This window comes from Mercurialis annua, linkage group LG3 (genome assembly GCF_937616625.2).
Source record: "Mercurialis annua linkage group LG3, ddMerAnnu1.2, whole genome shotgun sequence".
NCBI classification, from domain to species: Eukaryota; Viridiplantae; Streptophyta; class Magnoliopsida; order Malpighiales; family Euphorbiaceae; genus Mercurialis; species Mercurialis annua.
In genome coordinates, this window is record NC_065572.1 from 71522172 (window position 1) to 71805185 (window position 283014).

The 283014-nt window shown below is 32.4% G+C and overlaps 33 protein-coding genes and 1 long non-coding RNA gene across 52 annotated transcripts; 17 read left to right on the forward strand and 17 right to left on the reverse strand.

Moving 5' to 3' along the window:
- The first annotated feature begins 4340 nt into the window (after positions 1–4340).
- LOC126675039 (uncharacterized) lies at positions 4341–7250 on the forward strand. The gene is made up of 9 exons (XM_050369608.2): positions 4341–4488; positions 4586–4644; positions 4757–4820; positions 5308–5347; positions 5718–5953; positions 6064–6127; positions 6321–6412; positions 6515–6751; positions 6928–7250. Exons 1-9 carry the CDS (start codon positions 4453–4455, stop codon positions 7078–7080), a joined length of 981 nt encoding a protein of 326 aa, XP_050225565.1. The 5' UTR covers positions 4341–4452; the 3' UTR covers positions 7081–7250.
- A 30-nt stretch (positions 7251–7280) lies between these two features.
- LOC126675038 (uncharacterized) lies at positions 7281–10162 on the reverse strand. 2 transcript variants are annotated; one of them, XM_050369606.2, is made up of 4 exons: positions 9585–10162; positions 8276–8510; positions 7969–8062; positions 7281–7831 (listed from the first exon to the last, which is right to left on the reverse strand). In XM_050369606.2, the coding sequence occupies exons 1-4, from the start codon at positions 10007–10009 to the stop codon at positions 7548–7550; spliced, it is 1038 nt and encodes a 345-aa protein (XP_050225563.1). In that variant the 5' UTR covers positions 10010–10162; the 3' UTR covers positions 7281–7547. The 2 variants fall into 2 exon arrangements, with proteins under 2 accessions (XP_050225563.1, XP_050225564.1); XM_050369607.2 differs by lacking the exon at positions 9585–10162 and adding an exon at positions 8590–9564.
- A 3525-nt stretch (positions 10163–13687) lies between these two features.
- LOC126675040 (60S ribosomal protein L15-1-like) lies at positions 13688–15583 on the forward strand. The gene is made up of 4 exons (XM_050369609.2): positions 13688–13796; positions 13975–14141; positions 14257–14454; positions 15096–15583. The coding sequence occupies exons 1-4, from the start codon at positions 13793–13795 to the stop codon at positions 15339–15341; spliced, it is 615 nt and encodes a 204-aa protein (XP_050225566.1). The 5' UTR covers positions 13688–13792; the 3' UTR covers positions 15342–15583.
- A 676-nt stretch (positions 15584–16259) lies between these two features.
- Positions 16260–21672, forward strand: LOC126675037 (uncharacterized). 2 transcript variants are annotated; one of them, XM_050369602.2, is made up of 15 exons: positions 16260–16573; positions 16661–16740; positions 16821–16915; positions 16997–17157; positions 17274–17425; positions 17978–18096; positions 18176–18339; positions 18519–18593; positions 19283–19354; positions 19598–19735; positions 19942–20097; positions 20759–20811; positions 20894–21072; positions 21221–21364; positions 21447–21672. In XM_050369602.2, the coding sequence occupies exons 1-14, from the start codon at positions 16498–16500 to the stop codon at positions 21279–21281; spliced, it is 1581 nt and encodes a 526-aa protein (XP_050225559.1). In that variant the 5' UTR covers positions 16260–16497; the 3' UTR covers positions 21282–21364; positions 21447–21672. The 2 variants fall into 2 exon arrangements, with proteins under 2 accessions (XP_050225559.1, XP_050225562.1); XM_050369605.2 differs by having other exon boundaries at positions 21221–21333.
- An 8866-nt stretch (positions 21673–30538) lies between these two features.
- LOC126672956 (uncharacterized) lies at positions 30539–31818 on the reverse strand. The gene is made up of 2 exons (XM_050366901.2): positions 30673–31818; positions 30539–30591 (listed from the first exon to the last, which is right to left on the reverse strand). The coding sequence occupies exons 1-2, from the start codon at positions 31769–31771 to the stop codon at positions 30539–30541; spliced, it is 1152 nt and encodes a 383-aa protein (XP_050222858.1). The 5' UTR covers positions 31772–31818.
- A 4370-nt stretch (positions 31819–36188) lies between these two features.
- On the forward strand, positions 36189–40853 carry LOC126672117 (leucine-rich repeat receptor-like protein kinase TDR). The gene is made up of 2 exons (XM_050366047.2): positions 36189–39142; positions 40223–40853. The coding sequence occupies exons 1-2, from the start codon at positions 36478–36480 to the stop codon at positions 40648–40650; spliced, it is 3093 nt and encodes a 1030-aa protein (XP_050222004.1). The 5' UTR covers positions 36189–36477; the 3' UTR covers positions 40651–40853.
- A 720-nt stretch (positions 40854–41573) lies between these two features.
- On the reverse strand, positions 41574–44145 carry LOC126672957 (QWRF motif-containing protein 7). The gene is made up of 5 exons (XM_050366902.1): positions 43498–44145; positions 42879–43115; positions 42391–42480; positions 42193–42300; positions 41574–41977 (listed from the first exon to the last, which is right to left on the reverse strand). Exons 1-5 carry the CDS (start codon positions 44143–44145, stop codon positions 41876–41878), a joined length of 1185 nt encoding a protein of 394 aa, XP_050222859.1. The 3' UTR covers positions 41574–41875.
- A 6097-nt stretch (positions 44146–50242) lies between these two features.
- On the reverse strand, positions 50243–51401 carry LOC126674664 (zinc finger protein ZAT9). The gene has a single exon (XM_050369146.2). It carries the CDS (start codon positions 51320–51322, stop codon positions 50333–50335), a length of 990 nt encoding a protein of 329 aa, XP_050225103.1. The 5' UTR covers positions 51323–51401; the 3' UTR covers positions 50243–50332.
- A 7543-nt stretch (positions 51402–58944) lies between these two features.
- Positions 58945–73782, forward strand: LOC126673544 (structural maintenance of chromosomes protein 6B-like). Of its 4 annotated transcripts, XR_007639309.2 has the most exons (29): positions 58946–59271; positions 59359–59464; positions 60083–60216; positions 60561–60616; positions 61034–61120; positions 61194–61514; positions 62475–62594; positions 62903–63037; positions 63668–63744; positions 63833–63908; positions 64672–64746; positions 64976–65080; positions 65424–65593; positions 65674–65776; positions 65892–66004; positions 66941–67145; positions 67808–67939; positions 68035–68149; positions 68239–68324; positions 68446–68541; positions 69434–69570; positions 69656–69758; positions 70981–71060; positions 71191–71269; positions 71424–71481; positions 71713–71810; positions 71972–72066; positions 72493–72601; positions 73088–73782. XR_007639309.2 is itself a non-coding variant. In XM_050367728.2 (28 exons), exons 1-28 carry the CDS (start codon positions 59115–59117, stop codon positions 72548–72550), a joined length of 3177 nt encoding a protein of 1058 aa, XP_050223685.1. In that variant the 5' UTR covers positions 58946–59114; the 3' UTR covers positions 72551–72872. The 4 variants fall into 4 exon arrangements, 3 of the variants coding, with proteins under 3 accessions (XP_050223686.1, XP_055961104.1, XP_050223685.1); XM_050367728.2 differs by lacking the exon at positions 73088–73782 and having other exon boundaries at positions 72493–72872; XM_050367729.2 differs by lacking the exons at positions 71424–71481; positions 71713–71810; positions 71972–72066; positions 72493–72601; positions 73088–73782 and having other exon boundaries at positions 58945–59271; positions 71175–71264.
- A 2695-nt stretch (positions 73783–76477) lies between these two features.
- Positions 76478–79188, forward strand: LOC126674879 (F-box protein At5g07670). The gene is made up of 2 exons (XM_050369400.2): positions 76478–78006; positions 78588–79188. Exons 1-2 carry the CDS (start codon positions 76787–76789, stop codon positions 78931–78933), a joined length of 1566 nt encoding a protein of 521 aa, XP_050225357.1. The 5' UTR covers positions 76478–76786; the 3' UTR covers positions 78934–79188.
- Positions 79189–80346: 1158 nt separating this feature from the next.
- On the forward strand, positions 80347–85908 carry LOC126674354 (uncharacterized). Of its 3 annotated transcripts, none has more exons than XM_050368796.2 (15): positions 80347–80778; positions 80868–80941; positions 81038–81071; positions 81148–81206; positions 81319–81433; positions 81529–81566; positions 81976–82073; positions 82251–82306; positions 82778–83057; positions 83157–83257; positions 83434–83472; positions 83816–83881; positions 84319–84393; positions 84820–84923; positions 85610–85908. In XM_050368796.2, the coding sequence occupies exons 1-14, from the start codon at positions 80494–80496 to the stop codon at positions 84880–84882; spliced, it is 1383 nt and encodes a 460-aa protein (XP_050224753.1). In that variant the 5' UTR covers positions 80347–80493; the 3' UTR covers positions 84883–84923; positions 85610–85908. The 3 variants fall into 3 exon arrangements, with proteins under 3 accessions (XP_050224753.1, XP_050224754.1, XP_050224752.1); XM_050368797.2 differs by lacking the exon at positions 85610–85908 and adding an exon at positions 85077–85460; XM_050368795.2 differs by lacking the exon at positions 85610–85908 and having other exon boundaries at positions 84820–85075.
- LOC126674355 (non-functional NADPH-dependent codeinone reductase 2) lies at positions 85526–87890 on the reverse strand. Its single transcript, XM_050368798.1, has 4 exons — positions 87717–87890; positions 87152–87327; positions 86438–86684; positions 85526–86155 (listed from the first exon to the last, which is right to left on the reverse strand). The coding sequence occupies exons 1-4, from the start codon at positions 87834–87836 to the stop codon at positions 85748–85750; spliced, it is 951 nt and encodes a 316-aa protein (XP_050224755.1). The 5' UTR covers positions 87837–87890; the 3' UTR covers positions 85526–85747.
- Positions 87891–92889: 4999 nt separating this feature from the next.
- On the reverse strand, positions 92890–123343 carry LOC126671145 (structural maintenance of chromosomes protein 2-1-like). Of its 2 annotated transcripts, none has more exons than XM_050364862.2 (21): positions 122789–123343; positions 121952–122632; positions 121633–121776; positions 121235–121525; positions 120958–121143; positions 120700–120864; positions 120548–120607; positions 120017–120079; positions 119747–119838; positions 119469–119565; positions 118847–118963; positions 118472–118690; positions 117822–117962; positions 117583–117750; positions 117324–117508; positions 117012–117105; positions 116843–116931; positions 116485–116710; positions 93736–93810; positions 93465–93601; positions 92890–93081 (listed from the first exon to the last, which is right to left on the reverse strand). In XM_050364862.2, the coding sequence occupies exons 1-20, from the start codon at positions 123104–123106 to the stop codon at positions 93482–93484; spliced, it is 3531 nt and encodes a 1176-aa protein (XP_050220819.1). In that variant the 5' UTR covers positions 123107–123343; the 3' UTR covers positions 92890–93081; positions 93465–93481. The 2 variants fall into 2 exon arrangements, with proteins under 2 accessions (XP_050220819.1, XP_050220818.1); XM_050364861.2 differs by lacking the exons at positions 92890–93081; positions 93465–93601; positions 93736–93810 and adding exons at positions 114975–115271; positions 115662–115798; positions 116042–116116 and having other exon boundaries at positions 122789–123341.
- LOC126671147 (pentatricopeptide repeat-containing protein At5g64320, mitochondrial) lies at positions 96014–97886 on the reverse strand. The gene is made up of 2 exons (XM_056105202.1): positions 96348–97886; positions 96014–96184 (listed from the first exon to the last, which is right to left on the reverse strand). The coding sequence occupies exons 1-2, from the start codon at positions 97347–97349 to the stop codon at positions 96101–96103; spliced, it is 1086 nt and encodes a 361-aa protein (XP_055961177.1). The 5' UTR covers positions 97350–97886; the 3' UTR covers positions 96014–96100.
- LOC126671146 (MDIS1-interacting receptor like kinase 2-like) lies at positions 110630–114172 on the reverse strand. The gene is made up of 2 exons (XM_050364864.1): positions 111277–114172; positions 110630–111181 (listed from the first exon to the last, which is right to left on the reverse strand). Exons 1-2 carry the CDS (start codon positions 113786–113788, stop codon positions 110871–110873), a joined length of 2823 nt encoding a protein of 940 aa, XP_050220821.1. The 5' UTR covers positions 113789–114172; the 3' UTR covers positions 110630–110870.
- Positions 123344–124810: 1467 nt separating the features above from the next.
- On the reverse strand, positions 124811–129405 carry LOC126674583 (NO-associated protein 1, chloroplastic/mitochondrial). Its single transcript, XM_050369057.2, has 13 exons — positions 128978–129405; positions 128652–128837; positions 128418–128504; positions 128254–128333; positions 127983–128064; positions 127520–127540; positions 126674–126719; positions 126269–126387; positions 126015–126128; positions 125832–125939; positions 125643–125732; positions 125279–125388; positions 124811–125203 (listed from the first exon to the last, which is right to left on the reverse strand). The coding sequence occupies exons 1-13, from the start codon at positions 129380–129382 to the stop codon at positions 124954–124956; spliced, it is 1698 nt and encodes a 565-aa protein (XP_050225014.1). The 5' UTR covers positions 129383–129405; the 3' UTR covers positions 124811–124953.
- Positions 129406–129791: 386 nt separating this feature from the next.
- Positions 129792–132132, reverse strand: LOC126674238 (probable aquaporin TIP5-1). The gene is made up of 3 exons (XM_050368654.1): positions 131387–132132; positions 130834–131078; positions 129792–130366 (listed from the first exon to the last, which is right to left on the reverse strand). The coding sequence occupies exons 1-3, from the start codon at positions 131514–131516 to the stop codon at positions 129986–129988; spliced, it is 756 nt and encodes a 251-aa protein (XP_050224611.1). The 5' UTR covers positions 131517–132132; the 3' UTR covers positions 129792–129985.
- A 2084-nt stretch (positions 132133–134216) lies between these two features.
- LOC126671697 (fe(2+) transport protein 1-like) lies at positions 134217–136476 on the reverse strand. The gene is made up of 3 exons (XM_050365490.2): positions 135808–136476; positions 135569–135718; positions 134217–134752 (listed from the first exon to the last, which is right to left on the reverse strand). Exons 1-3 carry the CDS (start codon positions 136426–136428, stop codon positions 134447–134449), a joined length of 1077 nt encoding a protein of 358 aa, XP_050221447.1. The 5' UTR covers positions 136429–136476; the 3' UTR covers positions 134217–134446.
- Positions 136477–149153: 12677 nt separating this feature from the next.
- On the reverse strand, positions 149154–150364 carry LOC126674713 (uncharacterized). The gene is made up of 2 exons (XM_050369201.2): positions 149525–150364; positions 149154–149460 (listed from the first exon to the last, which is right to left on the reverse strand). The coding sequence occupies exons 1-2, from the start codon at positions 149810–149812 to the stop codon at positions 149263–149265; spliced, it is 486 nt and encodes a 161-aa protein (XP_050225158.1). The 5' UTR covers positions 149813–150364; the 3' UTR covers positions 149154–149262.
- A 604-nt stretch (positions 150365–150968) lies between these two features.
- Positions 150969–153860, reverse strand: LOC126674712 (cell number regulator 6). The gene is made up of 4 exons (XM_050369200.2): positions 153541–153860; positions 153332–153446; positions 152311–152576; positions 150969–151395 (listed from the first exon to the last, which is right to left on the reverse strand). Exons 1-4 carry the CDS (start codon positions 153649–153651, stop codon positions 151189–151191), a joined length of 699 nt encoding a protein of 232 aa, XP_050225157.1. The 5' UTR covers positions 153652–153860; the 3' UTR covers positions 150969–151188.
- An 8895-nt stretch (positions 153861–162755) lies between these two features.
- LOC126671494 (peroxisomal membrane protein 11B) lies at positions 162756–163716 on the reverse strand. The gene has a single exon (XM_050365264.2). The coding sequence runs from the start codon at positions 163561–163563 to the stop codon at positions 162889–162891; it is 675 nt and encodes a 224-aa protein (XP_050221221.1). The 5' UTR covers positions 163564–163716; the 3' UTR covers positions 162756–162888.
- Positions 163717–165083: 1367 nt separating this feature from the next.
- On the forward strand, positions 165084–168384 carry LOC126675262 (uncharacterized). Of its 8 annotated transcripts, none has more exons than XR_007639714.2 (9): positions 165084–165350; positions 165474–165602; positions 165701–165740; positions 165862–165937; positions 166025–166225; positions 166476–166682; positions 166768–167444; positions 167856–167917; positions 168027–168384. XR_007639714.2 is itself a non-coding variant. In XM_056105184.1 (8 exons), the coding sequence occupies exons 1-7, from the start codon at positions 165308–165310 to the stop codon at positions 167113–167115; spliced, it is 1044 nt and encodes a 347-aa protein (XP_055961159.1). In that variant the 5' UTR covers positions 165084–165307; the 3' UTR covers positions 167116–167155; positions 167252–168384. The 8 variants fall into 8 exon arrangements, 2 of the variants coding, with proteins under 2 accessions (XP_055961159.1, XP_050225832.1); XR_007639717.2 differs by having other exon boundaries at positions 166768–167307; XR_008790361.1 differs by having other exon boundaries at positions 166768–167155; positions 167252–167307; positions 167856–168384.
- A 1043-nt stretch (positions 168385–169427) lies between these two features.
- On the reverse strand, positions 169428–175444 carry LOC126675261 (conserved oligomeric Golgi complex subunit 7). Its single transcript, XM_050369873.2, has 10 exons — positions 175072–175444; positions 174889–174978; positions 174537–174656; positions 174313–174414; positions 173952–174220; positions 173191–173336; positions 171816–172014; positions 170667–171342; positions 170171–170503; positions 169428–169867 (listed from the first exon to the last, which is right to left on the reverse strand). The coding sequence occupies exons 1-10, from the start codon at positions 175354–175356 to the stop codon at positions 169589–169591; spliced, it is 2499 nt and encodes an 832-aa protein (XP_050225830.1). The 5' UTR covers positions 175357–175444; the 3' UTR covers positions 169428–169588.
- Positions 175445–176594: 1150 nt separating this feature from the next.
- Positions 176595–177419, forward strand: LOC126674220 (heat shock 22 kDa protein, mitochondrial-like). The gene is made up of 2 exons (XM_050368638.2): positions 176595–176807; positions 176887–177419. The coding sequence occupies exons 1-2, from the start codon at positions 176612–176614 to the stop codon at positions 177273–177275; spliced, it is 585 nt and encodes a 194-aa protein (XP_050224595.1). The 5' UTR covers positions 176595–176611; the 3' UTR covers positions 177276–177419.
- A 10214-nt stretch (positions 177420–187633) lies between these two features.
- LOC126671577 (heat shock 22 kDa protein, mitochondrial-like) lies at positions 187634–188501 on the forward strand. The gene is made up of 2 exons (XM_050365360.2): positions 187634–187923; positions 188014–188501. The coding sequence occupies exons 1-2, from the start codon at positions 187710–187712 to the stop codon at positions 188421–188423; spliced, it is 624 nt and encodes a 207-aa protein (XP_050221317.1). The 5' UTR covers positions 187634–187709; the 3' UTR covers positions 188424–188501.
- A 12528-nt stretch (positions 188502–201029) lies between these two features.
- On the forward strand, positions 201030–203971 carry LOC126674575 (putative glycerol-3-phosphate transporter 1). Its single transcript, XM_050369049.2, has 3 exons — positions 201030–201174; positions 201937–203007; positions 203206–203971. Exons 2-3 carry the CDS (start codon positions 201999–202001, stop codon positions 203763–203765), a joined length of 1569 nt encoding a protein of 522 aa, XP_050225006.1. The 5' UTR covers positions 201030–201174; positions 201937–201998; the 3' UTR covers positions 203766–203971.
- Positions 203972–207979: 4008 nt separating this feature from the next.
- Positions 207980–208587, reverse strand: LOC126674018 (uncharacterized). Its single transcript, XM_050368368.2, has one exon. It carries the CDS (start codon positions 208337–208339, stop codon positions 208169–208171), a length of 171 nt encoding a protein of 56 aa, XP_050224325.1. The 5' UTR covers positions 208340–208587; the 3' UTR covers positions 207980–208168.
- Positions 208588–212700: 4113 nt separating this feature from the next.
- Positions 212701–213540, forward strand: LOC126674076 (uncharacterized mitochondrial protein ymf1-like). The gene has a single exon (XM_050368450.2). The coding sequence runs from the start codon at positions 212991–212993 to the stop codon at positions 213441–213443; it is 453 nt and encodes a 150-aa protein (XP_050224407.1). The 5' UTR covers positions 212701–212990; the 3' UTR covers positions 213444–213540.
- Positions 213541–214015: 475 nt separating this feature from the next.
- Positions 214016–219676, forward strand: LOC126673269 (E3 ubiquitin protein ligase RIN2). Its single transcript, XM_050367350.1, has 13 exons — positions 214016–214232; positions 214652–215028; positions 215192–215269; positions 215650–215736; positions 215842–215963; positions 216086–216182; positions 216291–216396; positions 216902–217059; positions 217150–217287; positions 217371–217438; positions 217532–217756; positions 218311–218692; positions 219059–219676. Exons 2-13 carry the CDS (start codon positions 214789–214791, stop codon positions 219113–219115), a joined length of 1758 nt encoding a protein of 585 aa, XP_050223307.1. The 5' UTR covers positions 214016–214232; positions 214652–214788; the 3' UTR covers positions 219116–219676.
- A 9180-nt stretch (positions 219677–228856) lies between these two features.
- LOC126673259 (BAG family molecular chaperone regulator 7) lies at positions 228857–233705 on the forward strand. The gene is made up of 3 exons (XM_050367340.2): positions 228857–229754; positions 229923–230213; positions 233197–233705. The coding sequence occupies exons 1-3, from the start codon at positions 229137–229139 to the stop codon at positions 233407–233409; spliced, it is 1122 nt and encodes a 373-aa protein (XP_050223297.1). The 5' UTR covers positions 228857–229136; the 3' UTR covers positions 233410–233705.
- Positions 233706–239624: 5919 nt separating this feature from the next.
- Positions 239625–244479, forward strand: LOC126673856 (trehalose-phosphate phosphatase A). Of its 3 annotated transcripts, XM_050368168.2 has the most exons (14): positions 239625–239881; positions 240658–240773; positions 241600–241717; positions 241807–242299; positions 242395–242535; positions 242644–242715; positions 242814–242939; positions 243039–243095; positions 243207–243308; positions 243436–243513; positions 243623–243692; positions 243772–243842; positions 243997–244089; positions 244173–244479. In XM_050368168.2, the coding sequence occupies exons 4-14, from the start codon at positions 242006–242008 to the stop codon at positions 244224–244226; spliced, it is 1158 nt and encodes a 385-aa protein (XP_050224125.1). In that variant the 5' UTR covers positions 239625–239881; positions 240658–240773; positions 241600–241717; positions 241807–242005; the 3' UTR covers positions 244227–244479. The 3 variants fall into 3 exon arrangements, with proteins under 3 accessions (XP_050224125.1, XP_050224124.1, XP_050224126.1); XM_050368167.2 differs by lacking the exon at positions 240658–240773; XM_050368169.2 differs by lacking the exons at positions 239625–239881; positions 240658–240773 and adding an exon at positions 240835–240858.
- An 11073-nt stretch (positions 244480–255552) lies between these two features.
- Positions 255553–256764, reverse strand: LOC126673777 (uncharacterized). Its single transcript, XR_007639363.2, has 2 exons — positions 255963–256764; positions 255553–255738 (listed from the first exon to the last, which is right to left on the reverse strand). It is a non-coding gene; the product is annotated as an uncharacterized LOC126673777 (long non-coding RNA).
- Positions 256765–256910: 146 nt separating this feature from the next.
- LOC126673776 (beta-fructofuranosidase, soluble isoenzyme I-like) lies at positions 256911–262576 on the forward strand. Of its 2 annotated transcripts, XM_050368037.2 has the most exons (7): positions 256911–257410; positions 257662–257670; positions 259396–260255; positions 261418–261579; positions 261692–261909; positions 261992–262076; positions 262168–262576. In XM_050368037.2, the coding sequence occupies exons 1-7, from the start codon at positions 257029–257031 to the stop codon at positions 262366–262368; spliced, it is 1917 nt and encodes a 638-aa protein (XP_050223994.1). In that variant the 5' UTR covers positions 256911–257028; the 3' UTR covers positions 262369–262576. The 2 variants fall into 2 exon arrangements, with proteins under 2 accessions (XP_050223994.1, XP_050223995.1); XM_050368038.2 differs by lacking the exon at positions 257662–257670.
- A 14903-nt stretch (positions 262577–277479) lies between these two features.
- On the forward strand, positions 277480–281545 carry LOC126674806 (monocopper oxidase-like protein SKS1). Its single transcript, XM_050369322.2, has 9 exons — positions 277480–277903; positions 277985–278094; positions 278207–278477; positions 278566–278704; positions 278940–279306; positions 279820–280185; positions 280264–280342; positions 280775–280974; positions 281090–281545. The coding sequence occupies exons 1-9, from the start codon at positions 277763–277765 to the stop codon at positions 281190–281192; spliced, it is 1776 nt and encodes a 591-aa protein (XP_050225279.1). The 5' UTR covers positions 277480–277762; the 3' UTR covers positions 281193–281545.
- The last annotated feature ends 1469 nt before the right edge of the window (positions 281546–283014 follow it).

The following is a 283014-nucleotide window of genomic DNA, read 5'->3' on the forward strand; positions in this document are numbered from 1 at the left end:
TGGCATCAACCTCTACCCCAGCCATAACCTCCTTTGGTACTGGTTCTAAAACCTCCCCTGGTACTTGATCAAAAACCTCCCCTGGTACTGGTTCTAAAACCTCCCCTGGTACTGGTTCTAAAACCTCACCCTCCTCTTCTGACCCCCCCCACTCCTCAACCACAGGTTCAAACCCCACACCCTCTTCTTCTACTCCCACTTCTCCAGCCTCAACTTCCACTCCCACTTCTCCTTCTATTCCCTTACTTCCCTCACCCACAACTTCTCTTTCTACTGCCTTAGTTCCCTCAATTTCTCCTACTACTCCCTTACTTCCCTCAGTTTCTCCTTCTACCCCCCTACTTCCCTCACCCTCAACTTGTACTCCCTTACTTCCCTCACCCTCAACTTCCCCTTCTAAATCACTCTCATAATCAAAGTCCCCTGATAACTCAGTCCATTCAATTTCTGGTTCTATCCCCTCAGTCCCCTTAACCTCATCATCTTTCCATGTTAAATATAAAATTTTCTTAGCAGGCTCACACATCAACTTTGGATTATCTATTCTGTGATCTAAAAATAGGGCTAGAGTCACACATAAGCTCTCCTCCCCTTGTATCTGCAAAAACTTCACAAAGGTGTCATCTGTTATTTCTCTAAGATCATCATTCATCACACCCCCAGTTGGTAACCAAAAAATTTTTGGCATATGCCCATAGCCTAAACTCTTCACTATATGAATAATCATTCTTAAATCTAGCTTATCACAGTCATCAATATCCTGTCTATAATACTTGCCCCCATAATATCTGAACTCAGGGTCAAACACAAATACACCACCATGTTTAATTTTTAAACAAACTTTAATGTACGAATCTGTCATTTTTAATCTGTCATGAGCAGTAAACAAAAAAAATTAATACCCTAAAAACAGAAACAATAAAAACAGACAACCCTAAAAATCACAACCTAATCATACTACTCATACACAGGGAACACACAATTATACCCTAACCTAATCAAACCCAATACACATTTACAGAAAAAAATTAAAACTCATAAACAAGGATCATACAATTATACCATAAACTAATAAAACCAAACACACATTTATAGAAACAAGATCAAAACCAACAAAATAAAACAACCTACCCCTATTTCAACAACAACAAGCATTACCAACCATGAAAAAGATGAAAAATCAGGAAACACTAACCTCTTTGATTTTTTCGGTGGAGACATTGTTAACCAGGCCTTCAAATCATCCCACAAATGCAATGCTTCCTCTTCGTTATACTGCTACTGTCACTCTATGACCTTCGCCTGTCCCAATTCCTCCTTCAATCGAACGAATTTTCAAGGATCAGGATTTCCCCCAATTTTAACCTAGGAGAGAGAGTCTAATTTTAGATAATCTGAAGAAGTAAACAACGGTTACTTTTTTCTAATTTTTTGGGTTTCATTATTTTAAGTTTTTGTTAACTGACAAGTTAAGCTCCACGTGTAAGTTGGTTCCCGCCCACAATAAATGACTCGCCTAAATACGCGCGTTTTGCACAAACAGATGATGAGGGGGGTTTTTGATCCGGTTTGGCATACTTCTGGGGTGGTTTGATCCGGTTTCACGAGGTTGGGCTTATTTGATCCTTCGTGCCAAGTACAGGGGGGTTTTTGAACCTTCATTCATTTATTTGCATTGCAACTTGCTTTCACAACTGTCAGCCAAAAGTGACCACATAATGCAGCTGATGCTTTCCTATCAGCCCTTTACCTAATCGACTCACAAAATAGCTCGAAAGGCTGACATTTACTCGTCTAAGTCTTTCATTTAGGTTCCTTCAGGGATTTTTTTAATTTACAAAAACATGATGAGCCTGTTTACAAAACCATATTTTTATTATTATCTTTATGCAAATATAAGTTTTTAGCAGTTCTGTAGTAGCTGCTAAACATTTATTCGTAATTATAAAAAAAAATAGAAAACGTTTAGTTTGGTAGTTGTAAAACAAAAAAAAAGATTGATTTTTCTCTTCTTTTTGTTCTTAAATCCTACCAACATCTAACAAATTGTGTATCGACTTGGCTTTTGCACACCAACTTTAATGAACTTATATTTTAATATACATATCCGTTGTGATTGTTTGTTTCAAATTACAATAGAACGAATTTATCCAAAAGTAATATTACCAAAACAAATAGAACGAACTTGTAAAATAATTTAGTGATATTTGATTTTTATTTACAAATTCATCTAAAATTTAAATTTTATAATTATTTTGCTTATATTATATAAACTTATTTGTAAATGAAACTTATCGTTAGGGAGAGCACGGTCGGTATGGTTTTGCAAATGATCAAATCGAACCAAGCCATCCTTATAAAAATCAAACTTGTTTACGGTTATTTTGGTTTTGTGACTTAAATTTCAGTCCAATTGGTTAGGTTTGATTGATCCACTCTTTTAAAAACAATGATAAAACATGATATACACTTTTATTAAGTCAGAGATGTAACTGTCCAAAACATAAATTTCAAATTTTGTATAGGGTTATATTTGCTCTTTTCAAAATGTTATGATGTTTTGAATATATATATTTTTTATTTTAAACTATAGCAAAACTAAATATGTATCTCTTTATTTTTCCGAAACAAAAAAACATGATGATTTTTTTTGTGGACTACTATTTACCGCCCCAAATAACCACCCACCGCCCAACTTTTGACCAAACTACCCCTAACCTATTTTCAGTTTTTTTTTTTAAATCAATTCTTTCAATTCAATTAAAAACCCAACGAATATTCAAGCGGATTTATAATAAAAATGTTAAAATCGACTAAAAATAAATCTAACAATTAATCGGTTTTAAATTTGTTCATTTAAAAATTTTTAAATAACCTATTTTCAGTTTTTTTTTTAAAATCAATTCTTTCAATTCAATTAAAAACCCAACGAATATTCAAGCGGATTTATAATAAAAATGTTAAAATCGACTAAAAATAAATCTAACAATTAATCGGTTTTAAATTTGTTCATTTAAAAATTTTTAAATTTTTTTTTAAAATTTTTTAATGGACAATCGCCCTAAGATGGCGATGATCCATTGGACCATCGTCCAGCTTTGGCGATGGTCCAATGGATCATCGCCAAAGCTGGACGATGGTCCAATGGACCATCGCCAGGAGATGGCGATGGTCCAATGGATCATCGTCCAGCTTTGGCGATGGTCCAATGGACCATCGCCAGGAGATGGCGATGGTCCATTGGACCATCGTCCAGCTTTGGCGATGGTCCAATGGACCATCGCCAAAGCTGGACGATGGTCCATTGGACCATCGCCATCTCCCGTCGATGGCCCATTAAAAAATTTTAAAAAAAAAATTAAAAATTTTTAAATGAAAAAATTTAAAACCGATTAATTGTTAGATTTATTTTTAGTCGATTTTAACATTTTTATTATAAATTCGTTCGGATATTCGTTGGGTTTTTAATTGATTTGAGAGAATTGAATTTTTTTTTAAAAAAATGAAAATGATTTAGGGGTAGTTTGGTCAAAAGTTGGGCGGTGGGTGGTTATTTGGGGCGGCGAATAGTACTACCCTTTTTTTTTCTTTTGCTAATGAATATATAACGGTTAAACTCATTTTAGGTCCTTAAACTGTACCATTTTTAATTATCTGGTCTTTAAATAATTTAATTTTTCTTTTCTAGTTTTTCAACCTAACCAAAAAACATGTTCAAGTCGAAATTGCATTGTTTAATATAAAAGAATTTGCATTTGAAATATAATAAAATGGCATTATTTTTGTTATTCAAGAACTTGAACATATGTTTTCGTTAAATTGAAAGATCAAGTACAAAAATTTTCTTTTGGATCAAATAATAAAGTACCTCAAAATATTTTGGCTAAATGTTGTAAAAAGGCCAAACCTTTCACAAAAGTTTCAGAAAGGTCCTGACTTTTTAATTTTGTCGATTTTGGCCAAAAACAGATTATTTGGTTTTACAAAAGTCATGACCTTTCAATTTTGTCGATTTTGGGCTAAAATGAATTATTTGGTTTCACAAAAGTCCTGACCTTTCAATATTTGACATGCCACATAGGCGTCACATAGGCAAATTGAAATCAAATTGGGAGTTGGCCACAATTGAAACCAAATAATTTATTTTTGGCCAAAATCGATAAAATTGAAAGGTCAGAACTTTTGTGAAACTTTTATGAAAGGTTTGGTTTTTTTATGACATTTGGCCAAATATTTTTAAGGTTTATCTTAAAATGAAAGATGGGGGGATTGATATATATTATATTTCTCTTGTTACAGAGCTTTGTCAGAAATATCTTATAGTACAATTGGTAATATATTTCTCTTATTTATTTTGACGACCTAGGTTCGAAACCCATTGTTCTCTTTTTTCCTCTCATTTTATTTTTAAATCGTAATCGTCTTCAGCACCTCGCCGGAAAGTTGACCGGCATGGATGAAGATCAACCGTCTCCCACTCGAAGGAAGGTATAAATCCGTAGTATAATTCGAATAACTACTTCAATTTCTTGTTCTTTCAACAATTTCAATCAGATCTTGAATTTTCTTAACATTTGATTTGCAGGCAAAGTTCACCCCAAAAGCTCCTCCTCAAAGGAGACCCAGACCTACTCTTCCCAAAACGTACCGTAACTCTCCCTCCTAATTTCTTCTTAAGTTTTAATTTTCTTGAACTTTTTATTTAAGTTTTGAAAGTTTCAGGTAATTTATTGACCGTTTTTTACTGTAAATATAGTGAAGTTTCTGATAAAAATAAGGATGAAGAAGCTGAAGCACGGAAGCTCATGCGCATATTCAATGTAAAATATATTTCTTATTTTTCTTAAGTTGTTTTTCTTTTAATTTTGGAGGTTAACGATCATTTTTTTATAATGTTAACTGTCTTAATTAGGACTATAATTTAATTTTAGTACAAGATTAAAGTATGGTTTTACGGGTTTCTTTTAATCTTTTATTCTTTATCTGTCCAATAAAATACTAGGGATTAGATAATATTATCTTCTTCTGAGAACAGTAATTTTTAAATATAAGAAAGAAAAAAAATTGATCTTATAGTAATTGACTAATTGTCCTTAAAATATAATTCCTGAAATCGTTAACGAGGATCTTGGGATATTTTTATTTTATTCTATCTATAGTTTTGGCCATTTCTTTCATCTTTTATTTGGTAATGCAACCAAATAAAATTTGCAATATTTAGTATTTAGTATAATGTTTATTTACACTCGTGATAATTTGAATAAGCTTCAGCTCAGACTTTTGATTTGATTTCGTCTGAAATTGCAGGAGAATTTAGGAAGACAAGTACCTAAAGCTGAGAAACAATGTAAGCTCCTCTTTCGTATATTATTGCCTGCATTATGTAATGTGTTAAGCAATCAAGAAGTGAAAAACATAGGCTATCAACTTATGTGATTAGAATTGCGGTATCTATTTAGGATGGATCGGAATAGGTCACTGCGGTGGATTATAAACTTGTCATTGATAGTGTGACTCGTGATGTGATTGGTAAAAATCTCAAATCAATAAATGACACTTAATTTTAACTAAAACATAATTTAGTCATTAATTGATGTGACCTTCATCGATTGGAGATTTTAATAAAATTTACGTCATGTATGTTGCCTTGAGTTAATAATTATGAGTTGACATATAGGATCATGCAGAATCTCAGCTTTGAAGTTTCAAACTTGCAGCTACGGTACAGGTTGCCTTTGGGCCAGGAGCTACATCATCAACTTCTATCAGGACATTTGGTGCTCCGAAAGGTAAGAATACCGTTAAGCCAGGGTTTAATGAATCTTCAGTCGGTGATGGAAGCGTTGTCATTTCATCACTATCAACTGCCAACGAAGATGGAACTACGAATTTTGATTTAGGTGATAATGAAGCACTGCCCCTGAAAATCAAGAAAGACTATAGAGAACCTTGGGTGAGGGTTTTTTTATACATGAATTTCTTGCTGTGCTCTCTTCATATGCTCATATCTGTATGTTGTATGTGTTCTCAAATCTCGACTTGTTTTCCCTAATGTAATTGCAGGACTACAACCAGACGTACTATCCGACAACTCTTCCTTTGAGACGGCCTAACTCTGGTGACCCAGGTATATTACTGAATGAATAAGAACACGTGTATGCTTGTATTTGGTAACTCAAAATGTGCATGCATCTATGATTTGAATTGTTAAATTATATATCTGGTAAGAAATATACAGTTTGGAATCTCCTCGGACATGGTAGACATATATGTTCAGAGGCAGCATGAGACTGCTTTCTAATTGTTTGTTTTGGTATAAGAACTTCTTGATGAGGCTGAGTTTGGGAAGGCTGCAAGGGAATTGGAGTATGATGAGAACACTATCAATGCTGCTTCAGATCTCGGACTGTTGGTTGGTGTTTGGATCAGTTATTCTTGAAACAATTTTGAAACTCGATTGCTTTGAAATATATGACTGGCTTTATTATGTAATTAATTACGTGATCCTTGACAGGAGGAATGTGACAAAGAAAGATTGATTTTCTTTCAACTTCCTGACAAGCTACCCTTTGTCAAGCACCCAGCTAGTGCAAAGGGAAAAGAGAAAGCTAAAGGCTCAATTCCGTCACAGGACCAGAGTGCTACAAGGAAGGAAAGCAGTTTCGAAGAGTTATCAGGGGGATACATGGGCAAAATGCTGGTTTACAGGAGCGGAGCGGTGAAGCTGAAGCTAGGTGGTACCCTATATGATGTAAGTTCATCACAGTTCCGCTTAACACACAAGTAAACACGCATACTCATGCTAGCACACGCTACGGGATTGTATGTTTTACCCGTGGCCTGCTAGGTGACGACGAGTTCTACGAATTTGCAGGTTTAACTATCTATAAGTTCATGTATCATCTGATTAGATTGAACTATGTGCAGGTGTCGCCAGGTTCAGATTGCATTTTTGCGCAAGATGTGATGGCTATTGACACTACAGCCAAACACTGTTGCACCCTTGGTGAACTTGCGAAACGCGCTACTGTGACTCCAGATGTTGATTCTCTCTTAAATTCTGTGATCAATTTGAGCTAATTGCATACTACTTGATTCAGTAGGTTAACGATGTTCATAGATTACAATTAGGCAAAACATTAGACTTAGTATGTATATGGCGTAAATAGGCAAACATGAAACTATGCAATTGCAAATGATATTGTTGAACTATACCATGAGATTAATAGCAGGAACTATTAATGGTTAAATGATTTGTTTGAACCATGAAATCACTAAAGTAACAAGAAAGCCGCTTGCTTAACTAACAAAACAAGGAAACATCCCCATTTCCCAAATATTGTACAATACAGTGACCACATAAATGTTAAGACTCTAAGCCAACAGACAAATGGCTATTAAAAGTAACAACATATACACAAAATAAATGTAGTGCTGACACACAAATACATCTTAACATGAACAACTAAGAAAAGCAGCCCGGTGAAAAGATTAACATTAATCAGTCACTACCGGGCGAAACTGCTTGTTATGTCGGCAAATTAAGCTCAAGCCCTATGGGCTCGAGTCACAACCACAACCAGCAAGACTACAACTGAGAGCATAAAGGATGTTTTGAGCCTTTCTTCGAATGGATCCATGGTTCCAGTTGTTTTATTATCAACAACATGCGCCTTGAACAACTCGTTAATCAGTGTTGTTATTTTCTCGAATACTTCCATGAATTTCGCTTTTGTGTTCTCGAATATCCACTTTACAGCATTCATCGCTGGATTGGAGTCGTTGCTAGTCTCATCTGAACCCTCGAGAGTTGGGGGAGTATTATTTTCTTCTGCATATACAAAGGTGATGAAGATCAACCTTAGATCAACTTTTACAACTGACGAAAACATATGAAAATATTTGATCTTTCTTAATGATGCGCCAAAAAACAAGTTCCCTAATAGTTTGGTAACATAGAATACCCACCTGCATTGTAGGTCTCACGCAGCTCGCGGACTACATCATTGTTCAAAACAGCATTCCAAACAGCTTTATCAGAAGACAGTGAGATCACCATTCTCTGCACAAATTATAATCAGAGCTTTGATTATTCATATATTTTTTGACAAAAAGAGGTAAAAGTTTGTGTCTATAAGATTTATTTAACATATTTCTATTTTGTATATCAGAAGCTCTACCATCAACTTGGTTTTAATAAGTGCATACTTTGTTTCCTGTTAGATTTTACTTACAAACAACAGTTATCATGAAACTTTAGGACGAATTCAATCACCTTAACAGATGGCTCATGCTGCAACAAATGGAAAGCGTCATAAACTCTGTCAGGACTATAAGGGTGAAACATTCTTGAGTTACACAGATGCATAGAGGGTTCTATCCAATCTGCTTCTGACCCAACTGGAGAAACACTGCGCAGCCTGCCGGTTGGACTTGAAATTTGATTGGCTACATCAGTACAAGCAAATTTATCCGTAACAAACTCGGAATACGAGGCAGTATCGAACACCCTGCAGAAAAATGGAGGGAACCCATCTTTGTATGAACATACTATACATGTGTAATGATGCTAATTCAAACAACTCTTACTTATTTTGAAGGACGTAAAAACAGTGTGCAGTTGGATCAACTGATTGTTTAAAAACCGAAGCCATGTGGTTTTTGGTTGAATATTTTTTATTTGATACCACACAAACATCGACATGGATCTCCAGAGTATCAACAATGAAGCTACAGTCACAATTATAACTCCAGAAGCACCATATGAACATTAGAATAGCCAACAGCATTAATATCAAATCTTGTTGATATTCCATATTATGCGACTTTAGATTCAAACTCCATCTTAAAACTTTCAAGAGCAACGCCTCATCCATCAACCGCATGGAATTCACCTCACATCATAAACATAAATTTGTAAAACAAAAAACTGATCTTCTTTCAGACGAAAACTATTTCTCAATTCAGCACTGAAATGAAGGACTAGTAGCACCTCAATCTACTTGTTCAGTAACCCGAGTTCATATTCATTAAAATAAAACCAAGATTGAATTCGACATATTTAATAAGCAGCAACCCACTATCTTCCAAATAACAAAAACATTTTCAGTAGCAGCCACTGTATTAACGGTCTTTTCCTTGGTAATAATCTTCTTAATGTCAAAACTTAGAAAAGCAAGCAATTTTATCTTCCCCATCAGAAAAATCTGAAGTGTAAACTAGAAGACAAAAACAGATATAAACCATTAAGCACCCCTATTATCATCGCTATCACAATCTTTAAGACTAAACTTGACATAGTCAAGTTTGGTTTTTAGCAAATACAGGTGCCATATCAGTCCCCATCAACACCAACCAACTGCTAACTAACGGATAACAATGAAAATAACAGCTAGTTTAGCCTCAGAATCAGCAAATAATTCGACCTTAACATAGTAAAAAACAGTAACCAAATCAAGAACATCAATCAAATCAGTTGTTATAGTGAGTTAAAAACAGCAATTCTTTGGTCCAAATAACTGAAAAAACAGAAACAATAAGAGCAAGCATATAATTAAAAATAAAAAAGGTTTCATAAAACATACTGAGTAAGGGCAGAGACAGCGCTGTGAACTTCATCAAGAGAAGGAACAGGACCAAGAACAAAATCACCAACTGACCGCTCTTCTTCACTTCCATTTCCATCAACAGATACCCACTCAGACTCATCACATGCAGAATCACCAGAAGAAAAAGATGGCCAAGAACTAATATTATTACCAGAATAAATAGGGGCAGTACAAGACCCAGAGGCAGAACACAAACTCAGATTATTATTAGAACTGTTAAGCTTATGGGTCGACCTAGAGACAGCAGTTGATGAACTAGAATTAGTAGCAGTACTGGTATTAGAAGATAGGGTTTCTTGAAGATTAGTGACACCAGCACGTGCAACACTCCGACTCACCACCTTCAACATGCTGCCTCCTCCGCCGCCGCCGCCGCCCATTCCTCTGCCTCCGCCGAACATCAAGACGACAAAAAGGTGTATCTGTGTCTGTCAATCGTAATCCAAAGCAGGTTGTTTTGGGTGGTGTGTGTCGTGAGAAGATGAAGTGTAAATAAGAAGTCAATTGATGCTTACGAGAAGACTTTGTTTTGGATAGGACTGTGAATTAATGACTCGTTCCGTTTCTATTTTACTATTTATATTTATTTTGGCTATTTATTTTGGCACCATTTGGATTGATGAATTCTAAATGATGGATTTTAAACAATCCATAAATTTGGACAAAATCTATCATTTGCCTAGAAAAAAATTTGATAGAATCCATGAATTTATAAATTTCCTCATTTTCTACAATCCATCATTTTTTATGGTTTTAATTTTCCACCTAATAGGTGGGAAAATTCAAATCCACCATTTATACTATTTATTACTTTCCATAAATAATATTAAAAATCCATTGATTTTATATTCAATTCAAACGATTAAATTTTAAAATCTATAGATTTAAATTCCATTGATTTAAAATACATCGATTTTACTAAAATCTATAAATTTTAAAAACGCTCAATCCAAATGGTGCTTTGTCTTTTGGAATTTCCCTATCTTTTACTTTGATAGCTCCTCTTTACAGTATTCTACTTTTTAAACTGTATCTATTTTTTATTTTTCTACTTTCAAAAAATTATTTTTATATTTAATTAAAATGTTACATATATTAATAAATATTTATTTAAATTTAAATACATATGTATAATATTTAATTAACAATATACAATTTACATACAATTTACTACCAAACACTTCACAATCACTCATTTCAAAAGAAATAATTTTATATTCAGTTTAAAAAAATATTGACTTAATATCAAACAAAAAAATAATTATCAAAAAGTAGTATTCATGAAGTAAAATAATTTTTAATATTTTTTATATTAGAGATGCTTCACTTATTTATATTTGTTCATCTAATAACTTTTTAAAAAAAAATTCAAACGAACAAAAAATCATAACTTCATGGCATTTCAGCTTTCACCTTATGAATTAAGATTAGTGTTGTCCTAAATAAATTATCAATTGTTATATAGTTCTTAAAAAAAGTCTCTCTAATAATTAATATTCCAATAGAATATATTTTAAAATTTATTAATTATTAAATAATATAATTATTAATTATCTGACGTGGAACGAAGTTGATTCTCACAATTTTCTATTAACTATTAGAATTATTAATTTATTAAATATTAATTATTAAAGGGTCGACCGTAGTATTACACATATAAAATATTTTAGTAAAATGATCCAAAACACCATTCAATGTAGTTCATCTTTATAACAAGCTCTTATTAGTAGTAAATTTCTCCTTAGCTTTGGAGTATTTTTAGCGCATATTTTTAGGTTAGGTTTCAATTTTTTGAGAATAAATTTTAATTTGTACATTGTAATTGTAATTAGATGGTCTACTCATTAACTAAGCAAACTCTTATGGATCACTGTGTTTAGAGTAATCATCGTTATTTTTTAAAACAACTTGTTGTTTTTATTGAGGAGTAATTCAATTATTTATGATTCATGATTCATTCAATAATTTTTTTAAATAAAAATTAAGAAGTGAATAAACATAGGTCTATTTTATCAAATGCATTTAATTAATTAAATAAATATTGCAAATGATTTAGCTCTAATAATCTTTCAAAAGACTCTAAAAATTGTTAATAAGTAGGCGAGACTTTAATAAGCACTAGTATAATTAGTGGCGGAACCAGGACTCGAATTCAGGAGGGTTTAAATTTTTTAAGTCGGCTATATTAGAAAAATAATATGACGGTAAAATAGGTGAAAGATAGGTAAAATGACATTTGTAGGGGCGGTTAAACAAGAACAAATGCCCCTATAACTGTAGGGCAGTTTTGTAGGGGGTGGTTCTACATGAAATTAACTGTTTTTATTTTTATTTTTTCCGGCTAGAAGGGTCGACCCTCCCGTGGTTCCGCCACTGAGTATTATGTAAGATTGAAAATAATATTGTAGATAAGTATAACTAATTAAGAAATAAAAGGTATTTTAGGAGCACTTAGCAACAATTTTCTATTGATTATTATAAACCTACAAAACGTTGCATTTCCGCCAAGAAAAAATTGGACCACAGTATACCTCAACTTTGTTGTGTTCGCCCGTATTTTGTATCCTAAGCATCTAGGGGCAGAACCAACACTCCATTTTAAGAGGATCAAATTTTTTACATCCGGCTATATAAATAAATAAAATCGAGTTAAATACGGTCTAGAATGGATATCCAGCACCCTCCTATAAAGAAAAAAACCGTCCCTAACAATTATAGGGATGGTTATAACCGCCCTAAATATAAAAATGTGTTTTTTAAAAAAATAATTCCGTAGAGGATGGTCTCGATCTCCCTATTTCTGCCCCTGTATGCATCAAAATTACATTCTTTAGATAAAGCCTGATATTTTGGAAGAAAATAGCGACATTCTATGAAAATGGCATCAAAATTGCACATTAACTTCTTTTTATACGTGGCGCTATTGTCGCTGAGTTGATGGCATGTGTAAATAAACATTATTAGAAAAACTCTTAGAAACTTTATTTACAAATTCAAAAGATTCTTACATATTTTATAATATTAAAATTAAATTTAGTTATTTTAATATATATTGGGGACATTCATAAATGAAATATAAACCGGAGTTAAATAAACAAATTCACAAAAACTACAGTTTTGTTAACGTGTACTATCGATTTTGAATATGTATATTCATTACGAAATAAAAGATTTTCTATTTTTTATAAATCTAATTTACTTATAAGAAAATATTACTCAATTATATGAAAACTAATTTATATCCTTATTTGGTTTATTTATTGACTTATTAAAAGTAAATATGTTTTTAGTCCATAAATATTAGAAATAATATTTTTCATACCAACTAATAAAAATAATTAAATATAAAAATACTATTAAAACTAATTAGCTAGGAAAGTATAAAAAATCCATCAATTTTCTGAGAAATAAAATAAAATAATTTTTTATTTTTTTAGAAAATTACATTTTTTAATTAAATTTTCAGTCTATTCAGCCTACTAAAACTTTTATAATGCATCAAGGTTTCTAATTGAATGTTTTGAATTAGATTAAATTAAACACGTTACTTCTATATGTATATAAACTAAATTCAATGTATTGTAATGAAAGAAATTTAATCACGTTAATTTGATTTGTAGAAAAATAAAGGCTTAAATGCACCAAAAATCACTAACTTTCGCATGTTTTTGGTATTTAACATAATCTTTTAATTTTGGCATATTTAACATGAACTTTCCAATTTTTTTGCAATTAAGATCAAGTGTGTTTTCCTTTGAAAAATAGTAGATAATTTTACAAGCAAAACGACGTCGTTTTACATCCAAAACGGTGTCGGTGTCATTAATTTTGTAAAATTTTGAAAATTTATATATTTTTTTTACCAAAATTAAAAAATTATGTTAAATACTAAAAACACGCGAAAGTTGGTGATTTTTGATGCATTTAAGCTAAAAATAAACGAATCAAACTTGTTGTGAGAAAAAGAACCGGGCCTGGGCTAAACACCACAAGATAAACTACAAGAAGCCCAATCGAATTGGAAGCCGGAAAAACATGCAATAGAGCCCAGCTCATATATCCTGATGAGGGTAAATTGGTCTATTCAGCCTACTCACTAAAACCCTAATAATACCTATATCCTCTCGCTCAGCTTCCATGTTTTAGCCGAAACCCGAGAGCAGAGCGGAGGAATTTCACCAGTCATGGGTATGTCATTGCATATCTCTCTCGTTTGTTTTTGTTTTTGTTTTTTCATTTCTTCAATCTGTAAGATGTCACCGTGTTTGATTAGGTTATGAATTTAGAAATTTAAACATGATCTGTATGATTTGAGTTGATTTATAATTATATGTGTAAGTTGATTAGTGAGATAATTTGAATGTAGGGGCTTACAAGTACGTGTCGGAGTTATGGAGGAGGAAGCAATCCGATGTGATGAGATTCTTGCAGAGGGTGAGGTGCTGGGAGTACCGCCAGCATCCTTCCATTGTTCGTGTCACTCGCTCTACTCGTCCTGACCGGGCTCGTCGCCTGGGTTATAAGGCCAAGCAGGTATTTCTTTATGTTTTTTATTTTATTTAGGAGCTGCTTAAATGAGAGTAAACAGAAGAATAAGAGTTCTGTTTTTTGTGCATTTTTTAATTGTGAATAATTATGTTTTCTCCAGGGTTATGTTATCTATCGCGTGCGTGTGAGGCGTGGTGGAAGGAAGAGGCCGGTTCCCAAGGGTATTGTGTATGGAAAACCCACCAACCAGGGAGTTACTCAGCTGAAGTTCCAGCGTAGCAAGCGGTCAGTTGCTGAGGAGCGAGCTGGTAGGAAGCTTGGTGGCCTTAAGGTCCTCAACTCTTACTGGGTCAATGAGGTATATATTTTTGAACCTTTATAGTAAATGCAGCATCAGACTGAAAACTGAATCTTTTAGTGAGGGTTAGTGACTTCTATGCTAGCTGCTTAATCCATATAGAATATCAGACTGAAGAATGAATCTTTTATTGGTTTAGGTTTTTTTTATATGCCCTGTTAAATATGTACTGATAGGGAGTGATGTTATACTAGCTGCTTAATCCACATAGAATATCTTGATTGTGGAATCCTATGCCAACTTTAAAGTGTTCAAGTTTAGTGTACAATGTTGCCCTGTTAAATATAATAATGATGACAAGAAATGTTGCACCAGATCCATTTAGAATTTCTTGTTTAAGCCATATAGAATATCTTGCTTGTTGAATCTTATGGTAACTTACCCTGATTAATGTTTAATGATGATTAGCAATGTTGCCCTAATTTCTTGCTTGTTAACTTTGAATTGCACAAGATTAGGGTCCACAAGTTGCCCTAATTTCTTGCTTGCTAACTTTGAACATGAAGTGTACAAAATTAGGGTCCACAAGCTGCCCTAGTTTTTTGCTTGTTAATTTTGAAGTGTACAAGATTACGGTCCACAATTTTGCTGCTGTGATCTATATATCAAATCTCTAATTTATGTGATTCCCTGTCTTGCAGGATTCGACCTACAAATACTTTGAGGTCATCTTGGTTGATGCTGCACACAATGCAATCCGCAACGACCCAAGAATCAACTGGATATGCAAGCCTGTGCACAAGCATAGGGAACTTCGTGGTCTTACTTCTGCAGGCAAGAAATACAGAGGTCTTCGCGGCAAGGGAAACAAACACCACAAGGCGAGGCCTTCAAGAAGAGCAACCTGGAAGAGGAACAACTCACTTTCTCTCCGACGATACCGTTGATCAGTGCTATTACTTGTCTGTGTTATCCTATTTTTTGTTTTCTACTGTAGAATTTGCCTATTTTGATACAATTTTTGGGCTTCTTTTGTTGAACATGTTTAATTTATCTGCATTGAGGCGGTTTAGTTATGCTTTTGTTGAACAATATCAGCTCTTTTTTGGCCTATGTTACTCAAAACTTCTGTTGAATGTTATGCAAAGTTTTCGGTATTCAAGGCTGATTAGCACAGCCTGAATGTTAACCAGTCTAGTTAAAAGTAGTTATTTGCATTTGAAGCTAGTGTAGAATGTATATTGATTGTGATGTGTTAGTATTTCAAGCAAATATTGCATGCTGATGTGTAAGTGTTTCAAGCGGATATTGCATGGTAAATCGCAGGTGTGTCCTGATACGGTTTCTCAAGTTGAAATTTGATTATGTTCTTTTTGAAATTGCGCTGGGTTTACAAGAGTAAATGATTCTATCCAACAGGACCAAAACTAAATTGAGCTAAATTTAACGACTTGTCATAAATTCTAAAGTCAGAGACCAAATAATTCCGAATGTTTAATCAAAATATCAATTATGTTCAAACCTTTGTGTCATTTATAATCAATTTTAATTTAGGTCTTGTTTGGATCATTTCATTTCATTTTTAAATGAATTTTGTTTGAAAATCATTTTTTATGTTTGATTTTCTGAATTTTGAATATGAAATGAAATAAATTGAATATTATATTTCTAATGTAAATATAAATTTAAATTGTGAAATTCATTTGAACCAAACAATACCTTATTCTATATTAGTTGTAGCCAATTTTTTTTAAAGTATCTGGATTTGTTTTGTTTCAGTGAGCTACAATTGAAACGAAATAAATCAATTTTGGCTATAATTGATACAATCAAAAGATTAGGATATTATTGATACTTTTGCTAAACATTTGGATTTGTTTGTCCATTAGGCCAATTTTAGTCCGAGAAAACAAAAACTAGCTCTCTCCTCTGCAATGGCAATGGATCAGCAAAACAAAACCTCATTGTAACTCAATGTGTCTCCTCCAATCAGGAAAATTGTGATGTCTGTTAATTCAAGATATGGCTCGTCCTCTCTAAATTTTCCCTTCTTTTAAAAATCGAGGCGATCAATTGATTTCATCCTTCTTTTCTTATATTGAAATGTCAAAAGCATCAGCAGTCCAACCTCCAACGGCTAGCGATGCCACTTTTTCTCGCACTTTCAAGTACTTATTAGGTTTGTTTCTCCGTTTTTGCTTTATTTGTTCGTTTTTCATTTCTATCTATTCCGCAGCTCACTTTGGTTTTTATTGTGGAGCTACAGCTACGCAGTTTCTCTCAAGAGGAATCCCTTTTATTTTCAATTCATGGATTGTCAGGCACCTCACTCAAGAAGACTATGCGGTACCCTTTCACTTTACCTGCACATTTCATTATTTTTTTCTCTTTTACTTAATTAATTCGATTTTGTTTTAAATATTTAGGTGTACGCAGTTCAATTTCATCTATTTGTGACCTGCATTTTGTTTCTGAGTCGAGAGGGATTCCGTCGAGCTTGTATGAGAGCTGAGATTCAACGGTATTGTTATCCTATTTCCATATTTATATAAATCAATATTATATGCAAATGCATTTTCATTATATTACTATTTTGATGCAGTGCTGGCACTTCGAATGAAGAGTACGCATCAAAGCTACTGAAAGTAGCTTGGATTACTTTCCCTCTCGGGATATTTATCACGATTGCTGCTTGCATTTTTGTTTTCTGGTGGCAAGCACTGAACCTTTCTGATTCATATGCGCAAGCTATTTTGATTAATGGTAACATTATATCGTCGTGCATTTTGAAAAATGTTTTAGCTTTTATTTGATAGTGTTTTAGTCTTGGATAGCCAAAGTGATAATGCTGTTTCGTATATTATAACTTCGTATTGCAGGATTTGCATGTATACTGGAGCTACTAGCTGAACCGTTTTATATCCTTTCTCAGAATTTACTTCTTCTGAAACTGCGATTGATTGCTGAAGCAGTTGCTACACTTATCCGCTGCCTGACTATGTATATGCTAATTGTTAGACAACCCAGCATGGTAAATGTTTTGACTGGTTGTTCTTCCTATTTAGTGCTGTTAATTTGACTAATATCATATTCTAATAGTTGAGTGCCTTGACTAACTATTAAAAGGTTGATTGGATACTGTTATTTGTTAATTAGCTAATTTAAAGATCTCATCTGATGTTACATTGGATATGAGAATTCCAATTTTAAATTTTAAAGAGTGCACGTCATAATTGTTATATCTCTATTTGTTATACTTGTAGATGTGCTTGCAGTAGAGATGGTAAGTTAAATTGTAAGGAAAAAGATTTCATCCTCTTACACAAATATTTCAGTATGTCTTGTCTCAAAATCTTTCTGGTGTGTGAGTTCACATTTTGGAAGCATAACTGGTTCCCAGCATCCGCTATTATGTCGCTGGGAATAAGGTTAAGGGTAATTTCTTAGGTTTATCAGGGTCCGTTTATCCAACTTAACTTATGAGCATTGATTATATGCCACCTATGGCTATGACAATCTATGCGGACCTGCTATGGTTGTGTGTCAACTGCTGTTAAAATCAGAATTTTCCCTGGTTTTGCAGGAGAAAGGAATTATTTTTGCATTGTCACAGACTGCATATGGAGCATGCTTGTTCATAGGATACTGGAGCTATTTTCTTCTTTCCAATGTGTATGCAAGTTCTGAACTTTTCCCTTTCAGGTAGCATTTTTACTATCATACACTTCTTCCTTTTTTCTTCCTACAACAAAAATAATAAACAGCACTGTTTTTTCTACAGACTAGGAACTATAATGGATTACGATAAACAACTCTCAAACATGTGCATGCTGTTCACCTTTCAATCCTTCCGAAAGCTAATCCTTCAGGAGGGGGAAAAGATGGTCCTTGTGTGGCTGGATACTCCATATAACCAAGCAGTATACGGACTTGTAGACAAGTTAGGTACTGGCTTCTCTTATGTCCTATTCCTTTCTGCAGTTACCTATATAACTAGTCAACCGCAGCCAAATGCTCCTAAACAAGAACTTGTGCTCTTGTAGTGCTACAGTTGAGAGTACTGTAGTTTGTTTCTCATATTTAGGATGTCAGACTATCTGTAATTATTAGTTCATTTGCTGCAGGAAGCCTAGTGGTGAGGTTGGTGTTTTTGCCATTCGAAGAAAGTTCATATGCTACATTTGCTAGGTGTGCATCAGGTTCACCTCTCTCCTTAGTTGTTCATGCGATGTTCTCTTTTCATAATAATCTTCATTCCTCATTTGGATTATGCCAGTTTTCTCGTGTGTTGTTCTCCCAATTTTTTACATTGTTGTTTCCACTTTCCTCTGTCTTGTTGCTCAATGATGTAGAAAATTTTCAACTGAGACATCTATCTCCTAGCTGACTGTTTGCACCAAAATTTGATCAGGCAATGATAAATATATGTTGCCAGGAATTTGCCTGATGGATAAAATACCTAATGTGTTCTGTTTTCTGTTTTCTGAATAACTAATGCTAACTGATTATAGCCCGGCCTGGCTGTGCTTTTGTTTGTGTTCTGTTTTATTTTTTATTTTTTCACTATAGCTACTTTTTTGAATATTAAATTCTGGGGATACCAGAGTAAACCATATACTCTCCAAAAGCAGGTCCCAAAAACAGAAATAGTAAAATTTCAAATGGGAGTTGCAAGCAGCAATACCAAATAGGACCTATGTGTCTCTGTTGAGTGTGTGTATATTAATTTGCTATTCTGAAATCTTAGATTTTTTTCGAACTGCTTCCTTATAAATTCTATTTGGAAGTTGAGGATAAAAAAAATTCAAACATGAAATTACATATATTTCAAGTTAGAATCATGTTTTCTTTCTTCATAAGACCTTAATATTTATCCTTCTGTTGACAGAACAACATCCACAGAAGATCAGGAAGTTGGGTGGCTACCTTACAGAGGCCTTCAAACTTGTTTTGCTAATTGGTATCTCCATTTGCTTAAGATTGTTGTTTTGTAATTTATTCTTCTTTCCATTCAGTTGATGTACCTATAAGTTTCCCTGTGACAATTATTGTTTCATACTTCATAGTGGAAGTTGTTGTGGGGTTTAATATGTGCTGAAAGTTGGAATATTGTCTTAGTATCAACTTTCTGAATGTCTAATTACTTCCCACAGATCCTGATGATTTTAAAGTTATTAAACACTCCTCTTCTCATATATTTCAGGTCTAGTATTCATGGCATTTGGTCCTAGTTACTCTTACACCCTCATTAGAATATTGTTTGGCAATAAATGGAGTGACGGAGAAGCAGCAACAGCTCTTCGCTATTACTGCGTCTATATCATTGTTTTGGCTATGAATGGTAAGCAACTTGCTGCTATCGCTCCTTGTTATATATGTAATGCTTCGTCTCATGATTATGTTTTCAACAACAAGTACTACATTGTAATATATATTGATCCAGAATGTCTTGGACAATTATTATCACTTATTATCTAATGCATATCGTACAGTTGTTGTTTAAAAAATAGCATAGAAATTTTAATCCTTCTTTTGGTTATGCATCAGGAACATCTGAAGCATTTTTACATGCTGTTGCAACAGAGAACCAACTCAAACGCTCAAATGATTCATTGCTTGTGTTCTCAATGATATATCTTGTATTGAATGTCCTACTGATACGATCAGCTGGTGCCGTTGGCTTGATTTTGGCAAATTCATTAAGTATCCTTTTTGTTTTAAGGTTAATATATTGTTTTTTTTTTAAATTATGGATAACCGTCTTTCAGCAAGATCTAATTCCACTGAAAGCATGACACAACTACATATATCATGAACTAATAGGTGCAACTTAACTGTTGGTGCATTTAGATAAAAGTAGCCAAAACCTGTAATTTTTTAGTACTTTTATGGTGAAGGTTTTGAATCTTTTGATCACTTGATGCTTTGATTTGATAGTCTGTTATTTTTAGGAATTGATCATGCAAGCCATAGATTTATTCTTAGGGCTGCAAACATTGTCGTGTTCATGGACCGGGAATGAAAGATTCCCATCAATCTTGCCGTATGGCTTTGTAGAGTTGAGACTTTACATTGTATCGACAACTTGGTTGTGTTAGTGTTCTACAAGTTCAATCTTGATACACATACTTGTTTGTGGCAAGGCAAATGCGCCTAATAGCAAATTAAAATTAGTGTGTTTATGATAGTAGTTCACTAGGTGCTGTTTATTTAGAATATTGATTGTAGAGAGTGCTATGAAATTTAATTATATATTTATTTTTTCATTTCTTCTTTTAAATCATTTAGAGCAGGTTATTTTGATCTTGTAAATGTTCTTGTTTTTGTTATTCTCCTCATGAATTCATCCTTTACATTCATGAAGATATGATGTTGAGGATTACATATTCTGCAATATTCATAAAGCGCTACTTCCAGGTATGACTTTAATATGTTACTCGTCCGCAATTTGATTATTCATATAGACCTTAGACCATATCATTCCCCCTTCTCTTTGCAGGATTCTTCTGCATTTTCTTTTAGTAGTTGCTTGCCGTCAGGTTGGACAGTTCTGTTGTTTTCCAGTGCAACTACTATTATTTCTGAAAGAATGTTTCTGGACCGGATTAATTTCTGGCCAACATTTTTTATTCACTTCTTCATCGGGTTCACATGCTTCTGCATATCTGCCTTGGTCATGTGAGTATTTGTTTTGACTTTCCAAAAACTGATTTTTAGGTGCAAATTCTAATTTGTTGTTTTGCATTTTGTTTTGATGCTTTCATAACGAAACTTCCCTTCATACGAAAAGTCTATTAGTAATTATGTGATCGTTTTTCATTGATAGTTATCGCCGGGAACGGCCTTTTATCAACAAAATTATCCGTTTTCGGGATCATGTGGACTGAAGAACAGCTAGGATGCTCCAAGAGATTTCAAAGGCAAATCCACTTCTCTGTGGTATTGGTCTAATCATTAGCCTTATTCTCATGTCAGTATTTATTTGTTATTATTTTATTTTAGTGTTCCTTTTCATTTGGTTATATGATCAACAAAAGAGACATTTCATGCAGCCAAAAACCATGAAGATTAGGGAGTCGAGAGCCATTTATTGATTCAAGGATTTTATGAGGACCATTCTTATACATAGACTTATTTGATTAGAAGTTAGGATTAATAACAAGATAATTAACATACAACAAAATGTAATACTGTCACCATCTGCCTTAGAAACTACCCTTTCTACTAACCACACTATATTTTGTTAATGAAATGATCTTTTCTTTCCAAATTTGTCAACTTCTTGCACTTACTACTACAATTGCCTTCTTTTATAGGAAATGTTAGGAAATTTTAAGGAATAGGAGTTCCAGGTGTGATGTACTGGCCTTTATACTATTTTTGAGGCTGTTCATGCAAGCTCAGGTTGCTTGATACTTGAGAGTTTTAAAAAATAAGAAATTCTTCAAAGAGAAATTCAAAAACTATTTCAAAATCTAAAATGTGGTTTGCAACTCTAGTAGATACACTTGCATTGCATAGTACATTACATGCTATCCCGTCTCTCTTTTCGACTTAAAGGAGGGTGGAGCAGGAACTTGGAACCGCTTCTTGTCCCGAGTACTTGGTCTGCTTTATGACTCCACAGAAACCCTCAAGTTTAATCCTTATATAAGTGTTTCCCTTGCCGGCTTGCGCTTATTGGCGGGTGGAATAGAACAAGTGAATTGGAAGTGAATAGTGAGGCGGTTAGTACTTAGTATTGGCAAGTTTGGAAGCAGAATCTACCAAATGGTAGTAAATGCTAAATATCATACCTTGAATCAGCTACTTTAGCTCAATAGATTATATCTACTATAGGCCTTAATGAAGTGTTTAGTTTATGATGCAATTTTTGCTTGTATCAAAAAAAAAGTCATGTAAGTATCCAATAAGTTGGTAAGGGAAAAGGTAATAAAACAGCTATAATAGCAGATTAAAATTGATTTTAGTCAATGGCCCTACTGCTAAATCGAAAAGTAACTTTGTTCACTACAAAATGTTTCTAATTATTACGTGCTAAAGTGTAAATAAAGGATTAGTAGAATGCTTGAATTTTGGTATGGTATAGCCGAATCGGTAACGGTGGGTGAGGATCAAAATGTAGTGATGGAAAAGAGGAGCAGAGGGCCCTAACAAAGAAGAAGTTGATGATTCATAGGACTCCCACGGGTGCGTGAGCTGTCCTGCAGTGTCACTCCATGAGCAGCAGTGCGTAATTATAAGGTTTGAAAGCTCGGGGAAAGAAAGAAAAATTTGAAAAATATATGATAAAGATGTAGAGTAGGGGTTTAGAGTTTAGACAAGTATCCAAATCCAACCAACACATTGATAAAAAGTGGCTTCATCTTCTAAAACAAAATGATTGTATTGTTTGAGTTTTGCTTAAGAGTTTGGATTCCTAGTGGATTGCGTTTTATAGGAGCTTGGATCCGTAATGGACCGCACTATATTGCTTCTCCTTTACTTCAATTTGCAGTTAGCCTTTGGACGTATTTAGATGATTAGTGAAAAGAAAATATTAAAAGATCAAACACCTTATTTAGAATTAAATCAGAGTAAGAATAATTAGTCGAAATTCATTATATTAAACACTTGCTAGAACCGCGAGTTCGTTTAGGGATACCTAATTGAAATCCGTTTGTTTATTAGCTGATTTAGCCAAAAATTAATCGTTTGAGTATATGAATAAAGCATGGACTGAGGTAGGTATGATTTTTTCTAAAATTCAAGCTCTTTTTTTTTTGTTGCAAGTACTAATCTCAAAGAATTTTTAGGGTTCCTTGATGCCTGAATAGATTTAAAAAAAAAATAGGCAAAACTTATATTTGGCCCTGGCATTTGTTCAATTTTTTGCCCTTGAATTCCTGTAATTTTATCTCTCAATATTGAGTTCTTAAACTTTTGATTTTATAAACATTAGATTTCTCAATTACAAAATGAAGTGTATGCACTTCACTTGTTGTTACTACGACTGGAATAAGTTTTTTTATTTGTTTTTATACTTTAATTTTATTGAAATTTAGTCCATGTATTTTTATTTTTGTCGGTATTAAGTTTCTAATTCCTTTTCGGTCTGAATTGACATTGTTAAGACTTTTTATGACTGAGGGATTCAATGTCTACAACGAAATAATACTGACAAATAAGAAGTGCACGGATCTAATGTCAAAAACAAAATAATTGTAGCTCAATAAGCGTTATGCTTCAAAAACTATAGCATAGAAATTCTCAAATATATAACATAACACTTCTGCAATTATGTTCTTAGAACTTGAAAAGAATTAAAAGAGGAAAAGGAAAAGGAAAACAGTAGTTTTGTGATTTTGAACATTAGGGATGAGGTTGTGGAGACATTCTTCTTAAAAGAAAGAAATTTCAGAAACATGTTATGGTAAAGAAAAGGACACAAGTGCCATTGTTAAACCAGAATTTGACCATTCTGATACTGTCTTAAGTCTCTTAACCACTGATAAAGCCAGTGTTCATCTATTTGAGCTGGTTTCAAGTTTCAAAACATGCATCTTTTTTGGGTTAAATTTTACCATCATGCATGAGAAAGGCATAAATTAGCTCTTTCTCTTAAACTGCTTCAAATTTGGGAATTAGGGCAATTTCCCAAATTTTCTTTTTCCAAATTTATGTTTGCTTTAGAAGCTCTAAATCATTTGCTTGTCTCTTTTGATTTGCTCTCTCTCTCAAACACATATCTTCATTTTAAAGCATCTTTTTTTTAACAAACATCAAATGATAGAACATGATTTTTAATGATGACATGGGACCCTTTTTATTACATCAAATCTTATTTTATAAATCTTATTAACCCATTAAAGATTCACTACTAAGCAACTATTATAGGTTTAAAATGTGTGATTGATTTTGTACTTATAGTTCCGTGATCCATTGGTTAATCCTCCTTTTAACCTTTCTAATCCACCTAAAAGCTTAACTAATTTATTTGAAGTTTTCTCAAAAGCAACAAAATTATATGATGCATAAGCCAATTTTACTTTAATTTAGTCCTGTTTTTGTTGGTAGTCCACATTGCAATCAAAGATGAGTTGAAATTATGCTAAATATGTGAAAGTGTTACAAATAGTCTCATTATTGATCAAAATTGTAGTAACTCATTGAATAAAAACATTAGTTAGAATGGTTCAAATATTCCAATGATTCCGTTTGAGAACAAGTATATTAATAATAGAGCTACATTTGAAATACAAAAAATGGGTCACTTTTGTTTTGGCATGTTAAGCAAAAATTGACACTAAATTATTTAAATTTAGGTATTATTTGGAGTGAATAGTTAGAAAATAATAGTATGTTAGAGACCGAAAATAAGTGTAATGTTAAAAGTATTGACTTCACATGGGCATTACACCAACCTTCAAAAATGTAATAATGTTGTTCTCCACTTATTAAAGATTAGATGTGTGATAATTTGAGTAGAAAAAAGATAAGTGATGAGTTTTGGACTGTGAAGTCAAACACTATGGAGGCAAATCACAGTATAAATTTGAAACTATGGAAAAAGATAATTTGGAAATGGGCCATCTTTTATTTGGTTGCCCAATCTTGTGCTCAAGTGCGGTTAAAAAAAAAAAAAAAATTCTTGTGCTCAAGTAGGTTCAAATCTTTCATCATTCTCTTGTGGAACCCTCACTAGTCACTAATAATAACGGTGTACATTCGGTTTGAACCGTATTGAACCAATTTTCTTAAAATCGAATTAAACTTATTTGTTAAACCAAATCGAACTAGTCGGTTTAGTCAATTATTACGGTTCATTTTAGTTATTTTGGTAGTTTTACTTTAGAACTTAATAGAATATTTTTACCCTCGAAATTAAATCAAAATGAAATCAAACCAAACTTAAAGGTTTCAGTTTCATTCTTTGGTTCAATTTGGTTTAATTTTTGCACATTCTAATTACTACTCCCTCCGTCTTTTTTTAATTGTCCATTTAGAAAAAAAATGCACATACCAAGATAATGCTCTTTTTGTCTTAAATTATAAAGGAAAATACTAATGTAATCCTATGAGTTAGTAAATACTTTATAAAGTAAAACATAGAGTCGTTTATTAGGTATGGGTAAATTTGAAAGATAAAGATTAAATCTCCAAATGGACAATTATTTATACACAAATAAAATTGGCTAAATAAACAACTAAAAAAGAACGGATGGAGTATATTTACTTTATATTACATCATCTCGAATCTGCTTCTTTTATTTTTTTTGAATTAAAACTTGTGATATTGATTAACTTGCTATTTAATTTGAATGGTTAACTTAAAACATCAATTTTATATTTCACTAGTTTTATCTATCTGTATTATAATCTTTCAATCATCATATTAATTATCATTTTATTTAATATTAGTATTAATAAAAAAAATCAAAAAAACTTCCAAAAAAAAATAGTATTTTAAAAATGGATGGTGCTAATTTCAGAGTAAGATCTGATAAAGACAGAGCACATAGAGCTACCCTTTCAAAATATATAATTAATAATATTTTTAGAATAATTAGATAATATAATTAATAGTATCGAGAAGCTAATAAAAATAATTAATTTTAACTTGGGATGTAGCTAGGCCCTTGGAAAGAAAAAAGTTTTTCTAGAGATTTATGTAACTTAAGGAGCTGATGTTTGATGCCATGTTAGGTTACTATCTACTTATAACCCCACTCTTCACACATGTTGTTAAATTCGACCACAATTTTTTTTACAGTCCGGCCGGCCATATGAGCTTAATTTTTCCTTTCTCCATTTCAGATTCTCAATCAACTTAGCAGTTTGGGTTCGCAAAACCATGCAAAAAATGACAAATTAAAAACAAAACGATCGAGATCATGCATATAATTAGTAGTGAATGGTCAATTTTACAAACATTATTTAGCTGTGGTACAAATTGTATGTACTTGGGGTTGGGGATGCCTTTTAAAATTAAATGATTTGAATAAGAACAAAACATATATATGAAAATGAATGTTGTTTATATATGAGAGAGCAGAGCTAGAAGGAGTGTTGTCTAATTCCTTCGAATGAGAATGCTATAATATAGGCATGCACATGCAAAAGCACCTACATTTCAAATAATACATCTTCTTATTTTTGGTCCATACTTATATAGCTACTAAAGTGTAGTGCACCTAAATTAGGTAAAATTATTAGGTATATGCAACTTTTATTGCAACGCATGCCACAACCATACAACATAACATCATGGCTTGAGGCAATCAAATAGTAGAACCACAAAATGAAATAACAAACGCGAGTGAGTTGATAAAGTGTTGTTTTGATTTAAATAAGATTGCAGGTTTAAACCGTATTTATACATGCAAGTGTTTAGAATTAGAACTTTACTTTTTGCAAGGGACCTATTTGACTCGAGCAGAATTTGGTCCGAATGTAGAAAGACTAAATTTGTAACTTTATAATTAAAACTCGTCCATAACACCCGGTAGCTAAACTAACAAAAATAACAATTAGTAGATGATAAAAATAGTTAGGATAAAACATGCTAGAAAACAATATATTATCGATGTTCTTTTTTGATAGAAAAAAATCTCTCCCTAATTTATAATTTTGTAATGAATTTAGCGACCAACATGATTTAAAAAATTGCTTATGAGTTTCCAATGAATTGCTAAGATAAAGAAAAATGATGTCAGCAATTTTATAGGAAAAGTTGGCGCTACTTTAACACCAATGTTTATCCACGGCCGAAATGCTGCCGATGTTCTCAAATAAGGCAAAAGGTAAAAAAACCTCGAGTTTTTCTCAAAAGTACATATCAGCCCTTTTACTTTATTTGGATACAATTAAGCTTCCGTATTTTTAAAATTGTACGATTAAACTCTTATTATTTTAAAATCGAACAAATAAACCCTTTTAATTTACTTTTGGGACACTTACCCTCTCAAATTTTTGGTAAATATTTTAAATTTTAAAATTATTTTTGAACTTTTTTCCTATATAATTATGAGAGACATGTCAGCTATTAATGAGTGTTTCTAATGATGTTGGATGAAAGGGTTATTTGTTCTATTTGAAAACAAAGAGGGCTTAATTATACCCCAAAAAAATAAAAGGGCTGATTTATACTTTTGTGAAAACTACGAGGGTTTTTTTGCACCTTTTGCCCTCAAATAATTATAAATTTTTTGCTGATCCATTATGATATATTTGGTGTCTTTTGTTTCAAATTTTATTGAGTTTATAATTTAATAACAGAGATTACCCATATGTAATTGTCCTATTTACCACCGGCTGGAAATATTTCGATGAAATTAACTTATTCATCAACTAACTATGTTGAAAATCTAGTAAATTAAAATCTAGTAAATTCTAGTAGTAACAATTAAATATAAAAAGTAACACTGAAGCTAGTTTTTCTTTATAATTAAGAAGGGAGTGAATCTCGAACATGAGACCTCTCACCAAAATATTTGTGGCTATAATTACTATACTACAAGACCATTGGCATACTGAAGCTGGTTGATCTACACCTCAGGGACAGCCGTCATAATTTTTTTGTAAAATACAAATTGGCTCTAATGGAAACTCAAACTCTTATATAATTATGAAAGATAGTCCAGTTTAATTTAGTTAAATTACATTGTTCACTGTGTTTGTTCCTCTTTGCAGCTTGCTTCGTATAGAGTGACATTTTAGGTTTATGTGTATATGTAGATAAAGAGTTGGTATATATATGTCAAAACGGTATGCCATAAATATAAAGGAAGAAAATAATAGGCATGCAGACGATGGACCAAAATTCTCTACCATTTTGAACCTAACAGCAGACCGAGGCAGTGATCATAATTCACCATTATTTCCTTTGTGCATATATATACCTATCAATATCATCTTTGGCTTTTGGACCACACTGTATCTTCAATTAAGAAAATAATTATATTCTGGTGATGGGCAGGAATTTTATTTGTATTTAGATAAAACAATGGCTGTTGTTTTAAGGTTTAAATGTAAAAAAAAAAAAAAAAAATTACCAACTTTTATGTGTTTTATTTAACATGATTTTGGCATATAAATACATGAACTTTCAAAATTTTACAATAATGACACCGACACTGTTTTGGGTGTAAAACGTCTCCGTTTTGAATTAAAAAATACAAATGTGATACATAATTGCAAAATTGAAAAGTTCATGTTAAATATGCAAAAATTAAGAGTTCATGTTAAATACCAAAAACACGCAAAAGTTTGTGATTTTTGATGCATTTAAGCCTTAATTTAATTGCAGGGAATTAGACGTGTTGGGCAATTGTTAATTGAGCAATTGTTAATTCAACAAACAATAAACAATTAGTGTTGAAAATAATGAAAAAAAAATATTGTTTTCTGAATTAAGAGTTAGTCAATTATATTTTAAATTAGTCAAGTTATTTTTTAGGTTAAGATTATTTACTACTAATATTTTCTATTTAGATTTCTATTTATATTTTTTATATATTATCTAAAAAAAATAAAAGCCTTGTTGTTGAAAAAATAATGATGTTTCTCCGAAATTCTTTCTAAATTTTCAACATTAAAAATATTTTAAGTATCTTTACTTTATATTCAAGATGTCATGTAAGTTGCTGGTAATGGAATTATGAGAAAATAGACAAAAAACACTAAATTTAAATAACATGATCTTTTAACATAAAAAAAAAAGTAGAGACACATTTTAGAGGTCATGTTATTTTTAAAATTTTGTATAAATATTATGATTTAATATGTAATTAACATTAAATTTTATTAATTTAATTTTTTGTGACATTTTTTGTATTATTATTTAAAATTAAATTAATATTTAACTTAAATATTAATTTAATTATGCATAAATACACGAGCTTACAATTAATTCTATCATAATAATACTGAGAGCTTTATACCATTCGTATTACTATAGTTTATTATTTTATTAGTTGAATAATATTTTATTTTATTTTACAAAAAAAAACATAAATAATAGGGAAATTTTCTTGTCAATATATGAAAAGAAAAAGGAGAGAAGCGTCAAGTAAGGAAAAAACAAGGCAACCATTAAGCAGTAAATAAATTGGGAAAATAAAATGAGGCGTGGCATATTATGATAGGTGGCAAGGCATGATGATGATCAACAATGTTGTGTGTAGGGTCACGCATGTCACGCCATATCGCACCCTACGCTACGCATGACCGCATGATCAGGCACGTGCCACCTAAAGAGCACCATACAAATTTAAAGACACACATTACATTACACTACAGTACTGCACATTTACATTCTTTAGGTCTGCTCTCCAATTCTTTTTTTTAATAATAGAAAGAGTTCGGAGTTAGAGAGAGATTAAATTCGAATTGCCGGAAATTGAATTTGAAATTAAATACGAATTGAAAAAAAATTCTGAATCCGCTATTGATTTGCAGGGAAGTTCTTACCTAGACTCGGTCTATGAAAATTTCATGGACTCATCCAGTAAGGTGTTAGAAAAATGAAAAAAAAGAGCGTTAATTTACTAATTTTTTTTCCGGTATTCTAATTATTTTATTTCTGATTTTTTAGGGTTTTTGATATTTGGGTGCCTCAAAGGCACCCAAAATTCTAAATCAGTGCCTCTTTCGGAATTAATTCCGAAAGAGTGCCTGGTCCCACCCGTTCCGCATTCTAGGAATGCGGAACAGGTGGTGTTCCGCATTCCTAGAATGCGGAACGGGTGGGCAGCTGATTAACTTTTGTTAATCAGCTGCTTAAGCACGTTCCGCATTCTAGGAATGCGGAACGTGCTTCCCCAATGATTGGGGAGACAGATTTGTCTCCCCAATCATTGGGGCTGCAATGATTGGGCACTAAATGCCCAATCATTGCAGAATTTTAATTTAAAAAAAAAATATCATTTTAATATACACTATAACTAAAAACAATTTAAAATAATAATGATATATTAATAATCGATTTAAATGCTTGTTTGATTTAACTGCTGATTTTAGCAAACATTTATAAAAAAAAATACAAAAATTGACGATTTAAATATTTATTTTATTTAATTAATAATTTTAACAGACGCTTATAAAAAAAATAACAATTTTCACAAACGATTATAATATACTGAATATAGTAAACATACAACATATACTAAAATACAAAAATCGATAAATAAAGGATCCCGTCGGTGTACACCTCGGCGCCTACAAATCACAAGTTCAACAAAATTAGAATTATCACTTGAAGCAACTCGTTATATAACAAATTAGAGTTATTACGTATACCTTCTGCATCCCAGAAAGATCCAGGGTTGACATGCATCATCTCGTTCATGAACTTGTGAACCATACCAAATGATTCATACCAGCCACCGTAAACATCAGCTATTGCCTTTTCCTTTGCATTCCAGGTTCGTTTATACGGAGGCCTAACTCCAAGTTGTTGCCAAATTCCAGCTCTGAGGGTATCGATCCGTATATCACGTTGCAGCTTTACTTGACCCTTGATATAGTCTGCGATTGCAACAGACCCAAAATTCCGATGGTTTGGATCAGGTAACAGCTGATTGCACGTGTGCGGGCCAATATATTTTGTCAACGTCCACGTCTGAGTTGCTTGCAGAAGTGTAGCGCGCAGCCACCATTTACATACAGGGTTCTGCCTGCAAGCCAACACTATTGTCGAGTTGGTAGTCCGGCGACCCTTGAACTCTCTTCCCACCCCGACCGAATAAGTAGTCGCACAAGCTCGGACGGCATCGCGATTTGGGAATACCATCCCTACTCGGAATTCCATCCCAGGATCCCACATAATCTTTTCATCATCCTCCGGGGCGACGTCAAAGTCGCAAAGATCCGCCGTTCTTACATGCTCAGGAAGTTGCGACTCATATTGTGAATCTGCTCCTAAGTCTTCCTCGACATCCTCTTCGTTGCTGTCGTAGAAATCCTCTTCTTCCTCTTCTTCCTCTTCACCACTACCCCTATCAGACCCGCTTGAATCACATAAGACCAACTGATCTAGTAAAGTCTTGTTGCGAACCACGGCCTCGTATTCCACGTACAATTCCAAAATCTCGAGTTGCGGATACCGCACGACCTCGTTCAAAATTCCAAACACATGCTCGTTATTCTCCACGGAAAACAACGAGTACGAGCGTATCGCACCCCCAACTATTCTTGGAAGCCGGAAGTAGATTTTTGAAATTTCTACTTCCCCGTCGGTAGAAACTGCTCTTCTACAAATATTTTGTAATTCCTCGAAACTCATTCTCTCGCTAAGCGCCATATTAACCGGACGACCCCCGTGGTATTCTATTCCACACGGAGAACTCACAATACGGCCATCACACCATATCAACAAAGATATATTTGGACTCGTCATTTCTAATTAATAAACAGCAAATTTTGACACCGTTATATTTAATATGCGAATTTCAAATTAATAGCATTAACATATCAATTGTAATTATTGTTACTTTATGTCTAATATTTTTTTTATATATTATAAAAATAAATTAAACATATCCTAATATAATTGTATGCAATAACAATTTACAATTAATTTTTTTAACAATTAACAATATTTTAATAAACTATAATAATTTTTTTATATTATACATACATTTCTAAATAACTATTAGGCTAAGATAACATTTTTCTACATTATAAACTTTTTTATACATGTATTTCTAAATTATAATTAAAATTTAATATTTTTCTATTATAATTAAATTTATACATGCATTTCTAATATTTACAAATACTAAAATTATTTAAAGCAATAAATAAAATAATTAAACGTACTAACCTCTTGTAGTTCTCCAAAATAATTAGTATTAAATAATATAACTCCTTAGCTCCAAAATATAGATTCGAAATAAAAACACCTCGGTTCAAGATTTTTCCGCTCAAAATAATAACCGTCTCCCTCGAACTTTTATGTTTTAAGTATTTTTTTGCTTCAAATTGTGAATGAAACACTTGCTGGAGGAGGCTTTTATAGCCTTCGGATTTTTAATGTGTTCCGCATTTGTCAAATGCGGAACACATTAATTACCGTTGGGAGCTGTCAGCTCCCAACGGTAAAATCAGAGTGTTCCGCATTCTAGGAATGCGGAACACTCTTTAATCAGCTGATTAATGCTGATTAATGTGTTCCGCATTCCTAGAATGCGGAACACCACGTGGTCCGCATTCCTAGAATGCGGACCACGTGGTCCCAGGCACTCTTCTGGAATTAATTCCAGAAGAGGCACTATACTGGATTTTTGGGTGCCTTTGAGGCACCCAAATATCAAAAACCCGATTTTTTAATAAAAAGACATAGATATTCCATCATATTATGTCTGTTATGGGTGACGGGTATAAAGGAGACAGAGTGATTTTTGGGACCCATTTTATTGCACTCCATTGTGGCCCTATTTCTTACATTTATGGCTCTGCTTCTCTACTGCTTCTGTTTAACAAAAAAACAAATCAAAATAAAAGAACCAAAGACAGAATTGCAATTTGGTGTTCTTTGTGCCTTAATACATATTGTTTGCTATTTGAAAATTATTGCACGGAGTGGTTGTGCTATGTTATTCGTATAATAAATTAATATTTTATTAGTCATGTAGAGATTAATAATAAAAAAATTAAATAATAATTAAAAGATTTCATATTAAAAATGTTCAATGTCATTCGAGATCTCATTGACTTGCTATAAAAATGATGTGACACAACCGTTAAGAGATAAACACTCTAAGGTTAATCATGAGTTAAAATATTTGTATTTAATTTTGAACCGAGTTTGAATATTGATTTAAAAATCGTAAAATTCACGTGTCTAAACGAATCTCTTATATATTTAAAATAATAATTTAGTTTTTACTATTATTATTTAATGTGCATCAAATTAATTAGTTGAATTTAATATTTTGTAATAACAAAATTAAACTTACATAAAATAATAATTTGAATAATAATTTTATTTTTTTATTAAATTTGAATTGAGTTTAAATTTGAATAGTTAAAATGTCATTCGAGATCTCATTCAAACTTGAGCATGGCTAATATACTATAGTCGACCTCAAATTTGAATTTATTACAATTTATATTTAGCTCGGTCCGGTTCGTTTATACCCCCAACGGTGGAGCATGCTGAAACTAGAATCAAACACCACTCATTTACATATAACCTCATTTAAAATATTCGACACAAATATATGCTTTTTAGTTTTTCCTTTAAAGAACTTTAAACATAAAATCTCGTATTTTATAAATTAAAATAAAGAAATGCATTCAGTTAGAAAATTGAAAAAGGTAGCCAACTACGGAACTGTCCTTCTCTTATAATATTACACACAAGTACCTAATAGTTTCCCTTAATTTTATCTTTTATTGATTATAAACATTTTATTTTTATGTTGGAATTGTCGAATTGATTGATTTTAATTTTTAACATCTATATTATTTTAATTGATTAATCTATGAATTCTGACAGTCACTTGTGTTATTTAAAATTGATAATGAAATCACAATTCGACAGATTGTATTATGATGCTCGTAAATGAGTAATGTGATTGTATGACTAAAAATATAATCATTCAACTGTAATAACTCAAGCTTATTCTTTAACTAAAAATATAAATGATGAACTACTTAACCAAAGACCACATAACAATAATTATTACAGTTTAGTTGTGCCTAAGCTAAGCATAATAAACAATCCTGTTAAGATGTATACAATTTAAACAAAAATTCACAGGATATAATGCAAATTAAATTATTAACTGTAACATCGACAATATCAGACACAAACTATTAATAATATTTAAATTGAAGTATATTCAATTACAGAGGAAAGAGACTGAGGTGACCTTGACATCCAAATTACTAAAATTATCTAAAATAGCAATGAGATTTATTGCATATTATAATTTGTATCCTTCTCTCAAATTTTTAAAAATTGTCTAACATAATGAGATCCCCCCCCCCCTCCAATACAATACTTCCGACTCTATTATTGTATACCTTATTTCAACATATATCAGTGTTTATCAAAAAAAATTGCTACGTTTCAATTTTTTTAAACGAGTACTGCATCACATTAATAACAGAAGAATGAGGAAAAGATGTTGGATGGAAGTAAGCCAAAATCCAAAATTTTACCAGAAACAGAAAATATGTATAGTTTTTTTTTTTATATAGTTGAGTTTTGTCCTTATCTTATGAAATAGTTTAATTGCTTATGTACAAAGTAAAATATATGGTCATGATGGTCATTTGCTGAAGCCTTTGCACAAGTCAAACTCGGTGATTAAAAAGTTAAAAGCAAAACCGCCATTGTTAGTGCACAATATCACTTCCTAATTATTTTAACATATATTGATTAGTGACAAAATGATGTTTGGAGATTACAATCTCTATTACAAATCTACTTTAAATGAAGGGCTTTTTTGCCAATTCAAAAATATTTGAATACGCGCGCCATTTGTTTGAAAATATTATACTAGTTCTTCTGAAACAGTACACACTATTTTCAACTCAATCCACTATGGAAAAATATACTTTCTCATTTTTTATTTGAGAAATGCATAGTCAGTCTAATATCCAATAATGGCCCTTCAATTTGATAATAGAGCAAAATACGAAATGGTATTTTGATCTAATTGTTTTTAGGTAATGGGCGTAAAACACTCTTCATCTTTTGATAAAAAGAACATCTATACACATAAACTCTAATTATACTCAACCTGGTCTTTAAAATTATAAATTTGGTGCAAACTATCTTTTTTTTTAAACGGACAAACAAATAGAGTTAGTATTGTCAGATTCCATCTTAAAACCAATTGGTGTTAAGTGGAGGTGCCCAACCAATATATAAACACATGTCCACTCACACACACAACCAATGTGGGATTTCCCACTTTAACACTCCCCCTCACGCGTAGCGTGTACGGGTCAAGCAACAAAGTCCCCCCTCACGTAAATCTCACGTGGGCCGGGCCAAACTCAAATTGTGTGAATGGACAAGGCTCTGATACCATGTCAGATTCCATCTTAAAACCAATTGGTGTTAAGTGGAGGTGCCCAACCAATATATAAACACATGTCCACTCACACACACAACCAATGTGGGATTTCCCACTTTAACAAGTATATCTATACCGATTATAATTTTTTAAGGCAGATTTGCACCGAGTTATAAATTTAAGTATACAAATATACTTTTATAAAAGTTCAAGAACATATCAACATCTTTTAAAATTGGATTTAAATTAAAATAATTTTGAAAATAATGAATTATTTGTATTATTAAAATTTTATGAATAATTACTTATTTCATATATAATAAATAATTATTTATTTTAAAAACATAACTTTTAGTTGCTAACAATATATTAAAATTAAACCGGCCGGTTGAAGTGGCACACGCTTTATAAAAAGTTAATCCTAATTAGTAAAAACTATTAAAAACTGTATTATTTTATTGAATTAATATATTCTTTAAAAAATAATTATACAAAGCACATCCAATACCTCAGACAGGCAGTTCGCAATTGTCACCTGGAAATCCTAGGTAAGAATAAAGAAATAGTAGAAATCAAAAAAAGAAAAGAAAAGGAATTTTTTTTTAAATAGCAATAAGAATAAGGTGGGAAAAAGAAATGACTTTCTTGGATCCTGTGAGGGACCATTGTCACTGTTACACATATTTTAACTAATTTGTTAGCAAAAGATAAAGGAAACAAGAATGATGAAAAAGTGATAACAAAATTAAAGAAAAAGAATTCCAACAAACCCCAAAACAAAAATACTGGTATAAAGGCAAAACAAATACTTAAATTTCAAGAATTGGATTTAAAGTATGTAGAGTGAAGGCAAACCTGTAATTAGAGAGAGAAATGAGTAATCCAGTTCTTGTTCATATACCCACCAAGAAAATCCCACTGAAGAAGAAATTATGATAATGATGAAACACCCTCTGCACCCAGCACTCTCAAAAAGTACAATCTTTACCCATCAAAATCTTCATTCCCTTAAATTTACCTCTCTCAATAACATCACCAATCTCATACCAAAACTCCCCACTTCCCCATAACCATGAAACCTCCTTTTCTTTTCTGTCCTACATTTTGTTTGCTTCACACTTTTCTACTCTTCTTCTTCTCCTCTGCTGTTGATGCCACTGCTCTGCCTCTTCAGCTCCATGCCCTTCTTTCTCTTAAATCATCTCTTCGTGATCCTTTAGGCACTTTTCATGACTGGGATTATACTAAAATGTCGTCCAAACCCACCCCGGTTTGGTGTTCTTGGTCTGGAATTAAATGTGATCCTACAACAGCTCGAGTTCTCGCGCTTGATCTCTCTGGGCGGAGTCTTTCGGGTGGTTTTCCCGACGAATTTCGCTACCTGAAGAGCTTAATTCATTTGAATTTAAGCATGAATGCTTTTGGACAGCCTCTCCCGCCTGTTATTTTTGAACTCACTGAGCTCAGGAGTATTGATATCAGCCACAACGCTTTCAATTTAACTTTTCCGCCTGGAATTTCCAAGCTTAAATTCTTAAGAGTTTTTCATGCATACAGCAATAATTTCACTGGTTCATTGCCGAAAGAGTTCGTCTCGTTACCTTTCTTGGAGCAGCTCAACCTTACGGGAAGCTATTTCGAAGGGGAAATTCCGTTGGAGTATGGAAGCTTTCAGAAATTGAAGTATCTGGGTTTAGCTGGAAATCAATTAGAAGGATCACTGCCACCTCAGCTGGGATTTCTGAATCAGCTTGAGCGCATGGAAATTGGATACAATTATAAGCTTACAGGGAACTTACCCGAGGAATTCTCATTGTTAAGTAATCTCCGGTACATGGATATCTCAAACTGTTCACTCTCTGGTAATCTCACAAAAGGATTGGGGAAGTTAACAAAACTTGAAATGCTGTTACTTTTTCGTAACAAATTCAGTGGCGAAATTCCGGTGAGTTTTACGAATTTAAAGAGTTTGAAAGTTCTTGATTTGTCAGAGAATTTTCTCACTGGAACAATACCAGTGGGATTTTCATCTTTGACAGAGCTAACCAGGCTTAGCTTGATGAGAAACCAATTCATCGGAGAAATACCGAAAGGAATTGGCGAATTACCAAATCTTGAGACATTATGTCTTTGGAGCAACTGGCTAACAGGTTTTCTCCCACAAAAACTCGGTTCCAACGGCAAATTATCATGGCTAGACGTCTCCAACAACTCTTTATCCGGTCCAATTCCATTAAATCTTTGCCAAGGAAACAAGCTCATCAAGCTCATAATCTTCTCCAACAAGTTCATCGGAAGCCTGCCAGAATCACTGGGAAACTGTACTTCTTTATCAAGATTGAGAACTCAAGATAATCAGCTTAACGGTTCAATTCCGCTCGGCTTCGGGTTCTTGCCAAGCTTAAACTTCATAGACCTGAGCAAAAACAGCTTCACAGGCGAAATCCCTCAGGATCTTGGCAATGCAGAGCAGTTACAATATCTGAACATTTCTCAAAACAGCTTCAACAGCGAATTGCCAAGTAACATATGGAGCGCGCAGAATTTACAGATATTTTCAGCAAGTTCGAGCAAAATCAAGGGAGAAATCCCTAATTTTATCGGATGCAAAAGCGTGTACAAAATTGAATTACAAGATAATTTTTTAAACGGTACAATCCCGTGGACGATCGGTCATTGCGAGAAGCTTATTTGTTTAAATTTAAGCCGGAATTCTCTCACCGGTATAATTCCATGGGAAATCTCTACTCTTCCGGCTATCACTGACGTGGATCTTTCTCGTAATCTTATCTCCGGTTCAATACCGTCAAATTTCGACAACTGTACCACTCTGGAGAGCTTCAACGTCTCGTTTAATCGTTTAACCGGTCCAATTCCAGGCTCCGGTACGATTTTCCCCAATCTTCATCCGTCGTCGTTTTTAGGTAACGAAGGACTCTGCGGTCGCGTTTTAGCAAAACCATGCGCGATGGACACTTTAACCTCCGGAGAGCTAGAGGTTCACCACCGGCAACAGCCGAAGAGGACCGCCGGTGCAATTGTCTGGATCATGGCGGCGGCTTTCGGTATAGGTTTATTTATTCTGGTGGCCGGAACTAGATGCTTCCACGCGACCTACAATCGGAAATTCAACGACGAGAGCGAGATCGGACCGTGGAAATTAACCGCTTTTCAGCGGCTAAATTTCACGGCGGATGATGTGCTCGAGTGTCTTTCAATGAGTGATAAAATCTTAGGGATGGGATCGACTGGAACAGTTTATAAAGCGGAGATGCCAGGTGGCGAGATCATAGCGGTTAAGAAACTATGGAGTAAACACAAAGAGAGCATCAGACGGCGGAGCGGGGTTTTAGCTGAGGTGGACGTGTTGGGGAATGTGAGGCATAGGAATATAGTGAGATTATTAGGATACTGCAGTAACAGAGAGTGCACAATGCTGTTGTACGAGTACATGCCGAATGGAAATTTAGAAGATTTACTGCACGGTAAAAACAAGGGTGAAAATTTAGTAGCGGATTGGTTTACGAGGTATAAAATTACTTTAGGTGTTGCTCAAGGGATTTGCTATCTTCACCATGACTGTGATCCGGTGATCGTTCACCGTGATTTGAAGCCTAGCAATATTCTATTGGACGGTGAGATGGAGGCGAGAGTAGCTGATTTTGGGGTGGCTAAGTTGATCCAGAGTGATGAGTCCATGTCGGTGATTGCTGGGTCTTATGGTTACATTGCGCCAGGTTAGTTTTGATCCATTTCTTTGACTACTTGCTTTTGATTGATTAGACGCATATTTTTTTAATTTGTTTTGTGTTTAGTTCGTTTTGTTGGGTGACGATCAAGTCCACTACAGGCGACTGAAATTGCACCACCTGTAATTAAATGGGTAACATCAAAACCATGCTTTTGATGGGCTATATGAACATAAGCCAGCAATTTATTTCCCTTTATCTTTAGATAAAGCAATTAAAGTTTGAGTAAAGGTTCATATGTTTTGAATTTATAGGCTGGATTTGTATAAATTCAATCTATAGGTGAAAATATTTTTATTTATATAACATCTTAAAATAATTGATTTTTTTTAACTGAAGTTAATATTAACCGAATCTCTTTAAAATTTATATTTATATTCATTTTATATCTTTAGCTTGTAGTCATGGACGTTTTAATAAACTAAAAATAAGGTGCACTTTTGCCATTTGAAAGGGTCTAAGAGGAGCTGAAATTCAATCAATTTTAAAAAATAGCTATAAATAAAAGCTGAAAATGTAAAATAATTTAAAATAGTGTTTTCTAAAAGTTTGAGTAGAATTGACGTGAGGTTTTTTTTAAAAAATTAAGCTATTTAATTAAATATTTTATATCCATTTTAATATATTTACATCCAATATTTCTATGATTATTTTTGTATATTTAGAAGAAAAAAATTAAAAAAAAATTTTAAATAAAATAAAGTAAATTTAATTTTATGAAACACTCATATTTAGTATGGGGATTTGGATGATCCTTTACTGAATAAAGTATGATATCGAATTTCCGTTCAAAAGAGTGGGCTAATACGACGGCAGCTGCAGTGCACGTCATGTTTTTTTTTGGCGCCGCGAATACCTTAACTGATTTTGAGCATGCTGCACTATTTGCGCGTGATCTCTTCCTTATCTTTGTTCTTTTTCATTGTCCATTTTTGTCTGCTAAATACAAATTGGACCCACATTAAAATAATATCATTTATTTAATCAATTATAGTTTTGACTTTTAATTTTTAATTTCTTTTGTGATTTGGGTTATTAATTATATCTTTTTTATCTTTTTATTTGCAGAATATGCTTACACCTTACAGGTAGATGAAAAGAGTGATATTTACAGCTTTGGAGTACTATTAATGGAGATTATTAGCGGCAAAAGATCAGTTACTGCTGAATTTGGTGACGGCAATAGCATTGTAGACTGGGTGAGGTCCAAAATTAAAACTAAAGAGGGCACGATTGACATTTTGGACAAAAATGCAGGGGCATTAATTGAATCAGTAAGAGAGGAGATGATGCAAATGCTTAGAATTGCACTGCTTTGCACTAGCCGGAATCCGGCGGACCGGCCGTCGATGAGGGACGTTATGTTGATGTTACAAGAAGCTAAACCTAAGAGGAAATTGCCTGGAAGTTTTGTTAGCAGTGGTGGCGGTGGGGTTGGTGATAATATAGTTACCGCCGGTGATGCCACTGAATTGAAGGCTAATGTGGAATGTTAATATGATTAATTTTTACTTTTTTGATGTTATTTTTGAAATGATGGGGAGATTGGTATAGGAGAAGTGATTTTTCTTAGTTATTTTTTGTTCTAATGAAAATTTCAAGTGTTTCTTGTTCTAATTTTGTTTCTGGTGGTATAATTGGGTGGGACATGAACTTTTGTTAATTAACATTTTAAATTGGAGAGTTTATGATTGTGATATGGAATGGAATTATGAGTGGGCCAAAAGTAGGAAGATTTGTAATCATTAAAAGGCAATTCATTCTTAGACCAAAATTGACATTAAAGGTAGCAAAAACCAAAGAGTGTTATGCCACTGTCATAAAGATTGCTAAAGTCTCTTCATTCAACCTATGCATGTACTTATAATTTTCTTCTGATTAAAAAATTGTTGGGTGAATTAGGTTGAGGAAGTATAATAAACTATGTAACATCACTGGTTATTTTTTTATCATTTTAATTGATAAATTATAATTTGATTCAAATATTTTTATTAATTAGAGTTGTTAATCAATTACGCTACGTGTCACTCCTATGAATAAAATATTTAGGATCTTTATTCGATTTGTTTTAAGTAATATGGGTTGGTTATAAAGCAATTAAAATTAAGAAAAATAAATTAGAAAAACTGGTAGAATTCAAAAGGTGCATAATTTTGTCAAAAAGATCTGCAACTTTGGGATACACCTATGCCACTCAGGTTTTGCTATAGTGATTGTAAAACATAGTTAAAGATGTAATATCATGTGTTGAGACTTCAACTACCTAGCAGTTGCAGTTGGAGTTGCATAGTATTAAACTAATCCCATGCAAGCTTTGGATTTTAATTAGTACATGCAAAGTACACATCGTAGTAACAATCCCAACTTAATCATGGGATTGCATTAGAATTAAAGGGCATTTTTCTGTGATGGTATGGAATTGTCTAAATGGCATAAAAATCACTCTTGAAAATGCTGGTATACATTTATTTAAAAGACATAAAATTGTATTCTAAGCCTAATACTAAACTATTTCATGCTATACATGTCATAACTTATCAAATGTACATTGTTCAGGAACGGAACTGAGGGACGTGAGTCACGTGACAGCCGCTCTTTTAACCACCAATTACCGATTGCTTTCTTTTTTAAATCCATTTCGATATTTTCTAATCATACCATCTCGCCTCCTTTTTTCGTCTTTCTTTTTTCTTTTTATTCCGTCACTCTTCTTTGTATTGATTAATTTGCTTGGATATGGTACTGCATTTTGTTAAGACCCTCTTTGCTTCTTGGTTCTTCCACTACTTGTATTAGCTGTACCCTGACACTTCTCTCCCATGCCTGTAAACATAGACTAGTAAATGTTACCACAAAATTCCCAAAGAAAATTCACAACAAAAAAGGCTTGGGCCCAACAAGATATCTAATTCACAGTTGCTTTAAATATTGGGCTGAGCTGAACATTACAGAGTACATAGAGTTCGAAGTCAGGCCCATGATCATAGAAAAATGACCAAGAAAAACAGAAAATTATGGGAAAATTGAAGGTTAATTACCAACAGTTTAGAAACCAAGAGTACAATCTCTGCCATTTCTCCCAATCTCTCCTTTTGATGTTCTAGTTTAGTTGTAAGCTCTGTAAGCAGATACAAAATTTTCTCCACCTGCCAATTAATTTTTATAAGCTTTTTTTTTACTTTACTTTATAATATGATATTAGGCATAAAAACACTTGATTAAGAAGTTAAATTAACCTGAAAAAAGAATTTAGTAATTGTGGCTTCTATGCCATTCATGACTTCCAGAGCTGTGTTCATAGCTTTATGTATGGATTCCACATCTCCCTGTAATTGATAAAATTATAGGCTCTTTAGGGGAGAAAACGAGCAAATAGTCAATTCGGTTTTTAAATTTGTGATTCGGAGCCAAATAACTTACCCTCGGTCATTTTGACCAATTAAGAATAATAAATTTTTTAATTTTTGGTCAAATACTCTCATTATAGATCAATTTAGGACAAAATTGAGTTATTTTAGTTCATGAACTTGTTCAAATTATTTAATTTTATTTATTTTATTTAAAAATAGAAAATATTATTTTTAATTGATTAAAATAGTTGAGAGTATTTAGCCATAAATTTAGAGATTGCCGATTGATTGACACCTTATTAAAAAAAAAAAAATAGACATGCCCTGTTTTTAGAACTTAAAGAAAGCTGTAACATGAAAAAAAACTGTATTACCTTAGCCTCTTCTACTAAAGGGAGCTTGACAGAAAATGCTGACAGTTTTCTGGTCACTCTGCTCACTGCTTCACAATTTTTTTTCTCTATTTTTGGCCATTCAGTCAGCAAATTCATTTGTGGATTAATAATTTGGTATAATTTGACCTCATTCTTCAGTTTCACCATTTGAGTTCTCTTCTCTAATAACATATTCCTTAAATTCAAGATTCTTAGCCAAACATGGAATAACCTTTCCTGAAAAAACAAAAGGTATATTAGATAAATTTTAGGGTTATTACTAACCTTTTGCCCTTTGTACAATTTGGCACCGAAACTTCAATTTGTATCAAAATGGTACCATTAAATTAATTTACATTTTAGAGGAAGGCTCTTGAACTAATACAGACTGATGTATACTGATGTTACATATGGTTATTCGATAAATATTTCTATCTCATCGGTATATATTTGTAGCTTAAAACGTAAATTGCAATTATCGACCATCTTAATATGAATTTTAGTTTAAATGTCAAATTGATTATAAAGGTAAAAATTCGGTATTAAACGGGTTAACAACCATAAATATATTGTAAGTAAAAGACTTGTTAATCTATCTTAATTAAAAAAAATTACTTACCTCTGCAATTTTCTTCATGTAGGCCATAGTAGCATCAGCCTTGGCATTAGCAAATCTCCATTGCAATAGCCTATTATGCAAAACCCTAAATTTCAGATACTCTTTTTCTTGCACTGAACACAATTTCTTTTGCTTAAAGTACTTCAGAACTCCACTTACTGCCCCGCCACCACTCTTGACTTTCTTCTTTTTCTCTTCTCCGCCAATAGTAAACGGCAACAACTCCGGTGACGGCAACACATTAAACAGTGTCGACCTTCCTGGCGATAAAGCCCAAGCTGACGGGGACTTTGAAGCCGCCTTTACAATCATCTTATTAGTAGTTGCTGCATGAGAATTACGTGGATTTTCCCGCTGCAAGAACCTAACGAACCCATCTTTGCCACTACTGCTACGATTATCATCATCATTGTTATTAGTAGACTTTTTTTGAAGTAATTTTGATGATGGTTTCTTCGTATTTTCTTCGTTTTGTGTGTTTCTTGATGATCTAGTAGTTGATTTTGCTCGGGAAGTATATCTCTCAGAATTGAATTTTTGGCTGCTGTTGATTGTGATTGAATTATTTTCACTTCCACTTCTGCTCCGAGCAAGGCGTGGCGAGGGGATCGGCGTTGGTGGATTCCGGCGGGTAAGTGGGGATTCCATTTTGTTGATGATCGATCTCAGAGATAATGGTTTACAAAGAAAATTAGAATGGACGAAATTGCATGGCTACGCCTATAAATATAATGAATAACAGTACCGCGTTGAGAAGTTGATTGCACGTTGCATGCCATTGGGCCCGAGAGGACTAACTTTTGTAGTCTGTTTCACGAAATCAAGTCGAGGGTTGCACGACGTGGGTTCAGATTTTGCGGCTATAGATATTTTTTCTAAGTTGAATTTGTCGTTTGGTAATACTATGAAGAATAAATTGTCATTTCTTTATTGTTTGACCTTCCTAGGTTTTATTTTTTTTATTTTTTTAATCAATTTGTTGCATTCTGCATGATGCTAGTGCATGCCTTTTTATTTCTAATTGGAAAATAATCATCCTATTGGCAATTGAAAATTATAGTTAATTATAGTTTGATCATGCATTATTCTCTTCCTATAGATGCATCTAATTATAATTTTTTCACTGTAAATTCGACCAAATGATCGTTTCGATTTTTGAACTTATAGAATGGAATCATATAACTCAAATTTGGTCTATTTTGATAATTTAGTTCATACCTATTTAAAAAAATTAGTTATATTTACTCAAATATTTAGAGTAGATACTTTTATAGTATGGTTTTAAATTAAGTCCAATTCGAGTGGAAATGTTGAAAAATATTATAGACTAAGATAAATTGACAGATTGAAGATATGTTTAAATACCAGACAAAATCACTTTTTTCAAGGCGTTTTGCGGTTTTGTTTAATTGGTGAAAAAGAAACAATCAACTATGTCCAGTGGTGTATCCAAAAATTATTTATAAAGTGGACAAACTTGTATTGAAAGTTTATTAAATGGGCAAAATTGACAAATTATAAATTTTAAGGTGGGCAGTGCTTATGATTTTACTACAGAAAAACTATAGTATTAGATTATGTAATTCATATTTTTTCAAATAATCAAACTATGAAAGTGGTCAATTGCCCACCATACGCTCTTATTAGATCTGCCCCTGACTATGTCCTCCTCATAATAAAAAGGGTTTATTATATAAAATCATCATTTGTATACGTCTTTTTATTTTAATCGCATTCTTTAAAGAGTGTTAAATAAAATCACCATCTTTTATTTTTTTGCAATTCTATCACCAATGAGAAAATCAGGTGTCTTTCTCCTCCCAAATAAATATCCTACATCCGACTAATGCCATAATTAACAAAAAAATAAAGATCAGGTGTCTTTTCTTTTTGATTCCGGTTGTCGAGTTAATAAAGATACGCCAAATTTTCACATTCGTAACATATTTGTAAAAAAATAAAAAGTGGTGATTTTATTTGATATTTTTTAAAAAAACGTAATTAAAATAAAAAAAACGTATAAAGTTGGTGATTATTTTATAGAATTAATTCTAATGAAAAAGCCATTACAATTGACGTAGTAATTGTCCACTATGTAAATAAATTTAATAACACCCACTGTGGTCACTAAAAAAACTCAAATAAAGTATACATTGAAAGTAGGGTTTTTTACACAAACAACTAATTTTTTTTAATATTTTATTTTTATATGGGTCCAACTTCTACATCTCTAAAATACGGTACACGGAAAATAATATCTTTTATATTGTTCACATGTATACCCTTTCTCTCAAATAATACCCTCAAAATTATAATTATTTTCTCTCTCGTCGTATTTGTCTCTCCTCTCTTTCTCAACTCAAATTTTCATAAAACTTCTTCTTCTTCCCCCATAATCATCTCTGTTCATCTTCAACTCAATTGATCCACATTTTCAGATATGTTCTTCATGCTCCATTTTTGTCATTCTATCTTTGTCTCGCCATTAAAGTCTTTTTTTTTGCTCGTTGTTACTATCGCCGTTTTTTATTTTAATTTCATCAGATCTGAAGTTGTCGTTTCTCTTCTTTCTTTTTTGTTTCAAATGCATTTTTTTTTTATTTTTTTTATATAACAATAATTTTTCATTATTAAACATGTATAAAGATTATCTTTTCATGTTACATAAAATAATTTTGTAGTTTTATGAAATAAAAATCTATTAGTTCTGCATATTCTTATTGTATTTGGTTGTATTTCAGCGCTTTTTTAATTATGCAGTACGATTTGTTGATGATGGTTGATTGATGATTTTTGTAATATTATAGTGTTACTAATTTTATGTTGGTATTATGTTGATAATCAGTTGATATTTTCATGATTTTAACATTGACAAATAAGATAATTTTATCATTGAAATAAGCTAAAAAAATAAAAATTAAAGTGAGACTGTAATGATATTTTAGCATTGGAGAAGAAGACAAATAATCATGTTAAATTATTGTAATATTATATTGTTGATACTGTGTTGATTTTCGGTTGATATTTTGCTGATGCATTAGTCAAAAAGACAATAATGATGTTAAATTATTGTAACGTGACAATGTTGATATTAGCATTAACAAAAAAGACCATATTATATATGGAAAAAAATAGTTAAAAAAGGAATTGAAAAATTTAAATTAGTTAGTTTATTACATGTTGTTGAATTTGTGTTGATTTTAGAACTGACGAAAAATGTCAACAATAAAAAAAAGTCAAAATTCAAAAAATTCCAAAAAAATAAAAAAAAATTAAATTTAAATATGTGATAATATTAATTGCGTGAATATAATGATGAAAAAAATTTAAAAATAATACAAGAAAATGTTGAAAAATGAAAATTAATATAAAAGTAAAGTTTTTTAAAAATTAGTTAAAAAAAAGTTGGTAAATTTAGAAAGGATAGTAAAAAAGTAAATATTAAAAAAATATAGTATTTTATATAAAATGCCCTTGAAAATAAGCTTTGTAAAATTGTATATCTCAAAGGAAAGTGGACAATTTTTTTTTTTTTAACCAAGGTAGATATATTAATACAGGGAGACCAAAAGTATGATTACAATACTATAAAAAAAGAAAAAACTTAAAGAGAAAAACTAGAGATATGTAGATGTTTGACCGATGTATAGAAAATTAAAAAAATTGTGATAAAATAAAAATGGAAAAAAATGGCTTAAAATCAGCGGAGCGTTTTGATTTAAAAATGTTATATTTATTACAACGTTCAATTAAACAAAAAAATCAAATAATATAATAAGTGTTCGATCGAACCAAATTAGACCAGCCAATTTATCAATCGAACCACGCACACGTGGTAGTTCAATAAGAACATGTCTCTCCTTACTAACTCACAAAATTAAATACTCCCTCCGTCCCGTTTAAAAAGTCCCATATTCTATTTTGGGATGTCCCATTTAAAAAGTCCCATTATTATTTTTAGAATACTTTTCCATTGAATACCCCATTTTACCCTTATTTTAGTTATCTTAAAAGAGCTCTATGGAAAATTCCACTATCATAAATAGGGGCAAAACATGAAAAAACATGAAAAGACAAGAATAATTAATGTTTTCTTAATCTGTGTGTAAAGTCAAATGGGACTTCTAAAATGGGACGGAGGGAGTACTTCTTTTGAAAAGTCTACGCCCTTTATAAATTGTCTACTTAAGATTGTCATCGGCCTTTAATAAATCCCAACAAAAGGTTAAAATTATAGATTTGGGATTTACTTGAAGTTCTTTTTTCAAATTTAGGGAGTTAAGTTCACGATCTATGCCATTTATTATTAAATGAATGTTGTAGATTAATGTAGTTTTTTTTTTCTTTAGATTAATGTAGTTTAACTGGTACTTTTTTTGACTTACTCTATTCATTTAGTAGTGAACGATGTGAACTGATTGAACTTGATCCATCAAATTGACATAAACTTGAATGAATCATAATTCTATAATTATAGCTATTTTAAAATAGTGTCTTTCTAATACCTCAGACCTTTCGAAAGGTGCCTTCTTTGCCTTAATAGTGTTGAAAGTAGGGGTGTGCAAAAACTGAATCGAACCGAAAATTGAACCGAGAATAGCCAGTTCGCTTTTAAAATCATGATATTTTTTTATAGATTTCGGTTCGGTTTTAAGTGTTAAAAAATAAAAAAACCAAAAAAATTGATATATTTAAATTTATTAATTTTTTTAAAAAAAACACTACTATTTTTTTAAAAAAAATACTATAGTGTATAAAACATTACAATTTGACTCGGATTTGATTGTTAATTAAGTTTAAATTTTCTATTTTTTTATTTTTTATGAATAAAATTCTAAAAAGGATGTATTATTTTCCTATTTTAGTAAAATCAAATCAAACCGAACCGATATTATTGGTCAAAGTTTCGATTAACTTTCGAATCCTTAAAAAACGATTGGTTTTGATAATTTCAGCCGAATTGAAACCGAGTACACACCCCTAATTGAAAGGCCCAATTGCCCAAAGCCATCTTAGAATATTGTGAAGTTTTGTAGCGTTTTTATGTATGTTTTTAGAAGTGCGTAAAATATATAAATACATTAAAATTAATAGAAACATAAAATAAAAGATATAAATATATTAAGATTAGCACATGAGAATAAACATAAACATCTTCTAGTTGCTTTCTATTCTATCTAAAAACACTGAAGTATAAAAATTGATCTTAATGTGAACACTATGAACTAATTAAATTGTTAAAGTATATCAAATTTGATTTATACGTTTCCCACTCATTACAAAATCATACGACCCATCCAGAAATTGTAACCTTTCTTGCCCAATTTTCCCATCAAAACTAATGAGCACTAATTGTGGCTTGCTGGAATTTTTTTGTCTTTCAATGAATAAAGAAACAATATAGTACTAATTAGAAAATTATTCTCTTTCCCTAATTGGCAATTCAGAACTATTATTTTCAATTAGGCTTGAATATATGTCCTTATTAATCAAAATGGTTAAAACTTAAAACTCAATTAAAAAATGATTCGATGCTTAAAAGGAACAAAATCACAGCATCAGTCACCACTAAAATGGTATAAAAAGGCACCTAACAATAAACATGTGTCCATGCAAAACTGATATGCATTAAAAATACTAACAATTTTGCTGTGGACTCCAGATATCACTGCTGTATGTGCTATTGTCAAAGCTATTTCTTTCCTTTGGCAAAAAAAAAAAAAGCTATTTCTTGGAAGCAAGTTCAAGAAGAATAAGCAAAAGAATTAAGTCTATTTGGAAGTATTATCCAACATATACACACATTATAGATCTACTCCTTTTGACGTCAATTATCCCACCTATCAAGGTTAATTAATTTTGTGTATTTTTGCTAATAAAATAACTCAAATCTTCTATAAATTTTTAAATCAAATTAAATAGTTTGATTTCAATGATTAAATTCAATTTTAAAGACCGACAACTATTCTAATTTAATTTCAAAAATAGCTTAATTATCATACACCACATTGTTAACAATTTAATATTTAAAAATTATATATTTAAAAGATGCGCATGTAATTTTTTAAATTTATCGTTAAAGAAACAAAAAAATCATGTAAAATCGAACAATGATTCAAATTGAAATAAAATTATTATTCACTTTAAATTAGACTAAAATTTATACAAATTAAAAATTTAATTCCAAAAAACACAAATATTTAATTTTTCTGAATCATTAGTCCTATAATTAATTGGACTTAAACTAGGCTTTTGAGAGGACGCGAAGATTGGGTTATATGGTTGAGGCTTTTATATTTACGCGACTCTTAACTTGAGAATGTTGGGCAAGTAATTAGGTTAAGAAACTCAGTAACTAATGACTGGACTAGTGGCCGTAACTCTAAGGTTTTTTGCTTGACAATTGGCTAAGCTAACTAAACCCTAATGACTTATGGAGAAGATAAGAATGAAAAAAAATGTTTTATTTTTTATTTTTGACCTTTTCACCAACTCTTTAAAACCATTTATAAGTAAATCAGTGATGACAGACAGGTAAAAGCTAATCTTAGTATCCAAACAAAAACAGAAATGCTTTGATGAATTTCCTCTCTATATAGTTTTTTAGTGAGTAAAATTAGGAAAAACAGTTGGCTCAATCCAGCTCGACATTAGATCACCCTTCATGCATAATCAAAAGAATTAATTTTGAAGAAGAAGATACGTTTATTAATAATTCAAATCAATTCAAATTGTAAATGACCTAATTATAAAATATGCACAATCAAAATAAGAGCATTTAAATGTGTGTTCATGATGACTTACATTGAACTAGATTAAAAGCTGCAATTTCGTTTCAATTTCTAAGATAATAAGACTGAGCTTGATCAAGTTCACCATCATCTTCATCTTGAGGAGCTGGTAAATTGAGATCTAATAAAGTATCACTGGATTTAGCTAACACTTTAGGATCCCCTAAGTAAGAAAAGTGCACCTTTTTGTGACCACCAAGTGCCTGCCCAGAATCAAACACCTTCTCACAAAATGGACACTTGAACACCCTATGCTCCAATACCGGATCGCAATTTCGAGCACTGGCGCCACCCCCAGCTCCCCCGCCGCCCCAACTACATTCTTCGTATTCCTGAGTAGTTTTGATCTTCTTATGACTCGCCTTGTGTCCGCCTAATGCTTGATAAGATCGGAACACTTTTTTGCATGTTTGGCACTTGTATTTAGTTTTCGCTTTGGATCGAATAGGAATAACATCGAATGACTCATCATCTTCATCCTCATCACCACCTTCACCTTCATTCTCGGGTTCGGGTTCAGAGTCATGCTTAAACTTTTTTTTCATATACTCCCAAGCACGTCTATCTTCTGAAAGCATAAGAAGACACAAAGCAACATCTTCTTCATTAAGAAAATCATGAGTGATCCAACTTACATGTTCAGGCGACGATTCAACCACTTTTTCTATAGATTTGCGACGTCGTTTCGATCTTCTTCCGGTTGGATTATTGTTCCTCATCGAATCTGTATCACTTCCATCGTCATTAACATCATTAACAGTAGCAGTAACGGAAAGATTAGGTTTTGATGACCTAAAAGGAAGCTCATGATTAACAGATCGGTAAGATTGCATACGATTATACGGGTAGTTTAGGGAAGAAGAAGATGACGGAGACGGTGACGGTAATTTGATTGGAGATGGACTCTGAACTTGCTGAACGATTGGTTTAGGAGGTAAAGGAAGTTTAGCTAAATGGGATCTCATGTGGCCTCCCATGGCTTTTCCATTAGCAAAACGTCTGTTACAGATCTTGCAGATACGATTTTTCTCCATTGATGGTGATTGAGAAGCTCTTTGGCTTCTATATATTACTACTAAGGAAAGAAGGGTTTGCGCGTGTGTTGTGTATATATATGCAATTCGGAGGAAACTATAAAAGGAGTAGGTAACAAAAAATATCCGTCAACAAAGGCACAAATAAAGAGAGGGTATAGAGTGAGTGATTCCGATTAGGAGTTGTGCAAAAATCGAACCGAACTGTAAAACCGAAATGAAATTATAATAATTATTCGGTTATTTAATAAATATATTTTAGTTCCGTTTACATTTTTAATATAAGTTTTATTTTAAATTTCGATTTGGTTTGGATATTTTAAAAATCAAAAAAAAAATTGCATGTGGGATGAATATTTTATTTATAGTAAATTTATTTTATTTGTTTTTTAAATATATTAATATTTATAGTTAATTTATGTATTATAACGTTTAATTGTCGAAGTCAAATTATAGAACATTTATTAGTTTTTTTAATTAAGTAACATTCAAAATGTTAAATTTATTTTTTATCTTTTAATTATAGCTAACCAATAAGTTATAAACTACACGCAATATATAAATGTACTAATAATTTTTTTCGATAATCTGGGAGAGGGGGAGTGCTTATGAGAGAAATTGAATCCACGACCTAACAGTTTGCTGCTTAGCGCTTATACCATTTGAGTTATAACTCATTGGTATAAATGTACTAATAATTATATATATATATATATATATATATATATATATATATATATATATATATATAATATTAGAGCCCTAGTTGATGACTGTAATTTTTTTACAGTTCTTGTCATCTCTTTTAGAATAGCGAACTCAATGTGTTGAGGAATCGTTCATCTGTAATTTTTATTATTATTAATAAAAGTTTTAGTTTTTGAGAAAAAATAATTCAAACAAATAAATAAATAAAAGTATTTTTAATTGAAGCAAATCAAGCCAAAATGTTCAACTCGATTTGTTGTGGTTTGAATGTCGGTTTGAATTAAATTTAACAAATTTTAGTTGGTTGGATCATTCAGTTGATTTCGAATGCAAACAAGTTGAACCGGCCAATGCACATGTCTAATCATGAGTCCTTGCCTAAAATAAATGACTATTCTCAAATTTTGTTTAAATAAAATTCCATAGGTAAGTGTGTATTTTTATGTTAATAAACACTTCCAGTAACATGATATTAGTTAAAAGAAATTATTATATAAAAATATTATAAATTAATTTGATATTCCACATTGTTTAAAATATGTTGATATCAGAGCTGTTAGAAAGGATCACTATGGTGGATATGAAAAAAATTATAATTATATATTAATAATCTTTTATTACTATTTTCATGTTACAGCATTTTCACTAAACAAAAAACTAAAAGGACCTTCAATGGGCAAAATATTTATCAAATGCAGCTTATTTTAAGAATTCCCCACATAATATATTTTTTAACGAACAAAATTTTCCTGCAATAACTATTGTAGGAGTTTCCTGCAACAAGAGTGTAGAAGCTGCCACGTTACTACTTTTTCTTTGATAAAATTGTTATTTTACTATTTGATTCTAATTAAATTGCCACGTTACTACTTTTTCTTTGATCAAATGGTTAATTAACCATTTGATCCTAATTAAATAACCAGTTCAGTTCAGGTGTTGAACTAGTTAATTGACAAATCTTTTATCATCTGTAAATTAGTTAACTAATCATTCAATTTTTGCTAATTGACCTGTTTAGTCCATGCACTGAGGCACTAACAAGTTAACTAATCATTCAATTTTTGCTAATTGACTTGTTTAGTCCATGCACTGAGGCACTAACACTACAACAAAAACTATCTATTGTGACATCGAACAAATGTTACTTAATGCTAAAAAAACGTTGTTTAAAGTTTATACCAACATTTTTCACAAGTGTCACTAAAATGTTACATTTGACGGTGTCGTTATGTGTTTAAGTGACGTTTAAAGTAAATGTTTGTAGCCATTTCTAATAACATTTAAATGTATTTATTGTGACATATATTAAACATTGTTATAGCACATAATATAATAATATTTATAAAGTGTTACAATAAATATTTAATATTTTCCTAATAATTAGATTATGAGAAAATATTTTGCCATAATATTATGAATTATAATAATGTTTAATTTTTTTTTCTTTATTTATTAAAGTATTTATCATGTTTTACACAATTCAATCATGAATATTAAAAAAATACATAAGTTAGTAAGATAATAAGATGAATATATTTGGAAAGAAAACTAATTAATCTTATATTCATTGATGTTTAAATTCTTACACAAATTATTAAAAACATGAAATAAAAAAATTAAATAATGTAACAAACATCTGTTTCATTTTCCTCTAAATTGATATTACACAGTGATGTCTTTCCCAATAAGAGGCGGTTTTAGGCTCCATAATTTCCTTGATGCTCGTCAACTTTGAGTGAGTGTTAAGATCATAGCGATTTTAGGTTCCATGATTTTCTTGATACACACCAACTGCTTGATAAAATTACTTCTTCATTTCCAAACTCTGAAGTGTATTTGTGAGTCTTTGTCAAGAAACCTAAGTCTAAGTCCATATTGAAATCGACCGATCCTTGTTCAAGAATCTGCCAAAGCCATAAATTAATACAAATTGAGACATATATGGTAACAAACCTTTCAAATCAATAAATATTAGACCTTTAAAATAAATAAATAAATCTGATACCAGTACCACTAAGTATTTAACCAGCATCTTGAACAATCCCCAGAAATAAACATTGTGACAAAATGTTAACAATTGAAACAATAAGAATTTTTTATATTAATTAGAAGAGAAACGATTAAAAGAATGAGCATGAATTTGGTTACCTGATTCCTAGCTGGAGATTGAGCATAAGCTCATAATTCTTATAACCTTTACATATGGTCTGTTAACAAATTTCCATCGTCAGATTCACCTTCCAAATTCATCGACCATCATCTCCATCACAGTCCCACGTATTCATCCGATCAAATGCCCTTTCTCCACCCACACTCAACATTCTGTCCACCGATATCCTCCTCGGTTTCTCACGGCCCCCACCTTTCAACGAATTCCAGATAGTAAGCTTCTTCTGCGACGGAAAAATCGACACCTCTCTCCCGGACAAATGTGACATTCGCATAAATCAACCCAGCATGCCTGTCTTCGTCTCTAGACATTAAATAGAAAATCTCGGCTACAATTGAATAGGTTTTCTGCAGGAACAAATCAAATCAATTGAGTAGCAACAAACAGAAGAAGGGGACGATGATAAAAAATTACTAAAACCTAGAAATCAACCCAAATCAAAATCTAAAGGATCTCAGAAGGAAAGTGATAACTGACCTAAAATGAGACTTGAGACTTGAAAGAAAAGAAGAAGAAGCATTGCGGAAGCGTTAAAGGAGTAGCACGCCCGCGGCCGCAATCGAGTAAGAAAGGGACAGAACGTGGGAAGTTATTCCAAGCACGATTTAATCAGTTTAATAGCGTATTTTCACTGTGGATAAAAATGGTTAGATGCAAATTAAAATTACGAAGTGATAAGTTTTTTTACTTTAACAATTAAAATAATTATTAGAATAAATACATATTTATAGTGTCATATATCAAATGTTATTTTACTATTGTTTAATTATTTATAATGACATTTGTTAAAAATGTTACTAAAAATATGTCACTAAAAATTGTTTTTGTTGTAGTGTAACAAGTTAGTAAACCAAAATTTTATTTTTACGTATTGGTGCCATTTGTTTTCTTTATTGGTACAAATCCAACTATTATTAGGATATATGATTTCTTTTAGAATTTTTAAGATTTATGATTTTGAATACTATTAAAACACACTAATTTACAAATCACCTATATTCAATAATTCAAAAAAAAAATCAATTCTCATATACTCAACCTTTTTCAGATAATTGATCCTTTACAAAATTAAATTATTTATATTATTTAGTTTATATTTATAATTATAATTTTATGTTTTTATAGGATGCAATTGCTGATTCCAAAAAGTTAAGATTGAATGAATTTAAAATCAAATTAAATCTTATTTCATTGTTTTTTTAACATATTTAACATTTTTTTTTTATTAAATTATGTTCAAGTGTAAAATTATTCGACAATTTAAATCGAATTCTAATTGGGGAGATTGGACTCATTCCGAATTCTTTAATTCGGAATGAAAGGGTTCGCTTAATTTATTTATTTCTAATCACGTATATGTATATTGAATTTATAATATTATCGCTGTAAACACCAAAAATTGTTAAATTATAAGGAGATGTGGCTATAATTTTGAAGATGTATGAAAATTTGATCAATTAATCAGTTATGTACCTGAATTAAGTTGGTTAATAAATTAGAATCAAATGGGTAATTAACTATAAAATCAAATAGTTATTTAACCATTTAATTAAAGGAGATATAGTAACGTGGCAGCTTTTACACTCATGTTGCAGGAAACTCCTACAATAGCTATTGCAGGAAAATTTTGTTCTTTTTTAACTACTATATATTTAGCGACAACGGGAATACTTGGTTTACTGTTTGTTGTTTGTGACCGATCAGAATTGCTAGATGAAGTAAACGAGCCGCTTTTTTATGATCATTTGAATAGAGAGTGTTCTTAGGAAAAATTGGACCCACAGTCCTAGCATACTAATGCATTGTACAGAGTTTATATTATTTGAGTTATAACTCACGAGTAAGAGCCGCTAATTAGAATAATATACAAATTAAAAAGCTCATAATCAACACGGCATTAAATTCAGGCAAAATAAACTTATCGACTAGAAATTTTAACGTTTTATTAAATATACTACGAATCTTAAATTTTACCAGTTTAAATACCCACGACTTATTTAGAATTGACATAGCGCGGGGTTATATGCGCCACGTATGATAAACTTTATACATATAGACAGATAATATTTTGCCACATCGGCTCAAAATAAGTTATTAATATATTTGGCAACAATTGAAAAAATAATAGATCAAACTAATTAAAGTTAAAAATTATAATATATTTTATAAAATATTAAATTTTGTGGATGGACAATTTCATTTTGCTTGGATTAATCACATATATTTATCATCTATTATTTGGATTGAAACTGAGGCCAGCGATGATGGCTGACGGGTGAAACTTTAAAGAGTTGTAAAAAAGGTTAAATTAGAGCATCCCCAATGGTATTCTTTAAAATAAAGAGCATCTTTTGTAAAATAAAGAGCATCTTAAAGATAAAGAGTGATATTTAAAATTTTACTCCAATGGACTCTTTAATATCAGTTTTCTATTGTATATAATTTTAATAAAATAAAAGTATTAAATAATAATAATATTAAATTAATTGCCTCTCTAATTTTAAATTTTATTTTATTTTGTTTTCATAAAAAATATTAATAAAATATTAAATATTAATAAAATATTAAATATTAATAAAATGATTTTTTTATTTAATTTTTTATTGAGTTTTTTTACTAAAAGTAAAAATATAATATTTAAAAGTAAAAATAACCACCTTATTTTTTTAAATTTAAAATTTTACTATTTGAAAAATGAAGTAGAGAGTGAAAATGGCTCTCTACATGTGGAGAGCCATTTTCACTCTCTACTCTAAATGTAAAAAATAGAGAGTCCATTGGACTTCTAATTTATTGTCAAACTCTTTAATTTAAAGAGTTTGACAATTTTAAAGAGTTCATTGGGGATGCTCTTAGTCTGTTTGAAAACTCATGGACTGTGATTATAAATGGAATGTGAAAATCTATACCTTTTAAGTAAAATCTATACCTTTTTTTTCCTCAAAAAAAGAAAGAAAGTAAAATATGTTAAGTAAATACTACTATATATGTTAAGTAACATACATAAATAAGATTTTTTATAAACTTTTCAATTGTGGAGATTTACCTTTAATTTTTGAAAGGAGAAATTCTTAGGTAGACTCGATCTACCATGTCATCCGTAGACCAAACCTATCACATTATGACACATCATTAAAATGATGACAATTTTGTAATATTACTATTCAAAGGTGTAAATAAGTAAAAACGAATTTACAAGATTGTCATCATTTTAATGACGTGTCATAATGTGATAGGTTAGTCTACGGATGACGTGGTAGACCGAGTCTACATAAGAATTTCTCGATTGAAAGAAAAACAAATTTGGCTGAGATTTCAAATTTTCAAATAAATTACCAGTTCTTTCTATAAGTAAATTATTATTTTTGAAATAAAGTTGATTATATAGTTATTTAATATTTATAAAAAAAAAGTCACAAAAATATTAAAAGGGGATTATTTTCCAAATATCTGTTTTGGGTAAAGTATTTATTTATATTTGTGAAAATAAACAATCAGACTCTCGTTTAACTTCGTTTCATTGATCCTAAGACTCTGTTAGTCTAATCTTACGTGGCAAAGATAAAAGAATTATTTATACCCCTAAGGTTTGAGTCCGGGATTAAATGAACCCTCAACGTTTGAAAAGGTTCATTTATGCCCCAACATTTGAAAAGGTTCACATATGCCCCCTAACGTTTGAAAAATGAAGAGTTAGCCCCCCTTCTCGTGTTTAACACTGTCTCATTACTTTTCAAACTCCGTTAGTGTGAACCTATGTGGCTAAATTTTATTTTTTTCCGTTCAATCGAATCATAGGTGATCGACATCGAACAATTAATCGGTAATAATTGCCCGCTATCATTGAAGACAATTAAACGTAATTACTAATGAAACATAAATTATATAAAAAAATAGTTTATTCATCTTCTTTATGTGTTCCGATTTGACAATTACATTCCTACAAAAATTTAAAACCCAACAACTATATAGAAAAAACCAACTAAAATGATAAATACTGTATTCATTTTCGTTTGGCGTTCCATCTCAGTACTGTCGCCTTCCACCTCACTAAACACTTTTTTTCCCTTCGTCTTTGACATTGCAAGTTTCATCAAATAAGATACCGATTAATGAAGATAATTCCTTATTCGATTGTTGGAGAAGGACAATTTATCGGTTTAACCCGGTCTTGTAATAAAATGACTTTGCAATGACAGACCATTGTTGTTGAGAGCAAGACCGTCACCGTAGATAAAATATTTGACGGTATAAATTAGCCACGTAGGATCATACTAACGGAGTATAGGAAGCAATGAGACGGTGTTAAACTGAAGGGCCTAACTGTTCTTTTTTTTTTCAAACGTTGGGGGCATAAGTGAATTTTTTCGAACATTGGGAGTACAAGTGATCATTTTCAAACGTTGAGGACTCATTTGATCCCAGATTAAAACCTTAGAGGCATAAATGATCCTTTTATCTTTGCCACGCAGGATCATACTAACAGAGTTTTAGGAGCAATCAAAAAGAGCGTTAAATCGAGGGGTCTGATTGTTCATTTTTACAAACGTTGGGGGCATAGAAGAATTTTTCCGGACGTTGATGGCTTACTTGATCCAGACCCCAAACTTTAGGGGCATAATCGACCCTTTTCCCTTTTTACATTTATTTACAAAGTTTTAAACTGGGCTCCCGAGATCCACTCACAAATTCTAAAAAGTAGCCCAATGAGAAAGCCCTAAAACAGCAGCAGCTACGCATACTCTCCAGTCCACACTCCATCCATCACTCTTCCCGCCACAATCATACATAACAAGGGCGCAAACAGTGCCATTTTCTCTCTCCACTTCTCAAGTGGTCTCATCACTCTCTGTATCTCCTCTATTCAAATTTTAGGGTTCGCAAACGCAATCGTACGAACTGAAAACGACAGTCATGGGCGACGCTACGGGTTTCTCCGATTTTCACCATATACGACCTCGGTCCGGAGCGGGTACCATTACGAGGATCCGACTAGAGAATTTCATGTGCCATAGTAATCTTCAAATTGAGCTGTGCCCCTGGGTTAATTTTGTCACTGGTCAAAACGGGAGTATGTTTACACACTTTTTTTTTTTGAATTGAAATTTAGTAGACAAAAAAAATTAATGTGATTAATGAGGTTAATTAAATTTTGCAGGTGGTAAAAGTGCAATTCTGACTGCTTTGTGTATTGCTTTTGGAAGTCGAGCTAAGGGGACTCAGAGAGCTGCTACATTAAAGGATTTTATCAAAACTGGCTGCAGGTTATAATGGTCTTTTGTTGCCTGTTTATTTGAATGTGTGATGTTTTTTCTCTTGTAGGACTTCTCTGGAGTACATATTTGATATTCCGTTTGCCGCTTATTTTATCCGTAAAATTCTCTGAATTGTGCTTGCTAATCTGTACTTTTTAATGCATGTGCTAATAATACGCAGCGGTTAAATTGAATTGAAACTTTGTAATATCATGTCATTTTTGGCTTGGCTTTGTTTGAAAATAGTTGAATGAAGCAACCGAGGGTTTAGAAAAAACACGAACTGACTAAATAGAATGCAACCTCATTAGATTGAAATAATGCATTTGAAATTTTGTATACACACATAGCCTCGTAATGCTTTAACTTAGGATTCTACAGGCAGAAAATGCTGAAGTTACTGTTGAAAAACTTTAGGAGAATATGCTGATGATTTTGTTATCTGAATTTAGTCATTGTTAACTAGTTCTTCATTATGTTTTGAACTGCCGGTAACAATGTTCATTATCTTATTTTTTTCTTCTAAATCTCTCCATTGAATCATTTTTTTTTTCTTTTTCACTCTTCCTTTTCATGAAATCATATTTGTCTTACTAGCTACATTTTTATGGCATTGGTCCTTTGCAGTTATACTGTTGTTGAAGTGGAATTGAAGAACCAAGGAGATGAAGCTTTTAAGCATGAAATCTACGGCGATGCAATAATTATAGAACGTAGAATAAACCAATCTACAAGCTCTACAATTTTGAAGGATTTTCAAGGTTTAGACAATCTTCCAAACAATTGTTTTTTCTAAAGTATTGACATTCCTTCACGGTCTTTGTCATATTAGTAAGATGTTTAAATGCCAAAAATAGGTTATGTAGTTATTGTTAGATAGAGGCCTACTATTATGGGTTTCTATTTGTTTTTGTTAACACCTATTGACCAATGGCCTCACTAATTACAGAGCGAGGATATTTCTTTTGGATGTCCCCTCCGAGTTCAACCTAGTCCATAAATATGGATCTGTATCTAGCTTTGTGTTTCTAACAGCTATTCTACTGCTACATGATTGATGATAATTGGTGTATTTTCATGTATCTTCCTTGGATATATTTGGCAGGAAAAAAGGTTGCTAGTCGAAAAGATGAACTGCGGGAGCTCATTGAACATTTTAATGTGAGTGTTTGCTTAATAACAGAGTGTACACAAACTTCTATTTTTATTTTTTGTTTGTTTGTTTTCATCTGTGTGTTTCTTTATTTTCCTTGAATGGTCATCCAAAATCTATTTGGGACCTACACGGATCCTCTTTAAGATTCTCTAGTTGATGCTTGTTCATTTTATTTTTTTGACGATGGTCAACTACATGTTCTCTAATTGTTTGAAACATGCTGACTTTGCTAAAATCTCATTCTAGAAATTATTGGTTCATTACAAACTATAAAAATCCTGAATGCAGCTTGTTGCGAGAATGTTCTTTAAAAAACTGATTTTAAAGAAACTGATTTTTTTTTCTCTCTTTCGGATTTTCTATCTTGGTAAAACTGTACTTTATGCTATATTTTTATTTTCCACTTGTGAATATTGATGCAGATTGATGTTGAGAATCCTTGTGTAATAATGAGTCAAGACAAAAGCAGAGAGTTCTTGCATTCTGGAAATGACAAGGATAAGTTTAAGGTATTTATCTCCTGCAATTCTTGTATTATCTGAAGTGAAAGTGTTAGTTCTGTATTGACACGTCGCTGTTCAGTTTTTCTTTAAGGCAACTCTTCTTCAACAAGTTAATGATCTTCTGCAAAGTATTTACGAGCAATTGCAATCTACAAATGCTCTTGTTGATGAATTGGAGGCTACAATAAAACCCATAGAGAAGGAACTCGTGGAGTTGCAAATACAAATTAAAAACATGGAGCATATAGAAGAAATTTCACTGAAGGTACAACAATTAAAAAAGATGCTCGCATGGTCATGGGTTTACAGTGTAGACAGGCAAATAGAAGATCAAACTGCATTGATTGAAGACCTTAAGACGCGGATACCCATTTGCCAAAAAAAAATCGATGCCAAGATAGTGAGTAAATTGCTTGGTGATATTGCTTGAATCTGGCTGCAAATCTAATGCATGATTTATTTTATTTTAATTTATTACATATACTATATAAGAATATTGATATACTCTAGGAAGCTTATAAACCTCAAAATAATCAAGTCCCGTGTCTGAAACTTTTTTGAAAATTTGAATTCTTTGAAATTTAGAACACATTTCAAGTCTTTAATTCTTTTTCCTGTATTAATTAATATCTAAAATTTATTAGAAAAGCTTTACTTATTATCTTTGGAAACCTTAATATATAAAGTAGTAAGAAATGTTTATCTTTGTTTTTCTACCTAATTAAGATTTTTCTTAATTTTAAAATTAATTTTTTTCACTATCTTTTTTTATTTATATTTTCCTACTTAAACGAGTCTTTATTTTTTGTATTTGTTTTTATTAATTTTTTATTTGTACTAAAAGTATAATTATTATAATTTCGACCTTTAAATATTGTTATAAAGATATTGGCATGATTAATTGATATTATTATCCCCAGCATTTTGTTTTTTATATTTAAAAAAAAAAAACCGCATCTCTACGTTTTGTGTCGTATCATGTGTCCCGTTTCAGTTATGTGCTAATCATGTTATAGTCTATAAGTGAAAAGGGGAGGTTCACATTGCTTTTCAGAAGTGGGGATATAAAGTTTCTGTCATAGTTTTTTTAAATATAGAGAGTAGCAGTCTGCCTATGCACTGAAGCCATTATCCTACTATGTTGTCAGCACTGCTTTGTTTCTCTTGGTTTATCTGTTAACATTTGGCATGACAACTTAGTTTCCTGAATATGATAAGATCTGGCATTCTACATATTTCATTCCCTGTTACATAAACCTATCTCTTTGATATCTTCTTTAACTACTCATTTATTTGTAAGTGTTTTACTAATACTTTTTTTTTTCTAATCTCTAGATTCATTATGCTACTCTATTTGCAGAAATCTATAGAGTCACTAAGGAATGAATTCACAGAGTCGAAAGCTAAAACCGTGGTCATGATGCAGAAAACATCGGAAGTGAGGCGAAAGCAGGACGAATCACAACATTTGATTTCTTTGGTGTGTTGGAATTTGGTTACCTTTCTTATTTAAAAAGTCAACTAACGTTCTGATTGTATGAAGCTTAGTGCTTTTTTTGAGTAAAGTAGTTGATTTAGTAGCTATGTTAGATGTGCAATGAAAAATTTGTGTGTTTCTTTTCTTCCCTAATGTCCAATAAATGCAAAAAAAACTTTTAGTGCTTTTGGCATGTTAAAAAATGCCTACCATATTTATACATATCTATTGTGTATCCTCACATTTTTTTATCTTGTTTGTGCTTCAACATTTTTGATTCTCTGTTGACTGAATAGATTTTGTTTCTCTAGGCAACAAAACGGGTGCTTGAGTTGAAAGATGAGCATCGCCGGGCAATTAACAGCATTCAGAAAATGCAGAAGGATATAAGGTCACTTGAGCAAGAAGTCCAGGATATCCAGGACCAACAATTTAAAACTACACAGGTTTGCCTGTTCGCTTTTACTACAGAATATCTTTAATTAATTTAATAGTGCCTGTGCGTGGTGTTTTTTTATCTTCTGTTAAATCTTCATGGATTGTTATAATTATATATCTCTATATTCAGTTTCTTAAATTGCATCTCTCTTTCCAGCTACCTTTTTATATAAGGGTGGTCTTTACTTCAGTTGAAATTTGACATTGACAAGTGAGCTTGTGCTACTATCATTTGACATCAAACCCTATGTTTGATGTTTATGAGACTATGATTTCCAATATTTGCAAAATCTTTTTTATGAGTGTTACGTCAAGCACAACAAGATAAATTTGCTGCGAATTGCAGTGAATTTGCTTTCAATAATTGATTTCTCTACCAGTTTACATCTTCCAGCGGATTTTCTTTGGATAACTGATTTTTCTACTACTTTACATTTGATCTCTTAGGTGGAAAAATTGACAGTGTTGCTCTTTTGCTTAATGAGTTTCTAGTTATTGTGATCAGGATGACTGTTTTGAAATCTAAACAATTCAGACAACAGATGCTCAGAACCAGGGAAACTAGCTTTTGATTTTATGGACTATGTAGCAATAGTGTTTTTGATGGCAGGAACATTTACTTCTAACTTCTTTTTCAGGCAGAAGAATCTGAAATAGAGGCAAAGCTAAAGGAACTCGAATGCATGATTGATGCTGCTGAAGCCAAATTATCAAGGTTAATTTCTGCGAACTATATCTGGTACTGGGTCTTTGACTTAGGCTGAAGATATATTTCTATTGACCAGTAAACACTTACTTTTTAGGTCAAAGAAAGATGAAAGTCAACTATCAGAAAGTGTCTTCATGCAAGTAGCAAAAATGAATGAGATCACTGAAGAGGTAGAAGATACGTTGCATAATAATTAAGTGGAGCATGTTAGTTAATGTTAAATATTTTATCTTCTTTTTTATCTCTTGCTACTCTGAAGAATTATTAAGTTTTCACTTTTTTATTTGGTTCTATATCTTGATAGAATTGAGATCAATGCTTGGTCAAAGTGAAACTCTCAAATGGGGATATTGGTGCTCATTTATTTTTGTTTTCTTTGCTTGATTAGGTTTTAGAGGACTTTAAATTTTTCTTTCTTGCTACTTTTTATTTTAGTCTGAACTCAACTCAACTCACTTAAGCCTTAATTCCAAGTTAATTGGAATCAGCTACTTATTATTCTAACCTGGGCAATTTCATTATGTGTTTGGAACCTTTTATGAGGATTGACAAGAAACGGTTAGAATCAATCTGGTTTCTTAGTTGCTTGCTAATAGGTTTTAGCTTGGTTGTAGCTATATGAGGGGGCGGATTTCATGCTTCCATCATTTGGTGTCATGGAGTCCCATGTAGCCTAAACTAAAGTCATTTTAAATGGAAAAGGAGAATCTATGTAGCTGACCTTAATTAACTTGGTATCTAGGCTTACCTGATTTCTTTGTGAAATTCTATTTTTCTTATAAGAAGTTTTGCCAGAATCAGTTTATACATGACAACTACTTATTGGAAAATGAATGCAGTTTATTTATGACATTTATTTATTGAAAAATAATAATTTATCATACTGGAAAGCTGTAAATATGCTGAAACAATTCAATTTTTCTGGTTGTTTAGATTGCAAGTTTTGAGAAAAAGGAACATGAGATGCGCACAACTATTCGCCAGCTTCGGCAACACAAAACCAATAAGGTTCGTGCAGCTCCTTTGGTCATGCTCTTGTCGTAGTATTGGTAATTGGTAACTTTTTATACTGGTGTGTGCAATTATCAGTCTTGGACAGGCATATGAATTGTTTGTCTTGACAACTTCTTGAATGGAGTGTTGCTTGTTTAGTCTCAAATTGTCAATACAACTTTTGTTTATAGCATAAACTTCATCAGGAAAATATTGCTGAATGTTGAAAAATTGTTTTATACAGGTTACTGCATTTGGGGGAGAAAGGGTGATTCAACTCTTACAAATCATTGAGAGACATCACCAGAGGTTTAACAAGCCACCTATAGGTCCAATTGGCTCCCACCTTGTGAGTAACAATGACTAAATATATATGTACGTTAATATATGAACAATGTCAGGTTGTAGGTATATGATCAATGTAATTGATTCACATTAGTATCAATTCTAGGTATAAAGGAGCCAGATTCTCGGCACAACGTAAGCTTGCTGCTTTTGGCCGGAAGGTTACTGGCTTGGGTCTATGAAAATGAAATTTGTCACTATGAGTGGAGATATATTGTCGTATTAAAAACTCATAATTGATAACTACGTTCATATGCCTGAGAATCACTTTCATAGTAATGATTTGCTGTTGTGTACTGTTACACTTACTTACGGATGCACGTTGCTTTAATGATTATGTATTGCAGACATTGGACAATGGCGATAGATGGGCTCCTGCTGTTGAAAATGCAATTGGAAGGTTGCTTAATGCTTTTATTGTAACCAATCATAGCGATTCTCTTCTCTTGAGAAGCTATGCGAGAGAAGCAAGATATCATAACCTGCAAATTATCATATATGATTTCTCAAGATCTAGGTAGGTGAATGTTGATTTTCCCCTTACCAGCCTCTTGTGGTGGATGGTTATCTTTAACTGTTTGACTGCTACTCTTGTAGGTTAGTCATCCCATCTAACATGCTTCCCCAGACAAATAACCCAACTACACTTTCTGTTTTGCATTCCAAAAATGATACTGTACTAAACGTTTTGGTGGATATGGTAAATTTTCTTGGGTCATCATTGGATCTCTTTCATTTAATTGTGTTTACTTGTTTGCATTATGTCTCCGGCTTTTATTGGTTTTCATTATTTACCATTTTGCTTATTTTTCCAGGGTGGTGCTGAGAGGCAAGTGCTTGTAGAAAATTATGATGCAGGATCAGCTGTTGCATTTGACAAAAATATCCTCAATGTGAAGGAGGTTTACACCTTAGATGGATATAAAATGTAAACTGTTATTGGCTGCAATTTTTTTATGTTTTTATAGAATGTTTGCTGGGACATGATGGAACAAAAGTAGAATGGAAAACCTATAGGAAATATGATTCTTACATTCTGATAAACGTCATTAAGGTTTATCAATCATCTTACTTGTACACTAGGATGCACGGAAACCTTATGTAGAGTGAGTTTCCCCGTTTCGGAAACTCTCAGAAACTCTACGGAAACGTTTCGGGCCCGTTTCCATAAATACTAGAAGTTGGAAACTCGTTTCCTAAAAAGAAACCTGTTTCCTATATATAAAAAATTCTTAAATAGTTAAAAAAAACTCTAAAAAAGGTTACCTATAAATAAAAGAACCTAATCAATTACTCATAGACTTTATAGATATGGAATTTATTGATATGTTATATTTCTTAGATATTCAAATAATTTATCTTATTATTTGTTATAATAGTTTACTTATATGAAAATACATTTTTATAAATAAAATTTAATTATATATATATATATATATTTATATATATTACATAATTTTATAACTTTTAATATTTATAAATATACCCCTATATTTTTACTATTTACACGTTTCCCCCACGTCCCCGTTTCCTATATTTTGAAAAAATCCGTTTCGCCATTTCCGTTTCCGTTTCCGTTTCAGTGCAACTTTGCTTGTACAAAATGGTATAGTTCAAAAAATGAGTTCAAGCAACACCATACACCTTTATAATGATATTTAGTGTGAAAAGACCATTGAGAAAACTTTATTTGATATGTGGAAATGAAAATGTTAAGTGGTTAAAGTCTTATTCTCAAATATATGGCTCTACATGCATGTTGTGCTCTTGCAGAATGGTGTGGTTTCTGTGCACTCAGAATTCCTCTCTCTTTGAGCGAGGAACTTGCTTGTTTTACCTTTTCTTATTTCTGATTTCTGTTTAGGTTTTCTCGTGGATCGGTCCAAACAGTACTTCCTCCAAACAGAAGGAATAGAACTGGCCGACTTTGTAGCTCTTATGATGATCAAATTAAGGATCTTGAACAAGATGCTTCAAATGTCAGAATGAAAGCTGAAGAATGCAGGAAAAGGAAAAGAGATATTGAGGCAAATCATCAGCATCTTCAACATAATTTAAAGAAAGAAAAGGTAAGCCATAGTTTAATTTGTAAGCTTTTTAAATATTAACTTTTGACTTTCTTGTACTTAAACCTGTGGTTATCTTCGTATTACATATATTCATATATGTAATTTTTTACTGTAGTTTAAGACAAATGCTTTTAGTTAAGCTGTCATTAAAAGCCTAGTGTACTATTAGTATGTCATTCTAATGCTTCTATCCAAGCTGTTGATATGTTAGACCTGAAAAAGTATTTTTTATTCAGATGCTTGAGATAGAACTGAAACAGGAAAACAAAACTTGAAAACCTGGTTGTGTATTTTCAGTTCAGAATATTCTGTTTATATATTCTTTTTACTTGTGTGTCATTGGCTGAGTTGCTTATCATGAAGATAAAAGAGCCAACAACATCTCATGAATGCTGCTATTTGAGTTTGTTAGTTGTCCGACTTTCAGAATTGTGTTTATAGGTTTTAGCCTAGTTCATCTTTGTCTTTGGTTGCTTGTATGGGAGTTTATTTATCAAGTCTCATTTGGTTTCTACTGGCAATTTCTGGGTCTCTGATCTCAATGTTGCATCAATAAATTAATTGTTTCAGACTGTTGAGCTATCTGCATCTCATTTCTGATGTCAACACAATTAGCATGTGCATTGATATGTCTGTAATATCATCTTCTTTCCTTGGTGTAGGAGACATGCTCAAGTACTGAGCGGGAGCTGGCATCTTACAAATTAGCACGACGAGATTTAAAGAAATCTTATGCTGCTGAAAGCAGTTTGGCACCTTTATCAAATGTTGATGAACTTCTCGAAGAAATTTCAGTTAGTCCTTTGTTACCTGGATTTCTGATTTGTCCATTTAACATGAGTTTTTGTTTTGTTTTTTTTAATAAAAAATCTTTGCAATTACATTCCAGAAACTCCAAGGGCAGATACAAGAAATGGAAACTTCTCTAGGAATGCTTCAAAATAAGAAGGATGAAGCTGAAGCTAAGGCTAGCGACCTTAAATTATCATTTGAGAATTTATGTGGTATGGTTGCTGTTTATAAATGTTTGTTGAGTCAAATGTATTTCCACTCACGCGCCATCATTTGTCCCTACTCGTTATAATATTTTTAGAGTCCGGAAAAGAAGAAATCGACGCCTTTAAAGAAGCAGAGGCCAAGCTTACGAAGATTGAAAATGATTTACAATCTGCTGAAAGGGTCTCCTTATCTCATCCTGTTTTTTTGTTTTATTTATAGTTCACTGCAATTTTCCTTATAAATATTGTTTCCAAAAGCATGCTTCGACGACAAATCCCTTCTTTTCTTTTTCCAATCTCAGGATAAGGCCCATTATGAAGAAGTCATGGCAACCAAGGTCGTAGCTGTTATCAAAGCTGCAGAGGCACACTATCAAGAGCTTGAAGGAAATCGTAAGGTACACTTTTTTGCGACCTATGTTTGATCCGTATGCTTGAATAATTTGCTAAGTCCTACCCTATCCTTTTCTTTGTTTCTTTTTAACTTTCCAATAGAAATGATGAGTCTGAAGGCTTGTAATGATTTAGATAACTATGATAACTCCATCTAACGACAAATAACATAATTTTATACCATTTCAACCTATCTACTTTGCTAATGATGATATGGCATTTGGCAAAGAGGAGGATGATATATTATCTTTCTCTCGATCCTTCATAGAAACTAGCCTCAAGCCCATTGCTTTTGTTGATGAACACCAGGTCAAAATTTAGAGCTGCAGCATTGAAGGATCTGATACGAATGCAGACATGTGCCAAATATCTAGGGGAATACGCAAACTCATTTTGTTTTGGCAGAATCAGCCAAAAATGTAACTTATTTTGCATAAGTTAGGCTTCAAGTCTCATGCTCCACTCTAGTTTACTTGGATTTTCATAATCACAATGATAGTTCAGCTCTTACTATAGTAAAAAGAAAAGCCTGTTATTGTAAAATTAATTGAGATACTATAGCCCAGATGAATTGATGATGTATATCCAGCACTGTTTATCTTCTGGTTTGCTTTATTAAGTTATTTGTACTGGATACTTAGCCTTCCATGCCTGGCAGATATTCAACAGAGTTGGAATTACTAATTTTACATACTTTTAGAATGATAAACAGAGTTGGAATTACTAATTTTACATACTTTTAGAATGATAATTAAGGTGCCTACGGCTGGTTATTTTCAGTGCTTAGATTGAATTTTGTTATCTTTTGTATCCTCATGTTAATTTCTGTTGATGAGCAAGACATTTACCTACAAGCCATTGCTGGAGTGTTAAGCTTTATGTTCTGTTGAACTGCAGGAAAATTGCAGAAAGGCTTCTATTATCTGTCCTGAGTGTGATATTGAAGCTTTAGGTGGTTGCGATGGACGTACCCCAGAACAACTCAGTGCCCAATTAAATAGATTGAATCAGAGACTTCAGCAGGAGAGCCAGCAGTAGAGTCATCAATCATGATATTTTTTCAACATTTCGACAGTATTCAATAATTTAGTTAATGTTTTTATGTATTGTTGCTTGCAGGTACTCTGATTCTATTGATGACCTGAGGATGTTGTATGAGAAAAAACAGCGAAAAATTCTGAAGAAGCAACAGACATACAGAGGATTTCGAGAAAAGTTGGAGGTACCTTGAATATCTATGTAGTTCTTGTGCTATAGGGATGGACACTGAAGTTAATTAGGTCAGACTCAAACTTTTAATGTTAGGAGGAACGCAAGCTTTTGTGTGAAGTACAGCGTAGTTTTGTTTTACTTTGCTTATTTATACCTTCTTTCATGGAAAAATCTAGTTTAAATCCATACTTATGAAACTTCTGTATGATCTGTTGTCTTATTCATTGGAGTTTGTGTAAATTTTTGTGCAATAAATAAAAGACAAGGTTGTTTCCTTGTGATTAAAATCTAACAGTATATGAAAATGTAGAAGCGACTCTAAGTGGTGGTGACTTTATACATGTTTAATTTCACTGGCCATGGTCACTCCTGCTTGTTTTGTACTCGCCTTTAGGCGAGTTGCATAGTGTCTTTTCTTTGTGATCACTATTTTAGCATTTCTGTACAGTGCCCAATGCAAAAGAATTACATGAGAATAGTAAAAACTAAAAAGAAGGATGTATAATTTGTTGAAGTGGGATAATCCCACATTGGTTGTGTATGTGAATGGACATGTGTTTATATATCGTTGAGTCTCTCCACTTAACACCAATTGGTTTTAAGATGGAATCTAACATGGTATCAGAATCTTGTTCATTCACACAATTTTAAATTTGAATTTGGCCCGGCCCAAGCGATGCGTGAGGGAGGATTTGATGCTCTGCTCGGTCGCGCTATGCGTGAGGGGAGTGTTGAAGTGGGACAATCCCACATTGGCGGGACTTATGTTATATATTGGTTGGGTTTCTCCACTTAACACCAATTAGTTTTAAGATGGAATATAACATAATTATCGAAGAATTTAGGAGAAAAAGAGAAAAGGCATATGATTCTCTGGTAATGATTTTTATTACCAAAATGAGATAAGAATCGGTGGTTGCTGATAGTCTTAGAAAATGTAGTGACCCAGTTTGTACATGATATAAAATCAATTTACTTATTTTTCTCACATTGATTTTATATCATGGTCCCAATACATGTTGAACTTTGTAGAGTGTTTTTATTTTCTTCAAAGCCTTCGTTGTTAGTTGGTCAGTCATTAGTGAGTTAACAATCAATTTTGGAAGTCTTATGCTTTTTGATATCTTTCTTCTTATGCTTATTTATATCTTTCTTCTTTCTCACCATTTTATGCTTACTTGTATCTTTCTTCTATCTCGCCTATTATTTTTTTTTTCATTTCTTAATGGTAGGCCTGCAAGAAAGCCTTAGATTTGCGATGGAATAAGTTTCAGAGGAATAGTGATCTTTTGAAGCGCCAGCTAACTTGGAAGTATGAACTTTGCAAATAATTTTATTTTAGTTTTTTAAATGTTTTAAGTGATTCTTTTCTATTTTTATCATTTGAACATATTTCTTATTTTATTTAATTTTATTTACAAACAAGGTCTTTTTCCTTCTAGTTTCAATGGTCATTTAGGAAAGAAAGGGATTAGTGGGAACATCCAAGTTAGCTATAAAGACAAAACCCTTAAAGTAGAGGTAAGCATTTTGTTGGTCAAGGATCATAAAAATTGTACATTTTTTCAAAACCTGTTCACCAGATTAAGCTAACCCTATGTCCCTATGCACACTTCACAGTATTGGTGCTTGCTTATGTTAATCTTGTCTTCATTTATTTTGTTTTCTTTGTTAGGTAAAAATGCCTCAAGATGCATCAAGCACCACAGTGCGTGATACTAGAGGACTTTCAGGTTTGCTTACATCCTATTACCATTGTCTATGCTCTTTTGAACTATGCATATGGACAGAGTACAGATTCAATGCCCGCACATAACGATTTTTTGCATTAATAGAAAGCAACTGGATTAGAGTTGCCTAATGATTAATTTCATATGGTTCTCAATATAATTAGGGATTCACTTTTTCTGGAAACTTACCAATTGTACGGCTCCTTAATATCCTTGTAATTGCTTGTTATTTAGGTGGTGAACGCTCTTTTTCAACATTGTGCTTTGCATTAGCTCTTCATGAGATGACAGATGCCCCTTTTCGAGCAATGGATGAGTTTGACGTATTTATGGTAAATTTTGCATGTCATTAAATTTGCTTTTAGGGCCTGCTAAATGGTGGCTTTCGTTTGAGTCTATATGCGCCTTTAATTTTTTTTATATTAAGAAGCCATCTACTTTGAGGAGGAGTTTCTCTTATAACCTGTTATATTTTGTCCGTGTTGATTCTCAGGATGCAGTTAGCCGTAAAATCAGCCTAGACACTGTAGTGGACTTTGCTGTGGCACAAGGATCCCAATGGATATTTATTACCCCTCATGATATCAGGTTTTTATTGTATCTTGGAGTATAAGATAATCAAAGTTGCTGTCAAATTCAGACCATGATGTAAAATCTTGTCATGCTGTGCATTCGGTTCAAACCGAAAAGTACTGAACCAAATCAAAGTTTTATAGAATTAAAAAATTTCACACTGAACCATAATAGTAGATTCTGTTAATTTTTTTGGTTCAGTTCGGTTATTTCAATTTTGCACCAAAACTTAATTAAACTATTTTGTCTAAAATGAACCAAAAAACTGATTTTTTTTTAAATATCAAACTGAACCAAATTGAATATTTTGGTTGGTTTTTGCAGACTCCTATATGATACTATGACTTTTATAAGTATATTGAGTCAGTAAAGATAATAGAAAAGGAGGCATCTAGAGTTGAGATGACAAATGATACTTTTGATTTTTCGATTTTTATGCAGTATGGTAAAACAAGGGGAAAGAATAAAGAAGCAGCAAATGGCGGCTCCTCGTTCTTGATTATACTATTGGTTTTGCTTCCGACTGAATGATGTGCTATCATTTCGCCGAGTAAGATGTTTATATATGTTTGCACTGTGTATTTAATATCATATGATATCCTTTCATTCCTTTTTGCTGCTGTCATAGGTGTACATGTTCATCATCTATAGCTATAGGTTGGTGTAATCATTTTGCACTTGGTACTCACTACTGTCAGCATGTTAAGAACATTTTGGAGATACCCTTCATCTGAATCCTAGTTTGTATATGCCTCTAGGAGTAAATAATCAAACTGCATTTTATTAAATACATAATTAAAGTAAGCGAAGTATTCAAATCATGACAGCGTAAATATTCCTTTTCTTTTTTGAAGTGTAATAGCTTAAGGACACTGAAGTTTTTTTGTATTTACAATTTGCAATTGAACTTAAGCAAGCGTGGGAAAAGCCGTACGATTTTGTGAACATTGTGCGAGTGTATAAAGTCATTTACGAGCTAATTTTTGTATAGTTAACTTCTCCAAATATTGATTTTTTTTATATTACAATCGGGTAGGGACAAAGAGGTTCGACAAGGAATTCATCTGGACAGTAGATTCCTAAGACAATTAAGTCTGTGGAATGTATCCCAACAACTATTAAATGGGGGGCGTTTGGGAAATTTATTTGGCTCCACGCCTTACATAAATATCCATGACATGGTAACCACACCTTTATAAATTTATGCTTATTTATTTTAGGCTTAATCACCAAAAAAAAATCTCACATTTTAGCCCCTTTTCAAATGCACCCTGACGTTGCAATTTTGTCAGTTGCACCTTTATTCACATCTTTGGTTTTCAATTCCACTTTCAAGTACTAAATTGTTCTCTTTTTCATTTGAAAAAAGTTAAAATAACTCATCCATTTTTAATTTTTTATGTGGAAAAGAGTTCAAACGAGTACTTTATAAGGGTTTTTATGAATTTTTTCCGAGTGAAAAAAGTTCAATTTGATTTTGAAGGTGGAATTAAAATCCAAAGGTGCGAATTAGGGTGCAACTGATAAAATTGCAACGCCAGGGTGCAACTGAAAAGGGGTTAAAAGGTGAGGGTTTTTTTGATAATTAATCCTTTATTTTATTAGAGGTGGCCATGTATGAGCAAATCAAATACATCTTCAGTTAAGAGAATACGGAAATACAATTGACTTTTAATTGCAAACAATAATCCTTACAAATAAATTACGAGCGTTTATGAGTGTACTATTCAACTTCAAATTACTTATCCTCTTAAAATCTCCCCATCTTTTACTCCCAATTCGTTTGCACCCTCACGTTCTAAAACCACCAAATATATCCAAATTACGACCTTTGACTTTCAATTGCACCCTCAAGTATTAAATTGATATTTTTTCACGTAAAAAATGTTCAAATCAATACTTTAAATTTTAGCATATATTTTAAAATAGGACTTAATATTTTATTTAAAATAAAAATAAATCTATTTTTTCAAGTGAAAAGAGATCAATTTAATGTTTGGGTGCAATTGAAAGTGAAAGGTTGTAATTTGGGTATATTTGGTGGTTTTAAGGTGAGGGGTTTTTAAGGGATAAGCCAATTACAAATGCAGAGACCAGAGACCGGAATGACTCGTTATTCATAATAATTTGGTAGCTTAAGGGAAGAAATCATGGAGTAAAGTTGCATTTTTTTACCAGAGCTCCATCAAAAGATAAGGATTTTCTAAACTGATTTGCAGTTGATTATTAAAGAACAATAGCTATCATAACTGTTTGTTATTTAACCTTGAATTATAAATTTATAAACTGGACTGACTTTTTATTCAAAATGATTGAAAGTAAGTTATTTTATCCCGCATTGCAAATTTGGGGCTAATAATCACCCATGGACCCTCAACTTTAGGGTTCCGGGCGCTAAACCTTCCGATGTTTAAAAACGGGCGCTAAACCCCCTAAGCTTTGTGTCGGCGCTCAGAAAACCCCCTAAGCTTCAAATATGACGAAAATACCCCTGGCGCCGTTTTTTCAGTCAATTCTCAGTCTTAAAAAAAAAACTGATACTGCCATATCATCTGACACGTCAGAAATATACCGTAAAAATTTCAAACACCCAAAATACCCTTATTTTAATTTAGAAAAAGACAAAAAAGAAACAAACCAACCCAATCTAATTTAACCATTTGATTAACCACAACAACTAACCCAACCAGCACTCCCACCCAACCACCGCCGCCACCCTACCACTGCCAGAATTTTTTTCCGGTCATCTTCTCCGGGCGGAAGATGACCGGAAAATTTTTCCGGTTATCCCTAAGCAAGGATCTGTTCTTGGAACAGATCCTTGCTGCTGTTCTTGGAACAGATCCTTGCCTGGATCTGTTCCCGGATGACCGGAAATTTTTTCCTGTCATCTTTCACTTGGAGAAGATGACCGGAAAATTTTCCGGCAGTGATGTGGCGGAGGTGGTTGGGTTGGGGTGGTTTGGGTTAGAACAGGTGGTTGGATTTTGGGTTGAGTTTTTTTTTTATCAGATATTATATTTAGGGGTGTTTTGGGTATTTTTTTTTGTCTTTTGATGACGTGTCAACTGACACATGGTGTCAGTCAATTTTTTTTTTAAAGACAACCGCCAAATAAAAGACGGCACAAAGGGTATTTTCGTCCAAAAGGGCCATGGTGAGTGCCGACACAAAGTTTAGGGGGTTTAGCGCCCGTTTTTAAACATCGGGGGGTTTAGCGCCCGTATCCCTAAAATTGAGGGGCCATGGATGATTATTAGCCCAAATTTGGAGACCAGGTTAATACTTTACTCGAATTACTATTGGATGAAAAAAAAAAATACTAAAATCAATAGCTAAATTTGACAAAGTTAAACCTAAAATTGTAAATTAAACAATTATAGTATAAAATTTAAATGTAGAGTAAGGATTAAAAAAATACTAAATATCAATCAAATTTTTAAAATGTGCTTTTTCAATAATAATTTTTTTCAGATGCCCCATGTATTTATTTTATATTTAGGGTTAATGTTTTAAAAAAATTCCAACTTTTTACTCCCTTTTCATTCCTACCATGACGTTAAAAATTGATCAATTTTATTTTATTTTACATTTTCTCGCTTCAATTATAAAGCATGACCTCTTTAGATAGGATTGAATTACAAGGAATGCCATGAACGTCAACGTTGTAAAGCATGACCTCTTAGGTCCCAGGGGATAATGACTTGAGCATGATTCATAAATCAATAAAGGGGTTGATTTATTTATTTGTTAATGAAATTTAAAAAGATGCAAAATCGCGGATGTGGATGGATTAGTTTTGGTCCCCACTTTCCAAACTAGGTTTTGAATAATCAAACGGCTATTTGTAACGGCTCTTTTTTATTTGACATTCCTATTTTTCTAGCAAAATTTCTTTTCCTTTTCTGAGAGAATAGTCAAAATAACTAAAATTAATTTCTCTTTTTTTTTATCAATTATGGTGCAGAGATTTTTTTGACGCTTTTGAGAGGATTTAGTCTCACAATTTGAGTCAATCTAAGAATTTTTATGTAATTTGTTGGTATTAATTTCTCCCACTCATATACTTCACCACCTAATTCTTCTAATAATACCAATAGCTGGTAGTTATAAGGTTAAACTTCAACGATTAATTATTAAATTTATCATATGACCAATTCCGAATTTTCAAAAATTGCACTTTTAATGTATGAATGACATGGCCAATTTCAGCTTCCAGATAATTAATTTTAATCTGATTTTCAATCAAGATATCGATTCACTAAACAGTTGTTGATATATTATTTACCAACCTTTATAAAACGTTGTTAAATTATAAAAAAAATGTATAATTCTTAAATTTTATAAATAATCCAATGAAATAATACTTATTTTTGATTTTTTTTCACTAAAGGAAACTTAGTTGTTTTTATTAAGTCCTTCCAAATCAACAAAAATGCTCAATTCTACCTCAGAAATTCCGGAACTTCTAAAGAAGAGCAGAAACTAAAATATTACCAGTAATCACGGTAATGGCAGAGTATAACAAGAAGTAAACAACAAAACCCAGTCTCCAATTTTCAAAATTCTCTAGATAAACCAAAAACCGCCACTTCAAAAAACAAACCATCACACCTCACCGGTCAACACCGCCGTTCAAACATACAGAGCCGGATTATTTTTGGTCTTAAAACCAGAAACCTTGGGAACCCAGAAATGTAAGCAACAAAACAAACAAAACCCAGAATGTAACACGATGTCGTTTTCACCAGAGAAACCAGTTGCTGACGTTAATTTAACAGTGAAGAAGAAGAAGATGAGGCCACTAAGCTGGTCAGATTTCTGGCTCAAAAATACCAAACCGTTAAAACAAGCCGTCTTCGCTATGCAGCTTCAGTCTCTGTCTAACCCAACTCCAACCGATTACACAGACTCAAAAATCAAAAACAAAACACAAACACAAACCCTAATCAACATAGACCGAACACTTCTCTTAAGTGATGAGCTTCTCTTAAAAATCCTCTCTAAACTACCTGACACCCAGAAAAACCCTAATTTTCTTGTTTGCAAGCGGTGGCTCAATCTCCAAGGCCGCCTTGTAAGGTCTTTAAAGGTGTTAGATTGGGAGTTTATTGAGTCTGGTGGGTTAATTTCAAGATTCCCAAATTTAACCCATGTGGATTTGATTAATGGGTGTTTTAATACACCAACTAATTCTAGTATTTGGTTAAACCACAGAGTTTTTTCTATGCAGATTGATTCTGGGGTTTCCGGGTTCGGTCCGAATTGGAATGTCTGTGAGCAGAATTTGTTGGCAGTTGATGTAGTTGACAGAGGGCTCAAAGCTTTAGCTGGTAGTTGCCCGAATTTGAGGAAGCTTAGTGTGATTGGTGCTAGTGAGTTAGGTTTGTTGAGTGTTGCTGAAGAGTGTTTAACTTTGCAGGATTTAGAGCTGCATAAGTGTAATGATAATGTGCTTCGCGGGATTGCGGCGTGCGGGAATTTGCAAATCTTGAAACTTGTGGGGAATGTGGATGGTCTTTATAGATCGTTGGTGTCGGATATTGGGTTGACGATTTTGGCTCAAGGGTGTAAGAGATTGGTGAAGCTTGAGCTAAGTGGATGTGAGGGTAGCTTTGATGGGATTAAGGCTATTGGACAGTGTTGTCAAATGCTTGAGGAGTTGATATTTTGTGATCATAGAATGGAGGATGGATGGCTTTGTGGACTTGCGTATTGTGAAAATTTGAAGACTTTGAGGTTTTCGTCGTGTAAGAAGATTGATCTTCATCCTGGGTTAGATGAGTATTTGGGTTCGTGTCCGGCTCTTGAGAGATTGTATTTGCAGAAGTGTCAGCTAAGGAATAAAAAGAATATTAGAGCTGTGTTTAAGGTGTGCGAAAATGTTAGGGATATTGTTATCCAGGATTGCTGGGGATTGGACAGTGATACGTTCAGCTCGGCAAGTGTTTGCAGGTAAAAAGGCTTGTGTGCTCTCTTTGAATACTGTTTAATGTTTCTGTCTTACAACATTAAGCTATGTTTAAATTCTGATGATATGATAGACTGACGGAAATTTAGGATTGATGATGTTTTAAGTTCCCGACTTGCATTGTTCTTTTGCTTGATAATCTTGAAATTAGCTAATTGACATTGGCTTAGGTATTATGCAAATCATATGGTTTATTGGACTGTTATTGTATTATTGATTGGTTCAATTTTGATTTGAGGAGAACATCAGAGGAAATCAGTTCATACTTCTGTTAATTTACTGCATGTGGATGTTAGTACCGTTGTAAAAGACAATAGAACTATAGAATACAAGCCACTATAGTTAAGACAATAGTGAAAATGGTACAGTTTGGAAAACAGCACATTTATTACTTTCAGAAGCATTTTCCAAAAACGGAAATGAAAAGATGAAACCTAGGACTCGACAAGTTTCCATGCAACATAGGCTGAAGGCAGGCATTAATGAATAGCAATGATAATATCTAGAGTAGTTGTGTAACTAATAGAGACAATTTGGAAATTGATGACTCAACTTGTTTTTACAGGAAAGTAAAGTTGCTATCTCTAGAAGGATGCTCGTTGCTAACAACACAAGGCCTGGAGTCTGTACTTGTGACATACAATGAGCTTGAACATCTGACAGTACAGTCATGTAAGCGCATAAAGGATTCCGAAGTCTCTCCTGCACTTTCATCCTTATTCTCCGCTCTGAAAGAGTTGAAATGGAGGCCAGATGGAAAATCTCTTCTGGCCCCCAGTCTTGTGGGGACTGGCATGGGAAAAAAAGGCGGTAAGTTTTTCAGGAAGTCGCAAACTCTCAAGTTGCTGTCCGATGATTGGCATTCTCACTTTGACCATACCTGGATGATCCACACGGCCAATGGAAAGTAGTATGCTTTGATATGAGAGATTTCTGTTAACTCATTCAGCTCGCAACGACATGTATCTTACCGAGATACTATTCGGTTTTCCATTTTCACACATACGAGTAAGAGGTAGTTATATATATTCATATTTATGCTTAAAGTGGTTTATATCTGCTGGTATTTTTCCTATGTTGTAATTAGAGCTAGATTACAAATTAGATTAGAAAAATAATTGCCTATCAAATTATACGTGCTTTATTAGAACCATCTTGTTTGTGCTGATTTCTCTAGCCAGCAGAATGTTATTTACTTTAGATTAAAAACCAATCAAAATTACCAGTAGTTTATACTGTAACTGAATTTTCGAGGCTTGATCTCTCATTGGCCGGCCTTGACTCGTATCATTTGGAGGTCATATGTAGTATTCGGTTTGCCTCGATTTTGTTCCGTTCTCGCTGCCTGTTGTAGGCCTAAGATACAGCCGATTCTGCAAAAATACCGGAGAACATTTTGTAACAATTAGTAATCCATGGTGGTGATCTTAAAATTAAATTCAAATTTGGATCAGAACATATTTTTTTTACCAGATATATTATTCTTAACAAGTAATTTGGACTAACCGTTATTAATTGTCTTCTCTCCGATCATAATTCTTTCAGTTGTAACATAAAAATCTCTTAACTTCAATTTCATAACAAAAGAATTTCTGGCGCTGAGGTGGATACGTAAATGAAAAACAAAATTATATTTTAACATATAGTGTTATGTCAAGGACGCCATATTTGCCCCATATAAGCTGCCTCATGGATGCGTTCTCTTCTCTACATATGCGTTCTCTTCTCTATAAGCTGCCTCATGGATGCGTTCTCTTCGCCATATTTGCCCCATATAATCTTGTTTTCTCTCCATCGCCAATGTAGCTCCGTTTACGGTCCCTAGCCTCACATTTACTCTCTAATTCTGCTTGCTTTTCTGTAAAAATGTAATTCAAGCAGATTATAATTGCATATAATTCACGAGATATCTTATTTCTTAATATTTTATATTATTTGCGTTTTTTGTTGAAAACTTTATTTTATTTATGTAAATACATAAGATAGGTCAATTTTCATTTTCGAGTTTTTACCGTTCATGTTATCAAAGTTAAAGATAACCTTCTCAATACACCAATCAATTTATTACAATTAACTGATCTAAACACTATATTGTTATAAAAAAAACATAATACACTAATTGTCCTTTTTGAAGAAGTTTAAACACCAAAACTATAATAATCCCTTTCTGGACCTGCTCATCAAATTTGGTTAGGCCCATCACTAACACACTTGGTAGCAAAAGCCTAAATCAATCATCAGACTGGGCTACGCCGGTCGGTCCATATAAACAGAAGGCAAACAAAAAGCCGGAAGCTGACGTGGAGGCCTCGGGAAGCCAAAAAGGACAGGTGGTGAAGAAGAGAATCCAAATCCAATAGCTTAATTGGCACACTGTACACAGCACATCATACAACTTACACTTCTCTACGAGAAACGTTCGCAGAGGGGAAAGTTCAGTTCAGTTCGAACTGAAGAAGAAGACGAAGAAAATGGGGGAGAACAAGGAAGCGGAAGCATCTTCATCTTCATCTTCATCAGCATCAGCATCAGCTTCAAGTTCAAGCCCTAATAAAACAATTTATTACAACAACAGTGTCGAAGAAGCTTCCGATCATTCAAAGAATCCTCCGCTGTTCTCCTCCGTTAACAGCTCCTCTCGCAACGCTTCCTCCAAATACGACTTCGTCAAGGTTAAAGTCTGGCTAGGCGATCACGCCGATCATTACTACGTTTTATCCCGATTCTTGCTCAGTAGAATGCTGACTGTCACTAAGGTCTACTCCAATTACAGTATTACTTTTCATTTCATTCAGATTATTCTAAATTATATGAAATTGTTTTTAATTTTCATTTATGATATCAGATTCCAAATCATGTAGCCATTAAAATAGCTCTTGAACTCAAGAAACTGCTCATTGATAACAGCCTTCTAGACGTGTATGATTTTTCCCTCATTTATTTCCTTTATCGTTTAATCCTTGTGTTTAACCTGTTTTACGCTTCGAGTTTGATTTGCTTATTTTGTATTTGCAGCTCTCAGACTGATCTAGAAGCTAATTTATTCAAGGTACACCTTGTAGTGCACCATGTTATTTTCATTTTCTGTATATCTTACTTATTACGTACTGTACTACTGTGTGTAGCTTATGGAGCGACGGGGTTACGGGGAAGAGTATATTAATCGTTATAAGATGATGACAAGGTGAATGCATTGTAGCTTTTTCACTCTATTACTTCAATATATCTCTATTAAAGCTTCATTGCTGATTTAATTGCTTAACGAATAATTTTTTTCCCACGTGATTTCGTATTAGATTTCACCATCAAAGAGTGCCGTTGGTAATTCTTGTTTGTGGAACTGCCTGTGTTGGGAAATCTACAATAGCTACACAACTCGCACAGAGGCTCAATTTGCCTAATGTGTTGCAGGTCTTGCCTTCCATTTAACCCTGTTTGATTTTTTGATATTTAACGGGCTTGGATATTGATGCCTTTGACATATACTTTCTTTCCTATTGTTACAGACAGACATGGTGTATGAATTGCTACGGACTTCAACAGAGTATGCACTGGACCTATTTATTGTTTTTTATACATAAATCTATATTATTTTATTGCAAAAAGTTTTTACATGGAGCAATATCGATTACACGTTTATTTTGTGCTTAAAAGTGCCAAATTAGGAAAAAAGATTTTGTAGTTGAGGATTGTTATCATCTGTCAGTGACGGTTGTGTAGGTCGGACAGCCATTACCAAATGAATGTTTATGGCTTAATTACTTTTCTTCTTGCAATATCACTATATAATGGCATTCTCCAATCTGCCATAAAATTACTTGCTGCATTTCTTTGCTATTTCCCACTTATTATAATTGTATTCTGTGGTGAATATGATTATCTTGTGCAGCTAATGCTCACTCTTTTATTTTGATGATATGGGAAAACATAATTTCTTCTTCTATCTTATATAGTGCACCATTGACATCTACTCCTGTATGGGCTCGAGACTTTAGCTCTTCAGAGGAACTAATTACTGAGTTCTGTAGAGAGTGCAGAATTGTTCGTAAAGGTTAGTCATGGGGTTACTGTATACTTGTGCAAGTGCAAATTGCTCTCGTTCCTATTTGTGTTTTATTTTTTGTACAAAAAATCAAATGTTAGATTTTCATATCTGATTATGCAGAAGTCTACAGTAAGCACGAGTGTTAGTTTTGCTAGGACATTAATGTTTGACTTGGTACTGTAGGTTTGGCTGGTGATTTAAAGAAAGCAATGAAAGATGGAAAGCCTATAATAATTGAGGTAAAAAAAATTTCTATCTAACTTTCTTGTACTTATTTCTTATTATAATCCTTTTTAGTTTAGGTTAGAAGTTAATAGGAAGCTTATCATTTTGGAATGGGTGGATGTGCAAGAGGGGAAGTCTTCATGTTAGCATGTAATGCAATAATGTTGCTAATAAATCCAAAATTTGAAACTGTCAAAACAAACTTGATATTGTATGCTTAATTAACATATGAAGTTAGGTTTTATTAGAATTGCTAAAGGTGTTTCATGTTGCAAAGGAAAAGAATGGAGAGTGAAATTATGCGTTTTCTGTTTAGATGAATATATTGTCGTTACATCTTCTGTTTCCATGTTATAAGCTAAAGAACAATATGCGGTTCACTAGACTTTTTTTGCCATCTCATTCTAGGTTAGGATGTGATGAACATGGTAATGTTTCTGCAGTGTTTTCTCTGTGATCTCTATTATTGCTGACTATGATGGCAGGGAATGCATTTGGATCCCAGCATTTATTTGATGGATGAAGAAAGCAAGACACCCGCTAAAACTCCAGAAAAACCTGCGGAAGCAACTCCTATACCTCTTAGAGATAATGATCCTGCAACACAAATGGAAAAGAATCCAGCAAGTATTAGTGGGAATGATGAAAGTAGCAACTGTAATCCTGGGAATGTGAGTTTGGAAGAGAAGGAATCCTATGACCTGTTGAATCTCCCAGATCCTCAGGAATCTGTTAACGCAGTTGGATGTAATTCTGATGACAAAGGTAACTCATGCCTTGGATTTTGAAGCACATACATCAAGTGTATGAAATTGAATTGATGTTGCAACTGCTTTTATGACCCTGGTGATGAAATTGTTGCAGATACTGAGAGAAATGGAGATACTTCTGTTAAGAAAGATAAATCTGGTCCAGAACCAATAATTATACCCATAGTTCTGAAGATGGCAGAATTTGATCATAAGGTTTCTACTTATGCTCTCACATGCCTAAAATGTGTTGAATCCTATGATGTTTCTAATGCAAATGCTGTTACTAGTTCCTTTATTAGAAATTTAAAGTTATAGTTTCCCGATCATTAAATTTGAAGTACCTGAATTATATCAGCTGTCTATTCTCAATCGTTTTCTCCGATGTGTAGGCATTACTCGAGGAGTGGATTTTGAAATTCCCAGTCCAGGTAATGAAGACTTCCGAAACTTGTAATGATTGATCAATATTGAAGTTGGGTACGAGTTACTAAGTTGCCATTTTATTTTTCGCATTGAAACTTGAAATTACTAACTAAAAAAAAGAGCAATTGTGCACTTGTGCTTTATATTATAGTTTGGCCCAACCATGATGATCTAGTGAGACAAGTTTATACATATTTTTCCCTTTTATTTTCTTGGCTCTTTGCTTTTCTTAATTAAAACAAAAAAACTTATTGATCGTGTTATAATTTTCATTATTTTTCACAAATAATTTTTACGTGTGGAATTTTTGTTTTTGATATCACTTGTTTTTCCCCCTCTTTTTTTCAGGATAAGGATAGGCTGATTGCCAATCTGAAAACTATTCAAGGCTATCTTTGCTCTTTCAAGTCACAGGTTTGCCTTCTCCTGTCTAGTATAGCATAAATATTTTCGTCACACTTTGGTATTTGACGAGCTTGAGAGGCATTTAACAGAGATGATATTAATTAGGCTGATGAGGCCTCGATAGGGCTCATGGATTTGTTTGATGCATATTATAAAAAAAAAATCTTATTTGACAGTTAAATCTAAATCAGTGAACCGGCTATAATATGAGGTTGTTTTAATTATTCATTCTTTTGAAGGGAAGAAACTAATCTAGCAAGTATATTTACGAATAAATGAAGATTTTACTTTTTTGCTCAAATAATGCTGTTTATCTCTGCACCCGTTAGTAATTTCGGTAAATCAAACTCCAATGTATTAAAACTAGATGCATAAAAGAAAAAATGGTACTTTCAGCACATTCTTTGATTTCTAACTCGATCATTTTTTTATTCTTCTTGAAACAGGGTCTGACTGTTGTCAATATATCATCAACAACATTCCCTCAAACGCTTGATTGGCTGCATGGATATCTTCTTCAGGTAAAATTTGGATATCAATATTGTCAAAATCTGAATCTATGGCCACCCAGTGTGTTCTACACCCAGAAGAATAGATTTTCAATATAGGTTCCTATCCGTGGTTTTTTTTCCTTTTCTCTTTACTCTCTATTTCCTAGTAATCTTGTTAAAAACATTTGTGAAATGTATGGTAGTCTAACTTCTTTGCCAAAGATATGGATTCTTGGGTTTTGTCGACATGGGATGCATTATAGCTCATTGAATTACTTTATCTTTACATAATGACTGTTAATTCCTTTGGATGTAAACTATCTCTGTTTGCTGCTGTTTATTCTGATGCCTATCTCTATGCCAGTTCGCTATCTTGTCAATTATGTATTCTTTTGTTTCATTATGAGCTTCTCATCCTGCTTTTCTAAATAGTCTGCTGGTTCTTAAACTTTTCAGTGCATTGAACAAGGCATTTCACAAGTATACGTCGAAAAGGATAAGCAGCCAGCTGAAAAGTAGATCACAGTCAGATGTTTGCTCGAGCACTTACAGGCTGGCAGGCATGAACTGAACCTTCATCTATTATTATACATGTAAAAAGCTGTACCATTTTTATTAAATCTTATTGGAATTTTGCTAGGAGCTATGTTCTAGCCAAAATATAAGAGGAAAAGCAAAATAATGATTAAAACATTCATTTTATCCTTGGTCAGCCAGATTCCTTCTAGTTGCAAACCTGTTATATGCTGAAGTGGCCTTTCCAAATTGGTATGCTTTCCAAAATTGGGCCATTTTGTCTGCAAATCCTTTTCCCAGGTTTCTTTTTTGTGGGACAGAGTAATCTGCATTGAGTTGTCTTTTACTTGTTCGTATGAGCCGGCATCTTGCCCACACGCAGGATTAATCTATCCAATCAAGTTCACTGCCTTATTCAGTATCCCTTCGTCTTATGTCTTGCTCAAGCACCACTAGATGAGCAGTGTGTGAAAGCACATGAAAAACAAGTTTCTCTCCAGAACATTTAATGCACAACCTCTTGTAAGATAACATTAGGCTATTTGAAGTTTCCTAACCAACTCCTTCTATTGCAAAACTTGCATGTGTTCACAACCTCTAGTTATTCCTTATTCCTTTTACTTGAGCCATTATGAAACCGTCTTCAGGAGCAAAAATCAGAAAATAAATTGCTACTGCCACAACAATGGTTTTTAGATAAACATAACTTTGTACTACTATCACTTTTCAGGATACAAGGGCTCATACAATATTGCTGTGTACTAGTCGGGAACAGCATATAATGAACATGAGAAGAAATGGTAGAAGAAAAAGGATACACTTGGTAAATTCACACCGGAAAACACAACATAGTATACAAGCATAAAATTCAGATTTCACCATCCCAAAGATGTTGAATTGTCCTATAAGGGCTAGTTGTGTTGTTAACATAAACCTCTCCTCTCATGATCTTCCATTCTTCCAATTTGTCAATGTCATTGATATCTTGTTTGTCCAATTTAAGATTAAGTGCCTCCATATTTTCCCTCATTCTATTCTGATTGAAGCTTTTCACAATCATGCTAGACCCTTTTGATAATCCCCATTTTAAAGCAACCTGAGCTGGAGTTGCTCTGTGTTTGAAAGCTATGGATTTGATGACCGGATGGTCCACCACAGCAGTTGATCCCCATGCATTTCCAGGGCCACCTAGAGGTGAATAAGCACTAACATGAATCCTATAATCTCCACATACCCCTCGGAGCTTGCTTTGTTTCCACATTGGATGCATTTCCACCTGCAACCATACATTTTACCAATATCATTAGGATATGCTGATGACAACAATATAGGGCTAAGGGTGTAATCAAGTCCCATCGAAACACTTCAAGCTCGGCTCAACTTTATAACTCAAAGCCCAAAATTTGATCGAATTCGATCACGTTTTATTTTAGAAGTTCCAGATTAGCTGAATAGTTGAGAATTGAGTTTGATCTGTCTCTACTCGATTAGAGTATTTTGAACTTGACCTCGAGTTGGTTAGGTTAAGTTATACCCTTAAGTAGGATTAGACTAATACCTGATTAACAACTGGAGGAACAGAGGCAAAATCCATCAACTGAATTATTTTGTTGCTAGAGAAATTGCTGACACCAATAGATCTACACAATCCCAAATCCAAGCATCTCTCCATCCCAGCCCATGTTGACTCAATGTCTAAGTACTTCTCAAAATCTTCTTCTTGAGGTATAGGGGAACAAGCCCATGGCTTTAGCTTCACTGGCCAGTGCACCAAATACATGTCAAGATACTCCATGCCCAAGTTCCTATAACAACAAACAAATATCTCAATCAAGATTGCATTGCAATATAATCAAGAAGATCCTCTCATGATCAAGAAAATTACAGTGTGAAAAAAAAAACATCATATCCATAAATGTATCTCAAGAATATTCACTTAAATATTGCAACCATATGAAAATGATTTGAGTATCCTCAGTACTCCATTTGACTAATTTGGGGATATTATTTTGCTTGTCCCTCTACGTACAAAGTACTGTACTTGTCAAGGCAACTTCAAGGCCTTGAAGCAAAAGCTTGCAATTAAAGCCAGTAGAAAATATGGAAAACGCCAAAATTGAAAACAACGAAATCACATGAATTACGAGACTAGATTATAAATATAGAATTTTAAAGTTTCTAAAGCATTTTCGAAAAGCAAAACGAAATGCGGAAATTTAGAATTTGAGAAGTTTGTTATCGTAGGATGTATAATTAGAAGGCACAGGCTAACCTTAGAGTTTGGTTGAGAGCTGAGACAGGATCATGATGATCACTCCCCCATAGTTTAGATGTAACAAAAACATCTTCTCTATTAACCGTTTGGTCAAGAATTGCTTCACTTAAAGCATTCCCCACTGCTGGCTCAGAACCATACACTTTTGCTGTGTCAATGTGTCTATAACCCATCTGCATGCCACAAATTAACATTCAAATTATTTTCATGCAAAATCATGTCTCTCAAAAAGTAGAAGCGGTTAAGAAAAAACTAAGACAAAATGTTCTTTTCGCATTTGCACTACTAGAAAACGCCTTTTCCTGATGGAAATTTCCATCTCTTAGATTACGAATTACATTTGCTAATTTGATTAGCAACGTTAATCTATTTGTCACTAAATATTAGCATTTAGTTCTGCAAAAAAATGATTGTAGACAAGTTTCTCATTACAATTTTATCGACTTTTATTTAGAGATGACATGGTGGATATAGTTTATTAAGAATTTATTTTTAAAATAAGATTTTGAACTACGCTAGACTATACAAATAACAAAAAGTGTGAATATATAAATATATATACCTCAAGTGCAGTATGGATGGCAAGTTCTGTTTTCTGCATGTCATTTTGGAATGTGAAAGTGCCAAAACCCAAGATCGGCATTCTAATTCCGCAATTCAAACGAACGTGATTGTTCTTCATTATCTCTTTTTATTTTTCTTGGTACACAAGTAGTTATAATTCACTTCTATTTAAAGTGTGTATATATGCATGATTATGGTTCTAAAAGCACAAACCTATTTATACACACCTCAAGTCAACTTCCCTTAACGGTTTTCTGAAGACACATCACCGAATTTTTGATACATTTCTATGGAGAATTAATTAAGATGTGTGTTAGCTAGGTAAATTAATTGGTTTAATATTTAATTATTATTTTTAATTTATCAAAGAAATGTGATCTTCCATGTCTCTTGGGATTTTTATGAACTGGGCCACTCAAGGGGTGGTGCCTTATTACGCGTTACCAATTTATATCAGAAATTTAAACTTCAATAATTTATGTTGCTTTATCATGTAAAAATAATTGTCTTTTAAGGGGGTTTGTTGACTTTGTCCTAAAATTAAGTTATGCTTATAAACATTAAATGAATTTGACATGAAATTGAAGTCAATTAAATTGGAGATTTTAATAATGAAAATAAGTCAAAACTATATTGTTTTCTAAACAACATAAATTACTTGTGTGGCATTACTCTACTAGTTGGTATGTAGGTTGACTTCATAAATTTAGTCAATTGGGTTGGCATCAAATACGTGTCTTTTCTTGCTAGTGATGCCTCATTTCTTGCTAAACAGGATTTGGGCGGCAATTGTTTTGCTGGCTAAAAATAAAAATAGTATATGAACTAATAATAATATTTTACTAATAGTAATTATAAATTAAACCATAAATTTTAATATAATTTATAATTATAACAAAAGATTTAAAATTTAAAATTTGATAAAATTAATTATTAATTTTTATTTTTTGACAATTCAGAACACAATTATTTTTTGGTGAAAAAAATACCAATTTAAACGTCAGATCCTTTCACTATGAAAGGTTTGTTATCTCTTTTTTATGGAGTTATCAAATAGTGATTGAATCGGATGATGAGTTTGCGGGTGACGGGTGAAGTTTGATCGAACATTAATTGAAAACTGCATTTAATTAGAGATCAGTTAATAATTTATTTTTTATTTTCGTAAGTGAGATCTGCGAATCAGGCAGCATGTTGTTTCTTTCATGTCGGGTCATTGGGTTTAGTTTTCAAATTATTCCAAATTTCTTACAAATATAACTGTTTCATATTTGATTTAATGAGATTTGATGAATTCAAAAAAAAAATATAAATTGTTAGCCACGTCAATATTTTTTTATTGGAAAATAGACTGGTATTTCAATTTGTTAAAAAATAAAAGTTGGTGACTAGTTTTATTGAATTTCAAAATTCGTGTTATAATTGTAAAATATGTTATAATCTATTTTTTAAATTAATCCTCTTATTAATTACTAAATTTAAATAGGCAATTTAATTAAAAATAATAACTATATTATATATTAATCAATAAATGACATAAATATTCAAGCAATATGCTGAGATTGAAGTGGTGTGATAGATGCATTATTAAATATCTTGTACTATTATTTACGCCCTTATCCTACTAAATGTCAAACAAACTTGATTTAGGTCATCATATTATATAATGTTTTGGGTTAAATAAAATTCAGAAGGATTAATCACGATTTTAATGTACTCTTAGGTCAATAAGCAATATAAAATTATAACAGGAATAGATAATTTATATAATTTGACTCATGAAAGTATTTTATTTGAATTAACTACTAAAGGATGTATATGTTACTCTGCTATTGGGTTTATAAATAAAAATCTATTATACATAGTAGGTAGACAGTTTTCTTATAATTAATTGCCGATTTTTTTTATTTGTTGTCAAATAAACTGCCAAAATAAAAATTTAAAAAAAGGTTATGTCAAAAATGTCTAAATAATTAGTTGAATCTTTCTATGAATTATCAATTCATTTTTTTTCTTAATATTTGTAAAATATAGTATTATTTTACTTATTCTTTTGACATTTGATGTATTCTATTACTTATTTTATTTTTATTTGTGTCATGCCTGTATTTTTATGTTTTATTCTCATATCCTTTCAGTTTATATTTTTTCATTCTCCTCCTCTTCCTTCAACTTCATCTTTCTTTCTTTCTTCACCCCTCATTATCTTCTTCATTTATCAATCATAGTGTTATATTTTAAGTGCACTATAACAAAAGTTATTTTTTAAAACTAAGCAAAATTTAAATAAAATTATAAAATAGTTTAAAGATAAAATAAATTTAAGTACACTTATAAGGAAACTATTGAAAAATAAATTGATAGTACAAAAGTATCTAATATTATCAAAATAATCAAATACATTTTAAGTAAATTTTTATAAATATTTAATTGCGTATAATATAAAAATATAAAATACATAAACTTCCCCGGCATGGAATATAAGATGGTTATACAGCTGATGATGTAATATAATAAAACCATAAACAACCAGCAAGTTGTTGAATTACGCATGATTATCAACAGAAATCACCATGAACATAAACATCAAAACTGATTGATTTTAAGAAATATCAAAACTAGAGTAAATATATTAATCAATTTTAAACGAGATTTAATCAAAATCCTCAACTTTACAGAAAATTTGCAATTTATACTAAAATTATAATATTGTTGAAACCCTAATTTACTTGTCAAAATAAGCTAATCTAAAATAAGAATAATTAAGAAACATAATAAAAAAAATAAAAAAAATTCATTTCCGAAAACATAAATGACAGAAATTGGTAAAAAAATATCGAACATCATGAGCGAAGTTGGTGATTCTCATTATAAAATTCATAATAATTATAAAATAATCCTTATTTTATTTTTATTTTTGAGCTAAAATATATAAATCATTCTATCCACATAAGATGATTTGGGGTTTAAATTAGGATTAGGACACCGGCAGTAATGAAATATGAATATGAATATGTGGAGGAATGAGAAAGTTCGTGACATGTGAAATTAGATAGTCCTATCTTCTTATATAAAATCTTAGGCAAACATTTTTTTAATTCCCAACATTTGGTCCACTTCAATTTCTCTTGTCTTTACGAGACAAATCATGTTTTATTGCTTTGCCTTCGAGTAATAAATAGTTCTCTTTATTTTACGCGCAAATATCTTTATCAATTATTTTCAAGTTTTTTTTAATCTCAAATGAAGCTTTATTAAAAACGGATAAAACAGTTACACATGTAAAAGTTTGGAATAGTTTGAAAATCAATCTTGATAACCTGACAAGAAACTAGCATTACGAGCCAACAAATGTGCCGCCTGATTCGTAGATTGTCTTATAAAAGCAAAAGATATATTAAGTAACTAATTTATAAATATTGTCGATTCCTGGGTTTAATTGAGTCAAAATATTGTTAAATTTAATCTCAAACTGATTAAAATATATGACCAAAATTTTACTTTTTAAAAGTTACACTCAAATTATATTGAATGATTGAAGTTGATTTTCATTTGATTATTTGTATAAAATATTTAAAAAATAATTTTTACTAGGCTCAATATATTAAAAATACCAAATATTTTTGGATGAGGTTAATTCTAACTTAACTTTTTAAGAACATTAATTTTAACTAATTTATAAGTATATTTTAATTTTAGTCAATCACTCAATTTCTTTTAAAAGCCAAAACTTTTTGATTTGTTTCTGTTATAACCATTCCGTCAATTTTATCCAAATTTTGATAAGCATTTCTCAAATGAATAAAAAGTTCGGTATGTTTAGGATTGAAAATATTGGAAAAAATTTGGTATTTCTGGCTATTAAATTGGATAAATGGTTATAATTAAAAGCTACTCCCTCCGTTTTTTCACTTGTCCAGTTAGCCAAAATTGTACATATTAAAAAAGTGGAGTTTTTATCTTAAATTATAGGAGTAAATACTAATATAGCCCTTTTAATTAATAAATATTTTAAAAATTGAGTGATAAAGTCATCTATTAGAAAGGGATAAATTTGGAAGATAATAGCCAAAATCATCTTGAAATCCTAAATGGACAAGCCAAAAAAAAAACGGAGAAGGTATATGCAAAATAGATAAAATTTGGTGTTTTTACAATTTAGTTATAATTTTTGCACTTTTAATACGTTAAGTCGTTTTACTATGATAATCAAAATATTATTATAAATATATATAAGTATATAAAAAAAATTATTATATCTCAATTAAATTCACAAACCTATTAAAATCAAGTATCTTGATATTCAAATTCGACTAGATAATTGATTCAAGCATAACTTGAAAGCCGTAGCTAGAGGCGAAAATCTACCTCTTAAGCAAAGTCCCAAAGGTTCTATAAAAAATTTAAAATACTAACGAGCTTATTCAACATAACCGTTGCGCTATGTCATTCGTACAACAAACGAATTATGCATTGGCCATGTGCAAAATGATAAAAAAAAAGTAGTAATAAAAATAATTCCTGTTGCAAATGCTCATTATGAGCTTGTTGTAAAAATAATGTAGCGCAACGGTTGTATGGGATAAACACTCGCTTAAGAGAGTAGAGCCACTAACATTCCGCATCCTCGAGAAAGGGTAGACCAAGCATAGGGGCTTCGAGAGGCGAAGCTCTGCTTTATTCCACCAAGTCAAGGTATCGGAGTTGTTAAAACGGGTGCAGTGCAATTGTTGAAAGTGATCTCTCTTTTTTGTCCGATCGAGTTTCATTGATTACTATCAAACTGATTTTAAACATTTTTAAGTCAATATTAAACAGTTTACGAATTTGATCCACTAGATCACACCGGTAATCAACTATTTTAACTCTTGATGTTGATTAAATTAGAGACAACTTTTACTCTCTTTCTCCAGATACAAGAACTTTCATTAACCCAATATGCAAAAGTTAGAATACATTTATGCTAATCTGATATAGAACAGAACTTTTCAGTAAAAATACGCAAAACATTATTCATATAACACCTAACAAATCTTAAAAAATTAAATTACATAATTACTTTAACTTTTAACAGGTTAAAATTGATATTAATCGAGTTTATATAAGTAATTTAATAATTATTATTATTGCACTTTTTTTTTGGAAATTTAAAAATGCAAGTGAAACCTGTGTTAGTTATGAATCCAGTAATAGGACCATTACCATATCAAATTTCATGTACCACAAACAACTCTGCTTGAGCCATTGAGCCACATACCAAAAAATATAATATCATTTGTTCTGGATCAGCATCAGCATGTCCTGTATTTACAGCCAAAAATAGTCTCCAGTCTAATAAGCTGGCAACATTGGCAACAAACAATCTGTGCAAGCATAAATTTGAGTAATCAGAAATGACAGGATAAAACAGGTTGAAGGAATATACAAAAAGCTAAATCATGTTAGAGATACAAAGGAGTAATGCAAAATTTTCGAGATGAACTACAATTGAAAGTTAAATTATTTAGTGAAAAACAGAGTTTGAAATAGATAATTGTTAGAATATATACAGATTTTGAGAGTTGAACTGTTGGGTTCTACAACATTTTGCCTGTATAAGGAGGATGGAGAACAATGTGAAGGTACGGCAAACTACTTCAAAAAATCAGTTGTAAAGTAGCAAATAGATAACAACTTCGGGCTGCTAGCAGAATCTAAATGGACAATCGTTGGAACATTATTATCTCAGATAAATAACAAAACAAACCTGAGATATGGCAGCAATCATTTGTTCTGCTTAGAGGCAAAAGTCCTCTGGATAGTTGAAACACCATCCACAAATTTTGTTCGGAAAAGAACATTGGCTTCGTTGAACATGCCTTGTTTAAGTGAAACAACAATGAACTACAAGATAAAAATAAATCAATCAATAAAAAGCTTAGGACATGATTTCACAATAACACATGCTTTAACAAAAGTTGAAACTTCAGCAAAAATATATGTATTACTCCATAAAGAAAATGATAACTTCATAAGACCTGAGAATGAGGGAAGTGAGCTTTGATCATTCCCCCTATGTTCTGTGTGTGGCTTAAATCCAGGGCTGCATCAACCTGTCGATCACCAAAAACATTAAATCACTTGTAAATTCAGATTCCAGCCTACTACAGATTACTAACCCAATGTTAAAAGAACATCCAAGGATAATTTGTATGCATAAGCCTACGTGATTTAACTCCATAACACAAAAGCTTGAAACTGCGATTCAGACATTTACATAAATTTTCTAATTAATATAGATAAATGTTTCGTTTTCCTTTCATGCGTCCTATGCAATAAACATGGAATCTGCCTGAATGTTTCTAATACAATGCAAGCATATATTTAAGTTTAGAACCAACAGTATGCAAAACAGAAAAATGGATGGTTACCATATATTACAGCCAATGAGCCAAATATAATACAGGAAATCCAACCAAAGCATACCTCATCCAGGATATATAGCGGAGCTGGCTTGAAGAGAATTAATGCCAGAGAACGTCGACCTCCACTTAATTCTGACAAGGACTGTTTCCAAACACTTCAAAATGCAACACGAACCTCCAGACCATCAAGGAAACTGCAACCTTCAGGAGTTCCTAGCTTTGCCATGGTTCCAGGCAATAGGGTAGAAAAGATGGACCCAAAGTCACTGAAGGAATTATTAAAAAACAAATTCAGGAAAAATATTTGGGGAAACAGCAATTTGAGTATGCAAGAATGCATGAGAGCTGTAGAAATAAGAAGTAAAATATCTCACCTGTTAATTTTAACCCAAGTAACTTTAAGTGTTTCCTTCTTCTCATCAAGCTCTTCAATTACTTCCTTGACTTTTGACTTGTCATTCTAGTTAAACATAATGCTAGTATGCACATGCAATCAGAGTAAAGTACCTCTATAATGTATTTTTTTGGCCATTAAATCATTGTATTCAACTTCTGCTTTCTCAAACATTGCCATAATCTTCTTGTTCAAGCCTTCATAGAAATGAAACAGGTGTCAGTTCTGCAAAAGATGCACTATATACATATGTATATCCATAACAATTGTATGCCAAAACATTTCAGTCTAAGAGTTAAAATTGCTGATAACCATTATATGCCAATTGCAGCATAACCGTAACATAGTAATAAAATAAGCTCTCCAGGCTACATACCCTGATTGCTTAGCTTGCAATTTGTCAAGTTCTTCCTGAGCTTTTAAAGGATCACAGGACAGAAAATCATAATCCGTTCTTCTTCCAAATAGTTTGCAATCCAGCTTGAAAAATAAGTGAAACTTTAATGACTCTTGAAACAAAGTAAAAGTCGCTCAAATCATAAAAATGCATGCCACTAGAAGTTACAAAAGTATGCAAGCAGCTTACTTGCGGCTTCCGCCAGTCAAAAGACCACTTGGTTGAAAGATATCGCCTTTAAGAGTAACAGTAGGAGTGCGTATGTCCCGATTAAAAGTGATCTATGAAGTTATTCTCCTCGTCAGTTTCTTTAATAAAATTGCCAACCAATATATACCACGTCACATCATTAGGTACGAAGGCATTCTTGATGCCTCTATGAAGAAGCAAATAGGCATCATCAAGCATTCCCTCTTTGCAATGCCAATAAATCAAAGTGTTATAAGTAATTGCATCAGGTTGTATTCCTTCAGCCTGCAATTTGTCAAAGAGATTGAGAGCCTCCGGAACTTGTCCCATCTTGCATAAACCATTGATAAGGCTGTTGTAGGTAACAATGTCAGGTGCTATACCTCGATAGATCCAGTCCCTACTCAGAAGCTCAAGCGCATAATTTACTTTGCCAACTCTACAGAACCCATTAATCAATAAATTGCACGAGATAATGCTGGGAACAAAATCCTTTGTTAGCATCTCATCAAATAACCTCAATGCTTTATCAATGGCCCCAACTTTGCAGAATGCTTTTATTAGGCCATTGTAGGTGATTTCATCAAGACAGCATCCTCTGAATAGCATATCATCTACAAGCTTAAGAGCTTCTTGAAGTGCACCTCTTCTCAAAAAAGCATGAATCAATGTGTTGTAAGTAACTGTGTTGGCAATAACACCCTCCAGTAACATATCTCGATATAGACCTACGGCATCTTCCATTCTATCAACTTTGCAAAGACCAAATATTAGAGTATTGAACGTAAAAATGTCAGGCTTGCATCCTTTGGTTGACATTTCGCCAAGCATGTCCAGAGCTTCATGAACCTTCTCGCTCTTGCATAAAGCACGTATTAGGATATTATATCCCATTATGTTGAGTCTAAATCCCTTCTCAGAAAGCTCATTTAAAACATAACCAGCTTCCTTTAGTTGACCTTTCTTGCAGAATCCATCAAGCAAAATAGTGTACGTGATTACATTGGGCTTGCAATCATTGACAGACATGTCGTTGACCAATTCAAGAGCTGAACCCATAAGTCCCTTCTTGCAAAGCCCATCTATCAGTGTGTTAAATGTAAAAACATCAGGCCTACAACCATTTTTTAACATCTTATCATACAGTAAAGCCTTAGCTTCATCCAAACATCCACGCTTTACATAACCATTAATCAGGATATTGAAATGCACATTATTTGCAGCAGGGATTTTGTTCAGCAATACCTTGGCTTCATCAACTTGCCCTACTCTGCACAACCCATTCATTAGAACTCCATAAGTCATATCATTTGGAGTGAAACCCCGGATAAGCATCCGGTCAACCAATTTTGCCCCCTCATGAATCCTGTTGAGCCTGCATAAGCCATGAATAACATCATTGAAGGTATCAACATCAGGCATGCAACCCCAAAGAAACATTTCATCTAAAAGTTTCAAAGCTTCATTTAATCTATCCCTCTTGGAAAGTGCATGAATGAGAGTTTGATAGACAATTGCATTTGGGGTGCATCCATATTGCATCATGTCTTTAAGCAATGAGCAAGCATTATCAACTTCGTTCACCATACAAAGTGCTTTCATCACCACCCCAAAGGTGTATACAGTGGGTATAACACCCTTGCTCAGCATGTCATAAAAAACATTAGATGCAACACTAGGACAGTTACCAGATACAAGTATATCCAGCACAACATTATATGATCGAAAAGTTGGTTCACAGTCATAAACACCCTTCATATCCAATAACAATCTAGTAGCTTGGCCGGGAAAGCTAGCCCTCCCATAATGTTTCATTATACACAAGAATAAGGACTCTCTAAAAACAATCCCTTCCTCTTGCATCTGCAATAACAATTTGTCTATTGCTTTAAACTCCTTGGCTGCCCCAAGCTTATCAATTAACACATGGTACACGTCAAATGTGTGACAGTAGCCCTTTTGAGAACCTGCCCGTTGGAATATAGCCATCGATGTGGATACATCAAGTGGCAATATAAGCAGTTTACAAAGCTGAAATGGGGTGATCTGATTAAAAGATCTTCGAAGCTCTTTGAGGTCAAATGGTTTGAGTAATCTTTCCCATTCCGTCTCATTTTCAGAACCATCATCATCTCGCAAGCTGCTATAACTAAAATTCCTAGAGAACCCCGCGGGAAAATTCGGGAATTTGCGCAAAAACCGGAAGGTTTTGCCCACATGAACTGTGAGCTTTGCTGCTTTCAGCATTAGTGTGCATGAAGTACTTGGCCGTCAAAAGCTCAGTACATTCCACATTGCATTCTAAACATCATAAAAAACCTTTTATCCACCTGAAAAAAGAGTTCAAAAGAATTATCAAAAGTTCAAGAAAGTTCATGAACAAGTAAATAAAATAAATGATTGTAATCAAACATAAACCAATAATAAAAGCTCGGTCAAGTTGACATATCCTGGAATAACCATCTGAATATCATGGAGTAAATACGTGCAAAAACAAATACACATTTCTCAGCGGCATTTCAACAAACACGTAACCTGCATTCTTCCAAGAAAAAAAGAATCTAGCGACTGAATAGTTATATAAACCCTAACGTGGAGAAAAAGAAAAGTCTACCGTAAACAGATGCTAAATGGCTTTAAATTAAAATCACTGTAAGCGACACCGATCGGAGTTGCCCACGGATATGAAGCAGCAACTTTACTAGCAGATTTTGATACAGGATCAGTTGGCAAGCTTGGACAAACGTTGTCGTTTAATTTTGTAAGCAGGTCTCTTAACTGTTTATTAATTTTCTCCTACTCTTCCTATTAAAAAAACGAAAAAGTCCTCCCAACCTTTTTAATTGCAAATGTAGCCCGTATTTTATTTTAGGCCTAATTACTTAAAAAAATCCCATCTTAAAATAATTTTTCGTTTATACCCTGACCTAGGAAAAAGTTCATTTGTACCCTTTTTTTGATTTTTCGTTTTCAATTGTACCTCAAAATTTTATTTTTTGGCAATTTAATTAATTAAAGGATGAAAACATTAAAAATAATTAAATAGAAGGGTTATATCATCTTTTTTTTATTTGAAAAAATACAAATAAGTTAAAAAAATTAACGATTATTTTAAGTTTTTTCTAAATAAAAAAAAATTCAATTTAGTGCTTTAGGGTAGAGTTGAAAATGAAAAATCAAAAAAAGGGTACAAATGAATTTTTTCTAGGTTATGGTATAAACGAAAAAATATTATAAGGTGGGGTTTTTTTAAGTAATTAGGCCTTTATTTTATTGTGTACAGTAGTAATATTTTTAAGGGAAAAGGGTCAAAAAAACCCTATGGTTTGCCACTTAGATCAATTTGGCCCTCAGCCTCTTGAAAGGTTCAATTAAGCCCCTAAAGTTATGAAATTTTGACAATCAAGCCCTCCATTGTAACACCGATGCTAACTCTGTCTACCCATTCCTACGTGGCTCTATATTACCGTTGCCATTAAATGATATGGCAGAGAATTAATGACATGGCAGAGAATAAGTTGAATCCCTACCTAATTGAATCCCTAAAACCACAAAATTCCTAATTTCATCCCCAAATCCCTAAATAAAGCTTCAAAAAACCCTAAATTCATCCCTAAATCCCTAAAGCTTCATAACTCTCTGAATTCCACTACTAGCTAGAGAATGCCATCTTCGTCATCTTCTTCAAGCAATTATCGTTTGCAACGAACCGGTACTGTCGAGTACAACTATCCGGGTTTTCTTAGGTGTTATTGTCCTGGAAATTGTATTGCGCCAAGATATGTAGCTTGGACCCAAAAAAATCCTGGACGGAGGTTCTACAGCTGCCGCAATTACAAGGTAAGATTATGTTTTGTTTCATTTCGTTTTCTTGTTTGTTCATGACAGAATAGGCTGTAATTTCTGGTTTATGCAATGTGGTTGTTCATTAGAGAAGTGGCTGCAATTTCTTTGAATGGCATGATGATGAAATGAGTGATAGAGCCAAGTTTGTAATAAACCAGTTGATAGCTGAAAAACAAGAACTGCTCATGGAAAGAAGCAGTAACAGCAAGTACAATTATGATGAAGAAGTTTTCAACTTATGGCAGGAATTGAAGAGTTTGAAGAATATAGAGGAGAAAAGAAGTAATGAAGTCAATAGTACCAGAAAAAAATGCAGTTGGCCTGTGTCATAGCTGCAATGTCATGGATTATTTTGATTGTGTACTTTTTAGGCAGGATGATGTAGTCAAGAAGTGTTTGCAATTTAGGGAATTGGATGATTATGGATGGCACATAGTGCTCTGTTTTGTAATGCTTAACCTTTTATTCCATGATGTTAGTTTTAGGCAATGTTTCATGTGTTTAATGCAATGAGATTTTACTATGCAATGTTAAATTTCATTCATAAATAACAACACATTTACCTCTCTCAAAATACGACAGGACATTCACATTGAGAAATAACATTTCATTAACCAAAATACTGCTTACATAACAAGTATCTAATGAAGGCAGCAAAACAAGTTCATAACTGGCAGAGTTTAATGCCATCAAAATAAACACACTCATTGTATAATGCCATCAACAAAACATACTCCTAACAAAATCCAAAGTACTTCCCAAAAACAGTGTATTTGAAGGACTGAACAAGTTCCTAATGAACTTACAAAAAGCAAAACAAAAAACATATGCAAAGTAGCTGAACCCTCATTGATGTCCTGGTACTTTTTCTTTGCCTTTTTTCTTTGCAATGGCCTCCTTTTGTAGCTGTGATCTAGTGACTGCTGGGCCTCCTTGCCATTTCAGACCTCCTCTTGGCTTAAAAGGAAGATTGTCAGCATACCTAACTTGAGATCCAACCCCTCTGAAATTGATGGATCTTGGAGTGACACCAGTTGAGGGTGTTTGATAAGTTCTCTCCTTTCTAATGAGATTCTCATTTGGTATTGCGAATCTCACATTAGCATCTTCATTGGTTATGCCACTTCTTGATGCCATTGTTGTTTCAGCAACAATATGTTGTTCCCCTAGCATACCAGGCTGCTTAGCAAAAGATTTCTAAAAACATTAATAAACCCAGACCAAGTGGACATTTTTATAAACAGTAATTAAAAAGTCTATTAGCTTACATGCAAAGTAGTTGCCATCTTGTGACATAAACACAACAAACGGACAACCAACATTTGAGATACACTTAGCTCTAATACGACCCGGTTCATTAGGCTTTATTTTAAACTTCCTACCCACATCCACAACATACTTAGCTATTGATTTCCTTGCCTCTTTGGCATTTGCAAATATCATACCTAATATGAACTGGGGACTACCATCTGCTGCATTGAAATGCACAGTTTCAGCCTCATCCTCACTATCACTGTCTCTATGACATGGTTCACCACCCTCTGAATCACTACTCCCACCAGTGTCATCCTCTATCACAGTAACCTTTTCAGCCCTGTCCTCTTCAGCATTGCCCTCTACACTGCCCTCTTCATCCTCACTAATCTGTTCCACACTGCCCTCTTCTATGCTGTCATCCTCACTAATCTCTTCCACACTGACCTCCTCCACACTGACCTCATACAAGCCATCATCCTCTTCCATACCATCATCAACTGCAATAGGCAATGGTGTATTTGCCATAACAGACTCACTTGCATCTTTACTAGCATAAATGCAAATCTCATTCTTCCAACAAACCCTCCTAATATAGTTCAGTATAGTGTGAATTGATTGATCATTCACCACTAGCATGACACCGTTATCTAAATCCCTCCCAGGTTGCAGAAAATAAATTTCATGAACCGTTGGATACTCCAAGTCAGTAAGGTACTTATTCTTTATAGCCCAAACATTCAAGTAATCTGAGTCATAATTAAATTTGGTAACCATTTTACCATTCACATACTCCAATTTAGGGTTAGTTGACCAAGTACCACCATAATTAAAGTGCACATCAATTGGTTCCCCTTCAACCATACTGTTACAATAAGTAAAACACAAACACAGGGACCACATATCAGAAAATAGCATAAAAAATACACATTATTGAATACATCTCAACAAGCATGGACCACAAGCAATTATTTTTTACCAATTTTCTGTTTTCAAAACACATCAACCAACAACAAGAATCTTTATTACGACATATAGGGACCACCCTAAACAGAGATGACAATAAAAAAAGGGAAAAGAACAGAAAAGAGGAAAACAAACAAATACCTGAATAAAAAATGTTTTCTTCCTCGGTAATATATTTTTTCTTGGCAGGGAAACCGTTTTCTTCCTCCCACTCGTCACTTTTCTTCCTCCCACTCGTCACTTTCAATTACTGGAACCCTAATTTTACTGTAATTTTCGTAGATATTGTTTGTCTTAGGGGTGAAAATTCTTGATTGAGAGAGAATGATGAAGGAATTAAATTCCAACGGTAATAAACCCTAATTTCAGATTTCAGGGTAACGTGTAGTTTTGGTTTTAGGGATTCAACTTATTCTCTGCCATGTCATTTAATGGCAACGGTAATATAGAGCCACGTAGGAATGGGTAGACAGAGTTAGCATCGGTGTTACAATGGAGGGCTTGATTGTCAAAATTTCATAACCTTAGGGGCTTAATCGAACCTTTCAAGAGGCTGAGGGCCAAATTGATCTAAGTGGCAAACCATAGGGTTTTTTTTGACCCTTTTCCCTATTTTTAATATGACAGAAGATACAAAAAAAACTTTCGCCTTTTTTTCAAAAGTATATATTAGCCTTTTTATTTTTTTAGGCACAATTAAGCCTTCGTATTTTTAAAATTAAACAATTAAACTCTCGTTTTTTTAAGATCGTACAAGTAAACCTTTTTAGTTTGCTTTTGGGACACTTACCCCCTCAAATTTTCGGTAAATATTTTAAATATTTAAATTATTTTTGAACATTTTATATAATTGTCAGAGAAATGTCAGCCATTAACGAGTGTTTCTAATGGTGTTGGACGAAATGAGTTATTTGTTCTATTTGAAAATTAAGAGGGTTTAATTATATCCAAAAATAAAATAAAAAGATTGATCTGTATTTTTATAAAAAAACTACGAGATTTTTTTTATACCTTTTGCCTTTTAATATTGAACAAACTACAAGATTTTTTTATACCTTTTATCTTTTAATATTAAACATTGTAGTAAGTAGAGTTTGTTAATTTCTGTGCAGGCTAAGGCGCTATTTGTAAAAAAAATGAAATTAATGATTCTTAACACTTAAATTGTTTTTTTTTTTGGCTAGTACTAATATAAGAATCTGTCCAAGTAATAATTTAGAAAACGTGGATCAGAAGTGTATAAATTAAGACTTGATCAATGGCAATATAATCCAAATGATAAGATTTTAAGAAAATATTTTATAACCCACCAGTTTGTGTCATTTTTTATTTTTCTCTTCACACAAAATTTTATTTATACAAATTCTTTTTAAGAATATATATATTCTAAATAAAATTGCTATATTTTTTTATTTTCACGTTAGATATTCTAAATAAAAAATAAAATTGCTATATTTTTTATTTTCATGTTAGATGGACAATAAAGAGAAATAAAAAAAAAGACTAAATAGCATTATTTTTCTCGTATAATATAAAATCAGTTGACACTGTTTAGATTAATTTTAAATAAATTTTTTAATTTAACAAATTATCTAAATCAGGGCTTGAGACAGATTTTGTATTAGTGCAACATTCACATCCTGTTGCATAATAGTGTTAAACTAGCGTCAGTCCCGTGCGTTGCACGTTTTTTATTTAATTAATTTTTTAATTGTTATCAAAATTTATTATATCAATTTATTTTTTTAGTTATTAAATTATAAATTAAAGGCCAAATTTGCAAAAAATATCAAAGTTTTGCTATTTATGTCAAATTTTTAAAATTTAAATGCACACAAAATCACCAACTTTCGTGTATTTTTGGTATCTAACATAATTTTTTAATTTTGACAAAAAAGTACATGAATTTTTAAAATTTTGCGATTAAAGACACCGACACTGTTTTTAGATTAAAACGCCGTTTTGGATATAAAATAACACTACTTTTCAAAGAAAAACACTCGTGGTTTTAATTACAAAAAAATAAAAAGTTATGTTAAATATGCCAAAATTAAAAGATTATGTCAAGTACCAAAAACATGCGACAATTTATGATTTTTGGTGCATTAAAACCAACTTTTAAAAATCAACAAACATAATCCGTTTTTGCATATTATGTTTATGTTATAGCCATTTTTGAACCGGTTTGGTTTTTTTTATTAAACCTTTTATTATAACACATCCCGTAAAAGTTGTGTATATGGCTGCCATGTTGGCAAGAAATTTTTTTTTATTTGAATTTGGCTATAAAAGGACAACAATTTGTCAAAGCGGATTATTTGTCGATTTTGAAAGATTTGACATAACTGATAAAAATCGCAAATGCTTGGTATTTTTAGAGGGTTTTTCCTAAATTAAAACTAAAAAATACTAATATACTATATAATTAATCATTAATGTTATTTTCATATTTTTAAATTGTTACCAAATTCAAACAAATATTGTTAAAATAAAAAAATCATAAAATCTTTCTTAAAATTTTAATTTATAAATAAAATTACCAAAATAATTAATATAACAATAAAAATATTACATATTTAAGAAGTTTCAACAGTAAGAAATCTGAGTAGAAGTACCATGAAATAGACACGATTCGTTACCCTGTATAATAAAATTATCTAAAAGGCAACTAAAAGATCATTTATACAATTTCTAAAGACAGGGTAATGAGGTTCAAATCCCTTTATATATGCATTGTAAATTTTACTATATAACCCTTTTCACCAGTAAAAAAATCCTTTGAAAAAAATAAACATCAATATTAGGTATCAAAAACGTATATTATAGCACCGACGTAGTTTAAAGAATGTAAGTATATTACTTCTTTAAACTTTTTTAAGGGTGATAGGTATTTAATATAAATAAAAATGCTATAAAAATAAAGACATGTGAGAAAATTAAATACAATAAAGCACAATTCAAATAAGATATGTATATATCAGTAGGTTTAAATGTAAATTTTTTAAAATAATAATTTATCAAAATTAGTTAGACATTAATATTATATGTAAAATTGAAACAAATAAAACATTCACATTTATTGCTAAAAAAGGTATTACCAAACTAAATTTTTAAAAATATTTTTTAAAAATAATAATTTAATTAAAAAAAAACTGGTATATTTGAAATTTATTTGTAATTATAATTGAATAAAATTAATCAACCAAAAAACTAAGATTATAAAATAAATTATCAATTATTTTTGAATTTTTATCAAATCATTTGATATAATAAAAATTATAATTACGTTTCTTTTCATAATTTTAGGTTGAAACAGAAAGTTAGCAAATCAATAAATTAATGTAGTTTTAAATTACAATTGTAATTATACTTATATATTTATTAAATCAAATTAAGTATTCAACCAACTAATGAAACATACTAATAATTAATCAAGTGTTTTTCATATTAAGTTAGCAAATAAATTTAACATTAACAACTAATTACTTTCATATTAAGGTAGCAAATAAAAAAAATTAGACAACAAAAAGACAATTATCATTTCTCTGATCGTAAATGAGACAGTGCAAAGTAAAGATGAGTATAAAAGAACTACATCGTTCACATATACATAAATTCAAAGAAACAAATAGAAATATACAAATAATCATTATCGTCGGTATTTTGCTCTCAATACATTTAGATAAATATAAGTAAAAAAATTATCCTTTTCCCTTGCACTCATTTAATTTAACTTTAAGACATTGTTCTTTGATTAGAAGATTTAGATCTACTTGAAGAGTGAAGTGCAATTGATTCTTTGTACTTGTTTCTCACATATTTTCTATAAATAAAAAAAAACTGGATTGCTAAACACCGTCCCTTTTTACTTAGCACCGCACAGCCACATTACATTTTTGCCGTTTTCACTTTTTGAATAGAAAACCAACTCATAAACAAAAAACATAAATCCTCTCAACTCATTCAACTCTATTCAAATTCATATTTTACGAAAATGTCGGATTCCGAACGAGATGAAAATTGCCATAATCTTCTAAATGAATCTGCAAAACATAAATACTTACGTTTAACAAATCGTAATAATATGTAATACAAAGTCGTAATAATATGCAATAAAAAATCACTGTAATTATTAAAAAAAAATCATTTTAACTTTTTTTTAAAAAAAAAAAATTAATTTCCGGCCGCGACGTTTCGGTCGCGGCTGGAAAAGGGGGACGCCGGCGTCCTCTCCAGAAGAGTGGACGCCGGCGTTCGGCGTCCCCTCTAGAGGAGGGGACGCCAATTTTCGGCGTCCCCTCTTCTAGAGAGGACGCCGAACGTCCTCTCCAGAAGAGGGGACGCCGAAAATTGGCGTCCCCTCCTCTAGAGGGGACGTTGGTTTTCGGCGTCCCCTCTTCTGGAGAGAACGCCGAACGTCCTCTCCAGAAGAAGGGACGCCGAAAATTGGCGTCCCCTCCTCTAGAGGGGACGTTGGTTTTCACGTCCTCTCCTCCGGAGAGGACGCCGAATTCCAGCGTCCCCTCCTCTGGAGAGGACGTGAAACGCAATCGTCCCCCTTTAAAAAATTTAAATAAAAATTTAAAAAAACTATTTTTTATTTCGGAAAAGCCGGAAAAACTTGTTTCCGAACGTCGATATTCGTTTCCCGACGAATTATACTCGTTATCCGTCATTTTACTCGACTTTTGACGTAGTTGTTCGAGTGTGTTCGAATGAGTTGAGAGAACTTTTTTTTTGAAATTTTGCTAGAGGGGCAGAAATGTCTTTTGCCTGTGCGGTGCTAAGTAAAAGCGGGCGGCGAATAGCAATACCCAAAAAAAATGGTAGAGTAAAAATACTTACAACCAGCCTATTTATATTAATTTAGTGAAGGAAATGATTAGGCATAGCTGTTACGATAATTTTAGCATATGAATTAATTTTATCGATGTAATACAAATAAATGAGAAAGTTACTTTTTTAGTCTCAAATTATAAATTACTATTATTGACTCAATTAATGCAATCTTGTCAAAAAATAAAAAGGCATAAAGTCTTATTTCTTTAGATTGAAATTTATAAAAAAAAGTTAGCAAAATAAATACTATAATGTTAAAAAATTAATTTAAAGAATAATACATAATCTTATTTAATCTTAAAATAATATAAATATATTTTTGATATTTTATACTAAAAAAACACATATAAATATTCATTTATTCAACAGATTAACTTTTTTTTTTTTGTAAAACGGAATCTCATTCAATTTTTTGTTACGGTGAATAATATAATAATTTTACTTACCTATGTTTCATCTATCTCACGATCAAGTAATATCAAATTGGTCAATACTGCAATCAAACACAACATACAGCACTAAAGAATTAAAATTATAAAGATATATATAAAAGTTCACTGAAATAAAAATGATAACCATCAAAATACCTCTTTTGCTTCATCAAATATTAAATCCATCAATACCCTTTAAATTTGATCACAATACAAAATCTACACGACAAAATCAAAATCAAAATCAAACTCAAACTTAAAATCAAACTCATATATAATTGATCATTTTTTTTATAGTGATTAAGAGAAAAAACAGAAATACTTACCTCGAAAGAATTCAGTATTGAGAAAGAATAAAAATGTGAGAATGGTTGTGAGAATGTGAAGTATCATAAAGCAAATAAAATTAGATTAACAAACCAATTAAATCTTACCTTCATTCGGAATCTATTTTTTCTTGATGAGTGCATCTTTATTATGAATAAATCTTCACAATACTTGCATAAAAATATAATCAATCATGAGAAAATATTTCATCAATAGATACAAAAAAAACAACTAAAAAACCACAACAGAATGAAAAAAAAAGAAGAATTTAACTTATCTAAAAAGTTAGTAAAAAATGTAAAAATATGAATATATATATATATATAATGGTAAATTATAGGTTAATCAAAAGTTTTTTATTATTAAAGGATTTTAGACACTTTTTAGGGTTTAATACTATCTTTTTAAAGCAATCGATTTAGTGGTTACCAAAAAAACATAACTACCCCATTTTTTTAGTATTTAAATAAGGTAATTTAATTTACAGCCAATATAACTTGCAAAATAGAAAAGCCTCACTTGACAACTTATTTTATAGGTTAAAAGTGTTTAATGATAATATGAAATTATTGGTATATTTAATGTATTTTGTATTTACTTTTCATAATATAAATTGCCAAAATTAGTAACAGCTCTATAGTTAATAGCTTTCATTATCTCTGATTTCATGGCTAAAAATTACCGTTATCATTGATTTCATATGTCAAAGTTTTGAAAATTATTAAATGTAGATAAAGGCCAATTATTGCATAGATTAATTAGTTGATGTGGAAGTGCCACTTGGCATTTAAAAGAAAGAAAAAATATTTAAAAATACATGTGGAAATGACACATGTCAATCATTTGGAAAAAACGTCCTGCTTTATATATATATAGTAGATATGAACCGTTGGACTAGATAATGGGTTTGGTAAGCAGAAAGTTTACAGGCCACTAATCTAATGTCACTTGGCTAATCATTTCCTCCATACATCACCACCAGTCATCATGCTCCACTTTTTTTTTTCGAGGAAACAAAACTATCCGAAGTAAAAAGTAAAACATAAAAAAATCCGAAACATTCGACCCAAAATATTGGACATCCGAGTATGAATATGGATAATCATATTTGCTGATCTCTTGACATAAACATAACGAACTATTTATATAGCTCTCAAATAAATTCTTCAATAATTAAGCCAACAGAAGAACAATCCTCTAACGCTGAAGAGAAAATTTGAAAAAGAGGAAGTGTATCTATTTCAAACCAAACATTATGCATAGCCAATCCCTAATCTAGGATATTGAGGAATCTTTGAAATTAATGGCTTCCGCCATACTCTTGTATCGACCGAGCCCTACTCTAATGTATAGTCCACTATGATGTCGCACCACACAAGCGACACCAAGGCCATGATTTTGATAGTTGGCCGGATTCGTATTTATATCTTTGGTCGTATGTGGTTTATGGAATGTAGTAGCTATTTTATAAAAAATGAATTAGTCATTTTTTATTTTTTAAGAGAAGTATTTAACCAAATATAGTCTTTGTATTTTTTTGATTTGGTCTTTTTTTGAATCTTAGTCTTTATCTAATTCATATATTTAGTTTATTTTGAACTTTTTGATATTTTGGATGGTAAAATAGCATACATTACACTCACTGTAAAACGCACATGAAACCAAGTTTAGATTTCAACGTAACTCGACATGTTGGTAAAATGAGCCACATCATAAAACTTGGAGAAGGACAATATAAATACAAATTTATTATTGGTATTTTGTGCTTCACTGCTTCAAAAAAAAAAATGCATGCATGCATCTTGATGCTAGCCGAAGAGTGTAGCTGTACGGCAATCCTCCTCCTTATTACATGCTCCAAACTTGTATATTATTTTGCATAACATAACTACAATCTATAATCCATAAAAATTAGGTGGTGTGGTTATAATTGCCTCCATGAGGATCATCTTGAGGTCCATAATCTACCATCCCACCATTCTTTTCTGCACTCAACAACAATGACATATTTATGATTTGAAAGTTTAGGAACCCAATTAAATAAAACTGAAGCTGGAAGTTCATATTACAGACAAATTAAAGTTTAGCGACCTGTTTTGCTATTTTAGCGAAACTAAATGTATTATTTTCTAGATTAAATTAAATGAGAAAAATTAGCTACTTTTCTGTCGAATATTTATATCACGCAATGTTTATGCCATGTCATTTTTACAACAAGTCAGTGAGTATATGCAATAGAAAATTTATAATTATTACTTGCTTTCCTCTCATTAAATATTCTAACACGGTAAACGCATTTGTGACATGAATGACGTACGTAGCACAACCGTTGTTGTATGATTATTCTTTTTTACCTGCCGGAGACGGGCCATTAGGCGGAGGCTGGGGGCGTGCATCACTTCTCGAAGGCCAGACATTCCCTAGCAGATTTCTTGAGTCAGCCGGTGGAGCCAAAAGTAAAACGGCAATGAAGAAAATTGCCGAAAGAAACATGAATTTCTTGTATGACATTTTATTTAGTTTACAAATTAACCACAAACAATTTTTAATAGTCTGGTTCTGCCTGCTTGGCAATTCAAAAGCTATATATATTCGACTAATTGACCAGGAGCTAGCTACGCGTTGATCAACAGTAAATATTGTACGCGCATGAAATTAATTTATTTGGAAAAGTTTTGATGCACTTAATGTGGATTTTGTTCTGAGAAATCATGTAAGTTTCAATGTGACATGGACGGAAAGTCGTGATTAAGGTACAGATGTGGACTCGACAGAAACGTACCGGTGTTCTTCAACTCACAACTTCTTTCAAACTTTACATTCTTCAACTCATAGATATAAAATTTATGTTTAAAAATATGAGTGATATCATATCTTTGCCTTACATTTCAATTTAATACCAAACCTTTTACCATCTTTCAAAGTAATATAGCCAGTGAAAGTCTAGTCTTGATAGCCAACGCCTATCCAAGTGCAATATGAGATCGTGGGTTCAAATTTTGCCTCAACACATTTACTAAGCCTTAGTTCAAGTGGCGAATGCACTTAGCGCTGACAATTTGTGTACCCGTATCGTAAATATGTTGTGTATCCATTTAAAAATTGATTTATTACATATTAAATCACCACTTTTACATCATTTTTTAAATTTAATCAATTTTTTAAAAAAGTTATCAAAAAAAAAACTATCACCTTTCATTTTTTTTAAATCTATCACCGATTTTAAATCTGACAAATTTAAACTGATGGGCAAACCGGAAAAGAATGTGAAAGAACACGTCGGATTCCACATATGAATGTTGAATGGAAGAGATTGTGATAGATATAAAAATATTTAAAAGATTGCAATAAAATTAAAAAATGGTAATTTATCATGTAATTAACCCTTAAAAATATTTTGTCACGTCACATTTTGTTTACTTCGTCAACTCAAATTCGCGGATTTCAACCAGGGATAGATTTAAAAAAATTTGAAAGGTTATGGTTTTATATACAAATTTTAAAAAATGTGATTAAATTAAGAAGAGGTATAAAGGTGGTAATTTAATATGCAATTAATTCTTTAAAAATAAACAAATTTTTCCAAGTCGAACATGATCTCTTTAACTAATAATGTCAAAATATCAAACTCAAACACGACACGTTTATTAAATGGTTTAATATGTGTTAAATTAGACAACCCGTTTACTTTGTTTATTAATAACTTGTTTAATCTATTCAACACACTTTATAATTAAATAACAAACCTTCAACCCATAAATTTTAATAAAATAAACATTAATTAATAATAAATATATTATATGAGTACAACAGTCACATATAATAATTTAATTAATTAACATTATGAATGAACTAGACTTAATGTGACTTAAATGTGTTATGAGTTTAATTTATTTAATTTGCTATTTAACTGTGTCACTGACCGTTTGTGACCCAACTATAGAAGCTCAATTCAAAACCGCTTAATTTTGTGTAATGTGGTGTGGGAAAACTGCAAGCCCTGCATGCGCTAGATATTCAATTATTCATTGTAATTTACATGAACCGAGCACAGTCGTCCCTGAGCACATAATTAGATGATTTTGCTACTAATAGTTGCTACAAATTACAAAGAACGTGCCTCCATTTGAAGTCCCCGAGCTACATCTCTCATGGTCGGTCTAGAATGAGGATTAATTCGTATACACGACAGTGAAATCCCCAACATACAACACAATTTATCAGTAAGCTGTTGGTCTGCAGGAGGCGGCAGACGAGAATCTAGCACGTCTTCTAAGTCTATGCATCGGTTCGTGGTCGATGAATGAAGATACGAAATGAATTCCCCCGGATGCTTTCCCATTAAAACTTCTAATGTCAAAACTCCATAGCTATATACATCGCATTTCTCTGTCACAACTGCTGTGTAAGCCATCTCTGCAATACATAATTAGTATTTAGTAATATAAAACATTAAACTAGAGACTGTTAATCTGACAAAATGATGCATCTTAGGCTAATAGTGAGCTTACCCGGAGCAACATATCCGAACGTGCCAGCAATTGCTGTCCGATTAGATGAATCAGGCTTCAGGAACTTAGCTGTGCCAAAATCTGAAACACGAGCCTCCAGTTCGGAGTTTAATAAAACATTGTGGGATGATATGTCGCGATGAACTATAGGTGGAACACAATCATGATGCATATAAGACAAAGCTTGAGCTACTCCTTCAATAATTCTGACCCTCTTTTCCCAATCTAATTCTTCACAACCATTTTCGCTGCTCAGCATTTTTCCCAAGCTTCCCCTTCGAATATACTCATAAACCAAAAATGCATGGCTTCCTCGAGAACAAAATCCATGGAGTTTCACAATGTTCCGATGGCGTAATTCTGCTAAAGCTGCCACTTCACTGCTGAAACTTTTTATTCTATCAGATTCTTCATCTCTGCTTTTGTATTTCAGCTTCTTCACAGCTAATACCTGAGAATCTGACAATTCTACTTTGTAAACTTTTCCGGTACCTCCTTCTCCAATGCAATAACTTTCATTGAAGTTTCTTGTGGCTTCAATTATATCTCCGTACGAAATTCTACCATTAAAATAGCACACTCCTGATGAATCTTCTTCGTTCTGTGACGTAATTCGCGAACTCCGTTCGCGAAATAGTGCCAAAAGACCGATAATTGCAAGTGACAGAATTAGCCCACCGGCTATTGGAGCAATAATAACGCGAACTTTATTATTTTCCTGACTTCTGACATTCTTTGTGCAAGTTCTCAAATATGGCAAAAAGTTACTGCAAAAGTCTTTGTTATTGCTATAAGAACTCGGCGGGGTTGTACGAAAAATATTACTGTCAGGAATTGGACCTTCAAAGTCATTGTCCGAGAGATTGATAGCGATGAGGCTTAACATGTTGCTAAAGGAAGCAGGAATTGTACCACTAAGATTATTGTTTGACAGGTTCAGTTGTTCTAAACTTGTAAGCTTTCCAAGCTGAAAGGGAATTTCTCCGGTTTGAAAATTATAGCTCAAATCTAGTAACCCTTGTAATGCTACAAGATTACCAATTTGATACGGGATTGTCCCGTTCAGGTTATTCTTCGCCAAGCTCAAAACCTGGAGTCTAGAGCAGTCCCCTATTTGATATGGAATTGGCCCACTCAGCATATTCTGAGACAAATCCAGAGACTCCAAATCGGATAATTCTCCAATTTCCCCTGGCACCTGACCTGAAATCCTGTTTCTTTTGAGGCTTAAAGACAACAGTTTGGATAATTTTCCAAGTTCTGTTGGTATCTCGCCAGAAATTCGATTGGAAGAAAGGTCAAGAACTGCTAGCTTTTTCAGCTGACTAATCTCGGCAGGAATTTCCCCGACTAGATTGTTTCCGGCAATTCTGAGAAGTGTCAGGTTGCGACATTCTCCCCATTTCGAAGAAAGCTGACCACTCAACTTATTGAAACTTAGATCAATGTAAGTCAGACTCGGATACACCCCGAAATCTTGGTCTAAAACTCCTGTGAGTTGGTTATGTTCAAGCCTGACTCTATACAAGCTATGACAGTTCTTTAGGGTTACTGGGATTGGACCAGAGAAATTGTTGAAGGCAGCTGTGAAGTTGACTAGCTTTCCACCTCGACACACTTGTTGGGGCAAATAGCCACTGAAATTATTTTCGGAAAGGTGTAAAACAGTTAATGACGAAAGGTTGCCTAATTCTGAAGGCACCAAGCCAGACAATTGGTTCGTGAACAAGCGCAAATCTGTTAACTTTCTCATATTTCCTATACAAGGTGGGATATTTCCTGATAGCCGATTGCTGGAAAGGCGAAGAATAACTAATTCACTCAAATTTCCTATTGAAACAGGGATACAGCCATGAAACTGATTCTCATCTAGAGCTAGCAGAGACAAATTTTTCATATTTCCTATTTCGTCAGGAATTCGGCCACCAAGTCCTGTAGTTTGCAGGAGAAATTTCCTGACACTAATAAGGCCAGTTCTGCCTGTTTTATCAGGAAACAAGCTTGAATCGAGTACGCCAGTTATATTATTGCGAGAAATATCTAACTCATAAACTTGAGTGAGATTTGCAAGAGAAAGAGGCAAAGTACCGAAAAAATTGTTTGTGGAAAGATCAAGAAACTGAAGTTTCGACAGGATGCCTATGTCGATAGGAATGGTGCCTGTAAGCTGGTTTACTTTAAGATCAAGACGAAGTAGATTTGGAAAAGAAGAGAAATCTAATTTGTCAAGATTACCTCTGATGCCTTGATACGCAAGGTTTATTTCAGTAACACTGCCTGCATCATCGCATGCTATTCCGTGCCATTTGCAGTGAGTCGCAGTAGTGGAATTGGCAGTTGCTGAAGAGGATACCCATGATTGAAGAATTATTGATTGGTTTTCAAGACTAGCTTTCCACTTAAGGAGGGCTACAGTTTCAGGATTTGAAGCAAAACTTGTTTTACAAGAAGATAGTAATATTAACCAAGGAAACAGAACTGCTAATGATACACAACTTTTTTTGTTGGACATAGTTGAGAAGATTTCTCTTAATCGGATTCTTCACATGTGATTAAATGATGGAGTTAACTTATATGAGCGCGGTCCACCATAAGCACCCGGATAGACAAATTCTTATCTAGACCGGATTTATGGTGGATAGTCTTTATATGAGTGAATTCCGCCATTTAAGAATATTGGAGCTTTTATGAGACCAGTTCATAAAAATTCGGTATAGACAAGAAATTTGCATTATTGTAAAGTATGCATTATGAAAATAAGATGAAGAAATTTATGAGGTTGGTACAGAAGCATTAGTGGGCAGGAGTGCTACTGCTACTGCTAGATACATATGAATTAAGAGCAATTATCAAAATGGTATTCATGTTTTGATGTTAGTGGAATTTAAGAAAAGAATAGTGCATGAACTGTGTTTGGAGTCAAGTCTCAAGGCCATAATTTGATATTGAAAAGTCAAGTTTTTAGGCTAATATTGATATATAATGGAATGATAAAAAAGTTGTGTATGTCTCACTCCAAACTCTAGGCTGCATAATGTCCTTATCGATTATAAAAATTGTAATGGCTGATTATTTTTCTTAGTTTCCATGTTATGATCATTTTTAGACTTGAAAAAAGAAAAGGATGTGCCAGTGAGTTGAATCGCGCTATATTATCTGCAGCGGAAAGTAATTGTTGTAATAATTAAACAAAGACCAAAGCGAAATGCTTTGCAGGTAATACGGCCTTTCGCAGCCAAACTTTTCTTGTTTGTAATAGTTTTAACACAATGTTGGTGCTAATAGCTTAAGCGACATTCAAAGGTTATAGTATTATGGTCGCTATTTAATATCATCGTAACTCAATATTACCACAATAGGCTAAAATTTTATGGGTATTCTTCTTTATTCGCAAAAAACATTTTTGGGATTATGGCTATGAAAAAAAAAAATTCAGATTAGGCTTAAAGCATCGGTATATTGCTTTTGTAGAGCATGGAAAACCGAGTATATAACACTACATATATAGTGCCTTTTACATTCATTTGCACACAAAAGGCATTTGTGTTATGCGCCATTATGATCTAAAACCACGCTTCCATTGCAATTGATGCCTTGTCATTTCAAAAGGATTACGCACTTGATTACAAATTTCTGAAAGAATAAAGCAAATTAAACCTCGTGCCATTTCATGATTGCAAACACAAAATATAACACTCTTAATGAAACTAGTAATTTCATATCATCTACTAGTTACGTTTTTCATCTCAACTATAACCTCAACCTTGATCACAATAAATAAGTTGATGGAATATAGTTTAATGGTTTCACAGTCGTTAGCATTACGACACTATGCTAAGTAAAAACTTCGGTAGATACATTTGCAGAATTAGCATTTCGTCGTCAAACAAATATGAATAGAATAGCATTTGATCTGGATCAGCTTCAGCGTGTCCTGTATTTACAACGAAAATAGTCTCTCGTCTAATCAGCTGGCAAAATGGGCAACGAACAATCTGAACAAGCATAAATTTAAGTAATCAGAAGTGGCAGAATAAAACAGGTTGAATGGACACACAAAAGGCTAAATCCTGTTAAGAGATACAAAGGAGGAATGCAAAAATTTTGAGATAAACTATAATAGAAAATTAAATTATTTATTTTGAAAAACAGAGTTTGAAAACAATTATTGTTAGGATATGTAAATATTTTGAGAGTTGAACTGTTGGGGATGTTCTAAAACATTTTGCATGTACAGGTAGGAAGTGGAACAATGTGAAGGTACAATAAACTACATCAAAAAAATCAGATGTAAAGTAGTAAATAGATAAGAGCTTTGTGTTGCTACCAGTATCTAAATGGACAATTGTTGGAACATTATTATCGGAATAAATAACAAAACAAACCTGAGAAATGGCAGCAATCATCTGTTCTGCTTAGAGGCAACAGTCCTCTGGATAGTTGAAACGCCATCCACAAATTTAGTTCGGAAAAGAACATTGGCATTGTTGAACATGCCTTCTTTCAGTGAAACAACAATGAACTGCAAGATAAAGATAAAGAAATTAATAAAAAAGATTAGGACATGATACCACAATAAGTTATGCTTTAACAAAAGTTGAAACTTCAGCAGAACTATTACAGTGATCACCCAAATTATCTACTTCAACCAATTGTACATACATATATATATATATATATATATATATATATATATATATATATATATATATATATATATATATATATATATATATATAATACTCCATAAAGAAAATCATAAGACCTGAGAATGTGGGAAGTGGGCCTTGATCATTCTCCCTATGTTCTGTGTGTGGCTTAAATCCAAGGCTGCATCAACCTGCCGATCACCACAAATGTTATATCACTTGCAAATTCAGATTCCAGCCTACTACAGATTACTAATCCAATGTTAAAAGGACATCCGAGTATAATTTGTATGCATAAGCCTACTTGCTTTCCAAACTCCACAGCACAAAAGATGGAAACAGCGATTCAGACAATTACATAAATTTTCCAGTAAATATAGATGCATATTTCCTTTTTCATTCATGCGTCCAATGCAATAAACATGGAATCTGTCTGAATGTTTCTAGTACAATGCAGGCATATATTTAAGTTTAGAACCAACAATATGTGAAACAGTAAAAAGGATGGTCACAGTATATTACAACCAAATATAATACAGGAAATCCAACCAAAGCATACCTCATCCAGGATATAGAGCGGAGCTGGCTTGAAGAGAAGTAATGCCAATATTAGAGAAAGGGCAAGCAGAGAACGTTGACCTCCACTTAATTCTGACAAGGACTGTTTCCAAACACTTCCAAATGCAACACGAACCTCAAGACCATCCAGGAAACTGCAACCTTCAGGAGGTTCTAGCTTTGCCATGGTTCCAGGCAATAGGGTAGAAAAGATGGACCCAAAGTCACTGAAGGTATTATTAAAAAACAAATTCAGGGAATATTATTTGAGAGCAACTACTGTAGAGTTTTGTGGAAACAGCAATTCGAGCATGCAAGAATGCATGAGAACAGGAGAAATAAGAAGAAAAATATCTCACCTGTTAACTTTAACCCAAGTAACTTTAAGTGTTTCCTTCTTCTTCTCATCGAGCTCTTCAATGACTTTCTTGATTTTTGACTTGTCATTCTAGTTAACCATAATATTAGCATACTAGAAACATGGAGAAGCTAAGATGCTAGTATGCATATGCAGTCAGGATAAAATACCTCAATAATGTTTTTTTTTGCCATTAAGTCATTGTATTCATCTTCTGCTTTCTCAAACATTGCCATTACCTTCTTGTTCACCCTTTTCTCAAGCCTTCATAGAAGTTAAAAAGAATACAGCAGAAAGCCATAAAGGAGAGTCAGCATTCAGGTGTCAATACTGCAAACGATGCACTATATACGTATGTATATCCAAAACAAATATATGCCAACATATTTCAGTCTAAAAAAATTAAAATTGCTGAAGACCATTATATGCTAATTGCAGTGTACATCAACGTAGGAATAAAATAAGCTTTCCAGGCTACATACCCTGATTGCTCAGCTTGCAATTTGTCAAGTTCGTCCCTAGCTTCTAAAGGATCGCGGGACTGAAAATCATAATCCGTTCCACTTCTTCCAAATAGTTGTTTCTCAGATGCAATCCATGCATGCTTCTCAATCAATTTGTCCACTTTTGTAGAGCAATCTTTCTGTTCCATTTCCATTCTTTTTACCTATTCCAGTAATTAAAAGCTGATCTTTTAAGTGTCTCAAGTTGGACAGTAACCATATAAGACACTAAATTTACCTCATTCTCTAGCTTCTTCCTCTCAAGCTTTATCTCACTAACTTTATGTTGCAATTTTTGCTGCTCTTTAAGGATGCTACTAATTTGAGAATCACATTCTTTCATCTTCAAGCGTACCATATTGAGGTTAGACTGAGCTTGGTCATGAGTATTACGTATGGAAGAAACCTACAAGAGAAACACATTGTTCAATAAATTCTATATTAATGCAATTGCACGCAAAAATAAACCAAGTTTACCTTGGCTTTCTGTTTTTCTACTTCAAGATTTAGATGGTCAATTTGTGTTCTAAAGGAAGCTAATTGGCTCTCCAAAGAAGCCTGCTCTTTACTGACTGCTTCTTGTTCCATAATGAGTCTCTCTCTTTCATTTTCATGCCCCTGTTTGGAGATCAAATAATGTCCAAGTTGTTAATAAGAAATCAATTAAATTACCTAATACAGCACACATATGATTGAAGTTAAAGTTGCAGATAAATGTTTGAACAAGCAAGCACCTCACATAGTTCTTTCCTCATTGGATATTCCTAATAGGAGGGTGCTTCAATTATGTATTAATATTAGAAAAAGATGAGGTTAGTCACATGCTAATTCACTTAATAATGCATTGTTGCAAATATGTAGTGTGTTGGCACATAAAAGAATCGCCAGTGTTGTTTGGAAATCAGTTCTTTCACCATAACCTCATCTCTCATTAGTTTCAAGAAAGATATTCAACAGCGCGGGTACAGAAAAATTGCACCACTCACATCTTTTAAATAGCATAATTAACACGTTTTCCAAAACAGAACAAATTTTTTTTAAGAGACCATATTAAAATTAATATCACACGAAGGTTTAGAAATTTAATCACAGAATATGTGGCAAATCTCATCAAATTCAGAAATTACCTTGAGATTTTTTGAGCCCGACTGCAGTTGAGCTTTGATAGCCTTAATTTTCTTCTCCATGTCCTTGAGTCTGCCCTCTCGATTATTATCATGATCTTTAATAGATTTCTCAAGCATTGATACTGTACTAACACATTCATCATACAGAATTTGCTTTTCTTTGGCTGTAGAATTTGCTTCTTTAAGCTCCTGCTCAATCTTCCTCACTAATTCGCCAAGCTATTACAAAACCCAAAAGGAAATAAAATTAGAAAGATGACAAGTAAAAGGAAATGAAATGAACTGCAAGTATATTATCATATAACACAAAGGTTGCATCAAGATAAATCACAATACACCAGTTAAGCCTGTAATAAAACAGTAAAGTACAAAAACCTTATGATGCTCATTTTGCTCAGCCCTCCCCTGAAATAATGATAGGTCATACTGCTTAAGTTCTAGCTGTTTCTTAAGGTCCATGAACTTTTTATAAAGAGGAAGAAGCTCCGTAATCTGCAATTTCAAGGAGAAACGTTATTAAATGAATTAAAATTTTTGCAAACTTAATATAGCTGCAATTGGCATCTTAAGGCTTTAAATAGATGGACCAACATTTAACTAGCAAAAGTCAAATGCTAAAATGCAACAGTAAGATAGAGTATTAAAAAAAAATAAAGTGAAATCAAGCAACAATAAACAGCAAAAGGAACAACCAAAAGGAACATGTAAAAGCGTTCCACAGTTCATTATCATTTAGCAATGTTAGAAGAAATGAATCAAAATGTAAATATTATGTCAGCTGATTTTGAAATCAGTGAGTCTATCAGACTTCCAAACATAACACTCAGTAGAACTGAATAGTTACAACTTGCAAGTTACCAAGTGTAAAGAATAGCAAAGCTATTATACTAGCAAGAATATCTTTCCAACAAAAGAAAGCAAAATTCAGTATTGCATTATCAAATTCCTAATAAATTAAAGACAGGCTATTCATCAAGGACAAGAAAATAATGTCTACCTTTGCTTCAATATCAAATAATCTTTTCTGATGAAGTGAAAGATTTGATTCAGCGTCTGCCGATTCATGAAGTAGCCTTAACAGATCACCACCACCCCTAAAAAAATATTTTACTTTAGATCTTTTGCAAGATTCTACTTCACAAAAACTTGAACTGGCCTTCAATACCAGCTTTAAAAATAAGTGAAACTTTAATGACTCTTCAAAGAAAGATAAAGTCCCTCAAAATTACAAAAATACATGCCAGTAGAAGTTACAAAAGTATGCAAGCAGCTTACTTGCGGCTTCCACCAGTCAAAAGACCACTTGGTTGAAAGATATCGCCTTCAAGAGTAACACTGGGAGTGCGAATGTCTCGATTAAACGCAATCTATGAAACATCCAACCGAGAACAATTCAGAATACATTAGGAAACATTTCAATTATCACGGTGCTATATAACAAAAAATAATAGAAAACGTTATTACAGTTACCATTAGTACCAGTATACCAGAGATCTCCCATATTCAAAAAAAGCGCTAAATAATGCTTTAAAAAAATTGGCATACCTCTTTAGCAGCATCAACTGTTTTGCAAACAAATGTTGAACCAAAAACAAATTCCATAGCAGTCTGCAGGAAAAGTCCAATTTAGAGAAGAATATAAATCTAGGAAATAGAGCTTAAGCCATAATAAATTGGCAAAAATAAACAAGGAGAATGTAAATGCAACACAAAGAATTGCTTATGACAAGATTAGAACTTAATAAGGTCTGATTGCAACATATCAAGATACTAAAGGAATGTGGAGAAGTAACAGAATAAAAGAGAGAGGTTATTACGAAGTTAGGCCCTCTGTTTTGTTAAGAACTAATCTATAAGTTTTCAATAAACTCGATGCTTTGGTCCAACAATCTCAAAAAAGTTGAAACAGTTTTGGCCCAGAATTTAGTAGCGGACAGCAAAACTGAACTTTAATTATAAGAAAAGGAAAGGACCAAAACAAATTTATAACGTAGCCTTTCAAGATATTCTTAAAGAAATCCTCTATAGATATTCTTAAGTTTCCAAAAGATAACAAATGCTTTAGGGATAGCATACTCTTAAATCCTCATCGTAACCAACTAAAGAAAGTGCCAGTTCTGCGTTCTCCTTGCCAACCTGGAAGAGCAATGAAAAATTAAAAAAAATAAAAAAGGAAAGAGATATGCCTGATAATAAATCAAGAAAACATAGTCAAAGCAATGACTGACCAATCTAGTGGCAGCCAGCTGAACTCTTTGGGGTACTCTATGAGGTTGAATTTTATTCAACGGAATAATTGTTACTCTTCTTCGGAGATCACCATTTTGAAGAAGTTGCTTTCCGGTATTTTCAGTGTCTACAACAACATTATATAACTTTCCACCAGCAGTAACCTGCAAATTCACCCAATATATGAGGCTCTAATCAATCCTCTTAAAGTAAATTTGATGTTGAGAAACAAAGCATGTGATGCATGCATTTCTGACCTCTAAGGCAGTTGCTGTGGAGCCATCCTTTACTTTGATAAGTTTTGCTACGACGCCTTTTACTGTTGATCTATCAAAGTTTTTCGCAGGATCACGATATGTGAACTGAACATTTGATGATCGGGCTGAAAGATCTCGGATTTTGTCTTTCAACTTCTGCACCAACTCCATCTCTGATGAGCGATCCTGGCGATAAAAGTTTTGACTTTAACAAAAGGAAATTTACTACTATCCAGATGCTTGAAAGAAAATGGCACCAAGTATAGAGCACTCAAACCTTTTGCAAAGCTTCCATCTGGCTGTCTGTATTTGGTAGAGATTCCAGTGCCAATTTAACTTTTTCCACATCTTCACTTCGAGCCTTTAATTCATTCTCAACAGAAATTGCTTCCTCACGCTTTGAGATTAACTGATGATTTTTCTCCTTCAGCTCTTTTTGGCAGTGGCTAATCTTTGTTTTCAGCTGTTTCATCTCTGTTTCCACATTTCCTACAGCAACTTTCGCTTCAGCTAGTTGATCTTCAAGGCATTTCTCCTCGTTCCCACTGCTCTTACCAGCTAAGACACCCTATAAATAGCAAGTTAAGATAATTAACCATAGTTTTGGTTTGTAAATCAATGCAAAAAAACATAATTATCTGTACAGTAAAGAAATAAAATGACATGTACAATTACTTGGTAATCCTTCTCATGTTCTTCCAAACTCTTAGAGAGCTCGTCAACTCTTTTTTTGAGTTGAGCTGCTCCTTCTTCAGACTTTCTAACAGCGTTAGCTCTCTCTTCCAAGGATTGCTTCAAGTCCTCAATGCTGGAGACAATCTGGTAACGTGAAAGCATAAAACTTAAAATGATAAATCACAACTACCCAAAGAATTTAGAGAAATACTGGGGATGTACTGAGGAGAGGGAACTTAGATTTTAGACATTTGTGCATCGAAACAAGATTAGAAAGCACATAATAGAAATAACGAAGTTAGCTCAGGTAGCCATTCACCTTTTCAGCACTCTCATTTTCACTTTTTAAAGTGTCTTCCTTATTATTAAACGCTGAAGTTTCACGCACGAGTTCTTGAGACAGCACATCTACTTCGTCGGACAATGTTTTGACCTCCCCACCCATACTAGCTTCCTTTTCAGCAGTCAATTGTGATACTTTTGTCTCCATTTCCTTTATTTCCACCTCTATCCTTTCTGTCTCATCGTTAATCTCTAAAATCTTGCCCTTTACTTGTTCCACCTCACCAACAGCAGTATCTCTAATCTTCTCTGCTTGAACATACTCATAAGCAATACAAAACCTTTTAAGCCGGTCAAGTTCTGCATTTCCATTAGCCCACTGCATGTACTGCATCCTTTCCTTCCTTAGCTTCTCAAGAGCAGGAAGTATTTCCTGGTCAAGAAGCTTATTAATCTCATCAACCTTGCTTTGTTTCTTCTCAAGTGTTTTCAACGCAGCGTCTTTCTTATTCTCATACATTCTAGTCCCGGCAGCCTCTTCCAGCATGGACAGAATCTCAGGAGGCTTCATATTTAAAACTTTCGTGATACGTCCTTGCATAATGAGAAAATGCGGATTATTAACATTCAATTGCACTGAATGAAATAGGTTTTGAACTTGACTAGGCTGCGCAAGCTTTCCGTTTATCAGATACTTGTTCCTTCCACCAACAACAATCTGCACGTTTCCTAAGCATCCTTAACAAACAAATTACTAATTTACCTAGTAAAAAAACTGAATTCAAAATAAACTATAAAGTATCAACGGTTTGAGCTATAAATTTCTAATAACTATAGTATGAACAATTTGACCTAGAATTTGACTTTGACTAACCTGTCTTGTAACTGTAATCTCTGAATGACCTTCATAACTGAGGGGACTCCTACTCCGATCGGCATTATCAAACACGATGGACACAGTAGCCTTAGTGATACCAGCTTGACCTTGCTTGTACACTAACTCCTGGAGATTCGCAGCACGAACCTGTTGCAAATTAGTTATACCTAACACAAAACAAATTGAATCGAGAACATTCGATTTTCCTGAGCCGTTTAAACCAGTAATTGCGTTAAAGAAAGGATCGAAACCCTGGATAACCGTCCGTGTTGCGTATGATTTGAATCCTTCTAAGCATATCTCCTTTATGTACATTTTTGGAGATTGAAATCCCTAAAATGCGGGTAAGTGAAAAATTGAATTGAAATTCAGTTGGAAATAGGGTTTCCGAGTTTTAGAAACCTGTGAATTGGTGAGTCACTGAGTTTTGCGAGCGAGTGGAGAAGTGAAAACAGAAGAGTTTTCTGCTGAGTTGGGATTTGTGGAAGTGAAGTGCAGGGGTTTTGATAATTTTGAATTTTTAGGATACACTCTCTCTAAAGTAAGAAGCGGGAAAATGTAATTTTCTTTATTATTATTATTATTATTATTATTTTTATAAAAAAATTGTTGATTGGTGGTTATCCAGATAATGGACGGTAACTGCTGACTATGAATGGGCCGGACTTTTCATTGTTGCCTGCAGTTTACATACTCGACCCATTCAGGTTGCCCCTTCCTTGCTGAGGCTCCATTCAAACTAAATCAGACTGAAATTTTTTCAAAAACAAATTGAAAATAATAACAAAAAAATGTTCTAAACTAAATAAAGTGTTTCATTTAATACAAATAAACTTAATTAAAAAATATATTTATCTCTTCTTTTTAAAAAATAAATTTTTCATAGCGTACTTTTCATCAACTATATTATTCAAGTACATTATTTCAATTTTTTATTAGTCCTTTATCTAAAACTAATTAATATTTTCATCAACTTTTGATATATATTTTAAATAAATATTGAAATATTTGATCGTTTAGTAATGTTTCCATATTCAATTTATCTAGTATGGCGGTAATATACAAAATATAATTTTTATGGCCGTTTCTATAGTTACTTTGTGTTTATTTATTTTATCTACTTCACTATTGGATGAATGTCATTACTATTCATTTAATTGTGATAAGTGGATAAAATAATATTATTAAAAAAAACAAAGTAACTATAGACCTATTTTAATGGCAAATTATTTGTTTTATTATTTTTTGCTTCGATTTGGCTTTTTCAATTGTGGCATAGGCACGATGGTTCCTTGGTGGTGGATGCACTAGGACTATAACAGCAATGGAAGAGTTGTTGATTTCAGACATGTCGTCAAGAATGCTGAAGTAGTTTTAGCTGATATCTTTGATCTATTTTTTCGAGTTTCGAAATTTAGATTTTAATTGGGTAGCCCATTCGGTGGCTAAAAAGCCCTTGTGGATGACTGCTTTGCAGTTCTCATCATTTCATCTTGGAATAGCTTACTCATTAGTGTTGAGGAGTTATTTCCTATTTGTATATATATCTTTCTTCATTTAATGAAGTTCAATCTTTGACAAAAAAAAATAAATAAAGTGTTTTCGATACAATTCACTCTGATTTGTACTGAAAGTGAACCAAAACCAAAACCAATAACCAGTTTTTTCATAATTTCAACTGAACTAAACCAACATCTTATGCTAAAATTTTCTTAATCTACATGTTAATTGAGCCTTCATATTCAAAATGAAACCATATTAAGCAAAAGATTTAATTAACCTACATGTTAATTGAGCCTTCACATTCAAAATGAAACCATATTAACTCAAACTCATAAACGAAATTCAAATATTTGCATTCACTAATCTATGTGAGACCATTGCCCGTCTGAAAGTAATTTAAGTGTGGAAAATATTTAGGAAACCATTGGCAAAATTTACAAAAGTTACATGGACATCTTTCCTTTTTCAGTTTTGCACAATGTTTATGTACATAAATTTAACTAATATGGCCCTGAATGAAAGTAAATTTTGTCGAAACGTTTAGGAAATCAATGGCAAAATTTGCAAAAGTTATACATGGACATCTTTAAAATTTTAAGTTTTACACAATGTTTATGTACAGAAGTTCAACTTATTTCTGAACAGAAGAACGGCTGGAGCTAGAAATGCCATTTGGGTCTTAATTCCTCTTCTTTCTCCGTCAGCTCTCGATACTGATACCGTTCTGATCCAGCTTTGCCAACTGGCAGCGGAGGCCGAACAAAAACCTCGACTGGATTTAGGACATGGACAGCCAAATGCAGTTCTTTGACAATGTTGTCTACATTTAAATCAGGCTTTCTACGTGATTTGCTCACAGGTTCAACAGCAATCCATCCAAGACCGGATATAGCCACATCACTTGCAGGTCTGTCCAGGCAAAGAAAAAGAAATTAAAGCGTCTCTGTTAACAATACACAAACACGGCTACCAATACAAACTAACCTTTCTGCATCTTCGAATTTTATTTGCAATTGACGTACGAGTCCAAGTCCTTTCCAATCTTTTGCTCCCTCTTTCCCAGATGGAGGTGCCAATAAATTTCCAAGCTCTTTCTGGAACAACAAATCGACCTTGGAATATGTAAGAAATGACACATCACGGGAAGAGGTTGAAATCTCCAACAAATGTAATTTCAGAATTTCAGATACAAAACAATAGTACTCTAAGTTATCAAGGACTGGTGGTGTTCCGATAGTCATGTCAAGACAGACAGCATGCTGAGACAAGTTTTGTCTTTACGTACGACTATTTCACTTAAATGAATAGTAAATGGGCTTTTATTAGTGTTGCCTAGAGTTTCAATCACCTGGTAAAATTCATCTGCTTCATTAGTAGGTACTATATGAATCTTCAGAGCCTTGGGGCCATACAATGTTAAGCTTGTTTCTGGGAGAACCTGAAAGCACCAAGACTTGTGAGTTGTGAGTTAGTCCAGAGCAAGACATGACATGTATAATTATCTGACTATAAAGCTTTCAAAAACTGGAAAGTAAACCTTCAAGACATCGACTCGAACGAGACCTCCCCAAAATATCGAAAAGCCATTCAAGCCACTGGATTCAAATTTGTCTGCTAGCCCATTTTCCGAGGCCACCTTAGCATTCTGGCATAACAAAGTAAAAGCTCACAAAAAAGTAGAAAAGGAAATGTGTTGAAGGCCATTGTAAAGAGAAAATACCGGGAAAGTTTGACCCCTTAAACGACTCCGGGGAGCAAGAATAGGCAAGTCTTCTGAATGAACTACTGCAGCTTGCCTGTGATGAAGATGAACTCCAGGTGTGTCAAATAATTTCTGTGGAAAGAGAAACATAAATATTAGATATAGGTTGATGAAAGCTCTCATGCCACAAACAGAACCGATGTTCACAAAAAGCCAACAGTATATAAGAGAAACAACCCAGATGGCATATATGCACTAATAAAGCAGCATACCGCTCCTCCAAGGAATGCATTAATTTGAATAGGACCTAAGGTAGTTCCGGGAACAGCAGATTGTATAGGCCTATATTTTCGAGCAGCTGCAGCAGCTGGATCCCGTTCCGCCATCATCTCTAATATTTAAATTCAGGAGTCAGAAGTAAAAATATGCATAATGCTTCACCAAAGAGAGAAAAATAGGAAACTAAATGCTCGTCTACTTTAACCGATAAGCCTCACAACCACTTGGTGCTTCAAATCAGAGACAGCCTCCCTAGTTACATTCTATTGTTAGAAGAAAAGATCATTTCGCTTTAATCTCAACACTAGGTTGCTTTCAACCTTTTTCTACTTTTCGTTGGTTCTGAGCCATAAGTTATCTTCATATTGTTCAGAATGCGAAAAATAACATTTACTTACTTAGTAAAGCATTGATGAAGGCAGATTTCCCAACATTCGCTGAGCCCTGAACAAATGGCAAAATTAACTATGAACATAATTATCATGCAATTTAATAGGAAAAAGAAAAGAAAGAGGATCATTAATTTCTAGACCAGGAACTTGTGATGGAGGATTGGTCAACCGTACAGACACATGCAACCTACTAGTTTGTATTTGTTTATAATACTCATATGCAGACAAGTAAGTTGGCAAGGATAGAAATTGCCATCTTTAAAAGAGATTGTAAGAAGCTCATGTTTTGCCCACTATCAAGCACGGAAGCACCTTGTGGGTTTTAATTCCAATGTCCAAATTTGAAGGCAGTATGTTATCTTTGTCTCAGCTATACTTGCAACTTGGTCCTAAGCTATTTTGGCCAATGAGGCAAGCAGTGAATAAGCCACAATCAAACACAACATCGCATGGCCATCATGGTATGACTAGAGTATAGAAATACCAGCAAATGTCTCCCACAGTTAAGAGCAGATGAAGACTTCCATAAGAATGTTTAATACAGTAGACCAAAATGTATATTACTCCATGTGCTCAGAAATTATTGCTCAAATTGAATCATATCAAAGAAACTACTCAACATATAAGCACTTTAACCTCTGATCATGCCTATAGGCAGAATGGAAAATGGTACTCGAGTCCAGCATCAAGTTCAATAATTTTTACTCCGTATCAGTTTTAGAAGAATTTGTGTTTACCCAGAAGAAAAAAGGCACAAGACATGAAAGCAAGAATGCCAAGATAATTCAGTAAAACAATCATTCTTTTAATCCTACTCTGCCAAAATCAATGCAAAGCTTACGGTTTACCAACCAGAATGTAGACGTCCCGACCCTGCACCACAAGGAGAAAAGATTAAGAGATAAGCTGATGAAATTGCAATAGAAAAGGTACTCTATAATAAGTTCAGACAACTACAAAAAAAGATGCAGAACTGAATTAGTATGACCGACAGCCATTAGAATGTAGTTGATAGATTAAAACAAGCTTATTAAATGGTGGATGGAAAGAAGTTATGAAGAACTTCTGGCAATCAGAATGATGTCAAGTTGTAAACACTTATCCAGTTTGCCATTATTTAAGCATAAACGTATGAGCAAGGCATGAATTCTTTAGCCCTCCCTCTCTTTGAGTAAAAGAAAACCTTAATGGCATTTAAGAGATGCAACCCAAGTGAATGCTAAAAAGAGAATTATGTTTATGATCACGAATATTGATGCATCATAAACATTCACAAAAGAAAAGCATTATTTCAAATATCAATTGAGGAAGCTACCTTTTTCTCCTTTTGAATTTCTGCGATAACTCCGGAAATTCCAACCAATGACTTTGAGCTTGTAAGATGAACACTCATAACACTGGAATAATGAATGCTATCTATCAGAAATATATATAAATGTGTAAATTCATTAAATAGAGCTGGAAAATGTTCTGAAAAAGCATCAGTATGAAGATGCTGAGTCAACAACTTGAATATTTTCAAATGAATCATTACGAGAAGTAAACTCCATGTCACTAAAAGGCAATTAGAAGGACAGACACCTTACTTAAGTTTCTTCTTTGTAGTTGCCTCTACAACCCAATCACCAACACAATTAAAGTCTGTCTCTTTCGGAAGGAGATCAATCTGGAAGTAAAACATAAGAAAAATTTAAATAGCTGTACCATAAACACAAACATCTTGGTGAACTACCAATATAAATATTGTTACCTTAGTCACAACTAATATGATTGGGTTTGCACCAGCAAGATCACGGACATGGGCTAAAAAGCTGCCATTGAAGTCTACAATATCAACCTACAACTTTCTCAAAGATAGACTGCATATCAGATTGCATTGCTAATTACATATCAAAAAACTCATATTTGTTTTCTTTTACGTGATACATCACTTCTGCATAGACGTTAAGATTAATTATATCCCAAATTTGCAGAAAGCACTCACTAATTTGACAACCAAAGCTTTCTCATGACGCAGATGAGATAGCTTTTCTCGAAGCTCATCAGCCGTAACAAACTGCTTCCCGCCGGCATACCCTCCATTTCCACCAACAGCAGTTATCATATGGCCATGAGATAAAAGCTTGCATCTTCCGCAAAGAACAGTTCTAAGTTGGTGATGTCTCTTCTTCTGCAACCCAAAACAAACAAAATTCCATAGCTCTTAGACTGTTATACAATTCAAAGTTAAGCATTTCTAAAAAACAAAATTTTAAATTTTATTTAATCTTATCCAAAACAAATGATATAACAATCTACATTTTGGCATACCAATTCATAAGTATCCGGGTCAACAAAACCCGGAGCTTCCTGATCCGAAGTCTGCAATGGAGCTCCACATCCATAACAGCTTACCACCGAAGAGCTCACCTTCAAAGCTTTTTGTTTGACTTTCTCTCTCCGGTTCTTCTTAGCTTCCTTCATTACAAGCTTAGCAGCCTCAAATTCCCGTTGCCGCTCAAGAAATTTATCGCCAGGGGTTTGAACAGCCGCGCCGGTACCACTAGGTTCGGGTGTTAATTGGGCTTCGGAGACTGTTTTTTGCTGTGATTGGGCGGATTTGCAAGAGATGGGAATGGGTTTTGAGTTGAGTTTGAGGAACTTGGTGGTGACATGAGTAAGATTGTGAGGAAATGAGATGGGCGAGAGAAATGAAGTGAGGGTTTTGGGTGCCATTTTGTGGATAGATAGACAAGGTTTTAGCGTTTTATAGCTTTTTGTAGTGATAAATAATTAATCAGAAAATCCAGTTTAATGTTTAATTGATTCCTAATTGCTCCATAATCCACAACTAGAAGTAAAAAAAACAATCACATTTTTACTGGGATTTGATAAAAGAACAAGGAATCGGCTTTTTGTGAAAAAAAATTAAGTCATTTCCGCCCATAAAATGGCGTAACCGGAAAATTTAGTCAGAGATGAACTATAAAAAAGAGGGACAATTTTTTCATTACAACCGTGGCGAGCTTAGAATTGAAACCTTTTCTATAGAAAAACTTGCATTTCCGACCAACTCGAGCGTACGACTCTGCCTATGTGTGAGATCAAATTTGTACTTCAAAATTAAAAATCTAGGAACTACTACTTAGAGTTCAACAATTATCATCACAGCACATTCACATCATAAATAAAAAAGTGTTCACGTCGAGCAAGTAACAAATAACATCCAGCAAGAGCATTGTCTAATTACTAGTCACACTACTAATGATTTAAGGAAAACTAAATAAAAAATACACAACAGATAACAAATTGAGGAAATAAAATCAGCTAGAAGCAGAACTATGCTCCATCACCATCAGACATGCCTCGAATATCAGAACTTTGATTAGGGAAGACCACATTGTCATAGAGAAGTCCTGCAAAAGTGGCTCCGAGCAAGGGTCCAACCCAGTACACAGCTTGGTTCTTGAATTTTCCAGCAACCACTGCAGAGCCAAATGCACATGCAGGGTTCATTGATCCACCTGAAAAAGGTCCTGCAGCCATCACATTGGCTCCTGCCATAAGCCCTATTGCCAATGGTCCGGTGGCTCCTAGCAGAGTACGTCTAGGGTCTCCGGCAGCATAAACAGTATACACTAGACCAAATGTCAGGACACCTTCGAGAATAGATGCTCCAAATCCTGTCATTTCTTCTGCAATTATGTAGCTTGGAACATTCTGCAAAATTCAAGATGCGACTGATATGTGTTTATTTGTGTATTAATTCATCAAAACGATTTGGTCGGCTCGGTTATTTCGAACCCTTTAACCAAAAAAATTATTAATAATAAATTGAAAATCAAACCGAATTATCAAAAACAATTTGATTTGGCTAATGTGGTTTGGTTTGGTTCTCTTAATCGGTTTTAACCGATTATTGTACAAAAGTCCTCTAATGATTAGAGGTGTGCATTTGGTTTGAACTGAATCAAAAAAAAATTAATTTTTATAAATATATATGTAGTATTTTTCTCGAACCAAACCAAACTAGTTGAGGGTCCGGTTCAGTTTTTTAGTTCCAACACTTAACTTTCATTTATTTTGAAAACTGAACCAAATCGAACAGAAATGTAAATATTTTTATATGGTCAAAGTTTGGTTTTTGCATACACCTACTGAAGATGATGGTGGAGAAATTTGAGTACCTGACCAACAGCAGCCGCTTTCAAGAGAAGACAAGCCATGACAGAGGCAAGCAACTGCGAAATCCAGTAGAATAGAGCAGTAGGGACACTGATGTGGCCTCCGACCGCCATACTGAACGTGACTGCAGGATTGACATGCCCGCCGGATATGGTGGCGGCATTATATACAGCTGTTGCAAGTGCAAAAGCATTCGCAATTGCTACTACAACTAGACTGGACGGATCTGCTGCCGGCATCAACTTCTCTGTTATCATATCGAAAATCAACACATTATCAATTTATCATCAATCTTATCAGAAATAAAGCATAAATAAACTACAAAATATACTGTATTTTAAAAATCTACTAGTAGCACGGACACTTTATTTGATTGTGTCTCGTTTTGATCATTGTGTCTCGTTTTGATCATTGTGTCTCGTTTTGAAATTGTTTCGGACACTTTATTTGTAAGATATTGTTCCGCCGTGTCTGTGTCCAAGTATCCCGTTTTTCATGTCTATGCTACCTAGAAAAGCAGTAAGAAAATGAAAGAAATGGAGACCGAAGACATACTTGAAGCCATGGAAGAACCAACAGCAGCAAAGACAAAGAAGAAAGTAGAGATAAACTCTGCAAGGTATGATCTTAAAGCATCCCGAGTAACAGATTGCTGAAAACGTGAACGTAGGGACGTTGGAGACATTTTTTCCAAGCAAATTAAACAAAAAGGTTGACCAACTGTATATTTTTAACGATGAAGAAGACAGAAAAATAACAACAGTTTGACAGTTTCTTCAAGATGATGAGAAGAAATAATGTCTCTGTTTTTTTATATATACGGTGCATGCAGAGGAATGTGCAGCAGTTCGTGAAAAGGCTCGTCATTTCAAAACAAAATAATAACCGCCCTCAATGAGACGTCGTAGAAAAGATAGTTACTAGCAGTGTTTTAAAATCCGGACCGGACCGTCCGGTTCAACCGGTTTAACCGTGAACCGTAGACTTGTCCGGTCCGTTTGTACTATAAAACCCGGATTTCCGGTTCAACCTGTTTGAACCGGAAAAAAACGTTAATAACCGGAAAACCGGGAACCGGTTTGACCTTCAAAACCGACCGGTTAAACTTTCCATCAGTTTCAACCACATCTAACGGAAGCTAATTCGATAACCCACTGTGCCACACCATTTTATCTCTTCTAAAGCATAAGAATGAAAAGAATTGGATGGAAAAAGTGCTATGCTGCCTTCTATTATTCAGCACTCTCTGAATCTAAGAATTTCTCTTTCACCGAGTGCGGCGCTGGTCTTCATCTGTTGAGTTTTTGTAGGTTGTTTGTTATACATTAATTAGGACTCCTACTTTAAGTATTTAAAGGCTGGAATTACATTATGATAAATTAGTTAAAACTCTAAACATATCAGGTCCATGAGTCCAAGAGCTAGGGTGGCATAAGATCAAAAGCCCAAAAACTAAAAAAGTTGAAACCATGGTTGTCAAACCCGGCCCGGTGATAAAACCGGTGAGACTAGAGGGTCAAGGGTTAAAGGTTCAACCGGGGTTCAACCGGGATTCAACCGGAATTAAATCCGTATTATAAAAATAAAAAAATAAAAAATTATAACTATTAATAATCATATATATATTATATAATAAGAAACATAGACATAAATAGTAAGTTAGCTTGGTGGTATTGAATGCTTCCACTAAAAATACTAAACAACTAAGTGATTGACCGAATCGGACCGGGTTTTCCGGTTACTTGACCGGTTAATTGGTCCAATTCAGCGGTTATCTGGCCGGTTCGATTAAAAAACCACGGGTTTGTGATTATAAGGGTTTTTAGTGCAACCCGAACCGTTGATATGGCCGGTTCGAGGGTTTTCCGGTCGAACCGGCCGGTCCGGTTCGTGTTTGACAACCATGGTTGAAACCACAATATATTACAAAAATTTATAATTTATTTTTGTCTAAACGGTTGAACCAGCGGTTCAACCGGTTTAACCAGTTGAACCTTGAATTAGTGATCTCACTGGTTCCGATGCCGGTCCCAGTCTTCTTAATCCTCTGAATAACTCTTTATTTTTTTTTATTTTTTTTTTTGTCGTAGGTTAAACTTCAATAAAAGAAGTGAAAATATGTATATACAAAGATAACAACTCCTCATCACAGTATTGTGCCTTTTTCTAATCTGGATTTCCTTTTTTCGGATTATCAGTCACTAAATGTTACTATTTACTAAAGAATACCTGAATTTTTGGTGAAACAATAATTTAATTATATTTTAAATTTTTATAATAACGTACTAATTTAAAAAAATATGTAATTTTATGCGTGATGATAAAATTCAGTGAACAAATATCGATGTGGCAAACCACGTATGAATATAACATGTAAATAAGACATCTTTATTGAAAAAATATAACTTTTAAATTATTATGATTAGAATATTAACGAACACAATTGCATGGATTAGTAGATTTTTAAAATATTTTAAAAATGATAAATATCAATTTATTTATTTTAAATCACCAAACTTTAAATTTTATTTCATTAAAAAATTTCATATCTAATTTTGCATATAAAATAACAACATTTATAACGTTAGTAAAGTTTACTAATATTTTATTTAAAAATAGATACTAGCTTACATGGCATATAATTTAATTGTTGACATGGCAAATATTTTTGTAATATTCTAATTGATACAATTGTATCAGTAAATTAAACTGAAAATTAAAGTTTGATTGTCTCAAAAAATAATGGTTAATAGTTTGTTTGAATTAGTCTAATTTGGATCTTACCATGTCATGGAGCAACCATTTTTCCACCAAAATGATATAAAATAATTTAACTACATGAAAAAATAAAAAGAAAGATGTAATAAAATATGATGTAGTAAGATCTATTTGCCATATTAACTCAAGTTGGTCCGAAATTAATAAAAAAATCTTTTATAGTAATTTTTTTATAAACCAGGCGTCGACCATTAATTCTTTTACTAAATAGTTACTGATTTGTTGCCTGAATGTACACTTTTGCAACGTCCATATTAACAAGTTGATAAAATAGTTTTAGATTGGTGATTTTTTTTGTAATTTAGTAACTAAATTTTAAAAAATTTATAGTTCGATCACGGTTTTATAACTTTTTATAATTTAATAACCAAATTGTTAAAAAATCTATGGTTCGTTCACTATTTTATAAATTTTTTTTAATGTAGTAACCGTTTTATAGAAAAAAGTTATAATTTGACAGCCGAAAAAATATTTAACTCGTAATTTTAAAGTAAAAGATCTAACTTAAACAAATTAAAGTTATATGACCAAAAAAATAACACAAAAATTTAATGACTCAAATATTTAATCTCCTGAAATGATAAGATAAGATATTGAAGAAAGCATAAAAAGACAACTATTTTTTTATATATATTGAGAAAATAGTGTGAAAACTAAAACTTGAGAGATTGTTGTTTTCGACAAACAAACACCAATCTGCCTTTTGCTTCACATGAAATAAAGAACTGGCTAGAAGGAAAAAAAAAAACACACATACAATGATATTGTCACAGTTGATTCTGGTCTCTACTGAGTAATTGATGTTGATACAGGATTTTAGAGGAAAAAACTGGTTGATCAAGCCCATTTAGCCATAACAGACATGCCACCAGCACCAAGAAGAACAGCAAGATAAGACTTTATCTGAAGCTTAATGCTTCCTTGAAGCTTCTGACCCATAAAATCATTAGCAAGAAGATCAACCAGCGCCATGTATATCAAAAGTCCAGCTGATGATGCATTTAATAAACCGACTGTGATCAGAGCAGTCGGACTATTTTCCTTGTATGTTTTCGACAAAGCTATTCCGATTGCTATTCCGAATGGCGTCGTTACGGCGAAGAAAAACGCCATCATTACCTTCTTGAAAAGATTGTACTCCGCCTGTCGATTAATTTCATCACTAGTTAACGCCACTATACAATTTGAGATAAACTTTGATTTTTGATTTGATTTCTTAAAATAATCATTGAGCAAAGGGTCAACTTGGTTCATAAATTTGTGATTGGAAATTAAATGATTCAAATTTAACTATTTTTATCAATTGAGGACAATTATATCTATTTTCATATCAGTTATAAGGATAAATTGTACAATATGAACAAGTTCAGAAATCAAAACGACTCAATTTTGTCCTCTAATTAACTTAAAACTAGAGAGTATTATCTTTAATTCATCTAAAAATAGAGAATATTGTTCTGATTTTTTTTTTGTCAAAAGCTAAAAGTTCATTAAATAAAATATGAGAAATACAAGGATGAACAACTCTTCAACGATTTCGAGTGAGCTATTCCGTAAAAGAATGATAGAACTGTAAAGACAGTCATCAATAAAAATGGCTAAAAATAAGTTCTTTGATTATAAGTTTAGAGATTCCATGACCCTTTACTCAATAATTATCTATATTAGAACAAAAAGTCATCGTGGACCCTATATTTGTGTGTCAGTGTTATTTTAATTCATTAAAAACAACATTATCTATTTTTAGACAATATTCACTATTTTACGTCAATTAACCCTTAAATTGGGTCAGCTCCGTATAAGAGCATGTTCTTTTTAAACAATTTAAGAATGAATTGACTTAAAAACATGAAAAACTGTCTCTAATTGATTTAAATAGCCAAGTGTGAGTTAATTAATTTTAAGGCAGAAGCAAATTTAGAGATGATTTTGCTCGATCATATTAATGATTTGTGTTACCTGGAGAATGCAACCGCCAAGACCCATTCCTTCAAACATTTGATGAAAGCAAAGAGCGGCTACTAGACCCTTTATCGAACAGGTGTTGCTCGATGCTCCGAGTGATAAACCAATCACTACCGAATGAACTATGATCCCCAATTCTAGTACCTGCAACCACATTTTCCACCATATATATACAGTCAAACCAGATTAATTAGCTAAAATTAACAACTCACACTAAATCCAATCAATCTTACCATGGCAATAACTCGATAACGAAGCAACTGTTGACCATTAACTCCACCTTTAGAGCCACCAAAGTGATGACCATGACCATGTCCATGTCCATGTGACCCTCCATTATTAACCACACCAACCTCTCGATCATGTCCTTGATCAGCAAGTTCAGAATCTGGGCTGACTTCACCACTGTTATTCTTAGTGTATACACTCGTCGCCATAGAATCAATCATCAGCGTCACTATAGCAGACAACATAGCAACAAAACCAGTAAAAGGAAACTTATGCCACGGGTTTTCTTTCAGACAGTCGGACCATAACATGTCGAAAGAATCTGGTAACACGTGCATGAACCCAGTTGCAAGAATGATACCAGATGCAAAAGCTTTAACGATAATAAATAAATTTTTATCTGGGCTTAGAGCTGGGATTGATTTTGTGAGGAGTGGTAAGCTGACGCCTATCATGCTGGTTACTAATATTGATACGATGGCTATGATCTTTAACGGCAAAGCTTTGGATTTGTCGTTACAGTCATTTACTTCTGTTTTGCATGCGGCGGTTTGAGCTGAAGCTTGAGATGTGAAAATGGAAAGGATGATGAAGAAGAAACAGAGGATTTTAGTGAGAGCAGCCATTGATTTTGACTCGTAGTTTGTTTCTCTTGGTTATTAGTGCATGATCCTTTCTTTGCGCCGATCCATATTTATATAGAGAAAAACTCCCGGTTTGTACTCCCATTTCCAGGCCCATTAAATTTTATACTTATTAATTTAAATTTTTGTATGCATTTTTTATTTTGATCTTATTAATATGTTATTAATGCTAATTGATTAAAAAGATAAAAAAAAAACATCACATTGACAGAAAAGAATGAACTTTTAGAATGGGATGAAGAATAACACTTCTTTCTCAAAGTTATAAATAGTATTATTTTTTTATTTTAAATTATTGACGGTCTCTTATTATATAATTTAAATATTAGTATATATTTTTATCAGTTATCAATAGATTTTATTTTCAATACTAATTTTATTCAAAACTTAGAATATTAAATTAGAAGAAAATTTATTTATACCGATTGAATAGTATGATTTATATATAATTTTACTAGTGATACTAGGCATGTGCATTGGTCGGTTCGAGTTAATTTGAAATTGTTTGAAACCGGCCAATCAAAATTTGTTAAATTTTAAAACAAGAACCAAACATTAGTTTAGATCACATCAAATCAAACCAAAAAATTTGGTTGGTATAAAAAACTGGAATTACTTGTTATTTACTTATTTCGGTCATTTATTTTACATGTTAAAAAATTATTTTCTATATCTATTATTATATTTATCTATTATATAAAATTATTAACTTATTTGTTGAAATAATTAGAAAAACAGAGTAAAAGGGTTAAATATATGCATTTATGTTAAAAAAAATTATTTTATAATTCGATTATTTCAGTTTTCAAAATGCTCAAAATTGAACCAAAAACCAAAGACCAAACTTCCATACAAATACAAATACAAATACAAATACAAATACAAATACATATACAAATCGAAGTAAACTATATTTATCAAATAACCAAACCATTATTATAATATTGGTTCGGTTTTATTTTTTCGTCGTGTTTGGTTTTAGCACACCATAAGTGATATGTTAAATCTTATTAGTCAAGTATAAAATATGTAAAATATGGGACAATCATCGAATGAGTTATAAATATGTATTCAATATAAATAAAAAAATTACAATTATATGAAATTAGAATAAAATTTTCTTACAACCTTAGTTGTAGAAAACTCCAACAACCATTGACATGGCAATTGTTGATTGGCCTCTCTCAATATATGTAATATATCTATAAAGTTATAACTTTAGCTTCTATATTTTGTTGGAAGTTATATTTTAATTATTTAGAGTAATTTTAATTTTTTTATTTTTCTAAATAATACTCCAAAAGTATAATTTTTATTAACATTTTATTAATAATAATATAGTCTAAATTTTCATTTATTATTGTAACAATTATTAAAATCATTTAAGTGTAACTTATCATAATTTTAAAAAATAAAAATGGATGAAATATATGTTTATCTAAAATAATACGTTAGTTTTAAAAAAATATTAGTAAAAGTCTTTAGTAGCCGAACTTATAAAAAATTATTTTTAATTAACTAATTTAATAATTTTTGTTAATTTTATTTTTTATTTTCATTTCACCTATCATTTTATTATATGCAACACTACTGGCTAAAAAAATTAAGCCATAAATTATATGGACACACAAAATATAAGAACTAAAAATATAACTCTATAGATATATTAAATATATTAAAAGCGGCCAATTAACAAGTGACATGTCAATAGTTGTAGGAGTTAGGAAAATTTTATTCATGAAATTATACTATGTGTGTATGTGTTATTCAAACTGAACTGTAAAAACACTAATCCAAAAGTAAAATTTGCCACTTGATCATACGGATATGTTAAATGACTTTATAGTGAAGTCAATGCCCGTACAAGTACCATTATATATGTACACTAAATAAATAGTAACTACTACTCCCTCCGTCCCGTTTAAGAAGAGACAAATGAGTTTTGCACAAAGATTACTAAAATAAGACAATATTTTATTTTGTCATGTCTATCCCTATTAATTAGTATAATTTCTCCTAATAATAGTATAGATGTATTGTAAATTGAGTCGCATTTAATACATATTGGAATAATTAAAGGGATAAAAGTGGAAGTTCAATATAAATTGGCACGGAAAACACGATATGGCCTTCTTAGATGGGACAAATAAAAATGGGATATGTCCCTTCTTAAACGGGACGGAGGGAGTATTATATATCCATGTCAACTAGTAATTAACTAAATTATAATTTTTGAGTTATGCGGATTGCTGCTATCTCCAGTAACTAAATAGTTAATTGAATTAATTATCAAAAAAATAGTTAATAAATAAAAGATAGTTAATTGAATTAATTATCAAAAAAATAGTTAATAAATAAAAGATAGTTAATTGAAAATTGAAAGAAACTAATAATTTGATATTCCAGATATACAAGTTGATGAATTGAATATAAATTAACTTCCTTCAACAAACAAATAAAAGAATATAATAAACTTGAGATTATCGACACTTATATACAATATCTGAAGTAAAAGATTTATTGATTGGACATTAAATGAAAGAATGTAGATATGAACTTTTAAATTAAAATAGAATTATTGATTGAAATGTTTCAGATAAATCATAAATTTATATTGTATGACAATTTGGCTAGATTGTGATAAATTTATGATTTTTAAAAGATTTAAGAAAAAAATTAAAAAGTTAAAAATGTTTAACTTTTAAAAACCAATAAACTTTTTTTAATTACTAGCATAAAATTTCATTTTTATTATTATTGTTAAAAAATTAAATGTCATTATTGCACACTAGTTATATTTTTTTAATGAATTAGTTGTAATTTTCTTACAAATAGACATATATATGTATCTTTTTGAAGTTTTGATTAAATTATTTCTTTAGTTGGTTCTAAAACATAAAAAGCCTACTATAATTATATTTATCGTCCGTTTATACAAAATATTTTAATTTAATTATATGATAAAATTAAATTGATTCTCTGCAATGAATTAAATAGTGAAAAAAAATACACCTAAAATATATATGTGGCCACGTACCGGTTCCAAACTAGAATCTGATTGGAATCGGCTCGGTGAAATCAATGTGAAACTGGTTAAAATTGGAAGCGGCGCGAACCATCAAGGAACCACAGGCCATGCGGCTTGGGGTCAGTGTTTTTAACATGAACTAGCAGTTGTGGCTTCAAAATCCCACTTTTAAAAAAAAAATCAAAATGCGAATGAATTATAACTCAAATAATATAAACGCCGGCAGCAAACTCCTTCCCCAAACGCTCTCCCTTCCCAATTATTAAAAGAAAAATTCTAAGCTACCGCACCCCTCCACTAATCCAAACCCTAGACCGAGAACTCTACAAATTAAATTTTAAATCTTAAATCTTAAATTTTAAACCGTAAACTAAAATATGTTGTCCCTAAATTATAAACATAGACTCTAAATTCAAAATTTTAAACTCTAAATCATAATAAACGTTAATTCTTACACTCTAAATCCCCAATTATAAATTCTAAAGGCAAAACTCAAAGCCCTAAACCATAAAATCCTAAATTATAAATTGTATAATAAGTCCTTTAAATTTATTTAAAATTAATATTTTCAATAAAAATTAAAACAATTAACCGAATCATCGGAACATGGAACCAAAGCTGGTCAGTTCCGGTTAAGTGGGAACTGTGAATCGCTGCCGGTTCTGAAACCGTATGGAAGGATATGTTATATAATTATTTTCTTTTGATAACATGTTTCAGTATCAATCAATTGTCAAGTAATCGTCATTTAGAACCAAAGTCAATTTATTGTTAGGAGTATCAAATTAGTATAAAATTGGCCAAATTAAATAAGATATTTTTAGATGATAATATTGTTATATTCATGTTACAAAAGTCAGAAAATGATAACAACATTAAAATATATAAAACAACAAGAATGGAATAACTGTATATAAAATAAGTAATACATGTGAGAATATCCCATTATGCTTTTCTAATTTCACAAATCAATCCACTGCGTAATGCTTATGCCCACACAATGAGTTTTTTTTTTTTGGCACATAAAGCTTTGCGGCTTGCTTCGATATGTAGCATTTTTTTGGCATTAGTTCGTTAGATATAATAACTTTTTAGGTTACATATTATAGTTAGATTTCTCGTATTATTATGAAATTAAAACTACAATAGGTGTCCATTTTGAAAATATTATAGTTTTAAGAAACTCAATTGATAATGTTTAGTGAGAGAGAAAAGCACCCCTACTTATCCCCCATCTAATTTATATTTTTCGTATTGTATATCCCAAAATCTCATATTGGTAAGAAAAGAAAAAAATCACTACATTTGCTTATGAAAGGATAACATCCTTTCTCTTTATAGATATACATTAATTATTATTAAAAATATTTTTTTAAAATTTTACTAACTTAAGCAACGGAATGGACTATCGATCTTAATATTCAATTGCACATCTTTTTTTTGTATCACGTGTCTGACTTTGGAGATCTGCCCTTCGACATCCGCATCAAACTTCAACTATTCTTGCCATTATCCATCACGTATAAAAGAAAGAAGAAAACTCGTGTGTTCAATTTCTCTCACAACCACTCCTTCCTCAAATATATATAAAAAAGTACATGTATATTGCTATTCTATCTAGGAATGTATGATCTCAAAATTCAAATCAAATTAGATTAATTCGGTTTGTAATTATAAATTTATTTAATTTTTTTAGTTCGATTCAGTTTCAATAATAATAAAAATACCAATATAAAATGGTCTGAAAAAAAAAATCAACTGGCGCTTTTACTTCAAATAAAGCATAATGTCTTGTGTGGCATCGTACTGATGGACGTATTAAATTAATATCCTATTTGCATTACTTAGGTCTTCCGACTATCGTGCTACCTACATAGGAAAAATACATGATAGAGCTCGCATAAGCATAGCAATATGGTTAATTAATTTGATACAAAACATAAAATCTCATTAAGGTTTAACATGTCGCATTTTAAAATTAAGAGAAAAGTGCTTTATTCAGTTTAGTTTGGTTAAAAAAAATTAAAAATTGAGTTCGATTCTCTTTAAAAGAAATTCAATTTTGGCTTTATTCAATTACTGTATGAACCGAAAGTACACTCCAATTACCAATGAACTATAACTCAAATGGTATAAGCGCTAGGTAGCAAATTACTAGGTCTTGAGTATAAATTCTCCCAAATATCATAAAAAGGATAAATAATTTTGCACAATAAAGCTACTATAATAATTAATTAATATTAAAGCATTTGTCAATCAAAGTTGACCTAATCAAACATTATCATCCCATGGCTATAAACCCATTTGGTAGAATGGCAATTCTGAAAAAAGAAAAAACAGCATTTTCCAGTACGTTTGTATTATGTAACACATTGTTGTATTAAATAAATTACTTCCTCCTATTAAATTGTTGTCTCTATAATAAGAATTCAGTATGGACTGTTTCATGCCGCCGGCCCCGCGACATTCGAGGAATCAGAATTTGATGACATTTATACGGATGTACTAATATAATGTCCATTTTCATACTGCTTTAATCTTATAATTATAAATTTAGAAAATGAAGAGGAGAATTTCTTTGACAGTACCTGGATTTTTTTCTCACTTTTAGTGCGTTGTAAAAATGTCATTCTACAATTATAATATACACAAATTATAATTTTACAACAGTAAAATATTTTCTCTTGTTTTTGCCAAAATAAGTTTACATGAAAGTAACATGAACATTATTTAACCCGCATTTAAAATCTCTATATCCTTCTAAGCGGTAAAAATCATTTTCGCTCTTATGATCTCTTCTCCCTCTTAAAAATATTTTCTTTTCAAAAATTTATATATGTGCTTTGTAGTATTAAAACTATATACATCTTGCACATAAGTCCATTTAATAGAAACAGAAAATATTATTCACGGAAAATATTTTAATGTTAATAAATCAATATTTAAGTGTTTTATAATTATGCATTTAGATTTAGGTATCGAGCTAAGAAAAAAAGAAGTTATTAACACCTCTGATTTTGATGTATGCAAAAATTGACAAATTCATTAACTTATAATTATAAGCTTAGTTATTCTAAAACTTCAAATTAATTATAAAATTAAACAGCATACAATTGTATGTATAAAGATTGAAAGCCACAGCCTTGCAGCGTGTCACAGATAGTATATTGATATATGTTCATATGGTTGTATAGTTGTATACGATCGTATACATCTCATATGATTTGTATAAAAGTAAATACGAAGAAAATGCAAATCAACATGTGAAAAAAAGTTATTAACACCTCTGATTTTGATGTATGCAAAAATTGACAAATTCATACATGACAGATACGATCATAGTGCACCTAAAAAATCATTTTATAATTGTTTGATGTTGGAATTGACAAAATACTAAGCTCTGTGAGCTTGTGAAAATACTAAATTCAGGATGAACTCTTATTGAGTTATTTAAGAATTATCAATCGCGGATTTAAAAGTGGACATAAGTTTGAATTTGAGCCGAATTACTATAAATTTGTATATGCTAACCCCAACCTCATTTATATTCTTAATCTTTTATTTTCCACATTCTTGTAATTTTTAAATTTGCAACTAATTCATCCTCTTAGGCTGCTAAAGAAATTTTAAATAGTGTGAGAAAAAAATCCCTTAACAGTACTATTAATTCAGTTCTCCTCTTACTACTAGGAAAAGGAATATAATTTGAAATCTTAAAAATTACCACTATCATATAATCATTAATTTCTATACAGCAACTTAATTATTAAATTGCAAAATCATTACGAAAATTAAAAAATTGAAGAAATAATCACCATTTATTATTATTCTTTAAAAAATGCTTTAGACTTTGTATATCACCAACCTAATAAAACAAATTTTATCTTAAAAGTCAGAACAGTGATAAAACTCTTAACTCTTCAGTAGCAACCACTACCACCTAACATAAATACTCGTAATAAGGTTAACAATTAAGGAGAATCAAATAATGTATTGTATTGTTTAAACCTGAAAATTCAGTATTTTATAGGACAGGACCGAGCAAATTTCGGTATATTGACACAACCAGTCTAACTTATTTTGGTTTACATGCAAAACATAATGTATTTATAATAATTAAAAAGATGTACGGAACTGCATAGAATATATGATAAAAAAAATATGTTTTATAAATTTAATGATATAATATTGTCTAATTTAAAACTTTATTTGATATAATAAATATATGAAATTCTTTTGGATATGTTTGTGATCGAATATAAAGTAAAGGCCTTAAAATTTGGAAGAAAATATAAACTCTTATTACAATCTCAAAAATAAATCTGCATAACCAAAAAAAAATAAGTATGCAATAATGAAATATGTAAATTAAAAAAACTACAATCAATTTTAATTAATCAGTATTTTTAATTTTTGAAAGTATAATACAAATTTATCTAATACGAAGGTCGAAGATCTTAATTTATGCAAATTGGCTGATTTGATTTGAGTGGAATTAGCTAGTTGTAAACCTAAGACTTAATCAGAGAAAAAACGGGAATTACCCATATTATTTAGATAAATACGCCGGTAAGTTTCATTTTAGAAATTTCGATTTTTTTTTTGATTTTTATGCTTTCTAAATTTGATAAATACGACGACCTTATATTTATTCTCTCCATTTCCCTCATTTTCTTTCTCAATTCCAATTTCAATTCAAAATCTCTGTCATCATTTTCATCGTTACTCGTCGCCGCCGTTCGAGAAGAGATGATCGTCGTTTCCAGAAAATCTCAAGCCTACCGTTGCCGCCGTTGTAAGCCCGCCTCCGACACAAGCCTGGTAATAATTTTACAGGTGCCAACGAGGATGGAGGACCTACTGCCGCTATGACGAACAATTCGAAATCGGAGAAGATGAGGCTAATGCCATTCGGTGAATTAGCCAAGGAGATCTGCTTGGAGAAGGGGGTAGCGGCGCTGCAACATTGTAGGTGGTAGCGAATAGAGGGTAAAATGTTTATGGATCTTCTCTTCTTCTTTTTTTGAGTGTTTTGTTGGTCTTTCATGTCGATCAAGAAGCAACAACAATTTTTGATTTTTGGTGTTGTACAGCCTGCACTCTAAGTCATGTTTGAGGAAATGCTTATGAGAATTGTAATGTTTTTGGGTGTTGGTTAACTAATGGTTAATATTAGGTAAACCGTTGGGTAACTTGTAATAAATGTTATTTTGAATATATTATTAATAAAATCGTTAGTTAATTGTTGCTGAATTTTATTGTGTTGCTATTTAACCAATGATGTACTAAATGTACACCAATGACCTTTGTGTTCTAGTACACTGTTGGTTAACAAATGGTTAACTAATGGTTAATCAATAATTTTATATTCAAAAAAAATATGATTTGGGTTTTATTTGACGGTTGCTCTTGTGGTGATGAAGGCAGAGGGGTTTGTAATAGAATTTTCAATTAGTTTAATAAAAATGGAGGTTTAAATTTCTAATAGTTTTATTTGTTGGTTAACCAATAGTGTTAGTATACCTCTAGCTAACCAAAATCGTATTTCTGAGATTAAAAAAAATATTTTTGAAAATAACAAAAGTCATTTTTGCAAAAAAAAATATAAATTGTATTAAAAAAAACTTTGAGATATTATTGTTGAGATTTTTTTTTTTTTGGTATTTATCTAAAGAGGTCTAAATATAATCATTGGTATCCGGCTCACCCAAACCCAATTCGCTTGGGCAAATTTAAATACTAAACTATTATATAAGTTCTGCTCGTGCCTGAACTCGCATTAGGCCCACTTTTATGGACAAGTATAAACTTATACAGTTGGTAAATTTTTAATACAAAACACGTCTAAATCTGATATGAATCAATAAAAACTATCATAAAAGACGGGACTGGAATGTAATATAAATCCGAACCGGGCCGAATTTTTGCCCAAATAATCCCCTTAAAAAAGATATTCCCACTTAGTGCTTTTCTCATGAATTCACAGCTGTGAATTGGAATTCATGGCTTAATCACCTGGTTAACTATAATCAGATGACTAAGGCCTGATTCTCTGGGGCACGAATCTGCAATTTACAATTGCGGATTGGTGTTAATCACCCCGATTAACACCAATTCGGAATTGTGAATTGCGGATTGGTTTTAGGAATCCGCAATTGCATGCAATGGGCACTAAATGGGAACATGTTTTTTTATGGGAATAATTTGGGCAAAAATCTGAACCGGGCCAGTGCTCTTGGACTTGTATTTATAAATGTCAAGCCCATTCAAATCTGGCTCGTACCCGCCCAAATTAGACCCGACGTCATTAACCCAACCATGGCATAGCTAGTCTAGAAAAACTTCAGATAGAGTCACACACAATGCTTCTATTCCTACAAGTGTTTAATCAAGCCCACTCAACAATTAAACTAGTCATCCAAATCCAATTAGATTCTCTTAATTTGTTAAACTTTTCTAATGGAAGAATATTCAAACTGCCAGTGGCTTAGAAAGTGTCACAACCTTCATATTTTCTTCTATCCAAGGTTGGTGTATACCATGTGAAACCAATTTGTCGCGAAATTAAATGTAGATTTCGAATCTATAAACGAAACGAGTACCTTACAATTAAGGTAAGCATGGTCAAATACAATAACATCTATCTAATGTGGTCCAAACCATATAAACCTGGAAATTAAAATAGGATTTTATACTATTTGTATTCATGATGCACCGTTTGGATTGAGGGTTTTTAACATCCATGAATTTTAGCAAAATCGATGGATTTTATATCAATGAAATTTAAATCTATAGATTTTAAAATTCCATCGTTTGGATTGAATATAAAATCAATGGATTTTTAATATTATTTATGGAAAATAATAAATAGTATAACAATCCATCATCTATAAAAAATGGTGGATTTGGACTTTCCCACCTAGTAGGTGGGAAATCAAAACCCTCAAAAATGATGGATTGTAGAAAATGAGGGAATTTATAAATCCATGGATTCTATTAATTTTTTTTCTAGGCAAACGATAGATTTTGTCCAAATCCATGGATTGTTTAGAATCCATCGTTTAGAATCCGTCAATCCAAACGGTGCCTATATTATTTCTTTGTTTTCTAGTCTTTCTATTTATCTAATTTTCATGCCTTATTTTAGTTTTTTTTTCAGTCTCTTTATTTATAATTTATTTTTTATCCAGTAATATAAAAAGGCATCAAACTCAAAAATTAGATAAATAGAAAGACTGAAAGTAAAAATAATAATAAGAGAAGATTAGGATAATACTCTATTTTCTAAAGTAATTTGATTTCCTACCTCAATAAGGAAAAGATAGAGAAAATACCTCATCATTCTAATACTTTTATTTTTTTACTCTAAAGCATGTTTATATTATGATTATACCTACTTTTTATTGATTTTTTACTCTAACCATATGACAACTGTCATATTTTTATATTTCTTTCTTTTTTTTTCTTTCTCCTCTCTCCTCTCTCCTCTCTCCTCTCTCTCTTCTTCTTCTTCTTCTTCTTCTTCTTCTTCTTCTTCTTCTTCTTCTTCTGTTCTTCGTCAATTTTTTCTTCTTTTTTATTTCTTCTTTTCTTCTCCATTTTTTTCTTTCTTCTCTATCGTTCCTTCATCGCTCCGCCGCCCTTTCTTCATCGCTCCACCGTCGCTCCACTGTTCTTTCATTTTTTTTATTTTAGCGAACTTTTCTTTAATTCATGGCGATTATTGCAATTTTTTAACATTCAGATATAAATAAATTATTCTTGATTTTTTTTTCAATTTTAGATCTAAAAATCTGCATGAAAAAACAATATTATGATGAAAAAAACGATTTTCTGCAAAAAAACAGCATCTGATTATCATATGATTATCATAACACTGCATAAAAAATGATTTTTTATAAAAAAAAAAAATCTCAGATTATCATATAAGTATCACTGTATTATCATAATGTTATCATAACACTGCATAAAGAAAGATTTTCTACAAAAATAATTGATTATCATGTTGTTATCACTGTATTATCATCTCGTAATCATAATATAATCATATGATACCGGGATGATAATGTATTATTGTACCTAAATGATAATGTTATGACAACGACATAATAATAAAATTATGATAACAGTATGATAATATGATACCTATAAGAAAAAAATTACATAAAAAATATGATAACGAGATGATAATGTGAAGAAAATAGTATTACAATGAAGTATAATAAGGTCATGTTATCATACTATTATCGTCACCTTATCATCTTATAATCATAATTTTTTTGTAATTGTTTTTTTCATACATGTATAATATTATCATACTGTTATCTTCACATTATCATCTCGTTATCATAATTTTTTTGTAATTATTTTTTTCATACAGATATCATATTATCATACTATTATCTTTACATTATCATCTCATTGTCATAATTTTTATGTGATTTGTTTACATATAGGTATCATATTATCATACTATTATCATAACTTTATTATTTTATTATCATCTGGTTATCATACCGGTGTCATGAATCTTTTTGTAATTCTATTTTCACGTACGTTATCATCCAGTTATCATAAGCTTACCATAATTCATTATCATCTAATTATCATACTCCAGTGTTATGATAACGACATGATAATCAGAAACTATTTTATCATACATTATCATAGATATTATCATATATGTACCATAAATATTATCATCTCGTTATCATATGATAAAACATTATCATATGACACTATTTCTGTAAAAAAAATTCCATGTAAGTATCATATTATCATACTATATAAGCTTATCATTATATTATCATAAAAACATTATTGTACTATTATCATTATCGTACATTTCTATTATCATAACCTTATCATAATCATATAATGTTATGATAACGATATATTAATACAGTGTTATTCATATGATAATCAGACACTGTTTTTTTAGTAAAAAATCAATTTTCTCTGCAGTGTTATGATACTTACATGATAATGCAGTAATGATACTCATATGATAATCAGAAGCTGTTTTTTTTGCAAAAATCGTTTTTTGTGCAGAAAATCGTTTTTAATACAGATTTTTAGATTTAGAATTGGAAAAATTCAAGAGTAATTTATGTAGATCTGAAAGTTAAAAGAAATCGTATTAATCACCACGAGTTGAGAAAAATCGCTAAAATCAAATATGAAAAACGGCGGAGCGACGGCGGGATGATGGCGGAACAACGACGGAGCGATGAATTAACGATGAAGAAGAAGAGAATAAAAATGAAGAAGAAATAAAGATAAAGAAGAAATAAAGATAAAGAAGAAGAAGAAGAAGAAGAAAATGAAGAAAAAAATGGCGGAAAAAAAGAACAGAGAAGAAGAAAGTCAATGGAGAGGAAAGAGAGAAAGAGAAAAAGAGAGAAAAAAGGAAAAAAAATGACAGTTGTCACTTACAAATCCCTAATAATATAGTTAGAGTAAAATAATAATAATGAATAGGTATAATTATAATATAAATAGGTGTTAGAGTAAAAAAGTAAATATATTAAAATAGTGAGGTATTTTTTCTATCTTTTCCTTATTGAGGTAGAAAATCATATTATTTTTAAAAAGAGAGTATTTTTCCTAATTTTCTCTAATAATAATGCAAGAGCTTACATGAGGCCTCCTAATGGGTTTTGCTAATAAAGTATACAAATTCCAATTCCAATTCCATTATGTATATTCCATAATTTATCAAAATTCGTAACATTCCAATTTAGAATCAAATTGCAACCCTAATTCACATTACACAACAAGAAGTTGAATCACTGATTAATATTAAGCTTGAGCAGAGGAGGAAGACGAGGCGACCTTTTCACCGGCTTAACCTCCGTTTTAAACAGAAGAAACGACAGCTTATCCACCGAGAAATACACAAATCCACCGCTTGAATGAGTCACAAACGATCCAAAACTCTTCCCGACGATACAGTGCCACGCCGGTCCATACACTGCATCAAACTCCTGTCAAATTGAATTGTTAGGTTACACTACAAATTCACATTTTTGATATCTAACTGATTTTTACCTTCTTCAGACGCATTGCAATGAGCGTAGGAGTCGCTTTGTTATCGAGATTAGCGTCAAGAATTGCTCTGGTGCACCGGAAAGCACGCTCCTGCATAGCGCCGGGCATTTCAGCTGATCTGAGTCTTATATTTAAATCCATAGCTATTGCGGCTAGCTTTGCTTGATCATACGGAGGTGCTTTAACCTTGGACGGCGCAGCTAACTTGCGCCCTGGTGGTGGTGGAGGACGCTGCATTTTTGACAGTTTAATTCTCCTGATTTCAGTCGCTGAAAGCGGTGGCTCCATTTGAAAAATTGAGGTGAAACAAGTCCAAGTGTTTTTCGAAGAGAGAGACGGAAGAAATTTGAGCGAGGGGATTTGGTGGGTAGCAGATATGTTTGAAGTTTGAAGTTTGACCGAGTGAGGCTATTTGTTTATTTCATTCTGTTTCTTGAAAGAGACAATTGAGAAATAACGTTTTTGGTGTTTTCTGTTCTGGAATTTAATATTACAGAAAAAGAGAGATTTTGCATAGCAGAGGCTAAAAGATACGTTCTGGTACGGTAACAGAATTGCGTACCAAGAGAAAGCCTAGCCTTACAGGTTAGACCTTCAAGTAGGGTCATAAATAAATCAAGCCCAGCCGATTCAAAATGTTTCCGTTCCTTATATGAACGCCGTATACATATACGGTTCATTTAGGATAAGTTCGTTTACAACACTATTGAGCAGCCCGGTTTGTTTACATCACTACCTTCAAGTGAATATTTAGAAAAATTTAACTATTTACTGTTTTTATCAATTATATTTCTTTTTTCATTTTTTAATTATAAATTGATTTCAAATGTTTTATTTTAATTATATTCAAATTACTATAACTAAATAAACTAAATGTGGTTTTATTTACAAGACATCTATTGAATGATTACATTTCTTATATTTTAATTTTTATTCAATAAAATATTTTATTTTTAATAAATCATCATGCAATTATTATCAAGGGAATAAAATTATTTAATTTATTCAATTTAAAAAATTGAATTATAATTAAAGCAATATTCTTAATCAAATTATAATTAAAATACTTAAAAATAGGTTTAAATTTGATAAAAGCATCAATTTTTTTTTTTATTTATGCCATCAAAAAGCAAGGCCATCCCTTAATAAATAATAGAACGTGGCTGGGGTAGTAATTTGCAGGGCAGAGTGGTTTGGTTCAGCTTTTTAGCTTTGGAAATGGATTTTACTATAATTTGATCTGTCAATTTATCATTGGCGGACCTACCTCTCCGCCATAACCTGCCCCTGTCTACTTACAGCATCAGTTGATTCACGAAAGCATGGCAGCTCCTACCAGTAGACCATCTGTGCTAATCTGAGCCACTGTAGACACAGAAAGAAAAACAGGTCCCATTGATAGTATACTATAAACTTGGCACCATTAAAAGGAGAAACCTGAAACTGATGTTGCACACAAAATGGATTTTTGTGTGCGTAACAAAGCAAGAAATAGAAGCTGTTTGTATTACAATTTTAAGCTCTGATGATTGAAACTTTAAAGGCACAAAATGCATCACCACCAGGCAAAGTTGAGAGTTTCTAGTATAAAGATATAAGTCTACAGAAAAATCATCTTGGATATAAAATTTAATTATTAATGAACATCCTGTCTTACTGTGGATTCACAAAGCTTGCATCTCTAAGCTGGGGCCCTTTTCGGAATCTTGATTCTCATTTGTGGAGCTCATCTCTTGAACAGGGGGAGGATTGACAATGGTCATAGGCATGACAAAGTTATCGGACAAGCGCCCTTTCATCTCCCGGTGCTCCTGGCACAAAGCACACCAATGCATGGTGCAGTGAACCAGGCATGGATCACATGGTGAGTTCTGCATCCCACAAGAGAACAAGTAGTCAGTGAATTGTACACTCCATACTGAGCTATCCTCCAAAGGTTGTTATTTATTTTGGCTCTCAAGAGGGCACCCAACTTAAGGATCCAATGATATCACCTCAAATCAGTGCAGAAGCAAGCTAAAGCTGAACACTGACAGCTATGCGTTTATGCTATAGCAAACAAAACTATCACATGCAACATAAGCTATGCCAAAAGGTCCATTACCAGTTTCGTGATTGTTATTGAATTTAGACAAAGCTTAACTACAGAGCCAACATGCACTGCGGAGGCAAAAGCAATCAGAATAATTTGTCACATGATGCTAGTACTCACAACACAACCCATCATCAGTTACAGCAGGATGTAAAGTAAAATCTGTATTATACCATTGTAATCTAAAGAGCCTGAAATATCTCCTTTGAATTCAATTTAGCATAACTGCAATAAATAATTGGAACAAGAATCACCACTTTGCACACTCTTCCTCTCCCACTAGCATACTTGGGTTGTGTCTGCAAACTAAGGTTTATGGATGTGTATGCATGGAAAATCATTAAGATGCTCAGCTCTAACATTAAAAGCTCTCCCTTTCCTCAACCCACTAAACCTCAAACATTTAAGAGCTTCTAAATTACTAAATACTTCTACAATATTTCCAGGTCAACCCACCAAACAGTCCAAACCTTACACATTTAAGAGCTCCTAAACTACTAAATACTTCTATAAGATATCTAGATCAACCCTCAAACTGTACACGTTTAAGAACTCCTAAATAACTTAATACTTCTATAATATATCCAGGAAAGCACAGAGCACTCATCACAAATGGCATCAATGATCTAGAAATGGCACACTGCCATCCCACAAACATTTAAAAGATGAGGATAGAAGAATGCTATATAATTACCTTGAGGTGATATTTCCTCTGTAATGATTGCCGAACAAGGCCGGTATATATACCACACATCCACCAAGCAAAAAGTAAACCCTCACATAGTAAAAATGATGACCTTGGGTCAAAACCGTGTATAATTGCTGTTGCTGCCGCAAGTGCCATTCCACCTTCAATACAAACAGCATGGCAAATGCAAGGTGTAGTCCAAGGAGTATCATCTCTCAGGCTTTCAATATTTCTCCCGAAGAGCACACAGGGGCAAAATAGTCCCGTCCAACCTGCATAGCAATAGAAGAGAAAATTAGAATCTAAAGCAAATTTTAGCGTAGAATGTTGAATATGGAGATGAACTTGTCGAAAGAACAAAGAAGAGAAAATCGCATTAAAAGATAATTGTAGGAAATCATCCACTTTATTGAGAAACAGAAGAGTCGAATTTAGCCACTTTCCATAACCTAATTAATTAATGAAATGTTGATTCTAATCTTACATCTACATCCCAATCTGCAGCAGATATAAAATTGACAAAACATAACTAATGAAAATCTAAACAGGGAAGATCATGCAATTTAGACTAATATATAAACAGACACGAAATTTACCAAAAACTAAACACCTCAAGTTATCGAAGATTAGCATTCACATAAATGTTTCAATTCCTTCAGAAACTCCAATCCAACAACTAAACATGCGTAAACAGGAAAAATGTTAGGATGAGTGTTTGGCCTTCAGCGACATCTCACTCGCATTCCAGCTTTGTTGTCTATTACTATCTCAAATCTATAAGTAACCTTTATAATACACAAAGATTGATCGGCCATGGACTTAAGGTAACAATGCCAAGCCAAGAGAAACATTTCAAAATTTCCCTTCTCCCATGGTCTATCAATACTCCAAATTCTCATGTGTGTCACATATAGCAAAACAAAGTAAATACGCCGATTAAGGTATAACTTTGTAGAGAAATAGCTATACAACCACAAAGTAATTTCAAAAAGAACAAAAAAATCAAAATCTGTGAATATGAACATACAACTTTCAGTATCTTCAGTACAGCCAAAAATTCCAGTAGACCACGGCTCATCCGAAGGAGGCTCAAAATTTTCCGGCAAAGCCTGTCCACATTCATTGCACTTCCTCACATTCAACTGCCAAAACACACATCACATAAAAAACATCAAACTCAAATGTAACTTCAAATCAAAAACATTTCAGCCATAAGATCGGGAGATTCGGAAAAACCTGAGGAACATCGATGGGCTGATTGAGCTCACCGGGCTTAATATCCTCGACGGCAGTTTGTTCTTTAGTCAATTTCACATATCGCGAGTGCGCACTAGCTTCCGCCATCATGTTCGATCTCTAAAACCCTAAATTAAACTGAATTTGAAGCAAATTCTTCGGCGAGAAAACTGGCGACGATTCTGTGTGAGATTTTACGGTCGTTTTAAAGGAAGATAGGGCTGAAATTCGGCGACGATCTGGATCCCTGACATTTATAAGCGAAGAAAATTATAAAGTCAACTCCAACTACCCCTGGTCTACTGTTAGCATTTAGCTGCAGTCTTTGTAATTTGCTCACACGACAATCCAAGTAGCGATACGCAGCGTTTTAAGGCTTTCTGTTTTGATTTTTTTGCTACGTGAATATCTAGTAATCTCATTGTTTTTTTCTTCAAAATTTTACATTATAAATAGAAACTTGATCTTTTGAAAAAAAAAAATATAGCAGATTCAAATTATGTCTTTCAATTATCAACCATCTCAGTCTCCTTTGCCTTTATTGTCGCGGTCTTAGAGCATCTCCATTGCATGTTGTATTTTTTATGCTATTTTTAGCATAAAATAAGATAAAATGCTACATATAGCACATATTATTAAAATTTGCTCCATTGCAAAATGCTAAACTAAATGCTAAATTTATAGTTTTATAAGTGATTATCATTATTGATGGCAAATCTGTAAATAATTTACATATAATAAAATTTAGCATATGCTAAACTTTCTAACAAATTTGGCACAAAGTTTAGCATATGCTAAATTTAGCACATGAAATAGAAGTGCAATGGAGATGTGCTTTTTATACTAAATGCTAAATTATAGTATTGTGAGGTATTTTAGCACTAGAGTGGAGATGCTCTTATTATCTTCAACTTCCGTCTTATTTTGTAAAGCTAATTTATGTGGTTTTGGCGCTACTGGTAATTGCAATTATATTGCAATGTTGGAAGCTATTTCTAATTCGAAAACAAAATCAGAATCGAAATCGGAACCGGAATCAAAATCAAAATCAAAACCGAAATCGGAACCCAATTGATTTAGAAGGACAGCCAAAAAATCAGAACCAACAGCCATTGCCCGTATGATCGGAGAGGAATGTTGATCAGCCACTACAACCGCAAGTTATCGTATTATTTGGGTAAGTTTTTCAACTAAAGAATCGGGAAGAGAGACGATGATATGCATTGTCTTAATTGTCGTGTTTTGTTCAACCTCATATTCCGGTTTAGAGGGCTATTGCAGGCGAAGATTTGAATTTTATTTTAGTCGTTTAGTCTTTTTTTGCTTTAATATTTTTCGAGAGATTTTTTTTAATAAGTTTATTTGATTTTATAATAAGTAATTAATAGTTTTTTTTAAGTTCATAAAAAATCCATGTGATTTTTTTCTAGTTTCTTCATCTATTTAAAGTTTAGTAGGGCATTCAAATTCAATTATGTATGTGATATTCTACGGTCCTATTATAGGAATATAGGGGTGAAATTTGGTCACGATCTGTAATTTGTTCATCAAACGACAACCTAAGTGCCGATACGCAGTATTAATCGAAAAAGAAATAGTGCCGATACGCAGCGTTTTAAGGTTTTTTTTATTTTTTTGTTTTTAGTGATTTCTTTATATTTTTTCATTTGAAAAGCATTTTATTTGAAGGAAAAATTAGACTACTGGTGTCTCAATTTTTCTTAATATGCTGTTTTAGTTTCTGAGCTTTTATTTCTTCTAATTAACCTTCTACTTATTGAATGTGTATCAAATTTTCCGATCACCTGAGTATTACTGCCTCCGGTCCATAATATTTGTCGCATTTGAGAAGTTTTTTTGGTCCATAATATTTGTCACATTAGAGTTTCAAAAAAGCATTAATTGCTATTTTCCTAAAATTATCCCTAGCAATAAATACTTTATAAGGTTAAAAAACTAGTCAAACATAAAACAAGTGATATTTAATATGGACAATTTAGTAAAACTATACACAAATTAAGACATATTTATTATTATTTTAATTTATGTGAAATGGTCAAATGCGACAAATATTATGGACCGGAGGGAGTATCATTTATACTACATATTTATAGGCAGAGCCGTAGAGTGAGAATTGTTCCAAGTTCCAACCAACCTCAAAGGTCAACTCTTTAAATTGTAAAAATAAAATAATTATCAATAGTATTAATTATAATAAATAATCACAATGTCGTTACTATAACATTTATACATAAATCAAAGTAATATTTGATGAATTTAATAAATAAATTAATGACACTGGTATTTTATAGAAAATCAAAGGGGATAAATGATAATTAGGCTGAATAATTATGTTGTTTGACTAAAATAAATTAAAATAACAAAAACACATGTTCTATGAGCAAAAAATACAAAAAATAATAATAAACAGTATGTGGTTATGTCAAATAAAATTGTATAAAATTTATTACACTGTCACTAGGTATAAACCGTCATTTTTTATTGGTAGTATGGAGCTTATTTTCATCGTTTTAATATATTAGTGATCAAAAAATGGCCAAGATCATTTGTTCTATATTCTTAGATGATTGAATTAATTATCAAAAATATTATTTTATTTTATACATGAGCTTATTTTATCTTAAAAAACTAAATCTCTTAATAGTCGTGTTTGTCTTAAGCCGCGTAAGAATTCCAAAACGAGAAAGTGATATAATACTATGAATCTAACTTTTTTTACTATGCAAGTGGATTGGAAAATTTTAATATTTGTATGGTCCTTAAATGCTAGTACATTATCATGTATTATACATGTCAGTTAATCGAATTACTTTGGTTAAAATAATCATAAATATTTGGTTAGTTCATATAACATTATTTTTTCAAACAAAAAAAACGGTAATTGAATCAATATTATGAATCAATAAACGGTAATTGAATCAACTAGAGGTGTTAAGTCACAAACTGACATAATGTTAAAGGTGGATTAGATGGTTATATATTATAGTCCGGGCAAAAATATAATCTTAATTCCGCCACTAAATACTAAATATAGTATTATGTTGGATTTAGATTTTCTCAAGTTTATTTTGAACTCGAGGGGATCAATGTTCACGATCTACACCGCCTATTTTATAATAAACGGTATAAGTTAAAAAAGTACAATTTTAATCAAATTAATTTACATCATTCATTTTACAATAAACGGTGTAAATTGTGAACATGACCCTCTCAATTTCAAATGAACTTGAGGGAATCCCAATCCTATTATATTTTATAGGCTTAATCACAAAAAAAACCCTCACCTTTTAGCCCCTTTTCAAATGCACCCTGACGTTGCAATTTTGTCAGTTGCACCCTAATTCACACCTTTGGTTTTCAATTCCACCCTCAAGTACTAAATTGATCTCTTTTTCATTTGAAAAAAGTTAAAATAAGTCATCCATTTTTAACTTTTTGTGGAAAAGAGTTCAAACGAGTACTTTATAAGGGTTTTTATGAATATTTCCCGAGTGAAAAAAGTCCAATTTGATTTTGAAGGTGGAATTGAAATCCAAAGGGGCGAATTAGAGTGCAACTGACAAAATTGCAACGTCATGGTGCAATTGAAAAGGGCTAAAAGGCGAGGGTTTTTTGGTGATTAAGAACTATTTTATAAATGATTTTTTTTTAAAAAAAAATAAAGCTCTTAATAATTGTTTTTGTCATAAGCTCCGGATCAATTTGAGAACGAATGAGTAAAATAATATTATTTTAACTTTTTAAGTGTACAAGTGGATTAGAAACATTTAATATTTACATAAATTCAAATAAATGGACATTTATTATGCTTGTGAATTAATCGAATTAATTCTTCTAAAATAATAAACTATAATAAATAAAATTAAATAAATATTTGATTAGTTTATATAATATAGTTTTTTTTTTTTAAAATGTACCATAATCAAATCTAATATTTGATTACTCAAAACAAACTGACGTAATTAATCAAATTCATAAAAAAAAATTAATCAAAATTGATCGATTGAATCTATCAATTCGATTTAATCGATTTTTTTTTATTTCAGTGAGTACTCCTATGTATACCATTGGACTATATTGACCTCCTACTGACTATAATGAGTAATTTCCATCTATTTTTTATTTAAATAAAACGTCTTAAAGTAATTTCTTCATCTATTAATCTTCTTTCTAAAACTAACATGTGTATCATGCTATCACTCTATTTATAGCCATTAAAATAGCAAAGACAAAATCAGATATATATATATGAGATAAATAATTTGTTACTGCCTATATATCTACTATTAGGTCGTGGGTTCGATTCCTCCTAAAAACGCTCTTCCCTCTAGTAAAAAACAATGGATTTGTGTTTGACTAAAATTTTAACATCGCTGTTTTATAAAAACAAAACAGGTTCAAATTATGTCTTTCAATTATCAACAATCTCAGCCTCCATTAAACACTTTGCTCTTATCGCCGCCGCCTTCTCATCTTCAACATTTGTCGCCGCTTTCTCTTCTTCTACATCCACCTTATTTTCTGAAACTACTTTACGTGGTTTTGGTGCTACTGCTAATTCTATTTGTATTGCAATGTTTCAATCTATTTATAATTCGAAATCGGAATCGGAATCGGAGTCGAAATCAAAACCCAACTGATATTGAAGGAAAAGAAACTAGGACCAACGATCATAATGTGACCGGAGAGGAATGTTGATCAGCCTCGACAGCCGCAAGTTATCGTATTATCGGAGTGAGTTTTTCAGTTCAAGGGAGGGCCATTAAGAGTATGCATTGTCATGTTTGTCTTCTGAATAGTCCTGAGCTATTGAGTGTCTTATGAAATTATAAGTGAGTCTGCTGGTAAAAACAAGAACTCCAACTATAAAATTTAAAACCCTAAACCTCTCTTTTCTCTCAAAGCAAACCCTAGCCGTCTAGAGTTTTTTTGTTGTTTCTTCTCCGGCAGCCGTCAATGGTTTGATTTTGCTATTGACGGTAGCCATCCCTTTACATATGTTAATTTAATTTCATAGATATAATAAATAGCCAATTCTTTTCCATTTTTTCTTGATAGATTAAGATTTATCAACGAAGCACAATTCAATTATCAAGAAGCGGAGATAAATTGAAAATCATCAACAACAAAATGAAATCGTTTATGAGCTATATTAGGTTTATTTATTTTTCATTGTTTTGTTTTTTTTTCTGAATGTTTTATTTTGTCCTTTCTTTGTGAAAGGTTTGTTGTCCTTCCTCTGTGGAAGGTTTGCTGTCTCTTTTTTTATGAAGGAGTTATCAAGTGGTGGTTGAACCGGATGATGTGAGTTTGCAGATGATGGGTGATGGATGAAGTTTGATCGAAGATTGATTGAAGATTGCACTTAATTAGCGAAACAGTTAATAATTAATTTTTGTTTTCGTAAGTAAGATCTGCGAATCAGACAGCATGTTGTCTGTTCCATGTCAGGTCATCGGGTTTCGTTTTCGAATTATCCCGAATTTCTTACAAATGTAACTGTTTCATATTCGATTTAATGAAATTTGATGAATTCAAAAAAAAAAAGTGAGTCTGCTGGTTAGTGTCTTCTGAAATTATAAGAGCAACTTTTTGGATTCCATGTAATTCTTTTTTTTTATCAAAACTAGCGTAGTTTCAATAAATTAATTTTTTATATACTCGAGTTAGTTTGTAAATTTTTTTATTGAACGTCTATATGAGTGAGTATGTTAGCGAACTCTTTAATTTTCTCTTATAAAAATAATTTCACGACCTGATTGAGTTTATATACTAGTATCACTACTAGAAAACAGCGTTTTAGCGACGGATTTTAGTGACGGATCTAAAATCCGTCGCTATTTTTTCGATTAGCGACGGATTTAGCGACGGATCTAAAATCCGTCGCTAAACACCACATTAAATTTTAGCGACGGATTTTCCGTCGCTAATGTTGGCGGGAGTAGTCCCGCCAATTGTTTTGATAAAATTTAGCGACGGATTTTAAAATCCGTCGCTAATTACTGGCGGGAATACTCCCGCCTTTTATTTTTCGCAATTAGCGACGGATTTTAAAATCCGTCGCTAAATTATGCCTTCTGCGACGGAATTTAGTGACGGATTTCAAATCCGTCGCTAATTTTCAATGTCAAAAAAAATTAAAAGGCATCTAATATCATTTAGGATAGTATTTAATAAAAAATAATTATTAATTTTTTAATTAAATTTATATTATTATAATATAACGTTTTTATTTATAAAATAATAATTAAATATTATTTATGAAATAATAATTATATATTATTTATTTATTTAAAGTATATAAATATTTTAATAAAATTATTAATTATAAAAAAATTATCTTAAAATGCGGGTTTAAATTACGAAAATAAATATTTGTTGTTTTTAGTTAACATTTAAGTATAATATACATAAATATATAACATGAATATGAGCTGGTTAAGATGGAGTTGTGCGCGGGAGAACTACAAGGTTAAAGAGTCTTGAGTGGGAGCAATGGAAGGATGGGTGACCTACTGGGAAGTTAGCGAAAATTGACAGGTGGATGCGGGTGGTTGATTTAACTCTGGTGGGTGAGTGACGGAGGGCGCGGATGAGGGATTGATTAAATAAAAAATTTATTTTACGATGTAATTTTTAAATTTTTAATCTTTTTTTTTAAAATTAGTGACGGATTTAAATCCGTCGCTAAATCCGTCGCTAATTAGCGACGGATTTAAAATTCCGTCGCTAAAACGGAGACCAAAATCCGTCGCAAAATTTTTTTCCCGTCGTTATCAAACGTTGCGACCAAAAAGGTTGCGACGAACTGTTTCCGTCGCAAATCCGTCGCTAAACGTGTTTAGCGACGGATTTTGGTCATTTAGCGACGGAAAAATCCGTCGCTAAATGACTGTTTTTTAGTAGTGTATGCTCACGAATAGTTAACAAGTTCATATACGAATTGTTCGTACACATGACAAGTTGAACACCACTTAACTCTTATTCGGTTCGTTCAGATAAATAAACTTACAATTAATTTCAAATCCAATTCGTTTAAAGTATGGACGATCATGAATAAGTTTTTATCGAGCAATTCGTGAATAGTTTGGTTTGTTCACAACCCTATTAGCAAGAAATTTTGAGTTCTCGAATTGTTGATATAATGATATTTAAAAAAAAATAAAAATCAGAGGCCAACTTCATTATATTTCTTCCCTTTTGTGTTAACATTGATCGATTACCCCTCTTCAGATATATTTCTGGCTACGGGCGCAGAATTGGTACCTAATTATAGATTTTATTCGAGATAGATTAACTATTTTAATATACTATTTATATGTTCATTGAATAATTCGTTTATAGCATAGAAATAACAGAACTTGAATACATAATATTTTATCATTGTAAAAAAAGAGAGAGAATTAGTCCTTGAGAATACTGTGATTATGAGGGCCAGTTTCTATACCAACCAGCCCAAGCAGAAACCAAACCACAAATCCCCAGAATTAGTCCTTGAGAACTTCCAGTCGCCATCGATGTGTGCAGAAACGAGGGAGAAATTATTCAGAAATTGAAATTAGGGTTTGTTTTTTCTTCGACATTAGGGTTTGTTCTTTCTTTCTGAGTTTCTTTAGGTTAGAGAAGATGACCTTGAGAAGATGAAAAATGTCGAAGGGGGAAAATGAAATTGAGTTTCAGGGGAAAAAAATGAAACGCAGCGTTTTCACCTTCTGCATTTTGAACAAAAACGCTGCGTTTCATTACTTGGGTTAGGTTGGTTGATGATTTGGTCTGGTTGCTCGCGGTTTAAACCGAGTTTGGTTAGTAATTCAAAATTGGGCCATGTCATCATCAATACGGCGTAGTTTTGATAAGTCAGTGCTGACAGAGCTGCCACGCGGAGGGCAATTACGGTTTGATTCGCCACTGGCTAAAATTGGAACGGAAAACGTAAGATTTGGCTAAATATGGTGGTTTTTAAAGATTTGGCTAAATTTGACACATCCCGTAAAGGTTTGGTATTTTTAAGGGAATAAGCCATAAAAAAAACAATGGATTTGTGTTTGACTAAAATTTTAACATCCTTTTTTTTTTTTCATTATAAAAACAAACTCAATCTTTTTAAAAAACAAAACAGGCTCAAATTATGTCTTTCAATTATCAACAATCTCAGCCTCCATTAAACACTTTGCTCTTATCGCCGCCGCCTTCTCATCTTCAACATTTGTCGCCGCTTTCTGTTCTTCTACATCCGCCTTATTTTCTGAAACTACTTTACGTGGTTTTGGTGCTACTGCTAATTCTATTTGTATTGCAATGTTTCAATCTATTTATAATTCGAAATCGGAATCGGAATCGGAGTCGAAATCAAAACCCAACTGATATTGAAGGAAAAAGAAACCAGGACCAACGATAGTGCCCGTAATGTGACCGGAGAGGAATGTTGATCAGCCTCGACAGCCGCAAGTTATCGTATTATCGGAGTGAGTTTTTCAGTTCAAGGGAGGGCCATTAAGAGTATGCATTGTCATGTTTGTCTTCTGAATAGTCCTGAGCTATTGAATGTCTTATGAAATTATAAGTGAGTCTGTTGGTTAGTGTCTTCTGAAATTATAAGAGCAACTTTTTGGATTCCATGCAATTTTTTTTATCAAAACTAGCATAGTTTCAATGAATTAATTTTTTATATACTCGAGTTAGTTTGTAAATTTTTTTAGTGAACTTCTATATGAGTGAATATGTTATCGAACCCTTTAATTTTCTCTTATAAAAATAAGTTCACGAACTGATTGAGCTTATATACTAGTACGCTCACGAATAGTTAACAAGTTCATATACGAATTAGTTAACAAGTTCATATACGAATTGTTCGTACACATAACAAGTTGAACACCACTTAACTCTTATTTGGTTCGTTCAGATAAATGAACTTACAATTAATTTCAATTCCGATTTGTTTACGATATGGACGATCATGAATAAGTTTCTATCGAGCAATTCATGAATAGTTTGGTTTGTTCACAACCCTATTAGCAAGAAATTTTGAGTTCTCGAATTGTCGATATAATGATATTTAAAAAAAAAATCAGAGGCCAGCTTCATTATATTTCTTCCCTTTTTTTTGTTAACATTGATCGATTACCCCTCTTCAGATATATTTCTGGCTGCCGCCGCAGAATTGGTACCTAATTATAGATTTTATACGAGATAGATTAACCATTTTAAAATACTATTTATATGTTCATTGAATAATTCGTTTATAGCACAGAAATAACAGAACTTGAATACATAATGTTTTATCAATGTAAAAAAAAGCGAGAGAATTAGTTCCTGAGAATACTGTGATTATGAGGGCCAGTTTCTATACCAACCAGCCCAAGCAGAAACCAAACCACAAATCCCCAGAGTAACCGTATGGTTACAGATTCGGTTGGGTTCAATCTCTGCAATGGCAATAATCAAGTCTGCAATATTAGCTGATACTCCCATTAACCTCATCACTCTATCTTCTCTAATCTTCTTTATATTTTCTTCAACTTCTTCTTCTTTTGAACCAACAATCAGATTCCTTTGTTTCCTTAGTCCCTCTCTTATCATAATAAAATCAGATATAACAAAAAATATATAACCAACAGACTCACCAAACGCTGAAATGAAGCTCATCTTCTTCGCCAGCTTAGCGTCCAAAGTTCCGATTCTTGATAGCCAGAGAAAATGGTCGAAAAAGAAGTAAACCATTTCCCCCGCGTTAGCGAAAACAGCCAAACGCTTTAAAGTTGCGGAGGAGCCTGGATTTCGTCGTAAAGCATTGAATCCTGTGAGAAACCTGCCGGTCCTGAAGGCTTTTCGGCTAAGTCCTGACGCTACTTCCCATTGTTTGAAGCTTTGAGCGAGTTTTGGATGGGAAGTTTCGGCTTGCCAGTTGACAAGTTTGGATACGTATTGGAATGTTTTGACAAGCTTGTCTATGCCGTCTCTTTTTGCTAAGAATACTACTAGCTTGTCGACTGTGTCGTTCATGGTGGAACTGTAATAATAATTGGTGTTTGGTGATGAAGAAGAGTTGAGCTTGGGTTTAGTTTGTGGAGTTGTAAAGATTGAGAACCAATGATGGTTCGTTGCTTGGGATATAGTTGTATGGGATGAATGTGTGGTTGGACCTTGTTTGTTTTCTTCCTTATGATTGCCATATTTTTGCTAGTTTTGTTTGCAGAATGTAGGCCTTCATAAAATTGATTAGGCCCAAGTAATGATACTCATTGGGCCGGGTATCGGCCCAATCCAATCTGGCTCGATCTATTCTAAACTCGTATTGGATTTATTTTTTTACGCGTGAAGTTTAATTTAAATTTTTAATTGAAAATTCTTATAAACTTGATAAATCCAATCCGAGCGCGAATAAATATAGGTTATGTACCGGATTTGGATAATAAATATTAAGTTGGAGCCGAATTCACATCAAATTCGGTTGGATTTTATCCGAATTCGCTCAAACCCGATTTATAATTAGATATAGATGTACGTCATTAAATTAAATATCAATTTATTTATATAAATGAAATCACTAACAAATAAATATCGTGTTTTATATACAAATGAAAGAATAATACAGTAAAATTACATTTTTAAAAAAGTTAAATGTCAATGTTTTAATTTTTTTTTCTCCAAAGGATTGAAAGTTTCATATGTTCTAATTCAGCTGCTCAAAAGCATACAAATGATGGAATCAAATGGTGTAGTACTCTCTCACATGGACATAAGATATTACAATAATAAAGTTGTCAATTTATCATACTAACAAAAAAAAAAGGGACAACACATATACCATATTTTTAAAGATTGAGTTTTTATTAATTGGAATTACTTTAAATTTTTGGTCCATTTTCGTTAGAGATAAACTCATTGTTTTTATATATACAAAAGTAAACCAAATGACTTAATTTGGATAAAATTATAATATAGAAGTTCAATGTGGACGTCTTTTAAAACAAGGATCCAATTGTTAAAAATGCAATAGTATTTAAAATCAAATACGTTTTAAACTAAAAAATACTAGTTAAAATCTATCAATTGGCTCATTAAAAAGGAATATGTTGATAGATTATGTTGATATACTATAAACAATAAAGTACAAAGTAAATTAATTTAAATAAGAAATTCAAAATTAAATTAAACTGAACAATAGAATTAATTGCAAAAATAAAAGAATAAATAAAACTAAAAAAATAAAATTTAAACATCGATAAAAAAATTAAAGTGTCTGAAAATTTTCTAATAGGAAAAGTACAAAAAAAAGTCTAAATTTAATTATATTTATCTAGATTTTTTGTTTATAATAAATAATACAAATTTATCAAAATTAATCTCTCATGTTTAAGTGGATTTGAGTGGATTTTCATCCAGAAAAAGTAAGAGAAACATGTATATATTTAATTTGAATGTTTTAAAATTTAATAATTAAACTTTAATATAAATTTATAATTTTTAATTGAAATATAAAATGTTTTAAAAATTAGAGGATTGGAAATCCTTACGCAATGAAGTGTGTGTAGCTAAACTGATAAAGCTCAGGATACCGTGTGTCCTCGCGAGCCCAAGATAAACAATACAGTCGTACAAAAATTCCCATGTCCAAACCCTAATCGAATTTTTCTCTCTTAAATTAATTTAAAACCTCCCATATTTTCACAAAAACCCTTACCCCCTTTAATTCCCATCTCATCAATTCCGATAGTAACGGTTGTGGTAGATTTCGTTCTCAGCCATGGACTTGCAACGAGCTATGCTTGACGAGCTAATGGGAGCAGGTAAATTTAATTTTGTAGAAATAAAGCTGCAATCTTCATATAATTTAATTTTTGAAATTTGTGGTTGATTTTTATTATTGGTAAAATCAATTACTGATTTTGGAATGGTGAATTTATTATTAGATCGTAATTTAACGGATGAACAGAGAAAAGATTACAAGGAAATAACGTGGGATTCGAGAGAGGTTTGTCCATATTATATGGCTAGATTTTGTCCTCATGACCTCTTTGTCAATACCAAAAGTGATCTCGGTACGTTGTCCAGTTATATTTATATATTTTGTTTAATGAGTTTGAAGGGTTTTAATTTGTTAATTCGTACTTATGTTCTCGTGCTCTTTCTGTTTCAGGGCCGTGTGATAGAATTCATGATCCTAAGTTAAAGGAAAGGTGTGGTCTTTACTGCTATTATGCCCACATTGCGTTAAAGAGCTCTGTTTTATTTTAGTTTTATACTTATGATTGTTTTATTCTTAGTTTAATGTTTGTTTTACTATTTATCTGACTTTAGCTTTGAGAAGTCTCCGAGGCGCGATAGGTATCAATCCAAATTTGAATCTGAACTTGCTCAGCGTTGTGAGAAACTGGTAGGTTGTATGCTGTTATGTTTTGCTTCCTTGTTTGCTGATGATCTGTGCATCACTCTTAGTATAATTCCTGTTTTCTTATTCCAGGTCATGGATTTAGATAGAAGAGTTAGACGTGGACGAGAACGGCTAGCTCAAGGGGAAGAACCGATACCACCTCCTCCATTGTCTGGTGAAAAGTCGGAACAGCTATCCGTGGTGGAGGAGAAAATAAAGAATCTTCTTGGGCAAGTGGAGTCCCTTGGTGAAGCTGGAAAGGTTGATGAAGCTCAAGCTCTTATGAAAAAGGTGATGTTATCTTATCTGTATCTTCCAGTACCTATTGTATATTATCCTCTTTGTAGTGGAATGAACAAAACCTTGTAAACCAAAAAGAAATTCGACCAATTTAATCTGTTTAGAGTTCACTCTTTAGGAGTAACACTGCAAAGAATTTTTTTTTTGTATGCCTTAATTGTTGTTATCGTGCTAAGACAGTTGTCATTTGCCTAACCACGATGGAATAAACTCTGATCCTTTTGAGCACTTATTTATATAGGTGGATGAACTCAACATTGAAAAGATCCTGATTCAAACCCAGAATGACAAAGTACTGGTGCTTCCCCAGGAAAAAAAGATGGCCTTGTGTGAGATTTGTGGTTCTTTTCTTGTAGCAAATGATGCTGCAGAGAGAACTCAGTCTCATGTTGCTGGAAAGCAGCATATAGGTTATGGCATGGTTCGAGATTTCATCACAGAGCACAAAGTGAGTTGCATATCCATTAATTAATTACGAACTGGAATTATATGTTTGTTTTTCCTTAACAAAGATATGCGGATGCCATTTACAGGAAGCTAGAGAGAAAGCAAAGGAAGAGGAGAGACTGGCTAGGGAGAAAGAAGCTGAAGAGCGGAGGAAGCAAAAAGATAAGGAAAACGAGACGCGGAGGAGTGGTTCTTATGATAGGGACCGATCTCATGAGAGGGATCGAGACAGGGAGAGAGACCGCTATCATGATCGTGAAAGGTCACGAGAGTGGAATGGTAGAGGTGGTGGTGATGGAGGAAGAAGGATGGATTGGAGGTCACGAAATGGAAGAGATAGTGGCAGGGATAGGTATCGTGAGCGGAGTAGGTCAAGATCCCCTGTCAGACAAGGTCACAAGAGATCCTCTAGAAGTCCTATTCATCCATACTAAACGGGTGTGTAGATAGATACCAAGCTATTAAGAACATGAGGTAGACTTTTTGAATCTTGAAGTTATTTAGCATGTGTTTCTGGAGTCTTGAGTTCAGTCAGCATTGTGGGTAAAGTTTTTTCTTGCTATCTCACAGCTTTGTTGAGACAATACCTTCCTTTCATCAATGTTATAGAGGACAAAATGGTTGAGGTAGGTATAACTTGATATTGTTGTATTTTTATCTTGATTTTAGGCTTTGGCTGAACTGAATTTCTTTTACGCCATTGTCTATGGAACACTGCTGCCGATAGAGATGATGATTATATCATATATGTCTCATTTTCGAGGTAACACATAAATCTTGTTTCCATCGTGGCCAGTTTCAATATCCTTGCTTATCATAGATTTGATTTTCTCGGTTCATGTTGTGATGTAATTGTGTGTGCATGCATACACTGCCTCCTATAAAACAAGGAAGAAATGCTAAAACCTATTGTGATCGACCCTTATAAATGAAAATGGTTTTGCAGGGTCATCATGCATGTTCTTCATAAAATTAATATGATCTGAGTGTAGCATGTTATTATGTTGACAATTTCTGCGGACTTCTCATTCCTTTTCCGCCTTCATGAAATCATAATTGGACATGAATCAGTAAGACGGTGCACAGGCTGTGTACATAGGCTGTTGTTAAGGCCAACGGGCATTTGTTTTGGAGGGCAATAGATATGAAATTTTCATTATTCCTTTTCATGCAGAACTGGGTCCCCTCTTTTACAGACTAGGGTAATTTGGAGTCAAAATTCAAAAACCATTATAGGTAACTACTTCTATCTGCAGAACTATTTTCATAGCTTCGTAGTTGTGTCTGCAAAAGCGGAGCTGCTTTAATAATGTATAATTCACGGTTGATTTAAAATCTACTTCAGTGGACTGGGACACAAGGTTACGCTGCATTGCAAAACCTATGCTTACAATATTGGGGTACCTGGAGGTAACTCTAAAATGCATTTCATATAGTCTGTTATCTATTCGAGTTTGCAGGGAAGACAAGTAATCTGGTGAACTTGGGCGACATAGATGCTGCTGATAAGTGGGTCCTGATATTAATATATGATTGGTAAAACATTTTGCTATATTGAGAGTTACAGTAGCTATAAAGAAATAAAGAACAAAAGATACAGAGCTTGGAAGCATGTAATGCCTTAGTCCACTATTGTAGCACGATTATGTTGCCGTAATATATGCATATATGATTTTGCTGACAGTTTATGATCAGCATGAGAATGCAATCTCGTTAATGTTTTAATGGTTTTGCAAAAAAAAATCGGTTCTTTTTAATGATGGTGTGAAAGTTCGGTAGGCTTCTATTTACTAGCTTGCAACAATACCTAGTGTGCAGTCATTCAAGTTTCTTTGAAGAAGTTTAGTTCTATCATTAGGGAATTTGCCGGGATTTTTTCGATGTGTCAGAACTGAACGACGTTTCTACCTAATAATCTCTATCTGCCTGCCCTATTAGTTTATTTGTCAATACTTTAATCTTAATTTATGCTGTTTTGAAGTTATCCTAATTTCTCTCTGAAAAATGAGAAGCGGAATTATTGTTTTCATTGCCTCAACTAATCCCTTCGGACAACGAGTGAGTTTTTATTAAAAACTACGAGTTTTCACAAGGATAAAGACCAAGCGCTTATCCATCATCGAGAAAAGCTGAAATAGGGATGAACACGGTTCGGTTTGATTTGCAAATTACCAAAACTGAATTAATCCGTCCCTATAAAAATTGAAATCAAAATTTACTAGTTTGCTTTATGGTTATTTTAATTTGGTGAATTGAAGTCTTAAATTTTAACGATTTGATTTAGTTGGTTCACAATTTTAAAAGAAAATAACAATTTTTAATTATGAATTTTAAAAACACCAATTATTTTTTATAATTAACTATCAGTGATATTTTAGAGAAAATAATTAAAGTACTAACAAATACTAATAAATTTGATGTTTTCATTTATATATATGAAAATTAAAACATAGTATGGAAATTTGGTTCAATGAGCCAAGCCTTGAAACCAAAATAGAAAACCAGATTTTTCATAAATTCTAACAAATCAGATAGTATTAACCACTTTAACCAATCAATTGAATTTCAGAACAATTTGTTTCATTTTGCAGTTTGATTAGGTTTTTGCTCACTCCGATGTCCAATGGCAATATTTGAAGAAAAAAAGCGAAGAATTATCCAAACAGTTACCCCTTGGTGATCTCACATGAAACCTTGCTTTTTCATTTTAAAATCTCTCGAAAGATATACTAGAAGAAATAAACAATAACAAGAAAGCAAGGGAGGCTCACATATTTTTTCAAGATCAGGATAAGAATAGAACACCTAATATAGTTACCCTCTAATGTATAAAACGTATATATATAAAAAAAAAAAAAAATCAAAGAATACATCAAAAATTATATTAAGAAATAGATATGCATAATCTTAATCTAAGCTAATCCGCCGAATTTTACAGACAAGGTTTGCTGTTGGTAGATCAAGTTGGTTCCCTGCATCTGATTTCACGAGATGTTTCAGCTGGTCTCTTGGAGTTGAGAGGCATGTGTGGAATGTTTCGATGATGGGAGGGATGGGCATAGATAGAGCAGAAAGCACATTACTCAAGTACTCGATATCAACAGCCAGCTGTTGTGCTCCCCGATCCGTTATGTGCTGAATTCCGCGCAACTGCTCCATGTAAAGAGCGGTGGCTCCTTCCGCAACCTAAAATAGAACAATATTCCAGTCAGATTAGCTACATATTACCAAAGGCAAACGGGGAAGACTGCATAAGCATAACTATGTATATTTATTTCTTCTTGTCTCTATACCTACCAAAACCAATAAGATTATATACAGCCTGATCCCACAAACTAAGTACTATCGGGCTTTTCGAACTTTAGATCGATATAAACATTTCTTAATCATTCGCAAGCCATATACTTGATAAAATAAAAAGCATGAAAAGAAGAAAGCAAGAAGTTAAACTGATGCTAGAAAAATGTGTTTGATATGCAAGCGGTTTACCTTGAACATCCATTCAGTTGCAAAAAACTGAGCTTCATCATTGTTGGCATCACTGCTAGATATACCCTCAGCAAGGGGCTCCAGCTGTTGGGGCAAGGTAAGAAGATATTCACCTACACTGGTTACATATGATTGTGGGTATGCACTAAAAGTTGGAAGTTGAAAAGCACTATGTTCCTCTGCTGAGGACCAAATCGGCAAACGAGACACATCACTGAGGCGTTGCCGTACTTTAGATATGAGGACATCATACACAAGCTCACTCACTGTGTCAGCAAATGCTGCAACTCTCTGTGATGCTAGTGGAAGAGCATGAAACCGAGGATCTTTGGACTGCAACATGACACAAAGAACGTTGTTACTGTAATCCGACAATCATCGAAAGACCAAAGAAGAAATAAAGGCATCTTTGAACAGCCCATAACCTTCTTATCTTTCCACAAAAGGAACAGTGAGAAAAGGAACTCAAAAGTACTAAATTCTCATACAGTTGTACCTGATCTAAAAGGTTAAATAGTTTCCGAGCCTTCTCAGGGACATCAACAAGCCGGATAGCTGCCATATCCAAAGCAGCCCTTCCACCCAATGGCGGCTCCCCACTTCCAGCATTACTCCCAACATGTGCCTGGATGTGGTCTGAACTTGATCCAAATACCGGGAGAGACAAACTTGTGCTCAGTCTAGCCAAAGTGGCTCTCAAGGATGCTTCAAACACAGAGGATCTGCTTGTTAGACAATCTGCAACTGTTAGTATCTGCAAAGCCCCTTGGACAATTGACCATTCCTCCTCATTTGATACCGAGTCAGCTTTGCGTACATTTTGGCCACCTTCCTTTTTATCCAAACCTGTGTCTTTCTTTGGATCACTGACATTATCCACTCCGCAGACAGCTCTTAAAGACTTGAGGGTCTCTTGCAGTAGAGAGATGTATTGTAGCATTATGTCATCAAGTGCAAGAATCAGTTCATCTGCCTCAGAGCCACCAGTAAGGTTAATGCACCTCTCTACAGCTGCTTCAAGAAGTACAATGACTTGAGGAATAGATTCTTCCATTCTTCGAACTGTTTCACTTAGTTCAATTCCCTGAGCTCCCACGCCACGAGTAACAGCCCCCCTTAGGTCCACTCCTGCAATCTCAGAAGAAAGAATGGCACGCTCCATCTGTCCATACCTATACAACAAATACATTTTTATTACTTAGTGGAAAACAATTTTACACATTTTTTCGCATGTTAATCAAGACAGACAAAGGCCAAAAGAGAGTACTTAACAGAAAATGAAAAAACAGGTCAAAGTAGCATCTACAAATTATCAATATCTGAACCTCTATTGACAGTCCAAGTAAAAGCAGACATACGCATAATACCAGATTTAGTCATGATCATAGAAAATTGAACTAATACCAACTAGAGTCTGCACATGTAATGACCAAAATGGAGAAATAATCCAAGGGCACTGATATACATGATGTAAATTCCAAAGCAACAGATAGCTTCATGGTTTCTCTCATACTAAATGCAAATAAGGTGCATCATCACTTGTTCTTCAAATTAAACTAACGCCGAGCCAAAAAAATGATTTCGACATTCAGTCTCCTAAGAATATAGGCATTAAAAGCGTCTGCCTTTGGAGGAAAATGGTCACCTCTGCTTAAATGATTCATAAGGAAGGTAAACTGCCTTCAGAGTGTCCAATAAAATTCGGAGATCAGACTCCGAAAACAAGTGCTGAATGTTCCTTGCAAAGGTCCCTGTCATGTTGTGCAACTCAATAAGGGCCTCCAGATGCTTTGTTTGAATCTTGACACCATTTGGCATATCTCCAGACAGAATATCTAATATGCCTAAGAAAAAAACGATTAAGGTCAGCTGGGACGTAAATCACATCTTTAAATCATAAAAATGTTGAATAAAGCAGCATCAAATACTACAAAATTGCATCTGCCGATTCAAAGATGAAAGCACAAACATAACGTGAGATGTTACATGCCAACTGTCGGAATATACAAATAAATTACTACTTTCTAATGACATATAATAAATGTGCATCAAGACCCACCCCAATCAATGGATGCCATAATCACTATGTTGGGAGTCTGTGAAACTGTGACAGCATTGACAGCCATTATAGTAAAGCTTTAACCTGTCAAATAAAAACACAACGGTCTCAAGGAAATTCCTAAAGTGTTTAACCTATATATGTACTGATAGATTTACCTAGACCATATATTGTGCCCATTTACGGTACAGGTTCAGTTACGAAATATGTTTTATGGTTCTGGGGCATAAGTTTAGTTCGGAACGCGATACATGAACTGTACATTTTCGGACTGTTCACTTATCTATGCTAAATATTTAATAACTTAATGTCTTCCCTTTTCTGGTTCACAAACTTGCAAGTTCTGTTCTTTTCCCCCCCTCTTTCATCTTTTGTTTTCGCTATCACCAAAATAGGCTCAAACCTAATCTGAAACCAAAAAGGGATCTCTATTTTTGGAGAACTAGTGCCCAACTCACGGTTATTTGGTGTGCCGACTAACTATGTTCTGGAGCAGAAGTACCAGAACATGGGGGGGTTGGACCAGATTAGGTAACAATGTACTGGTATTAAACCGGCAATCCTAAAAACTGAATTTCATCATATCCACATAGAAAGAGAAAGAGAAAAATACATGACAAACTCAAATTAAAGTTTTTTAGTTAATGACTGAAAAACTGAAAATATGCATATCACCTAAAAAAATGAAAAGGATTTTGCAAGCAAAAAAAAAATCAGCATCTGGCTAAAACCTCAAAAGATCTATCAAAACTCAGCACCCTCAATCAGGTCTGAGAAAATCATCTTGCTTTACTCAACCTGCTCGTAGAACTTAAAAGCTTGCCAGCTAATACTTTTACAGGTGACAATATATATCTTTACCTCAATTAAAAATAAGATTGCAGCAGTAAATGAGATTAATAAACAATGATGCATATCAAATATGATTTCATAAAGTAACAGAGAAGAATGTGCATCAAACCTTTGGCAAGTGCTTTTGTTTCAAGAATAACATCTCCTGTTGCAAAATTGATACGTGAAACAAAGGTCGCCCCGATTGCTTGCATTGTCTCAATTAGGAGCTTTGGTACAAGAATTTTGTAATTGTCTGGAAAAGCGAGCATACACCTGCAATTGCGTTCAATGATGAGAAAATAGGAAAAATGAGAAGGCATCAATAAATGATCAGAGGCAAACGAGATGATTTCTGAAATAATACATGTTGAAATCTATATCTATTATAGTGCTATCCGACCCCCGAAGATATGAGAAAAGCTATTTTCACAAATCAAATTATAAGAACACACCAATGCAATTACTGAAGAAGAAAATAAAGTTGTAAAAGACAATTAGAATTAAAAAGAATTTTGAAATCATGAATAAACAGTGATTTTGAGAACTAGGTAATAGATCGAGCAGTCAGTTCATTTATAATGCAGAGCATTTCTGGACACTAATTTATATACATATAATATAAAAAATAAACTGAATGACATTATTTTCCATGTGTTGAACCAGAATGCTTGGCAACACTCTTCTTAACCAACTTCACATCAGGCCCATTCTTATCAATAACACTACACAATTTTTATATTTAGTTCAAAGAATAATACGAATAGAACCTAACTCACATAATAGATCTATCAAGTTGAGTCCAAGAAATGTGTTACTGCTGTTCTAATCTATTAGATTAGACAAACTTTACAATGTGAACTTAAAGTGAAGACAAGAAAGAAACAGTACCACTTCCACTCTTGCTCAAGATAAAGCAGCAGCTCATCATAGAAACTCGGCAACCAATTCAAAAATGAAACTGTAGGAAAATCACTATGGGTGGATAGCCTTTCCACTTCATGCTTCTCGCTTGCAAGCTTGTTAGCTCGTTGTCTCGAGTCGAAATCTTCCCAGAGCTGCTTAATAGGCTTTAAGTGAACTTTTGTATAATGCATCTCCAGAGACCTAAATCTCCCAATTCGAATCAAAATTCCTCTCAAATCTTGGGCAACATCAATCTGCATTATGGTAAATGGTCTAGAACATGAAGCAATTTCGCACGCACTTAGTAACATCAGTACAGACAAGCACAAGGAAGTGAGTATTTGACCTTGCGATTGGACAATGCATCTGTTAGACGAGGCTGGACCATCGCATCCAGCCTATCCTCCAAAACCTCAAGTTGTCTCCTAACATTAGCAAATTCAGCCACCTAGAAACATATAATAACAAATTATACCGTGTAACGGACCATATTAGTTGATAAACAAAGTACGCAGACACTCCGCCCATAATAATTTTACAAACAGCTAAAGGAATTTGAATTTCAACTACCTCTCCAACAGCAGACAAGCAATGCCTCATGTTAGCCAAGGTTTCTGCAGCTCGAGGAAGATCACCACTGGCAAATACATCCTCTACAGTCGAACTTAACTGAGTTAATCCGGCAGCATCCTGTTTTCACAAAATGCAATCGCATTCATGATCATAATGTCTAGAACGTCTACAAATTCAAGGTTTCAATTCAGTTCTATATATATAGAAAAAAATCACATGATATTGCAAAAATTCAATTCAAATCAAACTCTTCCACTCGGTTCAATTCCTACTAGGTTATATACAATGTCAAACTTAGGACTATTAGATTGTTCAAGTATAAAATTAAGGACTAATTAGCAAAATTGACCTGCAAAGTATCATAAGCAGCTTCCATTCTCTGTTTAACAGTATCAACTTTAGCAAGTGCAGCAATAGACTCCGCTGATGATCCTTCTGCCTGAATCAATAATAAATCATTAAACAACAGTCCACATTTTCAGATCCATTCATTAACTAAGTGCACATAATTAATAATTAATTTGAGCTCTACCTTCTTAAGCTTCTGAAAAATAGCAGAGATAGAATTGCGAAGTGAAACGGCGTCGTCACGGAGGCGAATGACATCGCGAGTGGCGCGCGGAACACGGAGGAGAGCGGCGGCGCTTTGCTCTTCAAGAGAAGCGGAAATCTCCTCGGAAATCATTTGCAGCTTCATTTCGAGATCCACAAGGTGCTTGTCTAGTGATTCCTGCGGATGGCGTGATTGGCAAGCTGAGTTGATCCATTTCTTCGGGTCGAATTTCTCGTCTGAGAAGGGACCTAGATCCAACATCATCGTGTTTGCTCTTCAGTTTTTATTTTGCAGTTGCTTGCTTATGGTTACTTTAGTTAGGTAGCCATGTCCACGACATGGAATAAAATGCTGGAACACGAAGTATATTAAGTATCCTTTAGAATGAATGAATTTCTTAAAATTATGTGAAATTTATTTACAATTCTAAATTTTTATATTTGGGATAAACAAATATATTAAAATAATTTTTAAAATTGAAATTATTAAGGCATTTTTAATAAAATATTTATAAGGTTGACACAAGAATAAAATTATAAAAAATCTAATTTTAGAATTTATTTCAAATTTAAATATATAAAATTCATTTCGGTTCTAAATTTTATATTTTTTCATTCCAAACAGTGTAATTCATTTATAATTGATTTGCATACGTAATTCATTTATAAGTGAATTCCAGTTGACAATTGGAATTATTCTAAAGGGGCCCTAATTGGATAAAAATGTTAGAGATTTTAATTTTCAAAGATTTAGGGAATTTATTTTTTTCAATATAAAAAAATTAATTAGAAAATAAAAATCAACAAAGGTTAATTTTATGGAGAAAAAAAGTTGTGCGAGTTCGCCACGTGAAACCATGCATCATCTATTTATCATATAACATGTGTCAATAATAACAACGATAACCAATAGAGAATTCCAATAGAGAATTTTCTAAATAGAGTGTTCAATATTATTGATATGTATTGTAGGATAAATTAACGGTTTACAATCCTATGACGAAGTAAATACATATAACTATATAAGTAGAAAACGATTATCGAGCTTGACATAAGAAATTAAATATCTAAATTAATAATTTATGATAAATGAACCTATAGCCGGCTAAACAAAATTCATTTTATCATAAAATTTTAAAGAATATCTAACAAACATACCTTAAAATATATTTTTAGAAAATTTAGATTAAAGTAATTCAGTTTTATCAAACTATAGATTCATATCTCCTAACTATCAATTTGGACACTTTTAATTTTAATTTTCTAAATTGAAGGGGTGAAATTTGAAATAAAACCATCGTTTTATTCAGAACATGCATTTCCATCGATCCTCAAATAAGCCCAGCCCCTTAAAAAATCATAAACAAGGCCAGCCCAAAATTGGAACAAATATCCAGCCCTTCCACACGTTTCAGTAGCCAAAACATTTCTTGCTCCTTACTCATTTCTCCACGTTAAAATCCCATTCATCAATTCCCCTCTCACTTCACTTGTCTGAAATTATTTTGAAAAAAAAAAACATGGCTTCTTCTTTAGCTCTAAAAAGACTCACCTCCTTAAGCCTCGTCCCTGCTTCTGTACGCTTTATAATCCGTCCAACCGCCACATTTCCGTCGGCCTCTCGCTATTTTAACGCCACCGCTGCTCGCCACGTCGATGACGATGAAAATGCGCGTGACTCTAACGCTTATCACATCACCCTCTCTCACCGCACTGGTAACTTCTTCTATTTCCTTTTAGAAAGTTGCTTATAATGTGTAAACGTCGAAGTTTTGCTTATAATCTGTACATGTAGACGTGGACAACCTGAGCCTAGCTCAGAAGATGATGGATCGGCTCATGACGAATCGTCCCTGCCGTGGAACCAGAATCCGACGTGGCTGGGAGCTCCATGAGACTGACGATGCTCTGAATCTGCGCATTGAGATGCCAGGTCTAGCTAAGGAAGATGTGAACGTTTCCATGGAGCAGAATACTCTGGTCATTAAAGGTGAAGAGCCGAAAGAATCGGGTCGAGATGAAGAGAGTGGCAAGAAATACTGTGGTAAGTTTGATCTGGTGCCGGAGAAACTTTACAAGGGTGGTGAGATTAAAGCTGAGATGAAGAACGGTGTGCTGAAGGTTGTTGTGCCTAAGGTGAAGGAGGAAGAGAGGGGTAATGTGGTACATGTTAAGGTTGAGTAGAATGAAAAAAAGTTAGGGTTTCTATTTTGGGGAATAGTTAGATGGTGTAAAGTTGATGAGTAGACTAGAGCAGAATATCTTGGATCTTAATGGTTTTTAAGTGCTTGCTAATTTCTAATCAAGTAGTATTATATTTTAGTTTAATGGAGTTAAAATCTTCTGCGTTATTTAAGTTAATTGGAGGTTTAGTTTCATCCTGATATTTTTTTGTCAGTGTTTGCATCATCTAATATTCTAATTTTACTTGTTAACCTAGGTTTTTTATTTTTAGTGAGTTACAACTACGATCATTTGAAAAAGAAGGTTCTTTAATATGTTCCTATTTGAAATAGATTGACAAGTGATTCAAAATTACGAGGTGATTTTTCTTGAAATCACTTATGTGAATAATTATGTCATATATAAACTTTAAATATGTAGCATTAATTTCAATTAAGATATAATTTATGTTTTTAATTGAATATCAATGGTCTATGATAGTATGCGTAGATAATTTATTAGGACACATACACTCCTTTGATTGACATTTTTTTCCAAACCACAAGAGATAGTTGCCCATCATAATCATATGGCTCACATTTGGATCTGTTATTGGTGGTTCGTGTCCAACAGGCTTTGTATTTACATTGATTATTTTTTGTATTTGTGTTTTCATCGGCACTTCATGGAATATATACATATATATCTTGCATTACTATCTTGGATTCATACGCAAAAAAAATTGCTCACGTTAGGAACGAGCTAAAATAAAAAAAATGCTATATTAAATTCCATTTCATGAGATGAGAATATATATAATTAATGACTCTAACCCAATCCAAGATTAAATAATGTTAAAAATTTAGATTGTCTTGATTATTTTATCAGAAATTGATTTCTTGCTTTATACTCCATAATTGCTTTATACTCCATGCTACTATAGCTTATCTAAAGAATTCTATCGTTCTCTTCCTTTTTTCTTGATTAGGTGTAACATAATGGCATGCTAAAGCTAACTAATATTATATTTATAATTTTTTTTATTTATAGATATTGAATATATTTATTTAATACGAGCCAAAAAGTCACATAGTTATTTTGTATAATATCTGAAATTTAACATTTAATTCTTAATTTTATCAGATATTATTTTATTGTTTTGTTAATAATTTGTAACATTTGGTTTATTGTACTGTACTATTCCTTAATTTATTTTAAATACATTTTATGTTTTGAAAAAAAATCAAATTAAGATGATTCAGTTTTACTAAATTATAGTAGATTTTTTTGTCTTTAATTATCAATTTGAGGACTCTTAATTCTTTTGTGCTAAGTTGAAGGGGGTGAAATTAAAATGGGTAATTTACATGAATCCCCTAAAAATGGTCTTGTCTTGTGTCTTTACCTCATTTTTTTTGTTTTTGCAGTAATCACTCAAAAAATAGAATTTTTTTCACAATTCCCTCATTACTCAAAATAAATTGGTTTTAACATTAAATAGGACATTTATGCCCTCTTCTTCCCAAATGGAACACAGAACAAAAAATTGAATACGGCTCTAGTATTATCATTCTGCTTGGACTGCGTTGGTCAAACCAGCAACACGGTGGTCGCGGCGCGATGGTCAGACGACGGCGCGGTGGTCGAACAGCGACGCGGTGGTCGAACAGCGACGCGGTGGTCGAACGGCGGCACGGTGGTCGAACGGCGGCACGGTGGTCTCCCAAAGATCCACCGCCGGTAAGATTGAAGAGAATCATTGATGTGATTATCTTTATCATGGCAGTAGCTTTCATAAGGAGATTTAATCGATGTAATTTAATTTTATCTTACAAAAATGGCAGTAATTTATATTCTTTATATAATTAACAAATCAAATTATAGAATCTCAATAAAGGTGTTGTTATTCAAAATTTTGATGTTTCCACTGTCATTTCTAATTAGTATTTGTTCATGGAGATATAGTGGAATTGCAAGCTGGATCTTAGAGTTGTAGCTTTGAAGACATCAAAACTGAGACTCGAGCAGAGCTCTTTGATTGGAAAGGTTGTGCTTGTTCTAAAATGTACAGCTCATATATTCATTGATGAGTGCAAATTGCAAGCGAAGAAAAATATGGTGTTTGCAGGCACAACTGTTATGAATTAGAGTTGTGTTTGTATTGTTATAAGTACTAGAATGGTCACTAAGATTGTAATGATTCAGAAACAAATACATGAGAACTATTTGCAAGAAAGTGACATCCATTTGAAGAAGAAAATGGATGAATTTGGAGGCAAACACTATTGCAATTATATTGTTTGTCTTATTATTTTTTAAGGTAGTTAAAAATATAAATATTGTTTGTTGTTTATTATTTTGATTATACATAGTTTTCCTGATTAAAATTTACATTTTTCTTCTTATTTTAATGATTTGAGTAAAATAAGTTAATGTTATATTTATAATTAGTTTAATAATAATTTATATTATATTAATTAATGTGATTAAAATAAGTTGATTTTTAAAATTATAATGATTTACTAAAAAAATTAAGGCTTGACATTTACTTTACATTGAGTTGACATTAAGTCGACGTTGAGTTGATATTAAGTTTATATTGAGTTGATATTAAGTTTATATTGAGTTGATATTAAGTCAATTTTTAAAATTATAATAATTTACTAAGAGATTTACTTTGGTTAGAGTAAGTTAACTTTATAAATTCATTTTATAAAGTTCAATATAAATTGAATTAATTAAGTTAGTTCAGTTGATATAGGTTCACATCAATTTGATTTACGGTTTTATAGACTGTCAAATATAAGTCATTTAAAAGAGATATTCAATTCAGTTTGAACAGTTCAAATCGAGGACTGCTGATTTCTATAATTAAAGTTGATGTCAAGTTAACATTGAATTTACACAGACCACCGCAAAAATTTTATATAGTTTATTTTTAAATTTTTAGTAGTTTATATGTCACTTTATATATTGATTCAATTTATATATTACACTAAATCTCAAAATTCTCGGTTGATTTTTAGTTAATTTTTTAATAGTTTATATGTTCAGTTGATACAGGTTTATATCAGGTTGATTTTCAGTTTTATAGTTTGTCAAATACATTTCACTTAAAATAGATCGATACTCAATTTGTATATTTCTCTAAATCTAAAAATTCTTTTTATATTTAAGATTGTAAAGAGTATCAAAACAATTTATTAAAAGATTGTATTAAAATAGTTCAGTTGATATAGGTTCACATATAGTTCACATCAGGTTGATTTTTGGTTTTATAGTCTGTTAAATACATTTTACTTAAAATAGATATCAATTTGTATATTACACTAAATCTCAAAATTCTCTCTATATAAAATGCCATTTAAGATTGTAAAGAAAAGCAAGATAAATTTTATTAAAAATTGAATTAAAGTAGTTCAGTTGATATAGGTTCATAAAAGATATTCATTTTGTAAATTACACGAAATCTCAAATTTTTTTCTGTATAAAATGTCAATTGAGATTATAAACAACATTAAGACAATTTTTATAAAAAAAATGAATTAAGATAATTCAGTTGATATAAGTTCACATCAGGTTAATATCAGGTTGATTTTCGGTTTTATAGACTATCAAATACAATACACTTAAAAGAGATTTCAATTTGCATATTACACTAAATTTCAAAATTCTTTCTATATAAAATTTCATTTAAAATTGTAAAAAATAGTAAGACAAATTTTATTAAAAGTATAATTAAGGAAGTTTAGTTGATCTAGGTCCACATCAGGTTCATATCAGGTTGATTTTTAATTTTATAGATTATCACATACATTTCACTAAAAAAAATATTCAATTTGTATATTACACTAAATTTTAAAATTCTCTCTATATAAAATAAATTTCAAAATTCTCTCTATATAAAATATCAGTTAAGATTGCAAAAGAAAATAAATTTTTATTAAAAATTGAATTAAGGTAGTTCAGTTAATATAAGTTTACATCATGTTCATATCAGGTTGATTTTTGATTTTATAAACAGTCAAATACATTTTATTTAAAAGAGATATTCAGTTTGTATATTATACTAAATCTCAAATTTCTTTCAATATAAAATGTGAGTTAAGATTGTACCGAACATCAAGACAATTTTTTTAAAAACTTGAATTAAGCTATTTCAGTTGATAGAGGTCCCATCAAGTTGATTTAGGATGTATAGCGACAAATTATATTCGGTCACTAACATAAACTTTTAGAATTTGGGATGTATGGTAATATTTTCTCTAATTTATACTCAAAATAATCAAAGCCCTAGAAAATAGGCTTTTTATGCAAGGTGGTGAATTCTTGTCCTTAATCTTATAATTTTCTTCCTCCTCTTCTTCGTTAATTTCATTTTCAACCTCCACCCACCAAAAGAACCAGCACCATGCACCAATAACAAAAAAATGAAACCCCTAATACCCTCAATACCCATCTCATCACTTTCAATTAAGAAATGATGTTTCCAACAACCAAACCCACCACTACTGCTACAAGTAAAAGTTAAAATTCTTTTCAAAAATTAAAAATTAAAATTTATATAATTCAGACTTATTTCAAAACTAAAATAATATAATCATTTGGATCAATTCTTCTTATCATCTTCTCATCCCACTTATAATCATTTGGATCAATTCTTCTTATCGTCTTCTCATCTCACTCAAGTGGCGGAGCTAGACCATTTGCCGCTTCAACAAATTGGATGCTATAAAATCTATATAATTGGCAAGAATTCTATGCAATTATGGTGCCTTAGAATCCATCATTACCATCTAATCTCGTTCTTCCTTTTTCTTTAAAAGAACTGTAGATCTGAGAGGTGTTTATGGTAGATCTTAAGAAAATTTTCATTGAAATCATCAAGTTTATTAATAGGAAGGAAGCAAAAAATGACTACGTTAAGCATGAAAACAATGGGTAAGCTGGTGGTGACGGCGGAGATATTGTTGGGGAGAGATGAGATTGTCCATTGATTCTGGCCTGAAGCAAATTGTTGTAATACGCACACAATAATAGTAGGAATAGAGAATAAGGATAGAATGGGAAACTAAAAAATAAAAAGGTATGCGTGGAAAGATGATTTGAAAAAAGAGGGATTTTTGCAAAAAATAAAAAGTTGGGTTATAAACACAAAGATTTGAATTTTTGGGTGATTTGGTGTAATTTTCTCAATTAAAATAGAGCGAACCATTCATTTCCATGGATCTAAAAACAAGCCCAGCCTATTAAACAGTAAACAAGCCCAGTCCATAAAAAAACCATAAAATTGAAAAAAAAAACAGGAGTAGAAATATCCAGAGTCCTTCCAGAAATTTCTGGTAGCCAAAACATTTCCAGAAGTTCTCCTTCTTGCTCCTCACTCAATTCTAGCATCTTCCATTCCCAACATAAAACCCTGTTCGCAGGAAAATATTTCCAAACTCGAATCTTTGAATTTATAGATGGGTACTGTGTGGATCGATGCTTTAACCGGTTCGGTCCGAAAAGTTGAACAGGGTTTGATTTATCTAAATTAAAACATTAATCTGGAGGTTAAGAAACCCAGGCGAGATTAATATTTGAACTACTCCTACTCCTAAATTAACCAACCGCGGGGGTTGGGGATAGAAAAGCGCAGGGCTTTGTTTGTGTTTGATTGATAATTTGAGTTGTAGAGAATACAAACCTAAAACTAGCTATTTATAGGGGACAAACCCTAAAATAGAAAACCTAGTCTAGTGAGATACAATCTCTTATTTAGATAATACTAAACTAAATAAATAAGATAATTACTAAAAAGATAACTACTAAGCTAAGATAGGAACAAAAGGATAGTTGATGGCTTTTGGGCTCAAAAAACCCGAGTTAGCCCATATGAGCTCTTTTTTGGGCCGGTGTAAACAATGCCCCCTACGTCTTTTTAGCTGAATGTCAAGAAAGGTGAAGAAACGTATTTTTATCACTTGTCTTGAAATCTATCTTCGATCAAACTTAATTGATGTTTTAATCGGTCGTTTAGACCGAATAATTTTAACACTCCTTAGTATTTTAGCCGATTCAATTTTTTGAGATAATAAAAATCGGCCATATAATTCTAGATCACAAATTATGAACAATCTTTTATAATTATAGGCCGATAATTATATGGGTCTTTAAGTATACCTGTTATATCGTCCAAAATTTAGTGTTTTGTCAACTATGCTTCATGATATAACTTGATACTAACAAATTTTGGCCGAGTATCTCTTTATCATGATGTCTCCTCGCTCAAATATATGTTGCATGGTAAAGTCCTTCTTTGGTTCACCAACTTATTCTTCCTTACTTGTACTTAATCGAGCACTTTTCAAATAAATGAATGTTTGAATCCATTAGTTGACCATGCATCTGCTCCATATATTCTTAATGGATATGAGACCTTGACATGTGTTTCCAAAAATAGCATGTATTTGAGAAGCTCGGCCATATGTCAATCAAGCTTATTCAATTGATCGTCCTTCTTGATTTCTTGATCGGTCAAGGTTTTTCCATTGCTTCGTTCTAAAAATAATTTTGGGCGATTACTATTTAATGGGCCGATTAAGTTTAATGACAAAATTTGAGTGAGCCATCATTAATCGGCCATGCACCAATTATTGGTTAATTTTACCCAATTGACTTGTATTGACAGTGCTTCTCACGTGAATGCCAATCAAGAAACTTTTCATCATGATCGGCCATTATTAATCAAATATATGCATGTCCACTTTTTTTTTTATCGCCACATATGCTATCCACTTTGTATTGGACGACACACCCACCTCCATATCATTAAGACTTTGCACAACTGACACTTGAACAATTCATACATTAGTCAAGTATGTCAAATGTGTCAATCAGGTCCATGTATATACCATAAAGTCCATGAGCCATCTCTCTTGTCATTTAATCGGCACTCTTTGACTCGCCCTTAATACATATCTGATCGTCTTTTGACCGATCAAGTTGTTTCGTCAAACCAACATGATCTCTGATCGGCCATATGATTGGTCTGTGTCCTCAACATTTGAATTCTCCCAACTAACTTTGGTTTCCATATTTTGTACCGAGTCTTAGAATATCAACTTAGATGGATAACAGTCGTGCCCCCGACGTCTTGACTCACCCAATACCAAATGATCGGTACTCGCCCTTTGGTTGTGCTAATAAAATCTCATTATCAGGAGATTTCAAAAAATAAGTCCTTAGACGCAAACTTCTTCATTCTCATACCTCGGCACACAACCTAGTACTCGCCCTTTGGCGGTTGAGTAGACGCAAAGGTTGAGGGCTTGGAGGTTTAGGGTTCACAATTGGAGGGCTTCCCACTTGAGGACCTCGCTAAGCAAAATTATAGCACAAATGTTGCCTTGCTTTCATTTTGGATGATACACACGCTAGGTTTCCCATATTTTGTCATAAAAGAGACTCATCGAGGTGGCTAGTAATCGATCGTGCCTCAAAATACTTTGACTCGCCCTTAAAAGATCGTCCATCACCCGTTCGATAACCAACATAGTCGCCATATCAAAAAACATTCTCAAGGAATCGCCAACATGTATTTCGTTGTTGGGGTTGCATCGCCGAAAAAATAAATTTGGGGCAACCAAACATGGCCATGATGCCACCACTTTTTTAGGATGTTCAACATAAAATCACCTTGTGATGCCACCACTTCTTGATCTTAGGAGGTTCAGCATAAGAATCGCCCTCTCACCCGTTTCATTGCAAAATGAATTGGGTAACGTCACAAATTTAACCTCATGACTCGCCCACTTTATTAGGGACCCAGAGCTTGGTACTCACCCTCTAAAGGTTGAAGAACGCCTTTATTTAAATGTTAAATCACCTCGCCATACAAAGTAATCACCCACTAGATCGCCCAAATTTCAAAGAATCAATTTAGAAGGACTCACCAAAGTGAATGACAATTGGCTATGCCCCCCCGGTATTTTGACTTATTTTGGACGCCGAACTTGTTTGGATGTTGCCTTCATTTAGCCGATACCCCTTAGACTCCGAGTCTATTTCGTGTTTGGGGCAACTCTATCGGCGATATGTTACCCTAACAAGACTTTCGTCATGCCCCCAGCTCTTGACTCGCCTAAAGGTATATGGATCATCTGACAATGTGCCACCCACTTCACCAAAAGTTATATGGATCATTTGTGTACTCAAAACCTATGAACTTGTTACTCACCCTTTGGCACCATAATACTCGCCCTGAGGACATAATAATTGAGGAGTTGGTACTCGCCCTTTGTTGGTGCAACTGATACTCACCCTCTATCGACTTCATTCTGAATGATCGCCGACGTGGTCAACTTGAAAGGACCCATCAAGGTGGACAGTGACTGATCGTGCCCTCAACATTTAGATTCGCCCAACGCCGAATAATTAGTGTAGTACTCAGCATCTAAGGATTTGAAGGTTAAGGACTCGGCACCTAGAGACTTGGGGGTTGAGAAATTGGTACTCTCCCTCTTGTACCTATTATACTCGCCCCTCTATGAAAAATCGGTATAAGGGCGAATTCAAATATTCATTAACCAATTTTGGATGTTTAACTTGTTAGGTTGTTACCCTTGCTCAGCCGATACCCCATGGATTCTTGAGTCCATTTGATGTTTGAGGCAACTCGGCCTTTATATTGGCATCCTTGATGATAGGTTGCCCTAACAAGACTTTCACCAATGATTGAGATACTAACATTCGTCTTTATCTCCATTTGAATGATGGTGTAATTACCCATCATTATTTTGGTCTCACCCACTTGATTCATCGCCCATCAAGTACCTGCCGATTTTTGGGCTATCTCATCACTTATGAAATCGGCTCGTGACCTTGAGGGGCGAGTCAGATGTAGGTCGCGGACATAGTCATTTGTCTCCTCCTCATGTACTTAGTTTGGATGCTCGACTACGAGGTCGACGGTCTTTGTCCCAGCGGGGGGTGCGTAAGTCCCCAAGCGGCTGTAACTCGACAGTCATTGTTCTAGCGGGGGGTGCATAGGTCCCCAGGCAGCTGTAACCCTGACTTGTCACCCTTTGTCATGATCGCCTCCAAGCCTGAGTTTGAATCGCCTGACGATGCGCAACCTTCTTCAAATTAGACCCTCTAGTACCCAACATACTCATCCCTATATGAAGACTCGGCATATGGGTGATTCAAATACTCATTGGCCCATTTTGGATGCCGAACTCGTTGGGTTGATGCCCTTGTTTGGCCGATACTCCCTGAACTCCAAATTTATTCGATGTTTAGGGCAACTCGGCCACTCTATTGGCAGTCTCGACGATACATTACCCCGACAAGACTTCCGCCAATGATTCCATGAACACATGTTAAGCTACCAAGATCCGCCTTTATCTCCCTTTAAATGATTGTGTGACCATTCATCACTATTTTGATGGCCTCGCCCATCTGATTAATCGCCCATCAAGTACCCGCCGATATTTTGGGCTATCTCATCACTTATGAAATCGGCGCGTGACCCTGAAGGGCGAGTGGGAGGTAGGTCGCGGACATAATCATTTATCTCATCCTCATATACTTGGTTCGGATACTTGACTACGAGGTCGACAGTTTTGTTCCAGCGGGGGGTGCGTATGTCCCCATGCGGCTGTAACTCGACGGTCATTGTTCTAGCGGGGGGTGCGTAGGTCCCCAGGCAGCTGTAACTCTGACTTGTCACCCTTTGTCATGTTTCGCCACCAAGCCTGAGTTTGAATCGCCTGACAATGTGCGACCTACTTCGGATTGGACTCAGCTACGTTAACAAGTGCACCTGTAACTTTCCTTCGTCGTTCCGGTTTTTGTGCTCACCATAAACGCGTCCCCAGTGGAGTCGCCAAAAGATGTTCGCAGGAAAATATTTCCAAACTCGAATCTTTGAATTTATAGATGGGTACTGTGTGGATCGATGCTTTAACCGGTTCGGTCCGAAAAGTTGAACAGGGTTTGATTTATCTAAATTAAAACATTAATCTGGAGGTTAAGAAACCCAGGCGAGATTAATATTTGAACTACTCCTACTCCTAAATTAACCAACCGCGGGGGTTGGGGATAGAAAAGCGCAGGGCTTTGTTTGTGTTTGATTGATAATTTGAGTTGTAGAGAATACAAACCTAAAACTAGCTATTTATAGGGGACAAACCCTAAAATAGAAAACCTAGTCTAGTGAGATACAATCTCTTATTTAGATAATACTAAACTAAATAAATAAGATAATTACTAAAAAGATAACTACTAAGCTAAGATAGGAACAAAAGGATAGTTGATGGCTTTTGGGCTCAAAAAACCCGAGTTAGCCCATATGAGCTCTTTTTTGGGCCGGTGTAAACAAACCCCATCATCATCGTTCCTCTTGCGTAACAATTTTCAGCTTCTAGATCATCAATTTCAACTAGATTTTCCTAAATCAACTTGAATTCAATGGCATCATCACTAGCTCTCAAAAAACTCACCTCTTCAAATCTCATTCCCACATCTCTCCGTTCCATGATCCGTCCAACCGCCACACTCCCATCATCCGCCTCTCGCTATTTTAACACCAACGCTGTTTGCCAGTTCGACGAGGACGAAGATGAACATGATTCCAACGCTTACCGCCGCTCCCTCTCTCGCCGCAGGGACAACTTCTTCCCAGGTATACTACTATAAAATCTCTAGTAAAAGAGCATTTTGACTTGAAATGATGATACTAACGTCGTCGTTTTACTTACAATGTGTATATTAGACGTGGTGGACCCATTCTGGCCAAATAGAAACCTGAGTCAAGTTCTGAACATGATGGACCAGTTCATGGACAATCCGTTTCGTGGAATCGGAGCTGGTGGAATCCGACGCGGCTGGGACGCGCGAGAGACTGACGATGCTCTGAATCTCCGCGTTGAGATGCCGGGTCTTGCCAAGGAAGATGTGAAGGTTTCCATGGAACAAAATACTCTGATCATTAGAGGTGAAGGAGCTAAGGAATCGGAAGATGAGGAGAGCGGCAGAAAATACAGTGCTAGGATTGATCTGCCGGAGAAAATTTACAAGACTGGTGAGATTAAAGCTGAGATGAAGAATGGTGTGCTGAAAGTAGTTGTGCCTAAGGCCAAAGAAGAAGAGAGGAACAATGTTGTACATGTTAAGGTCGAGTAGAATGTAAAAGTTTGCATGTGAGAGTGTGAGTGAGACTGTACTTGAAGAACCGGATAAATAAAAATTCTAAATTACAAACACTGGGAATTTGTTGGGCCATGCTCTTAAATAAGAAGCCCATATCTGGGCTCATTTTGATACCTAAAGGTGATATTTGATTAGGCCGAGTGCCCAATACACGCAAGCCAGAATTGACTCACCTCTAACAAAACTATTTTCTTTGGAATTATGACATAAGAGTTGGCAATTGTTTGCCAAGAATCAGCAACAGTAGCTTGACAAGCGATGCAAAATTAAAAGTTTAAAACTGTTAAAATACCAATTTTTTTTGGAATTATGACAGAAGAGTTGCCAATAGTTTGCCAAGAATATCAGCAACAGTAGCTTGACAAGGGATACAAAATTAAGTTCGAAACTGTTTTTTCTTGAAGTCAATTATCTGAATATTAATATCATACAATCGATATTATGTAAGATCAATTTAATTAGAACAAAATTGATGTATAATTTAATATCAGCTAGCTGTCTATAATAGTATGTATAGAAAACTTCTTAGTACACATACACCCCTCTGATTGACATTTTTCTGTATTTTTATTATTTATTTTTCATAATTTATTTTTTCAAATGACGCTTCATAGAGTATATATATGAGCTTGCATTTTGATTTTGGATTTATATACAATGAAATTCTCCACGTAATGAACCAGCTAGCATAAAGTACTATTGAGAATTCCATCTTCATAAAAAAAGATTAAACAATGATAATTAAGGAGATCAGAGAGTGACTTAAACTATTTTGCTTCCTTTATATACTGTCCAAGTTCAACTTTAATATAATTCCTTATCTTTTAAGACTTAAGACCCACGAAATGCTAGGGATCAGCAATTAATAATTTATTAGCCGAAACCATATCGATCTATTTTGGTTGATTCGATTGATTAAGGATTTTTGGTTAATTTAATACTAATTTAATTGGTGCAGTTTATAAAAATTGTTCAGTTACAGTTTTTTTTTGGGGTAAATGATTATTGAATTAGCACGTCCACAAAGAAGTGGAAGGCAAAAGTCTTTTCGAAAAAAGACGGGCTACAAAAAATTACAGGAAAAGTTTAAGTTTCTAAAAATATCATTCGGCGAATAATTAAAACCGCTATTGTTATCCTTGTAGTAGATAACTGCATTGCAAATCGACGAGTACATCAATGAGTTGATGTCCACAATTTCATGTCTGAAAGTCCTCCTGTTTCTTGCTTTCCATAACTCCCAGATATCGAAAAACCATATAGACTGCCAAAGACAACGATATCGCTTGCTTGAAAGAGAACTCCAAAAGTCAAAAAAGTGATGAATTGAGGTTGGAGCAGCCCATTGAATGCTGCAACAATGCAGAATTGAGTTCCAAAATTCCCAAGCGAAACGGCATTGCAAAATAATATGGATACTCGACTCTTCTTCGGAACAAAGCAAGCAAGTAGAATTAAAAGATGAAATAACACCTCGACGGGCTAACAAAGCGTTAGAAGATATCCGGTCCCTAGCCAAAAGCCACATACCAAATTAACTAAATAGTGTTAGATTGTCATTTAATTTATAATTATTATTCATATATTTATTAGTTTTACCAAGTTATATATTCATTCGTTTTAGCTCTGAAGTTCTGAAAATTTGGTAATTTGATTTCGGTTAGTTTAGTTATCTCCGTCGATTCGATTGACTTAGCTAAAATAACTTCGTTAGTTGGGCAGGAATAATTTGGTTCAATTATAACCAGACCGACCAAATACTTGAAAATGCCATACTATATATGTAGCTACTCAATTGTTATATTTACAATTAGACAGCAATATACTCAATGTCTTAATCTATATGTTTGTTTTATTTGCAGAGATAATATAATTTAATAGAAGGAACTACCTTATGTAATTCTCAATTTATCTATAATCAAATTCTCTAGAATTAATTAGAATTTTTGAGAAATTTATGCAATCAACCAAATTATTTGTATATCGTTCATGATAGAAACCAATATCCACTTATCCAAATTAATAAATTCAATAAAACAACTACCATAAGTTTCAAATTTCAAAATGACCCTTAATAATTTGCATGAAACAAGCCATAATTGGAAATTTCTGCGTCCTTTCTTCAAAACCCTACTTCGAAAAAATTGCATGAAACAGACAACCATACTCAACTCAGCCAAGACTTTACATGGACACGTGTACCCAATCAGCCTACCCCACATATTAAACATGATCCATCAATCTGTCCATGTCATCGTTGTCCGTACATGACGTGGCGACTATGGGCTCCACTGAAGGTCCGACTGTGGGCGCGGGCATATACGCTGCGCATTTGGTATCATTCGTTTTGGATATTCGAATATGCTTTTCCCTCCTCGGATGTGGAGGTTTTTTAATTATTGGAATTTTAATGTAGCAGGCCTGTTCAATTACGATAATGCCCTTGATGACGTTGGGAAAGTTTGGTGACTCACCGCGGACGCGGCGGTAAATTTGTGCTGTTTTCACGGATTTTTAGTGTTTAAGTCTTTGGGGCGGCGAGTGGATTAGGTGGGATCCATCTGATTCGAATATTCATGAGGTTGTGCGGGAAAATTATTCATTCATTTATATCAAAAAAATAATTATGCTTGTCACATACACAAGCATATAGTAATTGTTTTTTTTATTATCACAAGTATATGAAGTTTGATTTGCAACGTAATTAGATATTTATGTTTAAAAAAAGTAAGTAGATAAATTAATTATTTTTTATTTTACTCTTAGTTTAATTATATAGATATTTGCAATGTTATAAGTTACACATTTTAAAAATATTAAATATTTTTTTAATATTAATAATATAACTTGAAAAACTAAGTTTATTATTAGTATTTTTTTACAAGATAGAGTAATTATTAATAATACATAAAAATATATAATATAAATTGTTGAAATTAATGCAGGATAAATTTTATATTTTAAGTTGACAATTCAAATTCAAATATTAATTTTTTATATTTTGAGACTTATAAAATAATAAATCTATCTAAGAGAGAGAGAAAGAGATGGTAATATTTTCCGTCTATTGTTATAAATTTAAAATTTAAAATAAGTAAGAATGTTACAATTAAGTAGACATATACTATTATTAAGTTCTAAATTGACAAGGCTCTTTTAAATTCTCGGCGTACATGAATTTTAATAAGTAGTAGTCAATTAAATAGCCATAACAAAATTATGTCTATCACTTTTATTGTTAAAAAATTAAAATTTACAGTTACATTTTTTCCATAATATTGAGTCGTTCATTTAATAAAAATATATAAAATATAAAAGTAATCATTTTTTAATAAAATCTTATTAACTACTGTATTTATGATTAGTAGTTTTAGTTACTTAGTTACTTAGCAGTTAAGTTTTTACTTAAGCTAGAATGCCAGCTGATGCCAGCTAATATCCAGCTGGCTCTTTACTTGTATATAAACAGTAGCTTGTAACTAAATAGCGGTTATCATTTTTTGATCAATACAAAAATCTTCTTCTTCTTCTCTCAAACTTATTCTCAAATCCAGATTTAACATGGTATCAGAGCATGAAATCTGATCCTGAAACTTGATAATCAGTTCGAAACTCTGCAACAATGGAGGAAACCGGACATAGCAGCAATTTAGGTCATCGATCAACCTCAAATACTGTGAAGAACACGAATCTCTATAATGGAGATCCATTGCTACTTCAATCTTCTGATAATCCAAACAATCAATTGGTGAGTACTCTTTTGACAATCAATAACTATTTCAGCTGGAGCAAAGCAGTTAGAATAGCTTTAGGAGCTAAGACAAAGCTAGGGTTTATCAATGGAAAATGCATAATGCCTGATGAAGATTCTGATGCATATGAACATTGGATTAAGGTTGATTGTATGGTGATTTCATGGTTACTTAACTCAATCTCTCGAGATTTATCAGGTGCTTTTCTTTGTGCATCTTCTGCTAAAGAGTTATGGGATGATTTGAAACAACATTTTGGACAGAGTAATGGACCTACACTCTATCAATTGAAAAGAGATATAACCCTAATTACACAAGGAAATGATGAAATTTCAGTGTATTTTACTAAACTCAAGAGACTTTGGGATGAACTCAATTGCATGAATGTAATGCCAGTTTGTAACTGTGGAGCTCTTAAGAATTGTGTTTGTGGATTAAACAAAGCTGTAGCAGACTATCATTCTCAAGACAGACTAGTTCAATTCTTGATGGGATTGAATGAGGAGTATGAGCATACTAAGAACCAGATTTTACTGATGAACCCATTACCAAATGAGAACAGAGCATATTCAATGTTGTTAACTGTGGAGAAGCAGGGACAGATAAGCAGAAATAATGTTTCATCAGTGGACAGTACAGCTCTTTTGGCTAATCCACAAGGTTATTCAAAGGGCAGTTGGAACAAGCAGCAAACTTATAATCAGGGATATAAGAGAGATGCAAAAGACAAGGGACATTGTGACTATTGTAACAAGGATGGTCATATTAAAGCAGGATGTTTTAAGCTGATAGGATATCCTGAATGGTTTAAAACCAATAAGATGAAAGGACAACAACAAAATCCAAGGATGGCACAAGCACACAATGTGACAGGAAACAATAACAATGGATGTTCAGATGATTCTGTGGAACACAAAGGATGGGATTTACCAGATAGTTTTACTAACTATGAGCAGTTGGGCAATACACTAGCTGGAATGTTGAAATTTATCAAAGGAAAATCAGTAGCAGATACTTCACAATCTGCTGGGAGGTTTGCTGGAACAGCAGAACGCAGCTATGCAGAACCATTGGCTTTTTCAGGTATTTCTCCATCTTTTGCTCTTAGTGGCTTTACATTAAATGATAAAGATTCTTGGATAATAGACACAGGAGCATCTGATCACATGACTTTTAATCCTAACCTACTTTCAGCCAAAACCAAACTCCTTAAACCCATACAAGTCTGTCTACCCAATGGTGTCATAAATCTGGTCCATCATACAGGACAAGTTGTTCTCAATGATGATTTAACTCTAAAAGATGCATTATTCCTACCAGATTTTAAATATAACTTACTTTCTGTCAGTAAGTTGGTTAACACAAATCCTCTAAAGGTAACATTCTTCTCAAAATGTTGCCTCATACAGGACCTGAAGACTGAAGTCATCTTGGCTAAAGGGCAACAAGTTGCTGGTTTATACAAACTAGATTCTGCTAGTTTTTTGAATAACACCATTAATATGGATGATAATGTTTTTGTCAATAATGTTGACCCTGCTATTCAGTTTTCAAAAATGAATAAAGAAGGAATTTTTCTTATGAATGCATCTGTTGATGAATCTACTTATTCTATCTGGCATGCTAGACTTGGACATGCCAGTATTTCTACTCTTGTTCATCTACCTTCTTTAATTCATAAAATCCCAAAAACTTCTGACTGTGAAATATGCTCAGAAGCTAAACAACAAAGACTTGCTTTTCCTTCATCTGAAATCAAAACCAAACAACCATTTGATCTTTTACACATAGACTTGTGGGGTCCCTATAAAATCACTTCCAATCAAGGATCTCACTATTTTTTAACAATAGTAGATGATAACACAAGAGTGACTTGGACTTATCTTCTCAGACAGAAACTTAATTGCACCCAGACTTTGCTTACCTTCTTAAAAATGATTCATACTCAGTATGCAGCCCATGTAAAAATCATTAGAACAGATAATGGCCTTGAATTCCTCAACAGTTCACTCTCTTCTTATCTTCAAACCAAAGGAATTATCCATCAACAAACCTGTCCATACACACCTCAACAGAATGGTGTAGTAGAAAGAAAACATAGACATTTACTTGAGGTTGCTAGAGCTCTAAGGTTTCAATCACACCTACCTAAACAATTCTGGGGAGATTGTTTGTTAACTGCTACCTATCTTATTAATAGAATGCCTATGAAAATTCTTGATTGGAAAACACCTTATGAGAAATTCTATTCTAAACCACCAGATTACAAAAATCTCAAAGTCTTTGGATGCCTTTGCTATGCCAAAAATTTTTCTCCTTCCAAAGACAAATTTGACACCAGAAGCATAAAGTCCATTTTTCTTGGTTACTGTTCTACCCAAAAAGCCTATAAAGTCATGAATCTTACTACTAATAAATACTTTGTTAGTAGAGATGTCAAATTTTTTGAAAACTCTTTCCCTTATTCTCATAATACACATGATCCCTTGGACACTTGTGTACTTCCAAATGTGTCATTGTTTGACACAGACTCATCCCTTTTACACACTGGTTTCATTCCACATACTTCAATTCAGAGTAAATCACACTCTACCTCATTATCCCCTGGCTGTTCCACTAATACCATAATTCATTCCCAGTCCCCTCTTCAATCCATTCCAGAACAACCCAATCCAGAACCACATATTGATTCTACAGATACTACATTCATTCCTAGGAGATCCTCTAGACAAATCATCCAACCTAAATGGCTCCAAGATTTTCACATTTCAAAATCTAGAAAACATAGTTTTAACATGGCTACTTGTGTCAAACCTCAAAATGGTAAACCATACCCATTACATCAATTTTCTCTTCTTACTAAAACCAATCCCATTTCTAGTGATCCTGCATGCTCCACATCTATTATTAAAGAACCTTTTTCATTTAATCAAGCATACAAAGACTCTAGATGGGTAGATGCTATGAATTTAGAGTTGGCAGCACTAGAAAAAAATGGGACTTGGTCTCTTACTACTCTACCTCCAAATAAAACTGCTATAGGAAATAAATGGGTTTATAAGATAAAGCATAATTCTGATGGATCTATAGACAGGCTTAAAGCTAGGCTAGTTGCTAAGGGTTATAATCAAATTGAAGGTCTGGATTATAAAGAAAGTTTTTCCCCTGTAGCTAAGCTTGTTACTGTTAGACTTTTGATTGCTTTGGCAGCATCTAAAGGGTGGTTTTTAGAACAGCTTGATGTTAATAATGCCTTTTTACATGGCACTTTAGAAGAGGAGGTTTATATGCTGCCACCTCAAGGTTATTACAAAGCTAAACCACATGAAGTTTGCAAATTAGTCAAATCCCTTTATGGACTTAAACAGGCCTCTCGGCAATGGAATATTACATTTACAACATCCTTACTAGAAATTGGTTTCAAGCAATCAGTTCATGATAATTGCTTGTTTACCAGAAAACTTCATGGTCATTTTACTGTGCTTGTTGTATATGTAGATGATGTATTGCTTGCAGGTGATAGCATGCAACAGTTAACCACTGTGAAACAATTTTTGGATTCTAAGTTCACTATCAAAGATCTGGGTCCTTTGACATACTTTCTTGGTCTTGAAATTCATCGTGATTCTCATGGTATTGCTTTGAATCAACAAAGATATGTTCTAGATATTTTGGCAGATTCTGGCTTAACTGGTGTCAAACCAAGTTCTTTTCCTCTTCCTTCCAATGTCAAGTTGTCTGCTACTGATGGAGATTTGTTATCTGATCCAAACAAATATCGCCGGCTCATAGGAAGGTTGTTATATCTGAATATCACCAGACCAGACATCAGTTTTTCAGTAAATGTTCTTAGCCAGTTTCTCAGTTCTCCTCGTCAGTCTCATTGGGAAGCTGCCATACATGTCCTCAAGTATCTGAAAGGTTGTCCAAACTTGGGGTTATATTATCCTGCTCATTCTGATTTACAGCTTCAAGCCTACAGTGACTCAGACTGGGCTTCTTGTGTTGATTCCAGACGTTCTATAACTGGTTTTTGCATTTTTATGGGAACATCTCTAGTTTCCTGGAAGAGTAAAAAGCAAGTGACAGTTTCACGCTCCTCAGCAGAAGCTGAGTATCGCTCAATGGCTTCTACCACCTGTGAACTGCTCTGGCTCAGTTTTTTACTCAATGACTTACAGGTTTCCATTGCAGCTCCAATTGTATTACATTGTGACAACAAAGCAGCCCTCCATATAGCTGCTAACCCAGTCTTTCATGAGAGGACTAAACACTTAGACATTGATTGTCATCTGGTTCGTCAACATTACAAAGATGGGTTCATTCTTCCTACTTTTACTCCCTCAAAGTTTCAGCTTGCTGATCTCTTTACAAAGTCCCTTGGTGCATCTTCACATCAGTTTTTATTGTCCAAGTTGAATCTTGTTTCTTACCAAGATCCAACTTGAGGGGAGGCTATTAACTACTGTATTTATGATTAGTAGTTTTAGTTACTTAGTTACTTAGCAGTTAAGTTTTTACTTAAGCTAGAATGCCAGCTGATGCCAGCTAATATCCAGCTGGCTCTTTACTTGTATATAAACAGTAGCTTGTAACTAAATAGCGGTTATCATTTTTTGATCAATACAAAAATCTTCTTCTTCTTCTCTCAAACTTATTCTCAAATCCAGATTTAACAAATCTTATAGGTAGTTAGTATGAATTAATTATTATTTTTTAACATGTATGTAAAATTATAATAACCTTTTGGAATATAATTTGTAGGGCTCGAATCAACCCTCATATGATAATTGAATATCGAATAACCAGATTTAAAATATTATTAAAAGAATATGAATAAAAGACGTCATTTACCATAAAAAGAATCCCCATGTTAAGAAAGAAAGAAAGCCACTGGAGAAAAATTTAGATGAAATTTTTGGACCTCCTTCACTAATTAACTGTAACTAAATGATGACCTCAAATTGTTTTAGGTGCTGGAAATTACTTTATTAGTAAGTGAAATCTCTAGTCAGAAGAAGCTAGCTATACTTTAATTAAACTATACCCTATTAACCTAACCTTCCACCACTAACGTCAAAAATTGAATCATTTGATGAACGGGGACCATATATTATTTTCATGAAAATTTGTTTACATCATTTGATGATCAATTTGTCTTATGCATTATATAAAGAGGCACATATCATTTGTATCATCCAATTATATTAATATATATTAAGAAAATCCCTTATATAAGCATAAAACTTGTTTAATTAAAACGTGTACTAGAAAAAGTTAATAATAATCTTCATATAAAATATTCCATCCATCTATAATTAATGAGCCAATTTTTATTTTAATGTACCAAATTATAGGCTTATTCGTTATTAGAAACTTGTTAATTAGATAAATATGCAAAAAATTCTTAATTGGATTAATTCTAGTTGACTTTGATAACACTAATAATTTTTAATTTTTAATAATTTCAATAACAAGAAAAGTTTTATATTCATCTTATGAATTATTTTAAATTATGATTTAATAAAAATATATTAAAATGATGAATTGGCTAATAATTTAGTAAGGATATTATATATGTTTTAACTAAAATATTATTTTTATTATGCGTTAGGCAGATAAGTATATACTACTAGTAATTATGAACAAGATGAGTAATAAATAGCCGTAACAGGAGAACTAAAACACTATTTGAATTGATAAAATCTATCAAACTCCTAAAATTTATAGAACATGAAATTCATAAATTTATCATGATAATTCGGAAAATCTCGGGTTGCCTCCTGCTAGCTGAAAAGGGCACCGGTCGATGTCGCCATTGAATGAGGATAATTGACTGGACCACATACATATCAACTATGGCTTTAGTGCGATTGAAGAAGCTAGTGAGTCAGTTCGGATGGTTGCTGGACACAGATCCTCCTCATGACTTTACAATAAAAAGCCAAACTAAACCTCAGCCGTTTTCGAATATGAAAACAGATAACTTAGCGGTCCTGATTCAGTTTAGAGTTTGAAGACAACATTCCCCCATATTCCTCATAAATTATAAGGATACAAATATTCTGAAATGGGCACTTTGTGTCCTTTTTAGTACAGTAGAAATTAAGATCTAAATGTGACAATGTTTAATTTATGTTTATCTAATATGGGTTAATTATTGTAGTATAGTAAATTTAATTAATTAATGTAATATAACTAAATAAAAGATGGTGCTGAAATTAATTTGCAATTATGTTGTACCAAAGCTAGAAGACAATAATTTTTTGTTTTTAGACGTATAATTGAGCGAGTCATGATCAATAATTGCTTTAGCTATTTCAATGGGACATGTATAATCTGGTTCATTTGTTTCAACTTGAATTTATTGGACTATATTACCGACGTAGTAATCTCTTTTATTACCCATGGCCGACATCTTACAAGTTTTTTCATTATCACAACTTTAATCTATTTATTGTTATATCAATCTGGACAAATTATAAAAATTACCTAAATCGTTCATACTTTTTTTGAAAATATGTATTTTTTATTAAAAGAAATCTCATTTCGTATCTAAAAGTTTTCATTTTTTGTACGTTTTGTATCCAAAATGTATTAAAATGCATCAATAATGTATTTTAGAATATCTTATATGTTTCTATTATATACTTTTTATATGAACTAAAAATATAAAAAATGAAAATATTTTTATTTTTTAGATAAAAATTAAATTTTGAATTTAAAGAATATTTTTATATAATTTTGTGCGCTTTCCTGTAAATATGATGTTTGGACTTTGGATTGATAAATTTTAAATATTGTTTTTATAAATTATTAGAAATTTAAATATTTATTGTTTTCTTGTAATATCAAAATGCATGCTGCCTTACGATGGAAGAAGAAGAAGAAAAAAAGACTAGCAGAAAATTTAGTTAAATAGGTTCAGATGAGGTATGTTTAATTTCAGATGACAAATTTATTTTCAGTATAGAAAATGTAGATTTGGTACCTAAAAATGCATTTATTGTTGAATTGGATCTGAGGTGTATTGATATTGACAAAATGACAAAGTAAAGAGTCATTTTGCAGTTCAGCAATAGCATCAAATCAGCTACTTCTGGAAAAGAGGGATCTTGTTGCAATTCTATTGCATGCATGAAAATCCTCTAAATAGAGAGCATTTGAGATTCACGGTCCAATAATAAATTCTAAACTTTGTGCTCCTTCAATATAAAAGTGAAAGGCAACCAATAAAAATAAAAGGCACCACAATTTATGGACGTAATTTATAAATTTCTACACATTTTCATTAGTGTTGTTGTCATAAAATAGAAATTTTTTACATCAACCAAGTTGGCCACGTATATTAGAATCAGTTAGTATAATTTTTTATTTAATATTAGACTAATTTTATGCATAAATGATTATTCCCAACGATATTATATTTTATCAATTATGTGATAACAAAATCTTTTATTAATTGTGTTATTTTGAAAATTATCTTGACAAATAATGAAAACTTAAATAATTTTGAAGGTATTTGGCCAGTTTTAATAGTTATTTATTTATTAGATATTTGAAAAATATTTTCTAAAACAATAGTCTAGTTTTCCTTGTTTGTAATTGAATTTGAAATTAATTTATAATAAAAATAATTTGAGAGGTTTTTTTTGTCAATTAAGTAATATGTAGATTAAATGACTCAGTTGATAAGATGACAAATTCATGGGTCAATTAATAAAAATAAATCCAAGAATTATATTAGTTGTCAAAAAAAAGTCAAAAATAAACATTGAAATTCGTTAGTTAATGTTCAACACAGAACACTATCTTAATAAAAATATTATCAAAATTACATAAATTCGCTAAATCTAAATAAATAAAACGAGAGTGAACCAATTAATACTCTCAGATTATAAAAATTGATGTGGTTTTCGGTCCGAATTTTTATAATTGAAGATGAAGATGTATAATGAGCGTTAAGTGTATAAGTTATTACTTTTTAATATTTTAGCTCACACAACTCATTTATTTCAACAAATCAATTGTAATTAACTCATTAGCGATTACAGTTATAAGAAACTCAAGATAGTGATTATACCACTGATAACCTGACTTGATACGGGCATATAAATAAAATCTAAATCAATAAACTGCTTCGCTAACTCCACATAATCAAAAATTAGAAAATCCGTCTCGACAACAGGATTTCTAATATCTTGAATTACCTCTAAAGCATCAGACTCGATAGTAATCTTGTAGTCACCTTTAATCCAGCTCAACGATTCTCGAATTTCCAAAATCTCAGTCACTTTAAATTTTTTGATATTTTTTGTTTATTTTACAAATTACACCCGCGTAATATAAAATACAAAAAATTATACATGGTGTTGATTTATTATTTGAATTTGTGAAATTTTGAATTAATTTTTTTTGGTACACATGAAGTGTTCTGAACGGATCCTAAATATAAAACGACACCTTTAAATCTTCTACATTCAGACTAATCCCCATTCGAGTCGGGTAGGTCCCTTGCGGAAGGTAAAATTTTGGATTAATTTAATTGAGCTTCACAACAATAAAATTGAGAAAACAAAACATAAAATAAAAGTGAGGAAAATCCTAGAACGTGCCATCTAAGGAAACAACATGTTCCTTCACATCTATTGGTACGTGCAATATATTTCCGTTTCCAACACTGTCCAATGTAGCAAAGGGGCATTACCGTCAAATCGCATCACCAAAATTAACCACCCCAGCGCAAAAATTAAACGAGGACAGAATCGACATTCCACAACATTAGTTTATCGTTAACGTTCACCATAAGAATCCCCTCCGTTTTCAAGTAAAGCAGCGTTTTTGTTCGTTAAGCAACTAAAACATAAAATCACTGAGAAAAAAATTATTCATTTCATTTTTTTTATTTTTCTTCAACGAAAAAAAAGTTAGTGACAGCAAGCAATTCAGTGAGCTTAGCCGATCAAGAAGAGGTAATTGTTACTTAACTAATTAGTTCATAGTTTACGCATGATCAGGTGCAGTTCATATAATTAATTTTTGTGTAATTTTGTTGATTTATTATGCATTTAAAGCATTTTATGGTAGAAGTTTTTGCTTCTGATTTTTGTAATTCTTTTTTTTTTCTGATCAAAATTTGATATCTAGTTCTTCTGATATTTTTATACTGTGATTTTTTTTGTCACGGATAGTCTGCTGATTATGATTATCAAAAAGTAATTTGTAATGATTTATCCTGAGATTTAATTCATTGTTTGTTTTCTTGATAATTATGTGATTCGCTCGGTGCATAGATGACGTGTTGAACTGAATCTATCTAAGAATTTCTTAATAGTATTTTTTTCAATCGGTTTTTGTTTGGCTATATTTTTAGGCTATTATTTGACAACTTTAATGTCTCTGGAATATTGTAAAAAAAGTTTTGCTTCTTAGTGAGGTTTTTGAGGTTCTTTTTCCCTTTTTATTAAAAATAAATCGCCGAGAAACTTTATTTTATTGTAGAATTGGACTTGTTTCCTGCTAAATTTGATCAAATTCAGGTTTTATTTTTTTCTAATGTGAGTCTTATTGTACTGTAGCTGTATCTTATAATAATTAAGTACTGTGCTTGATTTCTATGTTTATGAGCTACTTTAATTAGATGTGTTTGGATCTTGTAAGATATGGAATTGAAGTAATTAATTTAGATTTTAATATTCTCTAAGCTTTAATGTTAAATTTGTTTGTTTCCACAGCTTGCTGCTTTTGGTCTTAAGGAAGGAAATTAAAGGGCTGCAGAATTGTAGATTTGATATTCATGGGTTCATTATCAGAACCAGCATTTGAAGTTCATGAGCATAAACCATTTGGAATTCAATTCTTAGAGTGCATAAGAAAGAAAAGAATTTCATACAAAACATACCAAATCATTGTTTTGATTGTTACATTTTTCGCTTATGCTAGCTACCATGCTGCTCGGAAAACGACAAGTATTGTTAAGAGTACTCTTGACCCCCAATCATCCGAGTTGGGTTTGAAGTTATATCCGTGGAGGATAACCTACTTAAGTCAACCAGAAGAAAGAAGAAGATTTTCATCGAGACTTGGAGAGGGGTGGGCGCCTTTTAATGGATTGGATGGCACGTCCTTGCTTGGTGAACTTGATTTGGCTTTTCTGTCGGTATATGCGATAGGAATGTATTTCTCCGGTCACATAGGCGACAGGATGAATTTACGGATCTTTTTGACGATAGGAATGGTCGGAACTGGTATATTCACATCTCTATTTGGGTTTGGATATTGGGCAAATATACATAACTTTTACTACTTTTTGATAATGCAAATGCTTGCCGGTTTGTTTCAATCCACTGGATGGCCTTCAGTGGTGGCTGTTGTTGGAAATTGGTTTGGGAAAAGAAAGAGAGGACTAATTATGGGTATATGGAATGCTCATACATCTATAGGGAACATTTCGGGATCATTAATTGCTGCTGCTATGTTAAGACATGGGTGGGGTTGGTCATTTGTTGTGCCTGGATTTCTTATTGGTTTTGTTGGTGTAGTGATTTTTCTGATTCTGCCTGTTAATCCTGAGTCTGTTGGAGTTGACAGAAATGAGGACGATGAAGTGAATTCTCCCAGGAAATCTGGTGAAGAAGTCACACAGCCTCTTTTGAGACCGAATTTTGAGTCCAAGGATACCGCAGTTGGCTTCATTCAAGCTTGGAAAATTCCCGGAGTTGCTCCATTTGCTCTTTGCCTTTTCTTCTCTAAATTGGTGGCTTACACATTTCTCTACTGGCTGCCTTTCTACCTCAGCCATACAGGTAATTTGGACTTACCAGCTTTTTCGTTCTGATTAAAGTCTTGTAAAGTTGCAGTTTTAATATGTTCCATCAAGTGAGGTTCATCTGTTTGCATATCAGTAAAACTTAATGAGCTATACTGTTTATGTGCTAAAATTGATGTGTTTATTGTTGCTATTATGAAGCCTAATTGATCTTTTATTCTTTATTTTGCTGCAGCTATTGATGGGAAGTATTTGTCTAACGATTCAGCTGGGAACATGTCAACATTGTTTGATGTTGGAGGTGTAATTGGGGGAATCTTAGCAGGGCACATCTCTGATCGATTAGGTGCCAGAGCCATTACAGCAGCAAGCTTCATGTACTGTGCGATCCCTGCACTTTTCTTTTACCGCAGCTACGGACATGTTTCGTTGAACATAAACATTGCTCTTATGTTCATCACTGGCATGTTCGTGAACGGACCTTACGCTCTTATAACGACAGCAGTCTCTGCTGATTTGGGAACTCACAGTTCGCTAAAAGGAAACTCGAGGGCGTTGGCGACAGTTACAGCAATTATAGACGGAACAGGCTCAGTTGGGGCTGCAATTGGACCGCTAATGACCGGTTACATTTCTGCTAAAAGCTGGAGTGCAGTTTTCACAATGTTGATGGGGGCAGCTCTTGTTGCTGGTCTACTTCTAACTAGACTTGTAGTGGCTGAAGTTACTGAAAAAATTGCTGAATCAAATTCTCAAGCATCATCAAGAACATCAACTCCTTCAGTTGATGTGTAAAAATCAATAAATGGTACTTGTTTTGTATTCCATTTGTATTAGTAACAGAGTGGAGAGGCCTTTATAGTGGCTGAAGATAGGAGAAAAGAGTCGAGGATCGGTGAGTTGATCCTTTTAATGATTGTTTGTACATTCTTTGTATGTTGTATATCAATTTAACCATTACAGCAATAAGATGAACCCTTGTTCAGGGTCATGTTTAACTATGGAATTGTGGAAACTAACTTTGGGTGTGTAAACGGTTTTTTGGTTCCGTTCGGAAGTGAAAAAATCAAAATTGGCCAGTCTTTAATAAATTTAAAACCGTAAAGAATTTTTGGGATAGAATTGGATTTGGTTCGGTTTACCAAAATAAAAAAATACTATTGTTCTTTTTAAAAACTTAAAGATAAAAGATAAAAATTAAATGAAAAAGTAACATATTTTAAATATACAAATCAAATCGAAATCAAATTAATGCATTATACATACAGATTCTTACTTAATCACTCAAATTAAAATGTATTATACATGCAGATTCTTACTGAATCACTCAGATTAATTGTCTATATTGAACAGCAACAGCAACAATTGAACCAAATATAATTTTAATGAATTAAGAATTATTCAAATTTAACAGCTAATGTGGAGATAGACAGCAACATAATTGTTTCATGTAATTGCAACAGAAGAATTATGTCTCTTAGGAGTATGAAATAGGGATACAAATGAGGCAATAGTTGTTTATTCAAAAATAGATAAAAGCATTTTGAATGTTCCCCACAAGAATTGTTCTCTCCAGACAACTTTTAAAACTTTCTTTTTTCTTTGCAAGTTGAAAATCTCTTGGATTATCAGCAATTACAGGCCACCAATATAGAATCGAAGGTCAAGTTGACGGCGAGTGGCGACCACATATTGTTATTGCCTTCTTCACTTTTTAATTTAAGTATTAATTTGTACTCTTAACTTGCACGTAACAACGAAATATAGCTCAAATGAAAAAAAATTATACAGTTGTTGCGTTATATATCATTTGCATAACAAACTAATTAAGCGTTAGTCATGTGAAATTTTTAATGATATAAAAAGTAAATAATAATTACAAAATTTCCTGTCGCAAAAAGTTTATTACTTTGTTGTAAATATGACATACATCATATAAAATAAACACTTCTCAAATGGTGTAAATACTTAACTATCGTAATTTTAGTTGATTTTTAAATGAATTGACATTTAATTATTTTTGTTTTAATATATTTTTAAATAATTAAAATATAGTAATTAATTTCTTGAAATGGGCGCACAAAAAAAACGAATTTTAGCAAGCAGCTGATGCGAGTTTCTGACTTATATTCATCCGATATTCCGCACTGATCACCAATCAAATTATTTTTGTATGATTAAACTCAATCACCTAATTGATGCCATTATTTGAATATTATTAAACAATATTTAAATGTTTTATTAGCTAGGACCCTTGCGTTGGTGGAATGAATATAAAGTCCCACAATGTGTCAAAAATCAATTAAAAAAATTATAGACATAGGTCAAGTGATGTGATGCTATTTTGGGTTACAACCACAAATTAGATAGCAGTTGAATTGCAGCCAATAGATTACATATATTATTATTGATCGTCTTCAATTTGAGCTCTACCACTCTACACATATTGACACATTTAATCTTACCATTGGTTAAACAAATATTTAGGCATGATCATGCTTATAATACTCTTTTTAATTAACTCCAACTTTTCGAAGGAGCCAAAGTTGTTTCTCAGTTTCTCTACATTTTGTTGGGACAATTATTAAAAGCGCTCTAATTTCTTAATTTAAAAAATCCTTATTTTATTATGATGTTTAATCAAAATTCTTTTTTGTCCTATTTCTTTGGTTAGAATGTTTTATTATTAAAAATAAAATTCAAAAAAATCTCTTAATATTTTACAAAGTTGCAATACAATTTGATTTTTCATTTCTTAAAAGTGGGTTATTATTGTTTCTTAAACATTAATATATGCCACTTGAATCATTTACTCTTAACGATTTATAACTATTAAATCAGTTGTTATTATTTTTAAAATTAAATTCTTTTTTTGGAATATTGTTTAGATTTTATATGTTTTGGTTCAAATCTAAACAAAATTAATCAATTGTTAATTTGATTCAGTTTTGAATAAAATGTTTATACATTAAACCAAAAATATTGAATTTTATATTTTTACCAAATCAATATATATATATATTTATATATATAAAAATTACTGTGTTTTAAATATTTTATTTTGATCTTTTATTTTTAAGTCATTTTAAGAAATAAAATTTGTTATTAATGTGAACGTGTTATGGTTTAATAAAAATATTTTACTTTTTTAAATATTTTTGAGGATATTTTTAGAATTTATTTGAATATTAAAAAATGGAAATTAAACAAGGTGGACTATGCTAAAAATGCATTGGAGAGTCGCCCATTTCGATTAACTCATAGTCCATATGAACAGGCCCATTTAAGTTCAGTTGGAAATCCAACCCGATACATGAGAAAAAGCCGCAACTATTTGTAATTGTTCAGCAGCTAAATATTGATGATTCCCATTTCAAGTATTGGATGAACTATGCAAACTTCTCCAGCAATTAAACCTTCATTTCTCTATGCTAAATCTGCATTCACATGTGCAAATTATACACACAACTTGTCAAATCCTACATTTCAATATTTCAAAACCGCATGAGGACTATATGTTACACGAAAACTTTTCAAGTCCTATAATTCAATATTTCATTTCTGTTTTTGGAAACACTTGTGGAACTTCTATTTATAACTTAATCTTATACATATGTCGTTTCACCGGTTTCAATATTTCCGTTTCCGTACTCCATAGCAGCAGTATACAAGAGTAAACAAACACCAGGAACTATGTCTTATCCCCTTCTCGGCTTCTCCAGTTTCCTTATGCGCGTTAAAAATGTAACAAAGATGAACTGTGCGTATAATAGCTACAACCTACTAAGTCGAGCATAAATTTTTATTCTAAACATTTATAAAGCCATCCAAATCCTTAAGCGGCCACAAGAAACATTAGAAAACGTAGCGATAAAGAAAATGCTAGGTTAAGATTAACAACATTATCATGGTAAGTGACAGTTAACGCAATAAAATGAGACTACTATATCTCATTTAAGCTCCTGCAGCAGTAAACAGAACCGAACCGAACCGACCGATGCTCACCCCTAGTTAAAACATATACTCCTATAAACTTAGTAAAAAAAGGCAAAATAAACAGTATGACGTTTCTATATCCGTCTCATCTCTCGACCAATCCACGCCTCATTATTCTGACATACTATAGCCTAGTGTCTCTGGCAAATCAAGAAAAAATTGGCACTAAAACTAGGAATAACATTGCAAGTTGTAATTCCACTACTTTTAATTTCTAATTCACGAGGCGCTATAAGCCAGTATAAGGTCTAGATAGGTGCTTCTTCACTAGCTTTATTTCCCAGTTAAACTCTTTCAAACAAGCTACATAAACTGCCCAAATTGTTTCATGATAGAAAAGCAATTCTACTAATGGAAGCTGAAGTTAAGATGCGGAACCCTCCAAATCAGACTTCCTATTTGCCCCTTCATAAGTGGCACGAACACTCTACCCACTTAACGTTTCATGTTTTGCAAATCATGTCGAAAACTTGGCATTTTGTACACGAAACTTCATTTAACATAGGAAACCTTAGAATAAGTACTGTTTCGCCGTGTCCGTGCTACAATATATTTACACCAAATAGGCAATTAACAGTTTGATACATCTCTATGAGTGGAAGCTCAACATCTAGTGTTAAGTTAAGCAAACCACGCCTCATCACTCTTACAGAATACAACCTATTGAATTTAACAAATCAAGACAAAACGGATCCAACCGCTGTCAATTTCTAGTTCACGAGGCATTTTAATCTCTAGATAGGTGCTTCCTCTTTAGCTACATTTCCTAGTTGAACTGTTTGGACAAGCTACACAAAATTTCCAAATCGATTCATCATAGAAAAGCCATTCTACATGTGCAAATAAAGTTAAGAGGCAGAACCCTACAAATTAGATTTCCTATTTGCCTCTTCACAATAAAATTTACTCTAATTTACTAAACAAAGATTCTCAAATTTCTAAGCATAATTGCAGTTTAACACACAAATTAGGTCAGCTTCTATATAAACATCAACATGTAAATAACTCAACAATTCATCATTAAATCATTATATATTGCCAAAGTTAACTGCAATTCAAAATTTCAGATCAACAAGACAGTATCCTAATTACAATCAGTTCAATTTTATAATTAACAAATCTAAATTCCTATGTATCAAATTTTTCTCATGAAATTCGTATGATCCGATCAAGAAAAGAAAATAAATAATTTAGTGAAGAAGCTAATCACCGTCCTTGCTTTTAGGTTTGCGATACTTCTCTTCCATAAGCTTAGCCATGAAAAGACCGGTGGAAGCGAGTTTTTTGATGTTAGGAACGTCGTAGTTTTGAGCAATGTAAATACCGCACACTGTGCCTGCTATGAATGAGAAACTGCTCTTTATTATTCCCATCTTTGCCTTCTTCTACTGTCTAACCGATCCACCCGCCTCCGCCTGCGCCGCCGCCGGATATTGGGTCTGGTGGAAGCTTCTGGGCGCGAGAACGCAGCTAATTTAGTTTTTCTTTTTTAACCAAGCAGCTAATTTAGTTTAGAGTGTCCTGTGGTGAAAAAGATCTGGAATTGTATTTTAAATGAACTTTTTTGCATTTAAATTTCTTCGAAGATCATTCGGATTAATTGCAATTTGATAGTTTTTAATTGTTTGAATGAATTATTAAAAATGACACTATAAAATGGTCCTTCAGGACTTTGAAATCATAAGTGAGCCTTATGTAAAATTTAATTGAATTTAGAGAAAATTAGGATAAATACTCTACTTTTGAAAATAATTTGAATTCCTACCTCATTAAGGAAAAGATAGAGAAAATATCTCACCATTTTAATATTTTTATTTTTTTACTCTAAAACATGTTTATATTATAATTATACCTACTATTTATTAATTTTTTACTCTAAGTATATTTTCCTTATTCTAATCATGTTATAGTTGTCATTTTTTTTAATATTTCTCTCTACTTTCCTCTCTCCTCTCTCCTCCTCCTCCTTCTCTTTTTCTTCTTCTTCTTCATCTTCTTATTCTCTGGTTCTTTTTTTCTTCTTCTTTATGTTTCTTTCCTTATTTATTTTTTTCTTTACTCCGCCGCCGTTTCTTCATTGCTCCTCCGCCGTTCTTTCATCGCTCCGCCGCCGTTCCTTCGTCGCTTCCCGTTTTTTATATTTAATTTTTAATACGATTTGTTTTAATTTTCAGATCTAATAAATTACTCTTGAATTTTCTCATTTTTTAGATCTAAAAATTTGCATTAAAAACGATTTTATGCACAAAAATAAATTTTTTGCAATAAAAAACAGTTTCTGATTATCATATGAGTATCATCATTGCATTATCATGTAAGTATCATAATACTGCAGAGAAAATTAATTTTTTTTTATTAAAAACAGACTCTGATTATCATGTTATTATCACTATATTATCATTTCGTTATCATAACAGTGAAGGAAAAAAACAGCCTATGATTATCATGTTGTTATCGCTATATTATCATATAACAATGCAGTATGATAACTAGATGATAATGAAGTTTGATAAGGTTATGATAATTGGATGATAATGTACGTGAAAATATAATTATAAAAAGATTCATGATACCGGTGATAACCAGATGATAATTAAATAATAAAATTATAATAATAGTATGATAATATGATACCTATATGGAAAACAATACATAAAAGTTATGATAACGAGATGATAATGTGAAGATAATAATATGATAAGGTTCTTATTGATAATAAAATGATAATAGTATGATAATATGATACCTGCATGAAAAGAAAATACAGAAAAATTATGATAACGAGATGATAATATTCTGATACATACGATACTCATAATGGCATGATAATAAAATGACAATGCAATATGATACATTGATAATTATATGATAAGGTGAAATTGTGATAATCATATGATAATGTAATACTGTGATAATCATATGATAATATTATTTTGTCTAATATTATCCAGCATTATCATCACATTATCATATAATAATCTGCTATATACGAAACTGATAATGATATGATAATAAGATGTCAATGCAATATTGATAATTACATGCTAAGTTGAAGCTATGATAATCATATGATAATGTGATATAGTGATAATCATATGATAAGGTGATAATGTGATTTTGTCTTATATTATCCACCAGTATCATCACATAATAATCTGCTATATATGATAATCAGATGACAATGCAAATGATACACTGATAATTACATGCTAAAATGAAACTGTGATAATTATATGATAAAGTGATACAGTGATAATCATATGATAATGTGATACTGTGATTTTTTATTTAGTTCATACAATTTTTGAATATACTATTAATATAATAAAATATTTAAATAGTAGTATATATTTTTAAATTATAAAATATTTGATAATACTGAAATAAATGAAATAAATGAAAATAAAATGTTTTATTTATTGTTAATTTATAATAGGCATGTTTATTAATTTAAAGTATGCAGAAATAAAGAGTATCTAATTTATAAATGTTTGAAAAAAATTTGGAACAAGTAAATAAAACAAAAGTTTGAAAAAAAAAGAAACGTCAGATATGTAAGGTATGTGGAGAGAGAGAGAAAGAGAGAAAGAGAGTGAGAAATAAATATAGTGTGTCAGAGAAGCTTATTATATAGGTAGAGTTAAATTCTAATAAATTGGACACGGAGAGTAAAAACATTAGAATGGCCAAATCATGGAGTATTTTTATTGACTTTTCTTTATTTAGGTAGGAATTCAAATTATTTTCTTTTTTTAGGTAAATACATAAATCTCTCTTAAATTTATAATGTATTTGTAAATTTGTAAAATAAAATATTTATTTAATTTCATATTTTGCAAAATATTTAAAGAGTAAATTAAGCATATTTTTATTCAATGTATCATATCAATTTTAATTTATGCTTAATTGTTATATTAATTTTGATATATTTTTGTCTAATATATTTATATTGTTTTTCGTATGCTATAAATTTCAAAATTAATAATTAATTTTTACCTTCAAAATTATAATATAAATAAATTATAATAAGTTAAATTTAATATGTATAAACTTATATCATAAGTTAAACTCGGATAATGTTAAGTAAATTCATAAAATATTTCTGTTTCTCCAATTTAATCACTTTCTTTAAAACGTTTCAATTATGTGCAGAGAGTTTCATTTTTTTCTCATTTTAAATTGAAGTGTTCGTATTCGGCTTATACACGAACAAGGTGTTTATTTTTAGTTCATGTTCTTTCGAGTTTTGGACAAAGTTGTTCATGTTCTGTCATTTAAAACATATAGTATTCATGTTCGGTTTGTATTCGTTCATTTATCTGCTAAATGAACAAGTTCGTGAACAAACTCGTGAGGTACTAAACGAGCTCGTTATGAGCTCATTCGTATAACAGATAAATGAACAAACACGAACGCTAACAAAAACAATGTAAATTTGTTGTCTTTTTCTCTTTCTTTTTTCAATCTCAAATTCATCCAAAAAAATAATAATATAATAGATGAATAAAGTATATTTAATATAAATACAACTAGTAGTTAGAGCTTTTTATCGGGCTCCTATACGAACTCGTTCACGAATTTTTAATCGAGTCCGTTCACGAACTCTGAATCGAGTCCGTTCACGAATTCTGAATCGAGTCCGTTCACGAATTCTGAATCGAGTATGTGCCGAACGCCGCAAGCAGCTCGGTTCATTTACGGCCCTACTAGTATTATCAATTGTCTATATGATATCAAAAACAATAAAATTTATCTATTCTACTAATTATTTTGTAAAGAAATTATGATATCATCAACATTTAAATCCTAGTATGGACCAATATTTTAATTGACATGTACTTCAAGTTGTTACCATTTGGCTTAATTATTTAAAAACCACCCATCTTAAATATTTTTTTCGATTATACCCTGATCTAGGAAAAATTTATTTATACCCTGACGTATGTGTTTATGTTTCAACTCTACCCCAAGTCACTAAATTAACCTCTTTTTATTTAAAAAAAAGCTTAAAATAGTCTTTCATTTAAAGAAAAATTTATTTCTAATTAAACTCTAATTAGTTTAGGTTAAAAATGAAGAACTATTTTAAACTTTTTTCTTAATGAAAAGAGGTTAATTTAGTGCCTCGGGGTAGAGGTGAAACATAAATGTATACGTCAGAGTATAAATGAATTTTTTCTTAGGTCAGGGTATAAACGAAAAAAAAGTTCAAGCTGAGTGGTTTTTAAGTAATTAAGCCTTACCATTTTTTTTGAATTTTTATTAATTGTTATGTAATCATAACCAAAGGAGGCCAACGACTAAGGAAAGGAGCAGCCCCAGCGAAATAGAATCGGGTCCAGCCAACAAGCTTGAGCTATGAAAGAGAACAACTACTTATATATATGAATTATTGAGAACGAAAGCGAGCGCATGAGAATTGAAATGAAGAGAAAGGGAGGACAGATAGGCTAGGATTAGCTGTGGCTTCTAGACGAGGAGCTGAGGATAGAGGTTTAAAGTCTTCCCTTTATGACTTCCCCTGAGCTTTTCCTTCATGCACTGGGAGAGGCAAAAGGACTTCTAAGCTTCTTGTTTGATAGCTCGATGTAACTGCGTGACTTTCTGGATGTTTAACCCTGAGGGATGTAGCTAACTAAGGCAGTCTGGATGCTAGCCAAGAGCGGAGGTTTTCAACGCCTTGCCTGCAAGCTTTATGAGATTGTAGCTTTCTTCTATTTACAGCTCTAAACCGGATCGAGCTCTTCGCACCTGGATAGTACTCCTTTCACCGTGCTTTCGATTGTCTCACTTCAGCGCCATGCGCTTTGCTTCGCTTTATAGAAGAGAAAGACCGTTGTCTTGAGAGTGAAAAGCAAGCGCAAGCGATAGAAAGGATAGTCCCTCGCGCGTTCGCGCGAACTACTAGAAAATGGTGAGATCCTTAGTGAAAGAAGGACCAACGACGATCCTATCCTAAAGGAGAAGGAGGAGTAGGAGGAGTCAGTCTTCTTTGAAGATCGAGGAACGTAGTGTCGGACAATTATGCCATTCGGAAGAAGTCTTCTACAGAGGGAAAGCCTGTATCGAGTAAGTGGAGAGGAAAGATCTCCAGAGATTCTTATCTCATTCCATTCCAGTGGCTCGACCAGTAACCAATGGCGAAAACTAAAAAATCCATGGTTTCCCGGTAGAACCCCATTTCGCCCAAGTTGTTTCGGAACCGGAAAAAAGAAGCGGTTTTTCGCACAGCTTGCTCATAGTGCAGGTCCCACTTGTATATTGTATTTAGCCGAAGAAGCATCGGACAGGTTGGAGTTCTTACCTTCTTGGGACTCCATGGACCAAGATCTGCTTTCATTATATGGGCAATATCGATCTACTTTAGTAGATCATATGGATGTAGAAAAAGCTTCTGATTTGGATGAATTGGAAACATCTCTTTTCCATTTCTATTTACCTAGTTCATATTTGTCTTTCGTGTGTTCCGGGGAGTAATTAGATCTCTTCAATCTCGGTATACCACCTAAATAACTGCGGCCAGAGAGTCAAATAGGTCGGGAAGAAAGAGTCTGAGGTTGGGTTGGACGACATACATCTTGGTTGGTTCCCCCTCTTTGCAGGGTGATGAGACCAGTAGCTGTGGAGCACAGATGCCCATCTCTTCAAGCAGGGATATGGGGCTGGCCCCCTAGATCCAAGTCTAAAAAAAAAGAGAAAGCAGGTTGAGGTGAGTATATAAAGTTACATAATTTTATACTAATAGGAAAGAGTAGAAAATACACTAGTCAAATTAATGAGTTTGAATTTATTCAAAAAAATATTAATGAGTTTGAAAGAATAATAAAGAGTAGTTAGAACTTACAGTAATTTTATTACAAACAAATAAATAAAGAGAGATTTTTTAAAAATAAAAATAAATACAAAGAGTAGTTAGAAGAGACATTGCATCTGGTAAGAACAAATGACGTAATAATAACAAAAGGTAAGTATAATTGTTATTGCAATGAAATGGTAAGTAATATATAAATAAAGAAAAGACAACAATTTTATTATTTTAGGATCTGCCTTTCACTTTCCCGCAAAAACAGAATACCCCAATCTATCCCCTCTTTCTCTCTCTAACCCCAATTTTTTTAATTATTTTTCTCTTTCTCTCTCTACTTTTTTTTTTAATTTAAGTAAATTTCATTTCTCAAGCGATTCAGAAGATGACTGCCATGCCACCACCGACGCCCTTTTAGCTCCTCCTTCACCTCCCTTTTTCCCTTCTCAAGATCGATTCAGGTTCCAATTTTTTTTTCTTTTGCTTTTTTATAAATTCAACGATCATATTGTAATTATTGAATTTTATAATTTTTTATTCTTTTTGATCATGATTGTCATTTGTTTTTACCCTTTTGAATTATGAATTTAGGGTTTTTTATTGTCCGTTGTATATGGTAATGATCAGATAAAGTTTTGTGATTGTAAACTTGTAATATTTATTTATTTGAGCTATGAAATTATTGGATAACTTGCAATTGAACTCTTAAAAAATAACATTAGTGGTGGACCAGAAATATTTTATAAGGTGGGTGAGATTGTACTGAAAGTTTGTAAGATGAGCAAAATTGATAAAATATAAATTTTAAAGTGGACAATGCTATAAATTCTGGGTAATATTCTTTAATTGTTATGTTATTTTTGTTAATGTTTTTGTACAGCGAGCTTAGCATGCCAGCTTTTCTGCTGTTGGATGTGGATTGAGTGATCAAAGCTGGAAAGAGCTATGCTAATGTAGTTCTTTTTGAGGATCTTGAGAATTTTGGCATTGAAGAAGGGAATTTTTAACTTTTCTCCAATGGGGGCCGGGTATTTAGCAATTTCAGCAGCGTGTACAGCTTTGAGCTTTGTGGGTCTAAAATGTTGGACAGAGTTGTCTCTTGACAAATTAAATCCAGAAGGTTTAATTACTGAAAATTCCATTAACGCGGAGAATGCTAACCGAGAACTTGAACTTTTGTTGGGTTCTTACACCACTATCGCGTTGCTGGCGAGTTTTGTGTTTAATGTGTTCATTCTGCTCAATCTTTGTCTTAAGGTGAGTTTCATTTTTTTCAGTTAGTAGAAACTTATGATACTCTCTTGTTGGTGATAATTGAGACATAGACTAGTACACTTGGAGACTGCTAGAAGTAACACTTAGATTTTTGCCTGTGTATTCTTATCCTTTTGATGATTATGGTTCTGTCTTCTATCTGCAGACAATTTTCTTTGTGGAATTATATCCTTCTGAAACTCGGAAATTAATGGAACGTCTTATTAATTATATAATATACAAGGTAAATTTTCTAACAGAGCAACTGGTCGTACTTATTTGATTTTCGTAGCAATAGGGATTTGTTTTTAGGTCATTTTATTGCATTTGTAAAATTCTTTCTCTTTGGTCTGCAATCATGATTCAGTATATTTTGAGCAAGAAAAAAGTAATGATAGATAACCCACTTAAGAGGATCTCTGTTTTTTTTTTTTTTTGGTCAATTGTTCTGAAACAGTTCGAATGTATTGGGAAATTCCACTCTTTATAAGGGTTTTCAGACAGTATAATAGATTTTGTACCTCTTATATGGGAACATTTTATCTTTTAAACATTAATATCAGTTGTCTTGATCATGTTTATGGCTAAGCAAGTGTATACCTTTTTCTGGTGAATGGTGAACAGGGGACATTCCTCCCTTTGGTTATTCCAGCAAAGATATTTCAAGCAGGTTTGTGGTCCAGTTGGTTGATAATTCTCTGTTCTTTAAAGGTATGTGATGATATATTTATGCTAGTCATGCTCTTTGAAAATTGATCATATTTGTATTATGGTTACTTATTGAACATCCATGAAGCTGATCTTTTTCCTGTACAGATGTTTCAAGCTTTGGCTAGAGATCGACTTGAGCGTTTAAATGCATCTCCTTCTGCAATGCCATGGACTTATTTTCGCGTGTATTCAGTTTTGTTGTTGGTACTCTCTGTCGACTTCTTCTGGTAGTCTCTAGTATCCTAATGTTTATTTGATAAATATTATGTAGGAATTGCATCCATGTTTCCTACCTTTAAGTAATTCTTCTCAGAAATGCTCTTATATGCATGTTATTTTGAACTTACAGGATAAGGCTGTGTTTGCTGATATATAGAACACTGGATTCATCCATGTTTTTGTTATTGTTCTTTGAGCCTTTCAGTATTGCCTTTGAAACAATGCAGGTAAAGTATAAGAAGCACTACTTGGCCCTGTGGGTGGATGAATCTGTTTACAGATTAATTTGTTGTTAAATAGTTCAAATAATAAGAACCAAGACAATTTTTCTGCAGGCGATTTTGGTACACGGATTTCAGTTGGTTGATATTTGGTTCCATCATTCTGCTGGGAATAGTGCAAATTGCCAGAGGTTCAAATTGTTTGATAAAATTGCAGCAGGTATTCCCTCAAAAATTAGGTTATAGAAAATAATGTAGGCAGCATGTAGAAGTGGTCACCGATCAGTAATTAGTTTGCATTAGGTGTTGATAACTAGTTGTTCTTGGATGAAATAAATTCTGAGTCGAAAAAACCAAGCACGTCATGATTTTTTTAACACCTGAAATAGTACTGCAGTGGTGCAGGCCAGATAACTTTTGGTCCTTTCCTCCTCCTCATCATCATCAGATTGAAAATTGACCTCTTTCGTGTTGCGAGTAATTCTGCCTTTGGCTGTAGCCTAGCTTGGCATTACTGGAAACATTTTACTCGTGGATGCAATTTATAGATACTTCGCAAAATCATTGTGCTTTGGCAAGAATGCCCATGCTTTAGATCGTGTCTTGTGTTCATTTAACCTTGTTGATTGGTGGTTCTAATTTATCAGTGTTGGTTCTGCCAATTTTTTCTTGCTTGTTATGGATTTCTTATGCTGGTATGTTCTGATTAAGGAGTGCAACTGCAGGTTCATTGTCTGAATGGAAAGGCATTCTTGTTCGGAATCTAGGATTTTCCCTTGACATGGCAACTTTGTTAATGGCCCTTGGTCATTACATGCACATTTGGTGGCTTCATGGTGTGGCATTTCATCTAGTGGATGCTGTCCTTTTCTTGAATATACGTGTAATAATCTTATGCTGCTGATTACAATTAACATTGATTCTGACGTTTTGTACGATTGTTCATCTTCATTGATTCTGTTATTTTGAGCAGGCCTTGCTTAGTGCTATTATAAAGCGCGTTAGAGGATTCATTAAATTAAGAATAGCTTTTGGGGCTCTTCATGCTGCTCTTCCCGATGCAACATCTGAAGAGTTACGAGCATATGATGATGAATGTGCTATCTGTAGGGTATGCTTAATTTTAGTTTTTCATCCTTTCTCTTTTACCTTTCTTTGGATTCTTAAAAGTGTAACGAATTGCAAACGTTACAGGAACCTATGGCTAAGGCTAAGAAGTTAAAATGCAGTCACCTTTTCCATCTTGCATGTTTGAGATCTTGGTATGTATTAGATTTTTTTTTTCGTTTTGTTTTTCTAATTGTTGACACTATGCTTGGGTATTTACAATGTTGAAAATCACTGAATCTTGCCAGGTTGGATCAGGGTTTAAATGAGATGTATTCATGTCCTACTTGTCGAAAGCCACTCTTTGTGGGCAGACCTGAAAATGATACAAACCGTCATGGTGGAGATGTTTCAAGTGATGAGCATCTTGCTCGTCAAATAAGTGAAGGACTAAACCAGCAAAATCCGCCTACTATACCTGCTAATGTATTTCCCAGTCAGACACGGAATCCCTTAGAAGGCAGCCCCTGGAGGTTTAGATCATTACTTCATACAAGAGTAGTCTCTCTTGATTGTCGATAATTTTTTTGCAGCTTGCTGCTTCTATCTAAATCACTTTTCCCCATTAAACAAAAACTGCCATTATTTTTTAAAAAAAAAACTGACCTCCGCTGCACTTAAACCTTGGCAAGGTTATATTCTTCTTTTCTTTGCAGACTTGAAATTTGGCATATTTATGCCAAATGTTGCACTAACTTTCAGCTAATTAGCTGCTGTTTACCCATTAGATTATACTAGTCAACATTTATTATTCTCTACTTGCTATAGTCAAATATAGTACTTGTACAGTGTTCAGCATTTTACAATGTCGATTTTTATGATAAATGATGCTCATTAGATCCCTTGGATGCTGACTAGAGCTAATTGCTTTTCTTGTCCAGTTTCAGTTATTTGAACGAATCATTTGTTATTTCTGCCAATCATTTTATCTATAAATGGATCGCAAGTCTTATTACGTAAATATATAAGTACATGGTCATAAAATTCTTATTGATTATTTTTTTCTTTTTTTGGTGTGGGTATATAGAAGTGCAGGTTTGGATTCAAGTTGGCTACATCCTTACCCAGGCCAGGGTGTCGATGGAGCTGGTCCTTCCACTGCTATGAGATCAGTTGGGCTGGGGAGAGTTCAAATGATGATGAGACATCTTGCATCTGTAGGGGAAACCTATGCTCAGACTGCCCTTGAGGATGCTGCTTGGAGCCTTTGGCCCATGAATCCCTCTCAAGCTGTTGCATCCGGCACTCCTGTCCCTCCTGGTATTGGTGGAAGACCGGCTGGAGGTACTGGGGGTTTACACATAAGGACTCCATCACGCTCTGCAAATGACAACATAGCAAACCTGCTTGCCATGGCTGAGACAGTACGTGAGGTTCTGCCGCACATTCCAGATGAATTGATTTTGCAGGTATGGTTTTAATATTTTGAAACATATATCATACTTCTCCGAATTGCTGCTTTAAATTGCCTTGTTTGATTGTTCCAAACATTTGCATGTGAAATTTCAAATTCAACGGTATTCTCGTAGGTGCAAGTGGGGGGGTTTCTTTGTGTTTTTGTACTATTTCTGTTGAATTTAGTTTTGCTTGGTTAGTCAAAGGATAGCTATAAGTTGATGGGTGGAGTCCCATAAAGTTGCTAGCCACTGTTATCGAGATGCTGAACGTTGTAAATCTGTCCCCGAGATCGAGCTGTGTTTCATGGATTCCTTGGAATTCTAGTAATTAAAGTCTACTTGTCTGTAATTAAGAATCCAATGCCTTAAACTTTGCAGGACTTGCAGCGATCCAACTCCGCCACTGTCACGGTGAACAATCTTCTTCAAATGTGAAACAGGCGACGATACAGTTTAGTCTAATGTGCTTCAAGTGGTTAACCTGTGCTATTGTATACAAGCATTTGTAGGTTTGATTATCCCCGACACTTATTATCATTGCATTTTTGCCCCTTTATTAATACATCCGCAAGCTACATGTATATACCACCAATTCTAGTTCCATTTCCATTTGCCAAATGAGGGGAAAGGCGCATTATAGGCTTCAGGTTTGGTTTTTGTGCAAAAGAATAAAGTTGTGCATAGATGGAGAGGTCGGGTTTTGCGTTCTGATATTGATCTGAGCCTCAAATACTACAAATTTACCTTGGTTGGCTTCACTTCATTGTCCAAAGGTAACAGGAACTAGGTTTGTTGTCTATATCCGAATATATAGTGTTGTACAATAATGAATCATGTGTAATTGCTATGATGTGTAGTAGTGGCTTTTGATAGATATATTCTGAGGTAACTTGTTTGTTACTTATAGAGTACATTCAGTGGCTATTTTGCCTAAAAGTAAGTTATCTTTGTGATGAAATTTATCAGGTGAATGAAAATTCCATTGAAATTTCTTCATGGGTTGACAATAATTAATGCCCCAAAGCAACTGGCTTCTAATTATATAACTGAAAAGATTTTAAAATATGAAATTTTATTATTCTATACGAGGTTATATGAAGTTATGAACTGACAACAGTATGGTATTTTAAGGAGGATAATAATCCATCACAGTGGTTGATGTGAATGTCAAATGGCCGCCAACAACGGCAGCACGGTGACCGAAAATGCTGGAAAACTAGAAAACATGTGGTGGGTTTGTCGTGATGGCTAGCTTGCCGAGGCTTATTTGCTGTACCATAATTCCATGCCGCCATTTGAATTTGGTTAAACATCTTAAAATAAAAAGGAAAAGGCAAGACATTGTCTTGATTTAAGGAAGAATTAAACCTGAATAGCACATCTAAACAACCGTCACGAAGGTTCGCGCTTATGTTTTTTTGTATGCCAATGAATTTTTTTACTGCACGATTATGCTCACCGGCGCATCCAACAATTTTCAATTCGAAAATAACTTCTATTTCTTTTCATTTTTCGGCAATGTGGACGTAATCTCTATTTAGCCCTATTTTTTAAAAATATCGACCAAGGCATGACTCGGACCCCTGGTTACGCTGTCGATCATCTCCATTTAACAGTAACATAGTTTTCTGTCCAAAAATTCAATATTGCGGGGGAAGAGCAACAAAACACGGAGCACCACAAGCATGATTTCAGACGATAAAAATTGGAACTACTTCATAGCTATAAACAAACAAATACTACTAGTGTGTTGTATTTCTTCATTTTCCCTTTGACTTCTTTCACTTTATGCTTGAAATTCCCGTTGCTATTACTTTTTTATTTTTACCTGTTTGACTATTTGCCTCACTGTTTTCATAATTAAATCTTCATTAAACACATAAACTAATTAGTTGATTAACTGTTTTGGTTTATTAGTTCAATATAGAGGTGGCAAATGGGTGTTCTTGGGCGGGTTTGGGTGGGTTTCTTTGGGTTTGGGCATTTTTGGGTTGGGTAATTTTGGGTCACAATATTTTTGGGCAGTTTTGGGTTGTGTAATTTTGGGTTGGGTTGGGTCATGAAAACCCAAAATTACCCAAAATAGAAAGTGAGATACTTGAAATCTATATTTGAGATAAAAAGTTCAAAATAAAAAAAACCAAATTAAATTTTTTTCAAAGAAATTACTTTTCAAAATATTATTTTTCAGAAACAAATATTTTCCGGAAAAAAATAATTTTCCCGAAAAAATAATTTTCTGGGAAAAATAAATTTCTGGAAAAAAATAAATTTTCCGAAAAAAAATAAATTTCTGGAAAAAAATAAATTTCCGGAAAAAAATAAATTTCTGGAAAAAAAATAAATTTCCGGAAAAAAATAAATTTCTGGGAAAAAAAAATTTCTGGGAAAAAAAAAATTCTGGAAAAAAATTATTTTGAAAAATAAATTATACAACTTATAAATATTATTTTAAAAACTCAAATACTCTTCATATTGAAATTTGTTTGGACTTAATTTCACCCATTGGGTCATTCTTATAAACCCATTTTAGCCCAAAAAATTTTGGGCTAAAATGGGTTGGGTGAAAAATTACCCAAACTTTTTTTGGATGCAAATGAGCTGTATTTCTTTGGGCGGGTTGGGTTGGGTGCTTGGGTTGGGCATCTATTTGCCACCTCTAGTTCAATACTAGATTACTAGTGCTATCAGCTATGCAGTAGTTATAATAAACTATACAAAATTAATAAATAAAGGCTATGCTTCACCAATAAAGTGATGAGGACCTTCTAAATGGAAATACTCGACATTGAATTAATCGAATTTTGTGAAAAAAATATATTAGTATTTCTTTTAGTCAAGGAATTCAAAAAGCATTAGTTTTATAACTTGAAATTTTGATAATAAGCATGCTGTTACTGTATGCTTGAATTTTAAATTAAAAATTAAGACAAAAAATCCCAGTTCCTCAACCGCAACACCATAATTAAATATATATAGACACTCATACGTAAACTAAGGTTTTGAAAGTGCTATAAATGTTGTCTTTTATGTGTTAATTAGGGTATAATGAGACTGTAGTACTATTTTTGAGGTTCCCACACGTTCCAGCTTGCAAAATTATTAAGTGATTGTAGTTTTAAAAAGGGGGCCTAAGGCTGGCCAAATTTACCTTGGAAAAATTTGTGTTCATCTCAATTTGCCATTGTCTTCTTACAAAACACTTGTGCTAATAAAAATCCTTAAACAATCTTTGATTATTCTAATAATCATGTCCTTTTTTCCCTCATTTTTCTTCATCTTATTCCTCAGTCTTTCCATGCATGCATGTCTTGCTCGTCATTTTGCGCTTCTTGATTTGCAGATCGGAGGGAATAAGCATAGAATTAACTCAGCAGTTGATCAAATGATTCCGGCAACATCAACGGTCGTCAACGACACATCAATTAAGAGTTCAGGTCAAGTTGGTAACGAGCCTCTTGTTTCGGTTTCTCGACGTGTTCCTGGCAAGAATCGCGATAAACATTCCGAACTTGAATCAGATTATTCTATGCCAAGAATGCGAACTCCTTCTCACAACTGATATAATTGTATTCTTTTCTCATCTTATTATATTTTTGTATATTAAGAGCATTAATTATCATACAGCTAGCTAGGATACATATATAATATATTCCTTTGGTTCAGAGTTTGGTACCCAAATATATTAATTCCTTCTTCTGGTTATAATATATCGTTTGTATTATTATTAGTGTTAAATTAATTATAAAGAATGTTACTGATAGGAATGGAATGTGCAGGAAATGAATTTAACTCACTTTCACTCGTCAAGGAAACAAAGATAGAGGTATTTAATATCGTACTAATTTAGAGTGCAAAATTAGGGTTTTATTGAAAAAAAAAATGCAAATTTTTTCTTTTTTATTTAAACCAAACCTTTCAAAATTGTTATTTTGGTCTAATTTTAATAAGTGCATTTCAAGTGTAGCCAAATAAACATATTTAAAAAAATTCAAAATCTTTTCATTTTTTTTTTTCAATTTAATCAAATCTAATACTTTTCCAATTGAAATACTTACCTAATTTATGTTATATTGGAAAAAATTGAAAGATTTGGTTATTAACAAAAAAAAACAACTTTTTTTATTTTTCTGAATTTTTTATTAACTAACTACAATTAAAATATATTTATTGACATTTGTAAAAAGCGGACTAAAATAAAAGAGTAAAAAAATTGGATATTTTTAGGTTTAAATTCAACTCATTTTTCATTAGGCGGTCTGATCAATTTCAGCAATAGTAATTGTACTGTTTATAATAAGAATGTGGACAAATATATGTACATAAAATAAAAGTAAATGAATTAATTATGAAGGTAGATACATGATATCAATAATACATAACGACAAAATCACATGTTGGTTATGTAGGTATCACCAAGAAGAGGATTATCAATTTATCAGTCGTAAAATCTGAGTATTTCAATTTTAAGAACAGATTTGAAGAAGATAATGAGGTGATAGATTACGACCCACCTCATCAAACACCACCAATTCACAATCGAAAAGTGTAGATATGGACATTTACTTAATTAGTTAAATGTAATATTTTTTTAAATAATGGTTATATATATCACCACATGTTAAACTATGTGCAAAAACGTTTGAATTAGAGTATGCAATGAATATATTATGTGGCGGTATGAAAGTTTAAAGTCTAGATAAAATAATTAAATTTAGAATATCAATTAGAGCACTTTCTGATTAGTAAGTTGATAGATGATAGCTAATCAATTAATTAATAATAAAAAAAAAAGGTTAATTATTTAAAAAGCACCCAACTTGAATTTTTTTTTTGTTTATACCATGACCTAGAAAAAAATTCATTTATATCCTGACGTATGTGTTTATGTTTCACCTTTACTCCGAGGCACTAAATTAACCTCTTTTCATTTAAAAAAAAAGTTTAAAATGGTCCTTCATTTAGAGAAAAATTTATTTCTAATTAAACTCTAATTAGCTTAGGTTAAAAATGAAGAACTATTTTAAACTTTTTTCTTAATAAAAAGAGGTTAATTTAGTGTCTCGGGGTAGAGGTGAAATATAAATACATACGTCAGGGTATAAATGAATTTTTTTCCTAGGTCAGGGTATAAACGAAAAAAAAAGTTCAAAGTGAGTGGTTTTTAAATAATTAAGCCAAAAAATTAATGCATCATTTTGTTTTTGGATAATTGATATTGATGGTATTCAAATATCATTTTACTGTATTTTAGTGACCGAATTTTGATTAGTTTTATTTTAATTATTAAATTTTAATGCATAATCTTAAATCAACGAGAGAATTTTGATCAAATTATTTATACATATAAATTTTTAGATAAAAAAGATAAAGTTTAGCTGCTACGTATATACTTTTTATAGAGAACTTTCTGCTAAAACAAAATTAAAGTTTGATAATTAAATTGAAAAAAAATCAAGTTTGATTAATTGAAATGAATCAAAGTTTAGACAATAAAAAACAAAAAATATGATAGTTTGAGTACCTCAAGATCAATTACTATTTTGATGTTTTGATTTGCTAGTTATCAATTGAATGAATAAAATTATCTTTTAAATAGTAAAAAATGATCAAACGAAAAAATACATTATAATTTTAGTGTTTTTAGCAATTATAGGAAAAAAAATTGTGACAGTATCACACACAAATTATCAGTTTTTTACAATTTCAAACATTGATTATTTTTTGATAAATATTAACGAGAATGCCGAAATTTTTGCACCATGATTTCAAAATAAATTATTACATAAAATTTAATTTGTATTTAACCTTTAAAAACAAAAAAATATAGATTATTTAAAATAGTAGATTCAAGTTTCCTAATAAGACCAAAATCTGTTTCTTTTTCAATATGTGTAGATAAGATTAATTTAGTTAGAATAAAGGGTAGCAAGTAGGGAATGATTAGAATTGTGATAGTACATAGAATAATTGATATATATACAAGTACATATTCATAGCATTCAATTAATTGTATGGTCCTATGAATTCTTTCATAGTGGGTAGCTTGTTCCTTTCGATCGCTAAGCTTCTCTTTGCGATTCATGACATCGCTTGTCTAATTGTTTATGCTGAATTACACTTAAATATCTTAGGGTTAATTCCATAAAAATTCACGATATTTACACGAATTTTTATTTTAATTACGACTTTTAAAAATTGTCATATAAAACTATGACTTTTCATTTTTTTTTCAAATTTATCACCGACTATTTTTTCGGTGAATTTACCTTTCATTTTTTTGCAAATCTGCCGGATTATGGTGACCACGTCATCAAAAATACTTCAAAAATTGATTTGGTGATAGATTTGAAAAAAATTGAAAGGTCATAGTTTTATATGACAACTTTTAAAAGTCGTTATTAAAATGAAAATTCGTGTAAAGATCGTGACTTTTTATGGAATTAATCAAATATCTTACTAATAAGTTAGATTTTTTATTCAACATGTACCTCTTAAGATATTTTGTTCTAATTTATAAATAAAGTCTATACTCTTTTAAAAATAATTAAATTAAGGTTCTAAAAATATTTAATTTTATGGCAGTACTCTATTTATCTTATTCTTTTCACTCCTACCGATTCAAGGATAAATAACTTGTAAAATGTTGGGATAATTTTAGGAGGTTAATTAAGACAAAAAATAGGTAAATTATGTAAAAAGTGATGCTATTAAATTCATCTTTTTTATTCATTTTATTGTACCGCTTGACGTAGCAACAAATGAATAGAGGATTGATATTTTTTATGCTATACACTTTTGAAAAGAAATTAAACAAATGAAAATTTAACATGTAAAAAAATAAATAAAAAATGATACAAATTAATGTGTTATAATGTATTTTTTATGCAAATTATATCATAGTCTCATAACAAACATTTGAATGGATTATTAAAATATTTTGAATGATTAAATGAACAGCTCAAATACCCAAAAAATATCAATAGAAACACAAACATAGGGACAAATTTATGAAAATCTTGGACCTCAGTAACATGCATCTGAAAGCTGTAATTAATTTAGCATGCTGCAATTTGCCCTACACATTCCTTCATTTTATACTTCGGGATGCACCCAAATTGCTGCTACTGTAACAAACAAGTTCGCATGTTTTGGCGTACTTTATAGTTATACTAACCAAATAAAACATTTTTTTTTCAAAATAATACTAATAAAAAACGATTATTAAACTTTAAAATTTTAAATATTTTTTTTATATGTAAATCTTGGTGAGCATCAACCCGACTCTTGATTTTTAATTTTTACTCTCTCCTTTAGTCTTTTTTTATAATAGATTTATAATTTTTTATTTTTTTTGATCTGATCATGAGGTGTCCTGAACGGGTTCCAACTATGAAACGGTACTTTAAGCCTTTCACATTCAGACTAATCCTTAGTCAAGCCGGGTAGGTATCCTGCGGGAGGCAATACTCTAACCCCAAGTTTTAAACAGTTGCATACATGAGTACGGTTCGAACCCGCGACCTTACTTAATTTAGAAGAGCGGCTTACCAATTTATCCACGCCTTGAGGTTATTTATGATTTATTTTAGCATAACTTTTTAAAATAAATATAGTTATTGGATGATATATTCTTTTTACACTACCCCTAATTTATAGTGAAAATCTCTATTTAAAAACCTAAAAAGATTAATAGTAAGAATAATAATAAATAGATTTTTATTTCAGAAAGAAAAATTTGATAAATATTTTTTATTAGTTAGGTGACAAAAATATTCCGGATATTTAAAAATAAATAAACAATATATATTATGTGAGAATTGGGCTTTATATTAACATTCAGGCCCATTTATTTAAGTCCAGTTACATTCAGGCCCATGAGCCTAACTCTAAGAAAAACCTACGGCCTTACCCCAACCGTCACGTAGATTACGTGCAACTCCAAACCACGTACAATAAAAGTAACCGTTTGTTTTCCGATAACATTAATTCAATAGCCATGCTCATTTAACTGCATTTTGTAGCAATATCAAAATGACGAAGAGATACTCTATTCTGCAGAAAAAACTTCAAGAACTCGAACTTTTCATCAAAAATATCTTATCACTTAATCCTCCTCCAGACCGTAATCTATACGTTCAAGACATCGAACAAAGATTGGAGTTTCTGAAAACTCTTTTATCGGCGGAAATAACTTCAAGTCCTGAGAAGCCACATCACTTGCGCCACATTGGCAACAGACTGTCGGAGATCGAAGCTATTTTACGTGAACCGCCGCGGGAGTCTTGTCTGAATGACGATGATCACCATGTAGAGACGGTTTCTACTTGTTCATGCAGCGAGTCTTGTCTGAATGATGACGGGGAGGCGACTTTTGAAGTGGATTTGTGTGGGTTCGAGGGGAAAGAAAATGGGTTAGTTGATGTTTTTGTAGAAGATGAGAAGAAGGAGGAGGTTTGCATGGAAAAAGAGGCCGGTGAGTTGAAAAAGGAAGAGAAAGAAGCGGTGGCTGTTGGTGGTTCTGGGTGGCGGATTTGGGGGAGCTTTGGCGGTGGAGTGGTGATTGGTATGGTTTTGATGGGGTTTTTAATGGTAAATTTGTTTGATTGTTTTTCATGTGATGGACTTAAAATTTGTTACACTCCAACTTAGTTATTGTATGCATGGATAGAGTATGTTATGATTAATTCTTTGATTTCATTTGCATGATTAAACATTAAACTGACCGAGGCTGTGTACGTATGCTTGCATTTAGTGCAATTTTAATTTGTAGATTTTTCATTATATTTTTACGATATTGAGGAACTTAATTATGTTAAACAACTAGTAATGCACACTAATTTATACATCGACGATTTGGTTTCGTATTAACTACACAACAATGCAAATAATCAGACATGGTACTATGGTAGAATGAGGTCATATCGTATTTGCCAAATTTAATAAATTAAAGAATTGTTGATTAAGAATTTGATTTAAAATCAATTCGATTTTTAAATTTAAACAACGAACACATAGTTAATAAAAGAATTGTTAATTGATCTTATTGAAATTTGAAGATCTCATTTCTCTCTTTATTTTTTTTTCAATCACATTCGCTTCATCGTCAGTAACTTACTATATTCTTCACTAGCTTACTATATTCTTCTTTAGGAAGATCAACCATTTGAAGTGTAGCTAGGTACTAGTTTTTTAGTGTAAATACTCGGACAATTGACACTTTGTTATATATTATGCAATTCATGCCAACTAAAATGAAAACACATTTTCTATAACTTATATTTCTTTCTCATTAAAATCTCTAAATTATATTGTCTGAACTCTCTTCTTTCACAACCAGATAGCGCTAAACCCCTCTTATAAGGCGGGTTTGGCCATTTTTTTGCCAAAATTACATCCCTGTCTTCTGAACTATTCCATATTTTATCCTCTTATACTAAATGAATGACTTTATCAAATGTTATTAATATTTTTATTTTATTTTGTCTATTTTTAGTTTTATCTATTTGTATATGAATTTATCTACCCAATGTGAGTTATATTCTTTTACAATGAGTTTTACAAGACATTTTTTCTTGATTTATATACGAAATTTTAAGTTTTACAATTCTGATGGTATTTCGTCTAGAAATCTATTAGGATAGATTTCGTCGAAGTTTGAATTTTTCTATATTCTCACTTAAAATTTTTATTTATAAAATTAATTTTTACAACTTAAATATAAATTTATAATTTTATATTAAATGACATTATACTGTCAATAAATCCCAATTTATGACACATTATATTCTCAATAAATCCTTATTTACTGTATGATTTGTCTTAAATATTGTAACTAGAATTGAAACTCTCCTGCTCAATTTTTCATCACTGAAGTGAAACCATATTTTAAGAATGAAAAAAAATTAAAATCCATCACTATCTATTAAATATTTAAATCCCCAATCACATTCAAGAATTAAATTATGGGCCCAGGTACCCAAATACAGTAATTTTATATTAAAACAGGTAGACGCTCCCGGCCCAAATTGAATTAAGGATTAATCATGGCTATTGATCACGTGACCCACACCCAGACCCCACAGATTTGCTTTGCTTTGCCCATATGCTGTAATCGCATTACCAGATTCTCATGTCCCCGTAATTCTTTCGCAACAACATGTCCATTTCCGTACTTTCATTAATCCAAAAATGCGGCGAATATCTCCTCTCCATATCCCACATTCCCTACGCAATCCAATCCTCAAATCTCATAATCATATTTATCCACATTATTTCCTAAACTACCCTCAACACCTACCTTTTGACTCTGAGATTCCTCGTTCTGCTCACTCACTTGTCTTCTTCCCCAGTTAAGCTCCTTTTAATTCATTGCTCATTATCTTCCCACAATTTCATCCCCACCAAACCCTAACTCAACGCGTTCTAATCTGACTCACTGTGTTAACTCATCATCATGAGCCGATTCAGGAGAATCGAGATCTTCGATCCTTTCTACCATCCTTCATTTTTTACTCCATCGGTTTTAATAGAGGAGGGATACCTTGACTGTGATCTATTCATCCCGAGTCAGAACCCGTTTGAGCTTTTCGACACGGTTTCGGATCTGATCCAAGTGGAAACAACACCGGCATTGTGCTCTTACAGGAGGATGAAGCAACGAGCCGGGACTGAGCTGTACTTACAAAAATTAGGTGACCGAGTCAGCGCGCTCGAGTCAAGGTTCGAGAAGCTGATGAAGCCGAAGATCAACGGTGGAGGAGAAAGGAAGTACACGTGGACTGCGGAGATTAAGGGACCAGTCGAGAGGAAGTTCAAGTTAAGCACTGAGATCAAAGATGATAAGAAGAAGAGCTACAAGTGGATTGCTGAGATTAAAGGAAAAGAAGAGGATCAACCGGTGACAAGGAGGTACACGTATGAAGTGCACAGTGGTGAGCATGGAAGCGAGTGTGACGGATCAGAGAAGAAAGAAAAAACTGAAAAGAAAGAGAAAAAACAAAAACACGGTGGTGTGCGTGTTGTGGAGATCAAAGAAGAAGATAATGATCACGGTGCTGTTGTTCTCAGACAGGTACAATTGAAGTTTCGTGTCCGATTACCTCAAGTTTTCCGAGGCGTTTAAATATGATACCTCGATTGAATAAAGTGTCCGTGTTATTTAGATTTGTAGCTATTAATTATTTAGTACATTAATGAGTGATTTAGGTTGACATAATTTTTTAATTGTGTTTTTGGTTAGGCTTTTGCTAAAAGAGCTGGAGCTGTGAGGGGCAAAAAGGGAAAGAAGAAGGAACTGGAACCGGAAAATGCTGCATTGATGATACAGATGGGATTTAGAGCTTATTTGATAAGGAGATCAATGGCATTGCGTGCTCTTAGAGAGTTGGCTATTGCTAAGGCTAAGTTAAAAGAGCTTAGATCTTTGTTTAATAATTTCTCTTACAGGAGACAAATTGGTCGTGATGCTGTGGAGCGTCAGAGGTTTTCTGAGAAAATTATTGTTCTGCTTCTTACTGTTGATGCCATTGAGGTAACCGCACTCTTATTTATGTTGATCACCATTTTAACATGTCCTTGAAGTTTTTGGAGATAATGTAGTCTCTTGAATTCATCAAATGGCATGATATTAATGTGAGTGCAAATCATTTGGAGTCCTTAAGCATGTGGACTTCTGCTTTTGTCTCCATAAAGTATGCATCTTGTTGAGTTTGCTTGATTATGTTAATCCATAAATCACTTAAACAATAGTATTAACCTGCATTTAGATTGGAGGGAATTGAAATGTGTGGATCGAAGTGAATGTTGCTTGACTTGAGGTTCATTTTATATAGTATTACTATACTCTAGTATTTGATGAACTATATAGTACTGTATTACCAATTTATCAACACAGTATTACTACATTGTAATATTTGATGAACTGTGTACAGTATTAAGCTGCCGATTCTACTTTAAGTTTTGAGTTGGTCAAATTGGACTTGAACAAGATAAGTATTTGAAATTATATGTAGTATTGTGTCCTAATGATGTTAGTGTCCATGTTTGCGGTCATCTCTAATAAATATATTACTTACCATTTTCAGCTCTAAAAACCTATTATTCACCAATACGATAAGCAAAAACCAACTTTAGTTGTTAACTAAATATTTTTGTTTAACTCCAAACACACATTTACTAATCAAGCTAAAAGAGAATTAAGATGCATCTCTTACTAATCAAGCTAATGGAGAAATAAGATGCATATCTATTATCAATGAGAAACACAATGTTCCTTTTTCCTCCTACTGAATAATTTTAGGTCACCAAATTACTCAACAATGTTACTGTACTATAGTATTAATCGATCGATTTTACTTCAGAATCTCATATCTTTTCTTTGTGCAGAAATATAAAGGCTATAATTAAGTGGAGTATTTTTAAGTTTTGGTAGTTCAAATTGAAATTGTTCAAGATAAATATTTGAAACTATATTGCATATTCGATTATAAAAGAATCTAGAAAACAAAAGAAAGCCCGAGCCGGATGCTTAAATATTACCCTTCGCTAGGTTGGCAAATCTATCGATTTACACTAGTTTCAGGCTTTTAGTGCAATTCCCATGTGTGCGCGAGCTCATTTTTTTTTTCTTTACTCTTTACAGTTCAGTTAAAGTGTGTTTGTAAACCAACAAAATATATTATTAACAAGTGATATTGAGAAAATACAAGTTATTTGCCTTTCAAAATAGTCTCTTAAACAACTTTTTTTTCCAATGGGTGACTAGCCTTTCGTTTATAACATATTATGTTGGTTTATTAACACACTCAAATTGAATTGTAAAGAGAAAGTGATGAACTCGCACGCACATGAAAATTGCACTAAAATCCTCAAACTTGAGTGAATTGATGAATGTTTCCACATTGTGCGTGGGGTATATTTAAGCTTCAGGTCCGAGCTTGCTTCTTCCTCGATTTTCTTTTGTAAATTGAATATGCTGTATAGCTTCAGACATAGTTTTAAGAACCATAGGCTAGCGTGGCTCAGTTCTTCTTTAAAAACTAAATTTCCAGCTTAATCTCTTTAAATCACAAGAATCAAAAAACCATTAAACCTGTTTAATCGTAATTAAACCCTAAATCAACCAAAATCGTTGGATTGCCTCTGCTGTTTCTGTTTAGCCTTCAGACTTCACTTTACAACCACAATTTAATTTAATTTTAGCCCTACTACATTTATTGATTTGGTATGTGGTGCATTTATACATAGATAGCTAACATTTGCATTGCTTTTGAGTGGAAGTAAGTAGTAAGATTGAACTGCTATAAGATCTTCATCAACTGAACTGATAAAGGTCTTCAAAATAAATAACAGCTTGGATGAATTGCATGGCTTGGAAATTAATTGGTGATTCGTCCTGTTGGTATTTGCTCTGAAAATTCTATCCTTCCACCATTTGTTGTTAACACTTTGATTAGCCCTCTCCTACCCCAGGCATTTGGCTATTAACTAGACCAAGAAAAATAAGAAGACGAAGAAAGAGAAAAGTTGTCGGTGAGAATTATTGTTTAAGGTTTTATTTATTATCAATTCAAGTAGTCAAAGGAAGAAACAAAAAGAGGTGCATTGCCGTCATTTATAATCCATTTATAATTTAATATTTTTTAGCCGTATATATATATATATATATATATATATGATAAATCTGTGGTGATTTAGCTAACCTGCTGAACCATTAAATATGAACCGGCAGCCACACCGGTTTGGCCACCAGTGTGGTTTTTAATACTTACATTGATCGAATTCAATTTGACATACTCAAAACCTAAAATTCCTTCACTTAATTTTAGCCTCTATTTTTCCTACATTAAGGAAAGAAATGAGTTTTTAAAGAGAAATCGACCTATTAATACATGTATATCATTCATCAAATATTAATGTATGAATATACTGCTGAAAAAATTGGTAACCCAAAATTAGTTTATGGGAGGAAGTAGAAATGTTGTATTTCTTATTGGCAGTCTAGCTACAAATGCATCTTATTTCTCCTTTAGCTTGATTGGTAAATGTGTGCTTTGGAGTTAAGAAGGTATTTGGTTCAAAGCTTTAATGGTTTTTGCTTAAGATTTTATGAATAATAGTTTGCAGAGGTCAAAATGGCAAGTACAGTACTTTTAAAGAGGTGAACAGAACATGGACCCTAAAATCATTAGAACAGTATATTTGAAGCTGTAGCTAAAACAAAATTTTGCTCTTATTAATATAGGCAGATAGGCCAAACATGCGTGCTACATTTGCTTTGTTTGTTCAGTGGCAGCATATGAAATGATGAATTGATAATAAAATTGGATTCACCAATTTGCGCTCGTAATTTTTGTTTTACATTGTTTTCCTCGCCAAAAGGCTTGAAATATTGAAATGTGATGGTTTAGGGTAGATATATCATATATGGTGTCTATGCCTTGTGAATTATGTTTGAGACTAATGCACCTTTTGTTATATTGATTCTTGAATTGGTTGGACATTTTTATTGTCAGGGAGCTGATCTGATGGTGCGATCTGCAAAAAGGTCAATGGTAGATGAGTTAGAGGCTATGCTTGATGTGGTGGATCCCCAGCCTCAGGGGAAATCACTTTCAATGAGAAGGCGGACATTTGATATGCCCGACAGTGCCATTCAGAAAGAAATAGCAGAAGGTGTTGCTCAGGTTGTTCAATTGCTAGATGAAGAAGAGAATCGGCACTATTGAGACACACTTACGAAGAAGAGGGTTTCTAATGGATGATGATCCCATTTTCTAGGTTTGCTCGGGATCCTGAGGTTTAGCCGTGTGTTGTAAAAGATGAGGAGATTCCAAATAGTTCAGCTATTGGCTTCCGTTGATTGATTAGTAGATTAGTTATGCTCCATTTGAACTTGTGTTGCTAGCCTTAATAAGGATATGCCGATATGGTAGCTAGTTTCTGTATTTCCATTTTCTATTCCACTTGAACATGCTTATGGCAGAGGTTGTTTATTTATGAAAACTTTGTTTTAGCTCCTAAATTGTCCAATTAGTTTGGTTAACTAGGAGATAGAATCAACTAAATGGTCTTCTTTTTTCTCCGTCAAAGTTAGATTATATTAAGAAAACAATTGAAGTAAATACAATAAATGAAATACAATCACGAACAACAAATTAAATTTAACACTTCGAAACAATATTACATAAGTTGTATGATTAATTTCCGTGCACCATATTAAGGTTCGATCAATTGTTAGTTTTCTACCTGTCATCTAAAGATTTTTGAGTACATCGCTGTCCGATAATTCCTTCGTTGTCCGATTATTCCGATTATTCCTTTGTTGGTTAGTGCCTCGTGAGACAGAGCTGTGTTTGGAAGAGGGCCATGGTGTTCAATTTGGCGAGGAGGAAGAACGACCTTTGGGATGCTGATAAGACGCTGTACAAAGAGCTGCAATTTGCAAGTTCCAAGTGGCAGGTCTCCTCTTAGACAGTAAATGACTGACACAGACCCGTAGTTCATGGAGCAGTGAACTGGTCCCAATATTTGAAGGACTCGCAAACTACCAACTTTGAACCGATTAAACTGTGTACTAGTATTTGACAAGTAACCAACCAGAATTTTACTACAGTTTAATAGAAATGAATGTGGCCATTTAGTAGGCCAACAAAGAACACAGTTAAGCAGGCGAGGGATATCTGATATCTGTGTGCTTTAATAATAAAAAGTGTTCAAGATTGACTAGTAGTAGTCCATCTGATCACACGGATGGAAAATGACCAGGTACATTCTCCAGCCTCAGATTTATATTTGGCCTTTAAAACTTAAAAGTGGGGTACAGAGTATAGACTATAGTCATTGGTTTTAAAAAAATGATTTAAAATGGTTAGTTAGATTCTGTTTTTTTGGTGAAATGAAAAGCAGCAAATCTGATTGGAAGTGGCTTATGTTAAGTTGTAATAGCTGTGGACAGGCGAAGACTGCCCCTCAATTATTACCATCTACTCATTAAATCTGTGTTCCATTAGTGATTATAGTGACTTGTCGTTTACTTAAGTGGCTGCTACTTAGAGAAAATTAGTAGCAAATATAAGGCTTCTCAATTTCTCTAAAGGTCAGTTATCTTTTCTGAGTGTGCATGCTTGGTGTTGTAAGTTTATATATTCAATGCAACAAGAGGATTCGCGGCATGTCAAGTCCCGGCAAGGTTCTTCACTTTGTATCGAATTAAACCACATGCTCCACTGCTTGTGCGGGCCCCTGTATAAATGACCTGATGCGACTATTATACGTGTAATAGTCACTTTTGTAAATTTTATATAATCCTTATATCACGCTTTGCATTCGATGTGTGAATCATTTTCAAATTTAATGTTAATAAATTTGTTTTATAATATAGTAAATTATCATTGCGCTGCAATGCAACTGAATCAAAAATATAATATTAACAAAATTTAAAATGTTGGTGGCATTTGGTAAAATTTTAAACTTAAATAGTTCGTTTTTAGTACTCAATATAATAATAATTGTATGCTGTTTTTAAGTATTAAAATAAATAATATATTTGATGACTATGCAACAAATATTAAAAACCATAAAAGTAATTGATTTTCCCTATTTAACCTTTAAACACTAAATATCTTAAGTTTAAACTATTAAATATATAAATAAATAATAAATGAACAAAACTTACCATAAATGTAATATTTATCATAAATATAAATATAAATAGTTATTATAAATTTTGATTGCATATATTGAAAATTAGATCCTTAAGAAATCATCTTCTTTCTATTAATTTTAAAAAATCATCCATTGTATTTAATTTGCATACGAAAACACAAATAATAATAATAATAATGTTTCTTTGCACATTAAATAGATGCGGTGCTGTTATTCTTAAAATATAAAAATAAAGAATTAAAGCTTAAAAGATCGCTCAACGATATTATATTTTTTAATTTAGCATCTGTATAATTACAAAAGTTTTCTTTAAGTATAGCACGCCGATTATTTCGTAAATTTATTAAACACTTAAAATTTTGATATTCAACATACATAGACAATATCTATCTAAAATATTTTAATTAGTATTTTAAATAATTTTTAATTTTATTGAATAATTTAAATTGAATTTATTTTAAATTTTGAAACCAATTTAAAATAATTATGTGCTAACAGAACTAATTTTAAATATTAAATTAGTTATCAAACACCTTTTTTTGCTAGGAAGACTAAAACAATTGATGACTAAAGAAGAAAAAATGTTACTCTACTAGAAAAATAAAAGATAATCAATTACTAGAAGAATGATGGATCATTCTGCCATCTCGGTACTTTTCTTGCATGGTAGGCTTTTGTGCTAAATTATATGTGAAAATATATATTCATAAAAAAAATGTGAAAATATGTTTATAGCCATTATGGTACGCATTAATATTCTAATGAGTTGGCTTCTAATGACTTAATTAGAAAGTTTGGAAAATTAAGATTCCATTAACGTGGCATACATTAGGCAACTAATGTCCAAGTCAAACTATGCATATTTAAAATTAAGAATTCTTGTCTTTCATTTGATTTTATAATAAAGTTTTATTTAAATAATACTACCAATTTAGTTGGTTGGTTAGAACATGCTAATTGTGCACGATTATAGAACTGCGCTATTATTATTTGTCACGACAAATCACAATAGTCAAAATCTTGAAGTTGCAAACTTTGTATTAAATTTTAAACTAGAGTTATTAGATGCCATTTTACCGTATTTTACGCTTAGGCATGAACAACATGTATTGAATCAACGAAAATGAAACTTACCAATTTTATAATATTAAACTAAACATGGTTGTTGTGACGACAACAATGATGATTACTAATTTTATTAATAAAAAAACTAAGCTCCATGTGACATTCACATTTTAATTTAATTCAATAGTTTTGGTGTCATAATGTGTTTATTTGCTTGGAACTATATTCTTTTAAAAATAATTTATTTTTTGAAAAAATTATTTCAATCAACTAAATCATATATATATATATATAATTTTTTAAACAAAGTTTCTCAATAATTTGCAATGATAGTACTAAAAGTTAAAAATGTATTATTTGGTTGGTGCTAATATGATAAACAACTATACTTTTTTGAAACTAATAAAAATCAATAAAAAATTATTTTGAGTAATTTATACTAAAGTTTGATGGTTACTCTTTTAAATTTTGAAAATTTATGAATTTGCCGTTTTGAAAAAAAAATCTCAACTTGTCAAATTTGAATTAATGAACACATTTGACGTTAGAATATATTAAAGTAGGACGTAATTTATTTTAAATTAACAAGTTGAATTCTTTAAAAAAGAAAATTTAGACTATTTTAAAATTTTATATCAAGTTTAATGATTAAAAAATTGAAAAGACCTTTTATTTGAATAAAAATTTATATTTTGACAAGAGAAATGGACTTCTATTGATGAAGAGAAGAAAAGAAAAAAATGAAAGTTTAAAAAAAGCAATCAATGTCGGAAAGTTTGGTAATTATAAAATAGAGAGAGGTCCAGTTTACGGCGTTGAAAATCAAGATTCCGTTACCAACCAACTCTATTCTGACCCACCAACACAAACCACCCCAACCTTTCTTATTTTATTCTACAAAACTTTATTGCATTTCTCGGTTACTTCCCTTTTGATTTTCAGCTCAGACTCAGTCCATATGAATGCTACTACCTTACTCAATTTGCTTCTCAATATCAAATTCCTATTTCTTATATTATTCTTTTTGTCTATTTGACAATGCTTATTGTAAAAATTTATAGTTTATAGTAATTGATAATAATAAGATATTATTGAATTACTAGGCACCGTCTTCTTTTTTATTTTCTTATTCTTTTATTATTGCAAACAAAAATAAATATTAAGAGACTTTCTCGAAACACGTCTCCCTCTTTTCCTGAAAAGTCTCCCTCTTGGGGAGACGTCTTCCGATAACGTCTCCCTTTTTCAGAAAGTCTCTCATTTTTCAAAAAAAAAATGAAAAAAAAATTTGAAATTAATCGAAAAATACTTTCTTAATTATACGATTTTTTTTTGAAATTAAAGGAAAAACACTTTTTAAACTAAACAATTTTTTTTGAAATTAAACGAAAAAATTTGATTTTTTTTAAATTAAATGCAATTAAACGATTAAACAAAATAGCTTATAATCTGTACTAAAAAATAATATAAGTGTATTCTTTTGATAAAAAAATTAATATACAAATTAATATATTTGAATTTAAAATAATATAACTGTATTTTTTGATAAAAAAAAAATTATGAATGTTTTCGTGTTTGAACGTGAGATGAGAATATTTGAATGTGAGTTTTAGAATTAAAAGTAAAATAAAAGAGTATTTAAAAAAAAAGTGTTATACCTAATAATTTAGGAACGGTATTTAGTAGTTACTCACTTCATTCGGCAAATTAAAAACCCACTAATTTGCTTTTAATGCAGCCGTTATTGACTAAATTAGCCCTATTAAATAAGACAACTTGTGAAAAAATATGTAATTAGATTTTGAAAACTTTCATTAAGTAAAGATAGAAGATTAGGTTAAATGTGGAATATAAAATTTGAAAGTGTGTTGAAATCCTAGAACGTCATTGAGAACAAATTCCTCTCTCTAAAACATCAACTAATGTTGAATGGAGCGAGTATCATTTAATAAAATAAAAATATTTTGTATAAATTTGATTTCATCGAATTATTGAAACTGGGTATTTGATTGATACATATTTAATTGAATCTTATTTTTTTAAAATAAAATTTATTAAATTATTATTTTAATTAAAAACAATTGAAATTGAAAATTATACTATATTAAATTGAATTGGCTGACTAATGTTTTTTTATCGGAGATAGACCTATCTTAAGATAGTTGTTAACGGGTGGTAGCGGGAGTTAGTATGCATTTTTTAATATCTCTTTATTTTTTAATTATTGAAATATGTGTAGTTTTTTCTTGATATTAATTAGTTTAGAACAGAAAAAGTATTAATTAATTTTGTTTAGCTAATTGGATTAGCCTTAACTGAAGTTAGAGCCAAATTTAAGAACTCCAAACTTCTCAAACTCATTTTCTAAGCTTAAATTCAATTATGAAATGAATTCAAAATCGAGAAGAAAGAAATAGGGTTTAGTAATAGTTGGGCAAAATAAATTTTGATTTGGATTCTAGGGGATTTTCCGTAACTAATTCTCTGCCTTTGAGTTTTTATCTCTTCGTCAACAAGTCCCACACCGTGCCACGTGGAAATGTATGTGGCTACTGTTTTCTAATCCCGAAATCGTCCCTCGCCACCTCAAACAATCGTATGGCTACCGTCTCATACAATATCTGGACCTCAGTCCCCACACATCTGCCACGTGGGACCATCTGTTTGGCTATATAAATTCCCATACAACCACCGTCACCGACGATCACCCAGCTGTTACTCTGTTCCTGAAAGCGACAATACGTTTCACACCAGGCACTTAAGACGGCAGGACCCCACTGGAAACGTGGCCACGTCAGCCTCTACTCACTCACAGGTGTCTACACGCGCTTTGGCTTCAAAGTCTCGTTTGCCACGTGTCTTGTATTCTCTAAGATCCCCCGGGCCCACCTTCTTTTGCCTTTTAGAATTTCCTATTAAAAACCTTCTTTCCTTATTTATTTTATTTTAAGTCACAAAAGCGAAATAAAAAAACTTCCAGATTCTTTCGGTTACTACCAAATGAAAACTAAAACCAATCCCCAATCAGCGCGTACGATACCATCACCCGAATTTACTGAAGCATTAATAAGCGCGTAGGTTGACATGAATGAGGATTGAGCGTGTTTAATTTTTAATTGCGGTGTTTCCTGATTCAACAACCGTGGGTGCCTTGTAAAACACGTTGGTCAAAAATCTGAAACTTGTATAAATACCGAACCTGTTTTTCAGCCTAACCTTCTTTCTTTTTTTCCTCTTCTTTTCGGTTTATTTTTGCATCGATTTGGTAATAGTCCCATCCCTTTTTAGCTTCGTTCTCGTTTTCTGCGATTCTAGGGTTTTTTATTTCTATTTTCCCCCTCTCTACCACCACCACCGACACCGTCATTTTTTGATTGTTTTGCTACACACTTTTTCCGCCGTTCTTTCTTGTTTGGCTGCTCAGAAACACCGGGAAAATACATTGAAAGAATCATTCTCTAACCAGAGGTAACTCTTCTTATTTACCTATCATTTCTGCTATCTTGCCATTGCTGTTTGAATTAATTTGTTCTGTTTTGATTATTTTTTTGAATTTTCCGTTTTGATTAATTTTTTTATTACAAATGCTGTTTTTTCTTTCTGTTTGCCTGCATTATCACCGTTTAATGATTTGAGCTGCTGCATCAAATATAATTCTCAGCGCTCTTTTTAATTTTTTTCTATCGAAAATTCAAATTTTCGTGCGTTTTTTTTTTTTTTATATATGTAGTGCTTCTGTGACCGCTGTGATGTTAGTTTTTGAATTCAAAATTCGAATTTCAATAGGCAACGATTTGATGTTAGTTTTTGGATTTCTTGTTTCTTTGATAATTTGATTTGATTTTATTGTCTGGTCAATTGTCAATTTCTTCAAGCTAATACTGTTCAAAATCATAGAACTGTATATCTATACTCATATTTTTTAACCCTACACTGTCAAAATTTGGAATCTTGATCCATATGTAATTAAGTTCATGAAAACGTTATAATCATTGGGTATTGATTTCTAATTCGCGTCATTGTTAAATCATAGAGCTGTATATGTATACTCATACTTTTACAGATTTTTTTTTTGGGGAAATACTTATGTTGGTGGGCGCAGTGGAATGTGTGATAGCTACAAAACGATTGAGATATCTATATTTTTTTAATTGCATTAATATTGAATTATGTCATTGTTGAATCTTCGTTTTTTTATGGAGTCGGGTCCATATGTTTAATTATTCCCCATGCTCTGTATGTAGGCCCATCATGTGTGGTTACTTATGGTAATGCTTCCTCTCCACTATATATGTGGGGGTGTTACTAGCTTTTTAACCTACCGTATCGCTAATATTTCCTCTGTGGGACACTTTTGAAGGTTCAACACTGTTTTTTATTTGTTTGTTTCTTCCCCTGCATTTTCTCTAGTTTCCTGTTTATTCTTTGTTTTCTGTACTCTGTAGGTGATTTACTCTTTAACTATTCTTTAATGATAATCATTTATATGTTTGTTTCCTGCTAAGTAGATGTTGGTAGCTAGATACAAATGGAAGATTAAGGTTTTCAGTCTGAGGCTGAGGCTGAAATGGTGATGCCAATTCTTTTACCGGGCTTTTCATATCTTCGAGGTTTTCCTGTTAAAGTTTACGTTTTCCTAGGTTATCGACAGATTAACAAATAACTATTTGTCTCTTGGACTTTAGTGTATTCAATGATTCAAATGTCTTACAGAACAGTTGATTCTAGATAATTAGGACTACTTGATTTTCAATCTTTTTAGCCAATATGCATAATGCTGTGAAAAACCTTAGAATGACTGAAACTAGAGCCTCTAATGCTTCAGGAATGTTGTTCTTATTCTGTAGAGAATACCTTAAATGCAGATGTTGAAATTAATTTACTTTTCTCAGAAGGAAATGGGGGCTTATGTCAGCCTAGTATAGCTGTTGACTAAATAATTTGATTCGGTGATAGTTTTTGACAATATTTTCCCACGTAAATCAAATCGCTTATGGTTCTTGTCATAATTTTAACAGTGCTTTTGAATGCCTCTTTATTCATCATTTTGTTGAAAAGTTCCTATAATTATTTGCTAAGGCTTGCATTCTAATTTATTACAATCAAGCACGTTTCTCTCAATGTGTAGGTCGTGATTTGATGGTTTATTATCGAGCACATTCCGAAGCTTTTGTTCATTCTTGCAGGTTTTAGTAGATATCTGAAGTCGTAAAGGCAACTAAATTTCTCAAACTCTCAACATCCTATTGCATATTTCTTCATCCCATATATAATTGTGGCTGCTTGGGAGATGACAATTTTTAGGTAATTCTTTTCATGGGTCCATCTGAAAGTATATGCCTATTAATTTAATTGTATCACTTTGGCTTACCAATTTTGTGCTATTATATCAGTGTTCAAGACTTGCATGCTTAATGGACTGCTCGCCAACTAGCTGTGACAAGAAAACTTTGAAGAGGTGGTTTTTTATTGACAAAAGGGTTGGGTGAAGATAATATCTCAATTGCATACTGAAATCGTCAACCAATTCATTTTGTGCTTCTGATAACACTTCATCTTTATATCAAAAGCTGCTCAACAAATCTGGATCCAATGGACCTTAAATCTAATCACACTGCTCCTGTTCTCACTGACCCTGCACCCATAACCAAGTCAAGACTGGGCATTCATTCTACTCTGTTGCCCTACGCATCTGCTGGATTAGCCTTTTCATCAAATTTGTGGCTAACTATTCCTAGGAAGAAAACTGGAGTTCTAGATGATGTTCGCTCCAGTAGCTGGCTTGATGCCATGAAATCCTCATCTCCACCTCATAAGAGGATAGCCAAGGATTTTGGTACCGAGCTCTCATCAGCTGACATCGATTTTGCCTATCGCACATGGATGGTAAAAACATTTCCCTCAAAATTTTACCTGAAGCTATCTTTGATTCTAGTTAGAAACTAACACATGATCACATGCATTTTTTTCTCATTGTGCAGCTCAAGTATCCATCAGCACTAACATCTTTTGATCAAATAGCAAATTTTGCAAAGGGAAAGAGGATAGCACTGTTTTTGGATTATGATGGAACTCTATCACCAATTGTTGATAACCCTGACTGTGCCTTCATGTCTAGTGCTGTAAGTAGTAGTTTTTGGATGTAGATAAATGGTCCAACTAAAGTTAATTTTTTTTTACCTATTACAACTCTCATCTTCTGTATCATCTCTGATACTTTAATTCCACAGATGCGTTCTGCAGTAAAGAATGTTGCAAAATGTTTTCCAACAGCAATAATTAGTGGAAGAAGCCGTGATAAGGTAATTGACAGGCTTCTGGAAACAACAGATGGGATTTTAACATCTTGATTGTGGCATGTCGACGTGTTGTCTCTAATTGGTAGGTGTATTTAATGCAGGTATACGAGTTTGTAGGGCTAAAAGAACTCTATTATGCTGGTAGTCATGGGATGGACATCATGGGCCCCGTTAGACAATCTGTTTCTGATGAACACACAAACTGTATCAGGTCTACTGATCAGCAGGTAGCATTCTGCAAATAGTTGTCATGTTCAGTTATTTCTTTTGCTACAAGTTCTTTATTATTCTGTCTTACACTTAGGATTTGATGTCTTCTTAAATAGGGCAAGGAAGTTAATTTGTTCCAACCTGCTAGTGAATTCTTACCCATGATTGATGAGGTATGTATTTACTGTAGTGACAGAGAGCTTAGGCTATGTTATTGATCTTTAATTATAAATACTGCATTTTCCATTGGTTTATAAAGCATCTTGATTTGTTGACTTGAGCAGATCAACAGTTCCCTCATTGAGAGTACCAAACATATTAAAGGAGCCAAAGTGGAAAACAACAAGTTCTGTGTCTCTGTACATTATCGTAATGTAGATGAGAAGGTGGAAAACTCTTCTTTGCCTTTTAGTTTTATTCTCTTCCAAAGAACAAATGTTGACTTAAAATTTACTGGAATACTTTGTTTTTGGCTTCTTTAATTCTAATTTATATTTCTTCAACTATTTGTAGAGCTGGACAACAGTTGCACAGTGTGTTCATGATGTCATAAAAAACTATCCACGCCTGCGATTGACTCATGGGAGGAAAGTAAGTTTATGAGCCATCAATTTGATTCGTTTGAGATTTTTTATATCCCTATCGGTTCCGCTTAGATTATTCAGTTTTGTAAAATTTATGTTCTTCTGAATACAACCAGGTTTTAGAAGTCCGACCTGTGATCAATTGGGACAAGGGGAAAGCTGTGACGTTTTTGCTTGATTCCCTCGGTTAGTAACTACTATTACTTTTAGAATCTCGATTACTTATCCTTTCATGTAGGAAGCTTGAACTAAAATTTATTTTTAGGTCTGAGCAACTGTGATGATGTGCTTCCAATTTATGTTGGAGATGACCGGACAGATGAAGATGCATTTAAGGTAAACATGAGAAATACTACGATGCAGTCGTTAATAATATATTCTTATAAAAGATATTGTTTTCTGTTTTTTATTTCGGCGTTTTAAATTTCCATACAACATAGACTTGAGGTGCAAGTGATTGTGACCGACTTTTAACTTGTACTTGCTACAGGTTTTGCGAGAGAGGAATTGCGGGTATGGTATATTAGTGTCATCGACCCCCAAGGAAAGCAATGCTTTTTACTCTCTCAGGGATCCGTCGGAAGTATGTAATCTTAGCAAAGAAGAGCTTTCTTTAATGTTCTTCGCTTTTCTCAAAAATCTTACGCTGATTGTTATCTATTTCAGGTGATGGAGTTCCTAAATTCCTTGGTGATATGGAGTAAAACAAGTGCTCTATAACCATTATATAAAAGAGGAGTAGAATACTCTGACATACACATACGATAAGAAAAAGCTTATATGTTTCTTCTTTTGTTTTATTAATTTTTTTCTTCTAGGAAATACAGCAAGTAGTTTAGAAGCAGAGATCCTCAGTCTGCCTAATTATGACAGTGCTCAAGTGAATGCTGCTTCTTGTGTTTTAACTGTAAATCCCTTTGTTTAATTATCTTTATAATGCTGCTCTTTATATAGCTTAATTAAGCTTACTGTATCAGTGATCTATTTCCTTTATTTGCATTTTTAATTAGATTACCCTCATTTGGGTTCATACATAATTCTATAAATGTTTGATGTTCTTTTTACTCATTTATAATGTTCTTTTTTTGTCTTCATATTAATCTTATTTACGCACTTTTTTTTAGCAGTAGTAGCTCATGTGCGGGAGTGCTGACCGTAAAGAGCATATGTGATGAACGAGTTAAATTTGAAAAAGAGAAATCAATTAATAATGTCTGGGATTCTAAACATCTGGATGTGAAAGTAAAGAGTAATGGTGTATAATCCCTTTTGTTTTTAACTCATAACGTAATAATAAAAAGATGAATGGATTAAAAGTTGATTTTGAGATATGCATTTTTGGAAGGGAACTCACTTATTGATCGCTATATAAGGAGGGTTATTAAAGTTGTAAAATATTTTCCAAAAGTTTAATAGCAATGTAAGCTGTTTACAATGATTATTCCGCGGTTGTGGTTAGATTAAGTGTTTCTCTCTTCAAAAATATCATTAAGTGGAGCTGAGTTGCTTGCTACTAGAGGGTCAAAGATAGATTGTATAGAGAAGATAGATCATATTTTTTATAAATATTTACAAAAAATAATATGTATAAAAGATTAAATTATATAAATAGTCAATTCCAGAAAACATATCTATATTAAAAAATAAAATTGGTCAATATTATCGTAAATATGTGTAATTTTTAGGCAAAAGACTGAAAAACTACCTACCTTTCATTCTTTTTTCAATAACCCTTATAATTTTTTCAAGGGGTATTCCTATTAAATAGCACAACCTTTAGCGTTTTTTGCGATTTAAGCCACTACTACAAATTGTCTCAATTGTTAGCACAAGCTTTCCAATCTTTTTAATTATTAGCACAGATCCCAATTCCGGCATCTGAAATCCCACGTGGCTCGCCGGATTGCCTCGTCAGCGCCAACGTGGCCTCTTTATGCGACGTCGTTTTGGATTATTCCTACCAAATAACACGAACTACCATTTTGTCTCAAATATTAGCACAACCTTTTAAATATTTTTAAATTTTAGCCTAAAATCTGTTTTCAGCTATTGGAATCTAATGTGCACATTTAAGAATAACTAGTGTCGTTTCATGTGTTTCACACTTGGCTCGCAGTGTGACTCGTCAAATTATTAAATAATATTTAAAATAATAGTTAATTAGAAATAGTTTATCTTATATAATACTTTGGATGATTAATTTAATAGTTTAACATTTTTAATTGATAATAAAATTTTATAATTATATATACAGAATTTAAATAAAAAAATCAAATAATAATTAAAATATTAATTTATTGAAAGTAGTTTACCTTATTTAGAATTTTATATCATATACATATAATTAAAATAGTAATTGTTAAATATTTATAATAGTTTATTTTAATTAGTATTCTAAACAATTATCTTAATATAGTAGTTTAATTTAATTAGCATTCTAAATTAGAAATTTATTTTAGTTAGTACTCTTTTTCTAATAATTATCTCAATAGTTTTTAATTAATAATTATATTTTATAAAGTGAAGAGGATAATAACGTAAATGTGCCTGTACCCACCCCCCCCCCCACCCCAACCCGTGGTTTTATATATAGTACTAGCGTTTTGCCACGTGTTATAAATGTGAGCGATTACATGATCCGTTATTTAAATTTTACATTAATTAAAATATTAAATATAATATTTTATTTGTAAATAAATTATTATAATTATTTTTATTTAAATAGAAACTATACCACGTTTGTGATATTAATTAATAAGACCCGTTATATATAATATTAATTTATTATTATCACATGCTATGCACATGAGCGACATTTATATGTCTCGTTATATGTATTAATGTTAATTAAGGTATTTACATGACCCGTTATTTAACTTTAAAATTAATCAAAATATCAAATTGTCACGACCCAAATTATTGAGCCGCGACCGGCGCTAGGAAATGGGAGTGGTAGCTCCAAAACCCGTAGCAAGCCTGAAAATACATACTAATTTTTTTTGCAAATCAAATTATATCTCGTATATCATAATAATATCAAAATATACACGACCCCTGTTTGAAATACATATCAGAGTTAAAGCGCTTCACAAATAGAGTCTGACTATTCTAAACTACTGCGGACTTGCTAGAATGAGAACCTAGTCTCATGACTCGTACTACTTCCGAGAATTAAAACTTCGGAAGCTTCATTCTCCACATCATACCTAACTCAACCTGTAAAAATTGGAATAACAACGGGGTCAGTATAAAACTGAGTGAATACATTTAATTACAAGCAATATTACATAAAGAGTGAAAACGTTTGAAAACCTCTTTATATAGAAAGTATTCTTTTTGGATCATAATTCATATGATCTTACTTCATATATTCACTCATACCTTTATAGGTCAGGTACGTATCATAAACTAAGCGGTTATGTTATAGACGTACTTGATATACTTGCCTCATTCTTATGTCTTATGTACGTTTATACTACGTGTATACTTGACATGTTTTCTTTACTGTTATAGTTTTGATTATCTTTATTCTTCTCATTAAGTTTCTCTGATTTTATCCTTCTGACATCGATAGCAAAGCCAACCGATGTAATCACTTATCTGACATCGATAGCAAAGCCAACCGATGTGATCACTTCTCTGACATCGATAGCAAAGCCAACCGATGTGTTTTTAATCATCTGACATCGATAGCAAAGCCAACCGATGTGTTTCACATATCTGACATCGATAGCAAAGTCAACCGATGTGTTTTTAATCATTTGACATCGATAGCCACGCCAACCGATGTATCTGATATCATATCTTAATTATTACTCTTATCTCATATTGATTCTCGATATATTACGCTTGATTTTATCTTCATATGAATCCCGAGGACTATTATCGAGAATGGATAAGATACAGGTCTCGGGATTCCTCTACCGAGATCAACCTTGTATCTTAGTTCTTATATTTGGTTGTACCATCGTACAAATTCTCGTTTTACGCTTATTATTTAATTCTATTTTCCGTTCTGTTGTATTGATCCTTTATGGACCATGACATGCACATTCCAATCTACAATCATACATCTATAACACACGCACGTATGGTTATTCGTTATAATTAAAAGTACGTATGGGGACGTACTATGTTTCTTTATAACATATGAATAATAGTACATATAGGAAAGTCGTTTTCCGGGGCTTTTCAGCCATCCCGACGTGCTATACATTCAACTATACAAAACCCGCATCTCGGTTTTCATTAAAACGCTATAATAACTTCAAAAACGTTAAATTCGATCCTAATATTCTATATACCTAAAACAGCCCCCTTTTAACCATTTCTAACCAAATTTTTTGAAGATTTACCTTGATTTGATGTTCGGAAACGATAGGGCTTTCGATTCTAAAGAGATCGCCGCGAAAATCGCTCGAATCGGACGTCGAACGGCGAAACGGCGGCGAAACGATCGTAATCGGCGTTTGAAGCTTCTGGAGATCACCCTTCTGATTCTCCTTTCTTCATATTTCAATCCTTATATATTAAGGTTAAATGCTCACTTTGGTCCTTGCTCTTTTTGTTTATTATCATTTATCCTTTAAACTTTTCTTTCGTACGATTTAGTCCATAACTAAATCGATAAATTCTTAAATTATTATTGTTACGTATTATTTATATCCGATAAATAATACGAAGCTCGATATTAACACTTTCCCGTCAAAATCCAATATTTCCATTACCGACACAAAGTGGCTAAATTATCACTTTGGTCCCTGTACTTTATTTTAGACTTTTCTTAATATTTTTCCTTTTAATTTCAATTCTAACTTTAGAATTGAACTGTAATCTTAATTTCCTGAAATCGACCTACTAAAACTTACTTATCTAAATTTTAGATGAAAACTTTCTGATAACGCCACCCTGGCGAATCCAGACTGTACACGTTTTCCAATTAGTTAATCAATTATTTTGGGGTATTACACAAATATAATACTTTGTCTTTAAATAAATTATTTTCATTTACAATTAAAATTAATTAAAATATCAAAATATAATATTTATTTCTAAATAGTAATTGTTTGCATGAGAGCGACATTTATATAACCCGTTAAATATATTTATATTAATTAAACTAATTTGTTGCACTTATATGACCCATTATTAAGATGAAGTAGGCGCTATTAACACAAGCACTAACTTATTGTACTTATATGGCTTGACAGTTGATAACATACATAGCATTCAGTAGTTGTGAGTAACAGTTGATAACATATATAGCATTCTGTAATAGTTGATAGTAACATAACATACATAGCATTTAGAGTTTGTGAATTTATAGTTGTGATTTTAGGGTTATAAATTTATGACTGTGACGTAGGGTTAGTTGTGATTCCAATAGCCGAAAACGAATTTTAGGCTAAAATTTAAAAATATTTAAAAGGTTGTGCTAATATTTGAGACAAAATGGTAGTTCGTGTTATTTGGTAGGAATAATCCAAAACGACGTCGCATGAAGAAGCCACGCTGGCGCTGACGAGGCAATCCGGCGAGCCACGTGGGATTTCAGATGCCGGAATTGAAACCTGGGCTAATAATTAAAAAGATTGGAAAGTTTGGGCTAACAATTGAGACAATTTGTAGTAGTGGCTTAAATCGCAAAAAACGCTAAAGGTGGTGCTATTTAATAGGAATACCCCATTTTTCAATAGCATCCTATTTCATATTTTTCGGTTTCAATAGCACCCTAAAACATCAAATTAAACTTTTTTTCATTTGGTTAATATTCAAAAAAAAAATCCTTCATATATATCATAAGTTCTAAACAATGTTTTAAATTATACATAAACGCCATCTTCTTCACAAAATAAAAAAATACAAGAACAAATATTTAATTTTAAATTAAAAAAAAAACGAACCCACTCTGTAGGAGCTGGCTCGTCTTCCTCCATGGAAGACCAGCAGCTGGTCTTCCATGGGGGAAGACCAACGAGCGGCTGGTCTTCCATGGCTCGCTGGTCTTCCCCCATGGAAGACCAGCAGATGGTCTTCCATGGAGGAAGACGAGCTGCTCATCTTCCTTCTTTTTGATTTAAAATTAAATTATTAATATATATTTATTTATTTATTTGAATTTTTTTGAAAGGTTTTTAAGTTAAGGGACTTATTTGAATTTGTCCAAGTAGAAAAAAGTATAAAATGACCCTTAAATTTAATTATTTTAAAAAGTTTAATCCTTATAATAGTAAAATCATCTTTTTTTTTAAATTTAGGGTGCTATTGAAATCGAAAAATACGAAATAGGGTGTTGTTGAAAAAATTACAAGATGAGGGTGTTATTAAAAAAAAGGCTTAATTACTTAAAAACCACCCACCTTGAACTTTTTTTTCGTTTATACCCTGACCTAGGAAAAAATTCATTTATACCCTGACGTATGTGTTTATGTTTCATCTCTACCCTGAGGCACTAAATTAACATCTTTTTATTTTAAAAAAAAAGTTTAAAATAGTCATTCATTTAGAGAAAAATTCATTTCTAATTAAACTCTAATTAGCTTAGGTTAAAAATGAAGAACTATTTTAAACTTTTTTCTAAATGAAAAGAGGTTAATTTAGTGTTTCGGGGTAGAGGTGAAACATAAATACATACGTCAGGGTATAAATGAATTTTTTTCTAGGTCATGGTATAAACGAAAAAAAAATTCAAGGTGAGTGGTTTTTAAGTAATTAAGCCTAAAAAAAATTGAAAGGTCGGTAGTTTTTCAGACCTTTTGTCTAATTTTTAAGATTTTATTTTATAAACAACTCACTCATTTATGCTCTAGTTTGATGGAATGTGATCTCTGCTAACATTTTATTGGGCCTTATAAAAAAATGGCTTACCTTATTTTTACTAGTTCCTCTAGGTTCAGCTGATATTAAATTAACAAGTCCAACAGAATTAGATCCATAGATAATCAGAATTACTAGAATAGTAACCCTTCAACAATTTTCTCTCTTCTAATATCTCACTTCACTTAGTTAAATAAAATTTTATAATAAAAATCTCCCAACCGCTAGATTTTTTCTATTTTTTATTTATTTTTCTTTTTCATTTTTAACAAATATGAAATCTAATTAAGTCGGAGCATCCACAATTCAATGTAAATTGACATGCTAATGCTATAATTTAACACTGAGTCATTAAATTCAACTCCAATGCAGTGCTACCGTGTTAAATTTAGTATATGTTATATCCTATGTTACATTTAGCATGACCAATCAAAATTCATTTTCACTTATAATTTTATTATTACTTTCTTTTCATTATTTATTGTTTTTCTTTTCATTTTAAATTTTATGTTTTTTTACGATCTCAATTAATTAAATTTTTAATTGTAGGACACACGCCCGCATATTAAAATAATTTATAAAACATTTTATTTTTTTATAATTCATCAATTCACTTAACAATTCTATTTAAAAGAGCTCATTATTTTATCAAATAAAAAATAAAAATTATTTTTCCATATTGCTGAGCCGAAGGGCAACACTTCCGTACATGATCGTAGTATATTTTAAAAAAAATTATAAAACATATGATTGAATTTTTTTTATAACATGATAAAAAAAATTAATAAATAATTATCATATTAAGCTATTATAACACTTTTTGCATTGGAGACGAATTCAGAAAATTATGCTAAATGTAGCATTTTATCAGTTTTTCATGTTAAATTTTGCATAAAAAATGGCACTGTATTTGTGAATGCTCAATAATTAATAGTTTAATCGATCTTAAATCACATCAAAATTTCAAAAAATACACTAGACCTGCCCCTCATTTCTCGTCTCTTCTGTGAGTGTAAATTCACCATTAACCACTAATCTAAAAGTGGCATGGCTGGATTTCTCCGTTTGGATAGGTAGTTTTAGTGTGGTTGGATTTGGTTTCTTAAGTTTTATGTTTGTTTTATTATATAAGCAAATTAAAATATTCTAAGAGAATAAATTAAATTACTAAATTATCTTTAAAATAAAACAAATTTATAGGATGTGGCAAGTGAGTCCTGTTAATTAATATTATAAAATTATCTAGAAATGCAAATAAAATATAGATCATATTGTTATTCATTTTGAAAAGACAAAGTATAAATGTTCGTCTCTAAGACGTGTTAGGTATTTTCATTCAAATGACGAAAGAAATGAGCATAGAAGCAAATGTCAATTAGACTAAAAAATAAATGAAATATATGACTTTTTTTAATTTATGTATTAGTCTATTAGAAACAATTACACAAGTTTAACCTTTAGTAAAAAGAAAGAATAAAAAATATATTTAATTTATGTAAATAAAATATTCATCCATTCTCAAAATCCTAAAGTATATGTTTTTTTTTGAAAAGTCTTTCAATTTCAATTAGCTATTTCTAACCTCTATCTTTTCATTTTTCGTATTTATAGGACAATTCGGTGGATGTTTGTCAAACGCGTGTAATTTATTTTTAACGGACATCCATAGAACTTAGAAGGTCTTATAAATACAAAAAATGAAAGAATAGGAGGCAGAAAGAGCTAATTTAAAGTTGAGAGGCTTTTTAAACAAAAAAAACATATACTTTAGGAGCATTAGAATGTGTTAATTCAAAATGTAAGTGTTAAAATGATTATCACCTAAGTATGAATGTACAATTGATCAAAAGGTTAAAGTTTGGGGGCAGAAGTATACATTTGGCCCTTAGAAATTGATGAAAAGTACATGTTTGGTTCATATCACGTGCTCATCATATCTGCGTGGATTATACGGACCCACTTATCTCTTAAAGGTTGATTTGATTACATATCTACTTTTATATAAAATATAAATAAAATATTGGATAAGATTCTAGCTGTATATTAATATTATTAAATAAATTTAATAAATATATAATTTCATTTTAACAATATTTTATCGCATTAATTTTCTTACTTCTGGCATCTACAATATTTCAAAACTAATAATTAAAAAATTTACTAATTATAATAAACCGTATGTATAAAAGATTTATCAAATAAAAGAGAACATAAAAAGTATGGGAAGTAAAATGACACCCTTCATCGAAAAATTCCTAGTTGTTGCCAATATTGCGTTTTTTGTTTAATTAAACTTGGAATCGTCAAATATTTCACATTTTATATTCACTAGTTTGTATATTAAGTCGAATCAAATTAAGTCGAATAGGAAAAGCTGGTTCAATTTGGTTTAAAATTAGGTTTAATAGAAAAATAAATTGAAATCTTTGAGGGTTGTTACAAATTTAAGTAAAACTTTTAAGTTTTATAATGATGTTCCAATTTCATCGTTTTTTTGAAATTTTAGTCAATTTTTCTAATTAATTTAATTGATCCAATTTTAAATTTAATTTATATAATAACTTTGTGATTAGTAGAAAATATTTTTAAAATTTCAAAAATTACCTTCTAATATTAAAAAAAATTTAATTTTTTAGTGGTTGAAGTAAAAAAAGAATGAAGCTCAAAATGACTGGAAAATACAAATAAAACTAATACGTATTGTATTGAGGTGAAAGATTAAAACTATTAAATTAATTGAAATAATAGTTAAAATTACAACAAAATGTTTAAATTAAAATATTATTATAAAAATTAAAAATATTGATTAAAATTGTAATAAAATTTAGATTTATCTATTAGGCTTTAAAATTAATAGGTTACCTAAATTTTCGATTACATAAATGTGCGGGTTGTGAAGGGTGTACAATTACAATATGGGTTTATATTATAAAGGGGCGATGACAAAATTACCTAAAATTTTAAAAATATTTACAAAAGTACCAGCAAACTTTTTTTATTTACAAAAATACGACTGATTTAAAATTAATTACAAAAGTACCAAAAAATGAAAATTAATTACAAAAGTACGATTTGTATAATGTTGGTACAATTATGGTATAATTTTGGAATACTAAAACTATAAATCAGATAGTTTAAAAATAATATTTGGTTTATTATTGGTATAATTTCAGTATATTTTCGGTCTATCGATTATAAATTTTTATATATTTTTTCCAGTTGATAACATGTATATTATTTTTTATATGTACTTTTCACTATAGTTGGTAATGAACTAGAGAATTTGTATATTGTTGGTATAATTTTAGTATATTGTTAGGTTAATATTTAGTATGCGATGTGGTGTAATGTTGATGTAATAATAAAATTTCAGTATATTTTGATGTGTACACTTTTGGTATACTGTTGGTATAATTTTGGTATATTATTAATTTAATTTTTAATATACGATTTGATGTAATTTTGGTAAATTTCCATTTAATATTAATAAAATCTCATTATGTATAATGTCGGTATAATTTTGGTATACTGTTGATATAATGTTAGTTTATTAGTATACTAACATTATACCTCCAGTATACACCGTATGTTTGATATTATTTTGTACTTTTGTAAATATTATTAATATTTTTGTAAATGAAAAAAGTCAACATGTAGTTTTATAATTTTTTTTATTTTTTTTGGTAAATGGTGTAATTTACTCTTAGAGGAAATTACACCATTTACCAAAAAAAATAAAAATAATTATAAAACTACATGTTGACTTTTTTCATTTACAAAAATATTAATAATATTTACAAAAGTACAAAAAAACAAAAAATAATATCAAACATACGGTGTATACTGTGGGTATAATGTCAGTATACTAATAAACTAACATTATATTAACATTTTATCAACATTATACCAAAATTATACCGACACTATACATACTAAGATTTTATTAATATTAAATGAAAATTTACCAAACTTTCATCAAATCGTATACTAAAAATTAAATTAATAATATACCAAAATTATACCAACAGTATACCAAAAGTGTACACATCAAAATATACTGAAATTATATTATTAATCAACATTACACCAAATTGCATACTAAATATTAACCTAACAATAAGCTAAAATTATACCAACAATATACAAATTCTCTATTTCATTACCAACTATAATGAAAAGTACATATAAAAAAAATATACATGTTATCAACTAGAAAATATATATAAAAATTTATAATCGATATATCGAAAATATACTGAAATTATACTAATAATAAACCAAATATTATTTTTAAATTATTTGATTTATAGTTTTAGTATTCTAAAATTATACCATAATTATACCGACATTATACAAATCGTACTTTTGTAATTAATTTTCATTTTTTGATACTTTTGTAATTAATTTTAAATCAGTCGTATTTTTGTAAATAAAAAAAGTTTACAGGTACTTTTGTAAATATTTTTAAAATTTTAGGTACTTTTGTCATCGCCTCGATATTTTATGAGGAACTATAGAAATCACATCTATAAAATAATTGCTTCAAAAAAATTATAACATTTTGTTTACAAAACAGATCTAACTCCTTAAAAAGTGGAAAATAAACCTTCTATTTCTAATACTGCTGTAAGATTGGAGAGAAAAAAATTTATTTATTTAAACTCTAAATTTTTAATAATAGATTAAAGAGTCAAATATTTATTATTTTATAGTCTATAATATATATTAAAAAAGGAAAATTATTCTATTTAAATAAGATTTAATTATCCAAATATATTTTACTTTTATCGATTTTTTTTTTATATTTTTTAAAAATGCCAATTGTAATCCATTTTTCAATTTGATATTTCAATTGTGCTTAATTTTGAAGTTTCAGAGGTTGCACATGATTGTTGTTCAAGTGGCTGCCAAATTTCCATATGCCCTAATCACTTAAAAATACTCAATCTTTTTAATTTTTGTTTCGTTCATTTTTTTCATAAATCTTAATTTTTAATATTGCATTTCATTTGTATCGATTTTTAAATTGGAAAAGGTTCTATCTAGCTACTATGGGTGAGCTCGGTTCGGTTCGGTTCGCCAATTTTCAGAACCAAACCAAACCACCCCTTAAAAATCAAAACCAAACTTCACTACTACGGTTCACGGTTTTCTCGGTTCGGTGAACCGAGAAAGTCGGTTTTTTCGGTTCGGTTCGGTCGGTTCACCGATTTAAGTAAAACACATAAAATTCGAATAAATAAAAATATAAATAATTCTATATACATAAATGTGGTTTGATTACATTAATTGATTGTTAATTTCTTTTACATTTTAATCAACCGATCTAAAACTACAATGCAAGAACAACTAAAATTTGTTAATTTCTTCTTTAGCTCTTTCTTTACCCACAGATCCAAAGTAAAAGCTGGTTGTCCTGCAAAAATTAAAAACCAAACGGTAAGAAAAAATTAGAATAACAAACAAATATCAAAAAGTTAAGAAATAAACATGGATTTGTCTTAAAAATAGTGAGAAACCAAGCAAAGATCTCAAATAATAAAATACAGTATAGAAGTTGGATCTATTAAAAAGAAATCAAATTTAATAAAATTAGTAATCATAATTGAAATCTAAGAACAGTTTGAACAAGTAACGAACCGTAAAAGACGAGAAATCTGCATGCTCAATCTACTAATCACAAACTATGTGCAGCCGTTTAGATCATTTGAGGAAGAAATATCAATTTTTTTTGAGTTTATTATAATTAGGTGCAGTAGAATACTTTAATAATTTAGAGAAGAAAAATAAAATTTTAAACTTTTGAAACAAGATTTATCCAACAATGGAGAATTTGAGAGAATAGAGAGAAGGAAAGGGAAAAGGCTTAGATTAGAGTGAAAAATGAAAGAGTGGGAAACGGCAGGTTGGGGATAGTGAATTAGGGCATCATTTTTTAGGTGTAAGTAAATTCCAAAATAACCCCTCCTAAATTACATTAAACGGCAGAGTTTTAGGGTTTTCGGTTTTCGGTTCGGTTCGGTTAACCGAGCTCTAAATCCAAACCATAACCGAAAACCGGAAATCTTAAAAATTCTAAACCAAACCACTCCGTTTTAACCATTTTAACCACTCCATAATCTTTTTTGGTCTGGATCGGTTCGGTTTTTCGGTTCGGTTCGGTTTTTGCTCACCCCTACTAGCTACATGGTTTCCCAACTCATCCTAGATCAATAAAAAGGACCATCTGACCTCTCTCTATTTTCTCTAGCTACTAAAAATTATTACTCCTCACTTCTTCTTCTGCCTATTGAAATAAAATCTCAATTTTGAAAAATTAAATCACGTGTAAAATAATCACACACAACCTCTCAAATTAAAAAATACGACATAATTAAAGCATAAAATTAAATAATAGGTTAAAAAGTAACATTTTTAAAAGTCTAGAAAATGAATAAAAATTTGAAAACGTGAGTATCTTTATAATGATCAGGTTTTTTAAATAATTTGAGGATTTAATTTGTTATTTTTCCTAATTTTTATTGTTCCTTCCTCACTACACGTGTAATTATATCTCTGCAACTCTTAAATTAATTGAACCAACCACTAAATCCTCACTCTCGTGAAATATTCTAGGCTCCAAACATCTAGCAAGATCTGCTTCCGACCATTACGCTTTATTACACTACTCCATTTGTCTTCAATTTCTATACCTCCCTAACAACAAATGGACAGTTCCTCCATTGCCGCCACCTCGTCTGAAAATACTCTACATGCACCTTACGCTCCTTTGCCGGAGCAACCTAATTCCCACCACGAACCTTCCACAAAAGTCCGGCGACCTTTAAAGATTTTCTCAGTCGTTTTTCTGCTGTCATTGCTCGCATTAATCGTTAAACAAAGCCAACAACCATCGCCCCAGCCAAATAAAAACCAGTCAGCAGCACAATCTGCGGCGGTGCCGGTGCCGAGAGGAGTAGCTGAAGGTGTATCAGCTAAGTCAAGTCCGTCGTATTTGAATGATGGACTGTCTTACAATTGGACAAATGCTATGTTTTCTTGGCAAAAAACTTCTTACCATTTTCAGCCTGAAAACCATTGGATGAATGGTAGGTGAACAAATACCTAATCTTTTTTCTTTTTTAATTTTTATCTAATTTGATAGTTTTCTGAAAATGTATTGAAATAAAGCTGAAAATACTCCAGTTCTATCTATAATTAAAACTATTATTAATCACCACGTTATATATTCATTTTCTTGGATTAACTTTGCGTTTTCTTTAATTTTTGTTGTTTTCTAATATATATTTTTATGTCTTTGTTTTTGGTGATTGTTCTTACGTATGGAAATCTGTTTCAGATCCTGACGGTACGATCTTCAACTCGTAGTTTATTAATTCATGCTTGATTACTATTACATCATTGCTTGACTGATTACACACTAATGCATGTCATTTAGGATCTAAACATATAATTAGGGTTTTACTTTTATCTAATTATTCTTATGATTACTTGGTCCAAACACTCAATATTTTATGGACTCTTATCCTCTTTGGTGAGAATTAAATGCATGGTCAATCAATGCATTCATATGATTTTTCTTTGATGAGAAAATTGGCGAACGTTAGATCGAACGGATGAGATTTTCCAATCTGTATCGATAACTTGCCACCAATACCACATGTTTTTTTGTGGCATAGACGTATACTGTAAGTACTCTATATGGAAGCAACCTGTCTGAAACAGTGGCCAAGAGATAAAGTAACGTGACCAAATTTATTTACGTGAAAAAAATACAAGAGGACTTTAGTAGTTATGGACCAATCATAATATAGTTTTGGTAATTGAATAATTGATATGTTGGATGAGGAGTGGGGCTAATTGATTTTGTTTTGTCTATAATAATACAATCGTATTTTATGATTTTTAATAGGTCAATATATATGTTAGAAAACGTTACACGTCTGTTATATATTTGGGTGTGTCCATCAGAAATAATTCAAATATCATTTTTATTTTCCATTCTAGTTTCAAGAAATCCACCCATGATATATGTTTGAATTATAAGATTTACCCAAAAACATAAAAATGTAAAATATGATGTTAGCGTATTGTAAACAAAAGTAACTTTTTTTTTCAGAATAAAATTCAATTCTCAAGTTGAAGGAAAGTTATTGCATGAATATACAATTTTATAAAAAAAAATACATCTTTTATATATTAGAGGATTAATCATGGACTATATAAAATTAGGTAAGTTTGTTAATATGTAATTTTAGTTACAATCTAATAGGTGGAATAATTGATTTTAGAGCTACTCAAATTATCAGACTTTTTAAAAATATCTATTTGTGGATTTGGATACCCTTCTAGCTAGGCTCGTCCGCCTAAGGCCGAGCTTAATTTTAACTTTTTATCTTTAGCCCCGCATGAGCTTTAGCCTAGTCCACTAGTTAATTTATGGGCCGACTCGAGCATTTGATATTTTATAATTTTTCGTATAAACCTCAAAATATATGGCCCGAGCTCACATATATATACATAGAGAACCAGAACTGTATAGCATATATAAAGTTCATATTGAGCTCGAGCCGGCTTAAACTTACATAAAAATAGTAAAGCGTGGCAGGCAGCGTCAAATCCCGGCACATGAACAAGTCTCATTTTATTAACCAAATTTTAATTACTTTCAATTCGATTATCAATTTTAATTTTATTTCATTGAGGGATTTATCTGTAAAAAATGTATATGTAGCAATTGTATTTTGTTTTATTTTTCTTAGAAATTTGACATGTATGTTAATTTGGTCGAAAAACTCCGAAGAATTAAAATTGTGCATAAATGATAAATTTTCATAAAAATACAAATAAAAATCTATTGTTTATTGAAAAATTCGGCTGTCGCATAATCACTTTGGCTGAAAATCTTTGGTGAGATGAAAGTAATATACAATAATTAAATTGAAATAAATTAAAATTTGGTCTCCAAAATAAAATCTGACTGTTCGAGTAACCTTATGATCAATTATTCCTAATATACTAGTTGTTAGTTTGCTAAGCACGGTCACGGATTGTAAATATTGTCTACATGCAGGTCCATTATTCCACATGGGATGGTATCATCTATTCTACCAATACAATTTTGATTCAGCAGTGTGGGGCCTTATCAGGTGGGGTCATGCTGTATCAAGGGACTTGATTCACTGGCTCTATCTCCCCTTGGCAATGGTCCCTGATCAATGGTATGATATCAACGGTGTATGGACAGGCTCAGCTACTTTCCTTCCTGACGGTCAGATCGTAATGCTTTACACTGGGGACACTAACACATCACTGCAGGTGCAAAATCTAGCCTACCCCGCCAACCTATCTGATCCTCTCCTTATAGACTGGGTCAAATATCCTGGAAACCCGGTTCTTTTTCCACCACCTGGAATTGGATTCGATAAATTCAGAGATCCGACAACGGCCTGGATGGGGCCCGATGGAAAATGGAGGCTCACAATCGGGTCAAGAATAAATGAAACCATTGGAATCTCACTTATGTACAAAACTACCAACTTTATAACTTATGAGTTGCTGGATGGACTCTTACATTCGGTTGAGGGTACGGGTATGTGGGAATGTGTGGACTTTTACCCTGTTGCATTAAACGGGTCAAATGGTTTGGACACTTCAGCAAATGGGCCGGGGATTAAGCACGTATTGAAAGCTAGTTTGGATAATACAAAGGTGGATTATTATGCAATCGGTACATACGACCCGGTAAGAGATAAATGGACACCTGATAACCCAGAAGAGGATGTGGGTATCGGGTTACGGGTGGATTATGGAAGGTATTATGCGTCAAAGTCCTTTTATGACCAGAATAAACAGAGGAGGATCTTATGGGGCTGGATCAATGAAACTGATACTGAACAAGATGATTTACAAAAGGGCTGGGCTTCTGTTCAGGTACAAACGAACACCATCAAGAGAAAATTAGACTCAGCACTTGATTATTAAAAATAATTTCAAAAATACTTAAGTACTTTTTTTTTATCTTAGCACTTGATTCCATCTTTTTATTTCATCTAGCACCTCATTCCACCTTTTTTTTTCATCCAACACTTGATCCTACCTTTTTATCTCATCCAACACTTGATCCCTCTTTTTTTTATTTCATCCAACATTTAATCCTATTTTTTTATTTCATCCAACATGTAACCACACTTTTTTAAGGTTTAGAATTTAGAGTTTAAGATTTTAGGGTTTATGATTTAAGATTTTAGGGTTAGGGTTTAGAATTTAGGGTTTAAGATTTAGGATTTAGCATGGCAGAGTTTAAAATTTAGGGATTAGCATGGTTTAGGGTTTAAAATTTAAGGTTTAGCATAATTTAGGGTTTACAGTTTAGCATGGTAGGGTTTAGAATTTAGGAATTAGCACGGTTTAGGATTTAAAATTTAGGGTTTAGCATAATTTAGGATTTAGAGTTTAGGGTTAGCATGATTTAGGGTTTGGGGTTTAGTATGCTTTATGATTTAGGGTTTAAATATAGATTGAAATATAAAAAAAATAGAAAAATAAAGTTTTAAGTGTTAGTTTTAATATTTTTATTAAATCAAGTGCTAGGTGCAATTTATTTTGTTTTGTAAGTGTTGTCCGTAAATAAAAAAGAACATATGTATTTTTGAGATTATTTTAACAAAATTAGGTAGTTTTCAACTTTTCCCCACAAATCAATCCAACAAAAATTGTTTTAAGCAATTAAAATTAAAAAAAAGTATATGCATTAATTAGTTGTATATAGAAAAAACAGCAAAATTATCAAAAAAATTTACTTAATTTTTGAGAATATACTTAAAATCCAAAAATATTATTTTACCGAAAATAATGAAAACAACCAGTTCTTACGCTTTTAGTTTTACTTATAAAATACATTATAGTTACATATCAAATACATTAAAACTATATGATTTATACATTTATGATAAGGATCGTACTAAATTACATATTTTTAAATATGGAGCGGTAACTCTATAAGTTAAAAGCAATTTTTTTGAAGTGTATTTGCAATTTTTGACTGATTTTAAGCTATTTTTATAATTTTTAATTATTTATTGTGTTGGGCAAGACTATTCCAAGGACCATCGTATTTGATAGCAAGACCGGGGCTAATTTGCTACATTGGCCAGTGGAAGAAATTGAGAGCTTGAGATTGAAGAGTACTGAATTTGAACAGATTGTGATTGCACCTGGTTCAGTCATCCCACTTGACATTGGCTCGGCCAGTCAGGTATATTTCCCTTTACTTCTGAAGTTTCCTTTAATATTTCCATGGTGTTTCTAATTAATAAAACTATATATTAAATATGTAATATGAGTTCATTGTGTGGAATATTTTGCAGCTAGACATATTTGCAGAGTTTGAAACAGAATTAATATCAGAATCAACCGGTGAAGAATATGGCTGCGGTGGTGGTGCAGTAGCCAGGAGTTCATTGGGACCATTTGGTCTGCTAGTTCTTGCAGACGACTCACTTTCTGAACTGACCCCTGTATTTTTTCGTCCTGAAAGTTCAACTGATGGCACTCTTAAAACTTATTTCTGCGCTGACGAAACAAGGTTTTTATTTACTTTCTTTCGTTATTCTTGTATTTCTTATTCATATCTATTTATAATAATTTAATGGATTTTATTTACGTAGATCGTCAAAGGCTGATGTCTTTAAGCAAGTTTATGGTAGCACTGTTCCTGTGCTGGAAAATGAAAATTTAAAGATGAGGATATTGGTAAATCCGAAACCCGAAACTCTAAACCCTAATTAATTGAATTATATTAAGTATCGATGATCTTTAATTATAAAAAAATGAACTCGTGCAGGTTGATCATTCAATTGTGGAGAGTTTTGCACAAGGAGGAAGAACAGTGATCACATCAAGAATTTATCCAACAGAAGCAATTTATGGAGCTGCAAAGGTGTTCTTGTTCAACAATGCAACCAGTGTTAATGTTAAGGCTACACTCAAGATTTGGGAGTTGAATTCTGCCTTTATAAGTCCTTTTCCATTTGGTGAATATTAGAAATATTATTTGATTGAGTTTGTTGTATCAATTTGCCGTTTAATTATTGGTCTGCAAAATATATATATTCTTTAGTTGTTTATTTTTTGTATTTGGGAGGGTCTAAGCTTGTGTGTAATTTTTACAGTTCAAACTCCAATGGCTAAGTAATTTGCATTTTCTGAAAAACATATACAATGAGAAAAGATTCAAATTTTAAATGCTTAAATTTGTTAATTTTTTTTTTACTTATGTCTCAAACTTTTAATATTGTCAATATTAACTTATTTTTTAATTTTCAGTTTCAATGTCAGTCATTTGTTTAAATTAAAGTGAATTTTTTTAAACGTGTCCATTATATTGTTTCATTTTTTTGCCATAAAAAATTTCATATATAAAGAATATAATATTTTTAATAAATTCAATTTTGTTTTTTTAAAACTTATTTAAAGAAAAATTAAAAATAATTATGAATACAAATATATTTTAGATTTCCTTTTATAAATTACTTTTATAAAAAAGTTAATTATTATCTTGAAGTTAATTTTTAACAATCAAAATATTTGATCAAATTAATAATGAACTTAACTGGCCTAAGCAGGAAATAATGTATTTGATTAAATGTTTTATTTTCTATTTTTATTCTAAAATGACGATCAAAAGAGTCTTTACTGTCATAGTGATTCGAACTCGAGATCTATAGTCTTAAAAATAATGAGATTGTAATAGTTCTAATCTAAATTGAATGATCGACAATAATTATTTCTTTTAATTTTTTTGTGTGAAACAAAGTTAATTCACTGATCAGATTGTTTTTTTTTTTTTAAAAGAGAAGATTAGGATAATACTCTATTTTCTAAAATAATTTGATTTCCTACCTTAATAAAGAAAAGATAAAAAAAATACTTCATCATTTTAATGCTTTTATTTTTTTACTCTAAAGCATGTTTATATTATAATTATACCTACTTTTTTTTTAATTTTTTACTCTAATTATATTTTCTTACTCTTAGCATATAACAACTGTCATTTTTCTATGACTCTCTCTTTCTTTTTCTCTCTCCTCTCTTCTTCTTCTTCTTCTTCTTCTTCTTCTCTATTTTTTTTCTTCGTCAATTTTCTTCTTCTTCTTTATTTCTTCTTTTCTTCTCCAGTTTCTTTCTTTTTTCTTCGTTCCTTCATCGCTCCGCCGCCGTTTCTCCATCGCTCCACCGTCACTGCATTGTTTTTTCATATTTTATTTTAGCAAACTTTTCTTTAATTCATGTGATTATTGCGATTTTTATAATATTCAGATCTAAATAAATTACTCTTGATTTTTTTTTCAATTTTAGATCTAAAAATCTGCATGAAAAACGATGTTATGATAAAAAACGATTTTCTGCATAAAAAACGATTTTCTGCAAAAAAAACAGGATTTGATTATCATATGATTATCATAACACTGCAGAAAAAAAATGATTTTTTATAAAAAAAAAAAGTCTCTTATTATCATATGAGTATCACTGTATTATCATGTTGTTATCATAACACTGTATAAAGAAATATTTTCTACAAAAAATTGATTATCATGTTGTTACCACTGTATTATCATCTCGTTATCATAATATAATCATATGATACCGAGATGATAATGTATTATTGGACCTAAATGATAATGTTATGACAACGACATAATAATAAAATTATGATAACAGTATGATAATATGATACCTATATTAAAAAAATTACATAAAAATTATGATAACGAGATGATAATGTGAAGAAAATATTATGATAATGAAGTATAATAAGATCATATTATCATACTATTATCTTCACCTTATCATCTCATTATAATAATTTTTTTATAATTGTTTTTTTCATACATGTATCATATTATCGTACTATTATCTTCACATTATCATCTCGTTATCATAATTTTTTTGTAATTATTTTTTTCATACAGGCATCATATTATCTTTACATTATCATCTCATTATCATAATTTTTCTGTAATTTTTTTACATATAGGTATCATATTATCATACTATTATCATAATTTTATTATTTTATTATCATCTGATTATCATACTGGTGTCATGAATTTTTTTGTAATTCTAATTTCACGTACGTTATCATCCAGTTATCATAACCTTATTATAATTCATTATCATCTAATTATCATATTCCAGTGTTATGATAACGACATGATAATCAAACACTATTTTACCATACATTATTATAGATATTATCATATATGTACCATACATATTATCATCTCGTTATCATATGATAAAACATTATCATATGACACTATTTTTGTAAAAAAAATTCCATGTAAGTATCATATTATCATACTGTTATAAGCTTATCATTATATTATCATAAAGACATTATCATACTATTATCATTATCGTACATTTGCATTATCATAACCTTATCATAATCATATAAATATTGTTATGATAACGACATGATAATAACATGATAATCAGACGCTGTTTTTTAATAAAAAAATTGATTTTTTCTGCAGTGTTATGATACTTGCATGATAATGCAGTGATGATACTCATATGATAATCAGAAGCAGTTTTTTTTTTAGAAAATCATTTGTAATGTATAAAAACGTTTTTAATGCAGATTTTTAGATCTAAAATTGAAAAAAATTCAAGAGTAATTTATTTAGATCTGAAAGTTAAACAAATCGTATTAATCACCACGAGTCGAGAAAAAAACGCTAAATTAAATGTGAAAAACGGCTGAGCAGCAGCAGAATGATGGCAGAACGACGGCGGAATGATGAATTAACGATGAAGAAGAATAGAACAAAAATGAAGAAGGAATATAGAAGAAGAAGAAAATGAAGAAAAAGAATGGTGGGAAAAAAAGAACAGATAAGAAAAAGAAAAGGAATGAAGAAGAAAGAGAAAAGGAGAGAGAATAAAAGAAAATAAGTGACAGTTGTCATTTAAGAGTAGAAAAAATATGGTTAGAATAAAATAATAATAAAAGATAGGTATAATTATAATATAAATAGGTGTTAGAGTAAAAAAATAAAAACATTAAAATGGTGAGATATTTTCTCTATCTTTTTCTTATTGAGGTAGGAAATCATATTATTTTCAAAAAGAGAGTATTTTTTCTAATTTTCTCAAAAATAATAACCTGAGCTGTAATCAACGGCTAATAATCACCCATGGCACCTCAACTTTAGGGGTACGGGCGCTAAACCCCCTGATGTTTAAAAACGGGCGCTAAACCCCCTAAACTTTGTGTCGGCGCTCACTAAACCCCTTTTGGACGAAATATGACCAAAATACCCCTGGCGCCGTTTTTTCAGTCAACTGACATTTTAAAAAAAAAATTCTGACACTGTCATATCATCTGACACGTCAGAAATATACCTTAAAAATTTCAAACACCTAAAATACCCTCAATTTAATTTAGAAAAAGACAAAATAAATAAATCAACCCAATCTAAATTAAAAGATGAACCCAACACCCGACCGGACCATCCCCACCCGACCGGAACACACCCACCCGACCACCACCGGAAAATTTTCCGGTCATCTTCTCTATTGAAGATGACCGGAAAATTTTTCCGGCCATCTTTCGAATCTGTTCCTCAAGAACAGATCCGGCGCGGATCTGTTCTTGAGGAACAGACCCGCCGATCTGTTCCTCAAGAACAGACCCGCGTCGGGTCTGTTCTTGAGGAACAGATCCGGCGATCTGTTCCTCAAGAACAGATCCGGCGCCGGATCTGTTCTTGAGGAACAGATCCGCCGATCTGTTCCTCTTGAGGAACAGATCTGCAGATCCGTTCCTCAAGAGGAACAGATCTGCAGATCCGTTTATTTTGGTGACCGGATCCGTTTATTTTGGTGACCGGAAAATTTTCCGGTCATCATTCACTCGGAGAAGATGACCGGAAAATTTTCCGGTGGTGGTCGGGTGGCGGCGATGGTTAGATCAGTGATGCGTTGGTTTTGAATGGGTGGTTGGGTTTTGAATGAGTGGTTGGGTTTTTTTATTTTATCAGATATTATATTTAGGGGTGTTTTGGGTATTTTTATTTTTTTTTGTCTTTTGATGACGTGTCAACTGACACTTGGTGCTGTCAATTTTTTTTTTCTGTTTTAAAAGACAGCCGCCAAACAAAAGACGGCGCCGGGGGTATTTTCGTCCAAAAGGGGTTTAGTGAGCGCCGACACAAAGTTTAGGGGGTTTAGCGCCCGTTTTTAAACATCAGGGGGTTTAGCGCCCGTACCCCTAAAGTTGAGGTGCCATGGGTGATTATTAGCCGTAATCAACAGTGACCAATTCGAAGCCCATATTCTAGAAATCTTAATTTGGCCCATAAAGCAAAGCGCAAAGAAATAAAGAAAAATGAAAGGATTAAATTTTAAGTTTTGGATTGAAAAAAAATTAATTTCAGTGCTTAAGTTAGGAAAATTTGCGGAAAAATGTCCCTACCCACCCACATTAAATTTTTTAGTCACAGTTCACAATGTTTATCCACTTAGGAGGTGGATGGTACTTTTGCCTCCTCATTAACTTACTAATCACGACTTTTATGGATCAAATTAGTGATTCTGTGAGCAAGCTGAGTGGCTTTAGCATTACGTCTTCTCAATTAAAAGCAAAAAAAACCTTTGTAGTTGTATACGATTTCCATTTATGTATAAAATATTAATGTTTTTTATATTCTTTTATGGAAATAAAAATTTATAATTCCTCACATATTTAGAAAAACTGTATTTCAAAAGATTATGATTTTTTTTACTACTAGTATTGATTTACGTGCTACGCACGTGGCTCGTAATGTGATAGGACAATAATAATATAATTTTAATAAATAATAAATAATAAATAATATTTGATAATTACCTTTTAATATTAATATCATTTTAAATTTATTATTATTAATAAAAAATAAAAAATTTACTCGAAAATATAAATTACTATGAAATTAATATTATTATTTTTATATAATAACTAATATCTTTTAATTATATTATTAAATATTTATCATAATTAACTTTTACTTGAATTTAAATTATAGATCTATCTTTTGTGTGTTTTTGGTCATTATATTTCTTAACAATATATAATCACTTTTAAAAAAAATCTAAAAAAAAGCTCCACTAAACAGAAACAAATATATACAAAAAGTATCATACTTATTGGTTAATAATATTTATAATTAAACAGAATAAGTAATATTTATATGGAAGCCTTCAAAACTCTTTTCCCCTTAATTCATGTATTTACTCTACTACAATTAATCTAAAAGCCATGAGAAATTTAAGTCTTCAAAAAGTATTGCTTTGTTAATAAGAATGCGGGAACACTTTGAATGACTAAAACTTTTTTCCGTTGGTTTTTAAATTGTTAGGATTTCAAATTTTAATTAACGTCCAAATATCAAATATTTGATTATCGTAGATTTTATATTAAGGAATAGTTTTTCGTTGCTTCTTATTCAAAGCAATTTACAATTCTATTCTAACTCAAATACTTAAATAGATATCTTAATTTTCTAATTAATAAAATAATTACCATAAAACCTTTAATTAACTAATCAATTAGTAAGGATTATTTGGTAAATTTGCATGTCCCCCCCCCCATCCGTGCTTTTATATATAGTATAGATAAACACAATATATCAATCTAAATAGAGTTTTTGAAAGATTGTTTTTTAGTTTTAATACGACATAGAGATGGAGTATCGTTTAGTATATTTAAATTAGAAAAACAAATACTCCTTAATTGGTAATATTAAATTAAAATCGTAAACTTCTTTTGTCCTGTTTAAAAAGTGATATATGTTATTTTCACACATATTAAAAAATATGACTTAGTATTGTATTTTTTTATTTTATCTCTATTAATAGGGGTACTGTAAGTTGTATTTAGAGTTATAAACCACTAATTTAACAAAACAATAGGAGCAAAAATATAAATTTAATATAAAAAAATATAATATGATTTTTTATGGAAAATTTAATAATAAGATAATTATTTTTGTGAAATATGATTTCAAAGCAACGAAATGTACTGTCATCACACACGTAACATTTTGTTTGTTTTTTTAGTAAATGTCAAACATGTATGGTGTTGCTAATAAGACAAATGTAATTATCATTTAGATTAGCAATATCTTATAGGTTAATTTTTTGTGGAGCTCTTCTCTCTACCCTAGGGTTTCTAGGGTTAGGGTTTTCTCTTCGTTTCTGAAGTTCAACTATCGTTCATCGATCTCGTTACGTCTTGTACGTTCCCGTCTGGGTTTCTTTGTGTAGTAGACTGCGTTTGAGAATGGAGGAAGGGTTGGTCGAAGCGTGCCTGAAGCTGAGGTTAACGGAAGAAGAACAGGGGTCGATTACCCTAGAAGATGTGGTGGATGATGATGCTAATGATAAGGCGGAACTAAGTCTGGTTGGGAGATTGTTAACGCAAAAACCTTACAATTTGAACCATCTAAGGAATGCGTTAGCTAGTGCATGGAGATTGGCTAGAGGATTTACACTGAAAGACATAGGGGAAGAATTGTTCGTATGTGAATTTTCATCGAAAAGTGATAGAAGCAGAATATTGAGAGAGTCCCCGTGGAATTTTGACAAACAACTTATTCTTTTTGAACCGATGTCTGGCAACATGCAACCAAATAACATGATTATTAATCATTGTTCTGTATGGGTCCGCATATACAATCTACCAATGAACTGTAGGGGAAGAGCTGCGATTGCTAAAGTGGGATCCAAAATAGGTAGAATTATGGATGTTGATGATGGTGAGGGTAGTGAATGCTACAGATACAGCAGAGCCCGTGCCCATATTGATGTTTCAAAACCTATCATCAGAGGTACCGTGGTCATAAACCCTATGGGAGAAAGCTGTTGGATTCCGTTTAAATACGAACGAATCCAAAATTTTTGCTACTGGTGTGGGATGCTGGACCATTTAGTTGCTGAATGTGAAACAAAGCCGGAGGAGACGGAGGTCTCAGAGTGGCCATACGGTCCAGGATTAAGGGCAACCCCGCGTAAACGGACTTTAATGGGAAACAAGAATTATAGTGGAGGTCGAAATAAAGGCAGAGAGGGATTTTCCACATCTACCTCCATGTCAAATAGCAATGAGGCGGGCTCAACTGTTAGAAGGGGGCTTAATCTTGAGGAGAACGTGGTGGATGGTGGCAGGAATATAACCCAGCAACAGAATCCGGTTGGGCAAGATGTAAGGGCTGTAGTAGAGAATACTGTTGTGGGTGAGACTCCGGAGGTACAATTGGAAGGGCTTGTGGAGGTGAGAGTTCAACAGGTTATTCCACAACCTAATGATACTACTGTCGAGTATGCTGATGGAGGTGGTGTAGCTCAACAAAGTGGGAAAAAACAAGGGAAAGAGGGATCGTGGAAGCGAAGTAAGGTGGCAAGGGATTCAGAGCCAAGAGGGGATGATGTTCAGAAGAAGAAAAATGCCAAAAGAATCCGAAGTATGGTAGTTGATGAGGATGGTGTGGATTCAGTTGACCTTTTCTCAAAGAAAGTCAGAGATGGGTTAATGGATCGGTTCGAAAATTTTGAGATATCGGCGGCGACTGGCGAGCAGTCCCGCCGGATGCAATGAAAATCTTTAGTTGGAACCTCCAGGGATTGGGGAATCCTTGGACGGTTAGGGCCCTTAAATTATTTGTTAAAAATAATTCCCCTGATGTTATGTTTTTGATGGAAACGAAATTGGTTCAAAGCGAATTCAGTTTAATTAGTAGTAGTTTAAATGCTTTTAATTTTTTTGTTGTCGATTCTGATGATAGACGTGGTGGGCTTGTGCTGGGATGGAAATGTGGTATTGATGCGCAAGTAATTAGCTCATCCCTTAATCACATTGAGTTTACAGTTGTTGATGGCCAGACTAATGTGAGTTGGAGAAGTGTAGCTGTTTACGGTTGGCCGGAGAGCCAGTCTAAATTTCGTACCTGTGAACTACTGAATCAGATGCATGGAGACGGAGACCAACCTCTAGTGATGTTTGGGGATTTTAATCTCCATCTCTTAGCCGATGAAAAAGAGGGTGGTCGGTGTAGTGACCAGCGGGAATTGGAGATGTTTAAGGATGCTATTGATGAGTGTGGCGTTGAAGATTTGGGCTTCTCTGGAGGGAAATTCACGTGGACCAACAGACGCAAAAATGACGAATTAATTCAAATCCGGCTCGACAGGTTTCTCGCTAATGAAAAGTGGCAGGATATGTACTCGACTTGGCAGGTTGCTCATTTAGCCCGGTATAAATCGGATCATAATCCCATATTGCTTAATACTACCACGTCACAACAAGTGGGGAGTACGCGTAATAGAATATTCAGATTTGAGCAAATGTGGATGCGGCATGACAATTTTGATGATGTGGTAATTCAGGCGTGGGGAGCAGCTAGAGATCGTCCGGTGGAGTTTATGGACAAAATCGAAGAATGCAGTGGTATGTTAAAAGCTTGGGCTTATGCTAACTTTGGTGATCTCAATAAGCACTTAAAAGAGAAACTGGCTGAACTACATGTTATACAGAATAGTAGTAGTTATGATGCAAATAATAGACGAGAGGGAGATGTCTCGGCTGAGATTGATGAGCTGATGTCGAAGGAAGAATTGATGTGGAAACAGAGATCACGTGCGGATTGGCTTAAAGAAGGAGATCGAAACACGAAGTTCTTCCACCAAAAAGCGTCGAACCGAAAAAAAAACAACACTATACATCGCATCCGTGATGATAGCGGAATATGGAAAAGTGGTAAGGGGATATCGGCTGTGGCTGAAGATTACTTCAGTACTTTGTTCACTACTTCATATCCAACTAACCAGATGGAGGTTATCGAATGCATTGATACTACCATTTCGGGGGAACAGGTGTTAGAGCTGCAAAGACCGTATTGTGTTGATGAAATCAAAGATGCGCTAAAACAAATGGGATCTTTAAAGGCACCGGGCCCTGACGGTCTGCCTGTCCTGTTTTATAATTCCTATTGGCATGTCATTGGTCGCGATGTGGTGGACTGTATCCTGGGCTTTTTGAATACGGGAGAGATGCCGAGTAGGATCAACCACACTTTTATCACTCTGATTCCCAAGAAGTCCTGTCCGGAGACTATGAAGGACTTCCGTCCTATCAGTCTATGCAATGTTATTTATAAGCTGATTGCTAAAGTTCTGGCAAATAGAATGAAAGGAATGCTCCCTGACATTATTGATGAAGCTCAGAGCGCGTTTGTCCCTGGTAGACTGATTACAGACAATGCTATGATAGCATTCGAGATGTTTCATTCTATGACAAAGCGCTCCCAAGGCAAAACAGGAACTGTTGCTCTCAAGCTGGATATGAGCAAGGCCTATGACAGAGTAGAATGGAGTTTTGTAGAGAAAGCCATGGTTAAGATGGGGTTCCCCAGTCATTTTATCGCTCTGATTATGGCGTGTATCTCTACCGTGTCATTTTCTGTGCTAGTGAATGGTTCTCCGGTGGGTAAGATTCTCCCGCAGCGTGGTCTCCGTTAGGGCGACCCCCTCTCCCCATATTTATTCCTCCTCTGTTCTGAAGGATTTTCTGCTATGCTGCGCAAAGAGGTCCGAAATAAAGTAATCTCTGGTGGAAGAGTGTGCCGTGGAGGTCCTCGCATTAATCATCTCTTTTTCGCTGACGATAGTGTTTTGTTCATCAAAGCCACCATTCAGGAAAGCCAAGCTTTGAAACGGATCATTACGGTGTATGAGAAGGCTTCCGGGCAGCTTATAAACGCTGACAAGTCAGAGGTTTTTTTCAGTTCTGGGGTTACCGAAGAAAATAGAGTCGCAGTTCAGGAGGTGTTGGGATTTCAGGTGGTTAATTGCTTCAAGAAGTATTTGGGAATGCCAACGTTGATTGGTCGCTCTAAGAAACCAATTTTTGCTTTTCTTCGGGATCGCCTCCAAAAGAGAATCCTAGGGTGGAAGGAGAAATATCTTTCAAAAGCAGGCCGGGAAGTGCTCATTAAGTCGGTAGCTCAGTCTATTCCCACTTATATTATGAGCTGCTTTGCTCTCCCGATTTATTTTTGTAATGAAATGCGGAGTATAATTTCTAGATTTTGGTGGAGCGGTTCAGAAGATAAGAAGAAGATTCCATGGGTCAGTTGGAGTTCCATATGCAAGCCGAAGAAACAGGGGGGTCTTGGATTCCACAATATTCGTGCTTTCAATCTAGCAATGCTTGCTAAGCAGGCCTGGAAGTTGATTCAATCTCCTAACTCTCTATGTGCTAGGGTGATGAAGGCAAAGTACTATCCGCAGGTTGATTTTATACAGGCTACCCCACGTCGGCAATCAAGTTATATTTGGCAAAGTATTTTAGAGGGCAAGCGCGTTCTCGATACGGGATTGGCTTGGAGAATTGGCAACGATGAGACGGTTAAAGTGGTGGCGGATAACTGGATTACATCCAGACCGTATATGAAACCCATCGGTTATCAGAATGTTAATGAAGGCTGCACTGTTAATGAGTTTATTCAAAATGGGGAATGGAACGCGGAGAAGTTGGCTAATTGTTTCACACCTGACGATGTAGCCAATATTATCAAGATCCCGCTAAGTAGAAGACTCCCGCCGGATAAAATGTTTTGGTTTCCTAACAAAAATGGCATTTATTCTGTCAAAACAGGTTATCACCAAGCTTGTAAACTGATGGAAAGAAGCCATGCATCCAGCTCTACTAACCCGTCTCATATGGATTTGTGGGGAAGAATATGGAAATGTCCAGTACAACCGAAAGTTCGCCATTTTCTCTGGAGAATAAATCATAATACCCTGCCATGCAACGTGAATTTATCAAATCGTATTCCAGACATCTCAAAAATTTGCCCACGGTGTGGGAGTGAGGAGGAAACCCAACTCCATGCTCTGAAAGATTGCGATGTTGTGCGTGGCCTTTGGCTTATTTCTCCTCTTACGTTACGTGTTGATCTTTTTACATGCAGGACGATGCAAGAATGGCTGACTTATATGTTCAATATGCTTAAGATGGACGAACTTCAGACGTTCATTATGAGTCTATGGACAATCTGGATTGATAGGAACAACCTGGTTTTCGGTAATAGGAGGCTATCGCCGGAGTTCCTGTTCCAACAAGTCACCCCTGATCTGAGCCACCGTGCTTCATCAGATAGGCTTTCCAAAGCGTTATCGCCAGCTGAAGCCCTGAGCTGGATACCTCCGACCGGCACGATGATAAAAGTCAATACAGACGCTGTGGTGTCCGTTAGGACTAACACTTCGGTGGTTAGTGCTGTTTGCAGGAACGCCCAAGGAGCTGTTATCAGATGGGGAGTTTCTGCCGTCCATGGAATCACAGACGTGGAAGCAGCTGAAGCTAGGGCGATACAGCTAGGTCTGCAAATTTCAGCTCAGTTCCAGGAATCAGAAATCATATTGGAATCTGACTCGGCCAACGTTATATGCAGACTGAACAACCCGAAGAACGCCATTGACCCGATCCAGATCATTATCGATGATTGTTTAATGGAAATAGGTTCGCGTAGGGTTCATTTTCGACATATTCGAAGACAATGTAACCAAGTAGCCCATGCTCTTGCTAAATGGGGTGTCTTTATTGGAAAAAACTGTATTGTTGACGGAAACGTTCCTTTTCCGGTCAATGAACTTGTTAATTCAGTTGCTTGATTAATAAAGTTCTAATTTTCCTCTCAAAATTTTTTTTTTTAACTATTTTTAGTGATTGCTCTACTGTTAGGATATGGAATATCTTCCTAAGTTAAGAATGTCTTAACCCTTACTTTAAAGATATGTATAAATTTATAATAGTATCTAAAAATTATGGTAACTATGTTTTAACTTTTAATAGACTTTAATTCTTATATTGCATCTACATAATAATTATGGACAGACCTACTTATAATATATAGTTGATGATTGTATAATTTTTACTTATATAATTTTTCCATTTTTTTCTTTTAACCTTTTTAACTTCTTTTTTTAAAAAATCTATTTAATTATCCGCTTTTTTCTATCAGCCACAACTGCAATAATAAAGATAATTATTATATTCAAAGATTTGTTAAGTACCAATGGAAAGAAATTGGGCAGTTGTTAAATCATCAATGACTTACTATAATAGCCGAGCATATTTTATGAGACGATTAATGATATAGTATAATATCAAAACAACAAATGTTATCCTCATATAAAGTTTATGTGTGCTATTAGGAAGTTAATGGAAAAAGAATGGTGTGTTTCTATTAAGCATGCTTTTAGGGAAGCTAATTGATATGCCGACCGGTTGGCTAATCTCGCATGCCAGTTTGTTTCACTATGATTTGATGCCGGAAGATGTCCATAGTTGCCTCACAGACGATATTGCCGGAGTTTCGATTCCTCGTGTGTGTAGAAGGCCTTAAAAACCTTCTCCTATTTCCAATAACTTTATCCTCACTTTATCGTTATAGTGATTTTTATGTTATATCAATCTAATTCCTTCTGACATTGTTGTTTGTGCAATTTCTCACCTAAATAGTTTTTTAGAAAAGGAGTTAACGATTCTCAAATAATAATAAGATAACTGTTTTTTCTATTTATTTTTCTCATTTTCAGAGTTTATAAGTCACGATCCTAAAAACGTTATCTTCCTGAATAAATGTTTTGAGTGCCTTGCTAATATTGATAGGTTTATTTCCGACTTTTTTCTATTAAAAAAATGAAATACAAATGGAAGGCTTTCTAATTAAGGGCCTGTTTGGTTCAGCTGTTTTTATAGCTGGTGGCTGTTAGCTGTTGGCTGGTAGCTGATAAATCATGAGTGTTTGGTGAAATTCAATTAGCTGTAGCTGTTTATATATAAAATGACCATAAATGGCATAATTTTTATTTTTATTTATTAAATTATGAATATATTATATTATATATTATTTAATAAAAATATTAAAAATTATTTTTTTATAAAAAACAATATTTAATTGAAACTTATTTAGATATTTTTTAATAAATTTATAATGAATTTTTAAAAAATTATTAAATTATAGTTGTTTTAATATAAATAAAATAATTTTATATAATTTATAAATGATTAGAGTTAAAAATAATTTAAATAATTTTATATATTAAAAAAATGATATATTCTAGTAGGGGTAATTGTGTCTAAATAACTAAAAATATTGAAACAGCAGCTGTTGGAGGTTCAAAAAGCTCCAAAAACTCTAAAAACAATTCTCACCAAATATCTCGGTGGAGTTTTTTAAAAAGTAAAAGCTAAAAATTCCACCAAAAAGCTGAACCAAACACTCCCCAGGCAAATGAATCTAGCAGAGCCAAAACAAAATGGTAGGAAATTGGGCAAATTTTTGAAGATCAATTTTAATAACAAGAAAGGTAAGTGCATCTAAGTAAATCTAAAACAAATATTTATTGCCACTTCATAAAAATGCCGTTTGAAACGTCGCCGTGTCGAGCAGCAAAGGGCCCATTTAGAAGGCGGGAGCCGTTGTAGAAAATGAAATTATCCAGATGGAGGTGGGGACCACTGGTTGAGTGGGGCAGGGATGCGATGCATGTGCAAAGTGACGCTTTCTCAGGCGGAATCAGAACGTTGGAAGATATGAAAGAGAAGACAAAAGAAAATCGGTTATTTATAGGAAAAAAGATAATCAAATGTGAATGCGCGACGGCCAAAAACCTCTACATTTCTTCGCTGCCCCACTTTCTCTTGCTCACCGGCTTTTCCGGTTATATCAACTCAATTCCCCAAATTATTATTTATATATATATATCTATATATCTATATATATATATATATATATATAAATCTAATACTAATTTAAAATTAATCGGAAATTATTTTTTATTGGAAATAATTTATTTAGTTAAATAATAAAATTTTATTTTATTGTTTTATTTAATAATTAAATATTTTACTTATATTTTATATGCAAATTAAATTTAAATTAATCTATAATTTTAGTTGGTATCAATATTTTTAAGGAATTGTCAACGTTAGAAATGTATGAAATTTTTATTTTGGTGATGATAGAGGTGCTAGATGGTTTTAGACTATATTTTGTATCCATTTTTTGAATTTTTAAAAATATAATTCAGTTTTTACACTGTAATTATAATTAAGTGTCGTATATAATAGACATAATTTTTTTTGTAAATAATTGCTATGCAATATTATTATAATTATTTTTTGAAATTAGCTTATACGTTATTATTGAGAAGTTTTACTTTCTAATGCTATTTTTATTTCATTTCATAAAATTTTGGCGCTTAATACAAAAAATATTTTTTTCACCCAAATAAAAAACAATTTTTACTTACAACAAAAATGAAGATGTTCAAATATAAAGTCCTCACGTTTGATCTACATGTCTCTATCATGATATTATATCTAAAAACAAATTTTCATTAAAATTAAATTGTAATATATTTCTATAATTAAAATTTTGTTGCAATAATATTTAATTATATAAAAATAAATTAAACCTTTATATAACAAATTTCAGATTGAATTTATAGATAAAAATACACACACTTAAATATTACTCTCTCAGTTTTAATAGAGTCGTCTATTTTTTTCTATTTTTATTTGTCCCAAATTTGTTACTATGTCTAATAAATAATAATGTTTAAATTATATTTATTTTCGATCCATCAAGAATCTGTATTTTATCATTATCTATTAAAATATATATAAAATAATGAATAAATATGTTAAATAAGAGTATGGTACAAAAAATAAAAAATGAGCTATAAAAATTATAATATTAATTGTATTTTGGAAAAATTTATAATTAAAATATCTTCAAGTTAAGAAGAGGTTTTTCGACTGGATCAATAGCATTGATTGAATTAAATATATTAATTTTTTTATTTCAAACAAGCCCATTAAAATATATACATATCGTATAATATTGAACTTTTTTCTGCTTAAATATTTAATTAATTGAATTATGCACCTTTTTATGATCTAAGTTGATAAAAGATTCCATAAAACAAATACACCTTGAAAAGCAAATCTTATTAAAACCGGTAAGTTCAACAAAAAAACATTCATAAGAAAACCGGTTAAGCCAGTAAGCAAAGAATAAAAGCGCAAAATCCGGCTTCAAAAGTTGCAGAAATTGAAAGAGCAGTAGACTTGTAGCATTAGGGCGTCGCCTATTATTATTATATACGACCTTTCATTATTACCACCAATAACATAAAACGACCACCCCACTAACTCACTTCCACTCTCTCTCTGTCTCCACTCAACCACAACCCGCCGCTCATTTTCCCCTCCGTCCCGTTCACACACACTCCGTTTCTCATTTCCCGACTATGTAAAATCCCAACGGCAAACAAACCAACACTTATAATATTTACTTACATACACAGAACAGAACAGTCCATCAATGGCTTGGTTTGGTATGGTTCGATTCGGTTTGGTTCACATTGCTCTGTTTTCAAGCCTCTGTTTTGCAGCAGACCCAACTATCAACTATGACATGAAACTCTCTTACATCTCCGCCTCTCCTCTTGGTGTTTCTCAGCAGGTCCGTTAATAGATTAATGACAGTTTTTTAGTGGGTTTGAAATTTTCTTTTTGTGGGTTTTAAAATATTTCATTCTTACAGGTTATAGCAGTAAATGGGCAGTTCCCTGGTCCTATTATTAATTCTACTACAAACAACAATGTTGTTGTTAATGTCCATAACAATTTGGATGAGAATCTCCTAATGACTTGGTACGTTTTTATTTAGCAGTTTTTATACCGGTCGAGCTGACTGTTCTTGTTCTTTGAATTTATAATATCTGATTGTTGAGAAATTTGAGATGGTTGTGTTTTTTTATTACAGGTCTGGCATCCAAATGCGACGGAATTCATGGCAAGATGGTGTTCGTGGTACCAACTGTCCGATTCCTCCGAAAAGGAATTTTACTTATAGTTTTCAAGTGAAGGATCAGATTGGGAGCTTTTTCTACTTCCCATCTCTCAATCTTCAACGAGCATCCGGCGGGTTTGGTCCGTTTATAATTAATAATAGAGCCGTTATTGCTATTCCTTTTGCTCAGCCAGATGGGGAAATTATACTTATGATTGGTGACTGGTATATAAAAAACCATACGGTTAGTGTTTGTTCATTTTTTTGTTGGTGTACTTTGATATAATTTTCGATATTGAACTCTAAGGGCGGTCTTTTACGGTCATTTGTAGGCGTTGAGGGCTACCCTTGATTCTGGAAAAGAACTTGACATGCCGGATGGAGTTCTGATTAATGGAAAGGGTCCGTTTAGATACAACACAACGCTTGTGCCTGATGGTATAGATTACGAAAGTATTCAAGTCGATCCAGGTAATAAATTCCGACATGGATTAATAGAAATGAGTCAAAACCTTTAACAGTTTGTTTATCAGCTTCACTAGCATACCAGTTCATCTAGTAGCTGAGCTGTTGCTAGTGATGGAGTCATTTTGTTCATCTGGCAGTGAAGCTATTTAATTGAGTAATTTGCGTTTGAAGTTTAGCATATCAATGACAAATTGACATGTATTTAGCTTTGATCAGCAAAATGTTATTCTTTTTGCAGGCAAAACTTACCGACTCCGTGTTCATAATGTTGGGACTTCAACTAGTTTGAACTTTAGAATCCAGGGTCACAATCTGCTTCTTGTGGAAACAGACGGACATTACACATCGCAACAAAATTTTACTAGCTTTGATATACACGTGGGCCAATCCTATTCATTTTTGGTTACTATGGATCAGAATGCAACTTCTGATTACTATATCGTGGCTAGTGCTCGCTTTGTGAATGAATCTATTTGGCAAAGAGTTACTGGTGTTGCGATCTTGCATTATTCCAATTCAAAAGGACCAGCTTCTGGCCCGTTGCCAGAAGCACCTAGTGATATTTATAACCAGTGGGCAGCAATGACTCAACCAAGAGCCATCAGGTATGTTTTGAACTTTCGATCCTTGAATTTTAGTATAGCTTTCCGCTGTTCATAAACATCATCTATTTGCGGCCTTAAGATTTATGCATCTTAATTTGGCACAGTTGCATCTGATAGCTATCTCATGTTAGATTTCTACTTCCTTTTATGTAAAATAGCACTTATGTTCTTGAAATGCAACTCAATCATGACTTGCACACCTTTTCTATGTTTGAGAGCTAGATTCTATTCATCCTGATGATGAAACATTCGAATGGCGATGCCTTTTTGTAGATGTGATTGTAGAAAACTATGTACTCATGAGTCGTGCCAATAAAAGTGAGGAAAATTATCTTCTCCTTGATGATCATCCTAGAAGGATAATTGATGTGTGATTCAGCATTGTTGCATTTGAATAGGGCATTTGGTTGTAATCCTGTGCAAATTCTTGTTCTTTTTTGTTGCTCTCTAGTCAATCAACTTCTACTGTGGCTTTAACAAGATGGAAAAATGTTGTTATTTAATGTGGACTAGGCAAAATACAACAGCAAGTGGAGCTCGCCCAAATCCCCAGGGATCTTTTCACTATGGTCAAATCAATATCACTGAGACATACATTTTAAGGAGCTTGCCACCAGTTGTAATTAACGGAAAATTACGTGCAACAATGAACGGGATTTCATTTGTTAATCCTGATACCCCAATCCGGCTTGCTGATTTGCACAAGGTGAAGGGTGCTTACAAGCTTGATTTCCCTGACAAGCCACTTAATAGGCCTCCTCGGATGGACATATCTGTCCTTAATGCTACATACAAGGGGTTTATCCAGGTCGTATTGCAGAACAATGACACCAAAATGCTCAGCTTTCACATGGATGGGTATTCATTTTTTGTGGTTGGGTAAGTATTATGCCCTTTCGATGCAATTGCTGATTGACATCTGCTGCATTATGATAATCTGGCTATTTCCGAATGCAGGATGGACTTGGGAGTGTGGACTGAGGACAAAAGAGGTTCATATAATAACTGGGATGCTATTTCTCGCTGCACAATAGAGGTTAGTATGATAATAGGGATCATCTGTTGCTATGCAAGTTCAAGGATGCTCAAGTCCTTATGTTTAGGGATGTGAATTCTATTCAAAATGATTTTATCTACAACTGAATTGAACCCAATTGAACTAGTCGGTTTGGTTTGGTTTTGTTTGTACTGGCACTGAACTGATATTTCTCTTTACTTATAAAAACTAATAGAAAAACCGAATTTGTTGGTTCTGTTCAATTATTTGGTTTGATTTGGTTTTTGCATGCCCGTACTTATCTTGAGTAGTATAACTGGTGCTCTACTGCTCTCTTACATTGTTTAATATATATCCATTAAGAGAGTTTGACCCCATAGCATATCGATAGATTTATGCAGCAGTTATAATCTCGAAAGATCTGGTTATACTTATACCTGCCGGTTTCGTTACTTTGTTTCTGTTGTGTAGGTTTACCCTGGGGGTTGGACTGCAGTTCTTATCTCTTTGGACAATGTTGGAGTATGGAATCTTAGAGTAGAAAACTTAGACAGATGGTATTTAGGCCATGAAACATACATGAGAATCACCAATCCTGAGGAAAATGGTGAAACGGAGATGGGCCCGCCTGCGAATGTTAGATATTGTGGCGCCCTTCAAAGCTTGCAGAAGTATACATTGGAATCCTTTGATAATTTTTTTACGAAATCTTTCAATGTTCCTTTTTAACACCAAAGCGAATAGCCTAATATTGCTACTGTTTTTTTGTTTTTTGTTTTGCTTCAGGGAATCAAATCAATCCTCTGCTGCCCCCGTTCTCGTAAACCAATCGAAGTTGTTCTTCTCGGTACTGATGGCACTCTGCATTTCTCTTTTCATTTTCAGCTAACTTTTGATGCGTCTGTTATTGATTACATCGGCTAGTTGTAGGTATAATGATACTGTTGGGGATACTTGTAAGTTGTAATGCATAGTTGGATTAGCATTTCAACTTTAGTCTTGTTGGTAGAAAAAATTCAGGGTATTGAAGACATTCAATTTGTTTTTTCTTTGAAAGAAAGAGATTAATTCGAGTTGGGTTGGTATTTTTTTTGTCAAAGTTGGGTTGGTATTAGGGATCCAGCATTTTGGTCTGTAAGTTACAATTCATATACTCATTCCTTGTCTTTTTGGTACATTATTCAGTTTTTTTGGATAATTGTATAAACATCTTATATCAGTTAAATCATGTTCAATCTTTAAGACCAGCACAATGATTCTTTGTTGTTATATTTATCAAAAAGTTAATCTTCATCGAGTAAATTGTGAATAAGACAATAACCTTGCCCCTTCAACTTGTAAGTAATAGACAATTAACATATAAATTAATTTTGTGGGCAAATTAGTCATGAACTTGTTAACTATGGGCAATTAACCATATTTTGGCAATTAGCTCCCTCAACTTGTAAGTTAATTGTTATCTAAATTGACAATTTGCCCCCTCAACTTGTATGCTAATTTGTCCAAATGGGGTTAATTGCCCATAACTACCAAGTTTGTGACTAATTTGTCCACAAAATTAATTTATGTGTTAATTTTTCTTTGTTTACAAGTTGAGGGGGTAAATTGCAATTTAAGTCGATACAATAATGTATTGACTTCTCAACAAAATAAATGAGCAAAAGTTTAACAATTATTACCTCTTCCTCTAAAAGTATAACAATTATTACCTCCAAATTGCAATCCACAGACATTTTAAACCACTAAATGAGTACAAATTGGAACTTAATTTAGCTTTCCCGAGCCTGAAAGTTTAAAACTTTGCAAATTGGGTCTCACATGTTTAAGTACTCGTTCGACAATACGACATCACGTTATTATTGTGATGGGCCCTAGGAGAAACGTGAACAATTTTGTACTCGCCAGGCTTGGACTTGTAATTGTAAGTGCAAAAGCAGGTTCAGCTCCGCATTGTCCATCAAATCTAATTTGAAGTAAGAGCCATTAAAAGTACTTAGAACACATTATTCAATTCAGAGTATGAAACTTTTTTTTTATTTAGAAAATAAAGATTCAATCATATTTCTTATAAACATAGAAAATTCCAAAATTTAATGAATGGAGGTGAAAATTTAAAGACTATATTGTATAATGTAAATCCCACAGTGATTGAGCTCGGAAAAAGGGGTGGTTTTCTGGTTTCGACCAGAAAATCACCCTCTACCTTTCCACATGTCCATATAAAATTTTTGGTTGAACAAAACTGCTCCGTGTTTGGAAATTGAGCATTTGGTGTGTTTTTATTTCATTAATATTGATCCTGATTATTCAATTTTTTTAGCGATTGTTCAAACTTATATTCAAATTCTTAAAGATTGATTGATTTCATATCATCGTTTAAAATATATCAGCAGCGGAACAAGATATCAACAAAAGTTTAGATGATGCAATTGGTGTTAGGGACTCATCCTGATTATTTACACCTGTAAAATTTATATTTTAAAATTTGTATTATCGTTTTGTTTCGTTTTGTAGATCAACTATAGAGTTTTTTTTATAATTAATCTACAATGTATATGATGTTTTTGGCTGTAATTTTGGTTTGTTTCCTTAATATATATTCTTTAATAAAAAAAAATTGTATAATATAAAGATTTAAATAGTTGTGTGCAACAATATGAAAATAATAAGGGTTAATTACATATAAAATTATGAACTTTGCACTAAATTTC

Excerpts from the sequence above, each read along its gene's own strand:
- LOC126671494 (XM_050365264.2), bottom strand. The coding sequence starts at position 163,563 with ATGAACGACACAGTCGACAAGCTAGTAGTATTCTTAGCAAAAAGAGAC.
- LOC126672957 (XM_050366902.1), bottom strand. The coding sequence starts at position 44,145 with ATGGAATCCCCACTTACCCGCCGGAATCCACCAACGCCGATCCCCTCG. Across the intron at positions 42,301-42,390 it reads TTACTAAATTCTTTTTTCAG|GTGGAGAAAATTTTGTATCT; the intron begins GTTAATTTAACT and ends ATTAATTGGCAG. Across the intron at positions 41,978-42,192 it reads TCTTGGTTTCTAAACTGTTG|GCATGGGAGAGAAGTGTCAG; the intron begins GTAATTAACCTT and ends CTATGTTTACAG.
- LOC126674713 (XM_050369201.2), bottom strand. The coding sequence starts at position 149,812 with ATGGAGCCACCGCTTTCAGCGACTGAAATCAGGAGAATTAAACTGTCA. Across the intron at positions 149,461-149,524 it reads TTGCAATGCGTCTGAAGAAG|GAGTTTGATGCAGTGTATGG; the intron begins GTAAAAATCAGT and ends TCAATTTGACAG.
- LOC126674712 (XM_050369200.2), bottom strand. The coding sequence starts at position 153,651 with ATGATGGCGGAAGCTAGTGCGCACTCGCGATATGTGAAATTGACTAAA. Across the intron at positions 153,447-153,540 it reads AGCCCATCGATGTTCCTCAG|TTGAATGTGAGGAAGTGCAA; the intron begins GTTTTTCCGAAT and ends GTGTTTTGGCAG. Across the intron at positions 152,577-153,331 it reads TACTGAAGATACTGAAAGTT|GTTGGACGGGACTATTTTGC; the intron begins GTATGTTCATAT and ends ATTGCTATGCAG.
- LOC126674354 (XM_050368796.2), top strand. The coding sequence starts at position 80,494 with ATGGGGGAGAACAAGGAAGCGGAAGCATCTTCATCTTCATCTTCATCA. Across the intron at positions 81,207-81,318 it reads CGTTATAAGATGATGACAAG|ATTTCACCATCAAAGAGTGC; the intron begins GTGAATGCATTG and ends ATTTCGTATTAG. Across the intron at positions 82,074-82,250 it reads GTGCAGAATTGTTCGTAAAG|GTTTGGCTGGTGATTTAAAG; the intron begins GTTAGTCATGGG and ends TTGGTACTGTAG.
- LOC126673544 (XM_050367728.2), top strand. The coding sequence starts at position 59,115 with ATGGGCGACGCTACGGGTTTCTCCGATTTTCACCATATACGACCTCGG. Across the intron at positions 61,515-62,474 it reads AAAAAATCGATGCCAAGATA|AAATCTATAGAGTCACTAAG; the intron begins GTGAGTAAATTG and ends CTCTATTTGCAG. Across the intron at positions 68,150-68,238 it reads ATCATTTGAGAATTTATGTG|AGTCCGGAAAAGAAGAAATC; the intron begins GTATGGTTGCTG and ends TAATATTTTTAG.
- LOC126675040 (XM_050369609.2), top strand. Across the intron at positions 14,142-14,256 it reads TGGGTTATAAGGCCAAGCAG|GGTTATGTTATCTATCGCGT; the intron begins GTATTTCTTTAT and ends TGTTTTCTCCAG. Across the intron at positions 14,455-15,095 it reads ACTCTTACTGGGTCAATGAG|GATTCGACCTACAAATACTT; the intron begins GTATATATTTTT and ends CCTGTCTTGCAG.
- LOC126674806 (XM_050369322.2), top strand. The coding sequence starts at position 277,763 with ATGGCTTGGTTTGGTATGGTTCGATTCGGTTTGGTTCACATTGCTCTG. Across the intron at positions 278,095-278,206 it reads GAGAATCTCCTAATGACTTG|GTCTGGCATCCAAATGCGAC; the intron begins GTACGTTTTTAT and ends TTTTTATTACAG. Across the intron at positions 280,186-280,263 it reads TATTCATTTTTTGTGGTTGG|GATGGACTTGGGAGTGTGGA; the intron begins GTAAGTATTATG and ends TTCCGAATGCAG.
- LOC126674018 (XM_050368368.2), bottom strand. The coding sequence starts at position 208,339 with ATGGGAATAATAAAGAGCAGTTTCTCATTCATAGCAGGCACAGTGTGC.
- LOC126675262 (XM_050369875.2), top strand. The coding sequence starts at position 165,308 with ATGGACTTGCAACGAGCTATGCTTGACGAGCTAATGGGAGCAG. Across the intron at positions 165,938-166,024 it reads CTCAGCGTTGTGAGAAACTG|GTCATGGATTTAGATAGAAG; the intron begins GTAGGTTGTATG and ends TTCTTATTCCAG. Across the intron at positions 166,683-166,767 it reads ATTTCATCACAGAGCACAAA|GAAGCTAGAGAGAAAGCAAA; the intron begins GTGAGTTGCATA and ends TGCCATTTACAG.
- LOC126672117 (XM_050366047.2), top strand. The coding sequence starts at position 36,478 with ATGAAACCTCCTTTTCTTTTCTGTCCTACATTTTGTTTGCTTCACACT. Across the intron at positions 39,143-40,222 it reads TTATGGTTACATTGCGCCAG|AATATGCTTACACCTTACAG; the intron begins GTTAGTTTTGAT and ends TTTTATTTGCAG.
- LOC126675037 (XM_050369602.2), top strand. The coding sequence starts at position 16,498 with ATGTCAAAAGCATCAGCAGTCCAACCTCCAACGGCTAGCGATGCCACT. Across the intron at positions 16,741-16,820 it reads TCACTCAAGAAGACTATGCG|GTGTACGCAGTTCAATTTCA; the intron begins GTACCCTTTCAC and ends TTAAATATTTAG. Across the intron at positions 21,073-21,220 it reads TGCATATCTGCCTTGGTCAT|TTATCGCCGGGAACGGCCTT; the intron begins GTGAGTATTTGT and ends TTTCATTGATAG.
- LOC126675038 (XM_050369606.2), bottom strand. The coding sequence starts at position 10,009 with ATGTTCGGCGGAGGCAGAGGAATGGGCGGCGGCGGCGGCGGAGGAGGC. Across the intron at positions 8,511-9,584 it reads GCTGTCTCTGCCCTTACTCA|GGTGTTCGATACTGCCTCGT; the intron begins GTATGTTTTATG and ends ATTTTTCTGCAG. Across the intron at positions 8,063-8,275 it reads AGCATGAGCCATCTGTTAAG|AGAATGGTGATCTCACTGTC; the intron begins GTGATTGAATTC and ends TAATTTGTGCAG.
- LOC126671145 (XM_050364862.2), bottom strand. The coding sequence starts at position 123,106 with ATGTACATAAAGGAGATATGCTTAGAAGGATTCAAATCATACGCAACA. Across the intron at positions 118,691-118,846 it reads AGCAAAATGAGCATCATAAG|CTTGGCGAATTAGTGAGGAA; the intron begins GTTTTTGTACTT and ends GTTTTGTAATAG. Across the intron at positions 117,751-117,821 it reads TAGAAAAACAGAAAGCCAAG|GTTTCTTCCATACGTAATAC; the intron begins GTAAACTTGGTT and ends TTTCTCTTGTAG.
- LOC126674583 (XM_050369057.2), bottom strand. The coding sequence starts at position 129,382 with ATGGCACCCAAAACCCTCACTTCATTTCTCTCGCCCATCTCATTTCCT. Across the intron at positions 128,065-128,253 it reads ACTACAAAGAAGAAACTTAA|TGTTATGAGTGTTCATCTTA; the intron begins GTAAGGTGTCTG and ends TCATTATTCCAG. Across the intron at positions 125,733-125,831 it reads TTCGAGTCGATGTCTTGAAG|GTTCTCCCAGAAACAAGCTT; the intron begins GTTTACTTTCCA and ends TGGTGCTTTCAG.
- LOC126674355 (XM_050368798.1), bottom strand. The coding sequence starts at position 87,836 with ATGAAGAACAATCACGTTCGTTTGAATTGCGGAATTAGAATGCCGATC. Across the intron at positions 87,328-87,716 it reads CCATCCATACTGCACTTGAG|ATGGGTTATAGACACATTGA; the intron begins GTATATATATTT and ends TGTGGCATGCAG. Across the intron at positions 86,156-86,437 it reads TTCCTCCAGTTGTTAATCAG|GTGGAAATGCATCCAATGTG; the intron begins GTATTAGTCTAA and ends GTATGGTTGCAG.
- LOC126671577 (XM_050365360.2), top strand. The coding sequence starts at position 187,710 with ATGGCATCATCACTAGCTCTCAAAAAACTCACCTCTTCAAATCTCATT. Across the intron at positions 187,924-188,013 it reads CAGGGACAACTTCTTCCCAG|ACGTGGTGGACCCATTCTGG; the intron begins GTATACTACTAT and ends TGTGTATATTAG.
- LOC126673259 (XM_050367340.2), top strand. The coding sequence starts at position 229,137 with ATGAGCCGATTCAGGAGAATCGAGATCTTCGATCCTTTCTACCATCCT. Across the intron at positions 229,755-229,922 it reads GTGCTGTTGTTCTCAGACAG|GCTTTTGCTAAAAGAGCTGG; the intron begins GTACAATTGAAG and ends GTTTTTGGTTAG. Across the intron at positions 230,214-233,196 it reads TTACTGTTGATGCCATTGAG|GGAGCTGATCTGATGGTGCG; the intron begins GTAACCGCACTC and ends TTTTATTGTCAG.
- LOC126674879 (XM_050369400.2), top strand. The coding sequence starts at position 76,787 with ATGTCGTTTTCACCAGAGAAACCAGTTGCTGACGTTAATTTAACAGTG. Across the intron at positions 78,007-78,587 it reads AGCTCGGCAAGTGTTTGCAG|GAAAGTAAAGTTGCTATCTC; the intron begins GTAAAAAGGCTT and ends TTGTTTTTACAG.
- LOC126672956 (XM_050366901.2), bottom strand. The coding sequence starts at position 31,771 with ATGACGAGTCCAAATATATCTTTGTTGATATGGTGTGATGGCCGTATT. Across the intron at positions 30,592-30,672 it reads ATCTTTCTGGGATGCAGAAG|GCGCCGAGGTGTACACCGAC; the intron begins GTATACGTAATA and ends TGTGATTTGTAG.
- LOC126674076 (XM_050368450.2), top strand. The coding sequence starts at position 212,991 with ATGCCATTCGGAAGAAGTCTTCTACAGAGGGAAAGCCTGTATCGAGTA.
- LOC126674664 (XM_050369146.2), bottom strand. The coding sequence starts at position 51,322 with ATGGAGAAAAATCGTATCTGCAAGATCTGTAACAGACGTTTTGCTAAT.
- LOC126675039 (XM_050369608.2), top strand. The coding sequence starts at position 4,453 with ATGGATGAAGATCAACCGTCTCCCACTCGAAGGAAG. Across the intron at positions 4,821-5,307 it reads AGCTCATGCGCATATTCAAT|GAGAATTTAGGAAGACAAGT; the intron begins GTAAAATATATT and ends CTGAAATTGCAG. Across the intron at positions 6,128-6,320 it reads GCCTAACTCTGGTGACCCAG|AACTTCTTGATGAGGCTGAG; the intron begins GTATATTACTGA and ends TTTTGGTATAAG.
- LOC126671697 (XM_050365490.2), bottom strand. The coding sequence starts at position 136,428 with ATGGCTGCTCTCACTAAAATCCTCTGTTTCTTCTTCATCATCCTTTCC. Across the intron at positions 135,719-135,807 it reads GTTATCGAGTTATTGCCATG|GTACTAGAATTGGGGATCAT; the intron begins GTAAGATTGATT and ends ATGTGGTTGCAG. Across the intron at positions 134,753-135,568 it reads TTGGCGGTTGCATTCTCCAG|GCGGAGTACAATCTTTTCAA; the intron begins GTAACACAAATC and ends ATTAATCGACAG.
- LOC126671146 (XM_050364864.1), bottom strand. The coding sequence starts at position 113,788 with ATGTCCAACAAAAAAAGTTGTGTATCATTAGCAGTTCTGTTTCCTTGG. Across the intron at positions 111,182-111,276 it reads GTTCGGATATGTTGCTCCGG|AGATGGCTTACACAGCAGTT; the intron begins GTAAGCTCACTA and ends TATGTATTGCAG.
- LOC126674238 (XM_050368654.1), bottom strand. The coding sequence starts at position 131,516 with ATGTCTCCAACGTCCCTACGTTCACGTTTTCAGCAATCTGTTACTCGG. Across the intron at positions 131,079-131,386 it reads TGGTTCTTCCATGGCTTCAA|AGAAGTTGATGCCGGCAGCA; the intron begins GTATGTCTTCGG and ends ATATGATAACAG. Across the intron at positions 130,367-130,833 it reads AAGCGGCTGCTGTTGGTCAG|AATGTTCCAAGCTACATAAT; the intron begins GTACTCAAATTT and ends TGAATTTTGCAG.
- LOC126673776 (XM_050368037.2), top strand. The coding sequence starts at position 257,029 with ATGGACAGTTCCTCCATTGCCGCCACCTCGTCTGAAAATACTCTACAT. Across the intron at positions 260,256-261,417 it reads AGGGCTGGGCTTCTGTTCAG|ACTATTCCAAGGACCATCGT; the intron begins GTACAAACGAAC and ends GTGTTGGGCAAG. Across the intron at positions 262,077-262,167 it reads ATTTAAAGATGAGGATATTG|GTTGATCATTCAATTGTGGA; the intron begins GTAAATCCGAAA and ends GAACTCGTGCAG.
- LOC126674575 (XM_050369049.2), top strand. The coding sequence starts at position 201,999 with ATGGGTTCATTATCAGAACCAGCATTTGAAGTTCATGAGCATAAACCA. Across the intron at positions 203,008-203,205 it reads TTTCTACCTCAGCCATACAG|CTATTGATGGGAAGTATTTG; the intron begins GTAATTTGGACT and ends ATTTTGCTGCAG.
- LOC126673856 (XM_050368168.2), top strand. The coding sequence starts at position 242,006 with ATGGACCTTAAATCTAATCACACTGCTCCTGTTCTCACTGACCCTGCA. Across the intron at positions 242,536-242,643 it reads GTGCCTTCATGTCTAGTGCT|ATGCGTTCTGCAGTAAAGAA; the intron begins GTAAGTAGTAGT and ends TTAATTCCACAG. Across the intron at positions 242,940-243,038 it reads TCAGGTCTACTGATCAGCAG|GGCAAGGAAGTTAATTTGTT; the intron begins GTAGCATTCTGC and ends CTTCTTAAATAG.
- LOC126673269 (XM_050367350.1), top strand. The coding sequence starts at position 214,789 with ATGGGGGCCGGGTATTTAGCAATTTCAGCAGCGTGTACAGCTTTGAGC. Across the intron at positions 215,029-215,191 it reads TGCTCAATCTTTGTCTTAAG|ACAATTTTCTTTGTGGAATT; the intron begins GTGAGTTTCATT and ends TTCTATCTGCAG. Across the intron at positions 217,439-217,531 it reads CTTGCATGTTTGAGATCTTG|GTTGGATCAGGGTTTAAATG; the intron begins GTATGTATTAGA and ends GAATCTTGCCAG.
- LOC126671147 (XM_056105202.1), bottom strand. The coding sequence starts at position 97,349 with ATGCTGAAAGCAGCAAAGCTCACAGTTCATGTGGGCAAAACCTTCCGG. Across the intron at positions 96,185-96,347 it reads GGCAAGTTGATGAAGCCAAG|ATGGGCTTTGCAAGAAGGGA; the intron begins GTATTGCTGAAC and ends ACACACTGATAG.
- LOC126674220 (XM_050368638.2), top strand. The coding sequence starts at position 176,612 with ATGGCTTCTTCTTTAGCTCTAAAAAGACTCACCTCCTTAAGCCTCGTC. Across the intron at positions 176,808-176,886 it reads CACCCTCTCTCACCGCACTG|ACGTGGACAACCTGAGCCTA; the intron begins GTAACTTCTTCT and ends CTGTACATGTAG.
- LOC126675261 (XM_050369873.2), bottom strand. The coding sequence starts at position 175,356 with ATGATGTTGGATCTAGGTCCCTTCTCAGACGAGAAATTCGACCCGAAG. Across the intron at positions 174,657-174,888 it reads CTGCTTATGATACTTTGCAG|GATGCTGCCGGATTAACTCA; the intron begins GTCAATTTTGCT and ends TTGTGAAAACAG. Across the intron at positions 171,343-171,815 it reads TATGAATCATTTAAGCAGAG|GTATGGACAGATGGAGCGTG; the intron begins GTGACCATTTTC and ends TTTGTTGTATAG.